This window comes from Carassius auratus, chromosome 21 (genome assembly GCF_003368295.1).
Source record: "Carassius auratus strain Wakin chromosome 21, ASM336829v1, whole genome shotgun sequence".
NCBI classification, from domain to species: Eukaryota; Metazoa; Chordata; class Actinopteri; order Cypriniformes; family Cyprinidae; genus Carassius; species Carassius auratus.
Window position 1 is genome coordinate 4,838,746 of NC_039263.1, and position 288,358 is coordinate 5,127,103.

The 288,358-nt window shown below is 38.5% G+C and overlaps 2 protein-coding genes across 3 annotated transcripts; one reads left to right on the plus strand and one right to left on the minus strand.

Moving 5' to 3' along the window:
• Positions 1-35,139: 35,139 nt before the first annotated feature.
• Positions 35,140-221,663, minus strand: LOC113038302 (gamma-aminobutyric acid receptor subunit alpha-2-like). The gene is made up of 10 exons (XM_026195616.1): positions 221,341-221,663; positions 198,165-198,271; positions 173,977-174,098; positions 170,880-170,947; positions 129,056-129,276; positions 86,212-86,294; positions 81,947-82,090; positions 75,725-75,877; positions 60,591-60,796; positions 35,140-37,294 (listed from the first exon to the last, which is right to left on the minus strand). The coding sequence occupies exons 1-10, from the start codon at positions 221,626-221,628 to the stop codon at positions 36,956-36,958; spliced, it is 1,731 nt and encodes a 576-aa protein (XP_026051401.1). The 5' UTR covers positions 221,629-221,663; the 3' UTR covers positions 35,140-36,955.
• Positions 221,664-222,646: 983 nt separating this feature from the next.
• LOC113038303 (uncharacterized) lies at positions 222,647-231,235 on the plus strand. Of its 2 annotated transcripts, none has more exons than XR_003274758.1 (2): positions 222,647-229,940; positions 230,114-231,235. XR_003274758.1 is itself a non-coding variant. In XM_026195617.1 (2 exons), the coding sequence occupies exon 2, from the start codon at positions 224,252-224,254 to the stop codon at positions 229,487-229,489; it is 5,238 nt and encodes a 1,745-aa protein (XP_026051402.1). In that variant the 5' UTR covers positions 222,647-222,889; positions 223,063-224,251; the 3' UTR covers positions 229,490-231,235. The 2 variants fall into 2 exon arrangements, 1 of the variants encoding a protein (XP_026051402.1); XM_026195617.1 differs by having other exon boundaries at positions 222,647-222,889; positions 223,063-231,235.
• Positions 231,236-288,358: the final 57,123 nt, after the last annotated feature.

Consider the following 288,358-nt stretch of genomic DNA (forward strand, 5'->3'; position numbering starts at 1 on the left):
AATAGTGCAATAGTGGTGACAAACTCATGATATAAATAAGGGGGTTGCACTTTATTTTACAGTACGTGTATTAACATGTACTTATAGTGTACCTACAGTGTATTTATTTGAGAAAGTTCTGGTAATACAAGGTAACAATATGGGGTAGGGTTAGGTTTAGGGGTAGGTTCAGGGTAAGTACGTAGTTATTACATAGTTATTGTAATTACTATAATAAGTACATAGTATGTACATGAGGAACAGGACTGTAAAATAAAGTGCTACCAATAAGGGCTATTCATATGGTGGTCTCTCTTTTGGTTAATCATATGATTGGTGGATATTTGTAAGGTTAAGGTTTGGATGTAGGAGTGGAATTAGCATCTCAAACTATCTTTTTATTTTTGTATTTTTTACTAAATTGTGTTCCCCCCCTGCAGGTTTCTGTGTATTTATTTTTTATAGATTATATTCTCTATAAAATGGTAAGGTTTAGGCTTGGTGGATGGGTTGATGGATATAAAATTCTAAATAATTTATTGATACAATTCAAGCAGTGTATCTATTATATAAAGATACATATTTTTTGTTTCTTTAGCTGAAAATACATAATGTTGAAATTTTTAGATGTCTCCAATTATACAAAATTGTACATTTCAGCATTTATCAAAATGTATGTATAAAATATAACAATATAACACACTAATACTTACACTCTCAGAAAAAAAAGGTACAAATTCTGTCACTGGGGCGGTACCTTTCAAAAGGCATGACTTTGTACCCAGAGAGTCCATATTGGTACCATAAAGGTACATATTAGTACCTAAAGTGTACATATTAGTACCTAAAAGGTACAAAAGTGTACCAACCCGGTGACAACTTTTGTACCTTTTTTCTGAAAGTGTACGCATAAACAATAAGATTAACCAATAGGGCACAAATCTTTTAAACAAACAAATAAATTACTGGCAATTTTGACCCAGTTTCTCAAAGAAGCTGCTTTACATTTGGCCATGAGCACTTAAAATGGAATAAATATTGGCTCATTGTTACCAAGTATGGGCCCATGTCAAAATGGAATCTTATTCAGAAAAGGCTTCCTAAAACATCCTAGTCTGTTAGTCTCAAATTGATCCTAATAAGTGCTTTTCAAGCTTGACAATCGTGAATGCTTGACTGAGCTTTTTTTAGTTCGGTTTATATTACAAAACGTGTCTCTGTTCTCATGGCATAAAGATGAGAATGGCATTAATAATTAAGACTTTGCAAGTCAACTTGAAAAAGGAGGAATGGTATTTCATTTTTGTCATTATGAAATGCAAACAGGAAGTCGTGTTCGCCCATGAAATTGAATATGATTGGACTCAGCTGTAATTATTATTTACACAAGACTCACATCATACAATGAGGTCCCTAGAGAGTATAAACTTGATTCGACTAGTCTCACTGACAGTCAAACCTCTATGCCTCAAGGACTTGCTTTCTACTTGTTTTTAAAACTGCCTAATTTATTAATCTACACTACAACAAAAAACATCTTTACAATCTGTCTTTTCAAGATTCAGATGTTGGATTCATTCATGTATGAATTTAACCCTAAACAATACATTTGATGGACACTTAGGAGAATTGTGACACTTCCTTGCACATTGGATTGAATGATTTAGAAATTGTAAAAGATTTAGACACGTTTCCTATAGGATAACTTTATACAAATCAAGGCTCATAAATGCTGTCTGTATTTTAAAATGGCAGCCAGCATGGATTTTAAGTTATCTCTTAGTAGATTGTATGGATTGCTCTAAATGGAATTGGCATCATTGGTTTGATTTAAGGTTTTCAGTGAACCTGGCTGAGACTGACAGGCTAATCCATTTAGTGTCACTTCAGCAGCTAAACATGACGCACATCACCCCTAAAGAAATATAATGTTAAATTGATGTAATACCGGTTTGGTGTGATGACTTAAATTAATTAAATAGTAAAACATCAGTAAAATGGTAAGTTCTTTGGCATTCCCAAAAGTATATTGTTTTTGATTTTTGATACATCACGCTAGACATTTTGTTCGTTGGCTCTTTCTCCACCCATAATACTGTTTAGACATGATTAGTTTTCAAAACAATGTTTGAATTAACACTGGTTGTCTGTCATTTCATATACTAACTGAGATTTTACTGTGACCTCTGTATTTACTACTGTGTATTTACCCTGAAAGAGGCGTACACCACTTTCTATGCAAAAGGTGTGATTTATAAAAACAAACTTGACTGGAAAATTTGCGCACCTGCACGCAAACCCTAAAACATGCATAAAAACTCTTGTTTCCTGGAGTGAGAAAACTTATGAAGTACATAACGATTTTAAACTCTGTTTTCATGTCAGTATAAACATAATTTACAGTTTAAAACTTAATCTCAAGCATAAATCCTAAGGTTCTTTAAATTTTTGTCATTCATTTCTATTATTATGTTTACCCTAATTTATGCTTGCAATTTAAGTGTTTTATTAATTTGAATTGTTTTAATATATATTATCTTGAAATAATTTAATAGTATCTGGCAACTTGAAAATATGTTTAATTGGGGGCTTTAAAGATTAAACATTTAATGATCTATAAGTATTTCACAGATTTCAATGTACACTATTTACATAAAACTATACTTTCAGTACAGTTATACTGTCAGGATCCCTACCAGTCGGGCCCTATCAAGATCTTATTAGTGGTTTCATTTGATTTTGTTGGATGTTAAAAATATCCAAAGTGGAACTGAGAGTTGGAGAATCTGCGTAACGTAAGCTTCTCTACTGTAATGAGTTTCTTGTGTATGATGAGGGTGTTCCAATTGAATGCATTGTGTCAGGTTAAGGGAATGTGCTGAGGGAATAGGGAACAGTAACTCCTATGCATTGGACCCTGTCAATCGAAACAAAGCTCAGTTCATTTATAGAGCTCTTTCCTAATGAGCTGGTGATCTGAATTGCATGTGTTACAGAAATATATACACAATATGGAGGAGGTGGGGTGAGAATAGATTTGGGAACCACCGGTTTATACTAATGAGTTGATCAGTTGTGTTTGATTAGGCAGACATGTGCTCTGCTTGGGAGACTCCAGGAATATGTCTGGGAACGATTTCTTTAAAAAAAAAAAGTTTTTGGATCAGAGAAGGGCAAGCTGATGATAATCTCTAGGTGATATGTATGACGGCAGCTGATGCAGGTCTGGTGTAGCTGTTTAAAACAGGTGCCAGGCTCATTCTTAGCCTTGTTAGCAAATGCTTTCTCTCATTTCTGGTTTGCGTTCCGGATTGTGTCATTTGAAATAGTGACTGACAGGTCTATTTTTAGAGTTGCTTCTCATAGGATGTCCAGATGGCATCACTGTCTACACTGCCTAATCAAATTAGTAGATTTCATCAGTGCACAGGACACCACTGAGACTAAATATACTGTGTCTCTGCAACCCATAAACACAACACTGTAGAGGAAATCTGTGTTTGCCTTACAATTACTTAAAACTATTTTAATTGAGTATTAAAACATACTCATGTTTCTCAGTAGGACAGGGGTGATGGGCCACTGTCCTGCAGAGTTTAGCTCTTTATACAAATGTGTATCTCAGTAAGCACCCAATTATAATATATTATAAACCCTGCACCATTTAGGGTAATCACATCCTGAGCAAATTTTCAACAGTTGTAGGCCTACTTAAATTATTCACTAATACTGTGTTTAAAATGATGTTTTATACAGTTTGTAAATGATCTAGCGTAATCTACTTACTAGTTAATTGTCTTTTACATCAAATATATAGTGCACATATAGGCCTATAGTAAATGTTAAGTGAACATATTCGATAACAATCAGCTTTGTTTTATAAATTCTTATAGATTTTAAATTCTTCCATTGTAATATTGGTCACATACAGTAAGTAACCAGCAACAATGCACTTTTATAATGCAAATTGCAAGATCCCATCCTTCCTTTCTAAGGACACGAATGTCCATATCTACAAGGTTTTTTGATTGCCATAAGAGAAATCACAAAGAAGGTTGTTCACAACTTTTAGGGTGCACATTTTGACAAATCTTGTTACTGCGAGGATTTTAAAGTATGCTTTTGGCATTATCCTTTAGCATATGCTCTTTTCATATGTTTTTTTTTCTTTTGTTTTCCTTGGGTCTCCAATATTAAATCAGGCTTTACGTTAGCTCAGATCAGAGGCGAACTGGTCCTCTGGAGATCCACCAGTAGATTTCCCCATGGGCCGCTGGATAATCTGGGATAGGCTGTAGTTACATTAAGAAGGAATAATAGCATATTTATGTATAGACCTTTTTCACAGTTACATCAGTTTTTTTTTGCATTAGATACATTTCTTGAATGTTCAAAATAGCAAATTTGATCTGCAGTACACACAATTCACTAATTGCCCATTGACACATACATGTTTCTCATTCAGCTGTGATTTAAAAAAAACAAGCTTTTCTCCTCTCTATCAGTTTCTGTAGTGCAATGACAGCAGAGGGGCAGAGGCAGTCATCAGAGGAGACAATAAATTGTGGGGAAATTGGAAATTCTGGCTTGTGCTGACAGATCTTAATGTATGAGGAATCAGGAAGGAGACTTTAATCAGATGTTCAGCCATCAGACACAGCCATGCATTTTCCGTTTCAAGAGATACACAATACCTGCACTACAGCTGTTCACCTCCCGGCGTATTACCACCAGCTAGAGTAATTTGTATGCTTTTGATTGCCACAATTTTTTTCTAAATGCTGTGACAACTCAAACTTTCTCCTTAAAGCTATCTTGAATTGAAATACTTACTGCTTAGGGAGAATATTTTGTGCTTTCAATTCAAGCACAATACAAGACACGAGGTTACATTAGGTTTCAGCTTTGGCTGAACCTCCAGCAGCTTTCTTTATTGCAGTGGGTTTGCAAAAGCTGCACAAAGAAGATGGATGGGCTGCCAGAATACATGTATGAAAACTCTCAAATATGCACTTTGTAGCTAGGAAGATGAACAGCGGATTCAATCCCCTGGTTTGCCTCCTGTGATGTGTGGATCTCCTGAGTGTATGAAAATTTGATTATTAAAACGATAGTTCAGCCAAAAAATTAAATAAAGGGATAGTTGGCTAGAAAGTTGGAACCCAAACTCAGGCATTTATTGATGACCACACACACACACACACACACACACACAGCAGTAAGTAGACTTTCACACACACCATAATCTTAAAAGTTGTATTCAATATTAACCACTATGTCATCAAATAAGATCAACAAAGGAGATCATGTAAGTTACACACGAGAGTCTGTACTCTTTGATGCCAGAGACTGACTTTTGGAACAAATTATTGCATTTCTCACTTTTAAAACAAATGAACTATTTAATAAAAAAAATGTATCAACAATTGCTTAAAAATTAAGGATATTACATTCTGTGCTCTCAATGTCAAATGCAGAAATGTTAATTCATGCATCTATGACCTCAAGGTTAGATTATTGTAATGCTTTATTGGTGGTTGCTCTGCACGCTTAATAAACAAACTCACTCCACGTCTGCTGCAATATCAAAACTCAGGCAATTTGATAATACCTAGAATATCAAAATCAACTTGGGATGGCAGATTATTTTCCTATTTGGCGCCTAAACTCTGGAATAATTTACCTAACATTGTTCAGGAGCCAAACACACTCTGTCAGTTTAAATCTAGAATAAAGACCCATCTCTTTAAAATGGCTTACACATACACTAATATGCTTCTAATATCCAAAGCTGTTAAAGGATTTTTAGGCTGCATTAATTAGGTAAACCGGAAGCGGGAACACTTCCCATAACACCTGATGTACTTGCTACATCATTAGAAGAATGGCATCTACGCTAATATTAGTCTGTTTCTCTCTTATTCCGAGGTCACCGTAGCCACCAGATCCAGTCTATATCCAGATCAGAGGGTCACTGCAGTCACCCGGATCCAGTTTATATCAAGACCAGATGGTGGATCAGCACCTAGAAAGGACCTCTAAAGCCATTAAAGACCATTGACCATGCTTCTTTTGCGAGCAAGAATACAGATGGCATTCGGCCATAGACATATTAGCTAGCATAACTCATGTTTGCTGGTTGGATTTAAAGCTACATTCTGAGCCTCAAAGTCAATTTTCATAAATTACAGTACCAAGGTACTTAAACTGATGTACAACCTCAACAGCTTGATCTTTAATTTCTACAGGGGAGTTGAGTGTAGGATTCTTCCTGAGATCTATTACTATCTCTTGATAATTTATGTCAAAAAAGGACAGATTGCAGTAGTCGATAAAATCTGCCATTGCAGAACCATGGTCAAGATCATCATTGCTGAGAAGAGAAACGATCACTAGGTCCCCCACAAACTTAATGATAAGATGCCTCTCGCTGTGTATGACACTTACTATAAAGCACAAATAAAAGAACACGCCGTCCTGGTAGAAATTAATGCATCAGATAAAACAACCTTCATATGTTAAGACCTTTGAGTTAAAAAATCCATCAGCCAACATATCACACCAGGATCAATGTTCACTCTCTAGCCTTTCTGCTGAGATATGCGACTGCATACAGTTCAAAGCTGATGAAAAATCAATAAGAACTAAACACACAAAAGTCTTTGCACATTCAAGATGTGCTAAAATCATATTTAATAGAGCACTCTTTGCATCATCAACAACCCTGCCAGTCCTGCAGGCAAACTGAAGAGAATCTAGATTTGCCTGCTTTATGTCCAACAGCACATCTTTCACAATTTTCTCCAATGATTTCACAGAGAGGTAAGTGCTCCAGGCTTATACTTATTTTAATTATTTGGACTCTTAAGAAGGTGCAATTACAACCTAGAAATGAAACGAAAAATATCTGCACATTGTTTCGCACAATTCTTAACAATATAGCCTCCAAGTTTGTCCAGTTTTTTACAGAGTGACTGAACATTAGCCAACGTGACCACAGGCAGAGGTATTGAATGAAGGCCTCGGATGCAATCCACCCCAATCTCCCCCTCTTCCTCACACCTTTCAGCTTGGATACCTATCCTCGGTTTACAGCAGTATTCCAAACATATAACTCCACAGGGAATGCCACCAAAGGTTCATAGTGCCCGTTCCAGAGTTGCGTAGTAGTAGGAAAACTCATTACTATACTGTTCATTCGCAAAAACAGCCAAAGATGACCAAAAGCTATTAAAATGAACTAGCCGCCTATCATATTAAAAAGTCATTTTTGTTTGGTCCAGTATCACTTATACATGGTATGATTGTAGTATTTACAGACATTTATTGTTGTGTATGTGTACAAACTTGTGGGCAAAAAATCAAACCATTTAAACATAGATTTCCTGCATTGTGTCAATTATTAAACATAAGTTTGGGGCCAAATGAAAATTTACCATGCACAGTTGAGAATATGGCAAGTAGTTTTGTTTGTTGTATATTGTCACATGAATTGACATTTTGTCTGTTGTAATATCTAATGCAATGTCCAACACATTCTCACTCCTAACTCATCACCTATTGACAATTGGTCAGGATCCCTCAGCATCACTTTTTAACCTCTTTTAAATACTACAAGTGGCGAAACATATTGAATGAATAAAAATACAACTGGGAATGAAGTTTAGAACATTCATTGAAATGGGGAAGTCAAATAAGCTAAGTGGTTAAAACTTTTTATCTCTCTGAGGATCCTTCTTGAGACGGTTCAATAAAATGAAACCGTCATCTCAGCAGGTGCAGTGGAATCAATCACCAATACCAGTGACTATTAGATGACAGCCGGTGACACACCATGACATTTGTTTCCGGAGAGTGGTATGAAAATTCAGCTCCACAAAGATCTCTCCTTTAACTCAACACCTCAAAAAATATGATGAACATGAACATGCCTTGAGTCTAAAGTGAAATGGATTTCTCCAAAAAGGGGTTCTCTCTTGTGCTGATTGGATCGGGGTATCCCCCCTGTCTGGGGAGAGGGGTAAATACAGAAAAGGTTCCTGCTGAAGCGGGCACTGCTGCGGCAGTGGGGAAATACAGAAAAGGCTCCTGTGGGAGCGGGCACTGCTGAGGCAGTGGGGAGATATATGGAAGAGCTCCTGCAGGAACTGCAGTGGGAAAATATAGAAAAAGCTCCTGCGGGAGCAGTCACTGGTGCGGCAGTAGAGAAATACAGAAAATGTTCCTGCTGGAGAGGGCACTGCTGCGGCGATTGGGTGATATGGAATAGCTCTTGTGTGAGTGGGCACTGCTGCAGCAGGGAATGGCGGGCGTTGTGGCCTGCACCATTAGTGGAGGTATGCTCAAACTAGGGATGGCTCTGGGAGCAGGAGAAAAGGAGGGGAAGAGAGCGGGAATGGCAGGCATTGGGGTCTAGCCCATTAGCGGAGGCAGCCTCACGCTAGGGTTAGACTGTTGGGCTGCAGGACATGGGTAGGGGAGGAGGTTTGTAAGAAAGGGGTGTGGATGGGTCTGCGCCACTAGCGGAGGCGTGCTCATGCTAGCATCTGCTATGGGAGCCTGCACTGCTAACAGAGGCAGCCTCACACAAGCATTTGCTACGGGAGCTGGAGGCCACTGAAAATAGATAAATAGTTAGAAAAATACTTATTATTAGTAGCATGAGGGAGCGGAAGAGATGTGGGCATGTGTTACAAATGAAAGCAGCCTCACGTTTGCTTCAGCTGCTGTAGGCCATGGGAAGGGGGGTATAAGATGTCCTGAAGAGCCTGTGTAGACTGCACTTCTAGCAGAGGCAGTCTAATGCTAACGTCTTGTGCTACGCGAGCTGGAGGCCACTGAAAGGAAAAAAGGGGGTTAGAAGTAACACGATGGAAATATGGAGATGTGCTGCCCTGTGTTTCATGTAGAAGCAGCTTCACGCTTGCTTCGGATGCTTTAGCTCTAGGCCACGGGAAAGTAGAAGGGTTAGCGACATTTAAGGGACAAGCTAAAAAAGGCCTGGGTAGCCTCTGGTGTTGCTGACTTAGCAATTTGTTGCTAGATTTGGCAATTCCTCAAGCCTAGTCCACATTAATAAATTTCCATTGAAAATGCATCTTTTTCCTTTTATTTTTAGCCTTCCAGCCTTTTTAGTCACTCTCCAGAGCGGATAAATTTGAAAATGCTGTTTTCACATTGTATAATGGACTGTGGAAACTGAGGCCTTTGAAAACAATGAAGCATGTTTAGTCTTGTAACGCATTTGTACCAATACATGTTTATACCAATAATGTTAATTTTGCAGTGGTGCTATGCACTTTCACACTGTTGCTAAAGATATTTACTTTGCACACTTTTCATATTACAATCGCTGTCCAGCGGCAAAACACAAGGGCAGTTGCGTTTTAGATCAATTCTGTGATTGAGTGAACCAGTGAATGGTGAAATATTTCTATAAATGGACTGATCCTGCCAGAAGAATTGCGTGAAACCTATGTCTTGTGTGGCACAATGTTCGTGTCGAGCGAGGCAAGTTCGGGGCTTTGCATGGTCTACTGGTCACAGCGTGTGGCAAGTCGAGGAGAGCAGCGGGTGCGATGAAGCCTGGTGCTCAGCGGCAGTGTCTGGCGGGGTAGGAGTGATCATGGGGCAGGCAAATTGCGGCAGATCTGAAAAAAATCCCCTGTATAGTTCTGTTCGCTAGACGGGAATTGGGTCTAGAAATAATGAAAGTAGGACTGTTTTGATTATTTACAGGGATTCTCTCTTGAGCTGATTGGATAGATTGGATAGATGGATGTGATTACTGATTGTAAATTGGCCGTGTTAATTATCTGCGCGTGCTCCTCCCGAAATTTGTTAATAAAACATCACAAAGCATTATACCATCACCCATGCCGTTGAATTCCATAACTGGGTCAATAGGTGGTCTTTACACAATCTTAGTCAAACAATATGTTGGTTTAATCAGGTCAATCTGAGGATCATAGAGAATCATACAGGTTGTATAGTTGAGCTTCATCAGTCTATAGCCGCGTTTCCACCGCAGGAACTTTACCCAGGAACCAGGGACTGGTAACTACTGAGGATGCACGTCCAAAATCAGCGTCCTTTCTTTTTTTTTTTTTTTTTTTTTATCAGCGGTACTTTGTATTGAGAAACGCGCGCAGACCTACGTCACCAGTCTATTTGCCTAATCTTCCCGGTACTTTAAACCCGGTGGAAACGCAGAAAGCAACAGGTCTGGGGGGAAAAAAGTTCCTGGTACAAATGTTCCGGGTAATTTCGGTGGAAATGTGGCATATGTGAAATCTAAATATCTGCATTAATCAGGACGTGTCTTAACTATTTCAGATATGGTATTCACTTAAAGCAGGGCCAAATTCCAGAAAACCGTTGCAGAGTGGAGGTAAGAGAGGGCTATATATAGGCTTCTTCTAATGCTGATTGATTGGATTATCTGAACCTATTCCTCCAGGGCTTTTTGAAAAAAATAAACTGAAACTTGAAATCTGGGAGTGATTTTTGATTCTGAGCTCAAATGTGTATAGCATATCAAACCTGTTGTGTAGAGTGGTTTCTTCCATCTCAGAGTCGTTGCAAAATTTAAACATATTGTGTCATTTGCATATCCTTGAATAATTAATACATGCATTTATGTAATTTTCTTTTGATTAATGCTTATATTTGGCTATTGGCCAATTTTTCAAGCTTTACATGGAATTGTAGCTGCTTATACCAGTGGTATTCATTCTCAAATGTCCCTGAGATGAGACAATCAATTGTTTTTTATTGTTCCCAGGTTACATGCAAGATCTAAGGGTCTCATCTCAAGACCCATCTGTTCTCCCTGACCTTTGAAGCATATTGTTTAATGAATGTCTTTGAGTGTTTTTTTAAAAAAAATGCTTTTTCAGTTTAGTATACTGTATTTGTTATGGCTAGTTGTATATTTTGAAAAATATACATATTGTTGAGAGTTTATTTTATAAATAATTTGGTGAATGCAAGTGGTAAATGCAAGTCAGAGAGAACAAGTCAAAGAATGCGAGTACAAGTCTGCAGCTAGACCCATGTCATGCTGAGGTTCTCATTAGTGCCTGGGAAAGACTTGCCTTTTACAACTCAACACGATAGAGAAAATGTCAGTGTGTGGTGTAACCTTTCATGCTATGCTCACACATCTCTCTCCATCAATCACTCGGGTACTAGAATGAAGATGAACCACATGTATTATATTGAAAGGATAGATGAAAAAATCAGTAGAAAGTTAAAATATTACATGATTTGCTCTTTTATGGCTGCTTTTTTCTCTCCTCACCACATGGTTTGGCATGCTGCTAATAATCAGAACATAACTCTTCTGGGAGGGCTATTACATGAAGAAGGTAAAAGTGATTCTCTGTAATTGAGCTCCTGCTGAGTCCTGAGAAATTATTTGCAGTTAAGTTCCACTACCATGAAGGATCAAGGTTAGCTACATCTTGAAAATATGGAAGCTCTCAGAGGCCAAGGGTTTTGGCACTGACAAAGTTTCTGTAAGATTAAGGTGCACTTATACTTTCCACCAGTTCTTCCATTTTTCAAATATATGGGGCATCACATTTGCCACTGATATCAGAGGCAAGACATGAAATATGCATTTTCCCCTTAGAATCCTGCTTCCTACAAGTTTGGCTGTCCTCATTTTATGTGTCAGTTCAGTTTGAAGTTAGCAAAAGAGAGCTGTTAGCAAACATGCATATTGGATCCTGTTGTTCAGCAGGGACATGCAAATGCAGCCGCCACACCATAATGGGGTGTTTCCTAGCACATCAAATTTCACCCATGAGTAGGGAGAAGCACATTCACAGTCTTTAAGCAGATGTTGAAAGACAGGCCATTGTGAATAATATCTGTACTCTCTTGGAACAAATAATTTTCATCTCATGCAGAAAATTAAACAAAGGCTGTTTACTTTGGCACAGTGGACAGATTAGCTTAGAGGAACAACAAAACAATTTTAGAGGGGTTGTTCCCTGCCAACCAAAAAATTCAAGTAAACAAGTCTCAATTCCAATGCACATGACCTGTGAATCTCCACGGTACCTGCTGCTCACTGTGCTGACAGCTGGGGGAAGCATGAATGAACACATCAGGAGTGCCAGAGCCAGAAGCCACAATAGGGGAGAAGTTAGAGTTAGATGTCAATGACTTGACACCATCACTGAAGCCATTATATGCAACACGTGAAACATAAGCAAGACGGCACTGCTATACAGTTTCTTAGCAACGAATGCAGCGCTTGCTGTGCACATGAGCTTGTAGCGATTACAGACAAAGGCTGCGCCAAACATTAAGATCTACATTGTAATATCTTTTCTTAGGTTTATTTTTCATGTCTTTCTCTCTGGAATAAAGTTGTTCAGCACTTTTCTGGGATCTCCAACCAGGCATCAGGCATAACAAACCAACTACAGCTCTGACACATAATCATATAATAGAGGGACACATGTGGTGTAATTTTCATCTGTGTCCAAAATTAATTTAGTCAAGTCAATAGAAAAATTAAAACAATTGCCAGTTTTATTTATTTTTATTAACATAAACTTCTAAACAAAATGTTCTGGAAACCAAATATGGTTATTTGGGAAAATCTTGGCATGCATGCATTCTCCTGTCTTTCATCATCTGCTTCAGTTATATTAGCTATTTCATAACCTTTTTTTTTCACTTTAATGCTTGCTATGAATATGTCTGCAGATCATTACTTCACAAATCTTTAACACAAATAAAGCTTTAGGTTCTGTGCTGGGCCAGCAAAACACAGCTGCAAGCACTCAGTGTTGATTGACAAGCCAACTAGGTTATTGCTGGCGTAGAGTGGTATAGCCCAGAAGAACACATTTAGATTTGATGTTTTGCTGCTACTGTAGATATATTAGTTGTGTAGTGGAGCACATGTAGGAATTGTATATTAACATACACTTGATGCGTAAGCAATATCAATTCTGTGCTTGTTCGTTCTCATTCCAAGAGATAGCCTGTACTGTCTAGCCCCAGAAGATATGCATTCCCAGGAAAATAAATTCCATTACTGAATGCCACTCTGGTCAGGACATCCAATACCGAGGGTAATGAAATAACAGTCAACAACGTGAAGCTTCCCTCTCTGAGACATTCAACGTGGTCTCATGATAACTTGTATGTATTTTATGTCAAATGTGGTTCTATAAAACTTAGATTTAATTAACGTTTTTGCAGGCACTAAAATGTACAATACTGGCGTATTTTCAGCATCTAAACGTACAAATACTTACATATTTTCAGCAGTTAAACATACAAAATGGACTTACTGACGACACTTAAAATTAATCCTTATTAATATTGAAATCGCTGCATTAATTTTATTATTATTGTTGTTTTTAGTTGTAATTATCAATGACATTGTTTTCAAATGCATAATTAAACTATTTACTCATTTACTTAATATAAAATTATAACATTTTGTTATGTTCTGTGATTTATGCTGCCAGCTTGTTCCCAAGAACAGGCCTACATAATATTAAACAAGACTTTACTTTTAACCCTTAAAATAAATAACATTTCTGCAATTGTTTGACTTTTACTTGTCATGTAATGTTCACTTTGTTTGCCACGAGCCACAAAAGGCGTTTTCTCTGACATGCTGTGACTGACAATAGAACTAAAAACGCATAATCACAAAATAAATCTATTTTATTTTGTGATTATGCGTTTTTAGTTCTATTGTCAGTCACAGCATGTCAGAGAAAACGCCTTTTGTGTGCATTGTAATCCAAATCTTCAGAATCCAATGATTGCGAGGAACAGACCCAAATTCAAGCCTTTATTCGGCAATCTTCATCTCCATCACGAGCAGCGAGTCCAGTGACTAAGCATCAAAGCCGTCACTGACTGAGCCGCTCTTTACAATTCAAATTTTGCCGCTTTAAATGACAGGTTTTACGACAGGATAATCAAATGCTCATTGGCTCTCGCCTGCAATCGTCACAGATTTTGATATGTTGTGTTTCTGGTGAGGTGTGTTTGAATGATGCGCACGTGCCTTTACAAGTTCATGGAGTGGATCGAGAAAATAATCTGCATAATATTTTCAGCAATTTACAATTTAAATTCTTCTCTGCCCCTTACACAAACATACTGTATACTGTATATAGTGGCAAATAATTTTGACCCATACAATGTATTTTTGGATTTTTCTAAAAATATGCCCTAGCAAGTTAAGACTGGTTTTGAGGTTCAGGGTCACATTTGTTTAAACAATATTTGACGGCTGAGGTCGATATGTAGTCTGTAGGATCTGCCAAAAAAACATTTGTAACTCAAAACTGGCATATGCTTCTGATTGAATGGTCAGGCCATAAAAGTTGTTTTTAAAGACAACAACTTAATCCCCCTTAAGTAATGTAAAACAAAGCTCTTAATAATCAAAGAATGAACATTAAGCAGTAATGTCTTTAAGTAGCAATGCTTCCCTGTCTGATTTTAATCCAGAATGTCCACTAAGAACAGTGTAGGGTAGGGACGGGAGACAGCTAAAACAATTGTCGTCAAGGTCCAAAACAGAGTTTCAGATTGAGAAAAGATTGCAGATCATAAAGGGTTGCATGTTAGACACAATGACACCTTCTCCATCTATATGTCCATATTCAGTTCTTAGTTTAGCAGTTTAGCAAATGTAGTTGCATTTTTACTAACTCTAGGGATTTCCAATTCTGCTCCGTGAAGGTCAATGTCTAGCAGAATTTAGCTCAAAGCTGCTTCAGCACACCAGCCTGGGTGTTTCTAGTAATCTGAAATACTTAGGTTAGCTAGTTCAGATGTATTTAACTAGGGCAGTTTTTGTCTGATTTCGTCAGATTTTAGTCTGATTTAGTCTGCACTAAACACTAAACAAGGCAACTAATTTGTGAATGATTAAAATAAATTGGAATATACCGTTTGTGAATGAGGATCTTCTTTGTGTAGTCTCTGGAATAAAGAAAACTATTCTGACAGTTGACAGTGACAGTTATCAAATTAAGACCAGTGCTGGCAAGGCGACAAACTGAACAGCTGTACAGTAGCCCTTAACAGCTGCACCAACACCTTTACAGGGTGGTAGGAGGAAGTCCCCATTAAGAGCTCCACAGAGACAGTTTTGATTAGGTATGGATCAAGTTTTAATTGAGGGGCACAGATTCCCAGTGGGGCTTATGGTGTGGTCATGGACAAAGATGAGTCCGGAGAGGGTTAGTTCTGCTGCTTATTCATAATTTTGTAGTTTAGGTCCCACTTTATTTTAGTTGGCCTTTAGTACTGTGTTCTTACATTTAAATTAATAATTTGATATAATGCTCTTATTGTGAACACACATGCTTTTACAGTTTACTTATATATATATTTTTAATACCTGCATGTTATTACATCTTAGGCAATTATTTAATTTATAACAGTAATTTTTAAATACACTGTTGACCCATCCCTTACATCTTAACCCACCCTGAAACCTACCCATACCACCAAACCTTACCCGTATTCAACCTCAATAACAGCAAAAGTGATTTGGAATACATTATGAACACAATATGTACATTGTACTTATTTTTTTTTGTTAGTACATAGTAGTTAAGGTCACCTAATAAAAATTGGGACCATCATTTATTGTAGCTAGCCTAGCTAACATCAGCATTTTCAGACAGAGGTACTGATAGTAATATAAAATCAAATAAACACACACAATTATGATAAGATAATTTGTCTATGTTCCAGTCTCTGATATTTTTTATAGAAATTTTTTTTATAAGAATAATGTTTATTTATTATGCCATTAGTTAACATACGTAACCTTTAGCATTTGAGCTGGGGACACTGACTCTCTTTTGACTCTGTCTTTGTGCATATGAGACAACTCAAGACCCGGTTGGCCCACTTTGGACCAAGGTATTTGGCTGGGCAAAAAGCCCTTGGCAGTGGGCCTTGAAGAGGCTTGATCAGTCGCTGGAAGTGACAGTAGAAATAACAGGCCTTTGAACGCAATAGGATGACCACGTTTGGCCTGATAGTGGAAACACAGTTAGTGGATGAGTTAGATGCTGTTTTGTATTTTGAATCCCCAATCCATGTCAATGTCCCTAATGTAGATATCATGCACATACAAGAAAGCAGCAGCAAAAGCAGCATAATTTTCCTTGATTATTTTGTATTTCTTTCTTTCTTTATTTTTACCAATTTTGGCCAGTCACTGTCAAGATCATATAAAGGACAGGAAGCAAGTTGCAAGTTAACAATCCTTTATTAGAGACGTAAGGTCAGGCTGGGTTGGTGGTGGGTGATGCAGGGACCTCGATGGCAGCACAGACTGGTGAGAAGGTGATTGAGCGTGCAGGTGGGTGATGATGAGGGATCTGTGAGATGAATGGTAATCCACAACGACCGAACAGGAACAAGACACAAGGAGTATGCTCAGCAGATGGGACACAGACAAGAATCACGGAGGACCTCAAGAGACGAAAGACAGGGCATTAAATAGGCTGGTGGAATGAGCTGCTGCGGTAACACCCACATGAAACAATCAACATGACATAGCATGAGACAAGCAGGAAACAGTGCATTCATGAACCGAGACAGTACCCCTCCTCCTAAAGACGCCTCCTGGCGTCCCAAGACTCCCTTACCTGACCAGGGCAGGCGGATTAATCAAAGAATGAAATACAGGCTTTATTTTAGATACATGAAAGGCGGGATGAATTCTCCTGTACGCTGGAGGAAGTTTAAGGCGGACTGCCACCGGACTAATGATCTTGGTGACAGTGAACGGACCAATAAATTTGGGAGCAAGCTTATAAGAGACGGAACAGAGAGGAATGTTCTTAGTAGAAAGCCACACTTTTTGACCCACAATGTTGACAGGAGGCCTAGACTGGTGGCGGTTGGCTTTAGCCTTGGTGCACACCCCCACTTGGAGTAGAGTCTCTCGGGCTCTAGCCCAAGTGTGGTGACAACTCTGGACAAAGGCGAGAACGGAGGGCACCGTGACTTCGGATACCAGATGGGGAAAAATGGGTGGCTTGTATCCTACACTACACTCGAACAGAGATAGGCCCGTAGCTGATATAGGTGACGTATTGTGGACGTACTCCACCATCGACAGTTGTTGGCTCCAGGAGGAAGGATTCTTGGAGACCAGACATCGCAATGCCCTTTCCAAATCTTGGTGGGCTCTCTCGGTTTGACCATTGCTCTGGGGATGAAACCCTGAGGACAGACTTACAGACGCTCCCAGTAATCTACAGAACTCATGCCAAAATTTGGACACAAACTGGGGTCCCCGTCAGGAACCACGTCTATCGGGAGGCCATGTAAACGAAAGATGTGATCTACGACGGTTAATGGTGTCTCCTTGGCTGAGGGTAATTTGGGCAAGTGAATAAAGTGGGCCACCTTCGAGAACCGGTCAACCATGGTCAAAACTACCTTGTTGCCCTGGGAGGGCGGTAATAAAATCTAGTGCGATATGGGGCCAGGGTCTCGAAGGGACCGGCAGCGGTTGAAGTAACCCATCAGGGGGTCGATTCGAAGTCTTACCAGTGGCACAAACCGAGCAAGCCAAAACAAAACTGTGAATGTCGCGAGCCATAAGTGGTCACCAGAATTGTTGCTTGACCAAAAATTTTGTATGGTTAACTCCTGGATGACAAGCCACATAAAGAACAATGGCCCCACTGAATAACGTTGGACCGTAATCCTTCCGGCACAAGTAATCGGTTCGGTGGGCACCCGGGCGGAGGCGTTACCCCTTCTAAGGCCGTCTTGACCTTTGATTCGACCTCCCATTTGAGTTTGGAGACCACTAATGTCTCAGGTAAAATACACTCGGTAGTAGATGAGCATTCGGAATGGTTAAAAATGTGCGACAAAGAATCGGGTTTGATGTTCTTGGAACCCGGGTGGTACGAGAGAGTAAAATCAAAACGTCCGAAAAAAAGTGCCCACCGAGCCTGCCTGGAGTTCAACCTTTTGGCAGTACGAATGTATTCTAAATTCTTGTGGTCGGTCCATACTATAAAAGGAACCCCCGAGCCTTCTAACCAGTGGCACCATTCTTCCAATGCCATCTTGACTGCCAACAATTCTCGGTTACCAATATCATAATTACATTAGGCAGGGGATAATCGGTATGAAAAAAACCCGCACGGGTCGTCTGAGGGAGAATGTTGGGATAACACTGCACCTACCCCCACCTCTGACAAAATGAAGTGAAGGATCAGAGGTGATTAAGATAGGGGCCGAAACGAAGCAGCCCTTCAGTTTGGCAAATGCAGCCTCGGCTGTGTCTGACCACCAAACGTAGTTCTGGGGGAGGTCAAGGCGGTCAGAGATGCGGCTAGTTGACTGAAGTTGCGAATAAAACGTCGGTAGAAGTTGGCGAACCCCAGAAACCTCTGTAGGGCCTTACGGGAATCTGGACTTGGCCACTCTTCCACAGCCTTAACTTTCTCGGGATCCATGCACATTCCCTCAGTCGACACGATATATCTCAGAAACAGAACAGACTGTGCATGAAAAGCACATTTCTCTGCCTTGAAAAAAAATTCTCTAGCAACCTCTGAAGCACTCGTCGAATGTGCTGCACATGTTCCTGGACAGAAGAGGAAAAATCAATATGTCTTCCAGGTAGACATATATGAATTGATCGATCATATCTCGCAGCACGTCATTGACGAATGCCTGGAAGACTACTGGGGAGTTGGACAGCCCGAAGGGCAAGACCAAGTATTCAAAGTGCCCCCTGGGGGTGTTAAAAGCGGTCTTCCATTCATCCCCCTCCCTAATACGGACCAAATGATAAGCATTACGTAAGTCCAATTTCGTGAAGATCGACGCTCCCTGCAACCTCTCGAAGGCTGAAGACATCAACGGCAAAGGGTATGTATTCTTTATCTTGATGTTGTTCAGTCCTCGGTAATCAATACAAGGTCGCAGCGACCCGTCTTTCTTCCCCACAAAAAAGAACCCTGCCCCCGCTGGAGAAGAGGAAGAGCGGATGAACCCCGAAGCTAGAGAATCAGAAATATATTTCTCCATAGCCTACCTTTCTGGGACAGAAAGTGAACATAACTTGCCTTTAGGCGGAGACTTACCTGACAGTAAATATATGGCACAGTCATAGGGACGATGCGGAGGGAGAGAAGCAGCACAAGACTTACTGAACACTTCCTTCAGGGGGAGGTACTCCGCGGGCACATTAGACAAATCCACTGCTTCCTCCTGAAACATAGACATAGATACAGACGGACAAGCAGACACTAGACAAGATGCCAGGATTGAATGAAGTTGCCAGTCCACTTTGGGGTTGTGACGGAAGAGCCAGGGGTGACCAAGAACTATCTTTGTCCATTGAGGGCGTGAACCATGATCTGGTGAGTGAGGGGTCTGAGGGGAATTGGAAGTTTGCGTGCAAGTGCATGGTCCATGAAATTACCTTCAGCCCTGGAGTCCAGAAGTGCTTGACAGTCATGAAAACATGCTGACCATCTCATTTTTACTGGGAGGTCTTCTCGGCGGAGAACCCACCCGATAGTAGCCTCATACTTACTACCGGGCTTGACCTTTTACCGGACAGGTGTAGGCCTGATGACTCTCGGTGTGAGACTGGGTAGGTTACATCGTTCCACTCATGTCAGTCATGCATCTTCCCTTAGTGCCAGCTCAATTAGTCCATTGAGTGAGGTCGGAAGGTCCAGGGGCATAGATCTCCTTCTGGACGCAGTCAGCCAGCCCATGCAGGAACATGTCCCACTGCACCTCCTCGTTCCATTGACACTCCACCGCCAGGGTACGAAACTCAATAGAGTAATCCGATACTGATCCCTCTCCTTGTCGTAATTCGGCTAGCCTCCTAGCTGCTCTCCCGGCGATGGCTCGATCGAACACTTGCCTCATCTCCATGGCGAGTGTCTGGAACGAGGTGCAGCATGGATCTTGATTCTCCCACACCGCCGTTCCCCATAATGCCGCCCTCCCAGTGAGCAGCGTCAAAACGAACGCCACCTTGGCTTGTTTGTTGGAGAAGGTCCTGGGTTGAAGAGAGAAGTGCATAGAGCATCTTGTTAGGAAAGCTCTACAGAAATTTGGCTCACCAGAGTAGGTTTCTGGAACTGGAAGGTGTGGTTCCGGCTGGGAGGGGGTCTCCGTGGTGTTGGGGGACCGGACGGTGTGAGTGCCGAGTGGGGGCTCACAGAAGTTGCCTGGACAGCACGACCAGTGTTGTTAAGATTCCATTCCTGGGAGTCCATCGTTCGAGCATATAACGCCGAAGATGGCTTACTTGCTGCTTCCATGGGTGGTCAGATCGTTCTGTCACGATTGTATAAAGGACAGGAAGCAAGTTGCAAGGTAACAATCCTTTATTAGAGACGTAAGGTCAGGCTGGGTTGGTGGTGGGTGACGCTGGGACCTCGATGGCAGCACAGACTGGTGAGAAGGTGATTGAGTGCGCAGGTGGGTGATGATGAGGGATCCGTGAGATTAATGATCCACAACGACCGAACAGGAACAAGACACAAGGAGTATGCTGAGCAGATGGGACACAGACAAGTATCATGGAGGACCTCAAACAACGATCTGACTAACAAGAGACGAAAGACAGGGCATTAAATAGGCTGGTGGAATGAGCTGCAGCTGCCGCTGATCAAGATGATCACCCACATGAAACAATAAACATGATGTAACATGAGACGTGCAGGAAACATTCATGAACCATGACAGTCACTGTCTCAATTTGCTGGGCTCAGATAGCAGTCCCATGTCTTTGATGATTTAAATAATTAACATTTAGATGCACCACAATTCTTCTGTAAAAAAGAATTCTTCTGTATGTAAAGGTGATGGGATGTGCAGGCAGGAGTGTTCAGTCAGTATGTTTCCTTCTCATTTAAGCAGTAATTTCCAAATGATATGTCCTTTGGTGAGTCAAGGGCACAAGCTGACAGTGTGCTGTCATCAGCGCTGTGTGGCGACCCATGGGCCCAATGAGATTGCTTTACTTCCTCACTGTTTGTGTGATTTTATGGCTCAATTTCAAAACTGCCTACAAAGATCTGCCTACAATGACAAAAGCATTTTATGGCATCATAGACTGATGCAAAAGCTGTTTCAGAAGGTAGGCATCAACATTATGCTGCTATAAACAATACCTGCAATTTTTGTTTTATAAATAATAAATAATAAATTAAGGCATTCATAGAGAAAGAAGTCCCCAAAATACTGCAACAATTTAATCTAACTGGAAAAATAATAAAAATAATAGATTAGAAATTATTATGAAAAAAGGTGCGTATGTAATAATTTATTATAGTCATATACCTGTTTAATTATGAAATAAATAGAAATAATAGCTAAATACTACCAATACTACTTCTAATACAGTAAAGAGAATTAAAAGATGCTGTTCTAACCATGCGCACTTTTGATTAAGTGATGCCAATCTCCTCATCACTAGAAAGAGATAGAAGTCTCCAGCCTGTCAGAAAAAAAAACAGATACAATGATCCGAGACTCTGGCCCATGAGAGAAGCAACATTAACAGATATATCCATGTTCTGAGACCTGTGTAGAAAGAGACAATAACAGATTCCATTCTTCTGAGTCTTAGCTCGTGTGATAGCAGGCAGACAACAGATATAACAATGATACACAGGGGCACCGGACTGGGGGTAAAACCAGTACTGATTACCAGGCCCCAAAGGAAGATAGGGCCCTTGAAAAGTCTGGAATATATATTTTCAAGGGGGGGAGGGCCCATTAGGACTGCCTATGCATAGGGCCCGCGATCTTGTGCAGAGTCCCTGATGATACAACTCTGAGTCTGTGGATGTGAAGGCAGAGAGAGCAACTGAACTGAAAGGTCTAAGACTCCCAAATATATATTTTACCACTGTCTTTTGTTAAAAATTATGTAGGAAAAGTAATAGATTAATTTATGACAAGAGTGCACCCTCAAAAATCTACATTATAACAGGAGTTTTGACCTTCTTCATTGCCATCACATTTTAGAAATCATCAGAAATTATATATCTCAAAATTCATCCTTTAAAACCCATTTTAAAATCAGAAATTGCATTACCTTGTAAATGATACATCAATATCATGTTACAAAATGTTTTTCATTCATGAATTATAAAAATTTAAGTTTGAATCGTTCACTATAAAGTCTATGTTCAAAAATGTGAGTGACAGTTAATAGTACTTAAGATAATCTAAAGGGCATCAAACTGTACTCAAATGTGCTATTTTGGGACACAATGGGAATGATATAAAATCTCTTTAATAAAAAAAAAAAAAAAGTATTTAGATACCAATTGTAGTTCACTTGAACCCACTAGTTTATGAGAGATGGGTTCAAGTGTACTAAAAGTGGTAACTAAATATAAGATTTTTTTTTTTGGTATAAAATACAAGTACAAAATTAGTGTGCGAATATAGAGCATTTTAAGTACATTATGGAAGTGCAATTTTTTTTCTACTGAGATTCTTCTCTGGCAAGATGAACCAACATCGTGTGGTTTAATTCCAAGTCAGAATTGTGGACTGATATACTTCTGAAAATTCATCCAGTTCCTTCTGCTTGAAATAATAGTGTCATTAGCTCAAATCAGTTCAGTGTAGGTTCAGCTGAGATCAATAACAGTGTAACAATCATCAATTTGAAGTGAGTTCAATTCCGTTATAAGCTGTTCTACAAAAGGGAGCTGAGGCTTGCGGTCCTCACGGTTCATGGCCTGCTGTTGCTGAGGTACAGTGGCAGCTGAGATTGTGGGGATTGCAAATGAGGAGGTGGATGTGCTCAGCATTGAGGACTCGCCACTTATCTCTTGCTAATGAGGAGATGGTGGTGGTTGTTACTCATGCTGTGGCTGAGTGAAACATTGACTGGCCAGTTAAGAGGCAGGATGTTTGTCCTGAAAGTAAATTGGATGAATGTTTCCTGCCAGTAAAATCACAACCTCCATTTCGGGGCATGCTGTTTCTCCTGATCTCCACACCGAGGTGTCAAGAGACTGCTGTCAGCCCGGCTCTTCAGTCCCCAAGTCACTAATTACTGAAATATAAGTGGATTGAAGCAGAACGGGTATGGGGTCATTGACATGTTGACGTTGTGTCTTTTGCATGCCCCAATTCAAATGTAGACACACAATAAGCGCGCTCATAATAGAAGCTCATGCACTGCAACATGCTTTTTTTCCAGGCACATCTACGTCATGGCAAGACAAAATTGTTTAAACTTTTCAGAATGCCACAAGTGACAAGAAGCAACCAATCAGCTAGCTTTACCCTTTCCAATACAACACTGAAAGCTCAGCCAAGACAGAGGAACAGCTGATCATTGATGTACAAGGATATTCATCTTTAAATACAAAATTTAGTAGCAGAGCTACTGCAAGCAAGCTATTTTCAGTGCTGACTTTGATTTGCAATTTTCAGAGATGCCCCAAACCATCAACCTTCTATGGCAGCCCTGGTGGCTACTGAGAAGTATCTCTAGTTGAATTGATCTGACCTGAAGTAAAGGGACAATTCCGCTTTCACCTTTTGGCTCCTTTGGTGATGCCATAAACACCGATGTCGAGAGGTTCCAAGAGGCAAAGAAGCAAACTGCAGTGTTCAAGAGCTACCTCCCTCACCTGGTTCAAGTTTTGGCAGCTGCTTGGTGAGCGTAGCAGTATCCAGCAAGTCATTTCCCAGTGGACGCTTGGAGACGTTGCAGCACTGTGAAGCAACCACCTCTGAGGAAATTATCAGAGCAACCAGTTTGCTTGTTCTCTGCCAGTCATCTGTTTCAGGGCACCTAGTATTCACCTGGTTCTCCTAGATCATCTGACAGTGTTGAAACTTCAGCCGAATGTGTCTTGATGGGTCCTGCAGACTTTAGAAAGAGGCTACAGAGAATATAGGCTCACACAGCTCTTCTCCACATACAGAATGGACAGTGACAGGCATATTAAAGGGGCTACTCAAGGCAGAATATCGCATACAGATAAAGGCTTATACACCAAGGATGTTCACTATAATGATCATTTTGATTATTCTATGTGAACAGTGGAGTGCACTCCTCATGTGTTAGATTCACTTTTAGAATGGTTTTCCAGCTGATGAGCTCCAGGATTAAAGTGCTAGATGACATAAATGCAGCGTGCATATAATAAACAATGTTATTGTCTGCCGGTGTGGACACTAATATGTTTTTTTTTTTTTTTTGACTTTGCAATTTTAATCACAATTATTTCTGGGGCAATATATCGGCCAACAAAAAGTAGTTATCGTAGTTTAGTCCTCTTTGGTAGAAGAAAGGACCGAAAGGGCACTTTAGCATTGGACTGTGCACCCCACTGGTAGGCCTGGTGTAACATTAGGAAAGAAAGAATACATGAACTTTGTTTGGATAAATGCTGTCTGTTTGTTTGTTTGATTTCACTGCAGATTCATTTTTAAACAAGATACCGTTCAATGCAGGCTTTTCAGAGAGACTGAAAATAAAAGATGATGCACTGCAGACTACATTAGATCTGACAGTAATGTTGCAACACACAAGTGCGAGTAAAAATGTTTTTACCATGCGTCACTATTGTTTTGTCTGATTCAGATCTTTTGATATGTACTAGTAATACCCACATTGTTTTCAGAATACGTACATTTTTTAGCATTATTATGATTGGTGTTCATCTATTATTCTTCTGTTTCACAATATTAGCAGTGGGCTTAATTTCCAAATTTTTTATATGACCTATAACAGTGGATTTCAAGCCTGTTCTGGAGCATCACCAGCACTGCACATTTTGCATGTCTCCCTAATCTAATATGGAAAAATATGGAATATATGAAAATATGGAATTTTCCTTTAATGCCAACTTTAAGGCAGGCTACGACATAAAATATATATGTATTTATAAATGCTTTATTATAAATGTTGCAAAAATATACACAGATAAGGTGTTCAGTCAGTTCAGGGGTGTTATAATTCCTGTCAAATTGGGCTGTTTTGTGTTTAAGGGCTTTTATTTTGAAGTATATTTTCTATTCCCATTGTTTCACTGTTTCATTTCTTGTATCTAGTTTTGTAATCCCTTTGTAATCCTATCTTTGTTTGTTGCCATAGCGATTCATTACCTAAATCTTTTCCTTGTCAAGCCCTTGTCACCATGTGTATTTACAGCCCAGTGTTTCCTGTGCTGGTTGTCAAATCTTGTCCGTTGTGGGTGTATGGATTTGTTTTCTGTTGGGTGTCAAAGAAATACAAAATGTGCAGTGCTGTGGGCTACTCTAGAAGCATTACATAAAACACTGATCTAAAACTTGTCAGATGTTTATTTATTTCTATGTATTATTTCTATTTCTATTTATTATATATTTATGATATAGCACAATAGTACAGTAAATGATAACAGTGGTGTTTGAGAGGTTTCAGCAGATATTTATTTCTACACTGTGGGCCTGAGCTAAGGAATAAAGAAAGCACTGAGATTTTTCCATGGTCTGCACTGAAATTGATTTTAGAGCAATAGGAAAAACAAATCTAAATACAAAAAAATCGATTTCCTGGAGACTGCTGGATGCAGTTTGGAGCTTTATATTTCATTTGAAAGCAGGGTTGTGTGTGTTTTTGTGGCTCCTTATTCACGTTCCCCACCAAGCCGGCTGCAGTCATTGAGTTTGGAGTAGATTTTATTACATCCGATTCGATCAAACTCCATAACCTTAATCTGTCTTTTTCTTTCTCGCCTATTAATCCAATTCATCCGACAACCTCCTTCAGGGCAAGGGAAGTGCAAGTATGTGTGTTTGTGTGTGTGAATGATTACCGGATCTCTATCAAAATGCTTGTGTGGTGACTAGCATCAGTTTTTGATGAAGTTTCAAGAACACTTGTGTGAATATTAGTACTGTCAGTGCATCCATCTTGTTCCATATCCTCCTCTCTGTGAGCTTCAGCAGTGGTGTAGGTATTTGGGCATGTATGGTTGGCTTTCCACAGCACTACGCCTGCTGTGTTATCTGGGTATGCAAGACACGCTTTTGTTCTTCGCCTCAGTCTTAATATAAAACCAATCACTTGCACTGCAGTAAATAAAATAAAATAATAACTGGTGACTAACTGAGGATGGCTGAGTTTGAGGTGTGTGCTTTTGTGCATGACTTGATTATGGTGAAGATCCGGGACATGTGAGCTGATTAACTGTGAATAAGTGCAGGTGATTAGTATTCGGGTTACTGTGCTCCTTCAGTTCTGGTGACAGAGGAGCCTGGCGTGTCTGTGACACCATAGTTACACTTTAAAGCCATCAAGTCTGCTATATTTCATTATACTGTTATTACTGGATCTGCCTTTGAGTAATAATCACAGTAATACATTATGTGGATCAAGCAGTTTACAGCGATATGGAAAAACCTATTCAGTCCCATTTACATGCTGCTTGTCATTAATACAATTTAAATAGCCTTGTTCGTTGTTGCTGTTTCTTCCAATTCAAAACATAAAAAAAGGTAATGTGAAATTAAGATATTAGTCCTGCAAAATGCTCTGTTATAGCTGCTTTGGAACAATGTAGTGTAAAGTGCAATATAAAAAAAGTTGACTTGCCAATGTCTAACCATAGTGCAGTTTTTTTTTTTTTCAAGCTAACTTGTAACTAAAAAATATACTTGAGTAAAAGTACTATTTCTGGAATCAACTACTATCTGGATTTTTCCAGGTTTTTCAGACAAAGAAATTATAGCATCTACAGACCCATGACATGGTTAAATGTGTTACTTTTGTATTTGTATTCATTGTAAATTAACACGTTAACAGCCCTAATTCTTACAGTATTTTGTTCAACTACTAAAAACAAGCATCAATCACATTAGAAAAATTCACATCAGCTTATCTCACTTCACGTCTCCCTGAATTCACCAGTATCAACGGTTAAATCAGATGAAGATGTTCAACTTCTGTTTGTGTGTGTAATGTTGATTCCCCACTATCACCATCACTTGAATGGCCATCTCTTTCATGTTAGTCGGCGTCTCTTTGATCTTGGTGTTGTGGGGGTTGAAAAGCTGGCAAGTCTGAAGTACTGTAAATCATGGATACAATATCCATATATACACGCTGCGCCCTTCATTTTCCACAAGCTGCCAGCTTGTGGTACTCAAAAAGAATAGAACATCACAATAATACATATTTCATGAAGGCAAGGCCAAAAGTGAGCTAGTACACTTCCAGTGGCAGGGAAGAGGGTTTGAATGGGGCAGGGTGAATGGCATTAAGCCAGGTACTTTCAGTGAGAAAAAAGAGAGGAAATTTAGAGCAAAGAGTTTAACTTTGGGTACCTCAAAGACTCCAGGACCGGGAGTGCTGATATGTGTATACTGAGATAGATAAGGATTTTGGAGGAAAAAGGGCAGAGCTTTTAGCTCTAGTTATATTAATAATAATAATAACAATGAAAAAGCAGAAAGTTGTGGGTTCAACTTCAACAGCTGAGTCTAGCTAGGACACAAGACTGCTAAAAGTAGTGATGGTCGCTTTTGAAACACAGCTTCATAAAGCTTCGAAAATATTATTATTTCATTAAATGTAATGCTTCTGCATTTGTCACATTCCCCAGTTCAAGAGACCCAGCCGACAGATTGGTGTTACCTGTAAAACAGGATAAAGTTAAAAGAAGAGGAGAGTCATGTCTGGTGCTTCACAGCTCTTTGGCTGATGTAATATTTATTTAATGCACAATCAGTCAACTTCAAATACAAATATTGCTTCTAAAGCATCACAATCATTTGTCTGTGGTTCTCTTATTAGTACTTCACATTGGTGTCACCGACATCAAAATAAATCCTATATCTCTTTGGTCACAATTCTTCATTTTTAACATCTAAATACTCAGTAGATCCTTTTTATTAGCAGCAATATTCATGTTCACCCACATAAGATTTAGTGTTTATGCATATTAATTGCATATGTGCTTGTACAGTATTTGTCATGAAGAGCTTTCAAACAAGATAGATCCAGTTGCAGCTTTTCTTACAGAGTCCAAAAAGTAGTCCGCATTGTGGCAAAAACAGAAAAACATAAGCACAAGTTCCTCCACAGAGGAACCCCCAAGAAATACTGGATAAAGGACTGTTCGACCACTGAATCCAGCAGTGTCTGCCATAATATCGAACTAAGTGCGTGTTCTTGATAATTGTTCTTGCTAAAAAATATCTTCTAATAACATGAGAGCTGCACTTCAGTTTAAAGCTGAATTGTTGTGCACCTATAGCATTCCTCGCTGACAATAAAAGAGGAAAAGTGATCAAGTGCATCCACTACAAATAGGTCTAAATTCAAATAATTTTGGTTTAAATTCTGTGTAATGACTATGTAATTTCAGTCCTTATCTCCATATGAGAGTAGAATATTTAATGTAAGTGTATATGTCGACATGAAAACAGAGCTTAAAATCATTGTTTAATTGTTTCGTTAATTTTCTCACTCCAGGAAAAACATCTGTATGCATGGGTCAGAGTTTGCGATATTTTTTTTACTGAAAATGTATAGTATAATGCTATAAAATAAACATAATGATCACTGGAGAATACTTAAATTACTTTTTGTCACTTTAGTGTGAACATCGTATGTAAAGGAAAACAACAAGACTTCAAACTGGTTTATAAATAACAATAAGGTTTACAATCACAATGCATTGTAGTAGTGCAAATAGTTACATTTTAATGGTTTCTATATAAATTCCTGTCTTTCGTACCTTTCTTATCTTCCTTACCTGTGTGTGATGGGACAAAGCTGTCACTGCATTAAGGGTTGGGTACTGTCGTTGTGCCGGCTGACCTGGGTGTCATAAATGTAAATATTTCTTGACCGTTTCTCCCTAGTAGACTTCCTCACTAGACCCTCAGCCTCCATACGCCTTGATACTCTTTCTGGCTCGTCACAGGCATCTATCCGTTCGCCTCATTCACATCACCTCCACACAGGTGGTACAAGGCAAATACTGTATTTCCATTTGGATGATTATTGTCTCTGATGTTATTCGTATCCCTGCCTGCTTTACCATGACAAAAGGTCCATGGGAAAATAGTTCTGCTTCTGTTTCATTTCCCCCGTAAATGTGATAAAATAATGATCTCTAAATGCGTCATAAGATCATACACTGAGAATTTTGCTGCTTGAAAATGAGAATTTGATGGGTTGCAGTTATTTAAAATGCTATAACCATTGTTCATGGCACAATGACTGTGTGCAAACATTTTCACTCTCAGTGAAGCCTCAGATAATCTGTGAACTAATGGCTACAATGTCCCTTTAAATATGATCACATTTTTATGGTTCTGCATAAGACTTTTGACAGATTATTAAACAGGAGTTGCTGACTTTTATTAAACTTGTGCTGCCGCCTGTGCTGTCTGCTGTACTTGATGTATGGCAAGATAGAAACATCTGACAAACTGTCTGATGAAATCACAATAATCATGGTGCATTCTTTAAGGACGTCAATGTTTAACTTCAGCATCTGTTTCTTTTTTATATAAATTGCATTACAGATGTTATCTACATCTGTAAGAACATCTGTTAAAGCTCTATAGTTGATGCTTTTCCACGTTAAAATGAAGAGATTACATTGTTATGTGATCAGTAGGGGATAAGGGCAGTGTTAGTTGTCTGAATAATATATAAAGCTATATGTGTGTGTGTGTGTGTGTAGACAGATAGATAGCTTTTTGAGGGCAAAAAATATAACTCACCTTTAAAGACAGAGCAGCTGTACGAGACTGTAAATATGTGACGCCTGAATTAGGTTTGGGAGGTCCATTCAGTATTCTGTTTGTTCATACAGTGAGTGTCACAAAGAAAATGTTAATGTATGTGTGATATTTGTGGAGTGTCCAGATGGAAACCATGCAAAGGAGAGGGCCAAGGTCATAGGAACACACACACACACGCACGCACGCACGCACGCACACACACACACACACACACACACACCTAATCATAGCTAATGTGACAAGACAGCAGCAATGACAAGGAAATGAAAGGACTAAATATATTTATTCAACTCAAAGAATAGCAAACCAGGACACATAAAGATAGAAAACAACACAAGAATACTGTTATTAGCTCCACAAACAAACTTTCACAACAAAAATAAGAGCGAAACACCTTGAAGTCAAGATTTAACAGAAAAAACATCTCTGACACTCTTTCTTAGAGATACACAGTGGCAGGGAGGGTCGTGGGTCAAATAACCAAACAAAACTTTTCAGTTTAACCAAATTAGCTCCAATAATTTCACACTAGTTGGCCATACATTAAGACACTGCAAATATTAAAGTCCATACATTTTATACACCTCACATAAATCTTAATCCAAGTACATAACCTCACAATTATAGGTTCACTGACGAATCTTGGGTTTCAGTTGTGTTTGACAACAGTTCCACTTGAAATCTATTGCAACATGCATGTTACAGAGTAAGTCAAGTCCACCAGGAGCTTGAAAAAGTAAAACATAAATCTTTCTTCTCAGTATATAACATGTAATCCTTATTGTTTGGTCTCAAATCCAGAACCAACCAACAGAATAAGCGCAGAATGTACTGGATAGGCTGACTGAACATGTAAGCAAGAGGGTCATAAGGGCAGCAAAGTGCACAAAAAATCTTAGAGTCATATTTTACATAAGTTTGCAAATGCAGATTCAAATACTCAGTGTATACTAGTGTGTTACAGGTGTCCTATTGTAAATGCATTCTTGTGTTACATTTTAAGATAACAAACCTAATACTCAAAGGTGGTGCTATCCTTAAATGTGCCTTAAACTAAACAGGATATTATTCAGCTAGCCATTAAAAAAGAAAAAAAAGAAAAGAAAAGAAAAGTAATTTACATTAACGCCCACTATCTAGCGCCTCTTGTGGCGACGTTGAGAATACGACAGATACTAGCATTGTATTATGGATTGCACTGCAATGTCATGCATCACACTTGCACAACTAGAAGTGATGTTATGTTCACATATTTGTGTAGAGTTTTGAACAGTTTTATTAAGATGATTTATTAAGTGACAGAACAACAACCTATCTTTACAACAATTACAAAAATAAAAAAAAATAAAAAAAAATGCAAAAAACATTGTTTCTTGAACTGACCCATCACAAAGCTCCCTTGATATTTTTGTGCAAGAAGCTTAACATCAAAGTTAATATGTATATATGTATGCTTATAGGTATTTATATAAATACATACAACATTATGCATTATCCGTGGGCAAATCACTATCCCTGTACTTTTCATTTGGCACAACTTATAATTTGGCTATAATCATGGCAGTCTCATAGTCGTATACATTGAGGCAGGTTCCCCCTTGCGCAGCACTTTACTTCAGACAAATTTTGACTTTCTTTTCTGCACTGACAGTTACAGTATGACTTTTATTGCAAACACATATCCATGATGCACATCTTAGTAACTGTGAGACAGTAGAAGATTGTCAAAAATGCACTGATACAGAGGACATTGAATCAGTAAGTCAGAAAAAACTGTTTTCTGTGCTTAAGATGACTAAAATGACCAGTCAAAAAGTGCCGCCCTAACAAGATTTAGTGGGATATCAGTCATTCCCTATGACACAGTCTACTGTTTGCAGCCTATGTCCTTGTTCTATCAACCTTTTGGTATTGAATCACAGTGTAATACGACATAAAATATCTAGCATGTGTAGCATGAGTACAATAAGTATGACGTGACGAACCACCAAGAGGAACAAGATTGATGTTGTTCAAAAACAAAGAAAATAGAAGAAGATAATGTTCATCCTATAGAAGCCTGAAATGTGCACCTATGATTCCCTTGAGCTTTCCTACTTCAGTTTCTCATACCATAACAAGAATAAGGCATTTTGTAAAGAACAAGTCGCGTATCAAACCCAGATAATTGTGAAAATAAACCAGAAAACGCAATAAAATTACATCTACCAGTTCCACTAAACCACACGGTTGTGTCAGATGCTTTTGGACATGCAGGAATTTGCCGGAATCATTTTTTTCTTTTCTTTTTTATACAGTATATACAGAGGACCTGGCAGATTGTATATCAGATTGTACATTAAACATTTAGAAAACTGCACACAAGGTGGTACATCTAGCAAAGCTAGCATAAGGCTAGTGTTAGTAGCCAAGATGCTAACCATTCAACATGATCCAGAAATTTTAGACTTGAAAAATACTCAAGGGGGATTTCAAATGTGACCCTGCACCACAAAACTGAGATTTAAGCTGAATAAATAAGCTTTCCATTGATGTATGGTTCATAAAGATTGAACAATATTTGGTCGAGATACAACTATTTGGATATCTGCAATTTGAGGGTGCAAAAAAAGAAAAAAAAGAAAATGCAATGCATATCACTAATCAAAAAACAAGTATTCATATATTTACGGTAGGAAATTTACAAAATATCTTCATGGAACATGATATTTACTAATATCCTATTTTTGGCAGAAAAGGAAAAATCTATCATTTTGACCCATACAAATTTTTTTTTTTGGCTATTGATAAAAATATACCCCAGCGACTAAAGACTGGTTTTGTGGTCCAGGATCACAAATGTGTAATCAAGCTTTAAAGCAAGTTTAAGCTGTTAATCAGCAACATTTGAAAAGTTTTTCTGTCAGAATTCATCAGTGATAACTTTACCAATTAGCATTTGTAGTGCTGTACATTTGCCGACAAAGTTTACAGAAGTAATGCTTATGGGAATCAACACGACTACATTTCCCAAGTATCCTATGTCAAGTGAGCTGACAACATCAAAAAACAAAACAAAAACAAAAACAAACAAACAAACAAACAAACAAAAAAACACATACAACTTTTACTTGTTCTCACATTTGAATAAACTATCATGCCACTACCCTGATAGCACAAGTAGAATACATCATGGAGACGTTTATTTAATGTGCACATTTTCACCTGGAAGATCTATTTTTTTTTTTCAGTTTGCTCATCTGTGATACATTTCTAGACATTTACACATGTCCTCAAAGCAACTGTATGCAACTTATATACAGTTGATTTATGATGTTTATTATTTTAAATAATTGTAAAACTGCTTTTTAGAAGATGTTTAGCAGATGTTAGATGTTTCCAAATGAAGAACTCTTTAAGACGTCTTAGAGATGTATGTGTGCCATCTGGGTTAGTTATACACAATGTTGTTTTTGCACATCTGTACTGATGCTATAAGGGTTATACTGTGTACTATAAAAAACATAGATCATGTATGCTATCAGATATGTAGTTAGCATAAATAGATTTAAATTTCTATATAAATATACTTCTTACATGTGATTTTATTAATGATTTGTTCTATTTGTCAACAATCAATACCAACATCAGTTGATCTAGCCCTACTATAGCTCAGATGAGATGTATGGAGCATATGGATATGCACTCCAGATACTGTATATGGCTATTTGAAGGGCCATTATGAGATACAAAAACATAAAGTCTCCTGATAACACAACAGCATATGTGGTGATGTAACTAATGAATAGATTGTCATGCATTCATTTATTTTTAACACATCCTAATGTAAGAGAAAAACAATCTTATTATTATTTAGAATATTAAAATGAACATGAGTTCTATTCATTTGCTTATATATGCACTGATTAAAACTATAAAAATGTAATGGCTTGTGTCTGAAGCTACTGATCAACAAAATGCTGGTCATATAATTAGAATATCATCAAAAAAGTGATTTATTTCACTAATTCCATTCAAAAAGTGAACTTTGTATATTATATTCATTCATTACACACAAACTGATATGTTTCAAATGTTAATTTCTTTTAATTTTGTTGATTATACCTGACAGCTAAGGAAAATCCCAAATTCAGTATCTCAGAAAATTACAATACTGTGAAAAGTTTCAATATTGAAGACACCTGGTGTCACACTCTAATCAGCTAATCAACTCAAAACTCCTGCAAAAGCTTTTAAATGGTCTCTCAGTCTAGTTCTGTAGGTTACACAATCATGGGGATGACTGCTGACTTGACAGTTGTCCAAAAGATGACCATTGACACCTTGCACAGGGAGAGCAAGACACAAAAGGTCATTGCAAAAGAGGCTAGCTGTCTACAGAGCTCTGTGTCCAAGCACATTAATAGAGAGGTGACGGGAAGGAAAGATGTGGTAGAAACAAGTGTACAAGCAAAATAGGGATAACCACACCCTGGAGAGGATTGTGAAACAAAACATTCAAAAATGTGGGGTAGATTCACAAAGAGTGGACTGCAGCTGGAGCCAGTGCTTCAAGAACCACTACACACAGACGTATGCAAGACATGGGTTTCAGCTGTTACATTCCTTGAGTCAAGCCACCCTTGAACAACAGACAGCGTCAGAAGCTTTTAAAGACAAAAAGGACTTGACTGCTGTTTGGTTCAAAGTTATGTGCTCTGATGAAAGTAAATTTTGCATTTCCTTTGGAAATCAGGGTCCCAGAGTCCGGAGGAAGAGAGGAGAGACACACAATCCACATTGATTGAGGTTCAGTGTAAAGTTTCCGCAGCCATTGATGGTTTGGGGTGCCATGTCATCTGCTGGTCCACTGCGTTTTCTGAGGTCCAAGATCAACACAGCCATATACCAGAAAGTTTTAGAGCACTTCATGCTTCCTGCTGCTGACCAACTTTATGGAGATGCAGATTTCATTTTCCAACAGGACTTGGCACCTGCACACAGTGCCAAAGCTACCAGCACCTGGTTTAAGAACCATGATACCCCTGTTCTTAATTCAAAAGAAAATCTATGGGGTATTGTGAAGAGGAAGATGTGATATGCCAGACCGAAGAATGCAGAAGAGCTGAAGGCCACTATCAGAGTAACCTGGGCTCTCATAACACCTGAGCAGTGCCACAGACTGATCGACTCCATGCCACGCCGCATTGCTGCAGTAATTCAGGCAAGAGGAGCCCCAACTAAGTATTGAGTGCTGCACATGCTCATACTTTTCATCTTTATACTTTTCAGGTGGCCAAGATTTCTAAAAATCCTTTCTTTGTACAAGTTTCACTTTTTGAATGGAATTAGTGAAATAAATCAACTTTTTGATGATATTCAAATTATATGACCAGCACCTATATATATATATATAATCGGTAGGACCAATTTCTCCATACTTAAATCACTTTTCACACAGTAAACACAATAGCAGTCTGCCGGCTAAAACGTGGGTAATTTTTTCATTGCTTTGGCACAAAATACAATACTGAAAAACTGTAAACATGGACATTGTATTTTTATGAGTGACAAAGTATGTTGGTTGGATGTCAACCTTTGAAGGATTTATGTAAAAATGAAACCATTTGAGACATGCATGATGTTTTTTGGTATTTTTACTGCATTTTGGATGTGAAATTTGCTAATGTTACAGACAGAAAGCCGGTTAGCAGAACTGTGTGAAGAGTTTAGAAAAAGTGACCCAAGTATTGAGAATTCGGTCATAGCGTTTGATAAAAACAAAACAAACAACAACAACAACAACTGTTAGTGTACACTGTTCTTGAAATGACCTGATGAAATGGCAAAGGTAATGTTTTTTTGCTTAATATAGCTTGCTGTCACATAAGTACATACTTTACGCAACTTTTAAGTTTATCTACAAAAATGTCTCTATTTAAATTCACATGTAAACCTGGCACTTTCTAAGTGAATGCAAAAAAGATTGTTGTTCCAAAACGAGATGCATAATAAAATGTAACAAACTATAAGAAAAAATTAATAAATAATCAAATTCATAAGGGAACAATGGGGATAACAACACATAAATATGCACACATCCATGTTGAGTGCATGTTCTCATATTATCTTAAATATATGTTTAAAAACACTAACTGAATTTTGCATGAAATTTTACACACAGGAAATTATGAAATTGGCTTGCAATTGCCAAAATATCAATATTAATAGAAATAGTGCATTCACAAACATGACTACTGTATTGTCCAACACACACACACACACACACACAAATCACCAGTGTAATGATCTACCAAAATCACCAACACTTCAGTGTGATGTAATGGAAATGCATGTTTATCCTGTGTGGCATTGGCCCAAATCTCAGATGCAGCCTTTATATTCTTCACAACTGAAATGTTTCTTAGCGTTTCATATCCTCAGATGAGGGTCTGATCCACACTGCTCATACTGGCCTCAAACAAAGCAGCGTTGTCTGGCTCAGTGCCTTACAGTCAGCCGTCAGCACTAAATCAACTCGCATGCAGGACAGCTCTGAGTTTAATACCACCCTGTGAGAGTTCAATCAACTCTGATGTTTTCTTTAGGCAGGCGTAAACTTAAAGACAATGTCAGCATGTGCCAAACTATTCATCTCTATGGCGAGTGATTAAAAAGGCACACAGTTTCTTTTTCTTGGAGCCTACTCAGGCTGTTTAAACAATAAGAGTCACTAGACGATAAAATGCACTGATAGACCCATGGGGATGTAAACATATCTAGATGACACTACTGACATAATACTCTGGGTTTGCCAAGAGTCAAAGAACAGACAGTCAGTAATGATGCACCTAAGGACATCACTACTGACTGCTGAAAGGCTGCAGGTTCTTGCCAATGGTGACTGAAAGCCAATAGTGACTGATGTTTTTCTTCTGATGATAGACTCCGATAGTTCGGAGTGGGGGATGGGGTTTAGTGGGTTCATGATGGCCATCTGTACAAGACCAGCAATACTGTCATACTTTACTCATGCAACACATAAAATGACACGTAACAAAACAAACAAACATACTAACAAACAAACAAATTACTAACTAGCTGTGTATCTACATGGTTGCTTAAAAAAAGAAAATGAACACAGTAGCAGTAGCATCATGTTGCTAATTAAGACTGGACTGGCAGTTTATTTATTTGTTTCTGGATTCCAGTTTCATTTCTGTGGGCTGGACCGGTTGATGGTTGGCTTTCTGTTGACGTAAGTGGCCCAGTAACCCAGGTTGAAGATGAAGAAGAGCACTGGAAAGATGATACGAGAGATCTTGTCCACTTTGCTGACACGATTGTAGGACTTCCTTCCCTCTGGCACATATTCACCATCCATTTTGGGCAGCCGTATCTCTCGGACCTGCTGGGATGGGGTGGACGTGGATGTGGCACTCTTGGAGACGGTTGTCAGTCCGGGATCTTTGGTTACACTCATGCTGTAGGTGGTTCCCACAATGTTGAAAGTATTGTTGGTCTTCTTGGAGAAAGAAGACGACTCTCGCCTCTGTGAAAGAGTCAAAAGGGGAAAAAAAAGTAGAGCAATAAAAACACCTTATCTTGAGCAAAAGTGAAGCATTCATCTTCCTAATGGACTCTCTAGTAAATCCCTGTTTTCCCTTACTGCACAATTTGTTATATACTTGTATTATTTTTTTGTCTCTTTATAGAAGTGGGAAATACATTCAGTGCAGTAAGAGAAACTGTATATTCATGACAGCATATATAATACAGAGTTCTGGCATGAAACTCTAGATGATGAAGTCTGATAGTTCTAACTCAATCTGAGGTAATAACATCATTATCACATGGCACAGCTGATTGGTTCGCTCCTGTATTGTTAGCCAATGAGCTCACTGCTCAGCATTCCCATATATATGTCTAGAGCTTGCTGTAGCAGTGCAGCTTGCTTCAGAAACCCTCCACCTTCCCCAGCTCCACATGTATAGATCTGCTACGAGGTGATTCATGTATGCTATTGGGATTTTCATGTATGTTATATTTGCAGCTGTAAAATTTACATTGCATCATGTTTTGAATGTATTGGCAGTAGCAAGTCTCGGTAATTGCTCTTCCGCAGCAGCAGCGTAGCAGAACTATTCCGCCAAGACCAAATACATTAACATTGGCATTCACATTAACATGTCAATCCCTCTGAGACTTGTCATGACAGAACTCATTTTAAAGGTAAATCCAAATTCTTATTCTTTGTGCTGTTGACAAATTTAGTGTAATGACATTTTGGCAATTGAATACATCTGCAATAATGTATAAACTAAAATATTACTATAATAAGCCAGAATATAGCATGCATAATACCATCTGCATAGATTTAGCACTCATTTTAATCAAATAATTATAGAATCAGGTGCACTGGTTCAAACATGTCCACAAAATCTGTGCTAAATGTATTTAATGCATTGCATTTCCCATATTTAGTTGTTAGATGCAGCAAAATTTCAGTGCATTTTAGCACACATTGGGACATGCTTGTTCATATACATCCAAATATCTGGGTACACTGTTATGACTGAAGGCTGATAAATAGGCTTTTGTTTGCTTAAGACAAGTGCTATGATTAATTGTCCAAGGCTCTTGTGGGATGCATCTCAGGGACTTCCTCAGTCCCGAAACAAAATATCAGGGATTTTGTAAAAAACTAAAACAAAGGAAAATAGCTTCAAGCAATCTGCATCAATGGTGTATATATTAATACATTAATTAGAACAAAGAGATTCTTAAAGCAATCACTGAGCCTTGTTACATGCAAAACAGTCAGTGGTTTACATTGCACCATGACAGAAAGTGACCATTGCTATAGAGAACATTTTGTGGTGTGAAGGGCAAATTCACTTAACACTTTTGTGTGTGATATTATGTATTGTGTTCATAAAGCATTCATGCCACAGTTTAATCAAGTAATTTCTGCACTGATAGCATCAGGTTGTTTCAGTACTTTATTCTGATCCCTCATCAAAGAAAACAGTCTTCTTATGTGGGACATCAGGCATTTTGTCATGCTGAGTGATAAGCAGATATATGTGAGAAATTATCATATACACTGTTAAAAAACAAATGAGATGAACAGCTCCAATTCTTTGTTTTTATTTGAGCTCCATAAGATGAGGAATGTTTCACTGGAATGTTATCTTGCCTTTTACGGTCACTGTCATGAACTCTTTATTAGCAGAAGGACTGCATTTAATTAATGCAATGAAAAAAGGGACCAATACATACATTTTTTCTTGGTTTTAATTTTTGTATTTTGCTATATCCATTTTATAAAACCTATAAAAGGTACTCAAGGCTGTATTGTGAATAAGTCACAGCTGAAGAAGTTGCAATGACAATAAGGAAAATAAGCCCTGGAAGCTTGCAGCTATACAGTTCTGTATGATTTTTTAAGCTGTTTTCCTCACGGGGACCAGAAATATGTCCCCACTAGGTCACAATTGACTGGTATTACTACTATCCTTGTGCTTATGGGGAAATTTGGATGCTATAATGTAGGGAATACCAGTTACACACACACACACACACACACACACATGCATCCATGTTGGATTTCCATGTTTTATGTGGACTTCCCGTAGGCATAATGGTTTATATAATGTACAAACTGTATTTTCTATCCCCTTACTCTAAACCTACACAAACCTTTCAGCTATTTAAAAAAAAAAACATACACATTCTGTATGATTTATAAGTTTGGACCACACACAGACAGACACACTCAACCAGAGGTGGTCTAGTAGCAGCTTCCAGGTCTCCATAGGAATATCTAACCAGACTTCATCCTTTAGTCACAATCATAGGAGGAATGGCACAGCAGGAAACATTGTATGCAAGTAAACAAACAGAGCCTCTGTTAGCAGGCTTAAAATATAAGAAAAACACAAACTGTCTAATGGTGTCTAACCACAATAATCTACAATGCTTAATCACATGCATTTACTGTATACAGATTGTATACGATGTTGCTGTTATTTTATATTTCAAAATTCTTCTAAAGGAATAATTCACCCACAATAATGTTTTAAACTAACACTCCTGCCATTTTAAATATGTATGAATGTCTTTCCTCCTCAGTGGCACACAAAAGGATAAATATAGCAGAATATATCTCTTTCCCAGTCACTAAGGTTGAATTACAATGGGTACTGTCAAGCTCTTAAAATAAAAGTATCATAGAATATGATACCCTTTGGGTAAACTACTTCAGTCTAAACTGGTTTGATAAGAATCACACAATAAGCTGACTCTTGGCTGGTTTCAAAGATTTTCACTTCCTTAATAAGTAGAAGAAAATAAGAATCTGTAAATGTGTCATTACGTTTCACACTGAGGATTTTGCAGCACATATAATAATTTGATATAATGCTATCAGACGCTATAATCCTTACTCATTACTTAGTAACTGTGCAAACATTTTCACTTTTAGTTAGACCTCTGATCAACTGTTGAGAAAATAAACTGATAATGTACAGTGGATAACAGGAGTGTAATCCTCTATGATCATCTATGATTTAATGTGAAATCATAGATCATTAATGTCAGCTTTATAGGACATGAGTGATTTTGATGAAGTGGGCTACCAAAATCTGCTTGTTTGACAGTCATAAGAATAAACTACATTCAAGTGGTGCTTACCAGCACAAGACCCACCGTCACAGTGCTATTTGGCAGATTTCTTAAAGGTGCAGTAGGGAACTTTTGTAAAAAAATTTTTTTTACATATTTATTAAACCTGTCATTATGTCCTGACAGTAGAATATGAGACAGATAATCTGTGAAAAAAATCAAGCTCCTCTGGCTCCTCCCAGTGTCCTATTGCTATTTGCAGTTACAGACCGCTCCCGGTAAGAAACAACCAATCAGAGCTGCGGTCCATAACTTTGTTTGTGTTCAAAATGTAGAAAAATGTATATAATAAGCGAGTACACCATGAATCCATTTTCCAAACCGTGTTTTTAGCTTGTCCTGAATCACTAGGGTGCACCTATAATAAGTGTTTATATTCAGACTATTTTAGATTGCTTCGGGGTACCACGGCGGAGTAACCCAGTACCTTTGTGATTCTTCATAGACAAACAGAGAGAAGTAGTTCCGGCTACGATGTTCTTCCGCAAGACGCAAGCAGTTCTGTTTATTAACCGCTAGAGCGTCAAAAGTTCCCTACCGCAGCTTTAAGTGGTTGTTAATGTATTCTGGGTGTTTACTAAAGACTGATTCATACTTCTGTGTTGAACCTACGTCGTAGTTTGTGCGTAGTACTTTCAGGCTTAGGTGTAACTTGACATGCACCTCTCCAAAATTCTAACAGCATGTAAATTCTACAGCAAGCAGATTGGTCTGCCAGAACCCCTCCTTCTGTATGTACTTGAGTTTTGTGTGTGTTTATGTGCACTTCAGTATATTTTAATGTTACACCTTCTTATATAAAATAAAATAAAGCAAAGACCAATGTCTTATCATTTATTATACTACATAGCATTATACATCAGCAGTTGTCCGCAACAAACAATGTTGATCTGCCGTGAGTCAAGTCCTTATGGAGATGGAAAGAATGCCATCTTTTCCTGTTACCTTGTTGACTCTTTTGTAGTTTTAAATAATGATTTAATGATTTGATATTTATTTGCAGCCGTTGCGGCTATAATGCTTCTAAGATGAGCCGCTTCTTCTTCGGCTTTTGTCGTGGTACTGCAAGTTACACCAGCAACATGCCCGTGGGCACTGCAGACTAGCGGTTTGCATGTGTACTCCACGGACAATGATGCAGAATTATAAAAGAAAACTGACGAGTAGCCTACGGTATATAGACTATGTCGTAGGTCCGATGCAGAAGTATAAATCAGCCTTAAGCCACTGTTTATTCTAAAGTGTTAAACAATTCTATATGTATCAAAATGTGTATAAATATTGGTGGACATGGCTTGTATGGACAAGACTTTCTCTTACATATATATTATATATATTATAAAGAATAGAAACAATAATCTTAATGCCTCTCCCTCCCTTTCGAAATTCCCTCCCTGGACTCAATCCCTTTGTGTACCTCCATTGCCAGCCCTAGTTACTAAATGTGCTTGTGTATTGACCGCCCCAAAGCATAAATATTAAACTTTGTTGCACATACTGTCACAGTTTTACCAGGATTGACTAGGTAAAGACAAACAAAGCAATTAATGTAGAAACTACAATGCATTGTGGTACAAGAAGAGCAAAGGAACTACTGACACAAACACAAACAGAAAACGCTCAGCTCAGAGTTTTGCACTGGGAGACGCCAGACCGTTGGCCCTGTTTTCTGATGCTAATATCTGTGCTAGGGATTTCACTATAGGGACTACTGCATGCTGCTTCCCAATCACAGACCATCGATCCCTGCTACTACACCAGCACCTGAGTCTCTAAATCACAGTCTAGGCTTAAGCCAACATTAGTAAAGGATGCCAACAACAAGCTCATCATGACCCACACTGATACAACTCTTAATTTAAGCTTAGGTCTCATTTGCATTGAGTTTTGGCAAGATAAGCTCCTGGATTTCACAGAGAAAATACTTAGAAGAGAATCAGTGTGATCAACACTACAACAGTACAAAGTACAGAGAGAGAGAGAGGTTTGATTTTTAGAAACAACTTTATTTTACCAAACAAAACACTGAATCATATATAGAAACAACTACAAATTAGTAACATTCAAAAAATTAATTATCCCTCAATTACAATACAGATGATATTACAATAACACCACTGCAATTTAAAAGACTCCATGTCCAAAAGAAAACATTTGGCGCACCATAAAGAGGACGATGCGACAAAGAAGACCTAAGACAGTTGAGCAACTAGAAGCCAGTATTAGTCAAGAATGGGATAACATTCCTATTCCTAAACTTGAGCAACTTGTCTCCTCAGTCCCCAAACATTTTCAGACTGTTGTTAAAAGAAGAGGTGATGCTACACAGTGGTAAACATGGCCTTGTCCCAACTTTTTTGAGATGTGTTGATGCCTTGAAATTTAAAATCAACTTATTTTCCCTTTAAATTATAAGTTTTCTAAGTTTAAACGTGATATGTCAGCTCATATCTCAAATATTGAAATATGAAACTTCCAAATCATTGCATTCTGTTTTTATTCACAATTTGTACAGTGTCCCTACCTTTTTGGAATCGGGTTTGTAAGTAAGCCATCATTATCAGTACCAAAGACCTGTAAATGACATCACCATGGCAACAACAGCAAAGGGGACTGGAGCTTATACATTTTCCTACCCCCCAGACATCCAGTCTGAGGAGAGCAGACAACAACTCAAGCTCAAAACACAAAAGGACACAGAACACCTGACTCCATGGCACATAGCTTCCTGCACACTGTTCCCGTATCATTTACGAGGACTAAAAAAAGACCCAAAGAACATGAGGCGTCTCCCTACCCTCCCAAGCTCCAGCAGCACATCTCTGGCATTCACCAAACCATCAGAGAAGCAAAACCTAACCAAATTCACCAAACCAAAGAGAAGCAAAAACACTGGCAGCCCCCAGAAACCCAGAGATTAAACCTCAGAAAAACACTACAGCTACAACCCCTGCTGATAAATGGCCAGTGATAGAGGTTGACCTTGCCATCCTCATGTATTCCAAATGGAAGTTCCTACAAGGGGAAACTGTTTCTAGGTCATAAAACAACAAAACTCTGGTGCCCCAAAACAGGTGATGCCCTCAGAATAATTTTTGACTCCAGTTTTGGCACACCCTAACATATCATCATATGCACAGGCACCAGTGACCTGAGAAGGGAACAGGATAGAGTTGAGCAGCATAGCATAGAGATCTGCGTAGAGATCTGCAGTACTAGAGAAGGCTACAGTGACCTACCCCAATACAAATATCACCATATCTGCCCTCCTACTCCGTAGAGACATTCACCCAGACACCATCTGGAAAGTCAATACTGACATCTCCTTAAGATGTGCTCACCTGCCCAATGTGCACCTGGCTCATCACCCCTCCATCACAATTAGATTTCCCGATCTGCACAAAGAAATAGCCAGATCGTGGAAATCACCATTTTCAGCCTGCCTCTACATCCCCTCATCTGATTATTATGGCAACGCGGTGGGGATAGGAGAGCGTGGCTATAGAGCGATGCCATGGGTGGAACAGATGCTCATGAGCTATCTGTCCCCTGGGCTGCATCATCTCTGAAGGCCCCGGCATTGCCCTCCAAGCTGCTTAGAACAACTTCGGCTTTGGTGGGCAAAGGGTGTCAGTAATGCGCGGGTTGATCCAAAATGAGTGGGTGCCTGTGGTCATCCGCGGTTACAAGTCATCCAAAAATATGTTTAATGATATTCGGGTCGGGTCGTTTGAAATAAAAATGCCAATTAAACCTTTGTCATTTTTATAGTACTAGACACGTTTTTTAAATACATAGGCCTACACTTTATTGACTGAATAACTGGCATGAAAATGACACACAAGCTCAGTCTGCATGTAGAGATGGAGGCGGCAAAGGCGACTGCATGGGGAGCAACGTCGCTATTTTTGGTAAAACATGATTTTGACGACTTCATTAAGTTTTGTTTTATAGAAAACTCTTTTTAAAAGATTTTCGTTTGATATAAATTGTATCTTAATTTTGATCAATGTTTTATCAATCAGTTAGTAGTATTTAATAAATAAGAAGCAAATAAATAGCCTAGCAAACAATGTAATAAGGCGCCGGCACGATCACTTGCATTGCATGTGAACTGGAGGGTGCCGAAACTCAGCGTGTGCCTCACAGATTTGAGAAATATAGGCTATATATTACAGAAAGCTTGTAATGTCTTCTTTTAAACGAAAATATTGAAACCAAAATAAATGAGCTACTCTCTGATGAAGTAATCCATATGAAATGTGCATTTCTCTCTGGCCTTCATGGCGAGTCTGCATCGTCAACTTCATCTTTGCAGTGACACAGAAAACACCAGTTTATTACTAAACAATTAAATTACTCCTTGCATATTTTCAAACCAGCAGGCCATTCTGGGTTGATCGAGACCCCAAGGAATGAGCGAGCGGATCGGAATATTTAGAAATGCGCTCTCGCTCACGAGATCTGATCAGAACAAACTCGAGCCTCAATGTCTGCTGACCTTGTAGAAACATAAAAATAGACATAGCCAGATTAGACTATTTTAGTACATTATTAGCTTACTGACGATTTTTCATAGTTCTTGAAAAAATTATAATATATTAAGTTTTGTTGTTGTTGTTTTTTTATTTGTATATTTTTTCCTAGTTTTGCCTACGTTCCTATGGCCCAATGACACTACGATGAGCATTTATTCCTTTTTAAAAATGCGGGTCAGGAAGCAGGTCGGGTACAATATTTATTTTTTCATTTTTTTGCGGTCTGAGTTGCGGGCTGGTTAGTTGAAAACGTCGGTCGGGTGCGGGTTATTAATACATTGACCCGCGCATCACTGAAGGGTATTCGGCAACATGTCAGGCTGGTGCGTGTCTGCACACCATGGCAGTTTTACCGGCATACCAAGCCGACCTGCTAGAAGAGCTTGATGAGGGAGAGGAGTTCAAGTACGAAGATATATCAGAGTTAAGACAGACCGCTGATCTCTCCCTCCGCACCACCAAGGAGTCCGCCCGAGCCATTGGGCGGTCTATGGCTGCTTTGGTGGCCGCAGAGAGACATTTATGGTTAACCCTGTCCGAAATGAAGGAGAAGGACAGGGTCTGCCTTATGGAGGCCCCGGTCCAGCCTTCTGGCCTGTTCGGCGATGCTGTCAACTCAGTCGTCGACAGGTTTCAAGAGGCACAAAATGTTCGAAAAAATTCCTCCCTCTTTGCTCTATTGGGGCATCTGGGCAGGAGATGCCCCAGCCGCCAGCCAGCTCCTCATATAGAGAAGGCTCAAAAACTGAGCGTCACCTCTTGTGCTCCTCCACATCAGGAACGAGAGCTCTCGGTCCGGGACTTCTATGCCCAAACGAGATCTTAGGGCAGTGTTTAAAGCTAAGAAGTCCTCGGCCAAGAAGTCCTGACGCCAGGGGTTGAGGGCTTCAGAGGGCAGCCAATGCTTGGGTAGAGCAGGGTACATCGGATTACATGGTTCCCAACTCGCTTCAGTGCCCTCGGGAGTTCAGTCTGCCAACCCTTCCAGAGTTCCAGAGCGCAGCAGCTTCCAGCGAGCGCCGCTCTCAGTATTTTCCTCCCGTGTGCGTAGCGGATCTGAGAGACTCGCCACCCCTTCGGAGGTCTCAAAAATGGCCAGATCAAAGAAACACCAATCTGGCTGTTTCAGTAACACCAGAGATCAGTCTCGAGAGACTGATTGCCTTAGTAGATTATTTAGCACTGGGGAACTACTGCCAAATGTATCTCAATGGGTCCTGTGCACAGTAGAGAAAGGCTACTGTATTCAGTTCGGCTCTCCACCGCCGAGATTCAACAGGGTTTCTCCGACATTATCGAGTCGATCCTCATGTCAGTCAAAAGAGTCAAAGAAGGCCAGTCACTCACTGTCAAACTATTTCAGAGATGTTGGGTCTGATGGCAGCTGCGTCCAACGTGATACCTCTTGGCCTTGGCCTGTACATGAGACCCCTACAGTGGTGGCTTAAGACCAAGGGATTTTCCCCGAAGCAGGAATCCACTTCGAGCTATCAAGGTCATGCGATGATGCCTCCATGCCTTAGACATGTGAATCAGGGCCTGGTGCTGGGAGCTCCTTGTCGCCATGTAACGCTAGTAACGGATGCATCCCTCACTGGATGGGGTGCGGTCATGAGTGGCCACCCTGGCCGTGGTCTGTGGAGCGGTCGCCATCTGACATGGCTTATCAATTGTCTAGAGATGCTAGCTGTTTATCTAGCACTAAAATACTTCCTCCCAAACCTGAGGGTTCAACATGTGTTGGTGCGCACTGACAACACATCGGTGGTCCCTTATATCAACCACCAGGGAGGTCTGTGTTCGCGCCCCTTGTACAAGCTGGTGCACCAGATCCTTCTGTGGTCCCAGGGCAAACTCCTCTCACTCAGAGCGGTGTATATTCCTAGCTGCCACCAGGGGGTGCGGGAGAGGAAAAATGTAATGGCGGTTCTTTTTAATGGGATTTTTCCATACAATAAAAAAACATGAACAGTAAACATTTTCTTTGTAATCACTTTTATTTTAAATAAAAACTATAATTTACTAGTTTTCGATGGAAACTTAGAAGACAGATGCTGTCTTCCACGCACTGTTCTTCTTTTATGTACTGCAGGCTAATATGCGTGCCAACTCGTTTCATTCATTCCATAATATATATTATAAATATGCTTAACTGGCTGAAATCAGAGAAACTGTCAAGTCGGACCTCTTGAGGATTTGGAGGCAACAGAGACGAAGAGAATAGAGAAAGAAAATTAGCAAATAAAAAATCTTGAGGAAATCTCTCTCTCGCTGCAGGCTGAGAGACTTTTGCGCTGCATTCGAAAATTTCCAGATGCATCCTCTTTCATTTTATTTTATGTTTGAGCCTATGCTCTTTGCAAATTAATTATGTTGTGGATCATGTGTAGGCTAATTTTATTGTCGCACTTGAAAAGTTTCAGATTGATCCTCGTTTTTATTAATTTCATATATTTCGGAGCTTATTATCTTTAATGATGTGGATCGTTTGTAACTTCATTGCAATTTAATTCAATGTACTGTCGTTCTAATTTCCATAACCGTTATGTTATAGTGGTTCTCAACCTTTTTTTCCACTGGGCCGCAACTATGGTCCAAGTCCAAGTGCAAGCGGATTGCACAGGTTTGAGTAGCAATGGGCTTCTTCACACTGCCTCCACATGTGCAATTGTGCTTTTGAAGCCTACTGACCACACGCACCTGTCCGCGCGGTCATAAAAAATGGGAGGTACGCGTTCGTCCTCTCAGAGCCTCCGCACACACTCTCCCATGACGATGATATTTCTTAAGTTAACGTTTAAATGAATGTAAAAATAATATTAATTGTAAAACTGAAAAAAAAAAAAATTTTGTTCAGCATGGTGGGACGCATTTGAATTCGTGACGGGCCGCGGGTTGAGATGATACTGCTGCTAGCTCCATGGTCATTTAATAGGCCTAGCATATTGTTTCTTTTACGTGGCTGAAAATAACCGTGCTTTCTGTTACTGAGCCTGTGTCTGTCACTCGTCCTCTTAAAAGTGGAAGCTTGTGCGTAGCTTTGTTACATTATACAGTATTGAAACTTTTTTGATCTTCTTTGTTCATGACTCTTTATATGGTGATAAAATATTTTTTTTTGGATTTTTTTAAAGCTTTGTTGTGTTTTGTTTTTTTTAAAGTGGGGATTGGGGGTGCGCCAACCCGGTTGGGACATAGAAGGGGGTGCGCAGGAAAAAAAGTTTGGGAACCGCTGGTCCAGGCTATCAATGCCACCTATGAGTCCTCTGGTCTTCCCCCGCTGTTGGGAGCCAAGGCTCACTCTGCACGGGGTATGACGGCCTCCAAGGTCTTCCTAGTAGGTGTGTCCATGCTGGACATCTGCAATGCTGCGGGGTGGTCCACGCCCTCCACATTTGTAAGAGTTTCTATTGCCTAGATATGCCAGTTACACCAGGCGTTTCTGTTCTCTCGTCCTAAGCTGTGATCTTCGGATACACACTAGGCAGGGATTTGGTAGTCTGGCAGTTTGGGCACCTCATTCCCCATTGTGTTTTGACGCAGCTCGAGTTCCTGAAGAGGAATGTCTCTAGGTTATGCATGTAACCATGGTTCCTCGAGGGAACAAGATGCCATACCCCTGGCACCCCTGCTGGCGCTTGCTGGTACTTGAAGCTGATGCTAGCTGCACGGCACGTGCTTTTATTGCTTCCTGGTCGCTTACGACACCCTGCCCCGTGACGTTGGACAGATTACACATGATATTCAGAATCGCTCACGCTAAGCGCGTTCCCCATATCATTTTCGACGCAGTGTCTCGTTCCCTCGAGGAACCATGGTTACATGCGTAACCTAGACACGTTTTTGTCATGACAATAAACCACACTTAAATTGAAATAAAGAGAGAGAGAGAGAGAGAGAGAGAGAGTGATGATGATGATGATTCTCTGAATTGTAAACATGCCTTGAAGCTTTAAAAACACCCAAAATTTTATAAAAAGTAAATCTACTCTATTTAATAGCAAACAAAGTACATGTTGAAAAAAAAAAAACATACAACCTAATCACATATGAAGTTCAGGTCATAACTGAAATTAAGAAAATAACACAGTGGAGGGATATAATAAAAAATGACCTGCAAAAGCCTGTAACTTGCTCAAAATCCTTAGATCATCTCTCAAAAGTAAGTAATTTATCAGTGAATGTTTCATTGCCATCAGAATGACAAATCATTGTGTCATTTGTTCACAAACAAGATGTTTGTCAACAGTATACTCTGTCTGTATTCCCTGATGTAAACTATGTCTACAGTTCTGATAACAGTTACAGAAAATGCATGTCTGCACTTTTTCTGTATGCCATATATCAATTTCTACTGTGCACAAAACTATATGTGGGATATCGATTGCAAGACATTGAACTGGATTCACTTTCACAATTTATCTGTTAACAAATCACAATAAAGACTCTTCTGAGAGCAACTTATCAATTCAAGAAATTAACAAAAACTGAAAATTAGCTTGACAGACAACTGGTACATACACTGGTACAAGTGTATTTATGACTTATGCAATACACTTTTTTTCTTTTTTTTTGTGGTAAAACTATTCTACAGAGAATACATCAAAGTTTGCTCACTTGTGTTCTGATAAATGTTTCAAAGTGACTGAGGGAAACTGTAAGTTAATATATTAGCATAGATACAGGGCCGTAGCTGGGGTTTGCGGGGCCCCGGTGAAGGTTGCACCAGTGGGCCCTGTTTGAAATGGTTTAATTTGTATGTTCTTTCATTTTTATTTATTTGTACTATTTACACAATGTTTAAGTTTTTTTTCAAGTTTGTAGGTGTCCAGGTACAGAAATCAAATAATTACATGTAAAAAAAAGCACTGGATAGTCTTCAATGTAAAAATTAGATATAAAATCAAACCAAAATTTATTCAGACACCTTCAACATTTCTCACATTACATTACAGTTTATTTGCTATCGCTTGAAAAATGAAAATAACTTAGTTAAACTGTGTTAGAACAAATTCGTCTTGATAATGTTTTAACTTAGAAATGTATGTAATTGATTACAATCAACCATAACTACAGACAATTGTTATCATTACAATATTTACACTACTATCAATACTTTGTTGACAAATTACCAAGCAATACATTTTTTTGTTCAGACTGTGGTGTGAAAAGGTTGCATTAGCAATTCAGAAGAAAAAGAAACACATAAGCAATATGTGGTGCTTTATAAGGTGCTGAATAATTATTGGTCCCAATTTAATATAGATAGATAGATAGATAGATAGATAGATAGATAGATAGATAGATAGATAGATAGATAGATAGATAGATAGATACAATTTTTATCAATTTCACTAGTAGTTCACTGTATGAAGATTCTTTGGGTATAATAAGTCACAGTTCGCTTAATTTTGCTATAATCACTTACATAAACGAATTAGTGTCCTGTACCTACTAGTAAAATATAAACATTAAAAATTATATCTGGTATCTGAATAGTTTTTGGTTTGACTATGCACAAATTCTTGTTAAAACTAAAAAGTAATTCAGTCAAGAGCAGTTAGTGATTTTTTTCATCTTCTTTGATTAACATTACAGCAGCTATAACTAAATTAGGCGCGGTAACTTTAAGAGATGATGAACGCATCCAAAATAGTACACATCCCATTTTTTTCCTCAACTGTTTACTTTCACTTAAGAAATAACTGACGGCTAATATAACAGGCGAGTATTTTGACATATTTTGTATGTATTTGTCAGCACAAGAGCAAAAAGAAGCAAATTCGGTGTTCAAGCATTTTGAGACACATTTCCATGCGTGAGCCCTGAACACCAGAACACAGCGGGTGCTGAATTAGGCTCTTTTACATCTTCTTGTTTGTTCAAACTGCGATTAGTATTTGTTCGCTCGGGTGCAGGAGGGACTTCGAGGAGAACTTTGAGGAAGTGAGCTCGGTTCAGTGTGGCTGTCCATGATACGGGGCTCTCTCTCTGGTGCCCAGTGCGCACCGAACACAGCGTGCGAGTAACCAGCTACTCAGTTCAGCTTTTCCGCGTCTTGTTTTTGCATGTTTTAATGTTTAAATCGACAAGTGGTAATTGGCTTAAAAACATGTGTAAATGATTAGCTTTCATGATGATGCGCAGCAGTGGCCCATCAACTGTACTGAGCATCTTTTTAGGCTGGCCTCAGCCAGTCCGTTGAGATCGTTGGGGGCCCCCCCTCAGCCTGCACTAAACAGTGTGTAAATACATAAAAATGCCACTTCCGATTAAGCTTCTGCATTTTGTCTGCATTGTAAAGATGAGTTTGTTGATACTGATTTGCCTGGTAACAGCCCAAATGTTGTATTATTCTAAATAACTGATTCCTTTAATTAAAAACAACTAGTCTGAGATTAATAGGCCTATCCCAGGGGTGTCAAACTCAGTTACTGGAGGGCTGTAGCCCTGCAGAGTTTAGTTCTAACACATATCATGTAGTTCCTCTTCGGGAACTCGAGCTGCGTCGAGCGCTTTTGGGGAACGCCTTTGGCAAGAACAACTCTGAATATCGTGTGCAATCAGTCCAATGGAAGAGCGTGACGTCACAGGCGGAGTGACGTAGCGACCAGGAAGCTATAAAAGCACGTGCCGCGCAGCTGCCTTCAGCTTTGCCTCTTTCAGCAAGCGCTCTGTGTGTACATGTTCAAAAGTCTGTCTTGTAAGTCTTATTTACTGTTGTCCGTCCCAATAAAGACACAATGCCAAAGTGCAAAGCTAAGACTGGACATGTGAAGGGCGAATCCAAATCGCGCTATAAATAGTGTGTTCCTCCCTGCCAACGCTACATCACGGCTGGGGATACACATGATTTATGCGTGGTTTGCCTGGGGTCGGAGCATTGTGATCGATTGCCGATGCGGACGCTTCGATCCCGGAGGGCTCTCTTCGAGGACGGAGCCTTCGCCAGCGTTCCCCACGGTACTGGCCCCGCTTCTGCCAAGGCAGAACAGCTGCTGCACTCGTGGGGTTCGCAGGTGGATCTGGCGGAGGGTATGGAAACGGGCCAGTCCTTATCTCCTTCCTCATCTGCCAGATCCAATGAGGTGGATGTGGAGACGATCAGTAGGGATTCGCCACCCCTATCGCCCCAGTATGAGGAGCTGTTGGAGGTGGTAACTCGTGCAGTTGATAAATTAAAAATCGAGTGGCCTGCAGAGAAAAAACATGAACCGCAGAAAAGCAAACTAGATGAGCGGTTTCTGCGGCCGAGACAGCCACCTCCAGCCCGGAGCCTTCCCTTTTTTCCCGACCTCCACGAAGAAATAGCGAGGTCGTGGAAACACCCTTATACAACCTGGCTCTTCGGCCCCAACTCTCAATATTATGGCAATGTCGCGGGGCTCGATGAGCGAAGGTACAGAGCGATGCCCCGGGTTGAACAGACGCTTTCAAGCTATCTGTCACCCGGTTCGGCATCGTTTCTGAAAGCTCCGGCCTTGCCCACAAAACCGTTAAAAACAACATCTACATTAATGGGCAAGGGCTATGTGGCAGCAGGTCAGACGGGGGCGTGGCTTCACTTATCAATATCGAGTACTTCCCTTCGGCCTTGCACTCTCACCCCGCACATTCACGAAATGTGTAGATGCGGCTCTGGTACCCCTCCGTATGCAGGGCATCCACATTCTGAATTATATCGACGATTGGTTGATTTTAGCTCAATCAGAGCAGATGGCGGTTCAACAGCGAGGTGTCGTTCTTGCCCAGAGTGTACTTTCTCCAGTTCAGAGAACCACCTATCTAGGCGTAGTATGGGATTCGACCACGATGCAGGCACGTATGTCTCCTGCTCAGATCGAGTCAATCCCTTCCTCAGTCAAGAGAGTCAGAGAAGGCCAGTCACTCACTGTCAAGCAGTTTCAGAGACTGTTAGGGCTCATGGCAGCTGCGTCCAATGTGATACCTTTTGGCCTCCTGCACACAAGGCTCCTACAGTGGTAGCTAAAGACCAAGGCGTTTTCCCCATTGCGAACCATCAAGGTCACGCGGCGATGCCTTCATGCCTTAGACATATGGAAGAAACCATGGTTCTTGAATCAGGGCCTGGTGTTGGGAGCTCTTGGTCGCCATGTAAAGCTAGCGACAGATGCGTCCCTCACCGGTTGGGGTGCGGGAATGAGTGGCCACCCTGCCCGTGGTCTGTGGAGCGGTTACCATCTGACACGGCACATCAATTGTCTAGAAATGCTAGCAGTGTATCGAGCATTGAAATATTTCCTCTCAGACCTGAGAGGCTGTCATGTGTTAGTGCGCACTGACAACACAGCGGTAGTCTCTTATATCAATCACCAGGGGGGTCTGCGTTCACGCCCCTTGTACAAGCTGGTATACCAGATCCTCCTGTGGTCCCAGGGCAAACTCCTCTCTTTAAGAGCAGTATATATTCCTGGGAGATTGAATGTTGGAGCAGACATGCTGTCGAGATAGGGGCCGAGGCCCGGGGGGGGGGATGCTTCAACCCGAGGTGGTGAAGCAGATATGGCAGATATTTGGCAAAGCTCAGGTGGACCTCTTCGTGACTTGAGGGACATCGCAATGTCCCCTCTGGTTCTCTCTAGTTCACCCAGCTCCACTGGGACTAGATGCCATGACACAGACTTGGCTGAGGCTTCGTCTGTACGCCTTTCCCCCCATCGCTTTGCTCCCGGGAGTTCTGGCGAGAGTACGCCGGGACGGGGTCCATCTGTTATTAGTAGCCCCGTTCTGGCCGGGCCGAGTATGGTTCGCAGATCTGATCTCTCTCCTCGACGGCTCTCCATGTGAGATTCCGATCAGGACAGATCTACTCTCTCAGGGCAGGGCAAAATAATCCACCCTCGCCCGGAGCTGTGGAAGTTGTGGGTGTGGCCTCTGAGGGGGCACAGTTCCTAGCTCCTGGTCTCTCAACCGAGGTTGTTGAGACTCTCCTCCAATCCAGAGCTCCCTCTACGAGGACACTGTACACCCTGAAGTGGAAACTCTTCACTTCATGGTGCAGAGACCGTTAGCTTGACACTGTTAACTGCCCAGTTGGTACAGCTAAGGAATTTCTACAAGCTTGGCTCTCTGCAGGGTTAACTCACTCCACCCTAAAGGTGTATGTGGCGGCCATAGCTGCTTACCACGTCCCTTTCGATGGTCAGTCAGTGGGTAGGCACCCCCTAGTTACACATTTCCTCTGCGGTGCACTGAGGCTGAGACCTCCAGTATGGTCCCGTATTCCCCCATGGGACTTGGTTGTGGTATTAGAGGCTCTCTGCAAAGCTCCATTCGAGCCAATTCAAGATATTTCAGATAGACATCTGACCCTTAAGACTGCCCTGTTACTGGTGATTACGTCTCTTAAGAGAGTTGGAGACCTTCAGGCCCTCTCGGTGGCCCTTAACTACCTCGACTTTGCCCCAGGTATGGCCAAAGCATTCTTATACCCTCGAGCGGGTTATGTTCCTAAAGTTTCCTCTGTTACACCATAACCTATCGTACTTCAGGCCTTCTGTCCTCCTCCCTTTGGTAGACCAGACCAGGAAAAGCTAAACTGTATGTGTCCTGCATGTGTCTCTTCCATTGGACTGATTGCACACGATATTCATAGTTATTCTTGCCAAAGGTGTTCCCCAAAAGCGCTCGACGCAGCGTCTCGTTCCCTCGAGGAACTAGGGTTACATATGTAACCTAGGGACGTTTTCAAATAAGCCTAAATGATTAGGTGTGTTTAATTAGGGTTATATGTAAACTGTGCTGGACTGTGGCCCCCCAGGAACTGAATTCAACACCCTTGGCCTGTCCCATTTTTGCCTCCCTAACACTGTTAAAATGTAACCAAGTAATTTTTCCTCGAGTCTATTTTAAGAGCTACTTTTTACTTTTACTTGAGTAGATTTTTAGACTGGTACTTTTACTTGTACATAAGTAAAATTTCATTAATGTAATGAGTAGACTATTCTTGAGTAGAATATTTTTGTACTTTTTCCATCTCTGCCACAAACCATGGTACTTTTTCGGCACAAGAATATACCAGCTATAAAACCTGGATTTTAAAACCACTTCCTCGGTGGCTCCTTTCTCCAACAAAGAATTCCTGTTTCATCAGAGCAATGACAATGGTTGCTGCATTTCCATAATCTAATGCAAAAGTGACCCTGGTGAGTGTTACATTAACAGCCTTTTTGTATCATAAAACTATAGGCTTCAAAAAGTCCCTTGGGTTAGGCTCCAGCATCCCCTACACAGGACAAGCGTTTTGGAGAATGGATGGAACCATGTGGTTCATAAATTATCCAAATGCGATATATATTCTTTTCTGTTTTGACTATCTCAGTTTTTTTCCCGAGGACATACTCTGATCAAAGGAGAAAGACTCTGAATTCCTGCTGTGCAAAGTAATATCCTCAATTTCAGTGTGCATCTACTAAACTCCTCATGTGGAGACCTCATCTGCAAGGCTACTGGAGCAGCTGAAAGTAATTCTGAAGATCTATGTAATATCTAACAATATAACCGATAAACAGCCATTGGGTAATTATAAAATTTTTATATACTGAGATGGTGATATGCAATGGTCAATTGTAATTATGTGGAGAACTTCAACCTCAGCAAACCTTAAGGAAGAATGTAATACTTGATATAACCAAGGTAGGTTAAATATTTAATTTGCCATTTAATACCCATTTCTGTCATCTTCATTTCTAAGAGTTTTGACGGTTACTGACTGGAATATCACAAAGCAGTGAAGCATTTAATTTTAATTTCAAATCTTGATGGTTTGGCCAGAAATGGAAATAAACACTATCTTGTCTAATATATTGTGCTGTTATAACCTTAGAATTCCCTTTTGATTTATAAAACTAATCAGAAAATTCAAAAACTCTCAAATAGTCTAATTAGTACATGAATGGAGTGTGTTTGCCCAGGAGAATGTTATTACTCTTTGATTAACTGAAGTACCAATTTTGTTGTGAATGCTTCTCTTCAAATTACTTGGGAGAAATAACAGAATCAAATGCCAAAGTGCTGACATAAAATCATTTTACAGACCTGTTCGGTCTTGAAAATAAATGGTTGAAAAATTTGTTTCATTTCATTATGAAATATCTTACTACTTGTTGCAGACTTCGGTGTCTTGGCAAATCTTGGCAAAACAATCACTATGATTTGGGCGGTATTTATTACTTCTATGATTTTGCATTTGATATATTTTAAAGCAGGTTGTATGTGAGACTTTGTTTGTGTTCAAGCGCGTGCTTGAAGTTATATAAACATCTGAGCGTTGCTTAAAAAGCACAAGATCACAGCATTTACTTTTGAGGGAACTTTAACTCTGCAGTAAGGTGTTGATGGTATGGGAATGTTTTTGGCATGTGTCAGTGTTTGAAGCACATGAAAAAACACAAATCTGATTGCCCGAGGCAGGGAAACCCATTGCACTTGATCAACTTTATGCACAGACACCTTGGTTCCTTGGTGATGTGCTGCTGTGTCTTTACACATGCTTCATACACCAGCACACAATGAAGGTGTTCTCATAGCATCAACATCAAGACGAATCTCAGGGAGCCAGGTAACATACGTAACCCTGAGACATTTTGTCACTATGGGCCTCCATGTTACATCCTTTCTGTCAGCAGCTGCACAATTGTTCCACTTAGTTCCCTGCACACATATACTAGTACAAATATACTCTGAAAATAGGTTATGCATTAGCATAACTGCAACAGCCATATTAGCACTTGCCATGACAAAAGGATTCTTGGCTTATCACCACACAACCATCCTAGCCCTTACGAAAGGAAAATATATTTACCAATATATTTCTTAAAATATATTGTGATATATTGTAATATATTATTTTCCCTTTTAATTTCTAATATTTTATATATTTGAATACATTTAATAATATATTGATGATACATATATTATATAATATATTGCAAAATATACAAATGATTGCCGCTTTCAATATATTTAAATATATTGGAAAAAATGAATATATATATAAGAATATATGCCTAATATATTGCATGAAATTTTCCAATATACTGCAATATAATTTTGTTTCATAAGGGATACCAACTAATTAAATCTGTCATAATTTACTCATCCATTATCTGTTCCCCGCGGAACACAAAACATTTTTTGTAATGTCTTTGTGATACTGCACTATTATTACCATAGTAACATAGTAACATTATACTCTTATACACATTACAATGACCATTAAATTAGAAATAATAATATGGAACTGTATTTTCTGAATAAAACCTTTTTTATGAACTAAATATGAGCAGTGACTACTAAAAATTAGTAGACTACAAAAAATTATTTGCAACAATCTTATTTTTTATTATTATTATTTTTTTAAGTTTGCTACAGTAGTGATATCATGTAATCAGTGCCAATAGTGGTGAAACTTTAAAAGAGCAAACACCCGGTGAAGAACCTTCTCCCCACTAAGGTAAATCACACCAACCCCAATCTGTAATGCCAATCTGTGCTTCAAAGACAGGTGAACCTCAGAGAGCACCAAGGTCAGTGTACAACTCGATCCAAATTACACTCAGGAATGAGTACAGTAGCCATTATCCAGTATAAAGAGAGTTCTCTTAGATAACATCTGCAGTTAGTCATCTCTCACGTTCTTGCTATCACACCACTTGCTCAACAGTACACATGTGACCCTGCCAACCTTTGGAGTAAAGCAAATGAGATGAGATCGCAACGGTTCAATTTCTCATCAATGTTCAATACCAACCTATTTCTTGTTCCTCTAATCATTCTCTTTTCCTTTCCTTACAAACGTTTTTTTCATTGTTCCTGATTGTCTCTGCTGCTTTTGCTGCTCTTTTTTTCTTTTCTTTCTTTTTAACAATAACAAATCAGTTTTGGGCTTTTTCTTTAGCCAAAGACCCCAGTGAGCCTGTTTTCAATTTATCTTTCATCTGCGTGCTTTCTTCTGTTTTCGATCTTTCTCTTTTGGGCTTTAATAGCTATTCAGTTCTCTTCTATCTCAAAGGTCCAGCAATTTTAAACTGTCTCAAAGCAGCCAACAGCTTTCCTTTGGGTGTACCAGTACCACAAAAGGCCAAGAACCTAGCCATCATTACAGAAGTGTAGTGAAGCCTGTTGCACATAACCAATTATCAGTATCTTCACTTGATTTATGAAGCATGAGACCACAAGCACAGCCACACAATATCGTGACAGAATCCATTTGGCAAAGTAAGTCTGATGATAACACACACTTTCTGCTTTCAAATGTTTTCAAATAATATGCAAAAACGGTTTTTCTTTATGAAAATGTTCTGCATTTCATGCATATGTGTCAACTGCTTTAATTAAACTCCATTTTTCAGTTATGGTTCTCATGAAAGCAACTGGAGATTTGGTCTGGCCCTCACACTGTACATAGAGTAAACCATTAAATATACCTATACCAATAAATTATTAATAATAATATTATTAAACTTTATTTATATTGCTTTTTTAATAAAAATAATACAGTTCGACAATACTATTTTAAAATAAAAAGTGAGTATTAAATAAAAATACACTTATTTTATAGCACACTTAAATACAACACAAATATCTCACTTTCAATTTCTTATTTTATTTATCAAAAAAGAAAAAAATAAGAATTGTTATCATGTTAACACGTCAGTGAATGAAGTGTCACAGTTTTGCTTTTTACTTTTTAAAATTGCAGCGCATACAGTAGCCTGTGTTTTCAGTTTATATGGAAATCTTATTTACCATTACAGTTAGTTGGAAACAGTGATTGTACATTAACAGCTCCCAACCATGTTGGTATGCAAATGAGTTAACAGAACTTATTTATCCAGTGCATTTTTTATTTTGGTTACCACTTAGTGTCACGAATCCTGTCCGTGGCCTTCCACCCGATTCCCACCAGAGGTCACCCTTCCATTACACTCCATTCCATTCCATTGACTCTCCCATTAAACAGACTGTTACATGTCACCCCGGACTACATTTCCAATGTTCTATTTAATTGATTACACCCTCACCTGTAGCCAATCACACATACTATATAACACCCACTCAGACCCTTCTCAGCTCTCTAAGTATTGTTTAGCGATTATCACTATTTTACAGAGCCATTCTGAGTTTTAAAGTTCTTTGCACGCCAAGTGTGAAACTTTTTTCCATATTTTACTCTTATTTACCATCCTTTCCTATCAAAATGTATGCTACGATGCAAAAACTCAGAAAATCATACCTAATTTTTTTATGACGGATGAAAGTTTTGGAGGCAGTGTGTAAACATGATTGACACAACGTGTGGTATTTATTTTTCAACGTGTGTTATATGACCTTTAGTCTAGCCTAGTTCTGTTCATTGCTTGAGTAATCCATGTCTTTATCCTAGCCTGCTTAACTTGTCCTGTCTGCTCTCTGCCTGCCTTGGACTTTAGTCTGTCTTGGATTATCCCTTTGTCTTGCTGTTTCAGTCTGTTTTCGCACCACACCTGAACAATTTCTTGTTTGTGGATTACCTGTGTGCTTTGCCCTCTGTGTTAAATTTGCTGTCAATTGACCCTCACCTGTTTTTGGATTACCCTTTCATCTAGCCTGTTCCATACTTGTTGTTGCTATTGACCATAGCCTGTTTTGACCACGTCTTTGAGTAAAGCTTTGCATATAGATTTGCACGCTTCCTCTGTTTACTCCGTAACAATTAGCCAATATTAAGTATATCATTGTATTCACATGTAGGCATCTAGCATATCTAAAACTTAATTGTTTATCAACTTTTATTCTAAAGAATTGTCACCTTTTAAGTTTCATTTTGGCATTTTTACCAGCAACTTTAACTACCATGTTCAAGTCTAAATGTGCTATCAGATTTGCATTGTACTGTCTTGTGAGAGACTCTGCAGCTGCTCTCAATGCTTTCCTCAGAAACACATGATTTAAATAATAAATAATCCATTCTATTGAAAATGTAATAAAGACGTATATTTGAGGAAGAACAATAGTACGAAACAGGAATTTATGTTACCGGTTTACTCGCACAATATCTCCTTATATTGTGAGCAAAACGGCAACTCGCCGAGCTTTCTCTGTGGAAATTCCAATCCATTAGCTCTGAGCACATTTTTTTGCAGAGGTTATCAGGGCCAGGACAGAGGGTGGCAATAATCAAGAGCAAGCAAAAGCAGTGGGGAGAGCGAGAGAGAGACGATTGGCAGCTTCAGACTTATTGAACAGGAACAACCTCAATAGTGACAAGCTTGCTAGCAAGCAAGCCCATGTTAGTTTAGGATTTATATGCTGAATATTTATTGCTTATTGTGGGAAGTAACTTTGTAAAAACAAATCGATACTGGAAAATGAAACAGTGATTGATAACACAGGTTAACACACTAAAAGTACTCAAGCTTTAATAAAGCATTCTGCATTTTCAGAAATATAAATAAAATGCAACTTCTTTGAATTTTTTTTTTCAAATGATAGTACATCCATTATCTCTATGACATGGCCTTATATAATATAAGCACTGAACACAACTGTACAGGTATAACTGTAATTTCACAGCAGCTCTGGATAGCCTATTTCTAGTGTATTAAACCAGATCTATCTTACCCGCATCTCCTGAGCCTCCTTCTGACCATCCCACGCCCAGCTGCGCTTTGTGAAGTAGTTGACAGTGGCAAACTCAATGAGAGCAGAGAAGACAAAAGCATAGCACACTGCCATAAACCAGTCCATAGCTGTTGCATAGGCCACCTTGGGAAGTGAGTTCCGGGCACTTATGCTCAGTGTCGTCATGGTCAGGACAGTTGTGACACCTAAAAAAACAGAAGTGGTTAAAAGTTTTAGATGTCATAGTCAAGATAATAGATAACGTGGAGTCATTTTATTTTTGTATTTTTTGCAATGTCAGTTGCTGTTTTAGTTGATTTAGCCAATATATTTAACCAATAGTGATTAAGAAATGATGTGAAAGAATAATTCCACCTTAAATGAAAATCAAGTAAATAAACCAACGGCAACATAAAAGCGCCAAACAGAAAGGTCTTGAACCAGAACATTCATGCTGTGAGGTGATGGTACTATTCACTTAGTCAACATGCCACCCTGGTTTCTACCGTAGCTTAAGGAGAACAAAAAAAATGGTCCCATTTCATATTTCTATAAAGCAGTCCCTCCAAAAAAAACGAGGATTTTTGTTGTGATTGTTGTGGGCAAAAATCCTTGATTTTGCGGCAGGTTTTCTTAAAATATGCGATGAAATATGTGGGATATTTTTGCAATTTTATGCGATGAAATTGCGGGAACTTGCAAAAACTGCGGTTTGATGAAAAAGAGAAAAAAAGGTGATCCCCCCAACACCCTGTTCTCACTACCTTACTGTAAAGAGTCATTACTTATGACTTACTATGATAAGCAAGCATACTAAATAACATAATATTTAAGTTCTCATTCTGTTTTATTTCAGACCTTAATTAACACATGGCTCAAACCTACAAAACATTGAGTCAAACAAGTTCTCGAACTTTACAAAAGGAATATTTAACAACTTCTGTAAAAATAAATAAATAAAATATTTTTCAAAAATGCTGTTTTCCAGGAATTGCAAAGTGCAATATCTTACTGCAACGTAAATTATTTTACATACTACTAATATACTTAAAACTGTAAGGTTTTGGTACTATTCTGTAACAAAAAAGTGCAATCTTACAACTGTAGAGGTGCATCAACTTCTGAATGAAACTACAACAGTCCACTGTGAAAATGAAAACTAACTTCGTAGCCTCACCTATCATTCGCCATCTTCATCCTCATCCCTCTCTCAAAATAATTTGCCCCCACTGTCATGTAACACACCGTGTAACTGCTTCTTGCGGTCTTTTGCGCTTATTTTTGTTATGAGAATGATTTGCGTGCTTCACCCTGCATTAAATCAGGCGATCGCATAATCGCGTTTTTCTGAAGGGACTGATATAGACCAAGATGGCGCCGCGTACACAAAAGTATTTTTATCTCGGTCTGTTTATACTGAACAGCTTTGCCTTAACATCGTAAATCAGACAGGAGCTTTTGGATATTGGTGTTTACTTTTCCAACAGTTTTATCCCCAATCTTTGACTCATCCCTGAGATCTCCAGAACAACCGAGGCTACACACTCTACCCGGCTGGATGAAAGTGCTTGCTCCGGCTCTCTTTACCCAGCATTTTCCTCACTAATGTGCGTCACTGGTGAACAGAATGGATGAGTTACAACTTCACATCACCCACAGTAAAAGACTTTTGGATTGCAATGTCATCGTTTCCACAGAAACATGGCTACACAGTGACATAGCCAATAATTCTATTAAGCTAGCCAGACACTACAGTCTGATCACCTTTCTTTGTTTCTCACACCTAAGTATTCACCCCTCATCAACCACGTGAAGCCATCAGTGAGGACCATCAAAGTGTGGACAACTCGAGCAGACTCTTTACTTCAGGACAGGTTTCAATGCACATACTGGAGTATGTTTGCTTCTCAGGCTGCCTGTGGCTCTGACACAGACATTTATATCTATACCTCCTCTGTACTGGATTACATCAACACCACCATTGACAGTGTCACAACAGAAAAACAGATCATAACTTACCCTAATTAGAAGCCATGGATGAACAAGGAAGTGCGACTTTTGCTGAAAGCCTGCAACACTGAAATCCAGGGCTACCCTGAGGAGGGGCATCAAAAACGCCAAGTACTGATACAAGCTGAAGGTAGAGGAACCCACTTTTCCAACTCTGACCCCCGATGCATGTGGCAGGGCATCCAGGTCATCATTGACTACAAACAAAGCAACTCTATTCCAACGGTCACAGACGCCTCCTTCCTTAACGAACTAAATTACTTTTATGCTCACTTCAACAGCAACAGCAAGGAGACAGCCACCAAGATCACATCCTTAGCAGACCACCAACCTCTCAAACTCACCTCCACAGATGTCCACACTGCATTGAGCCAGATCAACGTGTGCTTAGGGCATGTGCAGTGCAGCTTGCAGGGGTCTTCACAGAAATTTTCAACCTGTCCCTCACCCAAGCAACTGTGCCAACATGCTTTAAGTCCACATTAACACTCCTCCCCGATGTGCCTAAATGACTACTGCCCCATAGCACTCAAAGCCATCATTATGAAATTCTTTGAGCAACTGGTCCTAGCACACCTCAAATACTGCCTTCCACCCACACTGGACCCACACCAATTTGCCTACTGTGCACTCTGTACTTACACACCTGGAAAATCACAATGCATATGTACGGATGTTGTTTGTTGACTTCAACTCAGCATTTAACACTGTCATTCCCTCCAAGCTGACCACTAAACTTGGAGATCTGGACATTAACACCTTCTTCTGCAACTGGATTATGGACTTTCTGACCAACAAACCTCAGCATGTTAGGTCAGGCCACACCTGCTCCAGCACCATCACACTCAACACTGGCGTACCACAGGGCTGTGTGCTGAGCCCATTCCTCTACTCCCTCTACACCCACTACTGCAACCCTGTGCATGAATCCAACATCATCATTAAGTTTGCAGATGACACCATGGTGATTGACCTCATCAGAGACCTCCCTCCTACAGGAGGAGGTACAGCACCTGGCCGCATGGTGCGCCGACAACAACCTGCTCCTCGACACCATTAAGGCAAAGGAGCTCATTGTGGACTTCAGGAAGAAGGTAGGAAGCACGCATGACCCGATCCACATTAACAAGAAAGTTGTTGAACGTGTCTCCAGCTTCAAGTTCCTGGGAACCACCATCTCGGAGGACCTGTCCTAGACCACAAACACCTCTAGCCTGTTTGAGAAGGTTCACCAGTGCCTCTTCTTCCTGAAGACTGAAGAAGAACCAGCTGTTTCAGCCATCCTAGTGAACTTCTACCAGTGTGTGATTGAGAGCATCATGACCAGTTGCATCACAGTTTGGTATGGGAACTGCTCAGTTGCTGACCTCAGGGCATTGCAGAGGGTGGTGAAAACTGTCCAAAGCATCACAGGGACACCACTTCCTGCTATTGAGGACATCCACAGAAAACGCTTTTTTGTCGAGCTCGCAGAATTCTTAAGGACTCTTCTCACCTTGACCATAGACTGTTTAACCTCCTGCCCTCCGGGAGGTGCTTCAGGAGCCACCGGATGAGGACCAGCAGACTCAGGATCAGCGTTTTCCCTACAGCTATCTCCTTACTGAATTCTGCCCTCCGACACCCCCCACTCCCCAACACACACATTTTTCACCCCTCCTCAACACTACATCTACATCACACAAACAAACAAAACTGTTCACTTGCACTGCTGTCTGTTAATCCAGAATACTAAATAATGCATTTGCACACTGGAATATTTTTCTATGCACTTTTTTACTGTCCATTGTACTAGTGTAAATGGTGTTCATAGTTTTGCTTATAGTGTACATACACTTGTTACATAATCCATCTGTATAGTATGTTCATAGTACACCTATCTGTATATCATGCTGATAGTATTTAAACACCTGTAATATATGTCCTTATCTGTATTTTTATTATACATTTGTAATTACTGCTTATTGCACTTCTGGTTAGATAAGTGCATTTAGTTGACTTTTACCTTACATGTGCATTGACAATAAAGTTGAATCTTATATATACTAAATACCTGTACTTATATATTTTTAAATACCTGCATGTAAATACATCTGTAAATAATTTCTGTAATTATATTTATAATACACTGTTGACCCATCCCTTTATACCTTAACCCTCCCTTAAACCTACCCATACCACCAAACCTATCCCTAACCTTACCCGTATCCCACCTCAATAGCAGCACAAGTGTTTTGCAATACAATATGAACACAATAAGTACATTTTACTTATTTTTTGATGTAAGTACATAGTAGTTAAGGACACCTAATATAAAGTGGGACCAAAAATAAATAAATAAATAAAAACTATAAATAAATACAATGGTGGCCAATGGTCTTGAAACATCTAATCATCTGTGATTAGAAAGTTAACCCAAACATTTGTGACTGTTTCAAGGACAGGTGCTTTTATAATATATACCACTTTACTTTGTGAAGTGTTTTAGTTGATTTCACCAAATGAAAGCTCTCAGCACTGGGATTCATGCCAATGCACAGGGTGTCATAGGCTAAAAAGAAGTATCCTTATAAGTGATGGAAGCTTTTAAAGGAAATGGGAGTAAACATGGGAAATGAGTTGCTCTTACACCACAATAACGTTCATAAAAAAATATTATGAGCCTTAGATTGCTGCATATATCAGTGAGGAGTGGTGACTTCTTTAACCAGGCATGCTGTCTAATTTATTAATTTGTCAGATATGCTAAATAAGAAACATCACTGCAGGTGTTCATGGTGTTTTTTATGTTTCTTAAACACATACACAATCTCCACTGCAGACTGAACAAGCAAAAGACACAAGATAGTAGTGTTTTACATTTGTCGCATTCGTGTGGTGTTTGGTGTGTACAGAATATACTGTAGTTAATAATTTGATGTTTCTGCGTAGATTTACTATGCAAATTTATAAGTTAAAATTGTTTCAAAAGAAGTGTTTGCCTTTGCAAGAGATGCATAATGTTTGGCATGTTGTGTGCATGTGATGTGTAGAATTGAGAGAAAATGAGTCATAGTTTCAGAAATTGTAAGCAATTGAAAAAAAGAAAGATACAGTGGTTCCACTCTTTTACTGAACTGAAAGTTATTCATCAAGTGAAACTTTAAGTGAACTAAGAACCAAAACTGTGTTATGTGTACTTCAACCTTATGTAAATAATATTTTGTTTTTAATTATGTGTATAAACATTTGTTCAATTAATAACTAGTTGCTTATTAGCATGTCTATTATTAACATATTGGCTGTTTATTGGTGCTTATATTGACATATAATGCATGACATCCATAATCCTACCCAATACCCTAAACTTAACAACTACCTTATAAACTATTAATAAAAAGCAAATAAGGAGTTAATTGAGGCAAAAGTCATAGTTAATGGTTAGTAGTGAGATAGTGAGAATAGTGAGAATTGGACCCTAAAATAAAGTGTGACCAACAATCTTATTAGAGGGCATAATGTGGATATGAATTTCTGATTTGTGATATCTGATCTTTTGGAATGACTCGCCATTTGGCAATAGACTGCTGAAGGCAGTAAATCCAATTAAAAATGCATTTCATACAGGCCCCTTCCTGCATAAATTGGGTGATTCTTGGCCATGGAATGGACTGGATTCTTGGAATATGCTTCCACATGGACCATTGTTGATGTCTGGATCCAGGAGACTAATGCTCTGGTTACAATAACAATCTGGTGAATCTAAATTTAACTAAATTAACTGACAAGATAAATTGGTTGTGCTATTAAATCATGGCCCTTCAATTCTGCAGAATTAAATTTGATGATTAAAAAAAAGCATAAAAAGCAAATTGCTCTGAATAGATGCAATAGTGTTTCGTTCTGTTACTGCCCACTGACTTAGAAGAGAATGCAGATGAAAGATGCTGGTATATTATTACCAGGGGGGCATTCTGACTTCAGTGCAAATAAAACAGCATAAATAAAACATAGCTATATAATGTGCAATATATGGTGTGCTGTTGAAAAGAGGCTGCAATTCAAATGAATACTGAGCACTGTTTGCTCCCATAAATGTCAGTGGCTGACAATTAAACTGAAATCTATGGCTGATGAGGATCTGTAGAGTGTCAAAAAGTCGAATGGCAAAGAAGATTCTCATTAAACTTTTCATTAGGCATTATCTCCATCTGGAAATGGAGTGAAAAGCAATGGGAACATTAGAAAGAATGTCACACAAGTTGCTATTGTCTCTGCAGAGACAGTTGTCTATTACATGCCGCGTGTGTCGAAACCATAAATTACACATTACACTGTGGAGCTGTGAAGAAAATTACAAAATAGGATTATCTGAGTGAAATGTCAGGTTAGACCCATCAGAGGAGATCTGAGAAACTGGCAGCTATCCAGAGACTGATTAAATATCAGTCTCAAAGCGATGTTTGTGAGATGATGCATAAGCCTAGAAATACTGACACAGGCTTTGCTATTTAGTGTGGTGAATGAGATGGTTTCTTCTGTGCATGATTTGAACAGTGGTCAATTCCAAGGTCATTTTCCTGAAACCTTGTTTCGGAATTATTTAAATATTGGAAAATGTGGATTCAGATTTTTATCATACAACCTTGCATCCTAAATGTAAACATGATCATATATATATGTTATAGTTCACGTGCATTTCATGTCTCTTTGGCATCGTTCAACTCTTTGATTAGAGTCCACCTGAGGTACAAGATTTGATTTGACATTTGATTGATTTTACATGATATGGAAAAGCAAACACTTGCTTAAATGATGACTACAAGCAGCATTTTCTGAAGAGCATAGTGGCCAACCTCCCTGCAATTGCTGTCAAAAGCCACGCCCCCTGAACTCATGAACGCACACACAGACCAGAATACCAAAGAGAACATTACTTCAATAGGCTACATCAGTGGTTCCCAATTCCAGTCCTCGCACCCCCCTATTTAAATAGTATTTATTTATAGAGGTATATTATCTCACAATTCAAACTTTATAGGCTACATCATGTGTCATTTATCAATTAAAAAGTACTACAATTCCAGGAAGGGAGATCAGGTTGTTGATGTTTGCATTCTGCATAGGGTGATTGAATGCACTGATGACGTATCCTGTCTGCGCACACTGGGTGCACAGAGGTATGCAGATATATATGTTGACAGGCAGGTTGGAACTCCAATTAAAACACTTGAACCGAGCGTTTTGATTGGATGGACATTTCTTGGTGCTTCGACTTCCACATAATATATAAATACAGATTAATACATTTACATCACTTAATGATTGCTATCGGAATGAGAAAAGACTTTGAACCAGCATAACAAAAAATGTTTCTAAAGACAATCACCTATTGCACCCTTAAGACACTTAAGGCTTATGGGCAGTAGACAATTATGGTCACAGTTATAATAACTGAAGACAGCAAATACACCTTTCAATTGACTATGAAAAACATCAGATTCCCGGGTTCCCTGTTCACCTGCATGGACATGCCATAGACCTGCTGCAGGAGGCATAGATATAGCAAGAGAAATAAACTGCAATGTCTTTAATCTAAGCCCATGTCAATGCTACAGGGTGACAACAGGAAAGGCAGGTGTTCATCCATGTAGTAGCAAACCATGTATAACCATGCGTCCCCCGCGGACGTGTTCAAGAATATGCAAGTGCCTTGGTAGAAGAGGGGGTAACATCTCTGCAATAACTAACTCCTATGGCAAAAATGGTTGACAACAGAACACAGCCATTTATGATTACTGCCAAATCTATGGGCAGCAGTCAGATGGCAGATTGGTGTGCTAAAGCTGCTGAGGTTTACAGTAGCACTTAGGGGAGCTGGCTTTGAGGACCTACACAGTACAACCTCCAGGCACCTTGGAAAACACTACATTTAGCAATGGCTGTCTACCAACCTGGCTTCTCCATTATTTCAATATCCAGCCAGCAGCCTGATTCTGTGCTGTTTCATCACGTCTGCAGACATAGCTGTGTGAACCTTGTGGAATATCAATAAGGGTCTGCTCTACACCTCATTAGTACCTCTCGAATGGAGCCTACCAGCATAACTACAGTGGGTTTCAGCACAAATAAAATAGTACATTAAATAGTACAGTTTACAACAGAATAAATCTTTATTTTTATATATTATATAATAGCATTACATAAATCACAATAAAGATAACCACAGTGAAGTGATGTATACAAAATAGTGCAAAATAAAAGCTGTACATGCGCTTTTATTAAATTTATGTTTATTAACATAGATTACCCTCATTAGATGTAGATTAGATGTAGATTACCCTCATAGCCAAAAAGCCACATAAAAAAATACTGGTTTGCTATAAAAACATAGCTATATTGAGCTATATTGTCTTCTTTGCTGGTTTAGATTTATTGATTTGATTGATGAAAAAACAATGAGAAACTCATGAGAAACTCACATGTACACACAGTTCTTATCTGAATTTTCCTTTCTGATATTACACATTAATGTAAATTGAGCATTTTCTTTGATGTTATTGAGTATGTGGTGTGTTTAACACAGTCAGGTTCAAATGTGGGTGCAAAAAATCCATTAAAACTCTAGCAGAGCTTTGTCAGAGCATTGCCATTGTGCTATTGCCTTGTGAGCAAGTGAGAAATGTTGAATAAAGCAAAATGGTAAAAAGATGAGGGGAAAGATTAGGGGAAGTCGTGGCCTAATAGTTAGAGAGTTTCGGGCCGGCAGGAATTGTGGGTGGGGGGAGTGCATGTACACAGTGCTCTCTCCACTCTCAATACCACGACTGAGGAGCCCTTGAGCAAGGCACCGAACCCCCAACTGTTCCCCGGGCGCCGCAGCATAAATGGCTGCCCACTGCTCCGGGTGTGTGTTCACAGTGTGTGTGTGGGTTCACTGCTGTGTGTGTGCACTTTGGATGGGTTAAAAGCAGAGCACGAATTTGGAGTATGGGTCACCATACTTGGCTGTAGGTCATGTCACTTTTACTTTTACATTCTCCAAGGTATTAACATTAACATTACATAACTCCATGTAGGACGTTTCTGTAAATAAATCTAACCAATGTGGTAGTAGTAATGCAATATTTAGAAAATGTACTCTTGAACTCTTTTAAAAACAAGTACTTCAGTACTTTTACTTTAGTAGAAATCTGACTGTAGTACTTTTACTTGTACTTGAGTAAAATTTAGCAAGGGGTATCTGTACTTTTACTCAAGTAATGAAGCTTGGTACTCTGTTCACCTCTGTCCAAATGTCATATTTTTTAGGACATATGGTTCATAGAGCTTGGCCTCTAAATATCCCCTGTGAAAGGAACATATTGTGTGACAGTTGAATCCAGCTCAAATTACATGTGCAAAAGTCTTAGGCCACCATTATTTTCACCTACAATAAAATGGTTTTAAGTCAGTTGTTTCTATCTTTTGCTGTTGTGTGTAAGTAGTAAATATCAGTTTACATTTCCTTACATTATTTTTGCCATTAATTGTAATAATGCAGTGACATTTTTGTTTGCACAAGGAGTCTGATAACAGCCAGTGCTCCACACAGAGATCTGATCTCACCATCATCAGTCTGTCTGGAATAACATGAAGAAACAGAACAAACTGAGACAGAATATATCCAGAAGAACTATGGCAATGTCTCTTTTTTTTACTCAAAGTGTGGTCCAACCAAATGTTGATTTAATTTAGTTAAGTTAATTGAAGTTAATTTTTATTAAAATCTATTTATGGCTTTATTTTTGACGGCATCCTCACTTTACAGCATTTTACACAAGTACCTAAAACTTTGCACAGTACTGTAGCTTTGCAGGTTTCTTAAAGCATTTTGGAGACATTCCCACAGTTCCTCTGGATATATTCTGTCTCAGTTTGTTCTGTTTCTTCATGTTATTCCAGACAGACTGATGATGGTGAGATCAGATCTCTGTGTGGAGCACTGGCTGTTATCAGACTCCTTGTGCAAACAAAAATCGGACTGGATTATTACATTTAATGGCAAAAATAATGTTTGGAAATGTAAATTGATATTTCCTACTGACACACTACAGCAATACATAGAAACAACTGACTTAAAAGCAATCTTTTGCTGCTGAAAATACTAGTGGCCTAAGACTTTTGCACAGTACTGTATATATATATAAATATTATTAATAACATTTATGATTTCAAACAACGAAGACAACTCCATGAAAGTTTGCTTCAAAAAACAGGATGAAACATTTAAATTACTCCTTCCGGTCATGTGTTTGCACTCCATAAACCGGCAGGCTTCAGATCACTGATTAGCCTTGGCACATTCGCTTTGTGTGAGACACCTGGGGTTTCTGTTGCACACTTTTTAACACCTCTCCTCTGGACAAGATAAGCAGGAGGGAATGTTAATAGCAGAAGTAAACTAAAAGTTAAAGCCGCAAAAGATGGAGTGGCATTTCTTACGGAGGTGAAGAGCATGCCTAGTGGGGCTTCTTCATAGAAGTGTGGCGACCAGTTAATGATGCAATTCTTACCCAGAGTGTGATTTCTGATTAGTCACGTTTATGGACTCAACTTGGGTAATGGGAAATCAGTCAGAGACAACCTCCCACTTGTCTTTATGAAAGATGTATGATAGGATACTAATTAATGCAGCATTCAGAGCACTCACAGCTTTTTATTCTTTTGACACAAGGAAATTAACAGCCTTTTTTCTGCTTGTCTCTTAGCTGTTTCTTCTTGATTAACTTAGCAGTCAAATGCTTTAATACAACTCAACTCAATGTGATGTTATATTCTGAAAACAATGTTCTATTCTGAATTACTCCTGTCTGCTTGGCCTAGTTATAAACAATCTAGATTACATATAACTAATTAATAAATGTCTCGTATATCAGAACACATTATTAAAAATCTGCTTTACATAGTCAGACCAGGATTACTATTTAAGATCAAGGTTTTTTTAAAAGATAAAAAAAAATAAAAAATAATAATAGATTATTGGACAAAAAATAGTACGAAAGAAACGATGCATGCTTAAGAAAACCACTCAATATTAAAACATGAATGAATATCTAAGCCTGTGTGGGCTGAAGAACAATTCTAAGGAGTCTGTCTTAGAGGTTGTGGGTGTGCAAACGATAATGGTGATGGTGGGCTGCAAAGAATAAGATGGTGAAGATGAAATATGACTATACACCTGAGTAAGCTGCACTGCATGTATTAGTTTTAGCTTGAAAATGATGCAGTTAGCACAAGATAAAAGACAACAACGAATAGGCAAAAGAGGCTTTAGAAAGAACAAAGAGATGAGAGGGAATGATAAAACACATACAATGGTAACAGTGGCAGTACAAGAACCTAAGCGGCATGATTCAATATTTACTGAAGGGAAAAACTAACTTTAGGTGTAGAAACATTGGGGACTTTGAAGGGGACAGATGGAGAAGAAAACAAGAAGATTACAGGACTGGAATTAGCAGGGCTCTGTCCTGGCAGCTCTGTTTATTTTGTCCTTGTTTATTTAACGTTTCTATGTTTGTTCTGTGTGTAAGCACAAGGGTATATCTTATTTATGTTGGTCATGTGCTCTCCTTGTCCTGCTCCTTATTTCCCTTTATCATGCCCTCTCATTTAGTCGTTGTCTACTTCCTGCTTTCCTCTCTGTTTACTTTCATTTTCTTTTTCTTTTGCACATTTTGCAGTATTGCATCAGAAACGAATGACAGAAACTGCAAAAAAAAATAAAAAAAATAAACAAACAACAACAAAACAAAACAAAAAAAAAAACACGAAAAAAACCACACCACAATTTACACAAAGGTATTTACGCTTGCTTGAGGTTTCTTGTGTGGAAAAGGATTAATGCAATGAAGGTAGATGGAAATGCACTTTGGGAATACATTTCTCCATTCGCATCAAAAATGTGATTTTGTGACTATATGATGGCACAACCTGACTTGTAGTATTTCATCTGCTTGTTCTGAGGTGCATATAATTTATTATATTTATAAATTATTATAATTAGTGCCTACTCCTACTTTTCTCAGTGATATTAATGCTAGTTTATCAGTAAGAGTGTATTATGTTCTCTTTGACTCATTGGATGGAAATGACGCTTATGTTTTATGCAATATTCCAATTTTGCACACGTTAAATTTGCAGCTTTAGATGGAAACCTTGCTACTGTCTTCACTAGTTTGTTTTGTGCCATATGTACACACTTTGTTGTGCTACATTCTCCACTTGTGTTTTAGTCTTGTTATGGCATCCTTGTATCCTTACTAGTGTTTTTTTTTCTTGCTTTATTTATCTAGTGTTCTCATTTACTTTTTACTTTCAGTATGTTCTGTAGCTCTTTTCCTAGTCTTCTTGAGTGTGTTACTCTTGTCCTTTGCTTTGTTTTTATTTTTAATCATTCTAGTTTTTATTCTACTGATTAGTTCTTTATCTTTTAATTACGTTAGTCTTTAGTGCTACAGTTACTGCCATAGTGTTCAGTGAAGATATAAAAAGGAACCATGTTTACTACAGCACTCAAAACTGTGTTCGTACCAATGACTTGCTTTTCACTGCTTGCATATGCAGCTAACATCTTAATAGAAATGACAACTTATAGACAACAAAAAAAAATTCCCCTCTGGTCTTCTCATAGGACTGTCTTCTTTACATACAGTAATACCTTATAATTTAATAATGTTGTTTAACGTGGTTGGTTCTTAACTAGAAACAGTAGAATTTTGATATGTAGTACCTGCTCTCATGGTTTTACTTATGATTGCCTTGCTTCATTATTCCATAGTTGCCCGCCAAAGCAACTTATCACTTTCACCTGTTCCTTGTTTTATACTGTAATATATTCTGGTTTTAAACCCCAGTGATTCCTATGATCTTATTCTCTTGTTTTAGTGAATAGATGCTACTTGTGCATGTTTTAATTCAAGTTTTCCTGCATCTAGAATATCCTCTTTTGGATTCACACTGAACAATTTAGCCCTAATTTTCACTCCAATAGTTTTGTGGAAATCTCCAGTAAATGCCCAAAAGGGCGGGCAGCACCTTCATCTGTGCTGCAGGATCTCAAGTGCACTACTGTTTAGCTTCCACACTCTGCACAAAAATGCGATTTTTTTATAGGCTAACATTAGATTGAGCTGTCATGTAAAGTTGCTACTATACATATCTCAGATGATAAGCCATATTTGAGGTCGATGAATGTTAGGTGAGCATATGGATGTCCTGCTCAATGTACTATATATTACCACATAGACCAAAAGGGCTACAGCTTTCACATTCCTAGAACCAAGCCAATCCTGAACCAGAAAAAAATGTCAGAAGCATTTCACCTGGGGTAAGGAGAAAAAGAACTGGACTGTTGCTCAGTGATCCAAAGTCCTCTTTTCAGTTGAACGTAAATTTAGCATTTCATTTGGAAATCAAGGTCTGGAGTCTGGAGGAAGATTGGAGAGACACAGAATCCAAAGTCCAGTGTGAAGTTTCTGAAATCAGTGATGATTTGGGGTGATTTTGGAGCACTTTATGCTTCCATCTGCTTACAAGCTTTATGGAGATGCTGATTTCATTTTGCAGCAGGACTTTAGCACTTGCCCACAGTGACAAAACCACTTCCAAATGGTTCGATGACCATAAAATTACTGTGCTTGATTGGCCAGCCTACATGCCTGACCTGAACCTCACAGAGAATCTATGGGGTATTGTGAGGAGGAAGATAAGTAACATCTGACAAGCAATACAGAGGAGCGGAAGGCCGCTATCAAAGCAACCTGGGCTTCAATAACATGTCAGCAGTACCATGACGTCAAAGACCACATTGAAAAGACTGCTTGATCTTGCAGGTTGACTTTGCACAACATCAGAAATATCAGGCCCTTTTTAACGTAGCATGTTGCACAACTTCTTGTCCAGGCCCTTGTAATTTTTAAGCTGGACTACTGCAATGCACTTCTGGCTGGACTTCCATCATGCACAATCAAACCTCTACAAATGATTCAGAATGCAGCAGCAAGACCGGTTTTCAATGAGCCCAAAAGAGCCCATGTTACAACTCTCTTTATCTCCTTGCACTGGATTCAAGTTGCTGCTCGCATCAAGTTCAAGACATTGATGCTTGCAAATAGAACAGCCTCAGGCTCAGCACCTGCATAAAAAATAAACAAAAACGAAAAAACCTTCCCCTTTATTTATTCCTTCTCTTTCTAGTTTTTACTGATTTGAACAATACATAAAACTTGGTATTACAAGCACTGTTTGCCACTTTAAGAAGAATCGCTTTATGTTTCCCCCAATTGTAAGTCATTTTGGATAAAAGAATCGGCGAAATGACTAAACGTAAATGACAGCGATTCTTCCTATTGAAAAACTGCCTAACGTGTGGCCCCTGAAAATCGTGCAGTGTGCTGCTTGAGTGAATCAAGAATGGTTGTGAGAAGTGTCAGAAATGCATTTATTCTGTAGCTGATTGCAGAAACTTTCTCATCAGTAACATCCTCCACAGTAATTCTGGCAGAATGAGCACTTCTTTGCACCTGATGCTCCGGCCCTCGTTAAAAAGCAAACCGCAAATGAAGTCAGACACCATGCCAAAGTGGATGTAAGCTCAATAAGCTATAATCTCTTAACTTCAGCTTTCTTAAAGATCCTGTGCGAACAGGCTGCTGAAGGAGATACAGCTGCAACGCTCTTGTGTTTATCTTTTCCTTTTCTGTCCTGTCAGCATTACTTTTTTTTACTTTTTTTTTTTTTACTTCATTTGACTCCAGGTTTAGGTTCATCTAATCTGTAATGAATTAGGTGCTTGTGTGGTGGCTGTGGTAATTACAGCATTTCAAAACAGATTCCATCACTATCCAGGTTTAGGACTTCTCTGAAAAACTTTTACACGGAATACAAACTTTTCAAATAATCCCAGGTGTTCTTGTTTACTGAATGTGTCCTGTTGTTTCATAATGGCAGATAAAAACAAAAGCATCTCTACAAATATAATGCACAGTATGTTTTGATGTAGTCTCATAATGTGAACAGCAGTTCTATGCTGGACGTATTATTTGCCGGATTACTCGCAGAGTACATCTGTGCATTGGTAAACAAACAGAAGAAAAGCTCACCGAAGACGGTACGTGCTGGAACGGACTCCCGGTTCAACCAGAAGGAGACCTGAGACAGAATGACTGTCATTATGCAAGGGAGATAAGTTTGGATCACGAAGTAGCCAATTTTCCTTTTCAAATGGAAATACGTTGTCATCACCACATATTCTCCTATATGAGAAATTAGAAAAGAGAAGAGAGAGACCATAAGAAGGAAGAATTATTGATGAGACAACACAGACTAAAATATTCAGAATTTTATTTATGGATGATCATGGAGGAAGAGCAACTGAGAGGTAGGAGGTGGGGGTCTTGTGTTCAAGAGGAGGTTTAACTGATTGCTTCTTGTAGATCACAGCACCAAGGGCAGAGGATTCGAGTGCTTTCCCAGCATGGCTGGGGCAGATTGAATGTTCTAACCTCAACAGTGAGAAGGAAGTGACAGACAATTGGTCAATCTGAAAGCTCTGCAATTTTGTTCTCTCTGAATTTCTGACAGAGCATGAGGGGCTGCAATTATGTCTTTAAAATCAGAGGTCAGATGACCAAATTACACTGCAAAGGTCATTTAATTTTGGTTCGAAATTTCCATAAAAATCAAATGAAAGGAAATCCTATTTTTCAGTGGCTGGTCTATCGTATATCAGGAGAATCAGGAGACTCATGTAAAAGTCTACATTTTCTTTCGATTACTTCTTTGCAATAGCATAGACTCATCAGTCATATTTTGTTCTAGCACAAAACCTCATGGCCATGTCAATAATAGTTTATTATAGGGACCAATTCTCACTATCAACTAGTTGCTTATTAGCATGCCTAATCATAACATATTGATTGTATATTAGTATTATAAAGCATATCTTCTGCATGATCATATTCTACATTCCTAATTGTACACCATAGCCAAACTTAACAACTATCATGCTAACTATTTATATAAGCAAATTAATAGTTCTGGTTTTAAAGAATGGCAGAAGAATTTTGAAACTGTGCTTGTGCTTTCAGTAACAAGACACTTCAGAAACAAACTTGGCAATGTGCAAAAGTGAACGATTTGTAATATTACATATATAGTGATATGGACTGCATTTGTTCATTATCAGCCCTCATTCTAGAAAAGAAAACCCCTGGCATTCTGTAAAGTATATTCTCTTTTAATGACAGAATTTTCATTTTTATGTGTATAAAATATTAGTTGAACAAGACCTGAGGTTGAAATACTAATCTCTGTGGGAAAACCTATTTTTGACTGAGTTAGCATTCTCTCCCTGCACTGGGAGGCAGAATGGAGGACAATTAAAATGACAAAATGAAAAATAAACAGATGCTTCTGGTGCTTTAAAAACAAACACTGGAACATTTGTCTTTTCCATTTCAGCTGAGGGGGAACAATAAAATAGGTGTCTCATCTGGAAGCAAGTACAAACCCTTTCTCCAGCACTGACAAACAACCAGAGCTTTTTTTTCAAATGTGTCTTAATAGTGACACCAATTTGTGTGTGGGGTCCTGGTATTCCTTACATTATGGGGACTAAATGTCCCCACAGGGATAGTAATCACAAGTTTTGATCTTGTGGGAAATTTATGAGGAAAACAGCTTGTAAATCCAACAGAACATTTTAAACGCCTGTAGTTTTGTGTGAGGGGTATGTTTAGGGTAAGGGGATAGAAAATACAGTTTATATAGAATAAAAACAATACACCTATGGAATGTCCTCATATAACGTGTCAGATTCTCAAATTCCGATCCACTCTGCTGCACTTCATCCAGCTGTTTTTGAATGCTAGAAAGCATTCTGTGGGAACTGCAATTAGGCGGTATTTCAAGCTTGAGTTACTCAGAAGAAAGGAAAATCCTCAACTTACGTATGAATGAGGAAGCATGATCAAATGCATTACTTTTTAAATATACATAATTAAACTAAATTAAATGGACAGCTGAAATATATTTATAGATAGAATTGTTGCTCTATTTTTAAGCATTCTTTACGCAACTAAGATTACATAGAAGCTGCATCTTTAAATACATTATATATTTATTATACAACAATCTCAATTGCAATCACAAAAAAAGCCCTATAATATAGTTATATAAATAAACCTAACCCTAAGTCAGTGATCCTTAAATCTGACTCGCGGCATCCACTTTCCTGCCGAGTTTAGCTCCAACCCTAATGAAACAAACCTACCTTTTTTAATGAGCCTGAAGACACTGATTAGTAAACTAAAATGTATTTGATTAGTGTTAGAGCTAAACTCTGCAGGAAAGTGGATCTCGCAAGCCAGATTTGAGGATCACTGCCCTAAATGACATCCCTAAGTCCTAAGAATGTGGAATGAATGTTTTGTCTATCTATGATTTTACTTCTTATTTTAACAACCAATTGTAGCTGCCAGTCTGCCAATGTAAATTTTTATTTCAATATTTTATTCGTTTTATTCATAGATTTTGTCTTTCGATGTTAATGTACTTTACACTCATAATCATTCATTTAGTCAGTTTTATCTGACTTCCGTTCTGACTATAATTTTTTAATTTTGTTTAATTTTTTTTGCTTTTTTTACATACGTTACATGGAACAGTGTTATTTCAGTGGAGCTCAAGCCCCTAGTCTCACGGTTAGTAAACCATCGTCTCTGTTTTGCACTATGTGGGTGGAGTTTTGTGTGTCTCTCATCAGCACTGATCGTTTCATGTGGGCATCTCCGTTAACTGTTTATCAGCCACAGCTGCCACTCATTACCCGATCCCTACTTATTGCTCTTTCTTTCATCTTGTGTTTGTAAGATTGTTGTTTGAAGTTTCCCGTTCATATGCCTGGTTTCTCATTCCTGTTTCATCTCTGTTTCATCTCATCGTTGGATCTTCGCTCCTCTGGAACCCCATCCACTCCACACCGCCACGGACCACTCATCTCTGTTCCTGTGTCACGCTCTCCTGCTGTCTTTTCTCATCGCCACTTCTTGGATCACCGTCAGATACTCTACATTCCTGTTGTTCCTGCAATTCTTCTCTGTTCATTGGACTCTGTTAATAAATCCTATTTCATTTACTTGCACTTGCTTCCTTACCATCATTTCCCATTACAGAATGCTCTGACCAACATGGAAGCAGCAAGTTCCACATCCCTAGCCTAATTCGGCCACCACAGCATCACCCTTATGGATTAACAGCAAGAGAGCATCGTCAACACCGGATGTGCTGTCCAAGCGATGGTGACACAGGTGTCCGAGCTCACCCAGCAGATACAACAGCTGAGCATTCCCGCTGTGCCGCCTGCATGTCTGTTCCCCGAGCTGTCCTCGAGTCGAACTACCGTCCGGAACCCCGCCTACCAGTTCCTGAGAATTAGTCTGGTGAGCCTAACTTCTGTAGAGCAACCTTACCAGATGTTCCATGTATTTCTCCTTGCAGCCTTGCACCTTCGAGACAGAAGCGAGAAAGAGGCAGAGGTCCAGAGGACTTTGTTAGTATTGCAGTGGCTCTGGACATTTTCTATTCTCCTGCCCGGTAAAAGAGCTAGCCCAGTTTTAAACTTGAGGCTACTATCGGGTGGGATCTCCACCAGGAAGTCCTCAACATCATCTTTTCTCCTTCCAGTGAAACTGAGATGGGCGAACAACATGCACACTTGTCATGCCCTTGGACTGGGGTTCCAAGACCATCACCTTGTGGAGCGAGTGTTGTCATGAGTCTTGTCTGGTGTCTGCTTGGTCTTCTGTGTCTGGTTCTATTTTTCAGGAGGAGGCAACGGTTTTGTCAAACGTGCCCGCGGAGTATCTGGAGCTGAAGAAAGTGTTCAGTAAGCGCTGCTTCTCTTCCTCCGCATGGTCCCTATGACTGTGCCATAGAAATAGTCCTAGGTAAGTCCCTGCCTAAAGACAAGCTCTACTCTCTTTCCATTCCTGAGAGGGAGGTCATGGACAAATATCTGTCTGATTCTCTAGCATGGGGGTTCATCCGCCCTTCCTCTTCTCCAGCGGGGGCGGAGTAAATTTTTGTTGGTAAGAAGGATGGTTCTCTGTCACCTTGTAGTAATAACCGAGAGTTGAACAACATCACGTTGAAGAATATCTATCCTTTGCCGTTGATGTCTTCAGCCTTCGAGAGGTTACAGGGAGCATCCATCTTCACAAAATTGGATTTATGTAACACTTATCATTTGGTCCACATCAGGAATGGGGATGAGTGGAAAACCACCTTTAACATCCCTAGAGGGCACTTTGAATACTTGGTTATGCCATTCGGGCTTTCCAACTCGCCAGCGGTTTTTCAAGCACTCGTCAATGACGTGTTGAGAGACATGGTAGATCAGTTCATATATGTTTACCTGGATGACATATTATTTTTTTCTTTGTCTCTCCGGGAACACATGCAACCCGTCAGATGAGTGCTCCAAAGGTTTCTAGAGAATGGGCTTTTTGTGAAGGCGGAGAAATGCATATTTCATGCACAGTCTGTTTCCTTCCTTGGTTACACTGTCTTGTTTGAGGGAATATGTATGGATCCTGACAAGGTTAAGGCTTTGATAGATTGGCCAAGTCCAGATTCTCTTAAGGCCCTAGTTTTTTCAGTTTTATTCGCAATTTCAGCCAACTAGTCTCACCTCTGACCACCTTGACCTCCCCCAGAACTATGTTCAGGTGGTCTAATACAGCCAAAGTTGTATTTACCAACCTCAAGAGCCGCTTCGTTTTGGCTCCCATCTTAGTCGCCCATGATCCCACACATCAGTTCGTGGTCGAGGTCGATGCGTCAGAGGTGGGAGTAGGTACAGTGCTTCCCCAACTCTGCGTCACATATTTTTGATCCATCCGAATGCCCGGTGACTTCCGAGTGTATTTTACCCCACCCCTAAACTTAACCCTCACAGAAATCATGCTAAATTATGATTAATTAAGCATATACATTTTCGTGCACGTCCGTTCCCTTGGATTGAACCCATGATAGCATGATTACATATCAAGGTATATCGCAATAATCTACCAATTGAGCTACACGAAACGCAAACCAGAGTGCAAATAAAAGAGTACAAAATAATTAATATGAAAACAACCTTTTGCCAATAGGGGCGCAATTGTAGTATACGCTCTGATGGGTCGTATTTCAGGGATTTGGACAAACGACCTGTACGGGCGTATTGGTTGGAGGACAGGTTGAGTGCGACTTTTGCTGAGAGGTAAATATGGAATCTGGACTTCTATGATCTATATAATACCTTTGGATCAAAGCTTACTCATTTATGACCAATTTCCCTTTCACTGGCTCTAGAAGAAGTGCGCCACAAATAATATGGACTTGAGGTCAATTTCATCTCTCATTTTGACATGTGCACATCGTCTTATTGAGCACACACACTTTTCTTCTGCACTCATACTTGTTTGAGTTCTTCCTGCTTCACAGAGGCGGTATGACCCCAATAACTGTGACAGAGAGCAATCGATAAGCTAGGTGCTTGCAAAGCAGGTTAGATAAATGACTTTACTAACAGACAAAATGGAATTTGTAAGCGTATGTTGAAGCTGGAAGAAAGGAGAAAAGCATGTGGGAAGCAAGGAAAAATAATTAATTCAGGTTGTCAGCTGCAAAAGAGAGATTTCATAAAGAGAAGGTTATGTACAGAAGAGTATTACAGACTCATGCATATAAATAAACTGTGTTAAAGAGCAAGAGAGGTTTTCATTATCCAGCATGAATCTGTAACTATGCGTCAAATACTGATAAACAAAGGAAGGCAGACAGCAGCATTCAGTGTAAATACACAGGATTTGGTGTTGTATAAAATGAAAAAAAAAATAAGCTAGGTATTAACAATTATCATAATATGTACTGTAACACAATAAATGCAAACCATATATCAATTCATCACAATATCATAACTGCATCCTTATTGAAACTCTCAGTCTGCTTGCTTGTTTCAGTTTTGCCTGGTCCAACATGTCATAGAAACAGCTCTGAAAATGCTGGTTTTAGTAACTGATAATGCACTCTTTATTGTCGTTGACAATAAAGATGATGTGATATACATGGATTTTTTCTGCATTGGAGAATAATATTAAATAACGCATTAGAACTATTTAAATGCAATAGGAAACATGCAATGATAAAATAAATAAAATAATAACATTAAAACAATGTTATATTCTCCCTTCTTCATCCGCTACCATTTGCCTAGATCTTAACCAGCACTTTTGATCTGCTTTAACTTCACTATACAATCAGAATAGAAAAGTACTTACCTGTACTGGAGCTGATGGTCTCTTTGCCAATGACATGTCCCAACAGGTCATACTGGTTGAGTCTAGAACCATCAGGAGCCACAGAAACAGATTTCTCATCATCTGCTGTCCAGATGTATACAACCTCGTTGTTGGTGTAGGCATCTTAGAAAGACAAACCAAAGCAGTACTGGTTTATTCTGACCAAATGCATATAAGTGTGGTGAAAATAATGCACATAAAACAATACTTCTAGACTGACTGGCTAGTTGAAAAAGCAATAAATATTAGGTTTGCCCTTTGCAACTTTATGTTTACACCGCCACTCTGAGAGGCTCTTTTTATACCCAATCATTTTGCCAATTGACCTAATAAGTTGCAAATTGGTCCTCCAGCTGTTCCTGATATGTACATTTAACTTTTCTGGCCTGTCCCAACTTTTTTGGAATGTGTAGCTCATGAAATAAAAAAAATATGCCAATATTTGGCATTAAATTTCTCACTTTCAACATTTGATATATTATCTTTATTCTATTGTGAATAAAATATAAGTTTTATAAATTATTCCATTCCTTTTTTACTCACAATTTGTACAGTGTCCCAACTTTTTTGGAAACAGGTTTGTCATTTCATGTCAGCATTCTTAATGCAGTCTTTATAAAAATGAACACTTTTGACTAAATAATTTTAGTGCATGATTGTTAGTAAATGCATTAATTAGCACTCTGGGATAAGTTTTCACACATTAATTCAGACTGCTTCATTTTCATCTGTGTGAAATTCTATATAGCGTCTAACCTGACTAAGGCCAATAATAGTGATGGAACATGTCCACCTACACAATCTTGATCATATTATGGATTAGGAAATCAATATCTTGCAGCCAAAGATAATTTATGAAGAGAAATTATATCCTCCTGAGTTTTTTTTTATTTGTCATGTGAGAAATGCAATGAATAAATTGTTCATGAATTATCCATCACTAGTGTATTCTAGGGACTCTGTGTGATTTTTACGTCAAACAAGTCTTTAGTTATTTGTTTAATTGTTCAAATTCCTAAGTGATGTTAGAATCCATTATGCTGTATACATATATTAACATATTTGGTTGCACTTTATTTTAAGGTGTCCTTTTTACAGTGCAATTATATGTATGCTGAGTAATATTAATTAACATCATTTACTTACTATAGGGTTAGGGTTAGGAGTAAGTTTTGACTTAGGGTCACTTGCATGAAGTTATGCATAATTAATTGTTATTATAATAGTAAGGAATATGTGTAAAAAGGACACCTTAAAATAAAGTGTTACCACACACTTTTTTTCAGATGATATGTCCAAACTAAATTTTAAAAATAACTTGGATAAGAGGTTTAAACAATTAGGTGGCCAAACCAATATTTGTATTTTGTTTTGACTAGTACTTATTTGCTCAGTAAAACATGTAGTGCATAAATAAGTTATTGTACAGCCTGTTTTACAAAACAGTATGCAAACTAAAAAGTGTGTAAATTTAAGATATACTTATTACCAGTTCAGAATGCACTGTGCAATTTGAGTGCAAAAACATTTTACTGGTCAGTTTGCCTTCTGAGAGAATTAAAACCATCCAACTAAAAATACTGGAAAAGCACCAACTGAAAATTCTGACTTTATAACAAAACAGAGCTCATGATAAAAAAAGTGGCCAGTAAAATGAATAAATGCATCTCAGTGAGGGCAATTGGAATGCAACTTTAATAAAAGCTGACTAACCATGGGTCAACTGCTCCCTCCGATTAGCAGCTTCCTTGAATCTAATGTATATAACGGTGAAATGTAACACAAGGACGAACTTTGCAAAAGAGCATGAAAAACAATTATCTTGGGGTCTGTACACAGAACAAACAACACACATACACAGACAGACACATGTGCGCCCACATGACCCTGAGCAAGTAAGCGGGAGAAAAGCTGGCAGGCTTAACACTAGAAACATAATTCACACAGCAGGCTGAGGATTGCTAATTAAATTTTGATGGCCACATAGAAACCTTATTGTTTTATTCTGTTGGAAGGTCATTAATCAAAAGCTAAACACATCAAGTTTAATGCCACTTCATCCATTGTGAATAGTAATTGATAATGAAGTGCATTATTGTTCCATGTTTAAATAAATATTTAAATTATACGACTGGCATCGTTTCATATTTAGTCTGGCCTGCGAGAAATGGCTATAGGCTGAAAAGTTCAACACTGTCAAAGACTTTCAGCACATTACAAGACAAGTTAAATTTAGTGTCTCAGTTAAAGCTCAATTAAAAAAGGGATGGGAGTGAGAAAGAGAATATAACATGAGAGAATGAATTAGAAGCAATTCAAATTGGAATGGAGAAGGACATATTTCATCACATATCACTTTATAACACTATTTTCATGTGAATGACCTTGCTATAATTTGATTAACAGTCCAATAATAGTTTCTAAGTCGTAGTAGAAACTTACATATTACTGCACACCTCAAATGGTTGTTTATTGTAAAATGAGCATTAAAAAATGAGCAGCTGGTTAACGAGGGAATGAGGAGCTTGTGTGTCATTAGCTCTCTACTCCGATGGCCGTTATGCATTAGCCTCAATTATAAATCATCATGGCTGGCAGTCATATAAAAGCCGGACACTCATTCTGCTGGTGTGAAATGAACCTTTTACCTGTTTACCAGACCAAATAATGGAAAAGTAATAAGAAGTAGAAAAATAGAATACGGTGGAGAATCAAGATGATTTTTTTTATGCCGTTCGTGTTTAGTGTTAATGGTCCTTGAATGTCTGCAATTCTTTTGCAGTGCAGGCAGAATACCCAAACTATAAGCAAAATAAATCATGCAATGCTTAAAAAAGTGAAGAAAGTAAATAAAAAATGTATTTTTTGTTTGTGCACAAAACTAAATCCTAAATCGAAATAAAAATACATGAGCAAAAAGACATAATGTGAGTTTTAAACAAAATAATTACTAATGAGAGAGTGGTACAAGAAACATTGGTTGCCACAACTGACCAATTAAATTCTCATTCCAGAGTGACGCATAATAATTATGCTTACAGGACACTTCTGGCAATGTAATACATAAGTGCATCTTTTGACAGTTACCAGATTAATTAGCACCCTAAAATCACAGTTTATGTGACATAAAAAAGAAGGGGAAGAAAAAGATGTTTTGAACTATTCATTATATCAAGTTTATTATTCCTTAAGATGCGCTCAGCTTTCTTTAAAGAGAATAAACAAGCTGTTCTTAAAATGAATGATAACATTTCTCCAGAATACAAAAACAAAACCAAAATCAACCCAAATGAGCACTTTTCTACTATTTCTCAGGTCTTTAAATAGAAGGGGGAAAATGTGCCTTGAAACATGACGAATATTTAAAAAGATAAACAAACAGACAACTCTGTAAAAGCAATATAAGGCGAGCAAAAAAGAACAGAACAACATAAAAGCAAGTAAACAGGCTTTGTGGGGGATTGAGGGAACAGTGCTTTTAATTGACTGTTGTTAACAAAGCCCCTAATGATGCAGCCCACTGTACGATGTCTTGCTAAAGAGCCAATTCTTTGGTGTCTTTCTGCTGCATGAATCACAGATCCAGTGAGGGGTCACCATTCTGCATCTGTCAAAAAGAGGTATTATGGGGGCAAAGGCACTACTGAAAATGTATGAGCAAAGGACTTTTGTTTTATTGCCCAGTGGGATGTTTTATTCATAAAGGTGTGACTGCTGCATCATGGTGACCTTTGGTGTCATTGGCTGGGCTATTAATCTGAGGCTCAGCACAGGAGGGGAATTACGAAACACGTTTGTTTGTTTTAGGACTGGTGACTCCACACAGGAAAAACAAGGTCTGTATTTTTTGGTCTGCCTTTTGGGGTTTTATGTTGTATTCTTACGACAATGCTGACTCGGATAGATGTTTTTTATTGTAAGGAGCAATCGCAGATGGGTAATAAGCATCAGGTGTGACATTACGTGCCATTCTGAGTTGTGGGGAGAAAGACACTGTGTTATTGGGTGCTCTGAGCTGTGTCTAGAAGATAAGCTGCTAAGAATTTTCTGATCTAGGCTGTCTTTAAGACAAACAAGAGTCTGTCTGTAGTCACAGACACCCACCTAATCCAGTTCAGTATGTTCCACAGATTTCAATGTCATGCGCACAAGGCAACATGTATAGAAAATACTCCAGAGAATCTGAGCAGCTGTCAGTTACGCAATCTAAAAAAGCTAAATGATGACAACAGAGAATTACTTACAGCTTCCAAACTTTAGCGGGCAGGCATGGGCATCCATAGGAAAATCCTCCAGATGCATAGGACACTCAGCATGGATGGTTAATCTATGTAGAAAAGAACAGAGACAGAGCTTTTAAATTCAGCTTGAAAGAGTATTTGCAACTTTTGTTATGTAATGTATTTAAAAGTAAAACAAGATATTCAACAAGAAATTATTTTATTTCATCTGTTGGGAACTGACTGGATCATGAAAATTGGGTGTCACAGTAAATACTAAAACAGAGCCAGACTTGACTGTGAGTTTGTATTACTTCCTACTGCTGTAATCTTTATCACATTCAATTTTTAATAATGACTTCACCAGCTGTAACTGTTGGTGATGTTTTAGAATAGTTGCATTATCTACAACAGTAGTTTAACAAGCCAACAAGACAAACAATGCCTGTAGAGTGGCGACAATATTTGACTATAAAAAAAAAAACTGTTCAGCTAATTGCTAAATCCTGTGGCCCAGATAATGTCAGACGAAAAGTAAAATCTTTTTGAGACTTTAAGAAGTTATTACATTTTAATTGAATTACAAATAATATTTTTCGGTAACACTTTATAATAACTGCATGCTATTAATCATTAGTTAAGCATTAGGAAACAGTTAATTCATCATTTATAAAGCATTAATATACATTTATAAGCAGTTTATAAATACATATATAAATGCTTTATACCTGATTTAAAAGCATATCTATAATATATTTAATAATAGTTTTTTCATACTTTATTAATTATCAATTTATCATTTCTAAATTAAGTATAGCATTATTTACACACCAGTTAATTAAGGAGTTGTCAGTGGTTCATAAGATCACTTTTGAAATTGTAAGTAAATGATTAATAAACTATTTAAATGTGCATTCATACATATTTTTATTCAGATATATAGTAATAGTTATTTATATTGTTAATAAATGGTTTATTAACATGTATTTCTACAGTAAGTCAGGGTTAATTCAGTTAGTTACAAAACATATGTAGTTGTTAGTTAACTATTTTTGTGAGCTCATCTAAAGTGAGGACTATTTATGCCTTGTAAAGCTTTTACAAATGAGATTTAAAGGCTGTTAATATTTCTATGTTCTGTATCACTGTTTGGTGTTTGTTTCTGTTTTTTGTTTAGAAGATAACTGAGCCTTTAAATATCCTTTATAAATGCTTTATAAGTCATAACTAGTCCTCACTTTAGATGAGCTCACATAAATAGTTAACTGACCACTACTAAATGCTTTATAACTACCTGAATTTACTACATTTCTTGTGATCTTATGAATCACTGGCAACTCCTAAATAACTGGTTTGTAAATAATGCTATACTTCATTGAGAAAGGATAAATTGATCATGAATAAAGTATGAAATTACACATTATAGATATGCTTTTAAATCAAGAATAAAGCATTTATATCTGTATTAATAAACTGATCATTACTGTCTATTAATGCTTTATAAATTATGAATTATCTGTTTACTAATGCTTAATTAATGATTAATAGTGTGTAGTTATTATAAAGTGTTACCTATTTTTCTTTGTTATAATGCAAACTAATAAATTGTTCTCAGTAAGACCACAAACATGTATTAAGAAAGCAAATAGGTTTCATTAGACTATATGCTGACTTCAAAACAGAAGATTGGGCAATTATAAAGAACTGCTACATCAAACACTCATTTATATATTTTATTTAATCCACTGAAGAATCTGCAGTCATGATTTACATTTAAGACAGAAGACAGGGAAGAAAAATCGAACAGAGCATGAATGTTAAACTCGCACTAAGATGAATGAATAAAGGACAACTGCTAAAAACAGATTCTTTAACCGTGATGAAGCATTCAAAAGCTGTGTGTGTACTGTACACAGCATGAGTCATTGCCTGAAATTAGCTGAGTCACAAGCAGACAGCTTGTATGGCGTCGGATAAATTGACCTATAAATAGATCACTGAAGATTTTAATTAGTGAGTATCAAGGCCTGATCCATTAAGGTGAGTCAAAGTCATCTCTCAGACAGTTTAATGGCTTTGGGGTTCTTCTTGTTCATGTCTGTGGAGAACCACAGGTGGTAGTGTAATTCATTCTGTTCCCCTCTGCAGATTGATGTAGCATCGTCTGAATTCGTTTTGTTCCTCCTTGACTTTCTCCAAGGCCGTGGCTGTGAAACCGGAGGCAGAATTTGTGCCCGTCATGTCTGACAATCCACAGCTCTCAAAAGGATGTGACATTTTTCCAGAAGAGGACAGTAAGAAGCGCATGTGTCTGTGCATTACTGTATGTGATATACTGAGTGCCAGAGGGTATGAGTGTGTAAAACAGTAAAGGTCACTACATTAGAAGTGTTGCAAGCTATAAAACATGGCAGCCTACGAGTGTGAATGTGTGCAAGGAAATCTCAGTATTTGTTTTTATTTTACATCCTCAAACCTCTAGCGTTTGTAAACCATATCATTACAGAGTGTGACAGGAAGCTAGCATTACAGCTTTAATTCAGTGTGCACATGTGTGCCTATGGTCACGTAGCTCAGCTGGCTTGTCAATGCGCATGCACACTGCTGCGGCTGTTTTACTGGCCATTTGTCAGTTTCACGGTCAGTGAACGTTATGGCCCTCCTGGGTAGACAGGTCCCCCTGGGCTTTTCCCCCAGCTTTGCGCCATGTCTCAGGCTCTCCAAGTTTCTGCGCCTCTCATCTCCTCAATAACATATTGACCCAAAGATCCAAAGTACATTACCTGTTCCCGAGGCAGTTCTGCGACAGCCTACGGCAGGGATTTGCTTTCAAAAGTCTCTACCCTGGGCATTCAGACATATAAGCTGGGTTCATAATACCATTTAGTTCAACTGCCTGAATTGAGAAAATTTACCTTCTATAAATATTCATACAGACCATAAAACTGTACTTTTTTGTTGTTGTTGGAGAAAAAAAGATTTACTTTCAAAACATGTTCTTTGACTTTTATTTCCTTTTTTTTTTTTTTTTTTTACTTTGTAAGAGCAATTTTGCTAAACTTATTAAATGTTAGGGTCTAATGTCACATTTTTTTTATTTAAATTAATAAATTAAATTAATTAATAAACAAAACATAATAGGGCTGTTACCAATCAAAAGAAATTAGTATCAACAAAAGTCATCGCTACACTGCAGATGTAATAGCATATGAAGTGACCTTAATGTAGATTTCACAGACTACTTAATGCATCTCAGAGTTAGCATGAATGCATTTACAGGGAAATTACAACTGCATAATGCAGCGGTTCTCAATTCCAGTCCACGTGCCCCTCTGCTCTGCACGTTTCTCTTATGGCTTCAGATGTTTGTTGTATTTGAATGTAAGTGCTCTGCGAAGTAGACATCACTCGATATCCCGTTTGAATGTTCCATTCAAAGTGCATTGAAGTGTGTGAGACGTGAATTTAAATTGTATTTATTACAGAGGTATATGATGTCACACAGTGCAAATCCATGAATGAGTGTTCCAAAGAGGTAACATTAAACTTCAACAGATTTCCCCTGCTCAGGGAGTACGGAGCAATGAACACTGTGTAGGGACCATGTCAATGGGAACAGGGTTCATGCTCTAAGCTCATTATCATATTCATTAACGATCTGATTATCTGAATCAGGTGTTAACAAGGAGAGACGTGCAGAATATACAGCTCTGGGGGACATGAGGACTGGAATTGGGAACCACTGGCATCATGTTAGGAGATTAATACTTTAAAATTACTGAAAAAATTATTCTTTTGGAAATATAATAGAATAGCGTACGCAGTTTGTGTTCAGAGGATATTCCTTAAATGGTACTATGGTGATGCGGAGAGATATAATATATTATAACTATTTTTTCCCCTACATTTCGAATTTTGGGGCAATTTTTGCCCTAAGCCCTGCAAGTTAAATTCTGAGCCTGCTTCTGATAATCCAAATTTAAAAGTGTATTGAGATGTATTGTTATACAATACGGACTGTTTATTATTACAATTATTACAACAATTAGGGCTGTCAATTAATTATTTTTATCTAAATAATTACTTGATTTGCCTATCATTTCACTTAAGAAGACATTGATTCATCAACTGGGGTTATATGGGTTACCGTCATGTTCACTTTGTGTAGTTTTTGAAGTATCATCCTTACATTTGAATTATATGCAGAAAGATGATATTTGTTTCAATAACTGTATTCTTCTGAAAAAAAAGAAAAGAAAAGAAAAAGGAAATCATACATATTGGGTGGCATGAGGGTGTAAAGCATGGAGGATTTGTTTAAGGATTTTGACTTGTGCCGTTGCATTTTGTTTTGGCTTGTTCCTTTAACCAAACCTTTGTATGTCTGCGAAACATTTTATTTATCATTTTATTTAACAATTTATTTTCCGATGCAATTGCAAGAATCTCCTTACTTTTAATGGAATAAAAGTTTAATTGAATATCTGTATTTTCACTTATAATTTTTGTGCACTTTCTACACCTCTGACTCCCCCCACACACACACACATTCCAGTAAATGATTTTAACAGGGATTAGAAGTGAACAAAAGAGAAGAAAAAGTTTTTAAGAACTCTCTTCAGGTAGATTGGCTGGTTTCTAATGCTTGGATAAATGTATGGTTTTGTAGTTCCTAAGGAAGGTTACCCTCTAACAAACCAGTAAATCAGGCAAACCTAATATTTAGTGCCACTGGGCAATTGCCACTTTACAAGGTTTCACACACAGCTCCTTTTATTCCCTATCAAATTTGTGTCTCTCAGTTTAATCTTAAAACCATAAGAATTGAACACTCTCATCTGTTTTAGCTCTGAGTCAAAGAGGATGCTGGTTGTAAAAGTCGCACTGCAGCTAGAACACAGCTGTCTCTCCTCTAGCTACATTCCTGTGAGTTGATCTGGGAAAGGTGAGAGGTCCCTAAAGCCTGTAAGGACGAGTGAAACCATCTGTCCATCCTACACCTCTAGCTAACTGCACCCCAGGGCTGGAGAAGTGAGCTGTCTGAAAAAAGGCCAAAAGCTGGTGAACTGTGTAAAAGTGCAGGCAGGCTCTGTCAGGATTCATAAGATGTGTAATATATATGTAATGGTACTTTATATATAATTTAACTTTATATGTATTTTAAATGTAATGTAATATATGTAATTGGAATTCGTAGGAGAAATCTAGATAAATATTTTGATTTATTATTGTATTATCTTTCTGTAATTTATGTTAATTTTTTATGTTTTAAATCTAATGAAAGCACTGAATTCTGGATAAAGTCTTTGTTCAGTACGAACGTGTCTATGCCTTAAGGTCTCATTTTTATTCCAGTTGAATTAATATATGGCTTCTACCTTAAGGTCAATACCAAATGTCAAGCCTAGCTCACCAGGGGTAAGATGTTCTTTTACAGGTAATTTTCAGTGTGGAAAGTGGAACCAAAATGAAGAGTGATGGAGCTTTTTCCTCATTTAAAAATATGATCTAAAGGCTTGCTTATTCCTTGTGCTTTGGTGCTGCTTGGGTTCATGATAAATGAGCAAACAAAACTGTTTTACATTTGCAAGATCTACCATATCTGAAATCCAGTAGCATAATATAGTTTGACGCAGTGAGCTGTACAGGAACAGACAAAAAAAAAAAAAAAAAAAGGCTGATGGTGATATTTCAGCTAAGCCAAGCTCCCAAAAGATACAGCAGACCATGCGCTGAGTACCACAGTTTGCAGCACTGACAGATTTGCCCAGTCATGGCATTAACACTTTTTCTGTCTTGTTCTTTATGAAGTTTTCTTCTGCAAGTTCCTTGCACCTTTAACAGTTTAAAAGTAATGAAATAATTATAATTTGCTCAAAATGATAAAATAACATTTCAGGATTGCGCAGCACATGTCAGCCACGGTGCTTAGCTTTTCAGCTGTTTTAGTGATTTTGTTAGTTTTTATTCTTTTTTTTGTTGATCGGTTTCACCAGGGATGAACTGTTGAACATTTTGTAAAATACAGCACAAAATCTCCTACCAGTTTGTGATTATTCAGATGTTTTGTTGATTTCTAGTTATCGGAGCAGTTGCGCTCCTCATAACATAACACTTCAGGACGCGGATGGGGGAGTGAGTCGGCACGCTCATGAAGCTCAAAAAGCATGGATTTCGAACACATCCATCAGCATCCATCAGGCAAATCTCCGTTCTCTACCCAACAAAATGGATAAACTGCTTCTCCCGGACAAATAAGGATTTCTCACACACTGTTGCTCTGTGTTTAACAGAAACCAGGCTGAATGACACCATACCGGACAGTGTGCTACATCTGCCGAGCTTTCAGCTGTTCAGAGCGGATTGTTACGCAGTATCAATGGGGAAATCGCGCAGTGGCAGGATATGTTTTACATCAATGAAAGGTGGAGTACATATGTAACTGTGTTAAAGAAGATGTGCTGTCCCGATCTAGAAGCACTCTTCATGAACTGTAAACCATTCTACTTGCTGTGGGAATTTCACTTGTTGTGAGTGTTTACATTCCCTCGCAAGCACACATGAGCCTGGCTTTGCAAAAACTCGCGTCCTGAAGTGTTCCCTCGCAAGCACACATGAGCCTGGCTTTGCAAAAACTCACTAATCAGAGTTTACAGAGACAGAGCAACAACACCTGGACTCTGTTTTAATCATTCTTGGGGACTTTAATAAAGCACTGCCAAAATACAGACAGCATGTTAAATGTCCCATCAGAGACAGTAATATAGTGGATCAATGTTACACAGCAATAAAGGATGCATATCACTCTGTCCCACAGGCAGCTTTGGGGCTCTCTGATCACTTCCTGGTTCATCAAGAGTATGCCTACAGACAAGGGGGCAGATCAGAAGGAGATTAGAGCAGCTAAAAGGAACTACACTAAAATGATGGAAGATCAGTTTACTTCCTATGACTCAGCATCAGTGTGGAAAGGTATGAAAGCAATCACAAACTACAAGACATCATCCCCCATCACTGAGGTGAATCAACAACTTGCTGAAGACCTGAATTAGTTTTATTGTAGATTTGAAACCCCCCACACCTGTTTTGACCATCTCTCTACACAACCGTTAACACCTCCTGCAATCCCCCTCTCCCCTCCTCCAGCACTTCAGATCAGTGAGAATGATGTGTGCCAGGCTTTCAGGAAGAACAAAAGAAGAAAGGCACCATGCCCTGACAGTGTGACACCAGCCTGTCTGAAAACCTGTGCTGACCAGCTGGCCCCCATCATTTCACAGATCTTCAACAGATCTCTGGAGTTGTGTGAAGTCCCTTCCTGCTTCAAACACTCCTCTATCATCCCCATTCCAAAGAAACGTCTCGGTTACGTATGTAACCCTCGTTCCCTGATGGAGGGAATGGAGACGTTATGTTGAACAACATGTGGGGTCTCACTTGGGAGGCCAATCATCTCTGAGTTTAAGAAAAAACGCCAATGAAAATTGGCTCGTGGATTTAACATACCTGAGCCACTCCCCGTGCCAACGGGTATAAATAGGGCGACAGGTGCATCCACTCATTAGGTTTTACACTGAGGAACCGAGAATGTGTCCTGGCAACAGCGACCAGTTCAAGTTTGTGGCATGGGGACATAACGTCTCCGTTCCCTCCATCAAGGAACGTGGGTTACGTATGTAACCGAGACGTTCCCTATCTGTCAGTCACTATGAGTTATGTCGAACGACATATGGGGTCCTGTGGAAAACGCCACAACCTGAACACCGTCACAACCCTGTGGCGCTGCAATTGTAGGCAAGACGTGGCGTGCCACAAAAGCTACGCTTAAGGTCATAACCTTCCCAAAGCCCCAGTACAAATTCACTGACCTTGGTACCGAAGGGGCCAGAGGGTTAGTACATCGCTGCTGGAGAAGGCCACGCTGCTGTTCCGCCCACATAAAGTTAATGGAAGGGATTTCAACCTTCAGAAAAAGATTGCTTCAAATCTTCCCTATTTGTTCTTTCAGCTTGGCAAGACAATGGGGAAGCGAGCCTTAGGAAAAGGTCGCTACGGAGACCACAACCTACCCATATGGAGGTGACAATTGGAGATGATGATATGGACTGACCCAGGGGGCAGTACTGCATATGGAAGGGGACTCTGAGGCAGACTGCTCCGCCAAGTGTGACTGCCGAGGGTGCTGGAGGATGCTCAACCAGGGTGCGCCAGCCGGGGAACTCTACTGGGAGAAGAAAGGTGCCCGCATCCCTGTGTTAGGGGGAATGGCGCAGCAAGTGTGACTGGCTCTACACGAAGGTTGCAAAACCATGCAAAGGTGTTAGGTGTTGCCCAGCCCGCAGCTCGACAGATGTCTGCCAGAGAGGCGCCTTGCGCCAGCTCATAGGAAGAGGCCACACTCCATGTGAGGGGCACGGCTCGCCTTGGGAATGGTACGCCAAGGCGATGGCATCCACTATCCAGTGGGCCAACCTCTGCTTGGAGACAGCCTTCCCCTTCTGCTGACCTCCAAAGCAGACCAGGAGCTGCTCAGAGCTTCTGAAGCTCTGGGTGCGGTACATGTATATGCAAAGCTCTCTTACGGGACACAGCAATGCCAAGGTTGGATCTGCCTCCTCCAGGGACAGCACTTGCTGGTTCACCACCTGGTTTCGGAAGGGAGTAGTGGGAACCTTGGGTATTTATCCTGGCCGGGGTCTCAGGACAACATGAGAGTAGGCCGGCCCGAACAAAAGGCACTCTTCACTTACCGAAAATGCTTGGAGGTCCCCGACCCTCTTGATGGAAGTGAGCGCGATCAGGAGCACTGTCTTGAGAGACAGGAACTTAAGCTCGACTGAATCCAGTAGCTCAAAGAGACCCCTCTGAAGTCCTGTCAGGATAATAGTGAGGTCCCAGGAGGGAATCAGGGGTGTTCTAGGAGGATGTAACCTTCTGGCACCCCTCAGGAACCTAACGATCAGGTCATGTCTCCCCAGGGAACGGCCGTCCACTGCATCGTGATGGACTGAAATGGCAGCCACATACACTTTCAGGGTGGAGGGTGACAGCCCACGCTCCAGCCATTCTTGCAGGCCAGCTGTGTGCCAGTGCATCCATGCCCAGGGGGGCCTGGGACAGGGAATAATACAGCTGGCAGTGGGAGGACTCGTGGGAAGCGAACAGGTCTACCTGGGCTTCCCCGAATCGACTCTAGATCAGCTGGACCATCTGGGGATGGAGTCGCCATTCCCCGGGAAAGGTGAGCTGTCGTGAGAGCGCATCGACTGCACGATTGAGCTCCCCCAGGAAGTGGGTAGTGCGCAGCGACTTGAGCCACGTCTGACTCCAGAGGAGATGGCGAGCAAGTTGAGACATGCGACGTGATCGTAGACCACCCTGTTGGTTGATGTACGAAACAGCCGCAGTGTTGTTCGCCCGCTGCATGTCGCGCCCCAGCCCGTGTTGGAGGCATCTGTTGAGACAACAGCATGCCGGGACACTTGTTCTAAGGGAACGCCGACCCATAGAAAGGCAAGGTCCGACCAGGGGCTGAATTGGCGGCGACACATCGGTGTGATGGCGCCATGCCCATCTCTGGATTTGGGAGTGCAACCAGTGCTGAAGTGGCCTCATATGTGGTTGTCGCACTCTCCTGGTGGGCAATGTCGACACACCCCTAGCTGCCCCGCCATCGAGGGTAGTGAGGACGGAGGAACGAAATGAGCTGCTTCCGGCCGTAAAAAGGGGCCATCCATGACTACATCACTTCCATGTGCACATCCGGGAAGAAAGGAACCAGAGCAAAACGCGGTTGGGAGCCGCGCTCCACATCGAGAACCAATCAAGCAGCCATGAGCACTCAGGGCTGGGCGATGCACTCACCTCCATCCTGATGCTCACAGCTGCCCGGGCAAGCACGGCTGTCAACTCTGGGTCCAATTCGGCAGTGGCGACAACACCCGGGGAGGCAGCCCCGCAGAATCTTCATCCACAGAGGTCAACAGCCCATCCCAGATGCTGCAATCGACATCTGATCCCCTGCGGCAAACTGAATGACCCGTTGGGACTGCCATAAGACAGCCCAGCAAAATCACCCAGCAGCTGCACAGGACAAACACTGCGGAAGGGGTAAGAGGTCCGTGGGGCGTGGCCCGGCGGAGAAGCTCTCACTGTCACCTTCAAATCTCTCAGAGCACTAGCCGGCGGTCCTCTGCTCGTGGCAGAGAAACCGGAATGGGTAGTGACAGAGGGGTCTGCTCCTTTCCCTTTAAGAAAGGGGAGACGCGATCAAAGCGTTGCCATGGTCACACACGCAGTGCGTGCATGAACCATCCACGAACCCGCCTTCAGTGTGCTGAATGCCCAGACACGGAAGACAACGATCGTGGCCGTTGTCAGAGAACAGGAAACGACCGTATCCAGAAGGAAACGATGTCTTTAAAAAGACCCAAATGTCCGCAATTTGCTCTTTTAGGAAATCTGCTCTCTTAGTTGAAGCGCCCAGGAAAATCGCAGAAAGGGACACCACTGTTTGCGCCGTACCGCCAACCAGAACAGCTTCCCGACACAGCAGATGAATGGCTTTGTGGAGTATAACAGCTTTCATACAACCACTCGGCTCCGAAGCAAAAATCGAATGAGTGGATGCACCTGTCGCCCTATTTATACCCGTTGGCACGGGGAGTGGCTCAGGTATGTTAAATCCACTAGCCAATTGTCATTGGGGTTTCTTCTTAAACTCAGAGATGATTGGCCTCCCAAGTGAGACCCCATATGTCGTTCGACATAACTCGTAGTGACCGACACATAGGGAACCCAAGATAACAGCACTTAATGACTACAGACCTGTGGCTCTAACGTCTGTCTTCATGAAGTCGTTTGAAAAAGTGGTTCTGGTTTATCTGAAGGACATCATTGGACCCTTACTGGACCCCCTGCAGTTTGCTTACTGAGCAAACAGGTCTGTAGATGATGCAGTCAACATGGGACTGCACTTCATCCTGCAACATCTGGATAAAACAGGGACTTATGTGAGGATCCTGTTTGTGGAGTTTGGTTCGGCTTTCAACACCATCATTCCAAAAGCCATCCAGATCAAACTAACCCAGCTCTCTGTCCATAGCTCTATCTATCAGTGGATCACAAGCTTTCCGGTGAGCATTTGAACCTTCTGAAATAGTTGCATATGAGTCCCCCAGTTATCCTCAGTGTGAAAAGATGGATCTCAAAACCATACAGTCACTTTTGGAAAAGGTTCAATTGCGAATTGCTGGGCATTTGGTACCACACATCTCCTGATATATAACCGGTTTTCGACTATTCTGATGTTTTGCTGGACATTTTTGTCGGCAGAGCAGCTGCGCTGATCACACGCTTCAAAAGGATGCAAAGATGGGGAAAAAGAGCTGGCACGCTAGTGAGACTCAGAAAACGCGGATTTCGAACACCGTTGCCTAACATCCATCAGGCAAATCTCCGCTCCCTACCCAACAAAACAGACAAACTCCTTCTGCTCTCCCAGACAAATGAACCGCTGCGGTCAGCTGACTTTCGGCCCCTAACGCGCAAAGCCACTCTGCTACTTGCTCTAGCATCAGTCAAACGTTTTGGAGATCTGCAGGCCCTCTCGGTGAGCCCTGCATGCTTTGAGTTTGGGCCCAGTGACTCTAAGGTCATTTTAAAACCCAAGCATGGCTACGTACCTAAAGTGCTCTCGACGCCATTCAGAGCACAGGTAATTTCCCTCTCAGCTCTGCCTCCGTTGTCAGGTGAGCGAGAGCTGGATTTACTCTGCCCAGTGAGGGCTTTGAGGATATACATTGAGCAGTCACAGCCGTTCAGGCAAGCAATGCCTCTCGCGTTGGATAGTTGCAGCTATCGCTCTATGTTACTCCTCTATGGGCCTTGAGTGCCCCATAGGAGTAAGAGCCCACTCTACTAGAGGGATGGCCTCTTCATGGGCCTGGTCTAGTGGTGTCTCTATCAAGGACATCTGTGAGGCGGCCGGCTGGCCCTCACCGTCCACTTTTGTCAGATTCTATAACTTGGATATTCCGACCTTGCATGCTTGGGTTCTTTCGGTTTGATACGATGGCCTCTAGCAGACTCCGTCATCATACCACCTCCAGGGAGCTAGCTCCCTTTTAGCAGTGTAGCGTCAAGGGTTCGATGGCTCCGGCCCTCTCACTTATCCTCTTGACCGCAGAGTGTTCAAGATAAGTTGTGTCGTTCCCTACCGTGGCACGGCACTGTTGAATTCGTTCCCCATATGCAGTATGAGTGAAGTATCGAAAGGGAACGTACTCGGTTACGAACGTAACCTCGGTTCCCTGAGATACGGAACGAGTACTGCGTTATATGCCGTGCCACGAGGCTGCGGATTCAGTGTTGTCGCTTCAGTCGTATGACCTGATTTCCTCTGGCGATTGCCTGCTTATATAGCCATTCACCCCGCCCATTTTGGTGGGCTTTGGCGCACTGCATCGCCACAGGCTCGCGTAGCTACGCAGCGCTGTCATTGGTTTAAAAAAAGTTTACAGATTAAACCAATGGCAGTGAAGTTGCACTGCATTATTGAAAAAAGGCTTCGGTATCGAGGAAAAAAGGAGCCTTCCCCATACGCAGTACTCATTCCGTATCTCAGGGAACCGAGGTTACGTTCGTAACCGAGTACGATTTCTAACCTTACCTACTCTGTGTTTCATGGAAACTTGGCTAAACAACACCATTCCAGACAGTGAACTCCATCTGCCAGCCTTTCAGCTATTTAGAGCGGACAGCGACGCAGAATCAATGGGGAAATCGCGCGGCGGTGGAACATGCTTGTACATCAATGAAAAGTGGAGTACAGATGTAAAAATAAGATGTGCTGTTCAGATCTAGAAACTATTCATTAACTGCAAGCCGTTCTATTCGCTGCGGGAGTTTCACTCGTTCATTCTGTTGAGTGTTTACATTCCCCCGCAAGCGCACATTAGTCTGGCTTTACAGAAACTCGCTTATCAAAACACAGAGACATAAAAACAACACACAGACTCCCTTTTAATCATTCTTTGGGACTTAATAAAGCCAATCTCTCCCATGAACTGAAAAATACAGACAGCACATCACATGTCCCACCAGAGACAGTACTATATTGGATCAATGTTACCACAATAAAGGACTGTAAAAAGATGGACTAATGAAGCACAGCAGGATTTATAATCTTGTTTTGACCTCACTGATTGGAATGTTTTTAAGCTGCTGCCACTGATCTGGACGAACTCACAGAGACCGTAACATCATATATCAGTTTCTTCGAGGATATGTGTATTCCTACCAGGGCTCATCTAACTTACAACAATGACAAACCATGGTTCACTGCAAAACTCAGACAGCTCCGTCAGGACTAAGAAGATGCTTACAGGAAGGGGGACAATGTCTTGTATAAACTGGCTGAATACACACTGGAAAAGGAGATCAAAGTGGTAAAGAGGAATTATTCTGGAAAAATAAGGACTCAGTTCACTTCAAACAACTCAGCATCAGTGTGGAAAAGTCTGAAAGGGATCACAACTACAAGACACCACCCCCCAGCACTGTGGAGAATCAACGACTGGCAGACGATCTTAACAAGTTTTACTGCAGGTTTGAAAGAAGAACACCTATCACTTCCCCTGAATGCCTCTCCACACAACTGTTCACACCATTCACAACTCCTGCAAACCATTCTGAACACCTCTCCAAAAACCGATCTCAGCATTCACACCTCCTGCATCCCCCTCTCCCCCACACCTGCAATACAGATAAGCGAGATAAGCGAGGATACTGTGCGCCAGTTCTTCCGGAAGCATAAAAGGAAAAATGCACCAGACCAAGATTGTATTACACCAGTCTGTCTGAAATCCTGGCTGACCAGCTGGCCCCCATCTTCACACAGATCACCAACAGATCACTGGAGCTGTGTGAAGTCCCTTCATGCTTCAAATGCTCCACCATCATCCCCATCCCAAAGAAATCAAAAATTACAGGACTAAATGACTACAGGCCTGTGGATTTAACATCCATGGTCATAAAGTCATTTGAAAAACTGGTGCTGGCCCACCTGAAGGACATCACTGGACCCTTTCTGGATCCTCTTCAGTTTGACTACAAAGAAAACAGGTCTGTGGACGATGCAGTAAACATTGGACTGCATTATGTTCTGCAACACCTAGACAGACCGGGGACTTATGTGAGGATCCTGTTTGTGGACTTCAGCTCGGCCTTTAACACATCCCAAACCTCCTCCTGCCCAAACTAACTCAGCTCTCCGTGCCCACCTCCGTCTGTCATTGGATCAACAGCTTCCTGACAGACAGGCAGCAGCTAGTGAGGCTGGTAAAATACACATCCAGCACCCATACAATCAACACTGGAGCTCCCAGGGGCTGCATCCTCTTCTCACTGCTCTTCTCCCTGTACACTAACGATTGCACGTCTAAGGACCCCTCTGTCAAGCTCCTGAAGTTTGCAGACGACAACACACTCATCGGCCTGATTCAGGATGGTGACGAGTCAGCTTACAGACAGGAGGTTAAAGAGCTGGCTGTCTGGTGCACTCTCAACAACCTGGAGCTTAACACTCTCAAAACAGTGGAGATGATCGTAGACTTCCTGCTCTTCCCCCACTCACCATCATAAACAGCACTGTGACTGCAGAGGAGTCACTCAGGTTCCTGGGCACCACTATCTCTCAGAACCTGAAGTGGGACATTCACATTGACTCCATTGTGAAAAATGTCCAGCAGAGTTTGTACTTCCTTCGCCAGCTGTGGAACTTTAACCTGCCACAGGAGCTGCAGAAACAGTTCTATTCCACCATCATTGAATCCATCTTCTGCACTTCAGTAACTGTCTGGTTCAGCTCAGCTTCTAAATCTGATCTCAGATGACTACAGAGGGTAGTCCGGACTGCTGAGCGAATCATCGGTTCAACCCTCCCATCTATTCAAGAACTGTACTTATCCAGAGTAAGCAAAAGGGCTGGCAAAATCACTCTGGACCCCTCACATCCAGCACACTTCTTTGAAGTGCCAACTAGTCTACGCTACAGAGCTCTGAGCAGCAGAACAGCCAGACACAGGAACAGTTTCCTCCCTCAGGCAATGCATCTAATGAACACTTTATAATAACTGTGGAACACAATACACCATTTATATTTATATACAGATACACTTATTTATCTAACACACATACTTAATGTACACTAAAATTTTTGCACATAATATACCTGTACATACATAACTGCTTATTGTAATATACCTGCCATACAATTGTCAATTTGTATATTGTCATTCCTTACTTACTTCTTACCTAAAAGTCTTTTTTTATTCTTTTATTATGTGTTTTTTGTTCTGTTGCTGTCATTCTGTTGCACTGCGGAGCCTCTGTCATGTCAAGTGTTGTGTTTTTACTCTATTCCTATCCGTGCAAAAATCAATCGAACAAACAAACAAAAAACCTTGTATCAGATGAGCTACCAATCAATTGTAAAATATTAGAAAAGTCAAATATGGATCTGGTTATCTGATGTAAAAGTATATACTGTATTAGTTGACAAACGATGCACAATGGTATAACTCAGCAGTTCTCAATTCCAGTCCATGTGACCCCCTGCTCTGCACATTTTGTATATTTCTTTTATCGCTTCAGAAGTTTGTTCTAATTGAACGTAAGTGCCCTGTGAAGTGGACATCACAGGATATTCTGTCATGATTCCAGTTCGAAGCCAACATATATGTTCCATTCATAGTGCATTGAAGTGTGTGAAACATGAATTTAAATTGTATTTATTTACAGGGGTATATGATGTCACATTTGTCCATGTGTGAAGACGTTGCGCAGCACATATCCGTGAATGAATGTTCTGAAGTGGGGTAAACCTCAACAGATTTCCCCTGATCAGGGAATAGGGAGAAATGAACACTGTGTGGGGACCATCATCCACAGAGCTCACTTCTAACGAGTGGATTATCTGAATTATGTGTGTAAACAAAGAGACATACAAAATGTGCAGCGAGGACTGGAATTGAGAACTGCTTGTGTAACTCTTGAGATTGTAACAGTTTTGTTAAATTAACTATGTAGTGTTTATTAACTATCTCTGTAATCACAAGTTGTGTGAAAAGCAACACAAGTTTTTGGTGTGGCACCATTAGTGTTACCTTTATTTTCGATTGAGAGTGATTATTTATTATTTAATTATTGGAATTATTTTTGTAATTCCATTTTGGTGCCACCAGCGGCACTGAAATCACATCACCTACCTTCCTTTGCTCTAAACGAGGGCTATTCAAATCTTGCCCTGGAGGGCCAGTGCACTGCAGAGTTTAGCTTCAACCCTGATCAAACCCACCTACCTGTGATTTTCTAATGATCCCAAAGACATTGATTAACAGGCTCAGGTGTGTTTGATTAGGGTTGTAGTCAAACTCTGCAGTGCACTGGACCTCCAGGGTAAGATCTGAATAGCCCTGCTCTAAACCATTGGATGAGGAGCTCTCTACCTCTGCTTTTCTCTCTGGCTTTAAATCTTCCATGGTGTCGGTCTATCAATGTTTTTGCAGTCATTTGAGGTTTACTGTTGTCTAGGTATGCTCTTCATAAAAGGAACATCAACAATGACCTCTAGCCTGGCCTCTAGCCTGAGAGGTTTACACCACTGATGAGAAGCAGATAGTGTTCTTGACGTGTGACAAATCTACCATCAGGACAGAGTTGTCCGTTACACTTATCATCATATCCCTGGACGTGGAAGTTGATCAATGAAGGTTTACAGAAGCTGAGACGAGATTCCCAATGCACCGGTTCTGCTGTACTTAATGATGACAGTTTCTAGATGGAGGACTTTGATGCTTGGTCTCGCCAACCAGTCTGGAGTCACAGAATAGACGTATGGGAAAAACAAAAGCCAGACGGATAGCAAGGATCATTAAATTTTGGAGACAGAGAAGAGGAAAACTAAGATACAAAGTTAAAGTATTCTAAAACAAAGAAAAAAAGAAGAACCTGAAAAAAGTTTTTTTTTTTTTTTTTTTGCTTTTGGATATGTTTAGCCTCTTTATGTAAAGTGTGCAGTAGAATTTATAGAAAAATGCAAAAAAATGCAAAAAAAAAAAAAAAGTAGAAATATTAAATTTCCAAACATTCTTTTTGTCATATTTTTTTGCACAAGGAGTCTGACAACAGCCAGTGCTCCGTACAGATCTGATCTGTGTTGCGTTTCCCCAAAACGTTGTCTCCCAATCCCAATTCTACCCCTTAGCCCTTCCCCTTGGTGTCTCGATTCTCATTTGGTTGGAGGGGTAGGGGAAGAGGAAGGGGAAGGGCCAGATAGCCCTTCAAACAAAGATTTTTCAGGACCTCTAATTCAAAAGAAGGGGTATGAATTATCTCGGCAACATGGCTGCTACAGTGAACAAAAAGACACATAAATGTAAGCTTTTTAGGCTTAAATAAAGATTTTAATGAAAAGTAATCATTTGTTTTATGTTCCATTCAATTGTGATTTCATATTAACTGTCATGTTACTCAAAGACATGTTTGCAAATAATCGCTAATATTTGCTAATGTCATATCATTACAGACTGCATGATAGTGCCACAACATATGTCTGATCAGGGTGATAACTGCCGTAGAGATTGATGGGGGCTAATCCCCCCAATAATTAGAAATCGCTAAACCATTTTTGTCAAATATTGCCTATTCGAGAGAGAGAGAGAGAGAGAGAGAAAGAAAGAGAAATGGAAGTTGTGTGTATTCGCATTTGTGCGTTTCTCTTTTTAGAGTGAGTTTACTTAAAAACAGCAATTGTATCCTCTCGTTGCGGGAAAATATAATATAGCAATTCAATATTTAAACTGTATTTAATAAAAGTTGTGTGGCAGCGTTGACAAGTTTATTTTCTCCTGCATGTGTGAGCTGCGCGATTTCCGATATGTATGTGTGTGTCAGTAAGCAGAACGATAATTAAAGGCTCTAATACACACCAGTATATGTGTATTGAAAGAGCTAGACGACAAATGATGGCGTGTGACATCATGGTAGTGGTGTCCCAATCCTTAGGGGAATATTTTCTCCCCTACCCCTTGACACTCTGTTTCAAGGGACAAGGGGAAGGGGTAGGCGGAGGGGTAGGGGAAGAGGAAGGGGTATAAAATAGAATTGGGATTGGGCCTTAGTGTGTAATATTGAGCATATATTAGTACTAATTACATGGGACATGAATTCATTTAAACTGCAGTTACAAATGCAGGCTAAATGATTTGTTTTTAACATAAAACATTGAATACTGATATTTGAAATAATTTAAAACATGGAGAAAAAAAAAATAGTTGAAATGTGAAATTCAAACCGGCAGCAGGTGACAGCAAGTGAATGTTAATGAGTGAGTCATTGAGATTCAACCGATTCATTCAAATGGATGATTCATTCAATAAGTTAACACTGTCCATTGCTTAGAGACACAAAAGAGTGCTGTTATCTTTGTTTGCAACTACATTCATTGGCAAAATTGAGTAAAAACAAGCAATATTATGTATAAAATGTAAGTCACTTATTGCTTTACTGAACTTGTATAAAATGATTATTAAATGTGATTATGTATCTTCAGAAAAACATTACTCTTTATTTGATAAATATTACACTAGCAAGGCCTACATTAAGTTATTTAAATTTAAAAAGTACAGAAGATTTATTGCTTTCTACAATTTAGAATGTCTGGTATATTGAGTTTTAATAGACTAATATTATTGATAAATTAATATGCATGCACTCTGTGTATGATTCAGTAATAATGTCAGATTGCACATAATTACAACAACACCATATCATTGGAGACCAAACTTATGGAGTAAGTTTCGTCTGTGTGTGGAGATGCTACTGGCAGTAGTGTAGCGCAAATTTATGTTCTTAAGTGAAGTAAACTTCAGCTGATTTCCCTTGTGCAGGGTTACTGCTCCTGAGAGCAGTAAAGGGAACATGTAATTCGGAACAGGGTTCATTTATGGAGATCTCTTGTAATGAGCTGGTTATCTGAATCATGTGTGTTAAACGAGAGACATGAAAAATATGCAGAGTGGGGTGCTCACGATGACCAGGATCATGAACCACTGTTATAAATACTCGGCTGTTGCATCGGCTGAAATATTTTGTATTGATGCAACCCTAATTTTGATTAAGTGTGCGGCCATGCCTTTAGACATGTAAATAAGCTTTAGAATGCACTTAGAATGATGAATCTAGTAAGTGCATTTCTACAGGTAAGTTTGTTAATGGCTGCTTTTAGAGTAGCCAGATAAAAACAAGCACTGACCATCCCATGGGTCCTTGAAGGAAGGGTAACAAAAATGAAATAGCAAACAAATAAAGCTCTATGCTTGAGTGCTGAACGATGGACCAGCAGAGCTGACAGATGACACAAAAACAGAATTTCTTTAAACCTCATCATGCGCTCAAGGTTGAATGAGAGCATTGCCTTGGCAAGTGTTTTTTCCAGGCTGTCTGTCTTTCGTGGCGTTATTATACACTGATGTCTGACTCATTCGATACTGTTTCAACACCCGAACAGGTAGAACTCACAGCAACCTCTGAATGAGAACACACTGAGTTTATGAACCTGATCGCCACAGTTTGTCAGAATACAAGATGTCACATTAGAGCCAAAGTGACTTTTAAGAGCCTGACATCTGGGTGCTTCATTATGCTAATCAGGAGTTTAGCTTGGATTTGGTCATGTCACTTCTCTTGACAACCACAAAATATTTGCCCCTCCCCAAACCCTGTGGGATTTCAAACTAGTTTTGCATGGAATGACACAATTACATAATGACTGCAAACCATAAGCGTCACTAAACCCTGTTTAGAGTGCTTTAGCCCTCATGTTTTTCATCTCAGCTCTCCTAAAAACGTATGTTTAGCCATAAAACACTGTTAAATATCTGTGATCAGATGCCTCTTTACATATGCTAAAAACAGCAGTTTCATTGTCCTATCTGAGGTTATTTCACTCTGACATCTTAATTCCCTATTTTACAGTAATATTCATACAGCAAAATATCCTGAGTCAAATTTGAGTGAAAATCATCAAAATCGCTGGCAACTGTTCTTCAATCAAATGCATCTATTTGTATTTTATATTGCTTTTTTTTTGTTTTTGTCACAAAGCTAGAATTGTAATCTTAAATAAAATATGGCAATCCAAGTATAAGTACTAATCTTTGATAAACAAGCAGTGTCGTAAGACTTGAGTCCAGACAACTCATACTCAAGTCTGAATGAAGACAACCATGTCAGACAACCACAGTGAGCCAGTGTTTTCTGCATCTATATTATAATGAACGGTGATATTAAAATATAAATTACAGAGACCCTATGAAAATGTTTTATCGCTGTTAAAAAACAAAACAAAAACAAGCGACAAGTGAAAAGTCAAACAGAATTTTTTCAGCTAAGACAACTGATAATCAGTAAAGGTATAACAAAAATGTAAATAAAATAATAAAATATACACAAACGTAACAAATCTTTTTAAAATGAGAAACACATGAAACAGTATGATGAAACTCTGGTACCTAATGTAAAGGCTGAGGGTTGGCCTCACAAACAAGCCCTCTTTAGTTGCAATACTGCATGGTAATTAGCACAAACCGATCTTAGTAATTACCATTATTAGAAGTGACTGGTGGGAATGCTTTTGTATTAGGCTGCCACACACCAAACAATTAATTTCCCTTTACGTTCAGAAAATGTTCATTAACTCATGCGAGCGCTCGGCTGAAGAGGTGGCACAGGCGAGAGCATGGTAATCACTCAGCAGCGCTCCACTTCTCAAGCTTTCAGAGGGGAGTGGCGGACGTGTGGAGGAACAGATCGAGGCCATCAGGGTTCAGGGCTGTGGAGAGCATTGTGTTTATCTGTGTCAGAAGCCTGTTGCTTGGAAACCTGGAAAAGAGGTTTATTTTTAGTCCACTCAAACCATATGAATGGTTTTTACAGTGGGGTTCTATTAAGAAAAAAAAGAAAAAAATAAAGAAGAAAATATCAGCACCCGGAGCCAATCTTGCTTTCAGCAGCTCCCCACAAAGCTGAGAGTGTATTGCAGGCTTTTAAAAGGAAATGTATAATGAGTTAATCCATGAGTTGTTCACTTACAATCCATGATTTGAACAAACCCCAAAGTGTTTTTTTTTTCAGGCTAATTGGACATGAAAAAGGAAAACAGAAAAAAAAAAAAATAGAATAAAAATAGAAAAGAGGGTAACACTTTAGAATAAGGTTACGTTAGTTATGTTCATTACTACTTTAGTTTAACTACTTTAGTTAACATGAAGTAAGCAAATTAATATTAGTGTTAATTTCAACATTTACTAATGCATTGTCAAATCAAAAGTTGTACTTGGTAACATTAGTTAATGCACTTTGAATTAGCATGAACTAACAATTAATAACTGTATTTTCATTAACTTACATTAACAAAGATTAAGATAATAAATACGGTAATACATTTATTGTTCATTATTTGTTCATGTTAATTAACACATTAACTAACATTAACTAATGGAACCAAAAAAAAAAAAAAAAAGAAAAAGTATATATGCATAATAGGTATGTAACCCTGGGTAAACTTGAGTTTACATTATTTAGTGTGATTAATCCCTGTGCATTTTGATTGTACACATTCACGTTAGAGCTCCGTTCACACCAAGAATGTTAACTATATTTATAACGATACATATATAGTTCTAAAAATCATCCTCAATATTAAAGAATAGCAGAGTCCACACTACAAATATAACGATAAATGCACAGAGAAACAATATCTCTGGAATCACTTCCAGAACGATCTTTTACAGCTGATGAACAATACAAACATTGAGAGCTAATCAGAATCCATCCTGCTATCACAAACTCGAAAGCGGCAGACATGCATGCTCGTAGAATAAACAGATGATAACCTCTGCTGGTGTGGACCCTAATGTTGTTATCTTTATAGATATCGTTTTTGGTGTGAACGGGAATTTAAGTTTGTTAATGTATTCATTTTTAAGAGTGGTCACCTATATTTATAACCTTCAGTATGCAAATATGGGTGAACAAAATCATGCGTTTTGATTGGTTTGTAAATGTAATGGTCCCAGCCCCTTAACTGGTTGGTGGACTCTGACTGGGGGATTAAGATGCTTTTAAGAGGAGAACTGTTGACTGGGAGAGGGAGAAGAGAGACAGAAGACTCCATTTGTTTGATCCGCGATTGTTAAAGTGTCTTAAACTTGCTATTTTTTTTAAAGTGTAGAGGACATCACTGGATGACAGACTACAAGAGTGCTGATTGGTTTGTATTACAAGTTTCTCCGGCATCGATAGAGGTGTTGCAACCCAGAGAGAATTCAGAGTTTCTCTGGCATCACTGGATACACCGATTCGAGGGAGAGTTCACGACCGCCGTCGGTGCAAGAGAGGGCTTGAGTGAAGTAATATCTTCATGTCCAACCTCTTGTCATTCACTTGCATTGAGGCACTCTGCATTGTTTTATTTTGCTCGGTTAGAGTGAAGCAGCCAGTTTTGTGTTTTAATCAGCCACAGCGGCCTGCAACGGTGGGGGTTGATGATATGCTGTTTATTTTTATTTGATATTTAAATGCCATTTACGGTTATTGTTATTGTCCCAGTTGCTCTTACAGCAAGCTGTATACAGCCAAAGGGACTAATTCCAGTAGTCATGTGCAGATGCTGAGATACATTGGAAATAATTCACTCAGAGTAAATTTTAAGTAAACCGTTTCCTTTATTGAAGTGTTGTCATTCATAGATTGGATACTGATGCTGTGTATAGTCTATTTTGTTACCTTTTTACACACTGTCTATTTATTTATTGACCTATTTATCTATTTATCTATTACACATAGAGGCGTGTAATAGTTTATAATACTAGTTGAGAGACAAATAACCAGAACCTGGTGCTCCACCCTAACAGAACTTGAGAGCCGAAACCCTCGAGAGGGCAGAGGGTGCTACACGTACACAATACACTATATGGACAGAAGTATTGGAACACCCCCTTCTTTAGAACAGAGAAAGGCACTTCCAAAACAATAAAGATGGAAACATAATTCATGTATTTTAAAGAGTATTTACATATCTATTGCAACATTTTTGGAAGTGTCTAAATTGATTTTACCCATATGTACATAGTCACTGTGATGAGTATTTGGCTTAAGGTCTGCATTTAAAGTCACACCAGAGGTGTTCTGCTGGGTTTAGGACTTGACCAGTCACGTTTTTCCACACTGACTGAATAAATTATTTCTTTTTTAACCTTACCTTATACAGAGAGACATGCCATGTTAGAATAGAAAAGGGTCCCGTCCAAACTGTTGCTATGAATTTAGAAGCACACAATTTCCCTTAAATATTAGGATTTGTACTCATGGAAATTACTAAAATAGTCAAACCTGCTCATCAGTAGGGGGTGTTCCAATACTTTTAATCGTATAGTGTATATTATAATATGTAAAATATGTATTGTTATGTATATTATCCCACACACAAGAAATAGGGAGCAGTGAACACACTGCATGGGGATGGTGTCAATCAAATGCTGCTCAGTTGGAGCTCTCTCTCAACATGCTGATTATCTGAATCAGGCATGTTAGATAAGACAGACTACAATTGAGAATCACTGGAGTAGGGAACTGCTTTTCAAGCCTGTCCTGGAGACCCCCACCACTGCATGTCTTCCTTATCGGACACACACAAGTCAAGTCTGGCAGTGTCTACTAATGAGCTGATGAGTCGGGTGTGTTAGCTTAGGGAGACGTACAAAATGTGCAGTGGAGTTGAGACATTTAATTTCTGAACTAACACAATGAATGAACCAACATAATCAGGTATACACAGAAGTGGTGCACCAGTTGCACAAGTACAACCAATATAAAAAATGGATAAATAAGTTCAGGTCACTCATTCACTTTGAAACCGCCAATAAACATGCAAGAAGCAATGTAATATAAGGTTTGAAAAGTGTGGCCATAGGAATATATGTTTCATAAGCCTGGTTAACCAGACCAATATTTATACCAAAATACTGTTGGTTTATAAATTGCTCATTTGTTTTAAAGAACTATCGGATTAAGTGTGTTTGAAAGCCATAAAAACAGTTTAAATACCTTATTATTGTTCCATGCATTTGGCCACAAATGATGCAGCCTTTATCATAAAATCTGCTTGTCTGGATTTCATACAGGTTGTTTCTCCTTGCTAAGAATACAGATAACATTATTATTAATTTCACAATCTTCTGAAAATCTAATAGCCTGACACGTTCATTTAGGGTTGATTAGGCATGTGAGAATCTCTTGTTTGAATGAATGTCAGTTATTCATTCAGCCCCATGAGACGAAACAGTACAATCCCACACACTGCCTCTTATCTCCCACGTCATAATGACTCCCTATTCTGCTCTCCACCTCACTCAGAGACCTCATTAGCACACCATACCTTACAAAAACACTCCCAGGAACATCAATGAAAGAACAGGTCAACACAGGAGAGACTAGATACAGATTAGCTTTTACTGGTGTTATGGATAGAAACCCATCTCCGATAGGTTTTCTGTAAGAAAGCAATGAGATGGAACACTTCACTGTACAGTATTTACTGCATATAGCATGTGATACACTACGCAGCATATGACAATAAATATATTTGATATTCCAAGTAACTATTATGTAAGCCTTGGAAAGAATTGTGCATTGTGGCATATAACATTTCCATGAAATGTGCTCTGTTTTATACTATGTATTATACTTTATTTTTTTGCATACACAATATGTGCATACTGCACACTATACATGCTGCATAGTCCAACAATTGATCCTATAGTACAAAGTACTTTGATATTTTTCTAAACATTGGCTTTGATTTGAGTCCCCATGTGCTGCAATGCAATCTAATTTGGATGGCTTTATGGTTTGGTCATGATACCAGGCATGCTGCAGAGATTTAATATAAATTTAGAACATCAATCTAAACAGCTGTGGCATTGTTAATTGCAATAATGGAATGTGATTTAAATGCCACCGCTGTTCGGTTTACAGCGTACAAACATCATTAAAATGATGCCCTGAGCCCTTTTTCATTTCAATTCAAAAGCAGACTAGCTAGAGTGTGATGGCCTTTGAAAGAAGCATTACAGATTTTCCTCTTTTATATCTAGAACATGAATAGAATTTGTATTCTTAATACCTAGAAAGCTCATTTAAATGTGGTTGAGGTTTTGTCTCGTGAGATGGACACTGTGAGAAAAAAAAATAGGTTAGGTAAGAGTTTCATTAATAAAACTAACAATATTACATCTGAAAATGCCTATTTGTCGCTGCACATTTAACTAGTTTAAAATTACAAATTAATATATTATCATACTTATACATGAAAGTACATCAGCTACTGATGGTTTTAGTGTTATGTAATGTTTGTTAACGATTTAATTATGCAAGTAAATGTTACTGATGGTTGCATAGCTATTAGATCTCGATTGCACTGATGCTGCCAGAATGATGTATAATTGGCCTGTCATAAAGTCTCTGTCTGTAAAATAGCACTTTAAAGATCAATTAAGTGTCTGCACTTCTAGAAAGAGGTGAAAAAATTGTGACAATTTTAGTGCTTACTGAAAGCACAAGTTAGTCTTGATAGTTACTAAATATCTACAGTAGCTTACAACTACGTGAATATGTTTGTATAGTTGTCAGGATCTGCATTGATGTTTTTTTTTACAAAAAATACAACATAATAGCAAACAGGTATAAAACTATTATCTGAATACAGGGAAGCTATGCAGATAAAATAATAAAGAACAATGAAATGTTTAAGAATTACTCTAGGTCAACAATAATTTATAAAAAAATCCTATTGAGTTAGAACATGTCAGCTTGCACCATCTAGAGTTTCATGACAGAACTTTACATAAAAATAAATAAATAAAAAAATTCAAAAAAAGTTTCTAATGGATTTCGTCATGGAATGTACATACAGAGATAAGACTCAGGATGACTTATGGATTTTGATTTTGCAGACGATATTGTGTGGTTTGGTAGAGAAGCAGGAAAAGCCGAACTCCGGATTAACGCATCCAAGAGCAAGATCCTTCGTATAGGCTATGTCTGCACTCATACTCCAGTATACGTTGACTACCAGCCTCTTGAAGGTGATCAGTTTCCTTATCTTGGTCTATGTGCTATCAGCTTCGCTCAATCTGTTCGCTGCTCCTCTGCGCATTGTGTCAGTGAGTCACGTGACGATACAACTACGAATCACAGCAGAGCAGCAGGAGGGGGAGGAGTAGCAAAGTGGGCCAGGATGTGAAAGCAGCGTTTGTTCAGGATTGTAGAGGTAGAAGACATGAGCAAAGTATAATGAACGTAGATGAGAGATATTTAAATTAAAATATCGATTCAGTTACAATTGTATCGATCTGATACCAATAACTTTGTTGGCATCGATACTATCGATATTTAGATCGATCCGCCCACCCCTAATTGAACAGGATATAAAATCATTTTTCTTTGTACAGTGTTAATGTGCTCTTTTATAACAACGTGGTTTGAACACCATTAAAACACCAAAAGAGTGTTGTTGGGTATTTTATGAAGCCAATAGTTGATGGCAATGGTAACTCTTCATGGTGTCAGGCGCGGGTGACAAAATAATAGGTTTTGTTAGCAACACTGACAACCACACAGTGCAAGAGCAAGCACACGGTATGCCCTCTGTTCAGCCCAACACCCCCAGAAGCACATGAGACCCCAAGAGTAAAATTGTAAGTCACCTAATGCGTAATGGGACATCCTTTCTTGCTCCTTTTGCTTCCAATCTGAACACACAGTACGGTGCCCCAGTGTCATTCCTCCCAATGCAGGGGGTCAGACATCAGTATTGGCTCTTTTATGGCAGTCCCCCAACACTCTCCAAAGAGAGCACCTGTTATAGCTCTGAACATGCAATTAAATCCTAACCTGAGCAGCTTGGTATTGAGTGCTGGGATGAAGCCAGCGTTGGGACTGAAGCTGTGAAGGAGAGGCAGGCTTCTTTCTGTGAACTCATCTGCCGGCTAATCCCAAGCTAACAAACTGCCGTGGCTGGATTCCCAGGCTAGATGTGAATGTCACTGTGAGGTCAGGAAGTGTTAACTCAACCACAGGGAGAAAAGCAGAATCTTCTTTTTCATTCTGGGCAGGATCATATGAGAGAGTTTGTCTTAAATATCTCCCTGATGACATTTACTGTGAGGGCAGAAATAAACTCTATAATTCTATAAATTTAGAGTATAAAAGAAACTGAAGAAATGGATTAAATGGGCTGACCAAAAACAATCATCACAATAAGCAAAGCGATTAGTGCATGTCCGCCGGAATGTTAACTCTGCATTCAAGTCTGGCTTGTGTTATTTCCAGACTTCATTCTCCACTCTTCTGCCCATTATTCCTTGTCATTTCTAGCAACCAACTGACAAGTTTATCCTCAAGCATGCTGATTCTATAAAAAGCAAAACACCAGCAAATGTAGTTTATGTGACTAGTGCAATAAATGCGAAGACTGGCATCTAAATGGGATGACAAACCTTTACCTGGGCTGTAAGTGCATTGACTTCTTATCTATATATCTTCATGTTTTAACTGGTCATAGTTGTTTGTCACTGGTAGCAGTTCAGACGGTTCTAATCCACCATAATATTATGCAATGCAGTGAGCATGTGTTATAGTGAAGCAGGCAAAATTAATTAATTTCTTCAAATCATTCCTGAACAAATTTTACAGTATGCAATATCCTGCTGGAAGAGAAAGCCCCTTCCCCTTTAATCGCCAAAGCTAAAGTGCCCTTTCTGTCTTATCCTGGTGCCCTATCTAGGAATGTCATTTCTACTGAGGGAGACCCCCTCTGGGAGAGAAGATTATCCATGATTATTACATGACTTTCTGGATTACTTGATTGATTAGTCATGCTATCGAGCAGATGTGTGTCAAAAGGCTTGTCTGGTAAACTGAACATGCATTACTTTTATGTCTCTTGTATCACAGACTCATGTTTCATAGAAACACAATTGCTGCCATCTTGCATCTCTTTGGTGAGTAAATGTGTCATAAACTGGATAATGTAGTCAGCTGGTCATTATAAATAAAAATAAACCCTTTCTGTGTATCAGTGTATCATGACCAGTCCATTTAGCATTTGGGTGCTGATCAGGATTCATACTGCGATGCATTAACACTTGTCTTCAGAAGGCTTGGGATATAGAAAAGTTTTATTGACATTTTTTTTTATGATTGAATAGTTGAATACACAAAGCCGTATGGGTTTAGAACTAGATTAGAGTGAAGAAATGATGAGAGAATATACATTTTTGAGTCTACTATCCCATTAAGGGGCTTCTGGTGTCAAAAATAATCAAGAAACATTTTAAAAACTTCAGCTGTAATTTTTTTATAAATGTAAAGATTTGAAAGCTACAAGTTCATTAATAATGCGGTTTGCTACTGGGCGTTTGTCTCGCAAGAAGACACGGGTGGATCAAGAAGCGATCTGACATCAACCTCCCTCCACTCGGCAATGAATCCCTCCCCTCATTAATTTTCAGCATGGGCTTCTGTACAGAGTGCCACACTTCATCAAACACTCTCACCTCTGTCTCACTTCACTGCTTCAACTATACAAATGGGAACTTAAATTAATCGTCACTCATCCAATTTTGAATGGAGGTGGGGGTGACATATATATATATATATATATAAAATTGTCATATATAACGTATAGCCAACCAGAAAATCGGACGGGAGGACAGCCTCCTGTGTTTTCTCACCTTGTCAGTTTAGCATGCACCTGTAATGGATGAAGCTCTCTCATGCAGATCTTACAGACCCACAAGTCTGGTAAATGCAGATGGCGCTGATACATCGGACAGATTTGCCTCTCGGAGAGCGTTCACTGCAGTGCTGCGGTATGTTTGTGCATGTAGCCCCTCTCTTTATTATCCCTTCACTTTGTTAAGGATACAGCGGAGATAACTTGTAACCCCCCCCCCCCCTCCCCTGTAAAAGTGAATGGGTGAATCTCACAAAGTAACATTTGAACTGTATCTTAGAACTCTACATATCTATCATATCATAGTCACAAAGATGTAAAGCAGCTATAAAATGGTATATTTTGCGAATAGCACTTTACAAATAAAGGTGAAAGGGTGTCATCTTTCTCCTACCTGTGCTCAGGTCTGATTTCGATTTTGATGCATCAATACTTCAAAAGTGAAATATCCATTGAGTGGTGCTAAATTGTGAAATAAATAAGCAACCTACACTAAATCCCACCCTAAACCTACTGATAGTTTTAACAAAAGCAACTAAGACAAGAAAATGCATTTGCTGAAGTAACCTTGCCATTTTTAGCTTGCTTCAGCAAAATTTTGAGGTCTTTTCTTTTACATGGGATTCATACCTTAGCACTCAGCATTGCAAGTGAAGCACTGTACCACATGAGCTAGCTAATAAGTTTACATTATTATAACATTCATATATATGGAGCTGGTTATGTGATGTAAATGTCAAAATGTATTTGTCTAGAAACAATCCACTTAGGGGTGTAAGATATGATGATTTTTGATCGTGGATGATAAAAATATATCCACAATCTGCTTTTGAAGAAATATTGTATTACATTTGATCAGTTACAGTTCTGGTGCCTCCATCTCAGGATACTGTACAATGCAACCTAAATTCACTTGTTGTTAACTCTGCGATAGAGGTACTCTCACAGGACATTGCACTTATTGCACAGTCATAAAATGTACATTATTTGCATGCGCTTCAAAGCCGGTTTAATGTTTGATTCGCAAACTGGTCTGACGCACGCTTTTTCTGAGCCTGTACACGTGAAGCATGTGCACTAGAAAGCCTGTTAAACAGCACCTGATTACTGAACTAAGTTATATTTTACGCTAATACTGTCAAAACACACATGGTTTACACATAGACGCAGTTGGATATGTCTAAAATGACATGATATGTCTAAAAAGTTATCAGTTCAGAGAAACGGATATGTGCCTGTATATTAGATGCATGCAGGGCTTAAAGGGAGTGTATTAAACAGGCAGCCGACTGTCAAATAAAGGGATAGCTCTGAGTGATTTACTCACTCACATGTCGTCGTAAACCTGTATCAATTTCTATCTTATGCTGAATACAAAGTAAGATATTTTGAAGAATGTGGGTAACCAAACAGTTGCCGGTCCATGTTTGATAAAAATATTATGGAAGTCACTGTGGACCAGAAGCTATTGGGATTTCAAGTTCTTCAAAACAACTTTTACATTCAGCAGAAGAAAGAAACTCATTCAGGTTTTTTGTTTTTGTCAGTAAATGATGGTATAAAATATTCTTATTCGTTTAATGTTAATAAAACAACAAAATGCAAAGAGAAAAATCAATCACTATTCTTGACTGAAGAACTTAAATATAGTTGCTTAGGGAATTAAGTCTATATAGTGTTTTAATTTCAATTTCTTGAAAACTCCTGCTAAATACACCTATTGCACCTGAAAATAAAGCACTGCTTGTTTTATTTGTATATTATGTGTAGTTGTTATTATTATAAATATATGTCCTATTTTATAAATAACAAAGATAAAAGATTTTTATCTTCACCCAATTTGGCCTAAATATATGCCATTCTTTTTATTTTGTTACCTAGAAAGGCATAGTCTTTATTACAGGGAAATTAGTTTGGATGTAATGCTCGGATAACTTGAAAAATATTGAAACCAACATGACAAAGAATCGTGATAAAATTGTGAAATTTCGAAAAAAATAAAATAAAAAACTTGTAATATCTTCTCCATAATGCCCACCCCTCAATCCACTGTGGTCAGTGTTTTGGTGACATCATTGTACTGTAAAAAGAAAATCCATCTTTATTAAAGAGGTCATACAGTATGATGCAATTTCAAGTTTTCCTTTTTCATTGGAGTGTTACAAGCTCTTGATGCATAAAGAAGATCTGTAAAGTTGCAAAGACTAAAGGCTCAAATCCAAAGAGATATTCTTTATAAATGTTAAGAGTCAACCACGCCCATTAAAACGGCTCGTTCTGGCACACCCCCACATGTCTACGTCACTATGTGGGAAGATTTGCATAACACCGCCCAAATGTTCATGTAAAGAAAGTGTCACAGGTGCTCCTGGAGACAGACCCACGATGCAGGAGTAATCCTGAATACAATCATTAATTCCAACTTCAGATCAGGAGAATACGAGCTCGGAGCCCTCTCCCATGGGCAGCATGCCAAATACACATATATTCTTCTTGCTTGATTATATGCAAAGCGAACTTGTGACTCGTGATCCAGTGTGTGTTTCTATAAAGTCGGACAGTTCCATGTTTGCAGGGACAGTCTGGCACTTCTGACTCACAGTCTGCAAGTACGTATTTATATGTTAAGGATTTGGCACTGAAGATTCAAACACGATTTTTGAGCAGTGTAGCTAGTTGTTTCTCAAGTCAGAAAACCAGACCTGGTTTTATGCTTATGCAGCATGATACGCAACGAAACACAACATGTAATTAGACTGTGCAAGTTATTATAATCAGTATTTACGTCCCCACTAGATGCAACAAATCCTTTAATTGTAATGGGTTTTATTGTTTTTGGACACGTCATCACAGTGAGGGGCGTAACATTTCCATAAATGCTTGAGGTATTCGTCCAACCACAATGCACTGGATAGCTGGCCAATCAGCATACACCTCGCTTTCAAACCAATGAGCTTTGTAAAAAACTATGTGTTTCAGAAAGGCAGGGCATAGAGGAGAAACAATAATGTACAGTATGTGGAAAATAATGTGTTTATTTAACCTTAAACCGCATAAATTTCATTACACCAAACACATAATAATGTTCTATTTAGGAACATCATATGACCCCTTTAATTAAAAGTCTGACCCTATAATTATAATTGTGTCAAAAGGATAAAGGTTGGCTTACTGCTTCTAGGGTTGCTGGGCCCCCTGGACAGTTTATTGACTCGGGCTGAAATTGCATTCCAGGCCCCTTCATCAGACCATGCTGAATCAAGTATATACTGTATATATATATATAATATTAACTAGTGTTGATTTTGCAGTAAAAACAATTGTAAGTACACTGTAAAAATTAGCTCTTCTATCCAGATCATGTTTCACTTTGTAGTAATGTATATGAGCTTTATCACTGCATTGCTTTATTGTCATAACAATAGTGTGATGGTGTTCTACAAACCAGGATTCTATTTCTTTTCTCTTTTCCCCCTTTTTTTGTAGACAAATATATCATTTTTTTATTTGTTTTTATTTTTTAGTGAGTTATGACCTGGCCATATCTTGACAGTTTTATTCACCCATTCAAGCTGTGCTCATAAAATGAGCTGAGCAGGATGGCTTATTCTGTTTTTATTCAATATTGCTGCCGCAGGTTCAGAACAGAAGGCATAGACAACGAATGAGTAACCTCAAGATGTCTTTCAGTGTTTAACCTTGCACTGCCATTCCAGGCAAAATAGCTACTTTCAGTGGCATGTTGGAGGTCGGCACATAATCACAAGAGCAATGCTGGCCCCAGATTTAATGAGATTGTGGCACAATGTCTGTCGCTGAAGACAAAACAATCAAACTGCTTGTTCTTTTTTTGTCCTGGCATATTGATTTTCTTGCCACATATTTCCCGTTTGCTGTCCAAGAGAAGAGCTTACTGCTGCACATTCTGCAATTAAATGAAAACATGTTCAAATCTATTTGATAGGCTGTTATGCCTAAGGGACTCCATCATTATCTTCAACAATAACAACAATAACATCTTAAAAGAAGGCACCAGACTGCAATGTGTTAATAGGATTCCAACCGATTCGAGGCCACAGAGCTCAATGGGTGGGGTGGAAGTTTATAAGTCAGTTGCAGTACAAATTTAACAGTTAAATATCTATTTGATTCTCATTCATTATGCTCCACAGTAGTTTATGATCGCTTAAACAGAATGCTCTGGGCCAAAACAGCTGCAAAACCCTCATGTTTCAATTAACAACTCATTTATGGAATTAAAAGATTAAAGAGCACTGCTGGCATTCTGTGTTTCTAACTCTAAAGCAAACAGACATGCAACATTCCATTATCCCTCCAGGACACTGGAACAGTCACAGTAATATACGCTTTCCAAAGCCAGAAGAAAAGTATTTGATTTAAAGTGCTGGAAAGCTTTTTCAGCAGAGGTAAGATTTGTATATTTTGCATGTAGGAGTCATTGGAGTTAATTTAAAATGTTGCACCACTGTGGTCCTTTTTCCTTACACAGTGTCTACACCGGACGCGAGCGGCACGACAAAACATTCATTATAATCACTGATGCTGTCTACACTGGATGTGACGCGGTGCAACACAACATCCCCAACAAAAAACTGCTGCATTCTGTTTATGATGTATTGACACAAATTTCAAATGATTTTCAACGGTAGCTTTGTCACGTCCAGTGTAGACAGATTTTATCTGTGGTGTGGAAACTGTTGTGTCTGGTGTAGCAACGGTGTTAGAGGTCAACTGCCACTGTACCTTTAAAACTTTAATAAATAAGTTATATTATGATTGGCTAACCACTTAGCGGGGGCACTATTCATTTTGCTTGCAAAGTTGTTGAATATTGTATAGTCACTGATATATTGTATGCAGCCATATGTACATTTTTATCATGTTGACTTCAGTTCTATATTTGCAGATTAATTTACAATTGTGAATGTTACATTCTACATTACAATACATCTCTCTTAAAGTGTAAGCAAAATCAGTAACACTTTATCTTAAGGTGTCCTTGTTACACACATGTACTTACTTTCATATTAACAATTAACTATGCATAATTACATGCAAGAAACCCCAAGCCAAACCCTAAACTTGACTTTAACCATGGAGTAAGTACAGTACATGTAGTTAATTAATATTACACAGTAATTAAATGTATAATTACATTGTAACAAGGACACAAAATATAGTGTAACCGGAAAATGCTGTTTGATGTTGCCATTGTATTTTAAACTGAATTGTCTTATCACAGCAACACTATTGAAGGGAATATTTGCTCTTTATAAACTTTACAAAGTACAAATACTTTTAAACTTTATACATGACTTTGCATTCGATTTGCTCCCTGTGCTCATATATTTGGAGTCAGCTCTACAACAACAAACGTACTGAATACAGATCAGCACTAAACGTACAGCTGAATACAGTTCATTATGACATAAAATAGCCAAGGCACATCTACTGTGTGGCAGAAAAGCTGATGTGGTCACATTTATTGTGACATGCTTTAATACAATAACAGATTTTAAATGAACACAATACCTGAAAATTTCACTACTGTCATTTTGATTTCATGGTCCTTTTCACCTTGGCCATCTGAAATATTTGATTATTACTGCTGCCATTGGTTTCAGAAAAAATCTATCTATCTATCTATCTATCTATCTATCTATCTATCTATCTATCTATCTATCTATCTATCTATCTATCTATCTATCTATCTATCTACTGTCATTTAGTAGTTAGTTTTTATCCACTTATTGTTATATTTATTAAATTATAAATTAAAAAAAAAATTCTTAATCACAATTTATCATGATTAACTGTGATTAATCCCACCTAACATTAAAGTTTTTAAATATACTTTTATATTATTAAATCTTAAAGTTTATCTTGACATAAACAACATAAAGACAGTATATTTTTAATATTTGTTAAATTGCTTCTTTTTTATGACTGAAAGTGAGTATTACTGATACCAATACTACTGATATCTCAAGGAAACTGTTATTTTTATTGTTATTTTTTTTTACATTTTACCATTGACTATAGCCATTCAACATGACAGTATAATTGAGAGCTATCAATTTTAATATTTACTTTAAAAATAACAACTTCTAATTTAACTTCACATAAACCCATTATTATAAATGTCATATTTACCTGTGCCCTTGAGCAAGTGGGAAATATACAGAAATTGAATAAAGTTATCAAACACTAATTTCTAAATTAAATATAGTTAAATATAGTTTTTGTTGTTGTTGTTCCTTGAATAACAGACAACTAAGCATCTGGGTTATGAGGTAATTTGGGTGCTAATACTTTACTGCCACTGCTAAATGCGATGCAGATCTGACATGCATGCTCGTAGTTTTATTAATGCTTTAATATGAAATTATACATGCTACAGTGTGTGCCACTGTATTTATGCATGCAAATGAAAAGCATGCACTACCAGCACATTATAACGGCTAACAGGACAGGAAAATTATTTTTTACTGACATATGTGGCCTGACAACATCTCATCTGACCACAATTCACTGTCGTGCCACTGAAGCTTCCTTGTCCTCTCCTCTGTATCATTTCCACGATTATTAAACTGGAAAAATTATTCGGTAATCAGCTGCTTTAATGTGCTGATTTTGACAACACTATTTTACACACACACCCATGCACGCACGCACGCACGCACACACACACACACACACACACACACACACACACATATAATTTGAATTTTAAAAACTTATTAATTTAAAGTACACTTAGAAAGTTAAAAGTGTCTGATTAAGCTGCCATTATATACAGTACAGACCAAAAGTTTGGACACACCTTCTCATTCAAAGAGTTTTCTTTATTTTCATGACTATAAAAATTGTAGAGTCACACTGAAGGCATCAAGGGCTATTTGACCAAGAAGGAGAGTGATGGGGTGCTGCGCCAGATGACCTGGCCTCCACAGTCACCGGAACTGAACCCAATCCAGATGGTTTAGGGGTGAGCTGGACCGCAGACAGAAGGCAAAAGGGCCAACAAGTGCTAAGCATCTCTCGAGGAACTCCTTCAAGACTGTTGGAAGACCATTTCAGGTGACTACCTCTTGAAGCTCATCAAGAGAATGCCAAGAGTGTGCAAAGCAGTAATCAAAGCAGAAGGTGGCTACTTTGAAGAACCTACAATATGACATATTTTCAGTTGTTTCACACTTTTTTGTTATGTATATAATTCCATATATAATTCCACATGTGTTAATTCATAGTTTTGATGCCTTCAGTGTGAATCTACAATTTTCATAGTCATGAAATAAAGAAAACTCTTTGAATGAGAAGGTGTGTCCAAACTTTTGGTCTGTACTGTATATAATGACAGCTTAATCAGACACTTTTAACTTTCTAAGTGTACTTTAAATAAATAATTTTCAAGTTTGAAACGTCGTCAGCCTGCTCGTCGCCGAGGGCAGCCCCCTGCATCCGCCCCTGCTCACGCGTCGCATCTGCAGCAGCCTCCAAGTGGTGCCGTTGAGCTGGGCGCAGGCAGGTTGCCCCTCCCGTCCTGGCCCCCGTCAAACTTGGCGGTGAGCAGAAGAGCAAGAGGCCCTGGGACGGGTGACCCAGAGAGAGTTAGCTGCTTTCTGGGGGATGGTGAAGGCACCTCTTCCTCCCCTTGAGGAAGGCCAGGCGGAGAATCTGGAAATCTCGACAGGAGAGTAGTTTCCTCCCTCTCTGGGTCCCATGAGGGCACGGAGAGTTGCGGACCGGACCTCACTCATCCTCCTCCTATGCCAGATGGCAGCAGCGTCAACATAGGTCCTACTCATGCACCCTCTGCCAACCGTGGAACCAGGTGAGCCCTCCACCCCACACTCGCACCACACTCTCGCATGCTCACAAGCCGCCCGAGTTGGGTCCCTGTGTTCCACCTCGCTGCCCCACTGCGGGTACGGCTGTGGTTCCGCTGGTCCCGCTTGTACGGTTCTTAGGCGCCTGGTCAGCGCTACCCAGCCCATCTCGCTGGCTTCTGCGAACCATCAGCCTCGGCTATGCGATTCAGATCGCCCGGCTTCCCCCCAAGCTCTGCGGTGTCCGCTTCACTACAGTGAAAGCGTCCGATGCCCCTGTCTTGCGGAAAGAGATCGCAGTCCTACCAGCCGATATGAGGACAGGGCTTAACAGCCCATACCTCATTGTACCCAAGAAAAGCGGTGGGTTACGACCGATCTTGGATCTGTGAGTTTTGAATCGGCTACAGTTCAAAATGTTGACACAGAAACGCATTTTCAGGTGCGTGCGTCCAAGATTGGTTTGCAGCGATCAACCTGAAGGACGTGTACTTTCATGTGTCCATACTTCCGCGCCACAGACCTTTTCTGCGGTTTGCGTATGAAGGACTAGCATATCAGTACAAGGTCCTGCCCTTCCGGCAGTCCCGGTCTCCCCGTGTCTTCACGGAAGTCATGGAGGCAGCTCTCATTCCTCTCAGAGAGCAGAGTGCTCGCATTCTCAACTACTTAGACGATTGGCTGATACTAGCACAGTCTCGAGATCAGTTGTGCGAGCACAGGGATGTGGTGCTCTGGCACCTGAGCCTGTTGGCCCTTCAGGTCAGCTGGAAAAAGAGCAAACTCTCGCCATTGCAAAGGATCTCTTTTCTCGGTATGGAGTTGGATTCGGTCGAACAGACAGCACGCCTCACAGAGGAACGTGCGCGGTCGGTGCTAGCCTGCTTGAATACGTTCAAGAGAAGGATAGTGGTCCCACTAAAACTCTTACAGAGGCTCCTGGGGCATATGGTGGCCACAGCGGCACTTACACCGCTCGGCCTATTACATATGGCCGCTCCAGCACTGGCTTTATGGCCGAGTCCTGAGGTGGGCGTGGAAGCGCGGCACTCACCGGGTCCAAGTTACACCGGCCTGTCGCCAAACCCTCACTCCGTGGTCAGATCTTGCATTCCTCTGGGCAGGGGTGCCCCTAGAGCAGATCTCTAGGCATGATGTGGTTTGCACGCATGCCTCCACCACCGCCTGGGGAGCCAATTACAATGGGCATGCAGTCTCAGGGGTTTGGACGGGCCCGCAGCTGCAGTGGCACATCAATTGCCTAGAGTTGTTAGCAACACACCTTGCCTTGAACCATCTCAAAGGTCTCTTACGAGGCAAGCCTGTACTGGTCCGATTGGACAACACTGCGACTGTTCTGTACATCAACCGCTAAGGTGGTCTGCGCTCTCGTCGCATCTCGCAACTCACCCGCCACCTCCTCCATTGGAGTCAGAAGGTTCTGAGGTCACTTCGTGCCATTCACATTCCAGACCTGCGTTTTACAAAAGCATTGTAAGCTTAAGTACATAGTACGCCCATTGAAACCAGTGGAGCTATGATCAACTTAAGCTTATGCAGCGTTTTGGAAATGCAGCCCTGTTTTAACTAAAAGTGCTGCTCCTTTCAGCTGCTCGCTGAACCGGGCAGATGCAAAACCTCAACCTCAAAAATCGCGCTTTAATAAAATTAGCACAGTTAAAATTAGTTCTCGTTAACGCCTTTTTTAACCCCTTTAATTTTGACAGCCATAATATATATTTTATATATGTGTGTGTGTGTGTGTTTTAATATAAGGGTTTGAATAATTAAATAATGAATCCTTAAGAGATTCTCTTCTCCACAGTTTCTACAGCATGACACTGGACCGACTTTTACATGAATGCATGAAAACACATTGTAGACTGTGTAAAAAAAGAAAAGGGTTGACACTGACTTCACTTGAAAAGACTACCACGACAAAAAGCCCAAAACAGACTTGCTGCAGTAAGAAAGCAATAAAACATGATTAATAATTTAACTTCTCTTTCTTTTCTCATAACTCAACACAAAGACACAAGTGAAACTTACAATGCGCTACACTAAACATGACAAGATAGGACATTTTAAAAGCTGCATCAACACACTTCCAGTTTTCAAACTATAACATTAGCAAGTGCTACACATGGTACATAGTAAGATTTGATGATAACGCATAAAGAGCAAATACGACATATTTTTTCTTACAACATGGTGATAAAGTGGAAAGGCTGGAAGGCCTGAAAGGGGGCATTCCTGTAGCTCAACCAGTCACAAACAGAGCTTGCAACAGAATGGTCATAGTTTGATACCCAGGGAACACAGGCACAAGCAGAATGTATGAACCATGAATGCAGTGTAAGTTACTTTAGATAAAAGTGTCTGCAAAATGAGTCAATTTAAATGTGTATGGTTTATTTAGTGATTTCTCTCACTCAGGCTAATACACACACCAAATTAGAGGTGGGAGATATATCGTTTAGAAGATAATATCCAAATTGTTGTCTTGAAGATATGCAAAATTGGGATATCGAATATTTCATAATTTGTACAATCCGACCCCCCAAACATGAAAGGAGCGGAAAACAGTTAAAGAGAAAACAAATAATGCACACTCTAACCTTCTAAACAATTATATGTAGCGATTTTAATTATGTAGTAGGGGTTTGTTTGACTGTATTTTATTTATTTATTTTTTTTGTACAAAATCATGATCGTTCCTCAACTGCATGAGATTAAGCTGCTACTAATTTGCAATACAACCACGTTCTTACCTGTGTGTTATGACGTTTCTTAGTTGAAGCAACAATCCAAAAACGTTAAAGAGTAAAGCCAATGTACGATTAATAAAATAGCTGCTAGAAAAGGCTAAATATGCGTTGTTTGCAGAAAACTGAACTCTGAAGTTAAAAAGTTTTTCTTAAATATCTGTGGTGTTCTCAAGTAGCGAGCTTCGTGATTGCATCATTAGAAAATTATGTTGTATAATGATGAGTCCAAAAGATGGAATATATTTTCCCAACAGATCCACCGGAATAGCCTCCGAACACTAACAGGGCTTCTTTTAACTTCTAGAAAAAGTTTTTTTTTCTGTGAAAACTAAAACATTTTTATTAATACGGTGAACTGCCTATAACGCCTCAGTGACCCTGACGTCTTACGTCATTACAGTGTGCCGTGCCTATGTTACTCAGTCACTTGTTATCTAGCTTCGAGTGCAACAAAAAAAAAAATGAGTGAAGAAAGCAAAAAAAAAATAAAAAATAAATAAATACACAGTCATCCTCAAAACCAGTGCCAGTTAACCTTCTTTAACCTGGAGATGGTTTGGATTTGACAAAAAAGAGCAACAAAAGTCACCCATTTTTTTGTCCCAAGCAGATCGCCGTATAGCGCCACAACCAACCTCTTCCATCATCTCTGTACAATGCACAAAACACAGTTTGAAGAGTATGAAAGGCTTTGTGCTTAACAAAACATCACTGCTACTACAAACACGGTAAAAAAAGAAAAAAAGAACAGAAACAACAGACCTTGGCAGAAACATTCACAAAGGAAACACCATATGACAAAAAAAGCGAAAAGTGGAAAACGATTACAAACTCTGTAACAAGTTTTATTGCAAGGTCTATGTTGCCAATTCAATCAGTCGAGAAGGATGAGTTTCAAGAAATGTCTTTCTAAAAGACTTTAGAATCCGGAAATAATCTGCCTTCAAGTAGATATTTCAGTGAAACAGCTCTACGAAAACTGTTCAAGTCTTGTCGACAAACGCTGTCCCATAAACTGCAGAAGGACACCTATTATGCCACAACCTCCGATCTGTGGTCCAGCAGAACCTCGGAGCCGTACTGCAGAGCAGTGTCTGTTATTTATTTTGTTCCTTTTGTCTTTTTTTATCCTCATCTTTTATATTAATATAATGTGCAAAAATTTTATATTGTGTTGTGTTCTAATGTTTACATTTTGCAAAACAAAACTTTTTTACAGAGGTAGTCACATTGCTGTTAGTCTATTACTAATAGAGTACTGTTTGCAAAGCACAAAATTTATTTATTACGTACATATATTGTACTGAAAAAGCACTGTTCTTGTATTAAAATAAATATTTAGTACAGTAACTTGTTTCATGTTTAATCAATAATGTCTCATATCTTTATGTACTAGTAATTCTATACAATAATCGGTCAAATGCAGCAAGTAAAAAAAACAACTGGACCTTCTTTGCCAATTCGGACACATTTATTTAAAGGATTAAAGGAAAAAATTCATCTGAATATCTATATCGAGATATTGAAAAGAAATATTGAGATATACGTTTTTGTCAATATCGCCCACCCCTAAACCAAATAACAAAAAAGTTTGGGAGATAACTCACTGAATGCAGAAAAGAACAACTACTTGGCTAGGACATTTACATGCTATGTTCACTTGCAAAAGACAATCAGAGACAATTACCATCCCTTAAGATCAAACCAAATACTTTTTTTGTGAATTAGCCTCTGTGTGAAATTCTGAAAACGCATAACAGACATCTCCATACAAACCAAACACTTATACAATGCAATTATGTCCTTGCCCATAATTGTCCGGAAACATCAGTGTTCTTGTCCCTAGGAGCTCTAGTTAACAACTTTTTTGCAACACGCTACTCCCGGGGGCAAACACAATGAGAGTGACAAGCCTTCATTAAAGCTTCCAAATTCAAATGTTATTCTTAGCCTGGGGAGCACTGAAGCCATATTAAATGAATTCATATGAGACAGGGCCTAGAAGAGAATGGAGCAGCATCGCCCATCCATATCTAGTGCGCCACCACACAGGGTCTATTTCATGAGCCACCTTCATTATCGCCATAATCCCTGTGGACAAGCACTATTATAAATTGGAAAATGCTTGGATTTGCAGTTCTGATTACACATTATGTATCATGTAATTCAAATGCTTGAGTTGACAGACTGGTGAATAAGTGACTAAATTCATGTTTGCTGAGATTTAACACCTTATGTGAGGGAAAAAGCGCTAACAGAAAACAGTTTATTAACTTGTGATGAGAAAGTAATTTTTAAAAGTGACGTTTTCGACACAGTACTGTATCTTGCATGGATAAGATGCGATGTATCCAGACTATTGCATTTGATGAATTACCCAGTGTTACTGTGCTACGTTATTGGCTCCCCGGCAAGTGCAGTCTCTTACCTCAGGGTAAAAGGATTTCATGAATATCTTTAAGATATGTACATATTGCAAATGTGAAATTCATGTATGTTTAATGCATGAGGCGTGTTACAGTCAAACTCCGAACACAGCAGAGTCAGCAAGAACTTCTCTGTTTTAATCAATTGCATGCAGTTTCACAGGGCGCAGATCAACACATAGCATAGATCTTGGAATCTTTTTTTAAGCATATAGTAGTTTCTCACAACCATTTCTGCAGCGCTTCAAGAATCTCAATTCCTCAAACTTTTTCTATAAAAAACTTTTTCTTTTTATGTTATGGGAAACCTCAAGGTTATGTCGGTCCGATAAATTAGTGGTAATATGATGATGTAATACCTTTTTCCTGTAAGTTGATGGCCATTTATTACATTCGGGATGAAGCTAAAGATTTTAAAAGATAGAACCCATAGCTCTGAGATACAGATGACCAATCTCTCATAGTGACTGTGCATGAGCAGCCCAGGTGCTGTGTCAAAATGGCTGGTGGAATTGGCCTACTCTGTCTATGGCAGCTGAACACATTGCTCTGGACAGCTCCTGGCCAAGCTAGTCACAATTCAATTCCCTGACTCATTTATCAAGCACTTGGGGTGTTTGGGTCACAGACTGGGCCAGCTCCCCATCGTACTGTTCATCCGGAGTCCGCCAATGATAAGAAGGCATTAGTCTGCCTGTGCTAGCTCATCTGAAAGGGCTGGAGAAATCAGGCAGAATTTGTTTTTAGTTTGACAACCTCGCCCCAAAGCATAGCTTCAAGAAGCCAGATAGGAGAATACTTGTATAATGCACAAGTTCACCATTTGGTTGTGTAGTTTGCAGGTGAAACATGTGACAAAACTAGATTGCTTGCTTGCATCGAAGACTGGAAGCAGAAACTGTGCAAAACATTAATTGAAGTTGCACAACATGCATCAAGGCCATCATAGAGACTATCAAGTCATACCTCATTGTGTAGAGAAGAGTTCCGTTGTCTACCAGCCGCAGGAGTTTATTGGGTGTAGTCATATTGTGGGCTACTGACTTCTTGCCATTGTGGAAGAAAGTATCTGGAGTCCAGATCTTGCTGGCGAGCAAGTTGTTAAGTGGGAGAACCTGCATAGGCCCATCAAACTTCAGTCTCTCATCCCGCCAACTTTGCCGGAAGAACACATCAATCGTGTATTCCTGGAGGAGAAAAAACAGAATTAGTCAAGACTTTCTGACAGTCCTTTTTAAACTTCACTTCACCCCCAAGTTTCCCGTTCCTCTGATCTAATGTCCTCTTAGAGAGAAAGCCTGTGCTGGCATGCAAAGCTTTTCTCCAGTCTTGGCAAATGACTCTAAAATGGGAAAAAGATTCAGACTTTTTCCTCAGACTTCACATTTAACGGATTTTCCTGTTCGGTTGCCCTTGATTGGTCGAGATGCTTTTTTCAGTTGTACACTTCAATAATTCATCGCACTTTAAGGAGAGATGCAGCCTTGTTGGTGTAAGATCCTTAAGGCTCCTTCAAAAGTTCAAACTCGAATGATTGCGTTTTCACAGCTGTCGCTGGAGGGATAAAACAAGCTTTTTCCGAGAATTATCTCTCTGACCATATTGCTAACATGGAACAGGGGACACTGTCCTCGATGAACCTCCACTGAGCTGGGAATAGGAATCGTCTCAAATCCACAGCGTCTTCTACAGTGATGAGTATCGCTCATGTTTTAAGACTTCCATTATTGATGAGGCAATACTCTTCAGGTTCTCTTTGGGAACAAACATCAAAAGAAATCTTATCTGCTTACATTTCATAAGTCATCCAATGCCATGAATAAAAATAGTGGCAAAGTTCTTCTGGGGTTAAAAATGAACGTTGAAATCTTTCGAACACCACACTGAGTGGGATCTGTAACTGAATCTTTTATCTGAGTATGTGGCAGCAGATAATTACAGGACATGTCTCTTTTTTGCTTTATGTTCTGCATTACAACTGAAAACTGTAAGCTTTTTGTCATGCTTCACGAGGTACAATTTGCTGGGAAGATATTTGGGAAGCAACAGATGGAAATCTATGTTGCTCAGTCAATCAGAAATGTCAAGAAGCTCTTGCACAAAGGCAGAAAACAAGTCAGATAAAACCACTCATTACAAATGCCTTCCAGCCTTCAGCAGAAGGTTTTGCCACAATGGCAGGAAATCATACTGGCTGCTGCTCAGTGAATGACGGGTTTAGTTTTCAGCATTAAAGCGTGTATGCTTGTCATGCGCATGCTGGTGTACATCATTTATTTAGTAAGCTCCAGTCTTCAATCTGAAGTTGTTTCAGATTCAAATTCTGCGGGTACTCCAGTTCCCAAGAAGGTGTCTTTATACCATCAGAATTGAAAGCTGACACCAAATGACATCTACATCAGAAAGCACAGGAGTGAGTTTAAGCAGGGTTTTCACAATTCAATGCCTACAATACTTGAGTAAATAAAATGAAAACTATTTAATGCCGGAATAAACTCGCACAATCTCAAAATGCATCATGTATCACCGATTGTTTTTTATCACTACGACAGGCTGGGACATATATTTGACAAGGCCTTGGAACTTAACGCTGCTTATCAGCAAAACAGGGAGTGGAGCTGGAGCGGACTGATTACAGAATGCTTTGAGCGAGGAGGGAAAATTACTGTTGCTTCACTCCACTACTCTCACACACACTTCACTCAGTAGAGTAAATCTAGCTTAATCATCTTCTTTCCATCCTCACATTTAAGAACTCTTCAAATGGTTAATATAAGATATTTAAGACATTTTACTTCTTTAAATATTAATGCATTTTACATTTTTTAATACTGTTTCAGGAAGAAGTGCTTGTAGCCTAGAAATTAATTCAAATTTATTTGGTCAGGGGTGTGTTGTTATTTATTTAGATTTGTATGGGGGAAAAAATGCTGTTTCTATTTTGAAGTGAAAAGTTAAAGTTAGTCATAATAATTTTAACTGTAAACAATGTAAAAATGCCACCTGTTAATTCCCTTTAACACTAGGCTACATGGTGAAAATCTGTATGGGTGGGAATCTTTAGGCACCTCATGACCCAACTAAATTCAGATGTTTCGTCCTGTCCTTTAAGAAATAACTGTGTTTACATTAATTTCACATCATAAAAGCATTTTGATATGCAAGTCATTTACAAGTCATTTCACTTACAAAGAGTTATGCACAGCTGCAGCTGTGAGTGAGCATCAAAATGAACACATACAAAACAGACATGAGTGTTTAAAATCTGCCATCTGTCAATAAGTGAGTTTCAAGATTTGAATTAAAATGTTCAAAATCTAATCAGAATTGTTGAAGAGAACGTTTGGATGCATCTGAGAATGTTTATTTATTTATTTGTATTTTATTTTACTCACCCCTAAAAACCCACAGTACAGTATCTAATGGGATATTTAATGCAAAGTTTAAAGTAATGCAAACTGTAAAACTTGCAGATTTGTTTGTTTCTTTCCTTTTTTGTTTCTTTCGTTCTTTCTTTCTTTCTTTCTTTCTTTCTTTCTTTCTTTCTTTCTTTCTTTCTTTCTTTCTTTCTTTCCACAGCTGACAGTTTTATTTTATTTTTATTTTTATTTTATAAAATCTATTTTTCGTAAATGCATTACTCATGCTGACTCCTACAGATTACCGTATTTTCCGGACTATAAGTCGCACTTTTTTTCATAGTTTGGCTGGTCCTGCGACTTATAGTCAGGTGCAACTTATTTATCTTAATTAATTTGACATGAACCGAGAGAAACGAACTAAAAATGAATCAAGAGAAAACATTACCATCTCCAGCCGCGAGAGGGCGCTCTATACTGCACAATGTTCCTGTAATCTACACTGAAGACATAGTGCGCCATCTCGCGGCTGGAGACGGTAATGTTTTAACTTGGTTCTTGGTTCAAAATAAATGCGACTTATAGTCCAGTGCGACTTATATATGTTTTTTTCCTCGTCATGACGTATTTTTGGACTGATGCGACTTATACTCAGGTGCGACATATAGTCCGAAAAAGATGGTACATGCCAATTGAGTGGAATCATTAAGTGTAGTGCATTATAGTGCAATGCAGTGCAGTGAAGTGTGTGTGTGTGTGTGTATGTACAGGCTTATAAATCCTTGTGGGGACTTAAGCCTAAATACAAACAGACTCATGGGGACTTTAAACTGAGGCCCCCATGGGTACAAAAGCTAATAAATCATACAGAAGAGAGTTTTCTTGAGAGAAAAAAAAATACATAAAGTTTCCTGTGATGGGTAGGTGTAGGGTGATAGAAAATATGGTTGGCACAGTATAAAAACCATTATGCCTATGGGGAGCCCCTACAAGGATGGCTGACCAGAAGTATGTGTGTGTGTGGGTGTGTGTGTGTGCATAAATAGTCAGTAAAAAAATGCCTGGTAAGCTTGTTAAGTGATATCTGCATAATAGTGCATACAGGGTTGTCAATGAAATACAAAATTTCTGAACAAAACATGAAAAAAGGAAATATTGTACAATTTAGGCTACATAATGCAAAGGCATGCTGCTATGAATCCATCACACATGACACTTTGATAGATGGTTTAGTACACCGCCACTTCTGCTCAATATATATATATATATTTGCATATATTTTGTAATAATATTTGTTCATAGAGAGTACCTACAATACTGATGTTCCCTGCATGTTAACTTATGAGTCAGCACTAACATGGTTTCATAAAGTGAAAATAAATACAGGCCTATAGCTTCAAGGCAGATTGGAATGGGACAAGAAACAGAAGTTTACTGTTAATGAGGAGGATTGTGACAAGGTGTTTGGTGAAGAACAGAAATGTGATCGAGATGTGATCGGACAAGCATGGATGTTCCCGCATTACAACCCAATAAGGGTCATTTGCTTAAAGCTATTTCTGAGAGCTGTACAGAGAGCTGTTGTTTTGGTCAGACCAAGGACAAACACGCGTCATACAGATAAAGCACTAGATGTTGTGCACATGTGCACATGACCTGATGTGTACATTCTGTAATCACAGGTCTGCTGATATAGAACAACAGTTCGACAGCACAAGTGTGTGGAACTACTTCCTTCCACCACAGATTCAAATCTCAAGTTGACAGTTTAACAAATGAGCCAAAGCCTCTGTTACGAATTCAAAGTATCACTTTAGAAATAGAATGTAGAGGAACACAGAGTTGCTTTACTGAAGTTAAATGCTTATTTTATTATGTATTATATGAGTATTATAAGAGAGCCTGACTGTGCAAGTGTGATTAACTGCACCTGATAAAGCATTCATTCTTCATGTCCATCTCATATTCACGATAAAACATTAGTTTGAATGTCTGCTGAAGAATCCTTTCATCTGTTACAGGTGATTTCTGATGACAGTGCCGCTCGGTGTAGTTTTTGGTTGGATCTTACGTAGAAAGCACAGCGGAGCGATAATTTTCAATGAATTCCTATATAAGTTGAGCTTAAACACCCACACAGTGCATTATCTGATTGAATGTGATGCAAATAAATTGTTAAAAGCAGCCAAGAGCATCAAAAATGTTGGACATTCCTCAACTTATTGCAAATATCAAGCGAAAAACACCAGGCGACAACCAATCGTCAATAAAAAAGGAGATGAAATGCAACAACAGCCATTACAAAAGCTATTCAGTCAAAGTACAAAGGCAGAACTATGATTAAGCATTTAAGTTATGTACAAATCAAAATTTTATCTCCCAACCAAAACTGTATATTTACTGTAATTATAAATGAATGAGACTAAAGACTGCCCATTAGATTTACCCAAGTCGAATTATAGCATGTTTAACCACTATTCACCTTATTTGGTCATGTTCCTGTCCTCGTTTAGTTTGATTATGATCCTATGCACCTGTGTTTCCTCAATTATGCTTTGTACTTAAGTCTCTGCCTTTGCATTCAGTGTTTGTTGGGTCAGCTTGTTTTCTACGTTTGTTCCTCAAGCGTCTGCTGTGGATAATTTCCAGTGTTTCCTTGATTAAAGACTGTTAAATGTTTCCTCGTGCCTCCAGTGTGCTCCCTGAACAACGTAGCGTGACAGATATTAGAGTGACTATGTTCTCTTTTTCCAGGACTTGTTCTCTTTTTGGACCTAAAAAATTTATTTGGCTGGGATTTCTTAATTGCCCAAAATGTCTTTATAGTCCCTTGATGCGGGTGCCGGCCCGATGACGTCATCAACCGAGGCTATATTACCACCGGGTCAATTCTATCGACGTGTTGCACACATTATTTACAGCTGATCACGAATAAGACGTTTCCCAATGCGCTGAGCAGTGCAGCATCTCGTTCGGCTTTCTGAGGAAACAAGGTTACAGTTAAGTAACCGGGAACGTTTTCTTTATCCTGCTGAATTTCTATGGAATTACATTTGCTTCAATAAAAATGAATGAAACTTTATAAAACTGAACATAACTTTTTCAGAAACTATGAAAAATATGCCATTACAAAAGAAGAAAAGCACAATGAAAATGAAAAAAATGAACTCTGTCACACAAATTTAACAGGCTCTTCAAATATGCTTAATTAATGTTTTTCAAAGATTCATTTTCGCTGAATGTATTGCCACAGATTTCGCTAATGCTTTGCAGTTTTTCATTTGGTCTTGACACAAACTTCTTGTGGTGTAGGGCTTAGCAGTGATCTACTCTGATTGGATAGTGAACTTTTGATGGACAGGAGCTCTCTGACCGGGAAGTACAGATGTCACTCAGTGGCACGCAAATTGGAAAGCTCTCGCGGTGATTTGTATTACTAAATATGTAAATAATATTTGACCTTTGATCATCTCAGTCTGTAAAGATGAGCTCTTGTCCATCAAAGATCTGCATTTGTTATTGCATACAAATCACCGCGAGAGCTTTTTTCCCCTTTTTTTATTAATGAAGAGAACAAAAACAAAAACAAGTCTGTACTTCGCGGTCAGAGAGCACCTGTCCATCAAAAGCTCACTATCCGATCAGAGTAGATCACTGTTAAGCCCGTCTCCATGATAGGTTTGTGTCAAAGCACCAAACGAAAAACTGCGAAGTATAAGCAAAATCTGTGGCAATGCATTCAGAATCCACGATTAGCGAAAATGAATCTCTGAAAAACATTAACAAAGAATAAAGCATATTTGAAGAGCCCATTAAATTTGTGCGACTGAGTTCTTTTTTTTTTAATTGTGCTTTTCTTCTTTTGTAATGGCATATATTTGATAGTTTCTGAAAAAGTTACGTTCAGTTTTATAAAGTTCCGTAAAGTTACGTTACGAAGCAAATGTAATTCCATAAATTTCTGACAATTGCCGCCTGCTCCCACAAAATGTGTTTCGCTCACATGATCTTCATGTCCACTATTTTAAACATTTTAATATTTATATTTATAATTTTGTTGCATCAGGGAGCGGGTCTCAGTATTCAGTATTGATAAAACTTTCAACATCTTGTAGCTCACATCTCTGACAATATCAAAGCTAATTTTCAAACAGACACTATTTTTTTTTTTAAAGTTTAAACAACTACGTTCTTGCCTAGTCAATTATTTTATTTTAGAAAAAGTATGTTGACTTGTATGATATGATGAATTTTCTCACACAGTACAAAAGGTGTTTAATCATGCAAGAAATACACAACTTTTATTATATTTATCATCACATTTGGCTTCCAACACACACACACACTGTGAGCACACACCCGGAGCAGTGGGCAGCCATTTATGCTGCGGCGCCCGGGGAGCAGTTGGGGGTTCGATGCCTTGCTCAAGGGCACCTTCAATACCACGACTTAGGTGCCCTTGAGCAAGGCGTCGAACCCCCAACTGCTCCCCGGGCGCCGCAGCATAAATGGCTGCCCACTGCTCTGGGTGTGTGCTCACAGTGTGTGTGTCTGTTCACTGCTCTGTGTGTGTGCATTTCGGATGGGTTAAATGCAGAGCACAAATTCTGAGTATGGGTCACCATACTTGGCTGAATGTCACTTCACTTTCACTTTCACTTTTCACTTTCAAATTAACATGACTGGTACATGCAAGGCAGATTAGTATATTTTTCAAGCCTAATCTTATGGTTAAAAAGGTAACCTATAGTGATGTATACAGAAATTCAGTCAATCATGAAACCAAGATGGCCTTTACCAACCATACTGATTTTATTTTACTGTAATATCTTCTCCAGCTAACTTGCTATTTTCAAAAAAGTACATTGCAAAATCTCTTGCAAAAAATTACAAGGCCCATTAGGATGAGCACACAGTATGTACAGTGGTTGGGAATCAGTAGTGATATGAAGACTAAAGTTACAGAGTGCAAACACTGTCAGACTAACTGTCTGACACCATGCAAAGGTCTCTAATGAGAAGTGAACTGCCTGCGAGACTGTCACAGCACTCAGCTTTAATTACCTGACTGTAATGCAGCACTATTCCAGATACCTAGAAAATTGCACATCTGTCAGACTCTGTTAGAAGAAGTGTAATTTGGAAGCTGAAATACATGTCTTAACATGCCCAGTATTCCAGAGCAGCTCCAGTGCTCTAGTAGCACCCACTAGTGACGGCATATTCATTAACAATTACATGATAATCACATTATCTCCATTCACCATTCATATATATATATATATATATATATATATATATATATATATATATATATATATATATATATATATATATATATATATATATATATATAGACACACACACACACACACACACACACACACACCTGCCACTTTATTAGGTACACCTGTTCAAATGCTTGGTAACACTAATTGCACATGCGCACATTCAACGCATGCAGAAGTTTAAACCGAGCATCAGAATGAGGAAGAAAGGGGATTTAAGTGACTCTGAATGTGGAATGGTTGTTGGTTCCAGATGGGCTGGTCTGAGTATTTCAAAAACTGCTGATCTACTGGGATTTTCACACAACCATCTCTGGGGTTTACAGAGAATGGTCCGAAAAAGAGAAAATATCCAGTGAGTGGCAGTTGTGTGTGGAAAAGCAACAGTAACTCAAATAACCACTCATTACAACCAAGGTATGCATAATACCATTTCTGAATGCACAACATGTCAAACCCTGAAGAAGATGGGCTACAGCAGCAGAAGACCACACCGGGTGCTGCTCCTGTCAGCTAAGAACATGAAACAGAGGCTACAATTCACACAGGCTCACCAAAATTATACAATAGAAGGTTCGAAAAACATTGCCTGGTCTGATGAGTCTTGATTTATGCTGCGACATTCAGATGGTAGGGTCAGAATTTGGCATAAAGAACATGAAAGGATGGATCCATCCTGCCTTGTCTCAGCGGTTCAGGTTGTTGGTGGTGTAATGGTATGGGGGATATTTTCTTGGCACACTTGGGCCCCTTAGTACCAGTTGAGCATTGTTTAAATGCCACAGCCTACCTGAGTATTGTTGCTGACCATGTCCATCCATGAGTTCACTTTACTCAAATGGCCTTCACATTCACCAGATCTCAATCTAATAGAGCAGCTTTGGGATGTGGTGAAATGGGAGATTTGCATCATAGATGTGCAGCCATCAAATCTGCAGCATCTGCGTGATTCTATCATGTCAATATGGACTAAAATCTTTGAGGATTTTTTTACCACACCTTGTTGAATATATATCACAAAGAATTAAGTCAGTTCTGAACGCAAAAGGGCATCCAACACGGTACTAGCAAGGTGTACCTAATAAAAAAAAAAAAAACCTTCAAAACATAACTAACGTCTCTGTTAAGTATGGTAACCCTCGTTCCCTGAAGGAGGGAACGGAGACATCATGTCGGGGACCGAAGAAATTGGGACGAAATTGGGATATTGCTTCGATAGACCAATCTACTTCAAGTGTAAACTAAATGAGCCAATGCATATTGGCATGCGATTATTGAATCCAGCTGCTTCTGATCGCAGCTTAAGTATAATAAGGCTGCAGGTCCAATGCATACCAAGTTTTCACTGAGGAGCAGAGCCGGTGACCCGACGGCTTAGTGGTGGTACAGAAACCGTGGCAATGTGATGTCTCCATTCCCTCCTTCAGGGAACGAAGGTTTCCATACGTAACCGAGACGTTCCCTTTCAGTCGGTCTCTCTTGATGTCAAGTCGGTGACTGACAAAATTGGGATCACTACCAAAGCGCCATGGGTGCTGCCCCTTCCAGTGCCCTGTACGAGTCACCTGCACCCCTATTAGGTGTAAGCCAGGGCTCGGAACAAGTAGTTCCACCTACCATTGTCAAAGCACTACCTCACTGGGTGAGATTGGATAACACTGGAGATAACTTACCCATTCTGCTTGGAACCGGGAAGGTGCGGAAGCCCCATCCTTCCTGAAGGAGTTTTCGGGTGCAAATACACATATAGTATCCATTTAGGTGTATATGGATAAATCTGAGGTGATTAAAATGCTCTTGGGAAGGCAGAAGTCTGCAGGTCCCCTACCCTCTTGATGGAGGCCAGTGCAAGCAGGAGCAGAGTTTTCAATGAAATAAACTTTAGCTCAACTTAATGCAAAGGCTCGAATGGGCCCTGCTGTAGTGATTTAAGCACTAGAGACAGGTCCCAAGAGGGTATACAGGGGTGCAGGGAAAGATTTAACCTCCTGGCCCCTCTAAGGAACCTGATGATTAGGTCATGCTTAACCAAAGACTTCCCATTCACGGGGTCGTAGTATGCAGCAATAGCAGCAACCTGGACTTTGAGGGTGGAGGGAGAAGCAAACAGGTCTACCTGAGCGGCTCCGAACCTACTCCAAATCAGCTGGACCATCAGGGGATGGAGTCGCCATTCTCCCGGGAGCATTGCTCGAGATTCCATACCCCAGAAAGCAGCTACCTCTCTCTGGGTCACCCTTCCCGGGGCCTCTTGCTCTCCTGCTCACCGGCAAGTTTGACGGGGCCAGGACGAGAGGGTCACCCTGCCTGCGCCCAGCTCCACTGCACCACTTGGAGGCTGCTGCAGATGCGGCGCGTGAGTGGGGGTGGATGCAGGTGGATGCAGGGGGATGCCTCGGCGACGAGCAGGCTGGGGCACTGCGGCCGGTAGGCAGCTGCTGCCTCTACTCGCCCGCCTGCCGCAGTGCCCCAGCGCGCTCAGCAGGATGTGTTGGATTGCCTCAGTCTGCCTATGTGCAGCCGAGAACTGCTGGTCCAAGTTGTCGACTGCGTCGCCAAAGAGGCCGTTCTGGGACACAGGGGCATTGAGAAACCGGACCTTGTCGGTGTCCCTCATGTCTGCCAGACCGAGCCAGAGATGGCGCTCCTGGACCCCTAATGTGGACATCGCACGACCCAGCGAACTCGCGGTCGCAAGGTAAGTGGCGGTTAACCCTTTCGAGTCGATTAACGCATATATGCGTTTTGAGTCATTTTCACCTGATAACCCCGAAAAGAACTTAAATTACACTCTCAGTTTTAATCGTACAGATAAGAGCAATACATCAATCGAATCTGTAAAGGGTCTAGTTTTTTTTTGGATACAGACATAATAACAAAAAACCTTTGTGCACTTATAAAATAAAGATAACAAACAAGGTGCGCTGTCTACAGTCTTTGTCTCCGCTGATCGTCATGTACAAACATCTCATTAAAATGAACTGTAACTCCGTGAATACTCAACGAAGAGACATGAGAGAGATATCTATAGAAAGCCTGGAATGTCTACTTTTAAACTAAACAAGTGCTGCCGAAAATATTCTGAGATAAAGTAATCCATATGAAAACAACGCAATGTCTGTTTTTCATATCTCCGCTCATTATATCTAATGTGACCACGCCCCCGCGCTGAACGCGCTATTCAGATTCAAACTGAAGCGCGCGGCTTGAATACGCCCACACAGAAGAAAAAGCAGCCAGACTATTCTTCAAGTTTTTATTTTATTTTACTGTTTGCTTCGCGATGAGAGGACTAAGACATAATTCACCCCAAAAAGATGTGATGTGTGTGAGGATTTGAGAAATGGATTTCCTCAGAAAAAAGAATGAAGCACTTTATTCAGCAGAGATCATAAACATGAGTAAGTCTCTTTTTATTTATTTGTACTAGTTTTCACATAACGTGTAAACATTTTACTAGTTAGACTTTTTCCAAATACTTTTTCCAAACTATAATTCCTGACTAAATGTATAATCAAGTGAAACATTATGAAGTTTCAATAACAATATACAATACAATACCATTCAAAAGCTTGATGTAAATAATATAAATGTGACAAATAGAGATAACTCTAACAAATGTAAAAACAATGCAGTTCTTTCGATTTATTCCCCCTAAAAAAACCTGAAAAATATTATCAGCTCTTTTCAACATTAATAATAATAATAATAATAATGATGATAATAAATGGGGTTTATTTGGTAGAAAATAAGATTGTTAAAAGGATTTCTGAAGGATTGTGTGACTAGAGAAAGGATGCCAAAAAATTTGAAAGTCAGCTTTGATTGTTCCTAATAAACTGTTTAACTGCTCCCCAAGTGGATATTAAATTATGTTGTGGGATAATTAAATATATTCTTAATAAACTACAAACATAAAATTATATACTTTTATTTTGTTCTCACATTCTTTCTTGTAAGTCCTCCCTCAGAGTGGCACAGTTGAATGAGAGGCTCATTATGCAGCTCATTATGCAGGCCTTTGTCTTCTCAGGTGTAAATCACAATGATATTCATGATAGTTGACGCCTACTCGCATATGACTTTTACCAACAAAAAGTGTTTTAGAAAATTTAAATCAATATATTGTTTTCTGTGAGTGAGTAAACAAGATGATTTTCACATCATTCAGAAAGAAAAATTCTAGGCTACAAGCTCCAGTTCTCAACTTTTCCGGCAACCAATTTTATGTATGTGTTTTATTGCCTTATTCAAGTGATTTAACATTTTTAGTTTTTCACTAACCATGCATAACATTTTTTTTCTCAAAAATACAATCATGTACATGCATGCATTTCACATATTATCATAGCCCAGTTTGTGCTGATTACAGTGATATTAGACTTTACCCATTTAGATATTTATAAGAAACTGAAAAAAGCACAAATGTCAGGGCATGACAAAACTTCTCAAGGCCCCAAAAATACCCTTAGACTCCAGAGGGTTAAGAGTTCTTCCAGAAGTGCTGGATCGTCACCACCCTCGTGAAGGTCCTTAGCCTGGTGCACCTGCAGTATCACCATAGCGTGTAAGGCGGAAGCAGCTTCCCCGCAAGCCGCATAGGTACTGCCAGTCAGACTAGACGAGTGCCTACAGGCCCAGGAAGGAAGCATCGGGTCTCCACACCAGGAGGCGGCGGACTTAGGACACAATTGCATCGCTACCGCCCGCTCCACCGACGGGATTCCTGAATATCCCTTTGCTGCACCGCCATTGAGTGTGGTGAGGGAGGGAGCCCACCGGCCGGTTTCTGGCAATAAAAAGGTGCCGTCCACGACTTTGTGAGCTCGTCATGCACTTCCGGAAAAAAGTGAGCAGAGTGATACTAATGCTCGGCTCCAAAGCTAAAAGCTGGTATGCATTGCACCTGCTGCCTTCTTATACTCACGCAGTGATCAGCGTCAGCTGGATGCAATAACTGCATTCCAATGTGCATTGGTTCATTTAGTTTACACTCAAAGTAGATTGGTCTATCAAAGTGATATCCCATATTCGTCGGTCACAGACGTGGCGGTGAGAGTGACCGACTGAAAGGGAACTGGAACTTAACAAATGCATAAATCTAGCACTGCGTTACTAGGAGACACATGAGAAATGATTTTGTTTTCTGGACAAGCATGTTTTCTGAAATTACCTCAAAATAACGAACAGGTTTGATTTCCTCTGACTGGATGAAAAAATAGCCTGAAGCTATAGTATCTGCCTATCAAACACCACATGATTTTCATATGATTGGCCCAAATCTGCAGACTGGTTCAAAATTATGGCAAACTATATAAATCTTTGGTATGAAATATAGTTTGAAATGTTGGAAGACATAATTAATACAAAAATCTGATTGGAGTTTTAAAGGATAATGTTTAATGCAATATAAATTATTGAAAATTTGTGTTTGTACATTTATTACTTAATGTAAACTTTTAAGTTTTAATGACTGGTAATGGAAGGACCCATAGCCTGAAGTAACTCACAATGCACTTGCTATTTTAAGTCAGCATTAAGACAGATCATATAATCATAGCTTTAATAGGGGCTGAGGGGAAAGGGATTAATTGTTTATTGTTCAATTTAATCGCACTGCCTTTGTAATGTTTTTTAAAAAAAAGCTATTTGGGATATTTATGAACTAGATGGCAAGTCAGTTTGCTAAGGTCCTGACTACTGAGCTGTTTTTCACTCCCAGTTCATCCCTGATTGCTCTGTAGCGATGCATATTAACTGCTTTTCAAATATGAATTATATCAATTTGTTCACAGATGAAAACAATTTTCATTTATTTTGATAGTTACTTGTTAAAAAGTCTCTTAGTTTCATACAAACACAGAGTTTAGCTCTGGCAGAGAAAGCACATTAGAATAACTGTAAATCTTTACAAGACATTGCCTGTAACTTTGTTGACTCTATAAATAAAGAAATGCTCTGGGTTTAATTCAAGTTTCAGACTGGCTCTATGGACGGCATCTCTGGCATGCCTTGTCAGGCTTAACGATAAAAAAAATAAAAAAATAAGGATAAGGATGAGAGAGTCTCACTTGTCTCTATGGGTAAGTGCTGTGTTGTCCTTGAAAATTGTAGAAAAAGTTGTGTCTGCTCAATTGAGCTCCTTTCTGCAAAAAAAAAAAAAAAAATGATATATATATATATATATATATATATATATATATATATATATATATATATATATATATATCTGTATGAAGAATTTCAGTTAGGTTTAAGGCCCCACCATAGCACAGAAACTGCACTTGTTAAAATTACAAATAACTGCAATCTCATTGCTAGTTTTACTTGATTTTAGTGCTGCGTTCGACACCATACATCATGACATACTCATAGATTGATTACAGAACTATACAGGTATTCAAGGGCAGGCTCTAAAATGGTTTAGATCCTACCTGTCCGATTGTTACCATTTTGTTTATTTAAATGGGGAGTCATCTAATTTATCACCAGTAAAATATGGAGTGCCACAAGGATCTGTCCTAGGTCCTCTTCTATTTTCAATATACATGTTGCCCCTTGGTAATATTATTAGAATACGGGGTTCGTTTCCACTGTTATGCTGATGATACTCAACTATATATCTCAACGAGACCAGATGAAACTTCTAAATTATCTAAGATAACAGAGTGTGTTAAAAATATAAAAGATTGGATGACAAATAATTTTCTCCAATTAAATTTGGATAAAACAGAGATATTAATTATTGGACCAAAAAACACTACACAGAATCTTGTAGATTACAATCTGCAACTAGACGGATGTACTGTTACTTCCTCTACAGTCAGAAATCTGGGTGTTATATTAGACAGCAATGTGTCTTTTGAAAATCATATTTCCAATGTTACAAAAACTGCATTCTTCCATCTTAGAAACATTGCCAAGCTACGAAACATGTTATCTGTTTCTGATGCAGAAAAGCTAGTTCATGCATTTATGACCTCTAGACTGGACTATTGTAATGCACTTCTAGGTGGTTGTCCTGCTTCGTCAATAAACAAGCTACAGGTTGTCCAAAATGCAGCAGCTAGAGTCCTTACGAGGTCAAGAAAATACAATAATATTACCCCAATTTTACAGTCTCTGCACTGGCTACCTATTAAATTCCGTATCAGTTAAAAATTATTACTACTTACCTATAAGGCCCTAAATAGTTTAGCTCCTGCGTACCTAACTAGCCTTCTACCACGCTACAGTCCATCACGCTCCCTAAGGTCACAAAACCCTGGACTTTTGATAGTTCCTAGGATAGCAAAGTCCACTAAGGGAGGTAGAGCTTTTTCACATTTGGCTTCCAAACTCTGGAATAGCCTTCCTGATACTGTTCGGGGTTCAGACACACTCTCTCTGTTTAAATCTACGAATAATGCATCTCATAATTTGTGACTGCAGTTGTATCTGATCAAATGCACATTCTTATTCTTTATCTTGGGTTAAACTAATTTTACTTGGCTGAAACAGCGGCTATGCTAATTATGTCTCTATTTGTTTCACTGTTTTGCTGTAACTAGGATTTACACAAGCTCCTGTCTGGATCCAGAACACCTGAGAAGAGATGATGCCAACCTCTCAGAGGACCTCAGATGATGCTAATCTTGAAACATACAGAATTAACAAGCCTTGCTGCTTACTATGCAATCTACATAATAATTGCTGTTGACTATGTCTTTGTAACAATGTTCTTTCGTGGGAGGAAGGAGGCGGGAATCGGCAGACAATCACAATAACTTTAATAATAAAAGAAAGACAAAACAGCGCGGCAGCCCCTCACGGACAACTGTCGCGCACAAACAAAAACCAAACACAACTAAAATCCAGACCTGGTCCTCTCTCGTCCTTCACCTGTCGTCACTCCTATTTTATATCCTTCCAAACTCCTCCGCGTTGCCTGCCGGTGGCACTGGACGGCCCTTGGTGGATGGCAAGACACTCCTCTGCCACCCGGTGGACGGCGACGGCTCCTCCAGTTTTGGGCAGCCGGCAGGAATCCCCCGTTCCCTGCTCCTCCCGATTCAATCAAGGATGGCAGCAGGCTCCGGCCCCCTGGTGAACGGCGGCGACTCCCCCCCTCCCTCACGGGTGGCAGTGAGCTCGTCCGTCCCCGGCAACTCACTCTAGCCCACCACCTCAAGCATCCACGGCGCCCGACTGCTACGCCTGCTCGATGGCACCGCAGGTTCACTCCAGCGGCGAGGGATCTTCTGCAGAGCGTCCCTCCTTCCTCCCGGGCTTCGGCTCCAATGTAACAATGTTCTTTCGAAGGAGGCGGTAGAAGGAGGCGGTAACCGGCAGACAATCACAATAACTTTAATAATAAAATAAAGACATAACTGCGCAGCAGCCCCTCACGGACAACTGCCGCGCACTAACAAAAATCAAACACAACTAAAATCCAGGCCTGTCCTCTCTCGTACTTCACTGTTGTCGCTCCTATTTTATATCCTTCCAATCTCCTCTGTGGGACTCAAGACCGGTGAGTGTCGCAGGTGTCGCTGATTTCCAATTACTCCACGGCTCTCGGCCCCGCCCCACTCGCCATAGTCTTGTATTAATTTTTCTGAAATTTCCTGTCATATGCACATAAACTGACAGCCACCACTTATGAGTTACTACTAAATATTGTAGAAACTTCATTTTCTGTAAAGATGCTTTGCAATTATTTGTATCGTAAAAAGCACTATACAAATGAACTGAATTTAATTGAATTGAAAATGTGTTGATCTTTTTCAATGACATTGTAAACTCATGTTTATAGCACCACTCGCATCCAGTGTAAAGCAAAATTTCAGACATCAAATGACTGTGGAAAGTGCCAATAGTGTGATGATTATCAATGTCTTGCACTGGAGACACTCTTGGATACAATAGGCAAATAAATTAAAAGGAATTAATAGAAGCAATATGAGCTTCACATTTCTGCTGTCATTTGCCAAATTTACTGCTACCAATTTTGTGACAAGTAGAAATAATTGTCTGAAGAAACATCAGCATGCCTGTGATGTTATGCATAGAGTTTGACTTGTACTTGGAATCTGAAAACACTCTTTCAAATATTTGTACTCTTTCATTGCCAAAGTCTCCCAGGTGGAGAATAACAACCCTGAGAACACAAACAATGGAGAGCATATAACTTACCAGAAACATGATTTGCAATGAAGTTTTCAGCCATTCCACTAATTTTAAAACCCTGTTTCAGTGGGCTTTCTTCAGCTGTTTAATTACAGTCCTCCTCGTTCTGTTTCTGCTTTTCCCACAGCCATTTCCACACTCTTAAGAATTTACTTTATCCCCTTTAAGTCATCTCTATTAATTATAGCACATGGAATGTGTTAATTATGGCAGAAGAATTCTGAAGAGATGGAAAAGAAAAGAGTGAAAAAAAATGAACGAGAACATCAACGTTTGTTTAATCAAGAATAATACACTTTTGTGTTTTGTGCAAGTTTCCTTCTTGAAAGTAAGATGTGGCATTATCATTATCAACAATGCATAAGCCCTGATCACCTTTTTTTTCCCCCACATGTCCATGCAGTCTCTAAAGGATTAATTTCATAATATACAATTAGAAATAAGTGAGCTAACATGCTCATCTAATTCACACAAGAGCCGCTCTTCAAAGAGCGAGCGTATTGTCAAATTATGATTAATTTAAAGATCAAAACTCCTGTGCAGAGGTCTGGTTGATCCATGCAAGGTCGCAGAAGAGAAGAAGAAAGAGTGTTGTGGGCTTTTCTCACACTTGCCCTGCTGGGGCACTGGGTTTTGACCTACATTTCAGCAGTAGAAGAATAAATGAAAAGAAGGAAGACCCCAGGAGAAGTGACTTCTACCTATAGGACTAATGCTACTGAAGACACTTCAGCAACATACGCCTGACGGACTCAAAAATGGTGGCCGCTGGCTTGTGGCATGACATGCTGAGCTAATGAGCTGTGAGATGGAGTGTGGGGATTTGTCAACCCCAAATGAAAGGTGTTGTTAATGCTAAGCCACTTCAAACGGAGGAAAAAAGAACCTTAAACCTAAGTGGGAAGTGAAAATGAGGGTTTAGTTTTTATCCCTACTGCAGCACTGCAAGCGAGAGGACAATGTAACCACTTGAGCTCCTCTTCAGAGGGATGATGGGAAAAAAACATCCATTATCTAACAGAAAAACAAAATAAACCCTCAGATGGTGATGATTGAGAAAGATTCATAAGATGTCTGAATATTTATGCTGCAGTTCGCTTGTAATGTTTTATTCCATTTCAGGACTTATTTTTAATGGAACAGAAACTAACTCAAACTCACGTCACCTACATGAGCACTATTGCTCAATGGGTCAGAGTTTGTGTGTTAAGGTCACTGAATAGCTAATTTTTAAAGACTATAACTTGCATCTTATGAGATTCCAGTCGTTGCTGAATGTTCTATGAATGAATCACTGAGGCTTTTGTTACTATATTCCGGTCTACCGAAAATGTATATGGCTAATAATGAACTATTTAAACCGTCAGGAAGTCCATTTATTATTAAATGGATACTATTTTTTAAATTTTGATAATTGGAAATGGTTTTAAACTCTCACAGAACGGCATACGGGTTCTTTTTAAACTGCATTTGCTGTAGATACGTGGATATGAGACCGTAAGATTGTGAGCAGGCCACCTTCGTTTGGCTCCTAATTGAAGCTACTTTGAATATCTTTGTCTAAGCAGCAGAAGAGGATGTTCCCAGCCACTGAGCTGCTAGCCAGTTTGTGCAAGCCGTGAAGTCATCCAAATCGAAGTGCTTATCTGCAGGACACAGGCTCTACAAGAATGTCTGACACGAGCAAGCGTGATGCCAACTAACGGGACACACGCTACTGCGCAAATTGTGCTGAAAAAAAAAAATTGTTCACCTAAAACACGCTTAGATGCTCAAAAGGCAAGCAGCAGACATTTGCTTGGAGACAACAGGCAGACAGCTGAGAGTTTTGTACTGTTTTCTGAGTGGAACAGCATCCAACGAAGCGATCAATCTAATGATCTGTTTAATTCACTGCAGTTCAGCCAACCTCTTTAATCCACTTAAGCAATCAAATGGAGATTTTATTTGTGGGGAAAAAGTTAAAAGAAATCAAAGGGTGTGAAATCTGGGATTTAAGGGTTGCATTGCTATAATTCTGAAAAAGCATGGTAACATTTCTACATGCATTCAGAACTGTAAAACTCAAATCTTTGAAGTATCTATAAAACACTATACCCTTTAAATGTGTAACTATGAATGAGATTACATTATAAGCTTTCATTTAACATGTACAGCAGAATGATAACGCAGCTGTTGTGCTGTATCATTTTTAACAGTTTCATTAGGTTTGGTGCATTGGGTCTCCTGCAGTGGATTACTTATAGATGGCCATGTCACAAAAGAGCGGTCTGAAATACAATCTGTGCCTTCTGATTCCCTGCTGCTACATGAGATCGGAGCAGCTCTTACACCAGCAGCTCTGGTGAAAAGTGCTTCATCAAAGTGGCTGCAACATTTCTTTGAATCCAAAGCAGATGTAAAGCTCCAAGTCTATAACCGACCACCCACATCAAACAGAGAATGAATAGTCACTCACAAGAATGCAATGCTTTTAATGTATTCTTCTATTTTAATCTATGATCAAGGACAGTATTAATCAGGCTTAAGTCGTTCCACATGACTCACGTCAGAACTACATGCATATAGAAATATAAGCACATATATATTTGACTTATTACCAAGCAAATAAGTCTTAAAAAAATAACTTTTTTTTTAAGAGAGAGAAGTATGTAATGTCTGCCAAAAAGGAAATACATTTAAACAATGCCATAGAATCATGCACAATACAACCATTTTGAAACCCACCTGTTTCCTGTCTTAAAGCCTTTTGTGTGTTCTTCACATTCATGCATCACTCTGATTATTGAACAGATATGATAATGAAAGCAACCACACAGAGAAGAGGGACATTCAAACAGGCTGTCTCATCAGCCTGATTGCTGATTATTTCAGAAAAATTACCTGCATGTATTGCAGACAGCCAAGCCCTGGTGCTGGTTACAATCACCTTCCACAATAAAGAAAATGTGCACATTGAAAGCTACGAGAGATCTGAAATCTCTCTATTCACAGGAGACAAAGGGAAATGGGCCATTGAGTAATGGGGACAAATAAGCTTGTCTGTTATTTTTCTGTCATCTCTGTTTCTCACTTACTGTATTGTGTGATTCTTTCTTTCTTCCCCTCTGTTTTCTCTATCTAACCTTCCAAAGCATCTTTTCAAAGCTCTCTCTTCTCTGCTGGCAATCTGACCGGTCAGTACATGATTGGCTGTCATTCATCCATTACAGCCATTGCCACTGTGGGTTTTCAGCATTTGACTGCTGGACAAAACACATTTGGCAAAACCATGAGAAAGCATTAGCTTAAAAGGAGGAGGAGAAGCAGGAATTCATTGTTGCACAGGGCATTACTGATGTCCAATTCGGGTGGTGTGTGTGTGGGGGGGTGTTCATTAAAAATGTTGTCATTAAAGATGCATTTTGGAATATTGACAGCTAGTGGCTAAAATGAGCACTGCAGTATAAATTCAAAATATTGGAGTGCATTGTTTCCCCCTCCCCCGCTCATGTGGGTTGCCAAATGTAAGATGCAGTATGTTTCCATTACCCTGTTATTATGCACATTTTGAAGTATTGCATCAGAAATAAGTGATGGAAATGGCAAAAAAAAAATCCCAAACAGCAGGCATCCACCTCCGAAAGCAATGAATGCGCATTTATTGTGTTTTGTTTGCTAATTCTGAGGCGTGAGTAATTTATTATACATTAAAATCATTACAGAAAGTTGCTACTCCTGCTTTTTCTTAGTGATATTTAGTGCCAGATTTTTTAGGAAGTGACAATTTTGTTCTTTTTGACTCACTGGATGGAATCAGTGCTTAATGTTTTATGAGATATTTCAATTTTGCACATAACTTAAATTTGCTACCTTGAATGGAAACTCAGCGAATGTTAGGCAACGAGCCGTACACTGTAAGTTAATGTGTTAATTTATCTGCTTTTTAATATTCCTCTAATAATATAGCTTTTTAGATGGCTGCTGACTAGGGATGTCAATTTTCGATCATTTCCATAATTGATTGTAATTTAAATGACAATCAATTAATCGATTAATCGTTAACCTTAATGCTGCAAAATGCATCTATTGCAGCAGCACACAGTCACCGGTATGACAGGATGAGCAAAACCCACTCAAAAAAAAACTGGAATTAAAGGGGGTTTAGTTTGAATAAAATGTAGTAGCAGGATAATAGATGTGATTATGATCATTTGATAAAATGAAGAGAGTATGATTGAGATAATTTACTTTTGTGACTGTTTTCCAGCATGGAGACCGCTAAACGTGCCTATTGAAATGGTTTTGTTGTGCTCGTTGTTGTAGTTTAAAACAGAACTGCAATGTTTTCAGCTGACATTATGGCATTTAAAATAAAATGATCCCAAATGTAACTGTGGCTCATTTGGCTGTGCTGGGCAGTCAGAGAACCGCTTCCATCGGCGCTGTTACAGTTTCTCACATCAAACATTTTTGTGTGAGTAGTCTATTATGACCAGTACATAGTTTGATCCTGCTGGATCCTGTTCCCGGAAAATGTCAGATTTTTGCATTCTAGTAGGCCTATTTGTTTTAAAAAATCCGGCATTTACAGTGCATTAGATCGTGACTGTGCGTGCCTGCAAACGAGGATGGAGCGAGTGCGGGTTTTGCAGAATGTATATTATTGGATAGTGGATATTATTGCTAACGTCTCATTCGGCAAAAATCCTGAACAGCTGAGACATAAAAAAAAAAAAAACATCTATTCCACAAAAGTGTTTTTATTTGAGCACACTCACAATAAAAACAGTAGATTTTTTGCTCTTGTAAAATAAAGCAAACAAATGCAGAATGTGCAGTGTCATCCATATCTTTCTGTGAACTTGTTTATGGAGTGTTTTTTGTTTTAAATTTGTTATCTTAATTAAGTCAGATATAGTGCACATTTTTAATGAAAACACATTTTTATTTTTATTTCAGGCCTATTACTTATGCTTTTTTTTTTAAAGCATCCCATTTTTTCAAATTTGTTACAATTTATAGATTTTTCCCTCAATTCCTGAAATCATGGGTCATTTAAGGAACAAAATTAATGAAACATGAACAGTTGCCACAAATGATTAAGTCGCAGGAATTAATTAACAAGTTGCAGGAATGAATAGACGGTTTCAACGGCATCAACATAAACAAACGTTAATGCGTGCCTCGTTTTGATATTTAAACATAAATGTAAGGAATTATTATTAAACGTGCAGTACGTTACGTAACGTTACGTTACTCATGTTTATTTAACGAAGCCTTTTTGAAAATCGATCAGTTTTAAAATTGTGGCGAGTCTCCAAAAATAAATAAATGTATGGGAAACACATCCCGTAGCACAGCCACCTGAGCCCAACTTCAGTCTACTCATCACCTTGACTTTAACTGCGTTTGTAGATGGCACCGAAGCCAGACCGATATACACAACACAGACCGGAAGGTAACTTAGGTCCAGGCGCGTGCGCCCGATGAAACCGTCTATAGACTAACTATCCTGCAAAGCGCACAATATGAAATAATTATCTGGTGAAATTACTTAGTTACAACATTTCTATTGCTTTCCATGTTGAAGAACCTTGTGTTGTTTCTTTTTTGTCCATTATGAATTAATGTTGATGCATTTATATATCGTCACCGTCACTCACAGCTGCTCACACATTTTGCGCATGAGCTGCACGCAGCCCAAAATTTAAAAGGTTAATCGACCATCAATAGCTTTAATCGATTCCATCGCTTATCGACAATTAATCATTCATCGATTAATCACTGACATCCCTAATGCTGACCCAGTTTGTTTGCTGGTTTCCATGGCTCCAGTACATAATGTTTTCCACCAACTGGCATCTCAGGGTGTCAAGTAAATAGCAGTTGGCGCAATCACAAAACATAAACATAAATCCCAAAGCAAAAACAGACATTTCAACACAGAATGCATGGTTCAAATATTGCCTGTGGCAATAACAAGTACAAAATCAAGTATGTCAACTCTTATATAAGAACACTATCACACATTTAACACATCACATGACTGTGAACCCAATGTTTTTTAGGAGAAACCCAAGTTTTTTAGGAGACAGAATGCCTGTCATATGATTATTTATTTTATTATTATTATCATAGTAATGTTTAAACGTAAAGTGAAGTATTAAAGTTAACACAAACAGATCCAAATGAACTGGTGCATGAACAGTTATATTCATTTTGTGATTTCAGTAAGACCTACTACCTCAGCATCTAACAAGCTTTGAACTGTCAAATTCTCCCCACTTATAATTATTATTGATTTTGTGACATGTCTGATTAAATCTTGAGTCCAGTGCTTTGGTGGTTACGTTGCACATATTTCAAGGTCAAAAAAAGTTTTGTGTGATTCTGTTTCCCTGGACCAAGGGAAAATGACAAAGTTATTCTCATTCATAAGCCTAACTTGCAAAGTCAAAGCGTGTTATTAAATCATGAAGCACTCATAATTCAAAGTCCTGATTGCAATCAAACAAAAACGTTATCACACCCATCCGACTGAAAGCTCATTAGAGATCCGACATTGGGTAATGGCAATAAACTAATCTGAGAGAGAACATCTAGACTGAGACTTGGGAAACCGAGATTCTTACATTGCTTTGCAATTACACAGCATGGATTTGTGCAAACTGCATAACGACTTGTAGCTATGGAAACACAATACCAGCACTCATGGATGCCACCCATTAAGGATGCAAATTGTCATCTTGTATACCCTGCCCAAGAAGCTTTTAACACAGCAGCCTTAACACACTGACAAGTCAATAAGTCAATAAAAATTCATTACTTTTATATATTAGGGGTGTATGAAAATATCGATACACGTGAGTATCGCGATATTTTGTTTGGAAATAATTTATCGATTCTTAAAAACGTAATATCGATATTATATGATATATTATTGAGTTGTTTCATTTTAAGTTTATTTCCTGACCGCTAGATGGCAGTCTTCATCTCTGAATAAATTCTGAGTGACAGGAAATACTAGCATTAGAGCACGCCACTAATGTTAGCATTAATGTAGTTTGCTGCTGGTAATGGAGAGTGAAAGGATTGTTCCAGTTCATGTTTCGGCGTACAAAGTTGAAGTGTGCCATAATTTGGGCTTTTGTGGTAACGTCCACTGTTACCTTGTTTCCGCCGCTTCCCATGTGAAGAGGCTGGCGCATCAGGTGTAAGGGTCGTCCCGCGGCTGCAGCTGTCTCTCGAGTTGGGGGCGTTTTGTGCAGTTGAGAATAGGACAATCATTCGTTCATTATCTGGCTCGGCTCGGTGTTCATCTTCAATTCTCTCTTCACTGCAGTTCAGTCAGTGTACTGTTTGAGTAAATGAATTACTCCGGGATATTGGTTTGTTTGAACTCAGAGGGAGTGTCTGTTACATTAAAAAAGTTAACAGCTTAAGTCATTTGTGGATTAATGCGTATTGGAGATGCGAACCATTTAAAATGATTCAGTTCTATTTGGTGAACCGTTTCAAAAATATCCGGTTACATCGAATGATTCGTTCACGAACCGGATATCACAAACTGCATTGTTTTGAACTCTCTCACAACAGACACGGAAGAGAAGACAATGCTGAATAAAGTCGTAGTTTTTGCTATTTTTCGATGCTTCAACAAATTCTAACTGACCCTCTGATGTCACATGGACTACTTTGATGATGTTTTTATTACCTTTCTGGACATGGATAGTATAGAGTACACACTTTCAATGGAGGGACAGAAAGCTCTCGGACTAAATCTAAAATATCTTAAACTGTGTTCCGAAGATGAACGGAGGTCTCACGGGTTTGGAACGACATGAGGGTGAGTCATTAATGACATAATTTTCATTTTTTCAGTGAACTAACCCTTTAAACTGTGAACCTTTAGAGCAGGGTCCAAAAATATATATTTCGTCTTTTTATAAAATACATTTTATACATATTATACATTTAACTGAAGGATCCTTCAAGCACTCTATGTATCCTCCTTTACTCATACAGCATAAAAAGTGTTTCAATAACGCTGAAAGTTACAGGGACTAATTATTGCAAATGCAGATCCCACTGTGTTCTGGTTAAATCATTTTTATTATTTATTTTTTGCTAAGGTTTGCATATGGTGGTGTGTTAATGACACCTTACCTTACAATATATCATATTCCTAAAATAAGAATTATCCCAATATAAATAAGCTTTAGTTACAGTATCACATTGTATCGCAAAATATTGTATTGCAATCCATGTATCATGATATGTTATTAATCAGTATTATATACTGTAATGACATACTCAGTATTTGACTGGTACATTTATATAAAAAACTAAGTTTTTGAAATCTTGTAAACAATGACTGCACATCTCACTTAACTTCTACCCGATCTTTCTCTGAGTCCTAATTTGGTTATTGCTTCCCCTTGAGCAAGGACACACTGTGACTGAAACGGGCAGCCCACACACAGCAACCTTGGCAGCACAACACATTAATAAACGACTTAGCATTGTGGTAATGTTTAAATATGTTTGCTAAATAATGACTTTTACCAGTTTTTCATGCTTCTTTTGGAGTCTGACTGATGGGGTCACTATGCTACCTATCTGATAAAAAGAGCTGCAGCAAACATGAAGGTCAGTATAAAATTACATAATTTTTAATTAGTATAATATATCATTTGGAAAGTGGTGTTACACATGATAAACTCCTTGAACTAAAAGTCATTTTTAGACCTTCAGTTTCAGGTTATCAACCAACAGAAAACTGCCACTGCATACTTGACTAACCACAAATGTATGTATATATAAAAGGTACAGCACCTAAAAAGCCATAAGTACAACATTCGTACAGGTACGTATTGCTGTGTTTTTATTATGTTGCTTCAGATAAGTATTGTGGTGGTTCCGAATTCAAATGTCCGGGGAGTGTCGCTAAAATGTAATGCTCTGTCTTATTGGAAAACAGCATACTATACTCCAAACCCAACCCTAAACCTACCTGATAGTGTTAAAAAATGCAAAAGTGATTTGCTGATGCAACCATGATATTTGAATTTCCTTCTACATGGGTTTGTGTTATTTTGTCGAACCATTTGTTTTTAAGTCATAATATTGTGCAAGGAACTTCATAAGCCTTTCTTAATCAAAACTCTCACACTGTAAATCATAATTGGTATAATTGAAATTGCAACGATTTGTAGGTAAATGTAAATTTTTTTAGTTTTGCAGAAACATAGGTAGAGGCACATATTTACAATGACACTGGGTAGCAACAAGAATGAGCACAGACTAAGAAATGTCACACTGAGAGATGCTCAGTATGAAACCACATTTGCAGCCTTGTTGATGTATTTCTGAGTCTATCTTCAGGAAAATAGAACGACCTTGATGTAAATCTTTTGGTAACTGAATGGGAAAAGTGGACGTTCGATATCAGAATGGCAACATGACTGTGAGTTTGCAGTCACTGGAGGACAAATTCACTCTCCTTAAAGGGATAATTCACCCAAAAATGAAAATGTGATGTTTATCTGCTTACCCTCAGGGCATCCAAGATGTAGGTGACTTTGTTTCTTCAGTAAAACACAAACTGAGATTTTTAACTCAAACCGTTGCAGTCTGTTGGTCCTATAATGTCAGTCGACGGGAATCACTGCTTTGAGAATCATAAAATATATACAATCAAAACCAAATTAAACCCTGTGGCTCGTGATGATGCATTGATGTGTAAAGACACAAAACGATCGGTCTGTGCAAGAAATTGGACAGAATTTATGTCTGGTTTTTTTCACAGCAATGTCTGAACTGTCCTGAGCGCATTCGCGTCTTCTTCTTCAGCCAGTGCGTGAGGTGTCTTGGGATACTGCGCGTGAGGTGAGGCATTACTGCAACCTATCTCTCAAATGGACCATTGACCCTTCCAATTGAGATTGTAGATGGAGTGTCAATGGTCCATTCATTTCATTTTCGGGTGAACTATACCTTTGACTTCAACCAGTAGCCAGTATACTTTCCGTGACAAAAACCAAAAAGAAAAGTGCTTTTATTAGAACTGGTTGGCATTACAGATAGGCCTATCCTGATTCAGAACTGCATTCACGGACACAATCAAGTTTATGATTGGTTACAATGTTTAATCATTGCAAAACATAAATGGTAAAGAGAGTAGTGGTGTGCAATATTAACAAAATTCTCAATATTTTGGGAGATATTTTTCAATAATGTTAATTAAACAATATTTTGCTGAGTTTGTTTTTGTGCTGGACATTGTCAGGTTTAGGCCTGTCATGGATAAATAAATGTAACACTAAAACCGCCATAGGTGGCAGTAAGTCCCTGCTTTAATGAGTGATTCATTGAATAATTCATTCAAACATTTCATTCAATATTGCTGATTACTTTAGGAACGAAGCAAGTGGCTTCATGAATGGATCATTAAATGACTGATACATTTACAATCTGATTTATTCAGGAACAAAGAAGACATGCAAATGTTCTTATCTGGCTTTGTTTGGAACTATTTTCGCTGAATTATGCAAAATTATAGCTATTTTATTTGAATATATAACTTGAATTGTAGGGGCATTGTAAATACAATCTAATAGGCTGCATTATGAGGTGAATTCTTCTGCATCACCCTAGCACCATTTTGCAAAGTATCACAATGCATTTGCATGCTTTTCCTGCATGTAAACAACACATATGTTGTGATACTCTCCAAAATGGTGCCTGAGGGTGTCGCTGAGATGAAGAATTGCTGAATAAAAGTATTTGTTTTTGTTTTCTTTGTGCACAATACATTTTTTGTGTGGCTTCTTAAAATCACGGTTGAACAGCTGATGTCACATGGACTATTTTAACGATGTCCTTACTATGTTTCTGTGCCTTAACCATGGTAGTATCCTTGCTGTCTATGGAGGTTCAAAGAGCTCGGATTTCATCTAAAATATCTTAATGTGTGTTTCAAAGATAAACTAAGGTCTTACGGGTTTAGAACGAAATGAGGGTGAATTGTAATTTTTTTGTTGTTGAACTTTCCCATTAAATGTGTTAGAATATATGAATAAAAGCCTAACTTTTACCTGAACAACAACAACAACAAAAAACATTTAAGAGCTAAGTTAGGCAATGTGTCGAAGATGCCCGTGGTTTCCTGAGTTCCACTTGAAAAGAGATGAGGACTTTCATGCTACAGGACAAACTCCCGACTAACCATGTCATCCTCAGTTTGCACAAGGCTCGACACATCACCTGGGGCGAATTAGCCTGGCCTAAATTTCAAAACAGACGACTTGTCAGATGAAACCCAAGATAGAGAAAGGAAGGAATGGGCAATGACAGTGCAGACGAGCAAACAAATGTTACAGAGCAGTGCAATCTTTCACAAGACAGGTGGAAAAAGAAGCATTAGTCAGAAACAAAAATAGAAGCTAAAAGGCTTGGTAGGAGAAATTAAAAAAAAAAAAAATTAAGGATGGATGAAGGATGATGAAGAAGATGATCTAGGGTGGAGGTGAAAGGAAAAATGGTTCCAGTATAAAACACGATGACATCTGCTATACTTAAAACTGCAGAAATAACCTAGAGATAATGACTCTATGGATGGCTTTGTAAAGTGAAAGAACTAAGTGAAAGAAATGTCTGTCGTAATCTGCAGACGAGGCCATCACATAAGTGCTCTGCTCTTTACCGGTCTCATAAGCTATTTCTTGACCTTGTTTCACTTAATGTCTTTCCCTCATTTCTTCTATAATAGTGTAATGTCATGACTGACAGCTCAGGCACTCGGTCAAGGCTGCGGTGATATAATTGCACTAATGTTAGGCCTGTAGGAAGCATAGATGCCATTTTTGCCCCGGGAACTTTTAAGACCATGCATCTGTTCAATGGCATAGTATATTTAGAAGAATTTTGACACTGTGCTATTTTTGTCCCTTTTGATGAGGATGATTAGGGAAAAAGAAAAAAAGAAAAAGAAAAAAAGTAATTTTATGAGGTCATTCCACCACAGTAATGCTTGTGAAATGGGAATGGGAACAGAATAGGTAATAAACTGACAACTTACACTGAGACTTGTCAGAATATAATGAAGGCATCAAATACATAAAGTTCTTTGATTCCAAGAACACAACTTCAAGGTGCCCTCAACATTACTTTTTCCTTATTAGTTTCAGACAATGGGATCAATAGCACTTTTGACAAATATGAGTAAAGAGAGGTACAAACGTAAAAACTACTGGTACTGCATTACCAAATCAATATGGAGACAATAATAATACCAATAAATGTAAAAAAAAATAGCAATCTTCTGCAGTCTTCTCTCAGATGTGCTTCTTGGTAAAATGTCCTGCTTTCTGAGATATTACTATATAAAACAGCAGTGTTAGGGGCAACACATTGCAAGTAACACATATTATATTAAATTAAATTAATGCATTTAGCAGACGCTTTTATCCAAAGCGACTTACAGTGCATTCAGGCTATCAATTTTTACCTATCATGTGTTCCCCGGGGAATCGAACCCCCAACATAGCGCAATGCTCTACCAATTGAGCTACAGGAACACTATAATTATATAAGTTATATAACAACTATAAAACACTATAATAATTATAAGTTATATAATCAGATTACTTTTAAGGTTACAAATTACTTTTTATTTCAGAAGAAAATATCGGAGTTACTTTTTCAGCATTGTTTATGCTGTGTGAACATGATGTCACTGTAGTTCTAGACTTAATATGAACATGTATTTACTCATCTCACCTGCACAAAAACACATTCAGAATTCCTCAGAATGAATACAAACAGTCAAATGCAAACTCAGAATATTATACAAACCTGCAATACAATTAAATAATAACATTAATGTAATAATATCATTGCTGTTATATTAGTGTTACCACACACTGACTACTGAAATAATAGTAATTCGTCCGATTTAATAAACATGATCCATCCATTCACAGTTTTATGAAATCTGCCTTGAAGCACTAGCAATTCAAAGCACTTCTTTTTTTGTTGAAAATATGATCAAGTTGTCCAAGATTTAAAAACTAGTATTATGATTATTGTAGTTGATGATATATGAAGAAAAATACATGAAACAAAAAAGATGAACAGCACTGAAAAAAACAATATTAATAAAATAAAATAAAACAGAGCAGCATTTACTAAACAAGCATAAAACATCCATCCATAGACATAAATATAAAGTATAAAGTCTAAGACCACCCATACAAACAAAAACAAACTGGGTGCTGCCAAAAGATGAAATGTAATCTGGGTTATATGTAATAATGTCTTGAGGTAATATAAGAAGCACATCCAAGCCGGAGAAGTGCAAATTGTGCGACCCACTTTGGTGTGAAATCCCTACAAAGTGATGTGAACAATGAGTCTGCGACAAATCTGAATAAGCATGAACAGGATCATAACGTACTCGGTTACGAACGTAACCTCGGTTCCCTGAGATACGGATCGAGTACTGCGTATGGGGAAAAGCTCCTTTTTTCCTCGATACTGAAGCCTTTTTTCAATAACGCAGTGCAACTGCACTGCCATTGGTTTAATCTGTAAACTTTTTTAAACCAATGACAGCGCTGCGTAGCTGCGCGAGCCTGTGGCGATGCAGCGCGCCAAAGCCCGCCAGAATGGGCGGGGCGAATGGCTATATAAGCAGGCAATCGCCAGAGGAAATCAGGTCATACGACTGAAGCGACGACACTGAACCCGCAGCCTCGTGGCACGGCATATAACGCAGTACTCGTTCCGTATCTCAGGGAACCGAGGTTACGTTCGTAACCGAGTACGTTCCCTTTCGATACTTCACTCATACTGCGTATGGGGAACGAATTCAACCGCGCCGTGCCACGGTAGGGAACGACAAGACTTAACTTGAACACCCTGGGGTCCAGAGGATAAGTGAGAGGGCCGGAGCCATCGAACCCTTGACGTTACACTGCTGAGAGGGAGCTAGCTCCCTGGAGGTGGTATGATGACAGAGTCTGCTAGAGGCTGTCATATCAAACCGAAAGAACCCGAGCATGCAAGGTCGGGATATCCAAGTTATAGAACCTGACAAAAGTGGACGGCGAGGACCAGCCGGCCGCCTCACAGATGTCCTTGATAGAGACACCACTAGACCAGGCCCATGAAGAGGCCATCCCTCTAGTAGAGTGGGCTCTAACTCCTATGGGGCACTCAAGGCCCATAGAGGAGTAACATAGAGCGATAGCTTCAACTATCCAACGCGAGAGGCGTTGCTTTGAGACCGAAGACCCTTTGGTGCGGTCACCAAAGCAGACAAAAAGCTGGTCAGATTGCCTGAACGGCTGAGACCGCTCAATGTAAATTCTCAAAGCCCTCACTGGGCAGAGTAAATCCAGCTCTCGCTCACCTGACAACGGAGGCAGAGCTGAGAGGGAAATTACCTGTGCTCTGAATGGCGTCGAGAGCACTTTAGGTACGTAGCCATGCCTGGGTTTTAAAATGACCTTAGAGTCATTGGGCCCAAACTCAAGGCATGCAGGGCTCACCGAGAGGGCCTGCAAATCGCCAACACGCTTGACCGATGCTAGAGCAAGTAGCAGAGCGGTTTTGAGCGTTAGGGGCCGAAGGTCAGCTGACCGCAGCGGTTCAAAGGGAGGTCCTTTGAGTGCTCCAAGGACCGTGTGAAGGTCCCAAGTGGGAACGGTAAGAGGGCGTGGGGGCTTCAACCGCCTAGCACCTCTCAGGAAACGCACAATGAGGCTGTGTCGACCCACTGATTGGCCAGCAATAGGAGCATGAAATGCTGCAATGGCTGCTACGTACACTTTGAGTGTGGAAGGGGTGAGACCCTTTTCTAGACGCTCCTGGAGAAATGACAGTATCGGAGATACATCACACTCAACAGGGTCTTTGTTTTGTGCTAAGCACCAGTCAACAAAGACTGACCATTTTTGGGCATAGAGGCGTCTTGTAGACGGGGCTCTTGCCTGAGCAATGGTGTGTAGTACGTCCCCGGGGAGGCTCAGAGGCTCCCATCGAGGGACCATACATGCAGAGCCCAGAGTTCTGGCTGTGGATGCCAGATTGTCCTGTTCGCCTGAGAGAGGAGGTCCCGCCTCAGGGGGATCGGCCATGGGGCTTTCATGGAAAGCCTGAAAAGCTCCGAGGACCAAACTTGGGTCCTCCAGAGTGGGGCCACTAGGAGGACTCTGTGTCTGTCTTCCCTGACTCGTCTGATGACCTGAGGGATCAGAGCAATCGGGGGAAAAGCATAAAGAAGGAGGCTGGGCCAGTTGTGGGCCAGTGCATCTGTTTCCTTTGAAAAATAAGTTGGGCAATGAGAGTTGCTTTCTGAGGCGAAGAGGTCGACCTCTGCCTTCCCGAAAATCTCCCAGATTTTGAGAACTGTCTGGGGATGGAGCATCCACTCGTCCGAGGGAACATTGCTCCGTGAAAGCATGTCTGCTCCCAGATTCGTCTTGCCAGGTATGTGTGTCGCCTTGAGCGATCGCAACCTGGGTAATGCCCATTCCAAGAGGCGCTTTGCCAGTGCGCAGAGGCGGCTGGACGAAAGGCCGCCTTGGTGATTTATGTAGGACACCACTGTCATGCTGTCCGACTGGACTAGGATGTGGCGCCCTTCCAAGATTGCCTGAAAGGATTGAAGGGCTCGTTCTACTGCCAGCATCTCGAGGCAGTTGATATGAAGATGGCTTTCTTCGTGCGACCACGAGCCGAAGGCTGGTCTGCCCTCGCACAGAGCACCCCAACCCAGGTTGGACGCATCTTTTGAGAGTACCGTCCTTCTGGAAACCGCCTGTAGGGGTACTCCACGACTGAACCAAACAGGGTTCATCCAAGGCTCCAGGGCTGCTAGACAGGCCTGGTTGACCCTGATGCGAAAGCGGCCATGCCGCCAAGCATGAGGTGGGACCCGGAGTTTCAGCCAGTACTGCAAGGGCCGCATTCGTAGGAGGCCGAGCTGTAAGACTGGGGAGGCGGAAGCCATCAGCCCTAGCATCCTCTGAAAGAACTTCAGAGGGAAACAGGCTTTGTTCTTGACAGAGGCCGCGAGCTGCTGAAGTACAAGAGCACGCTCTGGTGATATGACCGCCCTCATATTGACGGAGTCGAAAACTGCTCCCAGGAACGTAATACGTTGGCTGGGGAGCAGTGAGCTCTTGGCGAAATTGACCCTGAGTCCTAGGCACTGTAAGTGGCTCAGGAGCATGGATCTGTTGTGGTCTAGCTCGGTTCGTGACTGGGCTAGAATGAGCCAGTCGTCGAGATAGTTCAGAATGCGAATTCCCATCTGTCTCAGAGGGGAGAGCGCCTCGTTCATGCACTTCGTGAAAGTGCGGGGAGCTAGAGACAGCCCAAAGGGAAGGACTGTATATTGGTAAGCCACACCCTCGAACGCGAACCTCAAGAATCGTCTGTGATGGGGGGCTATCTGGATGTGAAAGTAAGCATCTTTCAGGTCCAGCGAGAAGAACCAGTCCTCGGGGCAAATCTGCGTGAGGATCTGCTTCAGTGTCAACATCTTGAACTTCCGTTTCATGAGGGAAAGGTTCAGGTGTCTGAGGTCTAAGATGGGTCTGAGACTGCCATCTTTCTTGGGGACAAGGAAATAACGGCTGTAGAACCCCGACCCGCTGTCTGAGGGAGGAACTATCTCTATGGCTCCCTTCCTTAACAGCGTCATCACTTCGGTGCGGAGGACCTGAGCATCGTCCGGCTCTACCGAGGTGGGAATCACTCCGCGAAAACGCGGGGGTCTTCGGGCGAACTGCAGTGAGTATCCGTGTTTTATTATCCCCAACACCCACTTGGACACTCCGGGGATGGCCTGCCAGGCCTCGGCCCGCGTGACAAGGGGCTGGATAGTGTCGGATGGCAGACCGCTGATCAGGGGCCTGAACACCGACGAGTGTGGAAGAGGAAAAGTGCTCTCTTTTTGAAAATGTGAAATATTTATTGTGTTCGCCATAACAACGGCGCTTTGCGTGGACGCAACAACAGTGGGCCCAGGTCGCACAGCAGACAGGCGAGAGAGCTTCTGGGGTGGTCCGGCCGCGGCGGGACTTTGCCCCTTCCTCTTTCTTCCCCAACGATCAGGAGGATTTAGAGGGCGTCGGATCCAGCACAATCCTTTGCCGGGGGCCCTGACGTCTAGGCGGTTTAGCGCGCCTAGTGGGGCGAGCTGGGTGCTGCTCCTTAGGGGGTGCCGCCTGGGGGGTAGAAGGGGCAGGTTTGCTCTGGTGCTGAGTCGGCGCAGTCCTGGGGCGACTCGGGGCAGAGGTGGAGCGCTTGGGCAGGAAGTGTCGCATGGCTTGGGACGACTTCTGTGCTGCAGTGAAGCGTTCTGTAAACCCTTCTACCGCTGGTCCGAAGAGGCCGCATGGAGAGACTGGGGCATCGAGAAAGGCCACTTTGTCGCTCTCCTTAATCTCTGTTAGGTTGAGCCAGAGGTGGCGCTCCAGCACAACCAGGTTGGCCATGGATCGTCCGATGGCCTGGGCCGTGGCTTTCGTGGCGCGCAGAGCCAAATCAGTGGCGCTGCGGAGGTCACGGAAAGCAGGTTCACTAGAGCTAGACTCATCCAGGGAACGGAGAAGCTTTGCCTGGAACACCTGCAATATGGCCATGGTGTGCAGAGATGAAGCGGCTTGGCCCGCAGAAGTGTAGGCCCTGCCAGCCATGGCAGAGGTCGTCCTGCAGGGCTTGGAAGGAAGGGCTCTCTTATTTTTCCACCCCACAGCCGCGGGGGGACAGAGGTGAGCAGCCACGGCCTCATCCAGGGGCGGCAATTGCTCATAGCCCTTCTCCTGAGAGCCATCTACTGAGCTGAGAGCTGCAGAGGAAGTGCGTAGGCGGGCCGAGTAGGGGGCGCGCCACGACTTTGTCAGCTCGTCATGAACCTCAGGGAAGAATGGGGCAGGTCGCTGGCGGGGGCCTGGCGGCGTCCTGGCAGGTACCACTCGTCCAGCCTGCTGCGTGTCGGCTCTTCAGGGGGGGCCCACTCCAAATGGAGTTCCTCAACGGCCTTGGAGAGGATGCGGAGAAGCTCGGCATCCATCCCAGCTCTGGCGTCGATGGGCTCCAGTGACGGCAGGTGGGCGGGGTCAGAATCGCCGGCCCAGTCCTCCGTTTCAGAAGCCGCGAGTGACATGGAGTCCTCAAGCGGCTCGTCCTCCGATCCGCCAAAAGAGACGAGGTCGCTCGCTTCAGCCGAGGGACGCTGCTCTGGGCGTGAGAAGAGGACAGGGGACGGCTCTCTCATTGGAGAGGGTGAGGCACGCGGGCGCTGAGCCGGCGTGAGCTCACCCAAATCCGGGCGCTGGGCCCCTCTTCCCCGCTGTCTTTTCCTGGCCGGCTCGCGGGAGGAAAAAGACGGGAGGGCGCGAGGGGCGGGATTACTTTCATTAAAGAAAGCAATCCGCGAGCGCAGAGAGGCGAGACTCATGCTTTCACAAAAGCAGCATGAAGTCTCAGTGAGTGCAGCCTCAGCATGGGGTTTACCCAGGCAGAAAACACACTCACCATGGCCGTCGTCCTCATGCAGAGGGGCTCTGCATGTGCCACAGCTGTGGCGCGGCATGGCCGTCGCCGTTAAAACGGCGTTAGAAACGCTCTTTTAGAGCGGTGAAAACCGCTGGAAAAAGCTCTTTTAGGATCGCCGGATGGCGGCAGGAGATCGCTGAGAAGCGGCCGGAAGCGGGAAGCGGGCGGCCCGAGATCGGCGCTGAGAGCGGCTGTCTGCGAGTACGCCGGCGCTGCAGGCGGTCGGCGGTCTCAGCTGTTCCGCTGCGGTGCCTCTTCGACGGCGAGAGCTCGTTCCAGGCGAAGGCGTTCAGCAGAGATCCAACGAAGTGAAGTCGTCGCTGAAGGAGTAAGATCTGATTTCCTCTGGCGATTGCCTGCTTATATAGCCATTCGCCCCGCCCATTCTGGCGGGCTTTGGCGCGCTGCATCGCCACAGGCTCGCGCAGCTACGCAGCGCTGTCATTGGTTTAAAAAAGTTTACAGATTAAACCAATGGCAGTGCAGTTGCACTGCGTTATTGAAAAAAGGCTTCAGTATCGAGGAAAAAAGGAGCTTTTCCCCATACGCAGTATGAGTGAAGTATCGAAAGGGAACAGAGATTTGCTACAAAGCCTGACAACACATAATGTTATCTGAAGCAAATCTGACATTTGCACAAGCTGTTGAAAAAGCTCTCAGTATGCAACCTGGGAACCACGACTTGAACTACTTCAAATTAAAATAAGGAACATGACAAAAACAACCAGAATAGAGTGTAAATATACAGTAATGTCATGACTTTGCTAGAAGGTTCTAAGCAAATAGTTTGATGCTAGCTTGTTCTAGCCTATAACTGACCTGTACTAGTATCTCATGCGTAACTTCAGAGATTATTCTACAGCGCTTTTGATCTGATATATGCATTCTATCCAGCTTAATCTTGCAATGAATTAAGAAGAATTTCTTTAAGGCTCAAAATAAAGTAAGTCTCTGACAATCCCTTCAGGAAGGACAAAAGATGAACTCTAAAAAGGCTGAGGCATTTCCAAAAATGCAGGCTCAGGGTTAAAAAAAAAAAAAAAAGTCTAAATGTGATTTTGGTAATAAAGCCGATGTCAAAAGAACTACATATTGTGCATTAGAAGATGCTGATGAAGCCGATGCAGTGCATTTTTTAAATGTCACAGGGACGTGTTTCCTCTGAGATCTTCAAGTAATGAGAAAGTTACAACTAAAAGAACTATACCTGACGTTGTACAATGTGGAAAGACCAAAAATACTATTTAGGTTGAGTTAGTATGGGAATATAAAAAGATGGCAAGCTGAATAGTAGGCTATATGAAGCACCTGTACTTTGACCTCAAGTGCAGACAGCATGAGCTTACTCCTGAGGCCTGTGATGAAAGATCACAAGACTAACATTACAAACTGGACATGTGTCCTTTAATATAGCACATGGATATACTAGTGTCTACAACTTAGACTTTATAATGCAGGGGCAAGAACACCAATAGCTGCTAGAACACTCTACCAAGAGTATAATGATCTGGTGAACTCTATGAGAAGGCACTTTTCCAGTGAAAGTAATGACCTGCTTGTTTGAAACTGACATTTTTGTAACTTTTCTAACTTTTTTCCTGGTTGACTAATGAAAGCTTGTACATTCTAACTCTCACAAAATGAAGAGAGTCAGTACTATCAGACCAGATGCCATGCCTTTTCGGACAGTTCTTGCAAGTTTTATTTGCAATATGGATTAGATGGGTAATGAATGGCCAATATTGCATGAGGTAAGTCATTAGTAACATAACTCTAACAGCATTCAATGCAGCATTCCTCAAGGTATAATGTGACATTGCCAGGCCACCGCAAAGGCTAGTGACTGTAAACACAGTCATAGACTAGAGGAGCCAACAGCTTTGACTTTATACATTGGTTCAGTATTTTTTTCTTGAGACATTTTACCACTGCTATCTTCTGCTACCTGACTGATCATTCTCCCCACAGAATCGTGTCGCAAAGCCTGCATATTCTATCAGTTTCTGTGAATCTTTCATTTTAGACTGATGGTCCCATATGCAAGCCCAATGACTTGGAATCATGGGGGGTTGATGAGACGTCACATAGAGACACCAGATCACTTATTATGGACGGTTATTTTCAGCACGATGAAAATAACTCTTGTGATGGCATAACAACAGTCTGAGATGAATGTTTACTCATTCTCTGTATGCATGAAGGAATTACAAATTTCCACCAAACAAGGTTTATGTTACCAATCGTCACATAAACTGTAGCCTCAATATAACACAACTAGGCTATCTATGATATATCATTAATAAACACTTCTCCAAATTTTCAAATGCCTAAACTCACAGACGGTTGGGTTTTACCCATCGATATGTGCTATAATACTATGGGGAGCTGTTTGTAAAGCGGCTCATGCTGAAAATAACAGCAACATTTAGTCACATTTAGCTTCAAACAATGTTTAAAAAACCGGTATGAATTTTTGAGGGTCCCTTTTTAACACATTTACAACAATATTTGTCAACTTAGAGATATTTTAAATAGTTCAATATAAATATTAAATGTTAAACATAAATGTTAAATGTTAAATCTAAATGCTAAATCTGAATCCAAATGTTAAATCTAAATCTAAATCTAAATTTTAAATATAAATATAAAATATAAATGTTAAATATAAATTTAAATCTAAATGTTAAATCTAAATGTTAAATATAAATATAATTCTTAATGTTAAATATAAATCTAAATGTTAAATATAAATCTGAATCTCAATGTTAAATCTAAATGTTAAATCTAAATTTTAAATATAAATATAAATGTTAAATCTAAATTTTAAATGTTAAATGTAAATTTAAATCTAAATGTTAAATCTAAATGTTAAATATAAATATAATTCTTAATGTTAATTATAAATCTAAATGGTAAATCTAAATGTTAAATCTAAATCTAAATGTTAAATCTAAATGTTAAATCTAAATGCTAAATCTAAATCTAAATGTTGAATCTAAATGTTTCGGATGAAACTAAATATTTATTATGAAAAGTGTGGGACTGATGATGACCTGTAGCCATAATAGCCAGCCGCGAGTGGTCTCACTTTGACTGAATGTTATGTCCTCACCATAGACTGTATCACTCATCATGTCATCACTCTCTGTCATATTCACATGCTTAAACGCCAGCAAGAGCCTATTTCCCCGCCCTCTGACCAGGTATGGTTAATATTGATGCTACTGTCGCTCAAAATGTCCAACTAATCGGCGTTAGCCGAGAGCATAGGCTCTTGCTGACGTTTAAGCATGCAAACATTTTTATAAAAGTGACACTAGCCTACACTTCAAATACAGTTTCTCCAAATGTGTTTATTATTTTAGGTAGTCATTATCATGATAATCCATGTCCAAGAATCAATTTCCTGAGATGAGATGGTTTTTATTCGTTACTTATTTGACACAATGCTATAAACACATATTGACCTCATCGAACTTTTATTTTGGCACTTCCGGTTATTTGAATTTTGAATTTACATATTAGCTAAATATTTAGTTTCACCCGAAACATTTAGATTCAACATTTAGATTTCGATTTAACATTTAGATTTAACATTTAGATTTAGATTTAACATTGTTTAACATTTAGATTTAACCTTTAGATTTATATTTAACATTTAGATTTTACATTTACATTTACATTTAGATTTAACCTTTAGATTTAGATTTAACATTTAGATTTAACATTTACATTTAGATTTAGATTTAACATTTCGATTTAACATTTACATTTAGATTAACATTTAACATTTAGATTTAGAGTTAACATTTAGATTTTACATTTACATTTAGATTTAGATTTAACATTTAGATTTAGATTTAACATTTATATTTTACATTTACATTTACATTTAGATTTAACATTTAGATTTAGATTAAGATTTAAAATTTAAGATTTAGATTTAGCATTTAGATTTAACATTTAGATTCATATTTAGCATTTTATATTTAACATTTAATATTTATATTTAACTATTTAAAATATCTCTAAGTTGACAAATATTGTTGTAAATGTGCTAAAAAGTGACCCTAAAAAAATCATACCAGTTTTTTAAACATTGTTTGAAGCTAAATGTGACAAAATGTTGCTGTTATTTTCAGCGTGAGCCTAGAGGTTGTGTGGAACTGGCTTTTTGGGGAAGTCCATTAAGGGCACTTATTCTGTCAAAGGAGTCGATGGGGTGGCCAGTGTAGGGAGCAGTTCCATAGTAGAAGATGATCGTCAAGTTATCTTTATTTCAAAGCAGTAATGTAAACTTCATGAGACAAATTAAAATTTCTGCTTTAAAGCAGCTCTAACAAGCAAATAATGTCATTATTCAGCTCAAAAGTAGTGTCAGTGTTTTAAAGTTCATCAGTTATGAAACAACTTCAGTTTCAGCTATAAAGCAGCTCTACAGAATACAATAGTGCCATTATTCAGCTCAATTCAGTTTACTTTTTATTCACACTCAGTAGTGTCAATGGTGTCAAATCAATAAAAATGACTGAATATTAAGTGTTTTTAAATAAAAGCTAAAACAGGCATTCTGTATGTGACTGTGGCACGTTTTTATTATGTTGCTCCAAATATGTATTACAGTGGTTTAGAAATCAAATGTCCAGGGAGAGTCGCTAAAAGGTTAATGCTCTATCGTTTTGGAAAACAACATAACTCTAAACCAAATACAACCCTAAACCTACCCGATAATGTTAGTGAATGCAGAAGTGATTAAAAAAAAATGCATTCACTGATACAACCATGCTATTTTAACTTATACCACTTACAACACAAAAAACATCAGTTTTCAAATCTCTCAGCAATTTTTTGTTAAGTCGTAACACAATATTTGGGACTGAATTTAAATAGAAAGAATAAAAGAAAAAGAAAAAAATCCATTGTTGGAGTACATCTGTCTCTAGTGTTCATTCCAAATGGAAACAGCAGGGATTTCTAGGTACACTTTTTGAGTTTTGCAGAAACATAGGTACGTATTGGCCTGGATAGCTTTAAAGACAAACTACACAAGCCAAAGGTGACAGTGGTAAGAAACCCAAATTCCATCAGGTGACATGAGCTGGTGTGTGTCAATGCCAGACTTTTGATCCAATTAGCTGGAGCACAAAAGTCCTGCACTTCTTTCTCGTCCAGGTAGCTGGCGAGACAGTCACAGTGCTTCACCTTCTGAAAGGATTTCTTCAGCATTGCTTGTTACACCACATCTCCTGTCATTGCATGACGATGCAGCGGCCAAACAATTCAGAACCTGCTGTCTGGGTTTAACGACCAAATCCACTGTCCATCCTGAAACTGACAGCTTTGGTTGTGCCTCGGTCTTCTAATTCGGTCTTGACACCATTGCAGAGTAGGCTGAAGATAAGTCATAAAAACATACTTGGGCTCTCATGCAGAATGTGATATTCTCACTTCAAGGCATAGATCAAAGATAATGAGTTTTTCCTTATCGCAACAGCAGCCAATTATAGCAAGCTTGTGATTTGTAGAGTCTTCTGGGTACTTCACAGCCACATTTTGGGTTGGTAACACTTACAGAACATACTGTATGTAGGCCTACTGTAGGGCATTGTGACATTTATATTTTTGTATTCACAAACATCTTGAAAGAGAGCTGTAGTTGTGGACTACAGAAACTTAGATTCTGTGATAAACTTTCCCACAGTCCTCCGTGTAACAGATATCGTGTAACTTCCTACTAATTTCATAATAGAAGTTCTATTTTTTGAAGTGGAGCAATTCATAAGACATATTTAGAAATGCAGAATTTTTGCATACATTTTAGAGATTGATTATGTAAAAATTAACCTTGATGATTATTGCTGTGTAATTTGAGTATCGTTTCATGCTCTGTATAATTTGACAGATTTTGATGTTTTTCTTCTCACGATTAGAAAATTAGAGAATTATGTTTCAGACAAAATACAAAGTGCTGCCGCATGGCTGCGGTGATTCATCTTGCAAACCACAGCCAATTGTGTGCATGATTAAGACGCATGCATTTCTCCATGCATTCTCGCAACCAATTATCTTCTCTCTTAAATGAGTCCATGAAGGAACACGGCTTCACACATTCACTGGGACAAAGGGAAATAAAGGATGGTACTATGTCTTCCTCTATGGCAAATTTGACAAACAAATCTTTTTAAATTCAACAGCAAAGAAAACATCTCAGTTTTCTCATGTGGTAATCTGCCATTAATTACATGTAACCATCCCTGGATGAAGCATAATACATTATGTAAAAAAGCAATAAATCTGAGGAACAGACAAATATTAACATAAGCGAATATGAAAATTTGACCAGAAAGAATGAAAGAAAAAACTCAATCCTCACATAAATCTAATCTGTATAAAAACTTTAAGCAATATTAAGAACATGTTTACCATATCGGTGTCCGACACTGGCCCGAAGCTTGTCACATAGATGTTTGTCCTCACCTCAGTCACACTTTCTGATTGGACAAAAAGAGAAAGAAAGAGTATGTGTAAGAGCAAATATGTAAATTCATTTGAAAGTTATAAATCTGTAAAGACAATAATGAGATATGTCTAATATCACCTGACCAAACTGAAAAACAGGTCCTTTATGGTGGTGGATTTCATTGTTTTATTTCAAGAATTCACTGGAATTGAGATTGTCTGAATGAGAAATTTAAGACACATTGTCACCCTCATGTCGTCTATGACTGGGTTCACCACTGACTAGAGGGAAGGATAATACTTTATGTAATGAACTTTAAAGTTGTTAATGGGGATTTAGAGTCAAATAATTCACTTGGCTCACTGCAGCTCCTGGTTTCAGCAAGCATTCATAAAGATCACAAAATTACTGATTTTAAGAGGGCTGACAGCAGATTTGCAGATTTTTAGAATGGGTTAGAAGAAAGATAGGGAGCTATGCCTCGCAACTTAGGATCCAGCATAGTCTTAAGACTATACTGTAAATGCCATTAAAGGGGTCATGAACTGCCTCTGTTTATTTATTTATTTATTTTTATTTTGTGCTGTTCCCTGATTTTTATCAAGATTTTTACATCAATAAACATCATGTTTTGGAAGTTTTTTTTGTCCTCATCAGAACGCTCTGTTTGAATAGGCATTGAGAATTGTAGACTTGGACAGCTATGATTGGCTATCAGTTATGTATATATGATTAGTTTAGCTGAATTTAATTAAAATTATAAGTAATTTTTACTCTGAGTAAATGAGATACTTTTTACTTTTACTTCAGTAGATTTTTAGACTGTACTTAAAGCTGCAGTAGGTAACTTTTGACGCTCTAGCGGTTAATAAACAGAACTGATTGCGTCTTGCAGAAGAACGTCGTAGCCGGAACTACTTCTCTCTGTTTATGTCTATGAAGAATCACAAAGGTACTGGGTTACTCCGCCGCGGTACCCCCGAAGCAATCTAAAATAGTCCAAATATAAACACTTATTATAGGTGTACCCTAGTGATTCAGGACAAGCTAAAAACACGGTTTGGAAAATGGATTCATGGTGTACTCGCTTATTATATACATTTTTCTACATTTTGAACACAAACAAAGTTACGGAGCACAGCTCTGATTGGTTGTTTTTTACCGGGAGCGGATGACTTTCTGCAAATGGCAATAGGACCACTGGGACGAGCCAGAGGAGCTTGATTTTTTTTCACAGATCATCTTTCTCATATTCTACTGTCAGGACATAATGACAGGTTTAATAAATATGTAAAAAATATTTTTTTTACAAAAGTTCCCTTACAGCACCTTTAAGTAAAACTTAATTAATGTGATGGTACTTTTACTTGAGTAGAATATTTTTGTACTCTTTCCACATCTGCTCAGTACATATCAACGATCTGTTATAACAGACAAAGCAATAGTGAGCACATAATAAAAACAGTTTCTCACACTTGTGTGTTGGGACATTACCATCGAATCCAAAATATTCGGCACAGCATCATCTTTTAGTTTCAGTCTTTTTGAAAAACTTTTTCAAAAAAGGAATCCGCGCTAAAATTTAGTGAAACAAAGGATCAAGTGCTTACTGATGTGTCCTGGATCTTCATTAAATATTTTAAGTATATTGTTTGATTTCTGCAAAAACCTTTGTTTACCCCACTTATTATTTACCTATTACATATGCAAATCGGTGGGCGTGGCTAAACAGGCAACGATGCAGAAGCAGGCATTGATCTTCTGCGGAGGCGGAGGCGGAAAATGATTTTGCTATGTCGATGAGATACAGATTTTTTTCACTGTGAGAGAAAAAATATTTTATTGGGTTCCAATACAGCACCACCTTTTACAGGTGCTCACGATGTCTCGGGGGATGAAAACTAATGGTAATTGGCATTACATTTCTGATACAAACTGACACAAACAGTTGACCAATTACTACACACTCAGACTGATGACCAATCAGAGCAGACTGAGCTGTTTACTAAGTCTTTTACTTTAAAGAGACAGGACTTAAAACAGAGAGTTTCAGGCAGAGGGTGAAAATAGGTACCATAGATATTTATATTATGAGAAAAATCTACTTTAAATCTTGTAAGCAGACCCCAAAAATAAAATTGTGAACTTTTAAATGCCTATAATATGGGAACTTAAAAATGCCATGTGTGTGGCACACTCTAGGCCTTTAACCATCTGAAGTAAGTCATCACGTTCCAGTTAGCAACTTTGATGTGATGAGTACTGTAATACACATCAGCAACTACTGTATGTAAAGCAGGGTGGAAATGGAAAGATTTGATGGTGCTTGAAAGGGGTGATTGGACGGGAGCCAGGCGATGGAAGCCGTCCAGATCCACAGTATCAGCCCGCAGCTCTCAGTGCGCCAATCTGACTTAGCCTATTTAATAAAAGCATACATCTTGATTTTTGACTGCCCACAGCTGGGCTCATAATTTAGGGTCTGTACTTTTAGAGGTCACTAGGGATTCACTCTGTGAGACCTCTGTGGAGGATAAAAAATATGCCCAGAGGGAGATGGTCTAATGGACATCTGTGGGAGATTTCTATAAATGTCATTGGGACGTAGAATATAGTGCATCGATGATCAGGATTTAATGTGCTCTGAATCAAGAATGACCAGGGGATCCGATCAGCTTCTTCATTATGATTACATGAGCAATCTGTGGGTGCACCATCACAGCAGCTGTCAAGACGTTTCTTTATTTTCATCAGCCGTCTTCAACTCATGAGGCTCCTGGGGCTCCTTAAGCTTAGGATTTGTAAGCGATCTCAGGAGAGCGCCGTTCTGTGACAGATTTTGCTATTGATAAACATTACACTGCCGAGAGAAGATGAGTAATTCACTGTTCCAAAACACAATCTGTCATGGATCTCAGAGGTGTGAGACTTGTGCTAAGAAGTGTAATATATGAAAGACAGACTGATGAAAAGCATGCTCCATCTGCAAGCCAACGGTAAGGCCAGCTTGTAGACACTGGAGACAATGAGGAAGGAAATGTGTATACGCATTTATCGTACCTCCTAGTCCGGGGCGCAATCTGTTGTCGTAACCATCCAGCAAGCGGTCCAAGATCCGGGTGAAGATGGTGATGTTGTCTTTGCTGTCATCGGGAATGGGTTCTCTGTGACCTGTTACAGCCCTGTGGAGAAGAAAAAAGAGATTCAGGTCTCATAAAGATAGGAAGGATGCTTTGAAAAGAAGCAAATAGGCCAAAAAAAAAAAGATAGAAAGAAGGCCACTAAGCAATATGAGTCCGAAGTCATAAACAGAAGGATGGATAGAGAAGAAGAGAGATTTATTTTGCGATAGACAGGTAGGAGATGAAGTCATTATGATTGGGGCCAGGACAGGTCCTACAACGAAAATATCAGCTATAAAATAAAACGATCCAAAAACTAAAGCATGAAATGGATTCTAGCTCTTTCTACCACAGACCCAAATTCCTGATTTCCCTTGACTCAGCTGACACAATCCACAAACCTTAAAATGAAGCTTCTTCTAAGAGTTATCTGATTGGTTGATTGAATGGTCGATTGATGATTTTTTTTTAAATGATTTTTTTTAAAGCTGTGAAGCAATCTCTAGTTACAAAAATAAATTAAAAAGAAAAGAAAAAGTTAATTCACCAATTAAAAATAAGCTTATTTTTATTTAATTATTTATGAATTTGTTAATAAATTTAATTATATTAATTAATCAAGTATGTTTTAACTTAAAGACTTGCATTTAGACTATCGGAATGAACCCTGGTCCATTTTAGGCCAGTAACCTATTTATACATTTGCATAAGTGATTTTAAGGACTCATGTACTGTCATACATTCTCTGCTGCAAAATAGTTTATTGCTGTTTATGCATTAGTAAACCAAGCTAGTGACTAAACAGTCACCTTCACATTGTTCCTCATAATAGCATGAAATCATGTGTTATTTCCAGTGGGAATGAAAGAACACCACCTTTATAATCACTGGAGCTGTCAATCTCCTCAGTTCAGCAGAAGTTTATCTGTGATTCACTCGGCAACACTTCCATTATAATCAATGACACTGTCTACACTATATAATTAATTACTCATTTGCATTGTGTTAGTTACGATAAAATTATTTGTGAGAGTGCATGAATCAAGTTGCAATGTGGCTGTGATCAAGCTCACTGCTGCTCTGAGCAGACATGTAATACCTATTTCATATGCAAATATGTAAACCAATCATAGCAGTGGATGCTTACATTGAAGTCTTAAAGTCACATGCCCCTTTAAACTAAAATTTGGCTAAAATCAGTGTAGAAATGGCCTTTTATTTCTCAATTATAATTACAGTTTTTTGTTTTTACATGTGATCATTTAGTTTCTGTAGTATTTCTTACTTGAATACCATTGCTGTGTATAGACCTGTCTGAACAACATGCACACAAAGGCAGTAGAGAAATGAGTTAAAGTGACAAAAATAAATAAATAAATACAAAACAGACAGATTGACAGAGCAGAGGAGTGATAGAACTCATGGAACTCCAAGTGGATTAGTGAAACCTGTCACGCAATTGAATATGGCTTTGCAGAAATCCCAGCTCTGTTATTAGGCTGCTTTATATCCCAAAAGTTGCAAATGCATTCTTGAATATTCAGCAAACCCCTGGTTCTTTAATTACCTGAAATATGCAGAATAATTACGTCTGGCTGGGGCTGTGATTCCCCCATGAACAATGCAGTGGCACGATGGAGGGCGTGATAGACAGAAAGCTGACGAGATAATGAGTGTTGTCCTCAATCAAGGGCTGTGTTCGAAGCGACCTTGCACCAATTACATGCTGACCTTTGAAGGCCTTAAAATAGCATGCAAAACAAGAGGTTTGTCAAAAAACACATGCAATGCATGTCACAGTGCTCCATAAGATTTGGTTTAGTCCTCCTGTGGCAGCAAAAACAAGACCACATTGCTGAATAAACTTTTAGATTTTAGTTTTAGATTTTCTTATCATTTTGCACAACACTGAGTATTCATTTGTGGGAGGAATGATGCTTCAGACCTTTGACACAGAGAAAGCACTACAAATTTCTCATTATAGTATGTTACTGTTATGAAAGACAAAATTATTCAATTTAAAAAAAAAATTGTTTATTATGACTAGTCCTAAAATGTTCTTGAATGTTCCACAAAGCAGTAGAATATTCCAGAATGTTACAGAGACTTCTGTTCCCATCCTTTCAGAAGCATAATTTATTTTCAAAACATGCACAATTAGTACAAAAAACGTATCTGTACTAAACCATGATCACACATGATTTCATGATTCATGCTAGAAATTCTAAAACTGACCTGACCGAAATATTTACCAAATATTGATGCTATGTGAAAATAAACAATTCAATGATAATTAGTACCATGGAATTACAGAAGAATTATAAAACTATAAAACTTTTTTTTACATTGTGTTATAATCAAACTATCTTGACATACAGTATTTATGATAAAATTAACATGCTGCTCCAGGAAATAATTATTAAACATTGTACATTGTGCATTAGTTTTACTCACTACTTATGCTACTTATACTGCATATTGTCAATATAAATGCAAACTAAACATATGCATGTAATAAAATAAAATGAAGGGATGAGCATGTTTTATTAATTATTATCTTATTCATATTTTATTTCATTCACCTATTAGCTCACATTTTTAAATGCAGTAGTCAGCAAATGTGCTGTACTTGCTTTTATCTCGCAGCACTGCTCAAAAAGAAATACTCATAATTCATGTGCTTAAATCCAGTTTCCTGGACACTGAATATTACTTAGCTCCCTCCAACAGAAAAGCAGAATTAACAGTTTGCTATTTAATATGTAACGAGTAGCATCAACAAAATGTTGTTTATTTGTAAAGGAGGTTAAAAAGGTTGGAATGAATGATTCTCCTCTTTGCACTTTCGAAAACAGTCACAAGAGCCTATTACAGAGATCATCACAGCGAAACATGAGCAAAATCCCTTCTAGTGTTGCAGCAAATAATAGAAGCTACAAAAAACAAGCATTTGTGTAGTGCCAGGGTGTGTTTAAGAGAGCTGTATTCCTCCGTCAGAGTACTCTGAAGCATATTTTGTTCTGAATCATCTCAAGAGGCTGTCGACTTTATTGTGGAGCTGAAAATGCAGCAGCACGGAGAGGTAAACATGGCGGAACGACTGCTTTCAGCCGACAGCAAAGGCAGACCAGCCTCTGTCCAGTGTTAATCCATTTTTTTGGGGTTTACACCTCCTTGCAGGAAAACTCTGTCTCACCTGAGTGTGGAGGGGCTTAGCCGAAAGCACTGCAACGACTGACTGATAAGGGGCTCTTTGTATTTCTCCCACATCCTAACGACATGCCATGTGACTGATCTGTGTGTGTGTCAGCCGGCCAGTGAGGGATCAACCAGTCCTGTCAGTGACGTGACATTTTGGAAGCTGATGATCTTCCCATTGTGTTGTGGTGAAGGGGTTCTGATAATTTATTCATTTCAAGAAAGCCACCCAGATGACAAATTGCAGTTTTTTTTTTAAGTGACACTCAAGAGAACCGTTTGTATGTGGAAACTGCATCCTGCCTCATGTCATTTTCTTTGCTGCTCCTTTGAATGTGGGCTCTTTGATATTAATCAGCAGTAGATCGTGCAGCCTCTTTCCGTTTACAGAAACATGGCTGCTCTATTCAGCAGCTCACAGAGTACGTGAAAGAACAATGGAAACTGTCTATGGCCGTACCTTCCGTTGTCTGTGTCGAGGAGATAAAATGAGCTAATGCCTGATTAACTGAGGAGACGGGCTGAACATTGCGGCTCTTCATGGTGTGTCTGCACATTGCAATTTTTTGTATTACTGAATTGAAGCTAATGAATGGCTGTTACTTGCCAGAGACGTTCATCCTGTGAAGATGGCCATTCAGTGAACTCAAACCAGAGGTTTATTAGTGGGATTCATGATGCTGCGATACAAGTCCTCCTTTGCGTTTGTTTGCCAGCCTCTCCAGCAGATTTACGTAACCCTGTGAAGACGAATCTTTAAAGGTAATTTACAGCCCATTAAAACAAGCAGAGGAGGATAAGAATGAGTGCTCAGTAGGGTGAAAGTGAAGTATGAAGCACGGAAAAAATACAGCTTAAGAAAAATGATACAAGCTACCCAGTTCCAATGCCCACGCATCTCTACAGTACAGTCCTTGGAGAAGTTTCTCTTTAAATGCATTCTAGGGCTGTAGGCTTTATTGTCTACCTCAAAAAAAGTACTTTCAACTATACCCACCTTATTTTTCAACGCGGAAGTAAGCAGTTTTGTACAGCTAAAAAAACCAGGAAGTGGGTGACACCAAAATCCAAACCTTATAAAATCGACCTGGTCTCATAAAAATACGTACCTCTGTGCACTTTTCTGCAACACTGTTTTTAAGAACCTTACCACACGTTTCACTGCACTTTCAAAAAGAAATGTCCACTGAGTGGCGCTAAAACACTGGTTCAATTCGTGAACCCTGGCACGTTTTTATTGTGTTGAAATAAATACGTATTGCTGTGTTTTTATGATGTTGCTTCTGGTACGTGTTGCAGCAGTTCAGAATTCAAATATCCGGCGACTGTCGCAAAAAGTTAATACTCTATCGTCTTGAAATATGTCCTACAGGTGTCAGAGTTTTACTGCCTCTAGTGTTCATTTTGGAAACTGCAGTGGTATGTATTTCGCGTCTCGCTAAAAAGTGCATCCAGGTACATTTCTGCCGTGAGACCAGATAATATAAAATGTACAATTTACAAATGGCCGCGCTTACAGGAAAAATACGTTGGATAAGTTTCTACTGGCACTTGTGACCTAGTGGTTAGTGAAACATGGAGCTCAAGTAGTCAATAAAGTCTGGCTCCTATCATTTCCTTGTCTTCTCTCAACAATTAATATCAATTATAAAAGAATGCAAATATGTTTATGCAAATGTATTTATTTATTTATTAATAAAATGCATGAAGTGACCAGGTGTAAACAGGTCCTAGGACATTCTTCTTCAGGACTGTAATTCTCAACCCGGGGCCTCTAAATAAATTAATGTATTTTGGGTACACAAATGCTGCCAAAAAAGCAAACAAACTCAATGAATAGATGTGCCAAATGTTGCTTGATTTGAGGTGAAACGGTCAGTCAGATTGGACAGGAAACATGCATCATCTGTGTGCAGCCAAACGCAAGACATACGTGTCCCCATCTGGTGTTATGTGAGGTGTGTGAGCTGATTGGAATTTCTCTCTCAGATGTCGGCTGGAGTGCTGGAGGATCATGGGCCCTGGCGGCAGCTGCTTCATCCCTCTTCATTACAAACACATCATCCCTGCAAATAAAAAATGGACTTTTCCCTTGTAACACCTTTCCTCCACCCCCAACCCACACCTCTCCTATCACGTTCTGTGTATTGGTTTTCTTGAAGCTCTCTCTCTCTCTCTCTCTCGCTCTATTATAAAGTAAGTGGGAAAGTATATTCAGGAGGTCCAGATAGTAGCGAATGTGATTAATTTCACTGAGTGTATACATACACGTAATATTTCAATAGAATGGAGTGCTGCAAATAGACAGTGTTGAAATGAACTCCTGAATATTGTATAATGTGTTTGCACACACACTTCAGAAAATGGAGGGTGTTTTGTAATGCAAGAAATTTTGTTGGAATACAATCACCTTCTGGAGCAGAACAGGTATTAATTGTATTGCTTACACCATTTTCAATTAGTGTTTCATTACACAACAAATAGCATGACAAGGCAAGATTTGCTGGAGAAAATTCAAGGGTGTGTTTTGGACACTATGAAAGCTAGTAGATTACAATTATGCCAAACAATTAGGCCAAATCCATTTTATTAAAAGAAATATGAATATGACATTCAATTAATAACATCAAAAGACTTCAACTTAATTTTTTTTCCATCCTCACACTGTCATTCAGTTTCAAGGGGTGTTACCTCCTGCCCAAATTTAAGTAAACATATTGGCTACATATCACACATCCTCCTTTATGGTGTATGTTGTGTTTTGATACCCGAAATGGCTAGCAAGTGCCATTATAAAGCCGTATATTGCTAAACCCGTGTCAGATGTCAGTATGTAGACTCCAGATGGGGAAGATGAGTCATAAACAGTGGTGTAATGTAACAAAGTAAAAAATACTTTTTTCCAGTATTTAAGTATTTTTTGGGAAGTATCTGTACTTTAATTGAGTTTTTATGTTTCAGGCAACTTTTACTTTTACTCCACTACATTTCCTAATTAAAATGTATACTTTTACTCCGATGCATTTCCCCTAAGTATATTCGTTACTTTCAACAAAACAGTCCGAAGAACGCAGACTGCAAGAAAAAAGAAGGTTTGACGAATCAGTGGTCTGGCGTTTGCAAGTAATACTATCCTAAAAAACAGCTTTGCTCACGTGCAAACAACCGCTGATGATTTCCCACTCAAGTCAAGTCAGGGGTGTGCGATACAGCATCGTCTGTGATAATATGGTAAGCGTTATTGTAATTATGTGCAATCTGACGTTATCAAGCAGGCTATATCACCAAATCATACACAGAGTGCACACACATTTATTTATTAGTCTATTAAAAATCTAAATTCCAGGCATTCTAAATTGTATTCGGCAAAAATGCTTCTGTATGCTTTTTATATTTATATAATTGAATGTAGGCATAGCTAACTTAATCTATATCACACAAAGAGTACCGCTTTTCTGCAGATGAATGAACATATTAAATAATAATTTTATACAAGTTCAATAAAGCAATAAATTACTTTTAGACGTAATATTGCTTGTTTTTCCTCAGTTTCGCTAACAAAAATAATTCCAAACAGATCACAACACTGTTTCGCATCTCTTAGCAATGGACGTTGTTCACTTATTGAATGAATCATCTTTCTGAATTAATCAGTTGAATAAATTATTCAGTGATTCACTTATTAATGCAGTCAAATGAATCAGCCGTTTAATTTCACATTTTGACTTTTTGTTTCATGTTTTAAATGATTTCAAATATCAGTATTCAACACTTTATGTAAAAAATAAAACATTAGGCTTATTTATACATCTGCATATGCAGTTTAAATGCATCCATTTCCTCTCTGAGATAGATAAGAGCAATACATCAATCAAATCTGTAAAGGGTCTACTTTTATTTGTAAACAGACATAATAACAACAAAACTGTGTGCATTTATAAAATAAAGATAACAAACAAGGTGTTCTGTCTGCAGCTTTTGTCTGCACTGATCTTCATTTAGACATGCATCATTAAAATGAACCATAACTCAGTGAATACTCAATGAAGAGACATTAGAGATATATCTATAGAAAGCTTGACATATCTATATATCTATCTAGATAGATAGATAGATAGATAGATAGATAGATAGATAGATAGATAGATAGATAGATTGCTACAAATATTCTGTGATAAAATAATCCATATGAAAACAACGTGATGTCCGATTTTCATGTCTCCCTTCATTATCTTCTAATGCGACCACAGCCCTCTATTCAGATTCTAATGTTTCACTGAAGCACACGGCTTGAATATGCCACATAACTGAAGAGAACGCAGCCAGACTATTCTTCAAGTTTTTATTTTATTTTACTGTTTGCTTCACGCTGAGAGGAATAAGATATAATTCCCCCCAAGAAGATGTGATGTGGATTACCTCAGGATTGAGATTTGGATTTCCTCAGAAAACAGAATGAAGCGCTATATTCAGCAGAGATCATAAACATGAGTAAGTCTTTTTTTATTTTATTTATGTATATACTTGTACTAGTTTTCACGTAAGGTGTAAACATTTTACTACTTTTTCCAAACTATAATTCCTAACTACGTGTATAATCAAGTGAAAGATTATGAAGTTAACAATACACTCTACCATTCAAAAGCTTGATGTAAATAATAACAATGTAACAAATAAATGTAAATGTAACAAACAATGCTGTTATTTTATTTTATCCCCCAAAAAAACTGAAAAAAATATTCTCAGCTCTTTTCAACATTAATAATAATAATAATAATAATAATAATAACAACAAATATATATATATATATATATATATATATATATATATATATATATATATAATTATTATTAAGGATTGTGTGACTGGTGTAACGATGCAAAAAAAAAAAAAAAAAATCAGCTTTAAAAGTCAGCTTTGATTGTTCCTAATAAACACTTTATCTGTACACGCAAATGCAGACATCCCGACCTGCAAAAAGTCATTTCAGGGAGGTATCCCGCAGTCCACCCCCCCCCCTCTCAGCTGTAGTCACCTTCTCAGAATCTGAATGGGAGAACTGAGATATATTGGAGCAACCTTCCCTGCGCTCAGCCTCCCTAACATGTTGTGGTCCCTAATTGATATAGCATAAAATATTATTTCTATAAGCTATAGGCCTATGTAATTATTCGTTAATTATGTTTAAATATGTAGATTACTTTTACTATTTATATAATCTGCTTATACAATTTATGTAAACTGCTTTTATTTATTTTCCATTGCAACTTTAAACAGGTCTAAGGAGTTTGTTGTTTTCATATAGCCTTGGCAACTAGCCTGAATAATATGCAGATGAAATGAAACTTGTCAACTCACCTCAACATGCCTTTTGCAATCATTTAACCCACCATGGGCAATGCTTGAGCAAGACTGTCATTATGTTTTACATCTATAAGACAGGGGTACACTTTCGTCTACTTTTCTTTTTTTTTTTTTTTTTTTTTTTTGTGGCACTGCCATGGTCATCCTGTTTCTAGATAGACATAACTGATTAATTTTGTTTGGGAGAAGAGATACAAGCCCGCCCACACTGACAATTGATTGGTTGATTTGCAGAAACAGGCCAATCAGGATGCTCTCTGTCTGACATGCGCTTCGTACACACGCACATTAGCACACACACGCAAGGTCTCTCGCTCCCTCTCCCTCTCTGCCGTGCGCGCGCTACACGGTTTGAAACACAATATCTGTTTTGCATGCGTGCTTTTGCTCGCTCGGTCTAGATTCCGGGAGATTTTAACTAATTTGCGGGTCTCAGGGAGCCGCTTTCAATATGCGGGAGACTCCCGGAACTTCCGGGAGACTTGGGATGTCTGCAAATGAATATTAAATTATTTTGTGGGATAATTAAATATATTCTACATAAACTACAAACATAAAAATATATACATTCTTTTTTGTAACTCTCCCCTCTCAGTCACAAACCTGACTGAAAAGCTTATTATGTGGGCCTTTGTCTTCTCAGGTGTAAATCAAAATGATATTCATGATAGTTGACGCCTACTCGCATATGACTTTTACCAACAAAAAGTGACCAAGAACATTTTAATCAATATATTGTTTTCTGTGAGTGAGTAAACAAAATGATTTTCACATAATTTAGAAAGAAAAAATTCAGTTCTCAAAAGTCCTGTGAACCATTGTTCTTTATGTGTTTTATGGCCTTATTTAAGTGATTTAACATTTTTAGTTTTTCACTAACCATGCATAACATTTTTTAAGTACAATAAATATCACATACTTTAGGACTTTTAATCAAGTAATATTCTAAATGGTGACTTCAACTTCTACGAAATTAATTTTCTGGTAAGATATCTGTACTTTTACTTAAGTATAGCTTTCAGATACTTTATACACCACTGGTAATAACAATGAACATTTTAACAACAGCAGTCTATTCCTCAAACAAAGCTATCCTACAGTATGGCTTCAGATACTTTATACACCTCACACAGCACACAAGCTATATGGAGCACATTAATGTGAGTGTATTACTTTTACCTCCTAATCAATGGCTTGCGCTAAATAGTGCTGGACTTTGTACCAGATTTGCCCATCCCTGATATAAAGTGATTCACATTTTGGTAATTTGCTATTAGCATGCACTCACCCAACTAGTGACCTTCATTTTTTCAGAGCATCTTCATATCCATGACTTCTAAACTTTAAGTAAAGAGCAACTGAAGAAAACCTTTTGAAAACCTTTAAGAAAATGCCACACTGGCCAGATCTCTCCCATTTAAAGGTGCGTTTACACCGACAGCAATTTCATCACAGGAGTTTGCCGTAAGCAGTGCTATTGTGGATTATAGTAAGCATTCCTAGTGCTGACTACTGTGATGCTACTGGTGTACAACTAGCCATAGCTATTGAACATTTGATCAATGGTGTGAAATGGAATGTACTGATGGAAAAAAAGGAGATGTCAGACAAATTTGAAAACAAATTTGTCATCTTGCAGCAATAAATAAATAAATAGCATCATGGAGAAGAAACCATCCGTATATGAATGTCTTCTGTGTCTCCATTACCATTGGTAGATCAGTGCTTCGAGTCACTGTTCATTTGCTGAAAAGGTTTTCTGCTTTTTTTTTTTTTTCGTTGTCAGAGTTTATACCCCTATGGATGGTACTTTGTTTATCCATTGGCACAGGCTGTATTATGTAATTCTTCTTAAAGCTCTTGTTCAGTAAATTTTTCATTTTACTTCCCTACATTCTGTCAGCAATAGTTAACTCAATGCACTGCATCTGCAAACACAAACACAAACCATTAACGAACCAATGGCAAGCACTTATGGAAGCCAAATGCATTCAAGGCTCTATTTATTTCTCTTCTAAATTTAGTCCTCTCTGGTTTTAGGATAATCTCTGAAGTAGTTCAGAAAGAAGTTATACTTTTTAAACCTTATCCAAATAAGGTTTTAATTTTTTTTCGAAATCATTAAAAACCTCTGTATTTCGTAGGCCACCAATTAATTATAAGTCCACCAAATATATGAACTCAGAAAGAGCATATTTATGTCTAGATTATTATTTTACACTTTGTATCTCCCAGCCTCCTCCAATTTTACAGACAGTTTGTAGCTTTCATTAGATACTCTGAGCGCGCATTGATTTTCCTTTCAGCCGCAGACAGGTCACGAATGCAGTGTAGTATTTTATTGGAGTCTCAAATTCCATTCCATTTCCTGTTATCTTGGTCTTGAGGTTTGTCATATATCACTTGTTTTCTCAGTGCCTAGGTTCATGTTACATATGTTCTAGAGACTTCTAATGTGAGTGACTGTAGAAAAAACAAAATGATATCATGAGAAGTTTATACTAGTTTATACTAGGCATTTTAAATTATTACATAAAAGCTTTTATCAGCTCCACAGTTCTATAATCTGGATAACAAAATAATCAAAATGAAAAGGACAGGAGTCTAAAATCAAAAATCAAAAAGCAATAATGCATCTAATGGATACTGGTTAGGTACTGTAGCTACACGTTGTTTTTCAGTGAAGCATTTTACCATCAACGTAAAATCTTGTTTCCTTTGTAAAAGCACATATATTTTTATTATTATTATTATTTTTTTTTTTTTATGTATAGTAGATGTAACCTAGGCTATTGGTTAATGCTACACATTTAAACACACAATCATAATCATGAATATTATAATTGATCAAATGGAAACAACACACATTCCAAATAATACAATTACCATTTCAAAGCATCTACATCCACTAATTGGCAGAGTAATTTGGGATATTCACATCATCAGAACACTCCCCTCCCAAACACAGGACCAGACAAGTAAGTTATACTATGAAATGTATTAAACAAACATATGTGCAATAAAATAATTATGAAAACTTCAAAGTCTCTGTTCGATTTTTGTACTCAACTAGAAAATACAGTTTAAACACTAGACATGGCATTGTCCCCATACACATCAAATCATAATCATAACCAACAGTAAATCAACAATAACACTGTGAACTGATGTTCACATGATGATAACCTACGTGTTCATCATCACCCACCCCCCTCCCTCTAAACAGTCACAACCTCCAGAGTGACGTGACAATACATTACCATACATGACAAGCCATAACATTAAGCACTCCTGCTCTGTACTGGATCTCAAATTTAAAAGGTTGAAGGGATAAGTACCAACGTGCTAAAGTGCTCTTTAGACATTGTTTTAGCCTTTGTAATATCTTGACAGTAGTACTTCAATAATGCGAGTGCGAGTCAATGCAACATGTGATAATAGCATACATCAGTACATTAAAAATAAATACATGAGTGAAATTAAGAAGCAACAATACTAGGATATGTTGAGATGCTCTGGAAAGTGAACTTGGCCTTCATCATAGCATGCACATCTTGATGAATAAAATCAGCTTCCAACAAACATTTTCACTTTAATACTATGCAAGTTATTTGTTTGCTGAAGCAATTTGTTTTAAATGATTTTTGTCTTTTATTTGATATGCAGTAGTGAGACAGGAAGCAAATTGGGAGAGAGAGGGCTGATGGGATTAGGAAAGGTCTGCGAGTTGGGACTCAAACCCGAGGCTATCGGCATCAACACTAAGGCTGAACAATTAATTGAAATGGAATTTAAATCGTGATTAGACAGAAGCAGCGATTTTAATTTGTATCTTTCAATGAAGCACAGTTCTGTGATTAGTAGTAAATCTCCATCAGAAGGCCAGAGGGCGCTCTCATGCTGAAAATCCAAATATGCCACGAAGAAGAAACCCAGGAAATACAAATAGTGGTAGCTCAATAAACAGGAGATTTAACTGCTTTCATTGATTCAAAGTGACTAATAAATAAACAAGTATGACAATATATGGTTTATGAGTTCTTATTATTATTTTATGTTAAAATAAAGTATATTTATGAGGCAGTGCCATTATCACTGCTTAGAATACTGTAATATGTTGCGTGCCTTATTCTGTGTAAGAAGCCACATCATCTCAGCGAATAATTTATTTCAAACACTCGACTGACGTTGTGAATTGAGTTTGGAGTAAAAAAATGTTTAATAAATGTGGTATTTTCACGTGCTGTCAGATGGAGCAGCATAACAGAGCCATAGTTCACTGAGAAGCTATGCAAACAGCTGTCATTATCGCGAAAAAAATTGTCCATCTGACAGCACTTGAAGGTGATATACTGCTGATAACAGATCTGGTTTTACTAACAAAATGTGCATGACAATCGCATTCTATTAACCGTGCAGCCCTAATCAACACAAATGCAATTTCATGTCAACTTTAAAATTATTCTTAAAACATTTGAAAAGAGAAAAACACATTCACTGCGCGTAATGTAACAATAATGTATTTTGTTTGTGCTTAGTGTGAGTCACAATTTGAAAACACATGACTGCATTTGTTCTCCTTGAAAGACATGAAATGACAATCTTATTGATTGATTGATTTTTTTATGTAATGGTACAGATGATCAAAGTTCAGATAATATATATATATATATATTCACACTCAATGACACAAACAGAAACACTTTTTTAAAACAGAAACACAGTTTTATTCCCAAACTGATAGTTTACATGGCCAAAAATTAAGATGAAATTCTGATACCATCAATAATTTCTTCATAGCAGTTTGGCAGACTACTTTTATACAATATATTTAAATTCTATTTTATTATTAAATCTCCATACTTTTAATTGTGGGGGCAAAAAAAAATAAATAAATAAATGCAGTTGTGATGGATGGGTGATGGATGGATGGAAGGTAGGGTGATGCACGTTTCTCAGAAGCCGGATGTACAGTATCATATACATTTTTCTAATAAATAAATATATAATGAATTAAATGAATATTTGGACAATCAAGTAACTATGTATGTTGTGTCAGACTTGTGAACCATGACTTGAAGGTGAATGTTTTTGGAATGATTCTAATAGGCCTTTTACTTGCTTACAGTTAATTTTAGCTTTACTGAAAAAATGATTCTACATTAAAATTAACAGTGATTAGATGAAAGAAGGTGTGTAGCAGATTATACAGGTTTTGATCATGTTGATAATTCAGAAGCATTAGAAAATGTGTTTATTTTCTTGCTATCTTTATACGAAGATGCACTCCAAAATTCACTATTTGAAGTACTCTCCTCAGTCCACTAAGACCATTTGTGGACTTTAAGATGCAAAAATAAACAAAACAAATACATAAAAAACCTCCTAAAATAAATACATAAAAGCTGATGTCAGTGATCAAACGAAAGCCAGACGCAACAAAAATGGAAATGTGCTCAAAACAGCAGTGCTGTATTAAACCTGTGATTTTCCCTCAGAGCAATTAAGAAGCAAATCAGCGGCAAGGATTAAAACATCCACGTCTGATGTCCCAATCTTGACAGGCCTTCCCGAGCTCCGCTGCACATTTATAAAGTCCTGCAGAGCACCCTGGAGAAACCGCACCACAAATCGAAGACATTCTAATAATGTTCCTAAAAAACAAAGCTTGCTACTCAAAATGTATTAAAGAGTACTTGAAAGGTCTTTAAATATATTCTAAGCCACTGACAGAGTAGGATTTATGTTGAAACATGCATCCCTTTCTGTCCTTTTTCCTCTTGTGTGAACCTAAACATGTGACGCATGATATCCTTCCTCAACATAAAAGCTCATGTTGCGGCTGAAATGAGAAGCCGTTTGCTCCATGCAGTGGGATGGTGACATTGATTTCCTCCGTTTGGCCTGCAGCCCTTCTGAAATACCCTCTGCTGGGCCAACAGGGAGTGTAATCAGATTCCCACGAAGCCAGCTGAGACCATCAGCCACTTAACGTTTCGGATGTTGACAACACTATTACTCAGTTTATCAACAAGTGCAGAAATGCAACAGTGAGATAGGGAAGAATATACTAGTTAATTAGCACGACTATCACAACATTGGAAACGTACTGAATATGCTACTTGTGACAGACAAAGACAAAGCGAGTCTGCAGTGAGATGAAGCACAATATCTTTACATAGCGTAATGTTCACTGTAGCGATGCAACTGATAAATTACCCTGCTGGAGGTGGCGAACGTAAAAACTCTTGGTAAGTGATGCATGCTGAGAATTACTAAATGGACTGCTGCGTCTCAACTTGCCTTTCACTGAACCCTGCCACACATTAACCTTGACACAGTCACGCCAGTCACTGACAGCGTGTTATTTGTCGGTTCGGTCACATCTCTGAGTGCCACCCTATCCTTCGAAAGCTTGTGAATAATGCATACGCATTGAGCTAGAGGCAGAGAGGCCAGAAGTTTTGAAGTGATCCTTATGGAAGGACCGCAGGAGTGTCGCTCTCCCCTTCTTTGTTGGGAATCGATTTAATGTCACTTCGGACAGTTGCATTGATACTGATTCCAAACAAAACAGACAACAAAAGAGGTTTGAGCTATCCACAATCATTAACTCGAGATTGCACCACACAGGGGTGGGGTGTGTGTCTGTGTGTGTGTGTGTGTGTGTGCGAAGGAAAAGAGGTTCTGCAGCGCTTTGTCGGGGAGGCAAAGCACAGGCAGCTCATTCATATGTAAAAGATGGATTGTTGCGAATAATAGTTTTATCAAGCCCTGGCTGTCGGTGCACGTGTGTGCAGCGAGGGATGACTGTGATGCGTGGATCGACATTAGCTAATATGAGAGATTTGTCTGTGACAACATTATCCATTAGCAAAGTCTCTTGCCTGTGCTGTCGCAAAGCCGATTTAGAGTCGTGTGATAGTATCGTTAGGCATCAGCGAGCCTGCAGGACTCGTGGAGCGACAGCTGTGCTGATTCGGAGAGATACTCATGAGGTATAAGCACTCTGCTGCTCTGAAGTCTAAAGGGATTATGCCTAAACTTGGTCATGGCTCTTGCGGGCTCGCTGCATTTTCGAGAAGGCACGCAAAATATCCTCAGATACGCGTCATCCGTGTGGACTGCTGTAGCAAGGGGGAAGAAGAGCAGCTACTTGAAGCTTGAATCATGCGACAAGGTCAACGTCAAAGAGCTACGCTCTTGCCATTCGTGTGATTGAGGTCGCCTTGTTAGTATGCGCTGAGGGTTTGAGCTAGTTTGATCTGCCATCCAGAATAGACTAATATAAGGACCTGGCAGTCAGCGTCAGTAGTCATTTAGACTTCTTTAACAACATATTTGTAGCTCAGTAAATCTCTTAAAGCTTTACAGACACGTTTCTTTGAAGCTTGGGCGAGTAAGGACACAAGATGAAGAGCCTGTGTTATTATTATGTTGTCTCCAACAGTGCCTCTGGTATGGCAGAGTGAGTTTGACGATGGAGACAGTGGGTTGCTGGAAGAGAGCTTGGAACATTCTTGATGCTTGTTAATATGGGAAATTGCGTGATCCAATTTTCATAAACTCAGAACAACTAAGACATGTTGAATTTTAATTTAATTTTATTATTATTTTTATGGTAGAGCAGATTTAATGCTAACATTCAACCTTGCTCCAGTGTTTTGCTGTGCCTCACTTCTGGTATACTTTTCTGTATGTTTTTTTTTTTGGGGGGGGGGGGGTGTGTAGGGGTAAGTTTTTTTTATTTGTACATGCCTGGGAAGGCTGAAATTAAATTTACTCTGGAAGAGGCTAAGCAACAAAGGGCTATGGATCACAATAAAAGCTTATCAAAACCAAAGAAACCTCTCTGACTGTAAGGGAAATGGGTCAGCTGAATAAAATGCACTATTTAAGTCTCTCTCTCAATAGAAAATTTATTCAGCAAACAACAAAGTAGATAGCACCATAAAGCATGCTGTAATGAGGCCCTGGTTTGTCCATTTAATAGTCTAGTTTACTCTGTTTGTTTGTTTTTAATCTATATCAGTTATTTACAACCAAATAATGAGCCTGTTTCTGAGACAGACCTACAAGCAGACACAAAACTCTTGATGAAACAACTTGAAGTGTCCTAGAGAACTGTACTGCATTTATTTTATTGCTCTGAGGCTGCTCAGAGGGTCATACGTTTCTCTTGAAAACAAAAAAAAAATCCTCATAAGTTCAGCGGGATCAACAATGATAGAATAGCTTGGAGTCATTTGGTATTTATATTGAAATTAGAAATGCATCATTGTATCAGCCACCACTAGGGTTACCAGTTTCAGAAAAGGAAAATGAGAGACAATTGTGATTCGTTATAGGAAAATAAGGGACATAATAAAGGGACGCTCAAAATATTTGTAATGTATAGTGTTTCATTTCCATGTCTGCAGTTAAGTATATGTAAAAAAAGTTGTATAAAAGCTTAACCTATTTATTTACAATTATTCTAAAAATAATTCAATCTATATAAATAATTAATTAAAATGTCTTAAAGGTCATAATGTCTTTCTAAAATAGTTAACCCACAGGAAAAATGTATTGCTCAGTGGTTGCTTTTTCTAAGCTCAGGAGACTTAGATTTGATTCTCATATATCTCTCATTTTAGTATCAACATCATTTCAGATGTTTCTTCTCAAATTTCTTGAGAGAAATGGAAGTAGACATAAATGAGACATGATAAATATAGTCAAAACAGAGAATGTGGTGAAAGAAACCTAGAATATCTCTTTATTTTCTTGCTGCAATCTCTATCAAGACTCCATTATAGGAAGATTTTATTGCTCAGTGGTTGCTCATTTTGACCTCAGGAGACTTCTCATTTTAGCCTCAACAGTATCACAGATGTTTTTTCCTAAAAATTCTTAGGAGAAATTAAAGTAGACACAACTGAGGCATGAGAAAGTTGAGATCTCTTTTTAAGCTTTAAAAGAGTCCATTGTGAGAGTTTTTGTCTCAGGAGAAAGGTTTGAGAAGCAGGAGACTCGAGCAAAAATCTCCATTCGATCTTAAAGTGACCTCATTTCTGTCTAGGAGAAATATTTGAGATGCTAAAGAGATCTCACTTTAGATTTTTCTTTCCTATGGGAAGTTCACAAATAAAACAACGACTGTCCTAAAAGAATGATTAATTTCAAATTGAGAATATATTTTTGTATGTGTTCATGTGTGCAAATGCCTAGGGAATACAGGACAAGCTGCCTTCCATATGGCTTTCATATGGAATGCTTCTTTGATGCCTCAAATACTGGATAATTGCGTATTATACTGAGCGGCTGGCAACCCTAGCCACCACATTTAGAGAGAGGTGTGACCTCGGCATCCTGGCTAAATTTGCCCATTGGCCTCTGACCATCATGGCCTCCTAACAATCCCAATATCTGCTGATTCTTTCACCTCTCCACCAATAAACTGATGTGTGGTGAGCGTTCTGGCACACTATGGCTGCCGTCGCATCATCCAGGTGGATGCTGCACACTGGTGGTGGATGAGGAGATACCCCCTGACAATGTAAAGCACTTTGAGTGCTTAGAAAAGTGCTATATAAACACAAGGAATTATTATTATTATTTATTGTGTTGTATATCATCTACAGTCAGCTTCTGCTTGTATTATTTTTGTATTACCCAAATAAATTCAATCTTTAAAATGTGTGTGAAATGCTTTTTCAAGCATAACAATGCTTCCAGTTCACCTGAATCTAATCGTGTTCCCTAGCTGCACCTCATGCCATTGATAATGAAACAACCAGACTGTGAGAAACAAAAAAGCTTCCTTTTGTTAAGACAGACTTGCACCTTTAAAACCTATGTTATAAAAGGCAACTACACATCTGGGATAGTTTTGAGCTTGCATTGTTTCCTTTCTGCTCATTCAAAAGCAAATGTAGCTGTGATCTAACAGTTAATGGTCCAAGTAGCAAAGTATTGGTATCAGTCTTTAAGTTTATGGCAAAATCTGCATCATCCCTGTGCATCCCTCCCTTGAAATATATTTGAATTTGAGGACTAAGATCTTATTTGGAAAATGCCATACCAAGGATTTTATTAGGAGAAAAAAAATCTGAGAAGGAGATTTAATAGATAATTAGTTGTCATTCATTGCTGTTTCCAGAACTGCAGGATTTGTACATCAAATGTATATATGTATAAATAAAAGGTCATTTTACAGCTTTATTTTTAGATTTACTACAATATAAAACTGACTGTTTAGTTACTGGCTAATGGCTTACTACCAATGGATTAAATTCAATAAATGTTTTTTTTTTTTTTTTTTTTTTTTTTTTTTTTACAACTAACACCTGCTGTTTCACTCTGCAAACATCAATGGTGCATGAACAGCACTTGAAGTAAGTAAGTAAATAAATAAATAAAATAAAATGCAAAAATAAATAAATAATACCTAAAAAAAAATTCTAAAGTGAGCATGGTGTTAAATGCTGATTCTGTTTGCATCATCTCCAAAGGGAGCAGTAAAATTGCCTGGCTTTTCAACATCTGAAATCATCTTCTGAAAAAAAGGTGGTGATATTTTTTAATGGTGGTGGGGGGTGATAGATGTTCAAGAAGACTGGTGCTGTGATGTCACACTGAATCAAATTCAGTACATTTTCTATCTGCTGACATAACGGAAAATGAATTTCTGCTTCCAAAGAAAGGACCTCACATTCAATGACCCCTACTGAATATTATGTGAGTGTGGGGCACACTAAAATGAATGGCTGCTATACTTCCTCTTTCATCTCAAGATGTTCCCTTCTTCCCTCTTTTATTATTTCTCTCTTGTGCATGTGTTTCTCTTTTGCTTATGTTACTGCCAGATGGAATTGGTAGATTCCAATCAATGTTCTTCTTTGACTAATTACTCTGACAAAGATGGTGAGGATCCAGATGAATAGATGCCTGCTGAGCATGCCTGGCAACACACTCGCAGATGCTGTATCAAGAAACATGCCAAATATATCTTCCTAAGCAGCTAGAAATCTGCAGTATAATGATTCTCTTTTAAACACTTACCAAGAGATGATCTGGTATGATAGCTTTGGATTTAGGCCACAGTTAAGGCCTAATATGTTCACTGCAGTGTTATTTTTGTTATTTTTTTGAAGGGGGAAAAGAAGTTCCAAATGGCTGATCAATGTTGTACTGTTTGCATATATTCCGACAACACCTTCATGGCTGCATACCCACATGTTAATAACAAGAATATGATAATAATATTTTAATGTGTGCCATGTGCTATCCTCTTAATAAAATAACAAAACCACTACAAACAATGACAGCTGTGAGAAAGGAGCAGTTAAGAAAGCATCTGAACACAGTAATTTGGATATGTTTCCACCGTATTACAAAATTAAAATTACAACTTAAATTGCAACTATAAAGTAGCTCTCCAGCGTGTTCATGTTTTTGCTGGTGTATCACAGAAAGAAAGAGGGTGATGATGTGATACAAAGTATCTTCAGCTATATGTGAAGTGCATCTATTTATAAACAAACCACAACTATGTAATTAAAAGCAAACAGTCAACAGATGTCAGAGTGCTGCATTATGTTACTTAATTGAGGGTAACATTCAACATCGCATTGATTTGGGCGAAAGACGTGGCGTGAATTACGTGGAACGTGTGATTTGAAAAATCTGAACTTTGGGGAAAATTCGCACCACACTAACCAATCAGGAGCTTGCTCTAATAGTGACGTGATTATGATGTAGCAAGCAGAGGCAGAAATCTGAAATAACAATGGAGGACAAAATCATTGTCGCGGTATGTGGATACCCGGAGCTGTATGATACATCGTCGTACTTTTATAGAAACGGTGGCTCGATATATCATTTGAAAACTATGTCAAATGTTAAACTTGAACAAAAAACTCCACTGCCTCCTTTAGTTTTCATTTAAACATATTAAATAGCAGCAGAAATGTAGTTAAAGGAAATGTGTAGGCCTATATAGCCTGCATTACAATTACACTTAATATATATCAAACAGTATTGCCTATTTTAATTTGAACATATTAATAGATTAATTGAATAAAGACCAAAGATTACCTGTTAGATTTACCCAACCCTTACGAAAAAAGTTTATTCAAGTGTGCTATTAGTATACTTCTAAAAATATCAAAGTATGCTTTTAGTTAACTTTTTATGTACTTCTCAGAAATATACTTAAAATGACATTTAATTATACTTGACTTATACTTCCAAAAATTCTAAATATATTTGAGCTATACTCCTAGAATCTGCGTTTTCATTATTATATTATTATATCAGTATACCTATAAGTTCACGTTTAGTATAACTGCAGTACAAACTACAAACATAGAGGTAAACTAGTAGTGTACCACTGTTATACTTAAAGTATACTTTTATATACTAGAAAGTGGGCTAATTTAGTCCCAAGGAGTATTGACCCAGTACACTTACAAGAATACTACTAGAACACTGATATTTGTATACTTGCTAAATAAAGTATACTTAGTAAAATAAACTTGAAGTATACTACTTTTTCGAAAGGGAAAACAAATTATATTTAATGTTTAGCCACTAAAGAGACATCAGAGCCAGCGGAAAATGTCTGAACGACCTGTGTGGAGCTGATCATCTCCAAAATCGGTGAAACACATTTTTAAATAGGCGCTGTCTTTATAAATAAACCGCATATTTGAGTTTAAAACAACTAGATTCTCGTCTGAAATACTTTTAAAACTACATTCCATGACACAATAACAGTAATATTTTCAAAATTATCAGAATAAATGGTGGTTGAAATTACAATGCTGCGTGAACTCAACTGGCAGAAGCCCCTCCCATGATGCGAATTCACATCTGTTGTGAAGTTAATTTCATGCACAAATGAAGCGAATTTTACGCACAAATGAAGTGAATAAACTCAAAATGTTCAAGTATCAAACTATACGTGAATTATTATTTTTTTGTTATGCATGTTGAAAGTTACAGTACTTCTACTACTATCCAGACAGCAATCACCAAGTTAAGTGGTCTAAATGTATTCATACGTATTATATCGTCTGTGCAAGGTATAGACCATAAAATGTTCGTCCAATCATATCACTGAGTCCGAGGGCAACGATAGGTTATCCTACCTACCTGTCAACATATGTATTTGCATACCTCTACAATACACTTGGTATTGCAGACAGAGCAAACAGGGCTTGAAAACGGAAAAAATAAATAATTTGGTTCACTCAGAGCAGAATCGATATTTTAAAGTTTCTGTTCTGTGTTCCTCTGATATAATTAGCATTCTGAAACCGGTTCGGTGGAAGAAATACTGGTTAATAATGTTTTAAAAAAAAAATAAAAAATTCTTTGCTTTTAATTTGCCTATTAATAATAATAATATAATAATAATAAAGTATAGCGCAGTGGTTCCAAACCTTTTTCAACTTGCGGCCCACACAACCAAACACATATGTTTGCACGGCCCACTGCAAAAAAATTAACGGACCACGCTATTGTTGGGTTAATAACTTAATACTCAGAAGGTAGATTGTTAACTGTCATTAATTGAATGAACTGGCAATGAACAGAAAATAACTCAGGCTGGCACCGCTCAGCAAAACAGGAAAACCAGATCCAGGCAGAGCTCGGCAGCGGATAGACAGTCAGCGGAGCAAACAGTCAGGAGGGAACATGCTGACAGCCATTTATTCATTTATTCAGATAAATTGGCGGTTTATTCTTAAACCAAATAGCGACCTCGAATAGTGGAAGTATAGTTACGGTTTAATATTTATTTTTTATTATTTAATTATATGAAATGATGTTATTATGTTATGACTTAGACATTTTTACATATATTAACAATACTATTATTCATTTTAATAAAAATTGGCGGCCCACCTGCAATACCATCAAATAAAGGTGGAACACAGGTAGCATATAGCAAATAATGTAGAATAATCATTACTGTATAATAAGTAATGCTGTATATGCGTCCAATAGTCGGACTGCAAATTTAATTCTAAGAATTATTTTGAGGTTAATTTAGCAAATGAAAGCTCTTCAGCTTCTGAGAAATTTGAGACATATCATTTCAATTAACAGTATTTAGTATTTAACAGTGTTTACAGTGTTCATTATAGCCTAATGTTTGTAAACATTTTGTGTCTGCATTATGTCTATTTCTGAATGAAATAATATTTTTATTTTTCTCTAAAAAACGTATGTTTATATATATATATATATATATATATATATATATATATATATATATATATATATATATATATATATATGTTTTTTTTTTTTTTTTTTTCGCTGCAGCATCAGGACCAATTTGATCTTAATCCGGCCCTGAAGGCGGTTCATTGCCATTGCACATGATGAGTTCACAGTTGAGCGCACATTTCACTTGTTGGCTTCAGCATCACATTTGCACATGCTGTACTGCTGGAATTCGTGATTGGTTGACAGCAAATTTCAAATATTAAATGGAACGATAAAATAACATTATTAACTGGTTAATGGCCACTTCAAATTTTGGATTCTGTTCGGAACTATAGAATTTTATTTCGTTTCTGTTTCTGGTTCTATTCCTGTCAAAATTTTGTTTGTTTCCAGTTTTCTTTTTCGTTCCTTGAACCAGTTTAGAGCCCTGCGAGCAAGGATGGAAGCAGATATTATTGTAATATTACGCACTGTATTGTAATGTTTTTTTTTTTTTTTTTTTTTTACCAGTGAATGAGACATGAGGTGATCTGACAGCATTGCATTCAACCAAAGCCATCTTTTAAAGATTTTTTTTAATCATTAAAATACCTCTTCACAATCATCTTGTCTACTGGACACCCTGGTTGAGAGAGCGATGCCCAATCACACCCCTCCTTGGCTCTGGCCCTGTGTCTCAACCCAACGGGCTGAACAAAAAAACTCATTTGGCCAAATCTAAATGAACTTTGCTTTGGCCAAATTTTGTTTGAAATGAAATCATTCCAGTTCATTCTTTGATTCGCTTGGGGCCTTTATGAATACAAGCTTGAGATATGGTGAGAATGGTTCAGGAAAGACGTGTGTCATGAAAGGGATCATATTTTATGATTTAATGCTGTATTTAGTTTTTGGAAGACCACTAGCTCTGCCACTTGATTGCAAACTCATAATCCCCCTTTCCCCAAAATCTCTGTCTGTATGTACATTCACAACTCTGACATGTATGAGTGGGCTAATGAGCAGTGAAAACCAACTGGCATTACTGCAACGCAATCTAGGCTAAACTCGTCTTGAAATCCCACAGGTTCTTCCAGCGTGAGTTTCTTTCCAGGTTTATTGAGTCACACTTGTAACCAAGCCCGCTCCACCACCAAAATCCAATTCATGGCAGTTTGTGCGAGCAATTTACAGCCAGCTACGGTTGGCTCCAATAGCATTTTGCTGATCGTAAAAGCCCCTGCACAGTAATACAACCTTATTAATGAATGTATTAGCTGCAATGCATCCCTAGAGCCTGCAACATGGGGAACAAAGAAAAGGTAGAACGTGGCTAGAAAGGGAGGGTTGATGAGTCATCCCACCTGGTTTGCAAGCTGGGGTTGAAAAGCATGAGGAAAATCCACACGCAGGGGATGCATGCTGTGAGCTTGTGGAGAACGCCAGCCATATCCCTCCGAGTTCTGAACGCCTGTAGAAAGAAGAAGGAAAGGATGGTGAGAACAAGCAAATTAGCAAAGTGGAGACCTTCACAAGAATACAAGCCCTTTCACCTGCGCCAGTTCTGAAAGTCAAATATGAAAGGTGCTACTCCGCTGCCTCCCACTGATGTGGACATTTGATTTGTCCAAACATCAAAATAAATGTGCGTAGGATAAAAATTTTTGAGACTCAGTAAAAGTAAAGATATTTTTAGGAAGTATTATATATATATATATATATATATATATATATATATATATATATATATATATATATATATATATATATATATATATATATAAACATTTTATTTATATATATATTGCTGGAATTTTATTGGCTGTGCCCCATAGGACACCCCTGCCATGCATAGTCCACCATAGGCACTGTAGGAGGTGCGACAGGCCTCAAGGTCCAGCAGAAAGAACCCTTCACTGTAAGGAAATATTTAGGCTGTGCCCCATAGCAAGTTGAAATGACGTGGAATTTACTTAATTTTAATTAAGCTAAATTTAACAGGTAAAGCATTCTGAGAACCCTGTTTAAAAAAAATTACAGTTAACTTACTACAAATAATATATATAGGCCTATGTTAAAGACCAATTTCTACAGTGTGGAATTTCTAACAAAGAACTGTATTGAATATAAGACAAATTTGGGTTTGAGTGGGTTGAGTGTGCAGTCAAAGATACAACAAACAGTCTATGTTTTTTTTTTTTTTTCTCTCAATCGCTGATGCAAGACTTTTATTTTGAAAGACATTCGTGAAAGACAAACTTCTGTCAGATGTGCCAGAGAAAAGCAAACTGTCCTGATTCAGTATCTGCAGTCAGAAATGATTTTTAAGATTATATGTCAGTGTCATTATTCTAACATAAATTTCACAGCTTGAATGTATGAAATAAAGTCTCTTTCACCTCATAATAAAGAACTTCCATTACAATTGCACGTATTAATGCAGCTGCGCACAGTACATCACTTCATTATAGACATTATGCAGCTTCGCCCCTTTTCAGCGCTGCACACATTGTCTTCTGTATTGCGTTCGAATTTTCATAGCATGAACAAGCAGTTGTGCAAAATTAATAAACCACTCGTAATAAAAAAAATACAAATCCTGGTGAACTTGACAATTGTCATGACAATGCAACAATGCTCATGATAACTTTTGTTAAATCTACAATATGAAACAATGTTCAACAACGATGATATAGAGCAGGGATGGGCAACTTCAGTCCTGGAGGGCTACTGTCCTGTGGAGTTTAGCTCCAACTCTTGAAAAGGGGGAGTCGTCTTATTTTCAGAACAATACGATAGATTATGTTGTCTGTCTGCCTATAAAAACATGCAGCATAGGTCCTGTCATGCAATCATTCCAAGTCTGACAAACACTTATTTTCTAGTTAAAATTTGGTACCTTGATTTAAACTCAGAAATAACATTAGAATTTCTAAAACATGCCTGAAAGATTCTTAGCTATTTAAAGCATAAGAAGGCCCTTTGAAGATAAAATGATTATTTAGTATTTGGATTAAGTATAATTATAATCTAACATATAAAAATAAATACAAATACATGTTTTTTTTTTTTTTTTTTTTTTTTTTTGTCTTGAATCCATCATTCAAATAAGAAATATGAACCATTATATTTAAAACTTGACCTGCTAACATCACTATATTAAAATAGTGGACACTATAGCTAATCACCAATATGTATTTATTTATTTGTTTGTTTGTTTGAAGAAAAGCAGTGAATTGTGTTGTGTGTCATTTCTGTGTCTAACAATAAACTGTATTTGGTAAGAAGTGTCACAGTGTGAAAGAATGTACTGTATGAAGCTGTATCGGATAAATCCCTAGACTTGTCAATGTATGAGAATGCAACCTGTTTGTGACAAGTGTTTGCTGGAAACTACTGTGCAGAGCAGTGCTGCGAGAATTTGATTAAACTGTCTGGAGATTCTTTGCAATGATAGCCTGCCAAATGGCAGCCTGCAGTCACATTTTCTCTGTTAACTTCTGGAGAATTGTTATGGATATGTATCTGTATCTACAGCTGCTAGGGGTAAACGTGCCTCTGATAGGAGGCTTGAAAGTGTTTTCTCTTGTAGAATATTGAGAGGGAGATTAACATGAACATTTATATGCAAGCTGCATTAGAGTTCCACTAAGTGCACAGAGAATTAGGAGTGGACTTCAATCTAATTGCAAAGAGCCCAAAACAGAAATGCAATCCCTTTGCAAAGCAGCACTTGAACTCAACAAACACAAAGTAATTTATTTAACAAAAGTTTATCTGCAGTAGGCAATTGCATTCAGAGTAGGGTGTATTTTTTTCTGCTAGCATTTGCAAAGCCATTATTGCTATGTTCCTAGTGGCAACTTCTGCGTATATGCTGAATACATTTCAAAGGATTAATAAAACTCTCTCACACACATACACAACCTTGCATATTTTGATTCAAGAAAAAAGAAAGAGCTGAATTGAAGTCTCAGCACCTTTGACTGATCCGCGATCTACGACGAGGAGAAATTAGATATATTGCCCATGCTAGCATCCCAAGTTGGCCCGCTCCTGTGGCTTATCTTAAATTAAAGGTGAAAATACATTAAGTTCCAAGGTGCTTGCAGGCTTTGCAGCAGTGCTACCCTTGATTTTATAGTCTGCTGCCAGACATACACAGTAGAACAGTAGAAGCACAAGGGCAGCATGGCAAATAAGTCCTTCATCTCCCCTATTGATCTGGCTTTCGTTTCTCAAAGCTGTGGCACCCTTAAACATTATATCCCATCTACAGCACAGGTACAACGCAGAAATAGTTAAATAAAATACTCTTCAGTATATTCCATTATTTCCGACCCCTGTTGCTGGTGGCATAGGGGCAAGTACATTATGAATGTCTCCCTAACCTGACCCATACACGTCAGGTCTTGAAACAGGTCTTCTACTAAAGATCTGAAGAAAAATGAATCAGGTGTGTTTGATTAGGAAGTTTTTGAACTGAAGTGCCCCGATTTCTCTTTTTGAGAAGAAAAGTAGCAGAAGAGTAGGCAAACTTTGGGACACACTACCATAAACTTGTATGTGCATCCTCTCTGTGTAAATTGCCATGCTATTCATGCTGGACAGCTAAAACTTGATTTTAATGAAATATAAAACAATACTCAAATAAATCTACCTGCCACATTGGAGAGAAAACACGTAGCACACTGATCTGACAGTCATGGGTCTTTCATCCGGAAAGCTCTGCTCATATTTTTTTGGCATAACAGTGTCCAAACGTACCTGTTTTGCTATTGTCTTATCCATATCCTTATAAAAGTTCAGAATGTTGCTGCAGATTAAATATAATGTTAAATGTTAAATAAATATTTAAGCGTTTGACTTAACTGTCTCTTCTTAACTGTCAGTCTTGTGAATATAGAGCTTATTTGTACTTCTTTTTATTCACGTTTGTAGCTCTGAACCGAACATTTCTCTACAATGCAGAGGGTTGTGGATAACACCTTGAGCACGGTTCAATCCTGATGTAACTGTCAAATCCTGCACTCATTATAAATTCTAAATTTGCCACCTCAAGAAGCGTTATGAGATAAGTTTCACATTTGCCTGCTATGTCCCTGATTGCTACACACCTTGTTTCAGGTGATGGATGCATTTGAATGAGATATAGTCATTTAAAGTACTTTGGGCCTGCTTTTTGCCTTTTTTGGATTAAATCATTGAGATTAAACTCGAGTGTTAAATTTTTTGTATGAACTTTCCTTTTTAAACTGCAAACTTACTTCCTGTCACGGATCTCTTCAAAAAGAAATCCACAAATCCATAGCTGCCGTGCTTCATGACACCATTGACAAAGTCAGTAAAAAAGTTCCTATGGCAAAGTCTGGCTGATGCAGCTACTCAAAAGTCCAAGAAAAACAATCAGTCAAAAGAAAGTTACGTGTAGCTGCTGAGAACTGTCAAAGCATCAGCAAATGGTCTTAAGACTTTGACCAACTTAAAGTACATGCCAAGCTGTGTCAGTAATTCTGTGCTGATAGTTTGCCTGTCTGTCACTGTCCTCCAAAGACTCTCTCTCTCTCTCTCTCTCTCTCTCACACACACACACACACACACACACACACAATAGTCTGGTGTGTGCCTGGCTAATTGAAGACCATTAAATACACATGGCCTCAGGAGCATTGCCAGCATGGAGGATACTGAATAATTTAAAAGCAGTTCATCTAAATGGGAAATTCTGAAGGCTGCTGTTCTAATAACATAATCAACAATGCTGTGTTAGAGTAAAGCGTCCTTATTATATTGTCTCAAAAAGAATTAAAAAAAAAAAATCACAGTGATTTTAAATCTCAAAAATCATTTACTAAACAAACTAAAGAGTCTGAAATGTTCAGTAGATTTGTTTGTTTGTTAACCAGATAAGCAAAACCTTGCAGCTTGATTTGATCCCAGAAGATTCCCTGTGAAAGCGTTTAACATTGCAGAGACTTGAACCTCTGAGTTGGCCATTCATTCACTATTAAATATACTGGTGTTATAATTTTAGAATTACCATGGCTTTTGAGATTTCTATTTTATTTTTATTATTATTAGTTCTGTACATATGATATTTATTTTCATGCATCTTTTCTGTAAAGATACTTAAGTGATTTTTTTTTTAATATTTATACCATATTGACAATTTCATGTGTGTTTTCATGTGGGATAGAACTTTCTTTAACTAGATGGTTAATAAAGAAAATGATTGATTGCCATATAACCCAGCCCTAATATATACCATGTGCTATGACAACCCTAGTACAGTCTGAACTGAATAAACTGTGGTTTAACTGAGTGCTACAATAACATACTACTTTATACAAGAGCCAGATTAGCATCAGTTTATTCACTTATTTATTTATTCGTTTATTTCATGTTATTATTAATGAGCCTCCATTACAACCAATTCTGCATCATTAGTAGAGATGTGAGTAATAAAAGCTGTGCGATGCCTGCCTTTTTTCAAGAGCCAGAAATAACATTTCCATGGTCAGTAATGACAGACTACATTGCTATATTCCTCCACATTTATAGTTAACAAAGTCTAGCTTATATGCTGGTCATTACATCAAATCTTTCACTCTTAACAGCTCTAAATGTCAATGATAAAGCATCACATAGAAGGAATCCGCACAGATTTAATGGATGCTACAACAGTTAGTTCACATAATAAGAAAACATTTAGAGATAAAGTAAGAGTGTATGCACTAATGACTGTGGATTGCAGTACGCATTTGCTGGCCATCATATATGAATGATTTATGGTGTTGTTTTATTTTAGCTCTTAATATCTTGCATATATAAGCTGGAAGGAAACTGGGTTATTAAACAGCATATTTCAGGTTATTAACAGCGATCATTTCTTGTATTTTAATAGTTGAAGCTGGCATTAGACATGTAGTCATGTGCATGCATGCAGTCACTTATTATGCTACATGAGCACATAAAACAATCTATAAATACTGTACTTGCTTTAGGGGGTTAACAATCTGAACTGGAAAAACATCGGGTACCATTAAGTTGGATTTTTAAATAATCTCCTTTTTTTTGAGTGTCCCACCCCAAACATGAAATTTTTTTGGGACACCGTGACAAATTGAGAAATTTGTTAATCTCAAATTAAGAAATTACCTCTAAGCAACACATTCATTCATGGTCAGATAAACCCCAAAACAATCTCAATTTCTAAACATAGCCCTTCTATCATTTTAGACATCACTAATACAAACACAGAAAAAAAAAAAAACACCTGCTACTGTAACTCAAGCTGGCATAAGTGCTAAGTCACCATTATGGCACAGCCAACACCTCTGTCAGACGAGCAGCATGGTGGCAGTGTCCTCTTAAATGCCCCCTGCTCCTATTCACACCGACAGGTCCCGGGATCAGGCAGCACACACAGCGCTGTCATCTCTGGTATTGCATCTAAAGAGGAAAGAACTGATAACCGGATAACAACAAAAGACAAGAGCCACACACACACAGTCCGGCCAATCAGGTGCAGGCAGCTGACAACAAATAATGAGTCTGCAGGCGACCTCGGCTCCCTTAAGAACTAATTTGCATGTTGGGAGCTGAAGCGGGTTCCAGGGTGGACTGGCTATGTTCTTGAGGCTATATGAAGCACTTCAAAGCAGTACCTGCCTCTCCTCTGGCAAAAACACATTGACAGCCAGAAGTAGTGTAGGAGGGGGAATGTAGTGTCATACCAATGACGGGGAAGGCTTTGTTGGCATACTGATTGATAAATGAACATCTACCACCACCACAGCAGCACATTAATCATTTGGAGTACATCAGACATCATATGTCAGAACACCATACCCATGACCAGGAGGCCAGGAAATAGAGTTGAGCTGCAAGAAACACGGGAGTGTATATTTGTGTTTTTCTTTCTGCAACATTTCTCTTTTTCTTCATAATTTGTTCTTTTCTAAAAATGAAAGAAAAAAAAAAAAGAAAAAAAACAATCAGTGCAGTAAACAACTGGGAATATAGGTTCTTTTTTTCATTTTGCTGAAATAAGGGATCCATTAATCATTACTTCTGAAAAGCCTGACTCATAGCAGCTATATAGATAGCATTTGGTGCTGAAAATGTTATGTCTGAATACAGTCTAGATATTGTCAAGATACTCAATCTTTCGTATGGTTTTCTAAATGTCTGGCTAAGGAGGAAAGACAAACTTTTGTAAATAATTTATTGAAACGTTGATTATAACACAGTTTGATTTTAAATCTTCTGAAATGCGCAATTATATACAAATTTATGCATTTAGCAGAGGCTTTTATACAAAGCAACTTACAATGCAATCGGGCTATACTTTTCTTTTCTTTTTTCACCAGTATGTGTGTTTCCTGGGACTTTTTGTGCTGCTAACGCAATGCTTTAACACTGAGCCCCAGAAACACAATACACATAAAAATGCACAGTTAAGAAAACTTTTTTTTTTCTCAGTTATATTACTGCATTGAACTGTTACTGTAAGTGAAATAAAATATTAGCATTTTAGTAATAATAATAAATTATTGAAACCTCAACCCCATAAAGCAAATTTAGGGCTAGTTGGAAAATAAACTAGACAGATCTTTTGTAAAGCCTATGGCTCAAGTTGCAGAAGGCATGGGATATAGTGTTTGTGTTTTTTTTTTTTTTTTTTTAAAAAGCAGAAAAAGTTGAAGTTAAACCCTATTCACATGGGATTAGTATTATCTGGGGACCTTGTGTGATTTTGAAAATAGTTTCGTGCCCTGTGTCATTTACATTTCACCAGGTTAATATAATATGTCAAGCTTTATGCTTTATTTATTTGTAACATACTGTATTAACCCTCAAAAACTTTTCAGCTTTCTCTTTCTGCAAATTGTATGGTGTAGTGATATGACTGCACATAAAATACTATCAAACACTCCAACGCAGCTCCATTCTTCATGACATATGGATAAAAAGGCGCAATGGAAACAAAAACCTTGAAAAATGATATACAATCCGCCAAATGCTGGCAAATTTACAGGAATGGCGATTCATATTATCATAGGACCCCTTTTTTTGCGAAATATGGTAGGTCATTTGCGGTTAAATTGTTACTTTACAAATTACAGACATGGTCAATTCACACAGGGTTAAGATCACAGACAACCTCCTCAATTATTACACATGACTGGAGGTCACTAGGTAATACTAATCCTGTGTGTGAATAGGGCTTAATAAGAAGTTTAGTAGGGTGTTCAGGGTGGCTGTTTATTGGCAGAGATGTATAGTAACGAAGTAGAACTACTTCACTACTGTACTTAAGTACTAAAAGGCGGTATCTGTACTTTACAATAGTATAATTTTTTTCTCCTACTTCCACTTTTACTTCAGTACATATTTTCGATGAGTTTAATACTTTTACTCCGATATTTTTTTAATGTGCTGCATCAATATTCGTTACAATTATAAAAATGTTATGAATCATTCCATTACAAACCCACATTACCACTGCCAGAACTGTAGATGGCAGGTTTGATGAAGCTGGCACATCATTGAGCGAATCAAGCGCATGCTGACTGAACTGCTGTGAACAGAGAGAGATGAACACCGAGCCGAGCCAGATAATGACTCGTTCACGAGTCAAGAACCGGTTGCATCGGTGTTCGGATCACCAGTAGTTCTTTCTGACAGTTTGATTCAATAAACCGGTTGAAGAAAACAGCTCACCGGTTCTTTTGCGCTCGACGTAATGGTGTCATTGGCGTTAACTGCAAGCTTTTGGTTTACCCGCGCTCATAACACTAGCACAGAATCATTTCAGAATCAATCCCCAAAAGAATCAGTTCAGTTCAGACGCCCTGTGTGTCGGTCTGCTTCACGCTGAATCACACCCGTAGTATCATCAGCTCCTTGGTTCTCGAATCGGATGCGTCTGACAGAAACTGGTCTTGACTTGTGAACGAGTCAGTCTGTTGTTCGTTATCTGGCTTGGCTCTGTGTTCATCTTCAGTTCTCTCTTCACAGCAGTTCAGTCAGTGTACTATTTGAGTCAATGAATTACTCCGGGATATTGGTTTGTTTTAACTCAGAGGGAGTGTCAGCCACATTAAACAAGTTAACAGCTTAATTCATCTGTGGATTAATGCGTATTGGAGACGTGAACCATTTAAAACGATTCAGTTCTATTTGGTGAACTGTTTCAAAAATATCCGGTTACATCTAATGATTCGTTCATGAACCAGATATGACAAACTGCTTTGTTTTAAACTGTCTTACAACAGACACGGAAGAGATGCTGAATAAAGTCGTAGTTTTTGCTATTTTTGTACCAAAATGTATTTTCAATGCTTCAACAAATTCTAACTGACCCTCTGATGTCACATGGACTACTTTGATGATGTTTTTCTTATCTTTCTGCACATGGACAGTATACCGTACACACAGCTTCAATGGAGGGACTGAGAGCTCTCAGACTAAATCTAAAATATCTTAAACTGTGTTCCGAAGATAAACGTAGGTCTTACGGGTTTGGAACAACATGAGGGTGAGTCATTAATGACATTTTGCAAATTGGGCGAACTAACCCTTTAATCTGTTTTTTTTTTTTTTTCGTTTGTTTACATAAAGATACCGTCAAAGGAATTGTGATTGTGATTGCTTTTACTTTTACTTTCAGTACTTGAGTAGTCAATTTTAAAATAGACTACTTGCAATACTTAAGTCCAAAAAAATTTGAATACTTTAGTACTTCTACTTAAAGGTGATGTAGGGAACTTTTGTAAAAAAATATTTGTTTACATATTTATTAAACCTGTCATTATGTCCTGACAGTAGAATATGAGACAGATAATCTGTGTAAAAATCAAGCTCCTCTGGCTCTTCCCAGTGTCCTATTGCCATTTGCAGAAACTCCATCGCTCCCGGTAAAAAACAACCAATCAGAGCTGCGCTCCGTAACTTTGTTTGTGTTCAAAATGTAGAAAAATGTATATAATAAGCGAGTACACCATGAATCCATTTTCCAAACCGTGTTTTTGGCTTGTCCTGAATCACTAGGGTGCACCTATAATAAGTGTTTATATTCGGACTATTTTAGATTGCTTCGGGGGTACCGCGGCGGAGTAACCCAGTACCTTTGTGATTCTTCATAGACATAAACAGAGAGAAGTAGTTCCGGCTACAATTTTCTTCCGCAAGACGCAAGCAGTTCTGTTTATTAACCGCTAGAGCGTCAAAAGTTCCCTACTGCAGCTTTAAGTGTGGTGCTTAAAGAGCACTTCAACTTATACTCAAGTCACTTTTTTCATAGAGCACTTGTACTTTTACTCAAGTCTGGGTCTCTAGTACTTTATACATCTCTGTTTATTGGTCAAGTCAAAACAGCCCACCCCTAAGTCTTAATGACATGGTCTCTAAATAAGATTCAGGCACTCCATCTAAATCTTAATCAAGAGTCTTTTATACCCCTTTTATCATGTGTTACGCACTAAATCTAATCATTAAAAAAAAACAAAAAAACATTAGAACTACTCTAGAGAGTGCTTTGATATATCATTTTACAGTATTAAACTTTAGTGCTGAAGTTTCACATTTAATGTAAGGGGTTTATTAAAATTAATTACCATTACTATGAGCAATATTAACAGTAATCTCTGCCTTGGCAAGCACCACTAATTATGCGAAAGTATGTGGCAATTAGGATCACTAGAGCATGCTGCTATGACTGGTCACACATAGATGATAACGATGATAATGTTCGTCATTACAATTGAGACCAGCTGCAAGTGCAGTGCCAGCACGTCTAGTGGGTGAAACATGTCCTAATGCATTACTGCGCTGTTCTGAAGATAAAATGCTACACTACGCCACTGCCACCTGTGCTTGTCGCTAAGCACTCTTATCTGGTTATATGCTCTGTGACCACACATTTGTCACCCACACACACAACATAAACCAGTGGTGTTGTACAGGCTGTGGTCCACTGAAAGCACACAGCTAATTTCAGTTGCACACGAGAGCTCTCTGAAGGTACTAATAATGAGAATTATCAATAGGTTGTCATGGGTGCCTGCATGTCTAGTAGTGGTTGTCTAGGTAGCAAATCCTCATTGAGAGACAAGTGATTACTCTCTGTCAATAAATGATGCTAGGTTGAATGGAGATAACTGGATATATAAACCACCAATTATTGCAGCCCCAACAGAATAATTAAAGACTCTTCCCAAAATGAACATTTTGTTAGTTTACTCTCTCTAATGTCATTGTAAATAGATTACATGGATTTATGTCTTGGGTGCCGAAAAAAAAAAAGAAAAAAAAAAGATGATTTGTTAAACGTTTAAGATGCTCTTGTAATTGTGGTTGGCGAGCCATACTGTCAAGCTACAAAAATGACTATATAGTACCATGAAAGCCACATAAGATGATTTGTACAGTTTGTGTGCTATATTAATTGATAGATAATTATTCATATTAATCTGTAGCTTTAGGTCTAAAATCGCTCAAAGCTATCTAATAAATGCTTGGGAAACAAACCTTCTTACACATGAAGCATAACAACGTCTCCTAACTATAAGCGACAAGCAATCTAGGTGTCCACACTTGATGTGACAGAATCAATCAAATATACAGCCAATCAGAAGGACGTGATTGATGTTTATAATCTAATTTATAAATATTAAACATTTTTAATGTTATTGAATGTACATATTGAGTGACTGATACGTACATCTTTAATGTTACACATCTTTATTGTGTAACGCTGCCTTGTGTCGCATGTAGTTCGCACACAGTTTAACCCAAATTTCATTGTCCTTTTTTAATCTTTAGTGTCACCATCCTCTGTATTTAAAGGTGTAACTTAGACAATCAGAATGTATTACTCAAGGGGGACCAACCCCCTTGTATCTTGCAAATGCATGCAAAATTTGCGGATGTTTGATATACAGTATTATATCATGTTAGGATGCCATTATATTATAGACTCAAAGGCAACAGAAAGAAAACTATGAACTTGCACTGAAACCAAAACACCTCAAGTTCAGTTTGAAAGCTTTTGTTATTTGAAGAAAACAGCACTTTATGGTGGTTTGTTTTTGGTCTCCAGACTGAAAAACATTAGAAGTGCCTACTGGAGCTGAACATAAACAAGGCATCTCTACTGATCGCTGCAGACAAGAAGGGAGGGAAGGAATCTCATTATAAATTGTGTTTTCTGTGTGTTAGTTCAGAATGGCTCACAATTCATCACTCCATCTCTATACATGAGCACCGCTACGACTAATGCTGTTTACTCTGAGCACACTCTTCATCAGGATAGCTGGGAATAACACTGGGAAATCGAATCCTTGTTGTGCATTTTGCTGTTGTTTAGGAATAATGATTGTCACACCAGAAGTCCATTCATGAGAGTCTGAAACAACATGAACAGCTGAGTTTCTTGTAGAATGTTTGTCTAGGCTCTGTTTACATGGCCCAGCTTTTACAGCCAAATGTGTATTGTTTACACTTGTAGCTCTCCTTCTGCAGCAAACAAGAGACCATTCTAACAGTCTTTATGGGCCCTATTTTAACGATCTAAATGCAAAGTGTAAAGCGCACGGCGCAGGTGCACTCAGGGTGTGTCCAAATCCACTTTTCCTATTCTAATGACGGAAAAAAACGGTTGGTGTGCCCGGGCGCAATTTTGGAATGGGTTGTCCCTATTCTCTTAATGAGTAATGGGTGTTTTTTGGGCGTAACGTGCAATAAACCAATCAGAGTCTCATCTTCCATTCCCTTTAAGAGTCATCTGCGCTCGTGCCATGAAGGATTTGCTTTTTACACAGCGGAATTTGGCAATTGGGCATATATATATATATATATATATATATATATATATATATATATATATATATATATATATGTGTGTGTGTGTGTGTGTGTGTGTGTGTGTGTGCGTTTGTATATTTATTTAGCCTACAAAAAAAATCTTATGCATTGCAATTCTTTAATTTTTTTTATATTTGGCATGTTTGTGTGCTGCTGTGCGTCCCTGTGTTTAATAAGCAGCGTGTACGCTCTTTAAATTAAAAGAAAAAACATTGCGCCAGACTTTAGACCAGGTTTGAGTTGGTCTATGGCACAGTTTATTTTCACCTCCTTGAACTAGCAATGCACCTCAACACACCAGCATGCCCATGGGCGCAAAAATGAGTGCAAATGCATTTGCTAATTAAACGACGTGGTGCTGGACGGGAAAATGCGAGCGATGCCAGACTGAAACTAGCAAACACACTTGCGCTGCACCTTGCATCGCATTGTGCCGGATCTATTATAGGGCCCTTTATCTTTACATAAAATATGAGCAAGAAATGCTGGGATAGGCTCCAGCATCCCGTTATTCAACATACGACAAGCCATTTGGAGAATTAATGGATGAACAATCAATCAATGTTTAAAATGTAGCAAAATTTCAGTAATCGTTATCAGCACCAGTAAAATTACCTAGTTCTCTGTACCAATTTTGGTACCATAGCAAAAACTATTTATTTATTTATTATACAAACACAAATATTAAACAGATAAAATAAGTTAACTATCAATGCTATTGAGTAGGGATGCAATGAATCCATATTTTTTGGGGTTCGGCCGAATACCAAATACACTGTTTAAGATTCGGCCGAAACCGAATAGTGAATCCTACTCGCATATTCCATTAACACAGTAAAACACATTAATGAAGTAAACAATGTCCACAGCAATGTATTTTTCATTTTATTTAATTGTAACTGTCAAAAAAAAGAAGAAAAAAAAAAAGAATTATGCAAGGATGACAAGTGAGAAAAACTTAAAATACCCAAGTCAGTGATGGGCGGGTTGATCCAAAATGAGCGGGTGCCTGCGGTCGCCTGTGGTTACGATTCATTCAAAAATATTTGTAATGATATTCGGGTCGCAGTCGGTCGGGTCCTAGTACTAGTACTAGATTTTTGAAATACATAAGCCTACACTTTATTGGCCGAATAACTGGCATGAAGATGCACGTAGAGATGGAGGCGTCAAAGAAGACTGCATGGGGAGCAACCTTGCTGTTTTTGGTAAAACATGATTTTGATGACTTCATTAAATTTTGTTTTATAGAAAACTCCTTTTAAAAGATTATTGTTTTGTATAAATTGTATCTTAATTTTGATCAATGTATTATCAATCAGTTGCCCATATTTAATAAATAAGAAGCAAATTAATAGCCTAGCAGACAATGTAATGAGGCGCCTGCACGATCACTTGCATTGCATGTGAACTAAACTCAGCGTGTGCCTCACAGATTTGAGAAATATAGGCTATATATTACAGAAAGCTTGAAATGTCTTCTTTTAAATGAAAATATTCAAACCAAAATAAACGGGCTACTCTGTGATGATCTAATCCATATGAAATGTGCATTTCTCTCTGGCGTTCGTGGCGAGTCTGCACCACAGAAAACACCAGTTTATTACTAAACAATTAAATGACTCCTTGCATATTTTCGAACCAGCAGGCCGCTCTGGGTTGAGCGAGAAAATAATTAATTATAATTAATTAATAAGAAAATTATAATAAATTAAGTTTTTTTTTTTTTTAGTTTTTTTTTTTTTTTGCATACGTTCCTATGGCCCAATGATGCTACGATGAGCATTTACTGCTTTTTAAAAATGCGGGTTAGGAAGCAGGTCGGGTATAATATTTTATTTGCATCATAATTACATTAACGTAAAACCTCTAATCTTTCACATGAAATGAGAGTTTCATTTAAAAAAAAAAAAACAAGACGCTCTGCATTAACAGGTGACAGCCGGTTGCGAGTGTGGGAACGAATGTCCCCAGCAGTACTGAAAAGTCTTTCACTGGGCACAGAGGTTTACTGGCGCACAGAGGTAGATTTTTGCCAGCAGTGGAAATCGCTGCTGGTTTGTCTTTGACCACTGTAGAGGATCCTCTCTAAGAGGAATCAAAGGCTCACACGTCAGCACCCGATGTGACTGGCTGGCTCTGTGTTGCTACGGTATAAATCGTCCCAGGTGCTCAAGATTCCTGAACAGTTTAGTTTAGAGCGAACTGTCGGGCCTTGTTCCTCCTCATAGAAACACCTTCACACAATCAACGGCCGCGTGACGTCGACCAGCATAACGCAAGCCTTGGGTTAGGTTAGGTGAAAAAAAAACCCTAAGGTTCGGCCGAAACCGAACCCTGTCAAAAAGCCCAGTATTCGGCCGAATCCAAATCCTGGATTCAGTGCATCCCTACTATTGATTGATTAATACATGCTTATACATAGTATTAGGTAGCCAGTCCTGAAATTTATCAGCATGAAACAAAAATAAAAATACAAAAGTTATTCAAGAATCTCATATCACATTTAACCTGCAGCACAAGCTTTTTCCTAACATCATATGACCCCTTTAAGAAATCTAATGGCAAGCAGCCATTAGCCAAAAAATAAAAAAGTCAGATGCACATTTGCTCATTAAAACTCATTAATTATGGCACACCATTAAGGTATTGCAACATTTAAAATGATCAGGGGAAATTGAAAATTCCACTTCAAATTACACACAAAAAAGATAGAAATTACCTGGTGATTTTGTTTGTTTAACTACCTCTGATATAAATGGTTATGCTTTTAAGCTACCAAACTATGACCACTTTCTATTTAGCTGTTTAAACAAGCATGATAAAGCAAACCTAATCTACAATTTTCTACATTTCTGATAAAATATGAATACATAAGTGAATGCAGAACAAACGCATTGCACTAAGAAACATGGCAAACACTTTCTGCCATAATACAAAAATTTCTCTGCAATATCTCTGCAGTACAATCTTGTACTGTAACAAAGTACGTCATCACTTGTTTGCTTGCAGTTCTTACAACTGAACTGTTCCGGTTGACAGAATGTCAAGATTCTTCACTCTTTCTAACACATTCACACAAGCACTGACACGCACACACAAATCTTTCTTCCAGGGTACAAACACAGTTTAATAAACAGAGATGACAAAAAGAGCAAAAGCAATTTCACTGTAAAGAGGAAAAAACAACATTGCCAAAGTTCTGCAGAGTGCAGTGCTTTCATTTTAAAACCAACTCAAACTTGTACAGTGTCAAGATAAATTTACACCCGTCTGAACATGTCTGCATGAAACAACCTTTCAACCCTGCTGCATCAGCACTGCTTCATGTGTGTCACATGCAAGGGATGACAGGCGGACGGATTGAGGGCGAATGGGGTTTTAAAGCTTCTAGCTTCAAATGTCAAAAATCACATTTACAGTATGATACACTGACTCCAGTAAAGCTCTCTCCAAGGAACCAAGGCAAGAGATATCAGTGCTCAGGCAAGGCTGGTGGAACACAAAAGAGGTTCCAGTAAGATGGATAATGAAAAGTCCTTCCATCCATGTGAAAACTCTGAATGAAGTGATGGCTTGAACGTAACGCTGCAGAAACATCTAGGTTGGTAACGAGGTAAAGAAGAGACATGTCCACAGAAATGGAAGTGGAACCTAAGGTTTAACAACCAGTCTTGAAAACATATCTTTGAATAATATGAAGATGTGGAGGACACAATAAGTAAGCTACTGGATATCCCTCAGACAGCAACTACAAGGATTAGTTTCTGAAAAAAAAATGCATTTTATTCTCAAAATTCTTAAGAAAAATGGTGCCAAGTCTCTTGTGCAAACTGTTGACCCTCCTTTTTTTGGCACTCAGATTGAGTAAATATAATCATTCACTCCAGTTCAAAGACTCCCAATAAATGTTTCTGTCACACCTGAACATCTTTTCTTATTTACGTATATACACAAGGCATACTGGCAAAGAACAGCTCACTGTTAAACCAATGATCAGATACGATACAGCAATGCATCATTTTTTTTTTTTTTTTTTTTTAATTAAGCAATATACAATTATATGTGAAATGCATTCTTGATGATCCATTTCGAATTGATGGCTGTCAATATATGTAAACGCTGAAAAGCTACCTGAAAGATTCATACAGTTATTCATAAAGTTAAAGATGTTAATTAGACCATAACCTACTTTTTTTGGCATTTTTTTTTTTTTTAGAAGCAGAGCTTTAAAGATGATGCATTTTACAGCAATTTCTTAGAAAGGGATTTAGTATACTGGCGATGAGATATGTTTGTTAAGAATGTGCTCTCTAAAAGGGTTTTTAAAAACATCTGGATACTCCAGTATGTTTTTATTCTTTTGTGTTCCATCTAGCTCTTGGACACGGTCCTAAACCAGCATTTTCATACAGGGCTTCTTCAAGGGCAACTAGTTTTTCAGACAACCCATCAACTAGCCCAGGGATAATCACAGTCCTCGGGGTCATATTCATATGTCACAAGGTCATCAGTGATCCTCTGCTACAGTTTGGTTTAGAATTAGAATTTTGCTGCTTTCTTAGCAATTAAGCATAGCAATTAAACATATAATGATGCATATAATGAATATCATTATAATGAAATAAAAGATCTACACTTCAGGCTTGTCGATTATAATAATGTGAAAGGTCCATTCCTACAGAGCACATTCTTGCATTCCTTTGGCTCTAAAGCACCGATGCAAGTCTATGAGCGCATGCACTAGTTAAGCGGGTCAGAATAAGGGTCAGAATGTGGGATGAAAATAGTAATTTTCCCACAAATGTATTTGTTTGTTTGTGCAACAAACTTTATTCATATTATAAGTAACCCGCAGGGAACATATTAATAAAAGTAATCCATGTCATGACCCCTTTAACACAGAACACACATTCTGTTTGAACCTGAATGTGGACAGTCTTTTTGGTTATAATGTTTTGCTGGTGTGCAGTTGTGCATACGTTTCAAATATTACTTAAAAATCTTGAAATTAAGTGATTTAATGCACATTTTAAAACCAAACCATGATTAAGTAACATTAAGTCATCACCGCATTTTCTAAAAGCGTCCCCAGGCAACAAATTTCCAGTATTTCAGTCAGACGTTGGAATGGAATGTAGTTTTGCACATTCCTAGTCAATTTGGAGCTTGGCTGTCTCCTCCTAGATTATCAAGACTTGAGTGTTCCCTCTTATAAATCCTCCTGGAGGAGGAACATTTTGTGGAATCCGTCAGGTGTAACTGCCACTGAAGAAGAAAGCCGCTCTAACGTTTTGCCTCACAGATGACTGTCACCTAAAGGGTAAACAAACCGCAAGATGCCTGCGCTCTGGTGGGACTCCTGACTTATCAATACCATCAGTCAAGTGCCATGTGCGTCACTGTGCATTATCTCTCCTACCAAAGCACTTTGGCCCAACAGATGTGACAGGTTTTAAGCTCTCTGCCCTCACTTGCATGCACTATGTAAACAACATATCTGTTAGCCAACAGTTAAGTGATGTCATGTCATTTCCAGACACCTAAATTTAATAACCTGCTGCCCTCCCATTGACCAACTGCATTTGATGCCTCGGGTTTGATGAGTAGCTAATGCAATCTGAAACTCTATCCATCATACTGATTAATGCCAACTGAAATCATAATAGCATTATCGTTATCTGCCTCACCACCAATCCCAACTGACTCTACGTGGAATAATGAGTGGGGAAATGATTAATAGGAAAGAAATGGAAAGTAAAAAGTTGTCTGGGGTGTTCTGGCAGGCAGGAGAAAATTAGTGTGATGCAGTCAACACATAGTTAATGAGACGAGTGCATCCACAGGACAAAACTAATGAAAAGCAGAGAAATGACCAAGGTTTGAGTAATTGTCCCAATCTGTGCCTGAAGCCCAATATGGCTAATGGGCTGAATTTTTATGGACGAGTCCAGGTCATTATGCCTTTGAGCAGGCAGCCACCAAAAAGTCTGTGAAGAAGATAAGCAGTTAAGCTATTGGGAGAATGTGAGGCTGTGACCTGGATTTTTTTTAACCTAAAATTAATTCCGTCATTATCTTTGACTTTGCAAGTCTTCTGTTTTCCCTTTCGTCTCTTCAACTTCCAAGTTCAGCTGTCAATAAAAAATTGAACAAAGAAAAAAAAAGGACTAATTTAATAAATGCATGTTCCCTTCAAACTTGCCTTATCAAACACTGTGTATCGATATTTATTTGAAGCAGTTTTGACTAAGAATCAAATGAAGTCCAAGTACACTTTAAGCTACTTAATGAACATTATATGCATGCTAAAATGTGTGACACCTACCTTTAGAAGATGAGAAGTGTTGAAGTGTAAATCCTACTGGCAGGGAGTAACTTACCATATTTTATTTATTTAACAATCTAAACTAACTGAACTAAGAAATTTGTATTCTTATCATAAAAAGTCTTCACAGGTGAATTGCACTGAATTTTCTTGCACATATATACGATATTTGCATGTTAAGTGGTCTTTCTAAACTTCACAAATACATTAAATAGATGCAAATAAGATTTTCATTGGCCATTACAGCTCTTTAGGGTTCATGAGCTGAATCAGTGAGTCATGAGTGCTCTAGGCTAACTCTCATTTCTCCTTTCACATATCTCTGTCTACTCACTGCTTGTAGTAGTGAGTGACAAGCTCTTGACTGACCCCGTTGAAGTCTTCTTGCCATTAAAAAGGCTCACCTAGTTTACCTCCTGTCAGAACTGATTAACCCCAGCTCTACTTTTCCTTTCTGATTATGCGGCTGAAGGCACAGTGATTTAAGCTCAAGCAGACATCTCTAAAACAATCACACTAAAGTAAACCGATCTATTTTACTATATGCTAATAGTTTGGGTTATGATTTGTCTTGGTTTTCAAAAGCATTGTGTCATCTGACTTGTGTTCCTGAAAGTGTGTTAAACTACACAAACAAATGCACTGACAAAAACGTCAATTGTATAATTTTCTTAAAGTGAGCAGAATGTGTGAAAATCTGCCAAAAAAAACACCATCTGACCCATGCTAGCATTTCAGTCAGTCGCAACCAGGCCCGGTCTGACATGAGACAACACATAAATGTGACCGTCTAGCTGGTACGTTCTCCTTTGTGTTTTCCTCCTGCATGCTGACCACATGCAAATGTCAGTGGGGATTGTCAAATAATCCTACTTCAGAGGTGTAAAAACTGCTGAGTTATCTAGGAATACCAAATACTAAGGATTTGGAGAGCTCAGACACATTTTTCTGCATTAGAAAAAAGGCAGTGCTTTTCTTCAGCCATCCCAGTTTGACGTGCAAATCTGGATTTTTCACTTCTTTCCAGCATAGCCACCCACTAAAAAAGAGGCTCTGCGCTTTTTGAAGTAACGGTGAAAAGTCTGTTTAGAGACAGTCACAGTTAAGAAGTCATCTTGTTATATGCCTCGCTCTGCCTATGTGATATTGAAAACAAGGTGTAAAGGGTAGGGCAAGGTTAATAGCAAAACCCTGCAACTCCACGGTAGATGAGTCACGGCTCATTTAGATTAAAACAGGTGGTCAAATGTCAGAGAGTCGAAGAGGGTATACAATTCTAGAATAACATTGCCTCCCTCAAACCTTATGAATAAATAAATATATAAAAAATAATTCAATTTCAATATGCAAATTTCAGTTGCCTGAAAAAGAACAAGCAAGCTTTGATATCTTGAGGACAGAAGCCAGTTTTAAAATTTAGGAATAATGGATGGTTGTGACGAACAACAGCACAAACTAATAATTCCTCGCAGTAACTTTAATCACTCTGGCACCATTCCTTTAAAGTGAAATGCTAATGTACAACATTAATCTTTTCTTGAAGTTAGTGGAACTAAAGCTAGAGAGAGTAAGAGAGAGAGTGAGAGAGAGAGAGAGAGAGAGAGCAGACATTAACTGTTGCCCACTCCTCTCAGTTTTGCAGAAGTGCTGAAAGTGGGTTTATTTTCTTGCTTTGAGCACTGCATTTGGAGCTATAATTGTAACTCTGGCCTGAGCCAAGCTCACAGGCTAGCTGAAAATGGCTCCCTTGAGGGAGAAATCTTCTGGAGCTCTCAGACCTTCAGCTTTCAGCTCTTAACCTGACATGTTTCTTATCTACCATTGCCCTCATTACCATGGTCTTGCCAATATATCTGGGCTATGGTCTCCACATCTAATGGGGTTTTCAATCTGTTCCCGGCCATTTTACAGCTGTGCGCCTTGTCTCTCAAGGGTTGGGATATACACCAAAAGCAATGCTAGTTGAGTTAATTTCTCCTACTGTTCAACCTTTAGGATAAACCATTTATATAAAACAGTTTAAACGTATTTTCTGTTCTTCTAAAGGGTAGTTTATTTAGGGCATAGTCAACTCAACTGCCACAGAGCTGCTGCAACAAGCATTTCCACAGGTAAGGCCTGCTGGAGATGAGCATCTCTCCTCGGCAAGCAGATGTGCAAACTGTCGCAAGTTAAACTCAGCGTTCTGCATCACATCCTGGAGCTCAACACACAGTCAGTTTTGTTAAAAGTGGTAAACACTCAATTCTGTCACCAGTGCTGTTGTCGCTTTCTTTCATCTTGCAGCCTTTGATCTTGAAATTAGCTGACAATAAAAAAAATGCAGGACATCTGATGCTTTCAGTGATGTGAACTCTATTGATTTTATATTCATTTTGCAGTCACATTTATGTGGCCAGGTCTTTCTTCTATTAACGTGTCTGCTTAATTTCATCTTTCTTGAACATCCTATTGGTGTCAAATTATGGTATGATTCTCCATAAAAAATATATTGAATCATGACAAATGTTTTGTCAATGTGTATCATGAGGTTACCTTTTAGTTACAAACCCATATTGTTTTCTTTCCTCTGTAAGAAGCAGATGTTGTATAAAATAAAATAAAAAATTAAAGAAATAACATGCCGCTGTAATCCATGTGAATGGGAACAAGGCCATTTGAGCTCTAAAAATTAAAATGTGAATTTTTTTTTTTTTTCAATGAACATCTTCTCCAAACCCCCCACCAAACTCTCATGTAATGCACATGCACTGCAATTTCATGGAATGATAATGTATGTGTACCTGAGATTAAATGTTTCCAATCTCTGTAAATTTAACACTTTCCTATCAAAAGCCAAAGGACCCATAAATAAATAAACCTCACTTTTGTCAAACATGGCATTGTAAAACACATCCATTGCAGGGCTGATAATAAAATTGCTGAACAACATTGGTTTTAACATCTAATGAACATTCACAATGAAACTTTCTTGACTCGCAAGTGTGAATGAGTTTAAAAAAATACAAAAAATAAATAAAAATAATAGCTGCAAACAGGAAGAATTTAACATTTCCATTCTGTCCCTCACAAAAACCTATGATATTACTATTATAACTATGATATTGGAAATATACTGCATGCACATCAGATAAAAATAAATAAATAAAATAAATAAATAAATAAATGGCACAACATCCATTCATCCATTTTGCAAATCTCTTGTACTATAGGGTTAGATGGGTGGATGGCCATTTGGTAGCGACATCATGGTGATTAAATAATGACCATTTTTTATTTTGGGGTAAATGTTCCTTTAACATTTTTTGATGCAAGCAGCAACAATTTTTATAAGCACCGTGTAAATGCAGGACCTCCAGCAGCTACATGATAAAAGTGTATTCATACATACCCAAGGCGCTTGTTTGCGCACTAAACCCCCCTTTTCTCCCTCTCGCTCTCTTTTAATAAACAGTCAGACGTCTTCCACCCATTTGAAAGCAGGCGCTTTACTGTTGAGCTCATAAATAAAGTAACTCCATGAAGACCATAATAGGCTATCTATTGACTGAAATGATTTGTCACGATATGAAAACCAGCAGACGGAACAAACCACAGAAAACGCACGCGCAACCCAAGTGTTATCTCTGAGACACTGGGATCCGATCGATCGAGTTTCCAAGGCTAAGCTGTTTTTTCTTTTATTATTTATTTGTCTTGATCACTGAAATTATTCGTTGGAATATAACAATATTTAAGGATATTTAAGTTCCGAATAGGACGACAGTACCACGTATTATAGAAATAACAAAAATAATCTTGAAGAATCTTAAAATGTAGTAAGTTTTCATTCAAGGTTATACGCTACAACAGGAGTAATCAATTGTCTTTAACATTTCCATTAATAAAATAGACGACTATACAACGCACAACTGGTTACACGTTGACTTTTACCTCAGCAAAACAAAAGCTTTATGTCGCAGCATCAGTAGGCTATATTTCAACAGTGTGAATAAACTAGCTACCGTTCGACAGCGTGACTAAAATGTATCTTAATGAATGGAGGGAAAATGAATGTCTGTAAAAATATTTAAGTGATACTATCATCTCAAAGTAAAGTGGTCAGTCTTGCCAGCGATCAGCTCTCGCTCCTGGTCAGGTTCACCTCAGTGTATCTGTGGCAAGAGGAGACCTGTTAAACCTTAAAACAAATGACGTGTTCCTCTGAAAAACACACTTACTCGTGAATAAAACACTGCGGGATTTTACGAAGACATCTCTTTAACGGCGTTTCCCTGTCGTTATATGTACAAGACACGCATTTTAGGCATCATTCGGTCATAATAATATGAAATGTACCTCACCAGAGATAAATCCTTTTTTCTTCCGACGGACTTCAGATACTTTCTGAGCTCTGGCAGCTGATTCCCCCCCTCTGTCTTTGCACTTATTTTCCAGTGAATTCTATCATGTCCAATGAGTGAATTTTGAAGTATTTGCCTCAGATGCTGAAATGAAGGTAGTGGGGGAGCGTTAGTAATGTTGGAAAGCCTGCCCTCCTCAAACGAACATTCCCGCCCCCTCCTTCCCTCACTCGCAGATTGGTGTTGGATGGCGGCAAATTTCCCGCTCGGAGGAGGGTTTGAATACATCGCCTCGGATCGTTTCCAAGCGCTTAAATGAAGGCTACGGTGACCCTTTGGCAGAGAATCACCCAATTAATGTAATAGTTCAGCCAACATTATGCTATTATTTTACAAGTCTTAGTGTTGTTCCAAACCATGAAAACCCAGATTAGTTTGAAGAATCTTTATGCAGCTCTCTTCCATTCACAATGCCTCATTCAAAACACATACCAAGAACCAAAAGTGCTAAGTAGCAAGGTGCAGGCAATTGTCATTGATTAATGAGTTATATTTCACTTCAGAAGAAGAAAAATTGTAGGCTATGTAGCTATATTACAGCATTTAGGAATATTTAAGTTCCGAATATGATGAGAGTAGCACACTGGAATTTATATGGAAATAATCTTGAAGAATCCTAAAATGTAGTAAGTTTTCATTCAAGGTTATGTGTTACTACAAGAGTAATCAGTTTTCCTTTACATTTTCCATCAGTAAAATAGACGACTATAAAACAAACAACTCATAGTTATACGTTGGCTTTTACCTCAGTAAAACAAAAGCTGATGTTGCATCATCAGTATATTTTAAAAGTGTGAGAAAGCACCTTTTTGGACAAAAATCTTTGCCCTTGAATGCAAGATGAGTCAGCAATACTTTTGTTTTGTTTACTGGAAGTCAAAGATATACATTTTACACAAATATCTGCTAGAGGAAATTTTATATGTAAATCAGTACACTACCAAAGGGTTAGGCTCAGTGCTGAGGAAGGCAAACTGAAGCCATAATAAATTAATAAATAATGATGATTTCATACGTTTAAAAAACAAACAAACACAAGACTTCAACTATTTATATATTGAACACAGATTACTAATCCAGACAATGTATATGAACAAATCTGTGCTGCTGTTTAAAACCTAAACTCAAATAGTTGTCAGTTTTGGCATAATGTTTTCTCAAAATTACAATGTAATTTATTATACATCAGTCAGGGTCAGATAATCATTTGTAGAATTTGATTTAGACCATATGTTATTGTAGGGGATTTACATTTTTCTAATATGTGGAGACTTTTATTTTGATGTTTCTCGTGGGCGCCGCCATTTTGTAGGTTTTGACGAGTTGCGCGGAGAGAGCGAGAGAGCGGAGAAGAACAGCGGTGAGCTGAAATTGAATGTTGATCTCGGGTAGTCAATCGCGGGAAAAAGTCCCGTTTAGACTCGCGACATATATAAGAGCTGCATGACGTTGCTTCTGAGTCTTCGTGTATATGAACAAGTTTAACGAAGTAAGCGTTAAAATTAGTTTTCTGCCGTGTTCATGCATGAAGCTGGACAAAAGGCCTGTTAGTTTCATTAAGTCTCAGTCACGTAGGAGTTAAACAGTCTTGTGTTTTCTTTGCTTCAAACAGTTTTTGTTTCATTTGTTCAAACGAACTTGAAACAGTGATTGCTGTTACAGATCGTGTGAATTAAGGTTCGCTGAGTCATCGGATAGGGTCGTGCGTTGTTTGTCTTCTCATTGTGCCTCCATCAGCTGGGATTGCGGCCTCGTTGAATCAAGCTGCCGTCGTCAGGATCGCGAGGACAATCGCTGAGGGTTAGTGAGTGAAGAAACAGTACCCTGCCATCCATTGGACATCTTTCAGCACCTCATTCATGAACCAAGAGTGGTGATAAAAATTATTTTCCTCTTTTCCTTCTGAAAACTGGTAAGCAAACTGCCATTTTCTGTAAGTGAGTCATCTGAACTGTTAAATCATACAGATATTTTGATGGAACTGTGATCAGTGAATTTTCCTGCGAAGGGATTCATAGTCTTTCTTTTGTGTACATAACTGAACTTTTTGGGACTGTGAACCTCATATATGGATAGAGTATAACTTTTCACCTTTTTTTCCTGGATTTTTGAATTGGATCTTGGATTTTTGAGCCGGACTGAAGTGAACTTCAAAGTGTACTTTGTTTGAAAGGTTGAGTTAACTGTGAAACGTTTTGTTTAAGGTTACTTACAATAAGTGACACTGATTCTTACTTTCCTCAGATTGAACTGTAACTGACACAAATCTGTTGATTTTTCATCTCTATTATTTTCCACATTTCTTTTATTTCACTTTGATTTGTTTACACTTGAAATTGTTTTGTAAACTTTGTGAAAACAAGGAAAACGTAATCATTTAAAATCTTGCAGTACAAATAAATGTAAAATTTGTTTGTTAACTGAAAACTGTTTATGCTAATTTTGAGTCACTTATACTAAGGAGTGGGGGCGTCTTACCTATCCTGTTAGATTCAGGGGAGGGCGGGTTTTGCAGTTAACTAGGTTTACCTCCTGAGTTTTCTACATACACACACTTCAGGTGGCTGCCGTGTATTGAGTAAATCCTGAAGCCCACCTCGCTGATTCTTGAGCATTACACATTGCAACACGATAGACACTACATACAACTAGTCTAACAGTTGTACAAAGACTAAAAGCATTGGGTGGGGGGACTAGGATCCTGTTGCTCACTCAGTCATCCTTAGTATAGTGCTGAATATTTCCCCCACAAGGCGGTGGCATATTCCCCTCCGCCACATATTGGCGTCACGAACAGGATCAATTCCTGGTTCCTGATTCAGTGTAAGTTCATGGTCCTAGAGCCGACACTATGGCTGAACTGGACGAGTTAAAGAAACAGTTTGAAGAGATGCAAAGGCGTTTCGGTGAGCAGACATGCATGTTAGAGCAAGCCAGAGCCGAACAGAGAGAGGCGCTTTCCCTCGCTAAAACTGTTATTGAACAACAGGCTGCCGCTCAGAGAGCACCATCTACTGTTTACATCCCTAGGGATCGTAAGCTTCCAGAGTTCACCGGATGTCGTTCCAAGCCTGGTGAGTTGAGTATAGAAGAATGGATAAGTTCAATGAAGTCCGCCTTCAAGGTGATGAAAATTCCTGAAGAAGACAGAATTGAGTTTGTTAAGCAGTATTTAAAAGATGAGGCTAAGATGACAGTCAAGATCACACTCAACGGAAAGGAGAAGTCAGTGGATGAGATTTTCGATGCTTTGGATCAGACTTATGGGGACAAACTTCCCATTGGCAGCAGACTGAAAGAGTTTTATGACCGCAAACAAATGCCTGGAGAAACAATCCGTTCTTATGCTTATGACTTGCAGGAGAAGCTAAGTATCATCCAGAGTCGAGAGCCATCTAGAGTTCCTGATGCTGATGGAGTTTTGAAGGAACAGCTTGTGTTGGGCCTGAAAGACGATTCGCTACGGCGTGAAATGAAGAGGAGAGTTAAAACTGAGAAGGACCTGACATTCATCCAGCTTATGCAGGAAGCTATTACTTGGTCTGAAGAAGAGGAGGTGCAGGTTCCAAGCAATCCGAGAACGAGTACTCGTCCACGTGGTGTCGTTCATGCTACCACTGCAACAGAGAGCTCTTCAGCCCCTCTCACCCTGGAGTCACTCCATGAAGCCATTCAACAGATAGCTGCCCGACAAGAAGAACTGTTTCAGATGGTAAACAGCAAAGAAAAATTGAAACCTGCAGTGAAGGAAAACAAGGCAAAAAGTGCACCTTTGAAAGATAGTGAAGGAAGGTACATCTGTTATACGTGTGGTAAGCCAGGACACACAAGCCGACGTTGTCTTCAGAGCAGAGAAAACTCTAGTAGAGTGCAACCTAACACAGCAGAGATAGAAAAGACAGCTGACAGAGACACTTCAGTGCTAGAGAGTCCAGGTCCATCCGTTATAAGAAGTCATACTGCAGACTGTGATACAGAGAACGTTTCCAAGTCACTTTGTGAAAGTGCTTTTGGTGATTGTATAACCATTGAGGTGAAAATTGCGGGAATCAGAACAATCTGTCTCTTGGACACAGGGTCAGAAGTGACTACTATCACCGAGTCACATTTTAAGAATCACTTTGGAGAAGTTGTTCTGTCGTCTGCCAACTGGGTCCGACTTACAGCAGCAAATGGCCTAGACATTCCCATCATTGGATGTCTGGAAGCAGACATAGAGTGTTTTGGGAAGACGTTGCATGAAAAGTGCGTGTTTGTGATCAAAGAGAGCGATTCTAATGGGACAGAATTGAAAGGATTGCCTGGCATTATTGGGATGAATGTGTTGAGTGAAGTTAATGATCTATTCATGACTACTAAAGACATGAAGAAGATGGACAGGTATAGCCATGGTTTTAGGGAGGCAAAAGTCCAGCGAGTTTTAGCTAACATAAAGATGCAGACTGAGGCACTGAGTTGTGGTGACAAGATTGGCTTTGTGAAGGTTGCTGGGAAGCAATCAGTAACTATTCCACCATTCAGTGAACGTGTTTTAGAAGGCCGCTGCAGGATACCACCAAAAGTGAGCTGTCAAGTGTTGGTTGAGGCCTCGTCAAATGTCAGTTTGCCTAAGAGTGTTCTGATTGCTAATGTGCTTGCTAAGACTGCCGATGGTAAAGTTCCAGTCAGAGTGTTAAATTCTAGTGAAAAGCCTGTAAAGCTCCCACCAAGATGTAGGATCGCAGCACTGTCCAAGCCCCAGGAAGTTGTGCCAAGGGTGCTCGTCGAGTTTGAGGAAAAAGAGAATGCTTTGCATGTTAAAGCTGTGCAGCAACATAAGGTGAAGGCAGAGATAAGCACTTCAGAACAGCTGCCAGTTCCAGTGCAAATTAATCTAGAGAACCTCACAGAAACACAACGTTGCAAACTCCAAAACTTACTGGCTAAGCACAGTGATGTGTTTTCAAAGAACGATTGTGACTTCGGTTATACAACTGCTGTCACACATAGTGTTCCAACAGGAGATGCTCCTCCCATTAAGCAAAGACATCGCAGAATCCCACCTCAGGTTTTTCAGGAAGTGAAAAAACATGTTCAAGATTTAGTATCTCAAGGTATTCTCAGAGAAAGCAGTAGCCCATGGGCATCTCCAGCTGTGATTGTGATCAAGAAGGATGGCAGCGTACGCTTTTGCTGTGATTACAGAAGGTTGAATAAAGTGACCTGCAAAGATGCTTATCCTCTCCCTCGTGTGGAGGAATCGTTGGATGCCTTGGGAAATGCACAGCTGTTCTCCACACTTGATCTTACCTCCGGGTATTTCCAAGTAGCGATGAGTGAGGAGGATAGAACAAAGACGGCGGTCACCACTCCCTTTGGACTGTTTGAATGGACCAGGATGCCATTTGGACTTTGCAATGCACCTGCAACATTCCAGCGTCTGATGGGGGTGGTGCTCGGTGATCTAACGTTTGACATACTGCTCATCTACCTTGATGACATCATTGTTTTTTCGAAAGACTTCGAAACCCATTGTCAAAGACTGGAAATAGTATTCAATCGATTGAGACAGCATGGTTTGAAACTGAAACCCAGCAAGTGTTTCCTTTTGAAACCCGAAGTGAAATTCTTGGGTCACCTTATTTCTTCCCAGGGAATAAAGGTGGATGGAGAGAAAACTCAGGTTTTGGAATCCTGGCCTGCACCCACGAATGTCAGAGAGTTAAGACAGATCCTTGGATTCATGAGTTACTACAGGAGGTTTGTTCCTGGTTTTGCTCAATTAGCCCGGCCCCTTCATGCCCTGGTTGGTAAAGGAGGGAAAGAGAAAATCATTGAACCCCTTAACTGGACAACAGAATGTCAAACTGCATTTGACAAACTCAAGCAGTGTTTAATGTCTCCGCCAGTTCTCGCGTACCCAGATTTCAGTCAGTCTTTTGTACTCACAACTGATGGAAGCCTGCATGGTCTTGGAGCTGTGTTAAGTCAACGACAAGGAGGGGTGGAGCGTGTGATTGCGTATGCAAGTCGGGGTCTTCGTGGATCAGAAAAGAATGATAGAAATTACAGTGCTTTCAAGCTAGAGCTACTTGCCTTGAAATGGGCTGTAACTGAAAAGTTCAAAGAATACCTGATCTACTCCAAGTTCTCTGTGATAACTGATCACAACCCTTTGCGCTACTTGGCGACCGCTAATTTAGGAGCTGTTGAACAACGGTGGATAGCTCAGTTGTCAGAATTTGATTTTGAAGTCTACTACAAACCAGGACGGCAAAACACAAATGCCGATGTGTTATCACGGATTCCATCCAGTGAGGAGCCTGAGCAAGAGGACTCTGCTAAAGACTTCATTAGGATGAATTCAGATGAAGTGCGTGCATGTTTATGGCCAGTTGCCAACAAGCATCAGATAGTACAAGCATCGGTTCAGGTATCAGTGACAAGGAAAGTCCCTGGATATAGCTGGAGTGATATAGAAGAGCAACAAAAGATCGACCCTCATATAGCTCCTATATACCGTGCTGTACTAACCAACAAGAACCTGAGTCCAGTTGAGCAACGCAATATGGATGTTGAGTTAAAAAAGCTTTCTAGACAATTCACACGACTCAAGCTTAAAAAAGGAGTGATGTTCCGTTCCATCTTTGATCCCCGGGACGGAGAAGAAATTTGTCAATTAGTGGTTCCAGAACCCTTGCGTTACAAAGTGTACGAGAGTCAGCATGATCATTGTGGCCATTTTGGAGAAAGAAGCACGCTGGAGCGCATGAGGCGGAGCTATTACTGGCCGACAATGAGTAAGGATATTCAAAACTGGATTCAGGAATGCAAGAGATGTGCCCTTGCTAAAGACGTTTTTCCTAAAATACGAGCCCCAATGACATGTACTAATGTATCTGCCCCGCTGGAAGTCCTTGCTATGGATTATACAGTCTTGGAGGAATCTTTGGGAGGATATGAAAATGTCCTCGTCCTAACTGACATGTTTACTCGTTTCACGGTAGCAGTGCCAACCAGAAATCAGACCGCTCATACCACTGCAAAAGCCCTTGTGCAGCATTGGTTTGTCCACTACGGCTGTCCTGCACGACTACATTCCGACCAAGGTCGATGTTTTGAAGCAAATGTCATCAAAGAACTGTGTAAAGTCTATGGAATCGGAAAGAGTCGCACCACTCCGTATCATCCACAGGGTAACTCCCAGTGCGAAAGATTTAATAGAACCATGCATGATATGCTAAGGACGTTACCCCCGGAAAAGAAAAGGAATTGGAAACAGTATCTGCCCGAGTTGGCGATGGCATACAATAGCCGAATCCACACTTCAACTGGCTATTCGCCATTCTATTTAATGTTTGGGAGGGATGCCAGAATGCCGATGGATATCCTTAATGGGAGAGACTTGGAGGACAGTAGAGCTGACAATCTTGATGATTGGGTGAAAAACCATCATGATAGATTAAAGACCGCTGTTGAAGTAGCCAACTCAGCAGCACAGGAAGCTTCAAGGCGAAGAAAAAGAGCTTATGATCGGAAATCGCATGCCGCACTTATGAGACCTGGTGACCGTGTTCTGTTACGGAATCATTCACATAGGGGAAGGAATAAGATACAAGACCATTGGGAACCCTTGCCTTACACTGTAGTGAAACAGAATCACGCAGACACTCCAGTTTACACCATTCGCCCAGAGAAAGGGGGCCCATGTAAAGTTGTACATAGGGATCAACTCAAGCCTTGCACTTTTCAGTCATCACTACCACCTTGCACATCTAGACGTGAATCTAGAGCACACATAGGTCAGGCACACACTGATTCAGAAGATTCTGATGTTCTTCCAGTCCCTGTTGTTACATTTGCACCCGCTACACTCACAGACACACAAGGTAGAAGGGCAGGTGGGGATGAATCAGAGATAGGTATCAGGGACCATGTCGATGAAATGTCAGCTGATGATTCAGTAGAACAGTCTGTACTTGAGTCTATGAGTTCAGGTGGCTCCGAAGCTGAAAGTGAAAATGAAAGTATTACTGAACCTAGACGTTCACAGCGTTTGAACAGAGGTACTTTACCCGTTAGGTATAGGACTGACTATGTCTTGAAATAAGCTTATGTCAACCTGAAGGTTTGTATGTTTCTTTTAATATGAAGGTTTTTCAATCTTGCTAATTGAAAGTGTTTAATTGCTGTACTTGATGTTTTCTTGTGTGGAAAGAATATTTACCTGCTATTCTCTGTCATTTATTTTTCAGGACTGAGTTGCTGAATGGAAGTCCGGTGGCATGGCAGGGTTTAGCAGGGGGGAATGTAGGGGATTTACATTTTTCTAATATGTGGAGACTTTTATTTTGATGTTTCTCGTGGGCGCCGCCATTTTGTAGGTTTTGACGAGTTGCGCGGAGAGAGCCAGAGAGCGGAGAAGAACAGCGGTGAGCTGAAATTGAATGTTGATCTCGGGTAGTCAATCGCGGGAAAAAGTCCCGTTTAGACTCGCGACATATATAAGAGCTGCATGACGTTGCTTCTGAGTCTTCGTGTATATGAACAAGTTTAACGAAGTAAGCGTTAAAATTAGTTTTCTGCCGTGTTCATGCATGAAGCTGGACAAAAGGCCTGTTAGTTTCATTAAGTCTCAGTCACGTAGGAGTTAAACAGTCTTGTGTTTTCTTTGCTTCAAACAGTTTTTGTTTCATTTGTTCAAACGAACTTGAAACAGTGATTGCTGTTACAGATCGTGTGAATTAAGGTTCGCTGAGTCATCGGATAGGGTCGTGCGTTGTTTGTCTTCTCATTGTGCCTCCATCAGCTGGGATTGCGGCCTCGTTGAATCAAGCTGCCGTCGTCAGGATCGCGAGGACAATCGCTGAGGGTTAGTGAGTGAAGAAACAGTACCCTGCCATCCATTGGACATCTTTCAGCACCTCATTCATGAACCAAGAGTGGTGATAAAAATTATTTTCCTCTTTTCCTTCTGAAAACTGGTAAGCAAACTGCCATTTTCTGTAAGTGAGTCATCTGAACTGTTAAATCATACAGATATTTTGATGGAACTGTGATCAGTGAATTTTCCTGCGAAGGGATTCATAGTCTTTCTTTTGTGTACATAACTGAACTTTTTGGGACTGTGAACCTCATATATGGATAGAGTATAACTTTTCACCTTTTTTTCCTGGATTTTTGAATTGGATCTTGGATTTTTGAGCCGGACTGAAGTGAACTTCAAAGTGTACTTTGTTTGAAAGGTTGAGTTAACTGTGAAACGTTTTGTTTAAGGTTACTTACAATAAGTGACACTGATTCTTACTTTCCTCAGATTGAACTGTAACTGACACAAATCTGTTGATTTTTCATCTCTATTATTTTCCACATTTCTTTTATTTCACTTTGATTTGTTTACACTTGAAATTGTTTTGTAAACTTTGTGAAAACAAGGAAAACGTAATCATTTAAAATCTTGCAGTACAAATAAATGTAAAATTTGTTTGTTAACTGAAAACTGTTTATGCTAATTTTGAGTCACTTATACTAAGGAGTGGGGGCGTCTTACCTATCCTGTTAGATTCAGGGGAGGGCGGGTTTTGCAGTTAACTAGGTTTACCTCCTGAGTTTTCTACATACACACACTTCAGGTGGCTGCCGTGTATTGAGTAAATCCTGAAGCCCACCTCGCTGATTCTTGAGCATTACACATTGCAACACGATAGACACTACATACAACTAGTCTAACAGTTGTACAAAGACTAAAAGCATTGGGTGGGGGGACTAGGATCCTGTTGCTCACTCAGTCATCCTTAGTATAGTGCTGAATATTTCCCCCACAAGGCGGTGGCATATTCCCCTCCGCCACATTATGTTGACGTTATCAGCCAAAATCTGTTTATTTTCTTGACAAAGCCAATAAAACATTACAGTGAAAAAAAAAACTTCACAATAAACAGTTTCCCTTTTATTTTTCAGTCCAAAAGTGGGCTACAGTCTTTTACTTTACATACTTACCTTTCATTAGACGCTGTAGATAAATAGCTAAAAATTATAGTGCAGCAATCAGTAAAAACCAGTGTGTTTATGATTCAAATAATATGATAACAAATGGCAGTTTGCGACATAAAGCAGCATAACACAGTGTGGAGCCTATATATATATATATATATATTTAAGTGATGTATTTGTTTTCCAACGATCCTTAAAATAGGTTCCCCTTCACACAGTGCCTTTAAAGGGCACAAAAATGACATTTAGAATCTGCCCATCTCCTGAAAGCTGGCTCACGGGGATATTGCATTTAAATACTGTACTCAAATGCTCCTGATGTTGAGGAACCTCTGCTTTGGCACACATCCACACAAGGTGCCCTTGGTCCAGTCATGTATTTCTTGCTTTTAGCAGCTGCAGAAGTCTGAATAACCCTACGAAATCAACATATTTTCCTTTTAGGCTGAATGCTGTCGTTGACTACTGTGAGTGATCTTATTCAGATGAGCAGAATTAGCACTATTTCCACAGGCTTAAACTCTCCCTAAATCACCAATATAATTAGGTTTTGCAGTCCGCATAGAAAATGAGGTAACAAATCAGACGCCTTGCCCGTACACTGCTAAAGCACAACAGCTGATAAGGAAAGCTCCATAAGGAACTAGAAGGAAATAATTCTTACTTCCATTGCATTCACATTAGAGCTCACACCATGTTGTCTGGTTAAAAAAAAGCTTTTGCGCAGAAGGAATGGGATTAGCCAAAAAAAAATAATAAAAAAAAACACTTTTGAGCACACATTACCTCAGCTAAGATGTTTGAAACATTACTAGTGATCATTTATTTATTCCTCTCTACAATTATAATGGATGTAATATTATAATTTATTATAATATAGGCTGTTGATTACTTGCTTGAGTTGAATACTTGAGTTCTCAGACCTTTTATTGTGACGTTGGGGTGAACTCTGATGAGGATTCTTTACGTTCCTCAAAATCCTGGGGCCTCATTTATAAAACTCTCAGTAGATTTCAGCCTAAAAGTGTACATACGCTCATAAGCTATTTTTGTTTGTTTGTTTGTTTGTTTGTTTGTGTGTGTGTGTGTAAGCACAAACATTTTCAGATTTATAACAATCCCAGTCAAGGGAAGATTGTGCGAATGCGCATCTCCACCCCGTGTCCTCCCCGAAATCACCGTATATGGAGCTTTCAACGCCTTGTTTTACTATGCATAACCTCATCTGCATTTCATTTCCATGCATATTCCCATCCCATATGACACCATGTTTAGAAGATAAAAGGCATTAAGGAAATATGAGATACGGACTACAAATGCCATTTGTGTCATACATTAATTTTTATTTCTAAAAATCATCCAATATCCTTGTTATGTTTTAGAATACATTCTAAGAATGGGTCAGAGTTTGTTTTCAGGTGCACAAATTTTCCCATCAAGTTTGTTTTTATAAATCCCACCTTTTGTGCAGGAAGCGTCGTACACCTCTAACAGGACTGTTTCTGTGTGTACGCAATGGTAATAAATGAGGCCCCTGGTCTGTGAAAAAAAAAGTAGCCACTCCATGTTGAGCATTAGGAAAGTTTCTTAAGAGCACCAGAGACAGGAATGAAGAGGGGAGAGGAAAACTGGGAGTGTCTGTAACAATTCTTCTTTGATTTTGGCAAGAACTTTTTAAGTTCTGAAAGTGCACGGGAGAAAATTTTCAATGATCATGATATTTATCATTAAAAAAAAAGATAGTGAAAGATAGTGAATATGTTTAGTACTTTCCACCCATTTTGTTTTCATCTTGTTTTTCTTGTTTCCTTTTTTGTTTGGTTTTAAGAGTGAGTTAAGAATAGGCAGCCTGAATTTAAATGGATGTAGAGACAAAGGAAATGGATGTTTTTTGCGACTGTGCACCCTTACAGATAGTACTACTGAAGAAGTCGACTGGAAGAGGGAATGGGAAGGTGAAGGTTTTTTTTTTTTTTTTCAGAGTCAATAAACCAGTAACGGGAGTTGGAATACTTTCCCCAAAACTGTTGATTTTCTAGAGTTCATTAAAGTCCGTCTGTTAAAAATTAGAGGAATACTGTATATGAACATGTACTGTTCATTACTGTATATGCTCCATTTGTTAGAGTACAGATATTAATTTTTTTTTCTTTTTTTTTTTTTTTTGAAGAGGTTTACATGGTTATCAAAATCAGTATACCAGGACTCATTGTGAAGATAATTTATTGTCAATTGCCGGACAAAATATTTTTTATTGTTTTAACTATTTTAATGTTTTTTATTCATTAGTTTTTCTGATCTCTCTCTCTTTTGTGCATAAAAATTGACAAAAAAGAGAGATATTCACAGTTCTGTCATGACAACTATCAGAGGGATTTGCATGGTAATGGCGGAAAAGATCTGTTACACTGCTGCTGCGGCAGAGCAAGTAGAGACTTGCTACTTCCAATACATCCACAACATGCTGCTGTGAGCATGTATGTAATACTGCGGCTGCACATATAACAGATATGAATAACCCCCATAGCATACATGATCACCCTGTATCAGATCAGGTGGAGCTGGGGAAGGTGGAGGGTTTCTGAAGTGCGTTCTGTGTTGTAACAGTTACCACAATCACTAGTCGATGTTGAGCAGCGAGCTGTCACAGGCTGTTACAGCTGTCCTTGTCATGTTTCAGAGCACATGCATACTCAACTACATCGACATTTGGCTGATACAAGCTCTTTGGAGCATACGTACAGTACGGCATTGAGATGTCATTCTCGCACATAAGAAAGAGCTGGGGTTAAGGCTAAGCGCCAAGGAAAGTGTGCTTTCTCCACTACAGAGAACCACTTATCTCCTTGTTGTTGCTTACGCTAACGACTGAAGCCTTCCTCACGGACTGGGGAGCAGTCGTAATGCGATATATGTGCAATCCAACATTCAAATTCAGGACAAAATTTAACATAATTCCATTCTACAGAAAATTATTAAATAGAATTCCATGACCTTTCCAAAACTTTCTGGGTTTATTTATATTTCGAAAGCTTTATTTTGTGTATTTGGTGCAATGAAATGTGTTTTATGCATTTTAAGGTAAAAAACAAACAAACAAAACATTATTTTTCACATTCTTTACAGGGTACACTAATGTTTCTCATCTATGCCTCGCCTTTCTGAAACACGTTGTCTTTTACAAAGTTCATTGGTATGAAAAGTGAGGTGTGCTCTGATTGCTTTGTGATTGGCCGAATGCCTCAAGCATGTGATGGAAATGTTCCTCCCCTTGCCATACGGTGATGCGTATCCCGGTTTGAACACCAGTTCAACAAGAGAAAAACAATAAAACCTGTTACAAAAGAGACATTTGTTGCATCCAATAGGGATATGACTACTGATTATCATGAGTTATTCTGTGTACATGTTGCATCGCTGCAGTGAGCTCATCACGTCCCTTTGAGTAGTCAGTCATTGGGAGCAAAGCCCGTTGGTACATGTTTCTTTCATTCTGAGAGGCCAGGAAAAGTATGGTACCACTCCAGACTTAGTTGTGCTCGCCATGATTTCACACTAGACAAGCATTTGTCAGTATGGGGGTGTGGGCATTCTCATTCCCAAAGTGCTCTCCGAAGCAGTGTGAGTTCCCTAAAGGGAACGTCCCAGGCTATGTATGTAACCATGGGCACACAGGAGCTTTTTCCGACTATATACGTAACCTGCGATGTTCATGCTAACTAGACCTACAGCCTCCATGACATGTTGATTTCTGATAATATTGACTTAGAAATCTCTAAGCTGTTTGGTCTTAAAGTGAGGATTGTTTCTATTGATCAAGAAAAAGCTGCAAGACTCCGAAACCGTTTGATTTTCCAGATGTTAAATAGCACAAGGTAGTGTCTATGGATCTTATCATCTTTCTCTCTAGACCTTTGATTGAACCTTTTCAGAAGAGCCCAATGTGCCACATCCATACTAAGTTGACTGCACTGCATACCGAGATGTAGACGGATTGTATGCCCATTGTGGTGTCTTGTTAATTTTATTTTAATATTAAACTGTAAATACATTTTTGTAAATACAAATGAAATGCAGTGACAACATTTTTAGATTACAGATAAAAAAAAAGCTGTTTTGTAAGTACAAATAAAATACATTTACATTTAGCAGACACTTTTATCCAAAAAAGTGACTTACAAATGAGGATTAGTGGAAGCAATTATCAACAAAAGAGCAATGATGTACAAGTGCTATAACAAATCTCTGTTAGCTTAGCACAGTACACAAAACATGGGCTTCTGAATAATATAATAAATATAACGAAAACAGATAGAATAAAAAAAGAATAGAGCAAGCTAGTGTTAAAGGTCTTTTTTGCTTTTGTTAATTTTATAATAAATGAAAAGAAAACAGATAGAATGCAAAAAAATTAGAAAGCTAGTTATTTTTTTATTTTTTATAAAATCAGAATAGAGTGCTAAAGTTAGAGGGTCAAATAAAGACGGAAGAGATGTGTTTTTAGCTGATTCGTGAAGATGGTTTAGGACTGAGAATATATAATATAATATTAAAAATACAGTGACAACTCTTCAGGAATTACACAAAGGCATTTCATATATATATATATATATTAACATATTACCCTTAATATATTTATTTACAGTCACATTCTCTTAATATAACAATATCTTCTTGGCTTGTTAAAATATATTGATAATAATAATTATAACAAAGGAGGTAATCAGTGGTCAAAAGCTGTCTTTAATTTCATCACAGTTAACAAACCTCTTTTCCAGCCACAATAATAACATACAGACAAAACACAGTATGACTCACAAAAAGACAAAGAAATCAATACAAAATTCAGTAAACATAAATAGATAAACAAAAATATAGAACATAGAAAGAAAATAATCATTTAAATTATGGATAAACATTTAATTTTAATTAGCAATTTATACTCTATCAATTTATTAATAATATCATTATTCTCTTATTTAATATACATTTTCTTTTTTAATACACATTTTCACAGGAAATTGTCATTCATATTATTTTTTCACTTCTAAAACATAACTTTTACAATATTTGTGTAAATTAGAGTTTGAATTCAAATTATAAAATGATGACACATTACTGGGACAAAAAAACCTCTTCCTACACCTAGCCTAAGCCAACCCAATATTTTATTTTCAACTTTCAACGATTATTAAATTTTTATTGAAAATGATTACCTTTTAAAAATGATATGAAATGTAAAAAGTGAGCAAAAAAGTTCTGTAAAAGGCCAATTTGAACTGGTCAAAAAGAACACCTCACCCTCTTCCACCAATTCTACAGGGGAACATTTTAAGAACATTTTGATTAAGATTTCTTAATCTTCTTAGAACATTTTGTCAATGTTCCCATTTAGTTATGAAAATGTTATTTTTGTATTGCCGCTGAATCTACAAAATGTCCATTGTTTTCATGCTTTATTTTTATTTATATTTTATTGGTTATGTGCCATTAGAGAAAACATTAAAAGAGACCTATTTATGCTGCTTTTTGCAAGATGTATTATAGGTCCCAGGTGTCCCTAGATTGTGTCTACAAACTTTCAGCTCAGAATACTCCACAGATAAATGATAATATGCTATAAATGCCCATTTTAAAGCAAAACAGAAGCAAAAATGCATGTATGCTGTTTGCATTAGTTTTAAAACCATATCAGTTTAAACTTCTGGTTCTCTGGGTGTACTCATCTGAAGCACGACACCATCACGTGAGTCTAAACAAAGTTGTCTTTTGCATCTTATAGCATTTATGCTGTCAAATAAATACAATATTATGTCAAAAACACATTTAAGGCCAACAAATAACATTTATATTGTTATATAACGATAACAATAAAGATAGTTCTAACAGTCATTCTCAGTATTAAAAAACTGGTGTGGACGGTAATATCATTATCTTATATTGTTTTTGGTGGGAACAGTGCTTTATGTGTATAAATGTAAAGAGCTGGGAAAGAAAAATCACATGTGCACTGATGTAAGATCTGTGTATTACAGTGAAATCAGTGTCGTTAATATGGATCATTCAATTCAATCAAACAAATTTAATTTTATCCATTTGAAATAAAAGTAAACGTCACTTTAGAAAGTTCTGAAAGAAGAAAATTAGATAAATGTCCAACTAAAATGGTTTAAAAGTTATTTAAATGTATATGTTATGTGGAGAGTAAGGAGGAACTCACTTGCAGACAGAATGCACAGGTTTTATTCTCAACAAAAAGGGGAAAAACAAAACCCACGAGGGGGAAAACAATGACTAGGGCAGATACTAAATAACTTAACAAGACTAGGTAGAAACGATAAACAAAGACTCAAAACACAAGAACACTTACTACAAATAAACAAGAACAACGTCTTCTTCCAAGAGCAACACCGGAACATGTCGAACCACATATCACAATGTGGAAACAATCCTAATGAAGCGACAAAAGACAGAGCACACTAGGGGATCTAAATAGGAGAACTAATCAAGACACAACAGGTGGCACAGATAAGGCAATCAGGACAACTAGGATAACAAGGGGGGCGGGGCAAGGGAACGAGACAACACAAGCACATGGCCCAAAAACAAGGCCATGTGCTTGTACACAAAACACAGGTCTGTCATGATCCTGCCTCAAGACTAGAGAAAAGTCAGGACATGAAGGCAGAATCATGACAGTATAATTTTGAGCAAAAATTTTGAGATTGTTATTTTGAGAACATATAACCTTAAACAAATGTATGAAATTCTCTTCTCAAGGTTCTCAAAATTCTCAAGGTTCTCTTAAAATGAAAGAATTTTAAGAGAACCTTCCCAGAATGTTCTCTCTGTTTGCTGAGGTATGGCACACTGAAGTGTAGCTCTGTTTAATGACATTTTCATTGCTGAAGACCTCATTGTCTGTGGGTGGTGTTCTTTCTTTGGTACATTGTAAATAGACGGATCACTGAAACTCACTAAACTACGACAAAATTGTCATTTTGGCTTAAGAAGGGTTTGCATTGATCGACAGCTCAGCCAAATGCCAAATTTGACAGTGAGTTGACACGAGCCTTGGGGATAGCCACTAATCATGCACTGGCAGTGCTGGGGAAAGCTGAGATCCTTTTTATACAATAGCTCAATATGATAAGTGTTTTCACTGAGGGGATATTCTGAGATGCAATTAAAGTGCCGAACCCACGGGAGGTATGCTAACTCACATATGTGTACTATCGTTGAGCAGAGTGAGAACACAAACCTTTTAGAAAGCACAGTTAACAACATTGTAATCTTAACGACATCTTGTCACACTCAAATTTATGAGATTCAAACAAGGAATTTAATGGGGACTAAATACCTATTAAACACTGAAGAATCATACTTTTTAGCTATGATCATTGTTGGGCTCGTTACTGAAAAAAAAAACAAAGAAAAACATGTATATTACTCATTACCAGTGGCTGCTCAGTGGTAAGAAAACATCATCAAAGTAGTCCATGTGACATCAGAGGGTCAGTTAGAATTTTTTTAAGCATCGAAAATACATTTTGGTCCAAAAATAGCAAAAACTATGACTTTATTCAGCATTGTCTTCTCTTCCGTGTCTGTTGTGAGAGAGAGTTCAAAACAAAGCAGTTTAGTGATATCCTGTTCGTGAATGAATCACCTGATGTAACCAGATCTTCTTGAACCAGTTCACCAAATCGAATTGAATCGTTTTAAAAGGTTTGCGTCTCCAATACGCATTATTCCACAAATGACTTAAGCTGTTAACTTTTTTAATGTAGCTGACACTCCCTCCGAGTTAAAACAAACCAATATCCCAGAGTAATTCATTTACTCAAACAGTACACTGACTGAACTGCTGTGAAGAGAGAAGATAACGAGCCAGATAACGAATGAACAATTGACTCGTTTTCGAGTCAAGAACCAGTAGCATTGTTTTTCAGATCACCAGTAGTCATGGGAAGTTCGGTTCTGTTTGGCGAACCGGTTCTTTTGGACAGTTCAATTCAATAAATTGGTTGAAGAAAACGGTTCACCGGTTCTTTTGCGCTCGAAGTAATGACGTAATTTGCGATGATTGCCCTTGATTCAAGCCTTCGGTTTACCCGCGCTCATAACACTAGCACAGAATCAGTTCAGAATCAATCACCTAAAGAATCAGTTCGGTTCAGACACTCTGTAGGCGTTTCTCAATGACAAGGATACTTCCTTGGCAGAACTGATCCTTCCAAGTCACTTCCTTCAGAGGCTAGGCGAGACTCCTCTTTAGCATTCGGAGAACACGTAAATGGAACAGGCTAGCAAGTGCACGTAATTGCATCATTACGTCAGTGAAAAGGTCCGTTGGAATAACGCTGTGAATGGTATCATTAAATTACTTTGGACAACTTAACTAGTTATTTATAAAATAAATGCTGATGACGCAACCAAGTTAACAATTGTAAAAATAACAGGTCCGGTTCAGTTAACCATTTGTATTTGTATAATTTATAATATGAATATGGTATTAATTTGTACTGGCATTTAAACGTTAAACCTTACTTATATTTACTACAGTTATAACAAATGATTGGTAACGTAAATAAAAACCATTAACGCTCCGACTCCGCTAACGTTCAACATTTTTGAACAAGATAGTAAAGCTGCGAGCATAGGATTGTGGGTGATTTGAGAGTGCGAAGAGCGCGAAGGATGCACATATGCATCCTTTCCTGTGTATGGCATATATTTCAAACGAAGGACTCAGTCCTTGGTTGAAATTCCGAGGATCATCGACAGTGGAACTATCCTTCGACGGATGTCGATGATGTAGCATCCTCGAAATACTGGCTTCCGAGGATCCTTCCTTGACATTGAGAAACACCTTGTGTGTCAGTCTGCTTCACACTGAATCACACATGCGCAGTATTATCAGCTCCTCGGTTCTTGAATCAGACACGTCCGACAGAAACAATTCACAGTTCAGTGTACGAATAAATGTCGAAATAATTATTAGTTGCCGTTATGAAAAAGATAATTTGTTGTAGAAACATCCCTCACAGTTCCATTACATTCTGCTACTGTATATACTGTAACAAAAAAGTCTAAAAACATGAAATATGAACCTAATAAACATACAATTACGACAGCATCTGATTTTTAAGTGGTTGTTTATTGAGCTAAAGGTGCATAGATTGTCATATTCATTTCATGACTTTTTCTTAAAACAGTATTTTACCTTAAAATTATAAATGATTGCATATCTTTTTTAAATATATCATATTGCTCAATCTTTTTACACCTCCATAATAAACCCACATTGTCACATTAAGCACTGAACTGACAATTCAGCAAAACAAACAAAAACAAACTTAGATCGGCTAAATTACTTTAAGAATTATGATGACAGCACAATTATTTATCTCATGACCATTTTTTCTAATAAGCTTCTGCTTTCATTAAATCAAAATACGCATTAAACCTCAGAGATAACAGTATTTTAGAGGTGCATGCAAATCTTGTCCATCCATTAATTCTCAAATGAATGTGCATTTTATATTTTTATGAGCAAAACATTTTTCCAGATTTTGGGGAAGCAGGGGTATTTTATCAAATTGTCTCCATGGAGGAAATAAAGATGGAACAACTCATTTCTGCCACTGGAAGGTTTTCATAAAAACATAAATCTCCAGATATGATGCTGCAGTAATATCATCGTGGGCTGTCAGAGACGATGACTGAGTTTAAACTTCCACAAAGTGCATGATGCAACACCATGCCATGGATTTGTATTGAACAGACTTCCCCACCTATCGATCTATGTCTTGCCTGGCAGGCAACTTGACATGAATAATATTTTAGCGCTTGCTTCGTTTTCCCTTTGGGTGAGTCGAAGTAAATTTCAGGTGCCAATTTGACACTGGGTCAAAACTGAGCCAGCCTATTTTACACCTTATTTAATAGACTTGAATGGCTGGAGATTGACTTAGATTGATGGCTCTCATAAAATGGAAAACTGTGTCATACTGTATAAATGATGACAAGAGTCTGCAGTTTTTAACTCTATACAGTAACACCCTATGTTGCTTTAGTTATTCAGATTCTGTTTGTCCATACTGTACATTAATGTAGAAAAGATGATATGCACGGATCAATAATATCCAATTATTTATCAAATTGTCACATAAGTCGTATTACTTTTCTTGAATTGTAATCCATATATCTTACCCCCCCCCCCCCCCACTTAGTGACTCATAACAAGATATTTTTTTTTATTTATTTAATTTTGAATGATGGACAGTGAGCCGATCTCTGTCCGTCTGCACCAAAGACACACTGGAAACCAGCTCAACAACTATCCAGATACTATATGCAGTGTTTCTCCACTGGTGGGTCGTGGAGTGTGCAGTCAAAGAAACAGCAACAAACATAATTTGTTTTTCTGTTGCAAGACTTTCACTTTGAAAGACATGAGGGAAAGCTGTTGACACTTCTGTGAGGGCGCAGTTAAAGAAAGCCAGAGGAAAAAAGGTGTTGATTCAGTATCTGTGGTCAGATTTTGTTAGGCTATGTCTATGTCATTATTTTAACTTTATTTTCATAACTTGTTACAAAATAAAAAGTCTTTCAACTTTCCTCTCCTGTATATCATGTTAGGGTTAGTTAAGGTTAGGGCAACCCTAACTGATGTGTAGCCTACATTGCACATACAAATGCAGTGTGTGGTAGTTTATTTTATAATAAATACATCGCAAAGGAAATTCATTCTTACAACTGATGTGTATGTTAACTAAGACAATCCTTTTTTTGTGTGTGTCAGTCATTTTTGTTAAATTAATTTGATTGGTTTATTCGTGGCTTAGTTTTCATAATGTTCAAATGTGGGTCCCATGGCCGAACTAGACGAGAACCACTGCTATATTATGGATATAATGTGCATGCTAATACCAGGTGCTAAGGGGGACTTTGTGACCTTTTTTGCTGCATTTAAAATATTTTAAATGAAGAAATTTAAACATTATAGGTCCATCTTGTATTCAAGTCACTGTATCTATGAATTGCATTTAATATTCTTGAATAAATGAATAGATCCAGACATAATTTCACTGACCCAACACCCCAAAACCAGGTCAGAATGCCTTAGCAGCACAATCATTCCCAGACAATGACCCATAACTGCATAGCAATGCCCTGCCAGCCACCCATACTGACTACTCACATTTGCCTCAGAAATGTTAAAATCTAGTATCATAATGTATGATATGTTCCATACATAGTGTGGCATAATGATGACACTACCTGGGATGTGTTGTATCTGGGATGTGTTATATGTTGCTGTTTATGACAGCATGTATAAAAGTAAGATGGCTTCATGTATGTAGCAGTGCAGTCAGTGGAGATTCCTTTAGACAACTGACTTACTGTCTGCAGTGTGGGTGGTGGAGAACTGATAATGGTGTGATCTCTCTTCCTCTAGCCTCAGGCCCTTACATATTTATTCTCTCTCTCTCTCTCCCTCTCTCTCTCTCAGTCTGTCACACTCCTATATCTGCTAGTGTGTTGAGTAGTGAAACTGTACAATCACCACTTCCACTTGCCAAGCTGCAGCATTTGGATATAGTGACACATTGTGTCCACCTGCCAGACGTACAATCACATCACTGTGGCTCGTCCAATTACAGTAATCCTGCTAATAAGATTCATGTACACCAAGAAGTGTGTGTGTGTTTAACCAGTCAAGCAAATGAATTGGGTTTCATTGGGTCACAGGAAATGGCTTGCAGGGTGAAGACCCCCCTTCCCGAAATCATTAAAAAGCTGGCATGCAGGACCAGGAATGTTCATCAAATTAACGCCTGAGCCTGAGGGTTTCACAGCAGGCCAGGGAGGAAATAAGGCTCTTGTCCACAAACCAGCAAGCTTTGGCGACAGTGGATTGGATGGATGGACAAAAGGAAGAGGCAAAGCCAGAAGTGGAAAGCATAAGAAATACACTATATATCTAATAGCTCATTGGCCACTCAGGGACAGTGGCTGATTTTTGCTTTTAGGAGAGCCAAAGGGAATTTGGCAAGGTTAACCATTAAATTCTAACAGAGACAGCTGTAGATTTGCATAGTTATATTGAATCATTTCATCCCTGCTTCCTGAAAGAATAGCTCACCCAAAAGTCTCATGTAATTCAAAACTAGCCCGAATTTCTTTCTCTTGTAGAGCACAAAAGCATCCATTTTGAAGACCATCCTATCTGTTTACACTAAAAAGAATAATCACATTTATACCGCAAAGGTGGTATGGAAGTTGCTAAGACTGTTTATGCTTCTCAGAGGTGGCATAAATGCAAACTTGCTGATTACAATGTTATACTGTATTCTTGAGGCTGAGAGGTAATACGTGTGTGTGTGTACCTGGTTTTTATCACGTTATGGGGACCAAATTTGCCCACAAGGAAAGTAATACCAGTAAATTTGACATTTGAGGAAACAATTTTATAAATCATACAGAATTAATTTATTTTTTAAGTTTCCAGTAAGGGGTAAGATTAGGGTTGCTGTAGGGCGATAAAAAATACAGATTGTACATTATAAAAAACATTATCCCTATAGAATGTCCCCATAAAACATGGAAACACGTGTGTGTGTGTGTCTCTGTGTGTGTGTGTGTGTGTGTGAATGATACTTGTGAGGTAAGGCAGTGGGGAAGCTTTAAGTAAATGATGGCTTAGAATAAAAGCACTGCCCACTGTTTTTATGGTTTGGAAAAGAGCGGCTTGGGGATTCTTCAAAATCCTTTATTTTGTGTTTCATAAAAGACAGTCACAGAGATTTGGAATGACATAACAGTGAGTGAACGGCATTTATTTATATATTTGTTGGTTGGTTTTGAACTATTACTTTATCAAATGTTGAATAAGAACTTTCATGCTGTCTGGAAATAAGTACAGAGGTTTCTGCATTCACAGCAGCATAGAGAATGTTCTTGTTTAGCGTAGACAAAGGGATTAGGTTTTACCCAGAACCAGCATTTATTTTGAGTCTTTAAAAGCCTTCATCTATCAATTACAAGACCTACACATCTATACACATGTCCAACACATGTCCAGCAACACCCTGTGCAGTGGCCATGTGGAAAATAAATCATGTCCCTTTGCAGCAAATATAAAATGTGGGTTAGAATGTGCATGTTTTGCATACAAACAAGAAAGCATGCCAATAAACATCAGAAGTTTCATGCTGTTGTAGTATTGCTTTGGGAACCCAGGGCAGCTTTGTAATGGTTTATACTGTCAGTTATTTATGCATGCACGTCTATACATATAGACAACAATGTCAGAATTACAATCTATTGTTCAGGAATTGCCTTTCCCATTGATGTAATCTCTACCTGTGCTGACCCAGAAAGTCAAGAATTGTTTAATGTTCATCGCTCACATGCATACACCATTTATTGCATTTCTGTCAGCCTCCAGGCAAATGTGTTTAGGCTCCGTCACTCGTGCATCTCTCAGGGGCATCTTCACACACAAATACACCTACGCATGCAAGCTCTCAGACTGCTCTACACAAAACCGATTTAATGGATCAAGATTCTGAAGTGACTGTGTGCACAAGTGACTGTGTGCACTGAGACGCTTTATGAGTTTATATTGTTCCTGCTCAATAAATCTACATAGTTGGTCACTGGTAGCTGTCATATTTTAAATGCCTGGAAGCGTTAAACCATCTTTTTGTGAAGTCTTACCTAAAGTCACTGTATTCATTTACATGGGCGTGGTAGTGGGGGGAAAAGTGGACCTGACTACCCAGGGCCCCGTCTAGGGAGAGGGCCCTTTGAAATCCCATCATTTTTTTTTTATGTATTTTTTTTGTAGCCTAATTCGATTTAATTGGGCCCTCCAATTGATGTCATTATTCATTTCAAAATATATTGATAACACCAACTGAGAGAATGAACTCAGTGCCAGACACCAGTGGTTCTGACACACCAGCAGTAGCAGCACTGGCCAGTCCAGTATCCTAGGGTTTAGTAGGCCAAATAGATTTAAACACTATTTATACTTGTTTATATTCAAATAATAATAAATAAATAAAAAAAATCATTCAAAATTGAATTTTCATTTTGCTAACCTGCATTGTACAATGGCATGTGTAGGGGGCCCACTGACATTGAGAGTATACAGGGCCCAGAATTTGGTGCTACGCCCCTGTTCATTTATGATTTAGTGGCATTGTGATATAGACAAGGCTTAACTAATAGGATTTAGATGATTCAGAAACCCTTGTTATTAGTGACACCAGTGGCCGTTAAGTGAACTGCAGCCAGAAACCTATTTGCTTGTGCTTGCATTCATGAAAACATACAAGAGGCTGAACATGATTCAGTGCTCTGTTGTACTCATGGCAAAGTTCTTTCACTTTCAGGGGGCAGTTATGGTTTAATGGACAGAAAATCATTTTGTAACACGAAGGCCGTGGGTTTGAGCCTCAGGTCCGGTGGGGATTGTAGGTGGGGGGAGTGAATATCCAGCACTCTCTTGGTGGTTTGAGCATACCACGAGAACATGAAAACTACATGCCCCCCTCTACTGCATAAAAATCATTGACACCCGACTATTGCTTCTCTTTTATTATTTCGATGAGCAATTTATGACTGCCGCATGACTGGGAGAAGTACTACCTAGTAATTTTGCATTGCTGGTCAAATTGGGACAGTAAAAAGAAAAAAGAAAAAAATGTACTGAGAAGACGATATTACAAAATTGAGTAATCAAGCTAATGACACAATCTAAATAATTTAAATTTGTGAAACAGACACTGGAAGTGTTATATTTAAAGGTCCCATTTTACGTGCTTTTTTGAAGCTTTGATTGTGTTTACAGTGTGCAATATAACATGTGTTCATGTTTCGCGTGTAAAAAACACAGTATTTTTCACACAATTCACCTATCTCTATACCGCTGTTTTCACTGTCACAAAAATGGGCTGATGTCTTCCTTGTTCTATAAAGTCCCTCCTTCAGAAATACGTAACAAGTTCTGATTGGGCCAGCGGTTCCTGTGTTGTGATTCGACAGCAGCTTACAGCACGCTGCCCTCCTGGTAACACGATGGGACTAGTTTTGGAGTAGTTTTGAGAAGCAAGTGGGCAGGAGCATGTGCAGGAGATGTATTTATAGTCACAGGAGCGTTTTTACTGACGAGATGCGCATGAAAATTGCATTCTTTTTTTTTTTTTTTGCACAGCCCTAACATCTAGTTAACAAAGCTAAACAGCGTTGCTCTTTGGGTAATAAGTTACAGAAACTGTTAAACGCACCAACTTAAATAATAAAATACACTTACCGGTGGTCCATAAACAATGCCTTCTCCAGACAAAGAGGGAACTATCTTTCAAGAATAATCTTTGTGCGAATCCGGCATTAAACTGATTGAGATTGAGAAAGTTGTCCTCAGCAAAATTTGCTGCACATAGTTTTACATGTAGATTATAATTTTCCGGAACCGAGTTAAACATAAATTGTAACCATTGATCTCTAAGTACAGCGTTCCTGGGAAGCCCAAACAAAGATGATTGGACTCAGAGATGAAAATATCAGCGTTTCAATGACATGGCGACAAACACAAACACAGCTCTTCTTTCTTCTCCGTCGGAGCGCAACAAGGCCACGCCCCCTGTTTGTGAATTCATGTGGGCGGAGGTTAGTCAAAATACTGTTTTAGTGACGTCATCACTGCAGGAACTAGAGGGATGTAGTCCAAACGGGTCGTTTTTTGTAGTCGAATTCTGTCAAATATCTCGCTTGGCATTGAACTTTGAGCTTTAAAATTTTACAGATATTATTTATACTCTAACAACAACATTACACACTAACTAAAGTTTAAAACATGGAACGGTAAATGGACTGCATTTATATAGCGCTTTCAACTGACCACATGGCCATCCAAAGCGCTTTACAATTTGCCTCACATTCACCCATTCACACACTCATTCACACACCGACTGCGGCGTCAGCCATTCAAGGCGCCATCCAGCTCATCTGGAGCAGCTGGGGTTAGGTGTCTTGCTCAAGGACACCTCGACACTTGGTCAAGTGGAGCCGGGGATTGAACCACCAACCTTCCGGTTTGTAGACAACCTACATGAACCACTGAGCCACTCCCGCCCACAAAGAAAGGGACCTTTAAGCAATATCACATGAGCAAGAATATAGTTTTCCCAAATATCATCACAATTGCAAGTATGATATTAAACATATAAATAACTTAATGTTAAGTGACATACCATGGGGAATGTTAAGCTGCCTACAACATCAACCAGCATGACAATACTGGCGGTGGGACGATGCCATCGATTATCCCTCATGATCCCCAGATGAAGGCCACTACAGCAGCAGATAGTTTGGATCAGTATATTACTCAGATATTAAGCAATGCACAAGCCGTAACTTGGTTGATTTACAGTATGACACAACTGGCTAAGCTGTCATTTAACCACAGCTTGTTGCTGCTTGTTCCTAAGAAGTCTCCACAGCAGACTTCTTAACTAGCTTATCCATTAAGACTTTCACAGTTATTTGTGATTGGGTTAAGAAAATATACAGTATAAACAGTGACTAGAAATTGACTATAATTAATATGAATTCTAAAAAAAATCAATTTCACTAGTTCTATGTGGGTAAGCTGGCCTTGTCAGCAAACTCCTAGACTGTGACTGTGAGTTCTTGTTCACATTTATGCATGTAGCATCTCTGACACCAGACCCGGTTCTAATGAGGCGGTTCAGCAGACTGGCTCAGGTGCCGCACCTTAGCCATGCCACAGAACATTGACAAATGGCTGTGGCCTCCACGTTTAATCTAAGTGAGCAAGGCCACAAGAGCAGAGCTACTGGCAATTTCATAGAAATGAGTCCCCTGAGTCTAAACGTGACTTCCGTTTTGCCTCTGTTAGTGCGCCATACAAGAAAATTGCATTCATTTCCTGGGAAACAATTGTGTCTGAGTTAGATGGAGACAGGAGAAAGAATGGTAAACATGCAAACTTTTCCTTTGCTTTGCCAGATGAAAGAGTAGGCTTATGCAAATCATTTCGCACCGCAGCCCTTCAAGATAGCCAGGTTTTGGCTTTTTTTTTCTATCTTCTGTTGGGTTTTGATGCAGTTTGCTCGTCTGTGTTTCTCTGCTTAGCATCTTATACAAACATGTGCTGTGTTTGGAAAGCATACTTATATGTGACCCTGGACCACACATCCAGTCTTAAGTCGCTGGGGTATATTTTTAGCAATAGCCAAAAAAACATTGTGTGGGTCAAAATTATACTTTTTTTGTTTTATGCCATAAATCATTAGGATATTAAGTAAAGATCGTGTGCCATGAAGATAATTTGTAGATATTTCCTACTGTAAATATATAAACACTTAATTCTTGATTAGTAATATGCATTGCTAAGAATTTATTTAGACAAATTCAAAGATGATTTTCTCAGTATTTTGCACCCTCAAATTCCAGATTTTCAAAGAGTTGTATCTCGGCCAAATATTGTCCAATCCTGATAAACCATACATCAATGGAAATAATATTTATTCTGCTTTCAGATGATGTGTAAATCTCAATTTTATAAAAAGGACACTTAAGATTGCTTGTGTGGTCCAGGGTCACATATATGGTTTCTCCAGCAATATCTATCTACAGCAGTCCACATAATGCTCCATAAACCCAAGCTATATGACAGAATGAGTTTTCTTACTGCCCCATTGGCACATTCTTAATACTATTATATGAATTTCATTGCCAATTGAGGTGTAACATGGAATTCATATCAATAGTAAAATGTAAATGATTAAATTGACTTTTCTGAAATATGTTCCAGTTACAGAGGGATTTGTCATTGTTCTGTGTTCTTATTGGTTGGATTGCGTGTGGGCAATTTCATGCGCTAGAAAAGCTGTGCCCAAATTGCTCACTCATGTGGAAAAACAATCTAGTACTGTTGCCAGATAACAATAACAGAAAATCACCTAAATGCTACTGATGCTGAATGCTAAATCAAATCAAATCAAGACAAAAACATTTGTGAATATTTACCCCCCCAATTTCACATCTTGGAATAATGCTGTGGAAAACCAGACATATATTCCTACTTGAGGACTACATATATATATATATATATATATATATATATATATATATATATATATATATATATATATATATATATATATATATATATATATATATATATATATTTTATTTTATTTTTTTATTTTTTTTACAATGACTTTCATTTAAATCAATATTTGCTACAGAACACTTATTATGCACATACAAGTTTACTTGTTACCCATACTTAAATCTGTATATCTTTGTATTTGTTACTTTCATAATTATACTGCTAACCCAATACCCTTTCAAAAACTGTCCCTAACCTTAACTGTACACTACTCAATAGTAGTAAAATGTACATGGTTTCAAACAATTAATTATTTTTGACATAAGTACATTATGTCACCTAATATAAAGTGAGAACTTACTTGATATCATTAATATCATACCATAAATTATTTTCATGCTGTGCAGACTGCTATGTCGTTTTCTAGTGTTAATACAACTCCTAGCAACCAAGCAGCAGAGGATAAATGCAATACAATGGGTTTAATTTATGCATTTTTGGAGATGCAAATAAACAAAGAATGGCCTTTATTAAAAATTAATATTTTTTTCCTCCTAATATTAACTTTGAATGTTATATGATTGCAAAGGTAATCTAAATGTGAAAACAATATGACTGTACAAAGATATATTTAATTCTACTGACCTCTGTGCTCAAGTTTATGTGATACAGTATATCAGGACACATCTCTGTATAATGACATGGGTATGACACAGGTATTACAAGGAGAAGGTGACTTATGAGGACATAACCCATGTCCCCATTTTTCAAAACGCTTATAAATCATACAGAATGAGTTTTTTTGAGAAAGTAAAAATGCACAAAGTTTCCTGTGAGGGTTAGGGTTAGGTGTAGGGTTGGTGTAGGGCCATAGAATATACAGTTTGTACAGTATAAAAACCATTATGTCTATGGGATGTCCCCACTTTTCACAAAAACAAATGTGTGTGTCTGTGTGTGTGTGTGTGTGTGTGTGTGTGTTTTCTATCACAATTAAACTGGTATTCCTTGCTGAACATACTGTAATCATTCACACACTTGCTGCATAATATGTTGATATTCATGCATCCTATGAAACAATAATGACAATTCTGACATGCTCAGGGTTACACCTGCACAGTAACTAAACAAACACATTGATAAAACCCATACTCTTTACTTCAGTAATAGACTCATCAAACACACTACAAAAGGATTGTGCTTTCTCAGCAAACTCTTTGTGCATAGAGTTCCAAGCAGTCTTTAAATCTGCCCAATGCATAGGCCTACATATCTCTCAATTAACAAAGGCAGCAGAAAAAGTCCCATTATTTGTGGTCCTCATTGGATTTCCTTTGTTATGTGTTGCTTCCTTTTCTCTGGTACCTCTAATCATACTCTTGGTTTAATGTTGTGGATTAGCCTGGCCTATTTACCCCCTCTCCATACAACTCTACATTACCTCGCACTCTTTCTCTTCCCCCCACTCCCATCCTCCAGCCGAAGCTCAGCCCACATGATCATGTAATCATGCACACCTATGCAGCTAGAATACTAAACACCATGCTGAAGCCCTGCAGAGAGCTTCTGAGGCAAGATATGCAGTTGTGTTTTGACTGTAGCTGCATGATTCTAGCAGAAAAATAACTGCAATTAGCGGTCGCTGTCAAATTAACTGCTGATAAACTGCTGAGCTGCGGTACTCTCTTAGTCAAAGAAGGTATACTCTTAAAAAAAAAAAGATTGACATTATTCAGATGCAGAGTCAAAACTGAAATAATAATAATTTTTATAAAACTGTATAAAAAGCATTGGAGTTAGAGTACAATATTGATCTTCTGTGGAACTAGCCTTCAGTTGTTGAGTTTCAAATATATTGACATTTGTATGCCTTACCCCTTAAAGGAATTCCGGAATATTTTTTTTTTTACTATTTCCAAAAACACTCTCTTTTGAGTTAGAGGTGCTGAAAACTGTTATTCAAGAATAACCTCTGCTAGTTTACGCATTTGCTTTGTTAATGTGTTAGATTTGTTTGCAGGTCTGCTTTAATGTACATTACTGGTTGAAGCTCACATTCCTACACGACTTGGAAACTTTATAAACTGAAGACTTCCTGATTTGGGAATTACCCCTGCGCCTATAACACATTTTGATGTTTTTTTTTTTTTTTATTATTTGAGAACTTAAAGTAAGAACAAAAGATTTCAATGATTGTAGAAGTGAAAAAACAAAAACAAAGCCCAGGATGTGCACAAAGGCCAGGTCAGTGTGCAGCAAGACATCCTCTCGAACGAGAAGTCCCAAAAGTGCTGTGCTGCTTCCAGAACTGTGGCCCACATATCTTGTAGCTGGGAAAGGCAAAAACCCTTTATGCATCCCTACAGAAATCCTTTTAAAAATACTCAGGAAGAAATATGACAAAACTCAGTTACACAAACTACACAAAAAGTGTGTCATAACCTAGATGTGTCAGGTCTCGCAGTATACAAAGCTTATTATTCACATGAGAGCCACTGTCCTGAACTCAGTGTCAGTGGGAGAAGTCTAGCGTACTTGAAGATAATGGTAAGACCCATCTAAGGTCAAACTATGGAAACCGTAGTGAAGGCTGGCAACAAATTTCCTTTAAGGCAATCGGTTCACTCCGTGTCATCTAGATGCAGTACTACAGCTCCTTCAGCTTGAATGGAGAAACACTGAAATATTCAAAACTTCATCAAGATTAAAAATCATAAAATAATGACATTAAGACAAGAATGGGATCTTAAATGTGTACAAATGCAGCAAAAGAAAACATTACAATTAGCTAAAATAATAAAATGAACATCAACTGCATATTGTGGTGATAACTTGGTATTCAAAACATAGTAAACCTATTATATGCTTTGTGCTGTAAGAGGAAGGTTTATTGTCAGTGTTTTGATATATGTTATCCAATGACTGGGAAATCTGTACATGATTTCATTGGATGCATGTGCAAATTTTGAACTTACTCCTTACTCGACTCAAATGTTGAACTTACTGAACTTACTTACAGCTAGCTGTGCGTTAAACAATTTGAATGCATGACGTGGAGGCCAAGAACCACCTGACGTGAAGTACATTAAAAACATTTATTACACGGCTCTGTGGAATACTTGATTCTGATTGGTCAGTCGTGACATTCTGATGTATGTTTTCCCTCGATAACAACCATTAAAAGCTGATAACCGGGCTCACCTGGGTAACTGAAGTCGGCACTATACTTTTTTTTTTTTTTTTTCACTAATCAGTTACTGGTGCCGAAATCACCAGCGAAATCAATCAATTGGTTGACCTCTAAACACGACTACAACATCATGGTTACAACCAGTTGTGAACGCACAATGCATGCAGCACCATTCATAATGAGCGATACTGTGCATTCTACCATCGGCCATGTTCTGCATTGTGGACAAAAACCCTCAATTGCACATTCTGAATGGTTTCGTGGATTAACAGGTCGTGGCTATGACAACAGAATTTGCCTCTATTGTGCATGTCGGTTAGACAGACTACATTTTCTCGCCTCACCCACCACGTTCATGAATGATTTTATGTCTCTGATATCTCACCCGCTGACTACAAATGTTGTTTTGAATGGGCCTAAGTGGTCATTGAGTGAACCAAAGTCTTCATCCTCAGGCTCAAAACAGCTGACGGTTCTCTCAGCCCATTTGCCAGCTTTGCCAATTGTTAGGTTCTTTATGACTTATGCCGCGTTTCCACCGAAATTACCCGGAACATTTGTACCAGGAACTTTTTTTCCCAGGAACTTTTTTCCCCCCAGACCTGTTGCTTTCTGCGTTTCCACCGCGGTGTAAAGTACCGGGTAGATTAGGCAAATAGACTGGTGACGTAGATCTGCGCGCGTTTCTCAATACAAAGTACCGCTGATAATTTTTTTTTTTTTAAAAAGTACGCTGATTTTGGACGTGCATCCTCGGTAGTTGGTTCAGACTTTGTGCATTCGTCTCAGGAGTGTGATATCTGCGACGACGCAAGTCCGGTAAATCTATAAACAGCAGCGTACTTGATAACTTCAGTCTGCTCGTCATGGCTACTGCAATTTTCCTTACTGTATATTTACAATAAAACGAAATATGATATGAAATACCACTGCGTCCTTTCGTTTTCATTTAAGCATAATAACAGCTGCAGAAATGTACTTAGTTCAGGGATAAGTGTAACGTTATATACAGCCATTACAATGAAAGAAATATTATATAGACTTGCCTTTTTATTTTCATTTTAACATATAGATAAATTGAATACAGACCAAAGAAAACCTGTTAGATTTACCCCGCAGCTGAATTATATGTTATGTTTAACCACTATAGACACATCAGAGCCAGCGGCACAGAAGGTCTATCCGAGGAGAGGCTGCTCTCTGCGGATACATGAGGACTGAGCTTCCGCTGATCGAGTGGAGCTCACCGTCTACAAGATCGGCGAAACACATTTTTTAAATAGGCATGATCTTTATAAATAAACCATAGATTTGAGTTTTAAACAACTACTTCTCGCCTGAAATACTTTTAAAATTACATTTCATGACACAATAACAGTAATATTTGAAAATTTTCCGAATAAATGGTGGTTGAACTCAACCAATGCAGCGTGAACTCAGATTGCTTTGGCTACTGCAATTTTCCCCTCAGTATATTTACAATAAAACGAAATAGGATATAAAATACCACTGCCTCCTTTCATTTTCATTTAAACATAATAACAGCTGTAGAAATGTACTTAGTTCAGGGATAAGTGTAACGTTATATACAGCCATTACAATGAAAGAAATATTATATAGACTTGCCTTTTTATTTTCATTTTAACATATAGATAAATTGAATACAGACCAAAGAAAACCTGTTAGATTTACCCCGCAGCTGAATTATATTTTATGTTTAACCACTAAAGACACATCAGAGCCAGCGGCACATATCAGAAGGTCTATCCCAGGAGAGGCTGCTCTCTGCGGATACATGAGGACTGAGCTCCCGCTGATCGAGTGGAGCTCACCGTCTACGAGATCGGCGAAACACATTTTTAAATAGGCGCTGTCTTTATAAATAAACAACAGATTTGAGTTTCAAACAACTACATTCTCGCCTGAAATACTTTTAAAATTACATTTCATGACACAATAACAGTAATATTAAGTACCGGACCAAGTCCCTAGTTCCTGGGTAAAGTTCCTGCGGTGGAAACGCGGCTTAAGAGAAGGGTATGCTGTCCAATTTAGTCACTGTTTGCCTCATTTTAACCAAGTGCTCCCCACAAGGATTGGATGCCAGGTGATTGTGAAATTAATTCCCTGTTGGAGAAAGGAGCCTTATAGGAAATGGCTCTGGCTTCTGGTTCCAGTGTTTTCAAATCCAAAAGAGCAATGGTGGTTGAACCCCAGTCCATTTTTTTGAGGTGGGACTGAACTCTCACACAGTGCAAGACTTATTTTTTTGGTGCTTGTTTCCAGTTAATTCTCTTTTTTTCTAAAGTAATTAAGAGCAGTAACTGACATTTCTATAGGTCTGTCTACAGGCTTATTGGTTCTAATAGCAGTTCATTCTCCTATGGTACTGTTGTCAAGTAGTTCTTCCTCACTTATGCTATCGGACCATATTACCTTGGTAACAGCCCCAGTTTGTACCTTTGAGTGGAATCTGTCACTGCAAGATCCTTCATCAGAAGGTTGGGGTTTAGTTTATAAAGGGCACCCAACCTTTAGAGTCTGGAAGAGCGATCTTCTTCTGTGGCACTTAAATTGCCTAGCGATTTTAGAATTTTTTCTGGTTTAGAGCTGTTTCCTTGTGGACATTCACAACTTTCATAATAGTCATCAGGGTGGTAAAAGCTGATAGTCAAGCACATAAAGCCATATGTGGAGGTTAATATAGAACATTCTTCTTTGGGTGCAGAAAAAGTTTCTGGCACTAAGGACAATTCTGGAGGCATGATTTGAGGCCCGGAGAATGGAGGCTGAGACATTTGATAGAGGTTCGGCCAGGCAGAGGCAGCCCAGTTCTCCTTTTAATTCTTTCTTTCTCCTCCATCACTTCTGGGTAAGATGTCTTGGCTCATACAGTATGTGGCTTATATGCCTTCCTGACATCTGCTTCCAGCAGTTCTTACAACAGTTTGGGAAGACAGAGTGTGTCTCTTGTTGGTGAGAGATTAAAAAGACCATTTTGAATCCAAAAGCCCCCTGCACATGAATACAAGAATGTCCCCTACTGTTTGCATCAGTGGTGCAGAGAGTGCAGTCTGGAGCCAGTTCACTGCCTAGTTGGTTCAGTGCTTGCATTCCTTCCAGCATTTTCTGCATCTCCAGCTTATGCTACACTTAACTCTTTCCCCACCAGTGTTGTCAACCTCTGCTAGAATTTTAATAATTTTAACAAAACTTTTATGTCCCCCAGAATATTTTCTTGCATATATGTCTGAACATACAATGTGTAAAAAGAATAACAGAGACTCTGCTTTTAAACAAAATATAAAATACAGTTGTTGTTTTTTTAATCAACTCTTAAATGTGGGTATGTTTCATAAAACAGCAACATTTTAAACAAAAAGCTGAGAAAAATTATGTTTTTCTCAAAGACTCTGTTCAGATCATATTCAGAAGAACGATCAAACCGTAGATGGAGCAGATCACTTCTATCAACACCTCTAAGATTCCACTTCCTGGGTCGACATTTCATTCGGTAATTCAGTTGACCGTTTTGATGTATATGTTATTTAATATTTGATGACCTTGTAATTTTACACATGCATCTGCTCACATATGCTTTTTCTTGTTTCTACTTTCTAATGTATTGTCATTTTCAATTCAGGCTTCAGACAGCAATCACATCTGCAGGGTTTACATAGCATCAGCTAGTGATGCAGCATCTCATTCCTTACAAAGGGAACCCATGTTGCATAACCAAAGGTTTGTTTTCCAATTGTATGTTCTGTGTTGCTAATTGCAAGAAAGGTGTTTTAATTTATGGTTATACTAATCAAAAAGCAAAACCGGAACAGGGGTTTGAGGATGCAAGAAAATATGACGAATGCAATGGATGCAGCATCTGCAGTTTACAGCTAAACCAGGGATTCTCAATTCAGGCCTTCAAGGTCACTTTCCAGGAGAGTTTAGCTTCAAACCTATTTAATACACCTGAGCAAGCTAATAAAGGTCTTCAGAATTACTGGAAAGTTACAGACAGATTCGATTTATCAAGGTTTGAGCTAAATGCTGCATTCATGCCATGTTGTAATTACCGTAATTAGGAGATGACAACACGTGACATTCCAATCGGAGCTGTTCACATCTTCCGACTCAGAATTATATATTGCTATGGCAACACTATCAATCCCAATATGAATCTGCGGCAGAAAGGTGGCACAGTGGTTACACAGTATAGATTGTAGCCTCCAGTTTACAAGATGTAACTGCGAGTTCTACAAAGATGTGAATCCTTTTTACAATCCTAATCTTGTGATTACAGTAATTAGAACTTGGCATGAATGCACCTAAACTCTAGAGGTAAGTGGACATCGAGTGCAAGAAGTCGGGAACTCCTAAGCTAAACTCTGCAGTAGTGGCCCTCCAGGGCTAAAGACGATTGACCCTGCTGTAAACTAATAGTTTCAGTGCTACTGCACAACACTGGCCAATAAACAGAACAGATTATATCATTAAGCCAATTATCTCTCTTAACTGACAGGTGGGACTTCCAATCCTACTGCGTTATGATTGCTCTCATTAATTTTTCTACAGGTGGTCGATTTTCTCCTCTTTAGGATTTCTCTTCTGGCAATCATAGCCAAGGTCAAAGGTCAGCTGATCAACTCAATGACCACAATAAGCAGAAGGTTCCATATATCTAGTCTGATTATTAACTCTGCTGCTCTGAAGGAAACTATATACAGCCACAGGGTACAATTATATTGGATTGGGGGTAAGTGTTGCAGATGTGAACCTTTGTGATGGATGTGCTGTGTGAATGGAGTTCGTCATTGACTGATAAAAGCTAATAAACATCAACACAACAGTCAGAAGGAAACACATTAGCCATACGGTTACAAAACATTCAGATGAGCTAAATTAATTACTCTGTGACTGAGGGAAAATCAGGAGCTTGGATTCATCACGAGATTAGAGAGGGATTGTTAACCTTTAAAGTGTCTTATTTTGTACAATACAGCACTTCCCCATATATTTAGAATGACTGCGCATAATATGCAATCATTTTCCTTAATGATCAAATCCATTATCCCCTGGTGTGCCCACCAGTGAACCCTCAGAGATCTGAGATGAGAATAGATGCGAGACTGCAAAAAAAAAAAAAAATCCTTCACATCAATACAAGGAAAACTTCTGTGTAATCCACTGTGAAGAAAGAAGCTGGATGTGTTTATTCTGAGTGTGTTTGATGTGAAACCATAAGACACGTCGTTTTGTTTTGCAGAGGCGGTGGTGCTCATGGGATATGGCAGCTGCAGTGCCAGAGGCCCTTCCCCCAGAACAGTATTCATCCCGTGTGTAAAGCTTAGCAGAAAATTACTCGAAAAATCCATGCAATGAAAAGAATGTATTCAGTACCCATAACTTTATTCAAAGGCATGACCCTGTAAGCAGAGCTTGGAAAGCTCATTATTTAAAGGTACAAGGTTCTGAGAGACCTGCAGATCATAAAAAAAGATTGACAAAAAACCCATTTGAAAGCAACCACATAGACAAGTTTTCTGCGTCTTAGCTTGGATGTTTAATAAATCACTACACTGTATGAATATTGTAATATCTTAGAGTTTCTTCAACTTTTATGCTTTTTTTAAACAATGGATGCTTTTTCCCCCTAAAACAAATTTAAAGAGCACCTAATATGGCATTTAAAATGTTCCAAATATTGTTTTAGAAGTCCCCAACAACAGTTTTGCATGCATGCAATGACAAAAAAGACTTTAGTTTTTTTATAATATGCATTTATTTTTACCTGTTTTGACAGCGATTCTCAAATGATTCGTTTAGTGATACACTTTTCAAAACCCCGCCTTTACGTGACGTTAGCAAGCCCAGAGTTCATATTGTAAAAGCACAGTCTTTGTTTGCATTAACTCGATGCATAAACATAACGTTTTTACAAAAAAAAAAAAAAAAAAGCAGTAACGTTACGTTACTACGAGGTATGCCTCTATTCTTATAGAAAACTCCGAAAACAACGACAAACAATTCACATATCTCAATACAATTGTCATTGATGACCTAGAAGCTAAACGCTGCTTACACAACAAACCAAACAATTATTAAGCATGCTACATACAACATAAAAGCAACAATTATTAATAACATACTTAAAGGTTGTGATACGGAGGAGGAAGCTGATGCAAATACACTTGGAACTGAACCTTCCTTCAATATCAGCCGGCTCGCAAATCCAAGTTTGATTGCATTTAAGTTGGTAAAGCAATCGTCTTCAAAATGGCGTGAACAAAGCACAAGGCTCGGACTATACTTCTGTGGTACAGTTGTATATATGAATTGTAGCCACTTAGTCTTCAAATGCTCATCCTTGGGCAGATGAAAAAAGTTTGCTTTTGAGTCGCACTTCAGAACACATTGCTCGTTGCCATGATGCTTTCTAGTTTTCACTGGCGTCTTGGAGCGTAATAAGTGGGCGTGTTGTATTCAAATAACTTGACAAGTTGACATCATCTAGTCAGAGTAAAAGCTTCGATCTTCTAACGATTCATAAAAATGACTCACAATCGACTCTTACTTTTGAAAGACAATAACTTTATATACGGTGCACTGTCATATTACAAACTTTGCAGGATGTTTTTGTTCACTTAGATCTATGTTACACACTACATGAGAGGTAAGTTTCAAAATTCCATTATAGGTGCTCTTTAAATGTTTTGCAAAAAAAAAAAAAAAAAAAAAAAACTTGCACTGCAATGTATAAATGCTGGGTTTATTTTGTCCAAGACCTTGAATCTTAAAATATGAAAATTGATTATAAAATATAATATATTATTTGATTAAATTATGATATTTAAACAAAATATACCATATTAAAATACAGAACAATATAGAAATAGAACAATACAGAAACCAGATGTATTTCCTGAGTTAAAACTACTTAGCCAAATGTTGTTTCTTATCCAGCAATTTTCACCTTAATTTCTACAAGTTAACATACTTATTTACCAGGCAGAAAACAGAAAATGCTCTCTATGAGATTAGCACGAAATCATTTTTTAAATAGTAATATTTAAATGTAATTTCCACTTGTAAAATTTGATAATTCCACTCAATCCACTTGAAAAATGACAGAATTCTTATATGTATATTCCCAGTTGAATATTTTTTTTTTTTAAATATAGACAATTCAGTCTAAGAGTGTGAATCGTTTGTTAGAGTAAAAGTGCACAGGGCCAAAGGTGTGCATAAAGAAAACACACCCAGCTTTGTCAAACAGGACTCTAAACTTAAAAAAATATATAAACTTGAGGGCAGGCTTAATCTTTCATTGCATGTTTCTTATCTTTCATAGCGTTTCTCCAAGTGTGGTGGAGAGTTTTAATGAAACCCAAACAAAGGCTACGGTTGAGGGATTTGTTTTTGTAACTCATTTAGCTTTCTTGCAGGCAGACCTACTGTAGCTTGCAAGTTAATCATAAATCTGTTTTGTTTTGTTTGTCAGAAAAAAAAGTACATCAAATGTGATGAGCATCCATAATGTGTTTTTGAATGAAAGTAACACTTTAGAATAAGGTTCCATCAGTAAATGTAAGTTAACTACTTAAGGCCTGGTTCACACGGGACGATTTTAAAATTGTCGGCAGATTTTCCAAACCTGAGAGACCCCACACACGGCGATAAAAAATCACGGGTCTAACAGTTTTGGTCGCTCCGTGTGTGGTGTGCAGCCACACGGCAATATCAACACATCACACACGAACCGATTTGACTCCCGAGCATTCCCAGGTCAGACGGGAAATCTCACAAAATCCCTCGAGATCAAACGTGACTTTAGAGTAAACAATCATGGCGGACAAAGAGGATGCAGTGGCCATAGTTTGTGCTTTGTTTTTAACGGGAAAAAAAACATAAGAAAAATAAGAAAAGGCGATGGTCAAAGAGGTGGAGACGACGCGAGCATGGACTATACTTGCTATATCATGATATGGAGATAAGTTGTTGTTTTATCTCATAGAAATGTTGTTACGTACTACACAGATTAATAACCGTTGAAATAAACGTTCATATATTAGTTTCCATGTACTCTGGTGGACTGCAGTTGTGGATGTAGTTATGCCCATCGACTTTATTTGTATTTGTTATATTATATACGCCGGCTGTTTTGAGTTTGTTTCCCGGTACTATCACTGCCTCGTCACCTCGCTTTCTGATTGGCTACACGCCACAGTCCACAGGCTGCGTGATTGTTTGTCCTCGGGGGACACCACACACGAGAAGAAATCGGGCCAAATAAATCCAACATGTTGGATATCCCCGATTTGAGATCGGAGCGGTCCCGACATTCTTCCGAGCAGAGGAGATTAGTCTTAACACACCACACACGGCAGGAATATTTGATCAGATTATTTTACGATAATCGGAGCATCCTAAGATTGTCGGAAGGGCTGAATCGGGGCTAAAATCGGCCCAATTATCCTGCCGTGTGAACCAGCCTTAAGTTAACATGAACTAAGCAAGAACAATCTTTCTACAGCATTTATTAATCTAAGTTAATGTTAATTTCAACATGTATTAATCAAATCAAAACTGTTAATGAGCATAAACTAACAATGAATAACTGTATTTTCATTAACTAACATTAACAAAGATGAATAAATACACCTATAAATGTATTGTTCATTGCTTCTTCATGTTAATTAATACATTAACTAATGGACCCTTATTCTAAAGTGTTACCGAAATTGGCTCAGGATTGAAATTTTATCAAGGCATGTCCTTGGTCAACTTGGTAGATGTTAATATTTGTGCTCATTTTTTGGACAAGCGCAAAAAAGTAAAAGATAAAATTAAAACAAATCCCCCATCCCCAGCATTTAAGCTATGAATGGTGGCACCTCCAGAAAAATAAAGTCATCAGCTTTGTGTGTCTGATGATACATTGCTCAGGAAGGATACCGTGGTCAATAAATCAATACAAGCAATCTTTAAACTACTCCTACAGTCTGGTGACAACTCAATAATCAAACCTTTTCAGTTGTTTCCGTTGTTTAGTTACCACCCATCTTTCACAGTCATATTTTACTGTGTTCTTGCAGGAAAAGCTGAGCAGTTTGTTATGGATTTTCTCGAACCATCCTAGTGTTTGAATACCATGCAGCATTAAATGTATATGAAATGCAATAAGTTAATAACTTATAAGTCAGCATGAAATAAAACAATTTATTTTTTAAAATGCATGTTCTAGATCTTATCATGAACAATTTTGTACACACTCCGTAATTTGTCAGATGATTTGGTTACATATTAATAGTTTAAAAGATCTGATTCTGCTACTGCTTGATCTTGACTTGAAGTCTTTTTTTTATGATTAAGGATTTAAAGTATGCGTTCAGTACAATCATACACACTTATTTTTCACATAGTTGGATCAAAATTGTGTTGATGATACTGTGAATAATCCATGGTTTTATAAAATTCAGCTTCTGTTACTGCATATACAAAAGCTAACTAAAAACCAATGAGGCGTTTAGAATGGAGAAAAGGTTCATTATGTCCAAACGTATCTGTAATATTGTTATACACACAAGTTGTGCTGCTGGATTATTGATTTTCACTGCTAAAGCAGAGGAAAAAATATCAACAAAATGTGAAAAAGATAAACATTCAAATGTAGCTTTAAAATACGGGTGCATCAAAAACATTTGTAATTAATTTAGTGCAAAGCAAGTGTATGACATTCAACATTTCTGTAATTTATCACACTCAGATATGTACATATCCAATTCACTTGGTAGTCTAAGAATATAAGCATTTATAAGTTTCCCTTTACAAATGTATTCCCTTTATTTTTTTTACAAATAAGATAAACATGCTCCAATGGCAAAGTGAATTGCAAGGTGTTGCCAGTAATTGCAGTTCTTGCTACAGGAGATATATATATACATAAAAAAATAATAAAATCACATCTTAGCTGTGCACAGCTCAATAGTCTGCAGTGCAGGGGCAGCTGAGGAGCAATGAATGTGCTTTACACAATGCACATAGCCATCAGGAAATACTTACAGTAACACCTCTGAGGCTGCGGTGAGAACGTTTGGACTTCATCGCCCACATCTATTTATTTTTTTTCTCCCTCTGCACTTTTCCTTCAGTCCGCACAGCTCACCTCATTTGGCACTTGGCATCAGTTCTGTCACATTTTCGAGAAAGGCCTTACAGGTATATAGCTGGTGGTCAGATTGCTTTGTCAAATAATCAGCCTTCTGGGATTGCGCAGGATCTGAGCGACAGGTTTTCGGGGCCTCAGGGATGTCTCACCCGAGGTCTCGCCTCCATCCCTTCAGCTTTTAAAGGTCTCCCCTCTCTTTTTCTACTGCCTCAGCCATTTCCCTCTCAAGAATATTCTTGTTCCTCATGTCCCCACCGGGCCGCTCTTGTTATATCCATTACCCTTTTATTCAATCTACCTACCAGGAGCAACACACCCACATTATTCCCATCTCACCTGCTCATTTTCTGCGATCCTTTCCTGCAGGCCAGTCTAGCACTATTTGGAAGGGATTCGTTTCCCAAACAATATCTGCGCTATCAGGAGCTCCTGCAGGATTTCATTTGTGGGTATGCACATAGGGGAAATGTTTCTGAAAAACAATGCTAAAATGTTTAAAAATTCAATGTGTGCTCATGTTAAAATTTCATCTCGGAGAGCAGTTTCTTGAGAATTTGTAGCATTCATTTTAACTTTACACAATCCTAGAGACATTAAGCATCAGAGAGAGAAATGTAGTGTGCATCCATCTTTAGAAACTGGTCGATGAACTTTCATTTTTTCAGTAGCCTATGGAAGCCCATTTTTCATTTTTCTCACAATTGTGAGTTTATATCTCACTATTCTTCTTCTTTTTCAGATTTGATATTAACAAAGTATAAACATGCAATTCTGACTTTCCCTTGCAATTGCATGTTTAAGCAAATTGGACATTTTTCTTGCAATTCTGATTTCTTGTACCAGAATTGTGAGATAAACTCTGAGGGGTATATACATTTTTTTCTAGCATTGTGAGTTTATATCTTACAATTCTGAGAAAAGAAATGCAGAGCTATGAAGTTATATTTCACAATGTTTACTTTATTGCTCAGAATTGCAAGTTTATCTTGAAATTCTAACCCCCCCCCCCCCCCCCCCTTGCAATTGTAAACTTGCATTTGCAAGAAAAATAGAATTGAGATAACAATGACTTATTTTTATTTTATTTTTTAGTCAGTGGTGAAAACTGGCTTTCATAGTAGCTCAGTAGCATCAGTCAGTAAGTTTACATGGACAACAAAAATCTGATTTTAACGGGAATAAGACAATACTCTGATGAAGAATCTACCATGTAAACATAGATTTTTGATTAAAGTAATACTCATAGTAAACACAAATCAAATTAAGACGTTGATTATTCCTATTTTAATCGCATTATTAAAGTGCAGTATTCACATGAACACACCTTAATCGCACTGTGAACGCTGTGTAGGACTTTTATTGCGTTTTGTGACATGATACACACAAGGCTGTGGTCGACCGTTTGACAGCAGACAAAGGAGCATGGCTTCAACAAAGCCATCGCTTGTTTGCATGTATAGCATGACAAATAATTAAATGCACTTGAAGCTTTTGTAAAATTAAAAATGAAACACCCAAAAGGGGACGTCAGATGGCGTCACGTGGGGAAGTAATGATGTGTGCCATTAACCTATCTATGTACTATAACATGTAAAACGGAACATGGAATGAATATTCTAAAAGCAACTCATGCAAACTCTTTAATCATAACATTGCCTTATTTAGAATAAGGTGAATTAATTAGATTAATGATGTCCATGTAAACGTAGTCATTAAAGACTGGAGCAATGATGCTGATGTAAATTCAGCTTTGCATCTCAGAAATAAATCATATTTTAAAGTAGTTTAAAACAGAACCGATTGTTTTAAATTGTAATAGCATATCTCCTATATAACTCAATCATCATTTTTTGAAAATGGATCTCATCTGAAACATTCTTCTGGGATCTATTGAGATTTATTGTCTGCATATGGGCATTTTTGAAGTTCACGTGCTTTTGATGTGTCCACATATAGTATTATAAGGAAAATAATTTATTATTATTAGATTGTATGTGATGCTGCTACTAAAATGATCATTTCTGAGCAGGCTGTGATCAGGCTCCCTTATCGATAAATTTAATTTTTACATTTTTTAATGAGGCATCAGCAGGCAGTATTTGAACAACCAACCGTTATTTGACCCAGAATGTTAGCAAAAAGGTCTAAATCCATAATGAAGATGCACCAGGCAGTCAGAATAATCGTGCACAGCAAGAAAATTAGCATTATGGTATTCAACAAAGGTCAACATAAATGAGGAGATGCCCCGTGAAAATACAATATCTGCGTAATTTAGCAAAAAGATTGTGAGGGCAAATCAAGATTTTTGGATGGGATTGACAAGGATGCCTGTGAACATCTGTATGTCTGTGTGAGTTGTTATTGCTTGCACCTTCTGCATGGTTAAGCAGATAACCTCTTGTCGAGCATACTGAGGGCCGGATGGCACCTGTGTCTGGCACCCCTGCATGAAGTGCTGACTAAAAGATTACACAGAGCCCAAAATGGCCCTCAGACTCACCCACGCTTCAATCTCCCCCTTGAGCCCAGTAAAAGGGGCATCCAAATTGTCCTATTGACTTTAGGACCATATGGGCAAGAATAAGTAAGTGAAGAGCAGGGAGGAAAACCGGAGTGATGAATGCCTTGTCTTACAGAAGACGGATATTTGAGACACCCTGGAGGAGATGAACAGTACTGCAGATGAATTAGTTGTTTGTCAGTTGCTACACATAGAAAAATTGCTCACTGATGTGTCACTGATTAACCCATCGCTCACTCATGTGTATAGTTCACCTTATTTGAGGTCTAATTATTAAACAAAACTAAATCATTTGTGGCTAAATTGCAACAATTTTTGCTCTGTTTTCAAGTGAAAATATCCAAACGTCACAAAGAATTAGATTTGTGTAGCAGAGCTTCTAGTAGATACACAGTAGCAAGACACATAATAATAAAATAACATGTATAGGAAGAAGACAGACACAAAATAATAATTTAAATATTTTATATTTCACAATGAATCAGCCAACTCTTGTCAAAATAATGTTATATTTATGAAAGTCATGGCATTTGCCAAGTACGGTCACCCATACTCAGAATTGGTGCTCTGCATTTAACCCATCCAAGTGCACCAAGACTCGAACTGATGACCTTCTGGTAACTAATCCGGCTCTCTAACCATTAGGCCACAGCTGCCCCCTATATAATAAATAATATAATTTATTCCTTTATATTAAGAGTTGGTCGGGCCCTGATTTGACAGACTTTTTAGATAGTAGCTCTTAAATAAATTCATTCATAATAACAAATCAAGGAACAGAGTAATACAGGTAGCTAAAATCAACCAAATCTTCAATAAACAAAGCAACAACAATAATAACAATAAATCCCAAACAGCAACAGTTTTTTAATGTACTGTAATAAATAATAATGACCAAATATGCCCTAATGAAATGATTATGGATCATCTGTAGGGGTTATCCTTCAATTCATAACAACACCAACAAATCACACATGATTTACAGTAAGAACACTGGCTGTCTGACAGGAATCTGACCAGCAGGTGGCGCTGTTCAGGCATGATGAAGCTCGCCGAAGAGAGAGAGAGAGCATATAGACACAGAAGAAGAAGAAGGAGGCGCTGTGGTCCGTTCGTGCTGAGGCGGGAGATGGGAAAGTAGAGCACCCACATCAGGACGATCATCATGTCTCCAGGCGTCTGGTGTGCAGAGAGATGTCCACCATAAATCAGACATAGAAACAGGGCCAACACTCACCCAGACCCCCATGGGACGATGGATTCTTCTGCATTTTACATGAATCGAGGCACAGCTGTTCTTAAGCATTTTAACGGGATCACAGTGCTTTATCAGTTTATGAAAAAAGAGCATCAGGTAATTCATCTTACTAAAGGCATTCAATAACTAGCGTTCTCTCTGTATAGTCCATAATTTTAAACTATTTCAAGTTCCCACTATGTTATCATTAAAATGCAGAGTGAATGAAAGATTCAAGGGGCAACGGCCTTGTAGTTAACTCTTTCCCTGCTGGTGTTTTTACCAAATGATGCCAGTCACCACCAGAATTTTTGATCAAATATGAATATTTGAACACACAAAAAAAAGAACAGAGCCTCTTTATTTATTTTGTATCAATACTTGAATGTGGGTAAGTTTCACAAAAACAAAAAAAAAAAACCCTGAGAATATCACCTTTTCTCTTGTTTAGTGTGTCCATATCAGATTCAGAATAATCATCAAAACATAAGAGAAGAGATGGCTTCCATCAACACTCCAAAAGCTTGCACAGTTCTATGTCAACATTTCATTCACTAATGTTAGACAGTTTTGATTAATATGCATACATTATATTTATATGTACACGTGATTGCTTGTTTCTGCTGCTGCTTTGCTGTGTTTTGATCCAGATGTTCAGTACTATTTTAGAAAATGTGTAATAGCACAGAAAGCCAGAAAAAAATGTTGAAAAGGCGTTGTCTCATAAATAATGGAAAATTGGCAATGGCAGGGAAAGAGTTCAAATACGTGTTTTTGATCAGTGATGCTGCTGGGTTCAAGTCAGGCTTCCTTCTCTGCCCTCAATTTTCCAGTGTCCTTCAATAAAATGGAAAAAGTGACCAGGTAATTTGCAGGACTGGACTGGAACTATTAATTTAATAAAATACTATAAAAAGCCATGTACTGGGGTATCCCCAACTAAAGATTTTCATAGTCGAATCTGAATTTTTTAATCTTGCCAATATTCGACTGATAGTCGAATCATATGTAGGGCGAAATACATTGAGTCGAGTCAGACATTTGACAGCCATACTGATGTTACACACAGGGAAAATGTGTAATGAACGCGTCGCAGATACAAACTGGGAAAATAATGTTTTATGTTTCGATTGAAAGATTAGTTAAACCGTTTTTCTTTTCTATTTTTTTTTTTGTGCACTCATTATTACGTTTTCCTGATATGACAGAAGTTAATGTTCTGGGTGTTTTGAGCCGAGCGTGCTGAAGATGACCAGTAGAGTGACGCATGTGATGGCAAGTTTTTAATCAGTGGGATTAAACTCATCATTTCATATAGAATATGCTTTGTTATTTATGCAACAAAACATTAATAACTTTTGGGCTATCTGCAAAAAGGGCTTGAATGCACATGAACGCATGTGTGGCTCTGAATGAACTAATCATTTTTCAAAATTCAAAGCGTTTTATTATAATGATGTTCTCATTATAATGGTATGTGTATGACTGTCCCAGTAATAGTTATTAATATTCTGCATTGTTGTTTGTGCTGCTCGCGCTGTGCGCTGAAGAGATATCACCGTAAGTACTACATTGAAGTGCTTGTCTTAAAACCAAAACCATCTTATATCAGGTAAATAATATATCCACGATATATATACACCAGCTGGGATGTTGGACTGAAATCACTTGTACCCTACCTGATCGGAAAAAATCCAGCCTCTGTCTTGTGTCAGTTTGAGTCTTGTTAAATTTAAAATTTGTTCACGCACCTTAAAATATTTATTTGAAAATTCTTTTTATTTCAGATTCTTATTTAAAGCTTTATCATAATGGGCTGTATATTAACTTATCGGAGGAAAACTGGTAGTTCTATGTGAAATCAGACATTTGAGCTCCCCCATAGTCAAAATGGCATAATCAATAACATCCCACAAATATTCAACTGTGACATTGGTAGTCGAATCAGGCTCCTCGAATCGAAGCATCAGATCGTCCACTATTCGGGGTCACCCTTACCATGCACAATATTTCTTATTGTCCAATACAATAAAATCATGACGCATGCATTGAGTGATTCCGTGCTTCAGTTGTTCCTCAGGTGTAGAGTCTGGTTTCTGTATTTAGCCAGACTCCCACGCGATGCAGGGGCCTCAGTGGGCAACACCATGTTGCGGGCAATCCTGGGAGACTTAGGTGGGTGTATGGAAGCTTGAGCTGGCTTGGGGGATGGGGTGGGAGTGAAGATGAGGAGAGTTCCAGATGTATTTAGGCATTCCATTAGCTGCATGCCAACAGTCAGGCCAGCTGCCACGCTGGGATGCAGGGACTCTTCCCCCAGGAGTTCCCTCAACATCAGGATCCCCGCTGTCCTTAAAAGTGAGAGCAGGTCAGATTTAAAAGGAAAATTAGCTGATTATTACACATTAGCCATGAGGTGAACTATTGCTTTAAGGTATGTACATAAAACACAGATTTTATTGACACAGACAGAAATTTTATATATTATTTTAACTGAAAATCTTTCAACACATTCTCACTCCAAACTCGTCACATGTTGACATTTGGTCAGGACTCTTTAGAGTCACTTGTCGATGCACAGGGTGCCCCTTTAGCATGATTTTTTAATTACGCATTTGTAGCCACATGACCCGACCCCTGCCCCTACAACTACTATCTGTCAATAAAACACAGGATATAACAGGCAGGTACAAATACAGTAATAATTTGTTAAAAAATATTAATATTCCAAGTCTTCCAAGGCAAAAGATTGATGTGAGAGGAATAGATGCAATCTTCGTCCTCTATGAAGCCCCTATCCTGTGTGCAGTCTGTGCACGAAATCAAAAATTGCCACCAGAAGAAGCATTACGTCAGCTTTGGTTATGAAATGCCATTGGGTCTTGCATGTCTCCTGACTGACTGCATTATGCTTAAGTACGGGAGTACTTAATGTTATATTCTCTTCTTCGCATAAAGCTATCGGATGGCTTCAGAAGACTTGGAATGCAACATGGCTTGTTTGTAATACTTTTATACTGCTTTTTTATAGTCAGTTTTTGTAATAAGTACTGTACTTTTTACTTGCCTGATGTGTTTTATATTGTTCTAAAGGGGTAGGTGCTTCAATTAAAGTATATATTTATTAGTGGTCGGCAGTTATCGTGCTGCGTTAATGCGAGATTCTTATCGGGCGATAAAAAAAATATTGCCGTTAATCTATTCTCAAAGTTGGGTTGGGAGCTGGGTCTATACTAAGCGAGCGATGATGACTTTCACCTTGATATTTTATATAACCGACTGGCTGAGGCCAGCCTAACGGACAGCGACACTGAACCGAGCTCTCTTCTGCGAAGTTCTCCTCAAAGTCCCTCCTACACCAGAACGAACAAATACAAATCGCAGTTTGAAACAAACAACAAGATGTGAAAGAGCCCGATTCAGTACTCGCGGTGTTCTGGTGTTCAGGGCTCACGCAGAGAAGGCGTCTCGAGACGCTAAAAATAAGCGTTTTCAAGTGTTTTGATCAAAACACTTGAACATCGAATTTGCTTATTTTTGCTCTAGTGCCGACAAATACATACAAAATATGTCAAAATATCCACCTTGGAAATTATGCTCGAAAAAACTGTCAGTTATTTCTTAAGTGAAAGTAAACAGTTGAGGAAAAATGGGATGTGTATTATATTGGATGCGTTCATCGCCTCTTAAAAGGACCGCGCCAAATTTAGCTACTGGCTGCTGTAATGTTAATCCAAGAAAATGAAAATGAAAATCACCCACTGCTCTTGACTACTTTGTAGTTTTAACAGTCAAACCAAAAATTATTCAGACACCAGATATATTTTTTGATATATATATAGCAAAACTGTAATAATGTGAGAAATGTTGAAGGTGTCTGAATAAATGTAGGTTTGATTGTATAGCCTATTTCATTGTCACATTGAAGACTATCCAGTGTTTTTTTACATTTAATTATTTAGTTTCTGTACCTTGACATCTACAAACCTTAAACATTGTGTAACAACCTTAAACATTGTGTAAACAGCACAAATAAATAAAAATAAACGAACATACAAATTAGACAATTTCAAACAGGGCCCACAGGTGCAACCTTCACCGGGTCCCAGCTTGTGCAATGTGGAATAAGTTTACAGCTTTTTCAAGCAGGTTGTGATGCATTTTGGAAACAGGAGATGTACATTTCTAATGAACCATCTAGCTTGATAAACCCCTTCTCAAAGACTTACTGTTTGTCAATTTTATTTGGGTAACACACATATTCTGAATGCCGTCTGCAGAATTCGAATGAGCCATTTTAATCGAGATTAATGTAGATTAATTTCAAGATCACAGTATGATTAATCTAGATAGAGATTACTCACTATTAGAAAATACAGACTTAGTTTCCACTGTTATGCTGATGATACTCAGCTATATTTCTCAACGAGACCAGATGAAACTTATAAATGATCTAAACTAAGAGAGTGTGTTAAAAATGTAAAAGATTGGATGACCAATAATTTATTAAATTCGGTTAAGACAGAGATATTAATTATTGGACCAAAAAAACAGTACACAGAATCTTGTAGATTACAATTTCCAACTAGACAGTTGTATTGTTACTTCCTCTACAGTCAAACATATGGGCAACTTGTCTTTTGAAAACCATATTTCCCATCTTACAAAAACTGCATTCTTCAAACTTAGAAACATTGCCAAGCTACGAAACATGTTACCTGTTTCTGATGCAGAAAAGCTAGTTCATGGATTCATGACCTCTAGACTGGACTATTGTAACACACTTTTTCTAGGTGGTTTTCCTGCATCTTCAATAAACAAGCTACAGGTAGTCCAAAATGCAGCAGCTAGAGTCCTTACCAGGTCAAGAAAATATAATAATATTACCCCAATTTTACAGTCTCTGCACTGGCTACCCATTAAGTTCCGTATCCGGTTACATCGAGTGATTCAGATACCAATACACTGCAGTGAAGACAATGCTGAATAAAGTCGTAGTTTTTGCTATTTTTGGACCAAAATGTATTTTCGATGCTTCAAAAAATTCTAACTGACCCTCTGATGTCACATGGACTACTTTGAATATGTTTTTATTACCTTTCTGGACACGGATAGTATAGAGTACACACTTTCAATGGAGGGACAGAAAGATCTTGGACTAAATCTAAAGTATCTTAAACTGTGTTCCGAAGATAAACAGAGGTCATACGGGTTTGGAACAACAGGAGGGTGAGTCATAAATGACAAAATTTTCCTTTTTGGGTGAACTAACCCTTTAACAACGCGCTAAAACGCGGGTGAACAAATATTCTGTTACATTATTTTACAGTAGCTAATCTCATTATAATATGACAGACTTGCCCTGCATATGTTGCAGTTCACAGTATTTTCCTTTTCATAGTGTTTTCCAATAATATTTCAAGCAATTAAAAACCATCATGGTAACAGTGCACATCTGAAGTGTCTCTGCAGGAAATAATGCATAATTTTTTGGCTCTAAGATATCGGCCAAATTCTCTCATCAGTTCGATAACGATAAAGTTAACATTTATCGTCCAATACAGATATGGTGGCCGATATATCGTGCATCCCCACTTTTTACATATTCCTGTCCGCAATTTAATTCACCCATTGTCCTTTTTACACACTGAGAAAAGACCTGTTTACTACCGTTATGAATAAATGTTGACAGGACTGTAACGAGGATGTAGCCTGTTCATTCAGTCATTCAATGAACAGAACGAATTTGTGTATAACGAGGTAAAAAAATTAGTAGGCCCAAAAGGTGCTCATGATTTACTTAAAGTGAGCAAACTAATTAGTAAATCATGCACATGATGTGCTTAAATTACCAAATGGTTCATGGATTTACTTTACACAAGGAGCCAGATTAGTAAATCATGCTGAGGTATTAGTAAATTGTAGGAATAAATTGTCAATTTGTGTTAATTTTCTGCATGTCATGTCCACTGTTCTATGGGAATCAAACATTTTCAGATCCCAAGAATGCATGATTCTGCCCTTAAACCAAAACATATAAAACATGTAATTACTTATTCGCATGGTTAATTAACTACTGACAATGAGAGGGGCTGTGATGGTGCATTTGCCGACCCAGCGGTGGACAAGGCCCCAGGAGTTTCTATGGGAAAATATGAGACATTTAATAGCCCTTTTTTTTTTTTGCATATAACCAAAGCTCTCTGCATAGTACCGCAATCAATATCACACACTGCTATTATATCATCATCTGTAAACTGAATATAGAAATTGTACGTAAACTCTAAACACGTCTTCACCACTGATGCCATTTTCTTCTCCACACAAAGCGAGCATTTGTGTGGGAGCAGTATAGACACCCGAGGTGGCCCTGCCACTACCGACAGCTCTACTGCTTCAAAATGGGCTGCACTAACAATGGGATTTCCTGCCCCCCCAGCCCCCAACTCAGCTACTCCTGTCAATCAGAAGGCTGCCATTTTAAAACTTCGTCCAGCCTGTCTGCTTTACATCCGTGCTTCAGCACAAGCCAGACGTGTGGCATCTTTTTCATCACTGCCTGTTTTTCCATTTCCTTTCGTTTTCTTCTTCCTTCATAAATAGGCCTTTGTTCTCTGGTCCTACATCTATTTTTATCCCACCATTTCCACGGGAAGAGTCATGCTGATGACGATGCTTGGGAGATTTGCTCCTGGTCACCATGGCAACACTATCAGAAGCTTGAGTCAAACAGGCTCATGCTCGCTGTCTCTCTAGAACATGCCTTGTTTTTTTTCTCCATTCTCATTCTGCTTCAGCACCATTTTGATTCACTTAGATTTTATGTAATGTCATGATGCCATGCCATTCTCAAATGCTGTTTTTCGTTCATACTAGACTAAGTAGGATTCTCAAGACCCCAAACCACCCATCCCCCCCAAACATGCAAATCAAGCCATGTTGTTTTCATTCCCCTCATCCACCCCCTTTCTGCACCGGATTGAGCTGTCTTTACCTACTTGAACCAACTGGCGTGCTGTTGTAGAGTGAATAAGAGCCACCAGACTTGTTTTGTATGTTCTATTGGATGTATTATAGCAAACACTGCTAGCAACCTTCCCAAAGGCCGGGTAATACAGCATGGCCAATGATAGCGTTGACACTCAACATTACCCTTACAACAACAAAAAAAAAACTTTTTTTTATTATATATTAACAATTAATAAATTAAATACATTGCTTCCTATATATATATATAGATAAATTGATAAATTGATAATTGATATATATCAGCTATGCAAAAAATAAAGTGAGATGTAAACACACACATAACGCCCCCCCCCCCACCCAATAAGTCTTAAAATGTAGTGCAATTTTTGTCTTCATTGCTTTATATGTATTTGTATGTATGTGTGTGTGTGTGTGTGTATATATATATATATATATATATATATATATATATATATATATATATATATATATATATATATATATATATATATATATAAAAAACATAAATGCTGAATGTATTATAGTATAATGAAAATAATTAAAATGGATACTTCTATGACTGCTTCACCAAACAGATCTGTGTAGCAAAATAAATTTGTATTATTATTGTTATTATCATTATCATTGGAATTAATGGAATTTTGGTAATTGTATATACACTGATAAGCCACAACATTAAAACCTTCTTTTGCAGGTCCCCCTCGTGCAGCAAAAACCGCTCTGATGCATTGAGGCATGAATTCCACAAGACACCCGAATGAGTCCTGTGGTCTCTGGCACCATGACTTTAGTAGCAGGTACTTTAAGTCCTTAAAGTTGTGAGGTGGAGAATCTTGTGCCTATTGTAAGCTATTTTGACCGTGGAGGGATCTTGCTGACAAATTTTGGATTAATTGTAAAGGTCTGATAGAACTGGCTGTAAGTCCTGCCAAGAGAGCATTGCAATAGTCCAGCCTGGACAGAACAAGAGCTTGAACAAGGAGTTCAAGCATGTTGCAGCATGTTCCGAAAGAAAGGGCCTGATCTTCTTAATGTTGAATAAAGCAAATCTGCAGGACCGGACAGTTTTAGCAATGTGGTCTGAGAAAGTCAGATGATCATCAATCGTAACTCCTAAGTTTCTGGCTGTTTTTGAAGGAGTTCTTGTTGATGTGCCTAACTGGATGGTGAAATTGTGATGAAACAATGGTTTTGCTGGAACCACAAGCAGTTATTTCTTGGCAAGGTTGAGTCGAAAGTGATGGTCCTTCATCCAGCAAGAAATGTCTGTTAGACAAGCTGAGATGCGAGGAGCTATCCTCGGCTCCACCTCATGATCACTTCTGCACAGACTCTGGCTCCAGAGGAATCACTACTACTGTATGTAGACTCAGGCTCAAAATGAATCACTCTTTTGCAGAATCAGGCTCCAAATGAACCACTACTGCACAGACACTGGCTCCAAATGAATCACTACTGTACAGACTCAAACTCCAAATGAATCTCTATTGCACAGAATCTGGATCCAAATGAGTCTCTACTGTCCACACTCGGGCTCCAAATGAATCACTACTGTGTAGACTCAAGCTCCAAATGAATCACTACTGCGCAGAATCTGGCTCTAAATGATTTACGACTGTGCAAATTCAAGCTCCAAATGAATGTTCAGACTCCGGCTCCAAATGAATCACTTTTGTGCAGACTCAAGCTCCAAATGAATCACTACTGCACAGACTCAAGCTCCAAATGAATCACAATTGCAAATAACCGGGCTCCAAATGAATCACTACTGTGTAAACTCGGGCTCCAAATGAATCACTACTACACAGACTCGAGCTCCTAATTAATTAATACTGTGCAGACTCGGGCTCCAAATGAATCACGACTGTGCAGACTAAAACTCCAAATTAATCACTATTGTGCAGACTCAGGCTCCAAATGAATGCACAGACTAGGGCTCAAAAAGGAACACTATTATGCAGACTCGAGCTCCAAATGAATGCACAGACTCAGGCTCCAAATGAATCACTAATGCGCAGACTCAAGCTCCAAGTGAATCACAACTACACAGACCCGGGCTTGAAATGAATCACTACTGCACTGACTCAGGCTCCAAATGAATCACTGCTGCGGATACTCAAGCTCCAAGTGAATCACAACTGCATTGACTCAATCTCTAAATTAATCACTACTGCTCAGACTCAGGCTCCTAATGAATCACTACAGTGCAGACTTGGGTTCCAAATGTCAGCCAAAGTCAAACACACTTGCAGTTAGAGCACATGGCAAAGGAGCTAGCAGCAAATGTCATGTGCTTACAATTCAATATGGAGCATGAGATTCTAGATCCCAACACCAAAACCAAATGTGAAACAAAGAAAAGAGCACACATCCAAAGGAGATATATCAAGACCAAACAATGTGGGTGCCAGAATCCAGTCATATAACACAACTTTAAAACATCCTGACACTCTCATACCTTACTCACATCCAATCCCTACAAACATTTAACCAGATTTTCTTCATGTGTACATAATCTAAAAAGATGCAAATAGCTAAAGCAGCAAAACACAGCTAAAGCAGGCTATAAAGCTACAAAAAACACACAGGCCCATTTACTCAATGGTACGAAAGCAGTCATGCATCTCTACAGCAGGCTTCACAATTGAGGCGATCAGCAGTGAGATCTTGTGTTAGCAGTTTAACAGGAAGGTTTTACTGCTCCTCCGGAGATGCTAAACGTTGTCCCCTACTGGTGTCCTTCCTGTTTTCACAGTGTTCAGCTTCTCCTCCCAGCTTCACCTGCCAGGCGGGACAACTGTGCTGGTAATAGCTTCACCTGCTAAAGCTGTCCCATCGCCAGCATGCCCCATGGTGCATTGCACCACACGTGACCTACAGCTTAACTGAATTCAATACATATGCTGCACTCAAATTAGTTACAAAGGGCCAGCTTAAAGGCTGTTCAGGCAGACCTGGGCATTGTATAAGCGAACTTGCATTACTTGTATTAGTTAATGTTTTGTAATCAGAAGGTCGTACAAGGTTGGTTACTAAAATTATATATATTTCTGTAAGCTCTAAAGGACTTTTTTATATATCACTGAAAGGAAAGTATTACATTTTGTTGGAGGCCATAAAGAGGACTGAAAGTGTTCCTGGTGGTCTGTCTGAAATATTGAGATATTATATTGCAGTTAGCTGAGAAACGTCAATTAATTTGCACGGTGATTTTTACTGATTTTGGACGAGAATAAAATCACAAAATAAGCTTGAAAAACATACAGTACATTTACCAAACCTGCCCATGCAATTAGTTTTGTCTAAATAGAATCCTACAATACACACAAAAACATTACTATAACTTGTTATTAACACTTTATTCGACATTGTATAACAAGGCTAATCTGCTAATCTCATTTGTTTAGTGTTATGGTGAAACTAATGTTAGGGTGAAACTGACTTTCAAAGCAACACCACAAACACAGAGATGGCTTCTCTCTATTAAGCTATTCTCAACAGAGCAACCACTCCAGCAAAAACCAGTGATTAAGCTTTGATTAGAGTGATTACAGCCCAATTTGATCAGTTAGCACATCACAATTGTGTTGAATCTATTTCAGCTTTTCCTCTGCTGCAGGACCAGCTGGTCAGAGAAGAAGCCCTCTCCGGGTCTCTGAAGACAAAGCACAAGTTATTAGCAAATAACCGCCGAGATCTCATTGCAATCAAAAGACTTTACCTCTACAATATACACTTCCAGCAGCCTTTATATTTAGGGTCTTCTTATAATATTACAGATACACAGTTAATGTTACAGTGCTTATATTTGAAGACAGCTCATCAAATCTGTTGAAAATTAAACATGCTTTTGACAGAAGATGACCTATCTGGTAATTTAATCAAACACTTTTCTAGAACTCTGCACATTAGTTAGGGTTAAGAGAGCATATTTTAACATTAAAGGGAAATTCTGTCAACATTTAAAATGATATTCCCGTTCTCAGTTACTCATAGGCCTTTTTGTTGTTGTTGTATTATACAAAAGAGAAGATTCAAAGAATGGTCATGTAACGATGTAAACGTGAAGTGTAAAGCACATGGCGTAGGTGCACTCAGGGCGTGTCCAAATCCACTTTTGCTATTTTAACAATGGAAAAATGCGCGTTGTGCACCCGCCTATACTAACACGCTCTTTAAATAACAAAGAAAAAAACATTTCACCAAACTTTAGACCAGGTTTGAGTTGGTCTATGGCACAGTCTATTTTTAGCTCCTTAAAATAGCATTGCGCCAGCAATGAGCCTGCACACACCTGTTTTTAAGACCGAAAAAATTTGCGCAAATGCATTCGATAATTAAGCAATGTGGCGCTGGATGGAAAAAAGCGTACGTCACGGACTGAAACTAGAAAACACACTTGTGCAACGCATTGCGTCATATTGTGCTGGGTGTATTATAGGGCCCAAAGTCTTCTTAATTAGGTCAAAAAGTACTTTATAGGTCAATTAATTTGACGTAATATACTTAATCATTATGGATTTTAATATATTCTATATTAAATAATATTATTAAATAATGAATTATATTTAAGCTACAATACATTTTCATTTAATTGTAACTAACATCTAATTAAGTGTCCAAAACATTATATTCAACACGTCAGCATTTTAAAGTATACTGTTACCATAATAAGTACTGTTTCTAAGTATGCTAAAGTTACATTATTTCCACAAGTTTTTTCTTTAATTAAAATCTGCAAGAGAGATACTAAGTCAGAATCCACTTCCTGCCTGAAACCAAAGATACAACTGTCCTTCCTCTGCCTCAAAGCTATCATTTGTACGCCACATTCACACTTCTAAGTAAATCCATTCAGTAAAAAGAGGCCAGGACCTTGGCATCGGTCCTTTACCCTACACTACAGTAATATGCTGCGGACATAAGCCAGTCACTCGAGCGTGTTGGCACCTACTCACTCGCCCGTCTGTCTTCCCACCTCTACATCACGCCGCCCCCCACCGAAGCAGCCAGCCACGGACGCCTCGCTCAGGAGGATTCTGTATGCGTCGACACAATCTCCTAGAGTGTTTCTCTTGCGAATAATAATACAGATGATCTAATGCACAGGAGTGGCGTGAGGGGCATGACCTCACCGCAGACAGAGTGACAAGTAGGCAATCTGCAACAGATGTTCCAGGTCACGTGCCATTGAAATACTGCCTGATCAATAATGGCAATAAGAGGTAATGGTGAGGGGGGCTGCCTATAGGCAGGCTCGATGGCCTCCCAATGCTGAGGGCAGAGGAACGACTCACATAAATCAATCTTGTCATTCAGGTTGGGCCGTCTCTGTGAATCTTTGGTAATCTGGAGATGAGGCAGGTGGGGTTGTCCACCCCCATGGTGGAGTGATGTGTTTGCGCATGTGGGATGAAGCTACCAGGAAGTGCCTCTTGAAGGAGAAAGAGAAATCATGCCGAACTACATGAAGCAAGATGACTAGGAGCATGGTGCTTACTCTCAGAAATTCCAATGCATTATATATCTGCTGTAATTGCATATTTATGACGTTACAGCCTCACTATATGAGCGTCAACACAGTGTGGTGCATATTCATGCATGTGTCTTAATAGTACAACCAAGCATTTAATCTGACCTGGTTACAGCTTGGCTGTCTCTTTTTCTACATCAAAGGTATATTGTGTACACAAAGGTCTTAAAGCTATTGACTATTCTTGGTCCCGTGATGTTTTTAAATAATTTCTCTCTTTGTTTGAAAAAGTCCAACATGTCAGTCTCTAGTCGAGGAATGGTGTGCACTTGGGGCAGGACTCATACTTGTTCATACTTAGGTCTAGGGATTTGAACAACCCCCTAACTCTTTGTATTAAACTTTGGAGTGCAACTCTTTCAATAACTTTAATTCTCATGGTTTGTTGATAAAAAAAAAAAAAAAAAAACTTTTAAAAAGATAAATGGGTGAAAAAAATAATTAAAAGAGGGATCGTGGGCAAAACTAGTAACCAGAATATCTACGTATAGGGTTGGGTGAGGGCTTTTTGTTGACTGTAGCAACCCACTAAGAATGTCCAGAAAAATTCAGTTATATTTGTAGTTCCATTTTGGAGTTGCTAATAGCGCAGAAAGTGTTCACAACAGCAATAAACACTGTGAAAGTAAGAGCTCTTATTTATGCACCATGCTAAGAATGTTAAAGTCCCTTGATATTAGACACATGCTACAGTATATACTCCATAAACCTCATTCTTTTACATTTAGCATGTCCGTTTACTTTCGACTCTTGTTCTCTGGAAACCAAAGTGGTGATGTAAGACATATGACAGAATCACTAGACCGATATACATCGCTCGCTACCCCGGGAAGAGCTGTGCATGCTTCATTGCCTAGTTAGTTCCTCTCTGTAAGCTGGGATCCTGTACAGTTGTAACCTTCAGATCTTTGAACATGATGGATGCTGGGACATGGGGGTGGGGGTTGGTGGGTTTGTGTCCGCTGTGTGAGAAACTGGGAGATGATTTACTGAGTTCTGATGCCCTCTATCTGAAGAGAGACTAGACCCAGAGTGTCTGTTTATGAACCTACGTGAGTCAGTGTGGAATACTGCACATTTTTGATGATGATGGTGTTCTGGGTGGACCAAGGACTTATGACGGTCAGCGAAATTTGCCTCTCTCTCGCTCTTTCTCTCTTAATGAATTGAACCGATCTGGTTCTCAAGTTGCACTTACTGACTCAATGATCACGGCAGTTTACAGCTCACTGGAGGGAAGGATTACCAGTGGACTGAAAAAGACAAGAGCTAATGTAGCAAAATGTAAACCAAAGGATGTGTATTAGTTCAGAAATGAATAGTAATAGTTTTTTTTTTTTTTTTTTTGCAAATTTTTTTTTTTTTTTTTTTTTTTTTTTTTTTTTTTTTTTTGCAATTTTGAGCTGTCATGATTTATGACGGTGAATGTAGTTTTGTAGTACAAGACCATTGCGACATAATCCATATAAATAAGTACTATTTTGGCAAGGTTTGTAAGTAATTTTTTACAGCATCAAAATACATACTAAAATATATGTAGTAATTGCAATAATTCCGACTGGCTTCCAAAGGCTCCATAACCCTCAAGTTTTGCCTAAGGAATTATTTCTGCACAGCAAGTGCCTGCTATAATTAGTAACTGATAGACTCATGCAATGCTTCATATATGGAACCAGATTTTCTATTTAATGTGTATGCCATGACACACAGCCATAAATAATGTAAATCACTGGGATGAAACCACATATAAAAGTAAAGGATTTTTTTCTTTATGTATTTATCACTACTGTGATCTCATGTATTTCACCATTTAATTTCAAGTTTAAAGAAAGTGAACAATCATGTGATATGCTACTGTACTAAGAATTCCAAATGTGAACACACAAAGAGATGTGTGCTATTACATATGTTTGTATGCATCTGTCTGTGATCTTAAACAAGGGCACAACTCTGACCTCTGGTCTTCAAAGTAACCTCTACTGGGAAATCAATCAAGCTTGTGTTCATACTGTATGCTTGTTCAAGAGATAGCAGAGTGACAGATAAACCCCAAGACAAACTCCTCGCAAATGATCCTGTCCATTTTTTTTTCTCCCAAGTTAGTTACATGAAAAGTAACACATGTCCAAAACATAAGGTATATCAGTAACACTTTACTTGATGTATGTATATTGCATTATAAAAGTAGTTTTGATGCATTTATTATGCCTAGTAATGCACCTCATAATGCATTGTACAATCTCATGAATAATTGTAACCACACTTAATACAATACTGAACACTTATCAATTTATTGTTACACCATGCATTTTAAATGTAGTTATAATAATTTATAACAAAATATAATGTATTGCAGCACATTATGAATAAATATAATGCATTTAACCCTTTAATAACCCTTTATAATGCATTATACATAAAGGCTTGAAGTGTTACTACTTTATTTTTACCTCACATTACAGCAAAAACAAATTAAAAAAAAATTAATAAAAAAAATAATAATACAAAATTAATAAATACATAACATTTATTTAATTATATGCTTGTTTGCTTGAAATATGGCAAATGTGTGGCAAACAACAAGTGTGTAATATAAAAGGTATGATATAAATGCAAGACCTTAAAGTGTTAGTTCACCCAAAAAGGAAAATGATGTCATTAATGACTCACCCTCATGTCGTTCTAAACCCGTAAGACATCCATTCATCTTCGGAACACAGTTTAAGGTTTTTGGGTTAACTAACACTTTAAGTATTAGAATGTTTGAATTTTTGAATGTTAATTTGTCTTAGCCATTTACCATTATTATATAAATAAAGACATAGAAAATACAATTTACCAATTTGTATGGCATACCAATACAGTGATATATTAATAGCGTAATAGAAAGTTATATATGATTCTTAATTTAAAGCAGCAAGCAAGATCATTTTAAAGTTCTATTTCTGCCATGCCACTGGACCTTACGCTTGGCAAAAATGTCGAGCAGTTCCCAGTGAGAACTGAAAGCACTTTAGCCAGCTGCTAACCAAGTGTCCTCAGAGAGAGACTTTCTGCTAAACTGAATTAGATGAGCGGCTGAAGAAAACTCGTGTTTTTGAGGTTACCTCGTATTTCTGCTGTAGTTCATTTGTTTAAGCTCATACAAGACGTGCCCTGACATGGACAATTTAATGACCTTTGCACTTACTGCTCTGTTGTTGTCCATAGTTGTGCTGAAACATGTTTAGACAGGAACGCAAAGGCGATTCTAAATCAGTTGTTAAGAGCAGGGAGCCGTTCAGAGCCCTCGGGCCACAGGCACATCAGGTCATGCAAGGACTTGTGGGTAAATGTGCTGCTCCAGCCACTGTGTAGAAGACTAAGGCTGCATCCCAATAGCCATACTTCCCTACTATATAGAAGGCAAACAGTATGTGAAAAGAGTAATATGTCTGAATTAGCAGTGTTCATAAAACAGTAGGCTTAAAAAACCTACTACCAGATTCCGATGTACACTTTATTATCCCAGGAGGCCACAGGAAAGTTGTGAATGGCAGAATGGTAGGAGACGACGACAAGATGAGGAATGTAGCATGTCCGGATTATATTTTCACACACATGCATATTCTATACTGTACAGCAAAGTTTAATGGTAACAAAGGGATTCCAGAATAACTTTTTTTTTTTTTTTTTTTTTTTTTGGGACATTGATGAAACAACACATTTTGTGATAAAATAAATCATAAAATCATACACTGTCAGTGAAACTCTCAAAGCTCTTTAAATATGGTGATTTTATTATAAATACAATGATTTTCTGGTGGACCCCCAACTTAATACATGATATTAAAACATGATAGATCAATACTGTATAGTTATGCCACATAATGTCAACAAATAGAAAAGTCAACCAGTTACTTATTATTAGGTCAATTAATGTGTTCTTAGCCCCAATTAACTGCAGTGCCAAATATTATATTTTTACATATTCTTCAGTTATAGAATTATTATTGAATTACCTTAAACCACATGTGTCAAACTCCGGTCCTGGAGGGTTTCTGGCCAGCAAAAAGTAGCCCCAAACAGCTTCAAAACACCTGCCTGGAAGTTAGTAATGCTGAAGACCTAAAATCAGGCTGCGTCTCACTCAGCTCCCTAATTCAGTAGTCAGGTCACTGATCAGGGATTCGGAAATTTTAAGTGTCGTCTAAAACAAATTTTTGTTCCCTGAAAAATTTCACATCGCACCACAAAACCAGGGAACCTAAACTTAACCTATCCCTAATCTCAACGCTCACTATACTGCCTTCCTGAAAATTATGTCAGGAGCCAACTCAATTTATATATATATATATATATATATATATATATATATATATATATATATATATATATATATATATATATGAATATATATATATATATATATATATATATATATATATATATATATATATATATATATATATAATTATTATTATAATTATTATAATTATTATTATTATTATTATTATTATAAATATAATAGTATTTAGATTTTTTTGCACCCTCAGATTCCAGATTCCAGATTTTCAAATAGTTATATCTCGGCCAAATATTGTCCAATTATAATAAACCTCTATGGAAAGCTTATTTATTCAGCTTAAAGATGATGTATCGAAAAAATTACACGAAGGATTTTGTGATCTAGGGTCACATATGTTGGCATAAAAAGTCAGCATTTAAAATTAATATTCAGCTGAAATGTTGTAAGGATATGTAACAGTAAACAGTGCAACCGTTTTTAAAGTGATGTTCTACAATGTTGTACGTTGACCCTGTACATAGTCATGTTGCCAAAATATTATGATCCAGTGTCCCAGTGTGTAGTGATTCAATGTTTTTGTACTGGTTTAGAATAGAATCAAATGCTCCTTTGACCTTACATTTAAATCCTAAAAGCCTTTGCAGAATGTACAGGTGCTTTTCAATCAATTAGAATGTCAAGAATGAAATGTTCATTTATTTCAGTAATTCAAATCAAATTGGGAAACTCATTTATTAAATAAATTCTATGCACGTAGACTAAAAACCCACCAATCTCAACTAATTAGAATACTTCATAAAACCAATAAAAATAAAAAAAAAAAAAAAACATTTAGTCATGTGTTGGGCTTCTGGAAAGTATGTTCATTTACTGTACATGTACTCAATACTTGGTAAGGGCTCCTTTTGCTTTAATTACTTCCTCAATTCAGCGTGGCATGGAGGTGATCAGTTTGTGGCACTGCTGAGGTGTCCGAAGCCCAGGTTTCTTTGACAGTGGTCTTCAGCTCATCTGCATTGTTTGGTCTCTTGTTTCTCATTTTCCTCTTGACAATAGCCCATAGATTCTCTCTGGGGTTCAGGTCTGGTGAGTTTGCTGGCCAGTCAAGTACACAAACACCATGGTCATTTTACCAACTTTTGGTGCTTTTGGCAGTGTGGGCAGGTGCCAAATCCTGCTGGAAAATGAAATCAGCATCTTCAAAAAGCTGGTCAGCAGAAGGAAGCATGAAGTGCTCCAAGATTTCTTGGTAAACAGGTGCAGTGACTTTGGTTTCCAAAAAAAACACAATGGACCAACACCAGCAGATGACATTGCACCCCAAATCATCTCAGACTGTGGAAACTTAACACTAGACTTCAAGCAACTTGGGCTATGAACTTCTCCATGCTTCCTCCTGACTCTAGGACCTTGGTTTCCAAATGAAATACAAAACTTGCTATCATCTGAAAAGAGGACTCTGGACCACTAGGCAACAGTCCATTTCTTCCATTTAGCCCAGGTAAGATACCTTTCTGTTAACATGCTTTGATACAGCACTCTGTTAACAGCCAGCTTATTGGTAATTCATTTTTGCACTCCTTGTCAATGACTGTCAGAGACCATTTTGAAGGCTCAGGAAACCTTTGCAGGTGTTTTGAGTTGATTAGCTGATTGGTATGTCAATTTTGTAAAATGTGAGCCAAAATCATCACAATTAAAAGAACCAAAGACTTAGACTACTTCAGTCTGTGTGCATTGAATTTAATACATGAGTTTCACAATTTGAGTTGAATTATTGAAATAAATCAACTTTTCCTCGACATTCTAATTGAGTCTATTGAGAAGCACCTGTATTGCATAGTGCATTTTGTTAGCAATAGCCTAAATTTACAGTAAAGATCCATATGGCTAACAGTAAGTCTACCTGTACCGCGTTTCCAAATATAAACTTTTAATGCTTAATTTATCTACATCTTCCATCACACATAGAGAAAATAACTTATAGCGTTCAAATTGTTTGATTAACATTCAGTGCTGCTGCTATAGGCTGGGGTAGGGATTTGCCACCATGTGTTTGTTTCTTTCTCCAAAGATTCAAGATTCAAGTGTGGGGCCTGACCCAAGAGAACAAGCCCCCGGCTTCAGCGTTTCGTTCATCCGCTGAGATATCGAACTGAATCTATATGTGCCATTATACAGCAAGCAAGGCAGAACAAAAAGCCCTAGGGAGGTTCTCTACCCCCAAATTAGCGACCATTGAAGGCTGCATTACGGAAGAGTGCATAATCAGCCTTCAAGAGTGCTTAGTGCAACACTGACCAATAATAGAGTCAAACATACACACGCATATGCAAAAGAGCAGCGATTCTCAACTGGTTTTGCTTCAGGAGCCTGATTTTACATTGCTCATGGTGCCTAATGTAAGGCAAGGCAAGGCAAGGCATGGCCTAAAGTATTAAAACTGTTTATCATACTAAAATGGTCAATTTTAGAAATAACTTAGTCAAACTGATTGCGTAATATGCAATTCTTATCCTATTTGAGGATGGTTGGGGTTTGGGTGATGTTCCTTTTTTATGCCTTTTCTAATAAATTTTATTATTTAACATCAAAATAATGAGGAAACTTTAGCATAGTGACCAGTTCTCACTTTTAACTAGTTGCTTATTAAACATGCCTATTGTAGCATGCATATTGGCTGCTTGTTAATTAATAAAGCACCTATTCTGCATGGCCATATTCTACATTCCTAATATCTAAATGTAACAACTACGTTACTAACTATTTATAAGCAACAAAGTAGGAGTTTATTGAGGCAAAAGTTTATGGTTTGGACCTTAAAATGTTTGACCAAATAATGCAGAGTTTAAGAGACTCCCCTCCTAAGGGGAAAAATGGTTCGCAATTAATCATAGTATTTAGCATTGATTTTCATTTATGTATTTTATTTTTTTATTTTTTGTAGGGTGCAGTTTGTGACCTATAACTGGTATGTACTACAACAGTGTATCTAAGTGTGCATGTTCTTTGTTCAGATATGTGTGACCTTCTCTATTATCAGGAATAATTTATGAAGTAATGCAAAAATCCATGACTATATTTCCATGTTATCAAAATATGAAGTAATAGATAGGGCATATGAGACAAAACTTCTGTGTGCTGTTGATTAATCTGTGAAGAACTCGCTCAGTTTAGGCACTTACGTGAGTGAGGAGCAGCAGCTGTCCTCCAAATGCAGCAATCCCTGGATGTGATGTCCCTCCAGTCCCTAGACAGAGTCTCCTACAGCTGTTCCTTATGGGAAAACATTCCACAAGTGGAATGGACAGAAAGTGTCTACACCCCATGGGCAAACTGCTTTGGCAAGAATATACAACAGGTAAATATTTACATTTGGTACGGCATCATCATTGGTTCGCCCTCTAATGGCCAGACACTATTAGTAGCCACAGTGCTTATCTTCAAATTTTTAGGTTTACAATTCACTGCCTAATTATAAAAAAGTTTAATAACCCCCTTTTACAGCAGAATGTGCAGTCAATGATGTCGGGTGACATGCACCATATATAGTAACAGGCTCAGTGCATTTCATGCCAAAGCTCAGGGCTCAAATGCTGTACAGCCAGCCGGTCATTTTTGCAAAAACCTGACAGGGCTTGAAACTAATTATATTACAAGTACATACAATATTTTATCTTGCTATACTGCTTATTACAATGCTGCGTGCCATATATAACCAAATAATCAGCTTATGTTTTTACGCTGAAGAAAATCATTCAAATTCATCGTCCAGGACCCCTTGGTCTTGTCTTGTTATGATAATCACTTAACGAGGTTGCTGAGTAATGACAATGCAGTCAGTGAGTGATTGCCATTTGGTTATTATAGCAAAGTGTGGAAACCTCCTGTGGTCACTCATAGCATGCAGTACAGTATGAAATTAGCATGCATCTGTAAGCAGAGACCCTTATGGATTCCATATCTTTGGTCTTTTTTAATATATATATATAATTCAATTGACTGGTTTTGCTAAACAGATTTTTAAGGTGTCCAGGAAACTGTTTTATTGGGTTAGAATGCGCATTTGTGGTTATTGGAGCTATTATCTGACTAGCCTAATGTAGTCAGCAAGTAATATAATAGTCCAGTTTGAGGAATAGACCAAAAGTATGTTCTTATTCAGTGATAATTTCTGAAATGTATTTCAAATTTAATTCATGCACTTTAAGTTGTCTGTGCTGGAGTAAAATTATACAATAAGGTACTTAGTAGTATTAATTATCAACACCATGCACTTGAAGTAGCAGTTAGGACTAAGGCTAGTTGAATGCAATAATGCATAATTCATTGTTTGCTATAATAACTACAGGTAACATAACATGGAAACAAAAAAAGTGCTAACAATGATGTTTGTAGGAAGGCCAAACGGAGTAGTAAAAAAATGAAATGACGTGCTGTACACAACTTGCAGACTGCAAAAGCTGGTGGTTTATTGAAGGGTGTAGCATATTCATTTACAGGGAAGGACAAAACAAAAATAAATAAAAACTGCAGAAAAAATAATTAAAACAGCAACATTGTGCTAATTTGGCTAAAGCAATTGGCCCAACCATAAGCAGAACTGAATAAACGCAAAGCAAGCCTATTTAAAGGCTTAAGCCCCACTTACAGGACAAAAATCCTCCAACAAAAATCAACCATATAGGTCTTTTGTGCAAGCACCTTATTACGACCTATATTTACGTTTTAAAGTTAAGCACACTCTAGCAAGTGTAAAAATAATGAGAATATTGTTTTGCGTCTGTCGTACCAATCAAAATTGACTTTTTGCACCCATCTCACAGTAATTTGTATATATTTTACTAGGAGGGTTATTCGCTCGAATGACCACACCTAAACCTACACCTCACAATTTATGATTTA

Bases quoted from the DNA above. Each gene is read 5' to 3' on its own strand.
- LOC113038302 (XM_026195616.1), bottom strand. From the start codon at position 221,628: ATGTATTCAAACCCTCCTCCGAGCGGGAAATTTGCCGCCATCCAACAC. The intron at 129,277-170,879 runs GTAAACATGTTC...TTTCTCCTCCAG, and splicing joins CAGTGTCGGACACCGATATG to GAATACACGATTGATGTGTT. The intron at 60,797-75,724 runs GTGAGCTTTTCT...CTGTTTTTTTAG, and splicing joins TCCAGCACGTACCGTCTTCG to GTGTCACAACTGTCCTGACC.
- LOC113038303 (XM_026195617.1), top strand. From the start codon at position 224,252: ATGGCTGAACTGGACGAGTTAAAGAAACAGTTTGAAGAGATGCAAAGG.